Source organism: Larus michahellis, chromosome 8 (genome assembly GCF_964199755.1).
Source record: "Larus michahellis chromosome 8, bLarMic1.1, whole genome shotgun sequence".
NCBI lineage: Eukaryota > Metazoa > Chordata > Aves > Charadriiformes > Laridae > Larus > Larus michahellis.
In genome coordinates this window covers 731283-1014263 of record NC_133903.1, presented here as the reverse complement: position 1 = coordinate 1014263, position 282981 = coordinate 731283, and the positions used below count along the sequence as shown (strand labels likewise).

The window sequence follows — 282981 nt, the reverse complement described above, 5'->3', positions numbered from 1 at the left end:
GGAAAAGGGCTGAGCCCTGGGGCTCTCTGTGGAAAAAGATCTGCCTGAGCTACTTGTGCTGCAAGAGGAATCCCAGCAGCTCAGACGTGGGAGTGTGTTTTGCCTTTGCGTTAGGACGATGACGGGGCCGGGCTGTGTTAACCTCTCTTACACTAGACAGGATATTTCATAAGCAAGATGAACATTCAGTAAATAGGGACAGGTTGCAAATCCCTACCCCGTTTGTTATCTAGAGGCTTCCCACACTCCATACTTCAAACAAAGATGAGATTTTTCATTGTTTGAAACCAGCCACAGAGATGCTCCTCCTCCCTAAATCTCTGCCTGTTCCCAGTACGCCACCAACTTTTGCTTTTAAGCTTCAAATGGCGTGAGTTTTGTGTGCCTCTGCAGTTCTGTTCTCCAGTGGGAACCTGAGAAGCTGAAATACTGCTGCGAAGCGTGTCCTCTCAGGAGTTTCAGCCCAGGTTTGAAGACTTGTGACATTCAAATGGATGAGAGAAGCTTTAGAGAAGTGACTGAACTTCGGGTTATTCTTCTGAACTGCGCTCAGACGCCAGCCCCTGAGGAGTTCACCCATCATTTTTAGAACCTTATTAACTAGAGCTTAAGGGAAATAGCTATAGATTTTATTCAGCAGGGACATTCTGCCGTGTGGAGCTCTCTGCATTCATTTCCTTTCAGCAGTGTTTCAGTATTGCACATTATTTAGGCATCAGATCTGAACACAAATAATTGTATAATAAAAAACAGTGACTCAACAGGTTATTACCACAATAACTCCTACACCTCCACTGCGTACAGAGTTAGCTTGGTTGCCTAGCCCACTTTGGAAGCAGATGTAGGCAGTGCCATTCCTCATCACTCTGTGCCATTTATCATCCACTAAACAGAGCACGTTGCTTGGTCAGTGCGCTATTGAGACCATGGAGCGCACTCCAGACTGAAGGAGGGGAGATGGAAAGCAAACCTCTGCTTATAACTATCAGCAAATCCTTCCTACACCTCTCTCTAATGCTGCTTCTCCCACTCTTTAGTTTGCAATTAAATGCAGAGCTTATGCGGGGTGGAAGCACTTCCATCCCATCACACTTCACTGTTGCGTTCTCTCCTGCAATGCCCTCTTCCATTTGACTCGTTTCCCACAGCCAGAGGGATGGGGGCATTGTTTCCTAGTCTTCCTAACTAATTTCTGGAAGATTCATGAAACTAAACGTGAAAAAAGGGAGAAGGAAACCATGCATTCATTGATTTAAACGCTCGCATTACACCTGCAAGTTTGCCGTAATACACGCGGGAGAACACAGACCCCAGACTCCACAAAGAGATTGTGCTTCTCAAAGTTTGCGTAATTACAGAGTCCGACAACCCTGCCAAATTCATGCAACATGACGGAGAATCCCATATCTCTGCATTACAGCTTCAGCCATAGTTACAGCGGGCTGTTAAAGCCTGCTGTGAGACTAGGAAACAACCAAACAGATTTTCAGTAGAGAACGATCACCCAACTCTCCTCTCCGTTATAGTATCAAAGTCTCTGCAGTTTACATCTCAAAGACAAAGGAAGAACCAAACAGCAAGCCAGGGAGGTGGCCAGCTGCAGAGCAACCTGTGTGCTGCGGCGTTTCTCCCTCTCTCCAGGCACCTCAGAGGTCCCCCAAAGCCCCAGGGAATTACGCAGCCATGAAAAGGAGCGGGACTGAACACACCGTGTGTGCAGGCAGCACAGCCAGCCCCGAAATAACCGCGCATTTCTGTTCGCTTGACTTTTTAGCGCTTGTGCCTGCCCGTCTGGGAACTCATTACAGCTCATTGCACCAGCAGCCGCTCACCCTGTCACATCTCAGCGCGCGCCAGAGGAGGCTGCCCTTTCATCTCCGTGTTTTTTTAAGCTAAGCTTTAGCACATCAGGGGGAACATCTTTGAAATCCTCACTGATTCCCACTGGAAACAGTGCCAAGTGAAAGCATCATTTCCCACAGACATTTTCTTTCCCCAAGGCCACAGGCAGGCTCAGCTCAGCCCTGCTCACAATGTCACCCAGCAGCACAAGCAGCCCAAAGCCCAGCACTTCTGCTCTTCCAGCAATATTCCCTTCTCCAGGTCTCTTCAAAGCCGACAACTCGCCTGTCCCAGCCCCAGCTGAAGGTGCAGTGGTGGCAGGGGGCAGCCGCAGAGCTACCAAGGCAGCTTTGACAGCTTTTTGAAGCTCATTTAGCCTCGGCTTGGACATTGTAGCCCAAACTCGGTGCCAGGGCTGGGCAGCAGAGGTTTCTGGTTTGGTGCTTTGGGCTGGAGCATCCCTGGAGTAGGGTGACAGATGGTGCCCCAGACGTGGGCACGGCCCTGTGCACGGCTCCTGCCTGGGACGCGCCGGGCACAGGGCTGGAGCGGGTCTTCCCTTCGCCCATCGTCCCAGTACTTCTCATTTTGAAGCAGCATTGGGAAGAAATATTTCACTACAGCAAAGAGCCTCGTCTCATTATCTGTGTGGCCTTTTTGATGAATTATAAAGAGCTCGTGCTGCTTGCTAAGCATGTTACAGATGCCATGCCACAGGCAGATTTTTTTTGTATTTTTGTTTTAAGTGAAAGAAATGTTTTCCAGAGGTTTCCTGTACATTACAGAATGATCTTTGTGCAACACAGAGACTGGGTGCTCTTGCCAGTTTGGAAACACTTGTACAACACTCATGCCAAGCATGTACTCTGGATTTTGTTTTAGGGAATGCATGACCCTTCTCTCTATCACGTCAACACAGCCACATAGTCAAACCTTTTATTTTTTCACCATTTTTAATTTCTCCCCAAAGCATCCCTGCGAGACAAGACATTTTATGATCCCCTTTTTTCAAAGAGAAACTTTAAGATTTGTATGGATCACAAAGAGCTTTAGGTACTTAAGTAGAAAGTGGAAGCCTAAATCCCACTGAAAAGAACCAGAGATAAACCCTCAAAAGGACTGAAATGCTTTAATTCTTCACTGAATTTCTGCCTAAGTGATTTGCCCAAGGTCATGCAGGACATTTGGAAAACCAGATCCAAACTCCGCGGCTTGCTCAATAATTACTCTCCCTGTGGAGGATGGAAATCTAGTAATTTTGCAAGGTCATTTGGGAAAACAAGAGAGGCTTGTGGCAGCTAACCCCAGTGGGCAGCAGGTATCTTTGCCCGCACAGAACATATCAACGCAACTATTCTGCTTCCCAGCGTGTTTGCAGGTAGCCTGGAAATCTCAGCACAGGACTGCATTGTACCCGGCTGACATCACCTAGGGCAGGGCAGAGACTTGAGCCAAAATCCCATGAGTTCCACCCAGTTCCTTAACCACAAGGGCAGTCCTCCCCACGTCATCCCTCTTCCCTCTGGGGGGGTCAGGACGAATGAACGGAGCCTTTTCAAACACCACAGGGAGTGTTTGATGTGGTGGGGCCTGAATTGACTCTTTCAGAGTCCCTGAACCTCTTCCATCCTCATAGAAAAACAAAAATCTTCAGATTTTTTGTTTTAAATTCAGATCTAGTTACTGCTGAGCTCTAGAAGCAGCATGTACACACAGGAAGCTTTATGCCTCCCTGACTGGTGTCAGGCAGAAAGTAAATTATTTATGAAAGCACTCCATGTGATATTTTATTTTGGATTTAAAGAGGCAGGAGTGATGGGAAGGATAGTTTAAAAAAGAAGTTAAAAACACATGCAAACCTGAGTCTTTTAGTTTTGCTCAGGATCCACTCCCTGCTAAGACTGGTTGCGCAGAAGCATAAATATGATCTGATCTCTATTTACATGGATAATCCCATTCACTTCAGTGGACTTGCTCCTAATTGCCACCAATTTATACCGGATAAGAATCAGGATTTGTCAAAAAACATCTCTGGTGCCGGCGCTTCAGGGTTGAGCGGGTGTTTGCAAACACAAACCCAATTTTCCTCCTGCCGTCTGACCCACTTGTAGCTTTTCATTTTCCATGCACAAAATTCCTCAATGCGTTTCTTAAATGAGCAATAGCCAGAGAGCCCCAACCTGCCATTGCTACACAAAACAAACCTACCTGAAATACTGTGCTGCTGCTGCAGGACTGAGATCCCAAATAGTGGAATAAAACTGGCAGTAATACCCCAAAGGTTGCTAGGTGTCATTTCAAATCAAATATTCCTAAGTGACTGTGGCTTAGAACAAAGGCCATCACCTTAACCATCACCAAAGGTTTAACCTCTAGAAGCAACACTAAAGGCAGGTTTTTGAAAAGGACAGAGAAGTCAAGCCCTCTCCCTGTCTGGTACTTGCATACATCGCCAGTCTGGATGGAATTTCATAGAGAAGTGAAATGATAAAACACCTCAATAGCTTTTTAGCGTGGCTGGGTCAGGCCACAGAAGCCAAGGCATAAGCATGAGCCTTGTGTGATACGTGATGTGAAGTTGTGCATCAACTTGCCCACAACTTCAGGAGGCCACTCCAGGGAGCAGATTCCAGTTTGTCTCTCTCCCCGTTGACACAACAAATCTATACTTCAACCCTGGCTTTAGATCCTTAAACCACGTGCTTTCGCAGGACTGCCCCCCAAGGCCATGGTTAAGCAGCCGGACTGTGCTCACACTGACTACGGAGTTACAGCTGCCCTCAGTCCTCATGGGATTATTGCGTCTTCGATAACATCTTCCTCTCTTTCCCTGTCCTAATCCAAAAATATTATTAAAATTATTATATTACTATACATCCTGCTGCACATGGCAGGCTTTACAGCCACCCAGCAGCAGTGCAAGTAATGCGCAGCCTGGAGAGACACCTGAAGCGTTTCACCTGGTCTGGACCAGTCCAGGACTGGTAACACCTGAATAAAGGCCCCCGGGATGGGATCAAGTGCCACCTTTGGACTGTCCCCACCTTTGGGTTCCAAACCTCAGAGTCCGTGACGGTTCACCTTGTTCAGACACATGGGTTTGTTTTGAGGCTTTCTCGCAACACGATTAGTATATAATTATTCAAGTGTCCTGGGCAAAACCTAAGAGACTGGCACCTTCTTTTGGTCAGGAGCACCGGCGTCAGCAATGGCTGTGCTAAAAACAGTCCTGCCCTTGACTCGGATTCGACTTTCATTTCAGAATGAGTGGCGCAAACCACGGTGCAGAGCTTGCAATGTACCCAGCAAAGTTATTTCTTTTTATCACAAAGCTTCTCCAGCCTCGTATGGAAAATCAGCTCTGGATTTCTCAAGCTGCTTTGATAACTGCGCTGGTGCTGAATTTTTCCTGAGCCCAGAGGGTGAACACAAGTGCAGACTCCGCTTCGCAGCAGATAAATGAACTACCGGCCTGGCGAGGGCTCTTTCAAGCCTACAATAAGACGAGCTGCCAGGGCTGGCGTATCCGGGATAGACAATCCAGACGGATTCCGAGGACACTGACAAAAAAGCTGTATTTCCTGCCCACGTCCTCTTCGTGTCCACCTGTACTGTCAACCACTAGTGACTCTGCAGCGTCCTGATCGTTTACACCCTAGAACTGAACACGAAAACTCTTTCTTCCCCCTTAAGAAAGGCTGCAATAAGCTTTTGTTAACTTTAATTTTGAATTTCCACACTTTCGCATCCTTTAGTGCCCACTCTGATAACTGAGACTTCTACACGCAGTGGCCCAGAGCTTTACTTTGCTGCTGTGTTTCGGGGCCAAGCAGACATTTACATTCGTAATGATTTAGGGCCATTGGCTGCACCGAGCTGGATGTGACCCTTCGTGCCCATCCGCCCCGGGGCGGGCAGCCAGCGCGCTCGGCTCTTACTGCTCTACGACCTACCCCACTGCCAACAGGCAGATTTGGGCGTGCTGGCAGAAATACGACATTTCTACTGTAAAGGCAATTTTTTTGTAACTTAATAGCAGCTCATGACTGTAGAATTGTGATATAAATCCAGTAAGAAATAATATTTTAATTTTAAAATAAACAGGGTTTAAAATAAGATTCCTCCAGTTGATGTGCATACATATTTCTTCCCAGCTTCTTAATTCATTTCAGTAAGATGGTGTTTATTTCTGCCGCTGTGCTCAGATCCTGAATACAACGATTTTGACACGCTTGCTCCTTTCTCTTTTTTTAAGCTGCATAAGGAATATTACTGACTTGTTCCTGCCACCATCTCAGCAATAAGGCCACAGGATTTCATGTCAGCATAAAAACAAAAAAGGAAAAGTAGAGATAAACTTTTCTGTAGCATTTCAGCAGCTGTTACCATAGCAATAATTCGTTTCACCAAGCCACCAAACATCATTTCAAGGATTTTTCCAAATGCCCGCAGAAGAAGTAGCGGCCATCAATAACCTTCTTCTACACAGCCTCCCAAAATTGTCACAGACCTTTCTCTTACGGTATTTGCTGAAAGCAGAAACAAAACAATGAGGGCTAGAAATAACATCTCTCTTAAGATGGATGGGTGCGAGGAGAGGTAGACGTGAACCAAACAAGGCTGCATCTCCGTGTGCCCAGGCCTGGGCGTCCCCAGCCGCCGGCGACGCCGCCTGTCAGCGTGAGGTATGTCAGCGCTGAGGCAGCCGGGGTCCTGAACGGGAGACGCTTTACAGATCAAACCAGCTCTTTTAACTGTCTGAAGGGTGTCACCTGCGGGGCAGTATTTCGTAATGTGCCAAGCAATGTAATAAAATGACAGCGTTTTTCACTGCTGGAAGTTTGCGGGCAGGTCCTGGGGCACGTTGCTAAGCGGAGCACGGGGCAGGGGAGATCCGCCGCTCGCCTGCTTTTCTAGTGCTGCAGAGGCACGGATGTAATTACAAATAGAAACACAGTCCTGGCGGCAGGAGGACTGAGATCCAGTTATGCCATTCACCCGCTGCCACTGAAAACTGAACCATTTACCCGACGTTTTTTTCCCTAAATGCACTGGGACTGCAGGGTTAGAGAAACAACGGGGTGGGCAGCAGGAGGATGTGCAGCACCTACTGATACCTGGGGAATACACAGGAAAAATGGCTTCCCAGGGCGGAAAGCGGTGATTGCTTTAACTTCGTGTGTCTGCAAGAATGACCGCAGTTGACCAGCACACCAAGGACCAAGACTGAAGTCCCGGCACCTAAGCCTGGGTTTCTTGAACCCCTGTAATAAAGTTTCTTTAAGCTCCTCCTGAGACAAAGAATTACAAAGGGGAGTTGAACCTCCTCAGCTTAAAAAAATGCCATACGTGCACACACATTCTCAAATATTGGGTTTGTAATGTTCAGAAAAGCCGTTTTCCCATAAAAGTTTACTTTGTGCGAGTCCCAGGGCAGAGATATGCAGAGTTAAGTACACTCCTAATACATTCCTCAAATACAAAGCACTCTCATTTTTCTCTTACGTTCAACCACCACCAGCACAACAGATCCTGGACTACAACCGGGGTACCTAGCAACTAGCAACATACAAAGAATAACGAGAAATATTCAGCAAAGCTCTGACCTTAGCAAGAACTTAAACACGCTTAAGGAAAAACACTGCTGAACCCAAGCCAGGCTCAGAACCAATCTCCTTCTGACCTGCTGTCAGAAAGTATTTTTTTGGAAGCCCTTCTGATGTCACAGGAGTTTGTGTGCTGGAACTTGCAGCATTAGTCATTTTTCTACATTGTCTGAGCAGAGCTTACAGCAAGCTGTCTCGGTGATCTTCATCTGAGCGTCCAAGTCTCCTTCCCCGTCGCTGCAGACTCTCCCTTGGGGAGGGTGGGGGCGCGGGGCCCGGCGCCCGCGCGGGGTCGGCAGAGCCAGCCAACGGCTGATGCCACCATATGGGCCGGGAGCGACCCGCTGGGAATGAGCAATCCCGGAAACCGGGCGCACAATTACACCTCCTGCTGCATGTCAGCCTCTGCCGAAAATCTATAATTAAACTGATACAACGATAATGAACAGGAGATTTAAAAAGCAGATTCAGGAACTGCAGGGACATAGAGACGTTCTTGATTCTATGAGTTTTCCCACTGGGCGTTACAAAGCAGCTTCCACCGGCCGTGTCTCGGCTGACAGAGCTGAGGCGGGTCCCAGGTGTGCTGGGGGGCTGGTGCTGGCCACAGCCCGGCCTTGTGGTGTGGGACGGGGCCCGCTGCGCCCTGCGCTCTGCCTGGCCCCCCCAGGGCCGCGCTCCCGGGGGGGCTCAGCCCCACCACAGGTGGAATAAACCCGGAGTTTGTGCGGAACTTTCGGTAGGATCAGGCTTTTACCGTTTTCTGTACCCTCACAGCGGGGCTGCTTGCACAGTCAAAACCTGAGCATTACAAGGGCTCATGAAAACCGTCAATGAAACAGAAAAATAGACAATTTTGTTTTAGTTAGACTCAGTATTTGTGCAACTGATAATAAAACATTCTTTTTGCATCTGGGCAGGTTTTACATTGTCACAGGAGTGCAGTGGCCTCGCTTTCTAAAAGGAAGCATGATTTCAAAGCAGGAAACAAAAATGTTTCATGTAAAAACACATCAAAATTACTCAGTTCTCAGGCGGCAGGTACAACGCTGACTTTGTTTCAAGTTTTCAGTGAAACCAAAACTTCGTTTTTCTATCAAACAAATTATTAGCAAAAATAATGATTGCCCAGATAACTAAACTCCAGCGAGAGTCTCTAAAACCGCAAGCACAGGAAGCGCCAGCCTGGTTGTGCCGCCGCAGGCTGGAACAGGCTCCTCACTCTGCAGAGAAGTGCAGGTGGGAACCTAAAATCCACTTCAGCCAGGGGCTCACACACGTACGCCCAGCGCTAATCCAAGTGCAGATTAATTATTCACAAGCACTTCTGTGCCCATATAACGTTAATACTGCGAGATATCACTGATTCTGTGTTAAAGATATTACATCAGACAGCAAGAAACAGTATTTGTAGACTTCAAGGCAGCTTGTATGCAATACTATTCTGTCAAAAGATCTTTTTCCTTGTCAATCATACAGCTTCAGGATAAGGGATAAGAAAGTTTTTTACTTATTCATTAATTAGTGCTTAGCTTTATTTGAAAAATGCATCCTTCACAATGTGTCATGTTAATATGCCATAGCGTTTTGAACATTATTGTTTTTATGCTTATTAGGCATATACTGCTAGAAGAAAGCATTTTAAATTAGATTAAATCTTATACATGTTTAATGCGGTGTTCTCACAATTTAAAATGCTACTCTATTAAAATAGCAGAGAGAGAAATTGACTCACAGAATAAGAACGTGAAAAGAATAGATCATGAGTGAAATGAATAATAGATTAACTGAATAATCATATTACTACCTATATGAAGAGTACAAATCACAGCAATTTAATGCTGTCGCAGCAGAAAAAGGGAGCGCAGGCTCTCCAGTACATAACTATGTTCATTATCCAATATGAAAAGTAAGAGGGAAGTGTGATTAGTGTTAATGAGAGGCCACTTCATTGCAGCTGATGCCGACTATCAATCCCAAAGCATATTGGACAAGACGCTCTTCTGGAGAGACTCTCCCCAGGCTGTGGAAAGTCATTCCACCGTCGCCCATCCTTCCACAGCCCCGACTCTGCCCCTCAGCAAGACTGCGAGAACAATCTCCCGCACCTTACTGCATCGCTAGGGGACGCCGACTTTCAGTGCCATCATCCGGACAGAGCGTCCACCAGAGCCTGGCAGCCCCGAGCCGGTCACGGGAGACATACTCTGTATAACTTTCAGTAATGACAAGTCATTAAGAAGCCAAACCAAAGGCTACCAACAGCAGTGGAAAGATTCCCAATGATTCAAAAGGGATTGGATTCAAACTGTAAGTCTCCGTATACATCTTCACAATACAATTTTAAATCACCACGTTTATATATCTTATCTCTCTATATATTTGATTCATTCACTTACATAATTGCTGTGAGTGCATATCTGAATCCACGCCTCCAGCACTGGGTTTGAGAGTACGGTGATAATTACATGAGAGGAGCCAACATTCAAATCACGATAAAGCCGGGCTATTATCCAAAACCGATACCCCAGGGAGTTCATTTTCCTTACTGTGCAGGATACACAACTTCAGGACAGTCGTCGGAGTGCGAGTCCCTAGCAAACTTCAATGGCCCTTAGCCAACGGAGTATTAGTGCAGGATGCTGAAGGTGCTGTATAGGAAAACTGGAATTACAGGATCTGGAACCAGGACTCCTCCGCATGGAAGAAATTTCCCTCTAACAGCACAGCTCTGTGGACCAGCTGCAACCTGTTCATGATGCTCGCTGTCCATCCGTTTGTCCGTCCATCCATCCGTCCCCTGATGTCCCCTGCTCTGCCACCTCATTCCTTCCTCCTCAAAGGGTAGAGAACACTCCAGGTCACTTGGAAAATGGGATTCAAATACTAATTACTACAAAAAATATGAAGAGCTAAACAACCTGTGCAGAGAGACCTGCTGGCTCTTATGCCATTCACCACTCTGGCATTACCAGCTATTCAAATACGAAGCTTACAGAAGAGAGGAGTGATTAAAACGGCAACTGGCATATACAAAACAGGAGCTGCCACCCAACAGGCTGTCTGTTAATGAGAAAGTAACATTTGTTAGAAGTTTCTAAACTTGACCTTGTCGGCATCAGATTGAAGGAAGAGGATACAAAACAGGAACAGCTGCTGGCATTAGGAGCGGATTGTCGGCTGAATTCAGCATCAGAAGGGCTCGCAGTCAGTCTGCTCCGTGCTCACTGAGGGCTCTTGGTAGAACGTGTTTCGCTATCTAGGGACACGCGGGTTGAGAGAGGGAAGAAAGCAGGGAGCGATATTGCACAAATGCCAAGGAGAAGACAGTATCAGCACAGAGAGTAGGGCCAGATTCTGCCTTTCCAGCTACAGCTGGACGGTAGGAAAGGGAGAGAAGAGAACCTTAGTGGCAGCAGACGTTAATTAGGTCAAAATTTAAGGTCAAAAGCCTTGATGAAGGCAAGGTAGACAATGTCCACTGCTCTCCCCTCATCCACCCAGTCAGTCATGCCATCATAGAAGGCTATCAGATTGGTCAAGCATGATTTCCCCTTGGTGAATCCATGTTGACCACTCCTGATAACCTTCTTCTCCTCTACATGCTTAGAGATGACATCCGGGATGAGCTGCTCCATCACCTTTCCAGGGGGGAGGTGAGGCTGACTGGCCTGTAGTTTCCCAGGTCCTCCTTCCTGCCCTTTTTAAAGACTGGCGTGACACTGGCTTTCCTCCAGTCCTCAGGCACCTCTCCTGTTCTCCGTGACCTTTCCAAGGTGATGGAGAGCAGCTTTGCAATGACATCTGCCAGCTCCCTCAGCACTCATGGGTGCACCCCATCAGGGACCATGGATTTGTGGTGTTGTTTGCCTAAATGATCTCTAACCCAATCCTCAAGCAGATGGTCAAGAGAGATACTTCTCGGGGGCAGCTGCAGGAATTAGGATCATAGTGTTCTATCTGACCACGCTCAGCCACTGAAGCATCCTTTACGGAGCATGGCCAGGTGCAGTATGGAGGAAGTAAAGTTGTCTCTGACTTGAAGCGTCAGTCATCTTGAGTCCAGGATCACTCACCCGGTCCCTGTACGGGGCCCGGCATCTGTTGCACAAAAAAAAATGTTTCTATTAATTAAGTGTCAGTGATTCAGAGCCATGACAAGGCAAAGTGACTCAGTAAGGGACTGATTAGGAATGCAAACTCAAACTGCCACGTTCTTGCAAAACAGGGAATTTTTAGCTTTACAGCTTGCTGCGTAGCTCGCTGGACACCCATGCAATAAGAACAAGATCATTCTGGCAGCTCGAGCTGCCAAATACTACCCAAAATTCCTGCCACAGCAGGAGCAAATTACTTGACAGCAATTGGTGCAGCAGTGGCTTTGGATGCAGATCTAGGAGCATACGCTGGCTTTATGCCGGCTCTCAGCATCTCACAGCTACAGGTCTCATATCTCAGCACCCCAAACAAGATGTTTTATCCCTGCAATAGTCTCTCCCATGTATAAAATTCCCATTGCAGAAGTGCATGCCTACTGTCAGGAGACCTTGTTTAGCATAGTCTCCTAAAAACCAAATCCTATTTTCCAACAGTGTAGCTATAAGAATCTAAGGATGCAAGCAAGGCTTGTAGAAGGAGGAATATCCTTTGTTATGCCAATTAACGTACGTAGAAAAAACCCCACGGATCCAGCCTGAAGAACATGGGTACTTCCTCAGGGCTGAAATGGAATCAAACTGAGAACAAATCGCTTAGAGTTCAACTTCATTGTGTTAATTGAGAAAAGGACTGAACAGAAAACAGTCTCTGCAAAGACTCTGGACCATAAAGATATAGGACATGATTTGCCGATCCAGATATTGCAGTTAAATATCATACTATGCAAAACATAATAAAAATGATACTGAAAAACAAGGACAGAACAGAAAGGAGAAGGGAAAATGTGACATACATGATTTTATACCTGAGGCTTCAAAAGGACCATTGCCCAAAAACTCAAGAACATAAAATGCCCAAAAACTGACTGAAAAGAAAAAGTAGACAGGTGGGAGTTCTTGAGGAAAAATCCAAGAGATGGCCAAGAGCCACAATACCACAATTTAAAAAAAGAACAAGTTTGGCTAAAAGCACATTCTCATTCGTTGTAAAGTGAAGAAGGCAATTAGGAACAAAAAGCCAATATAAAATGACTGAAAAGGAGGAAATCAGTAGGAATTACTGTAAACAAAATTAGAAAAGATGAACTATATATTAGGAAAGCTAAAAAGGACAGAGAAAGAGCCATCGCAGGCCTGGCTGAGGACAAAGAGTTTAAACGGAGCAGAAGAACCTCAGCAGCACAGCAGCTATGCAGCTGGCAAAGGGTTCAATAATAATGCAGAAGAGGTAAAATTGTTAAATACATATTTCTGTTCCATATATGAAAAGGGCAGTAGGAAAAATAAATGTCTTCCAATCATTGGGTAACTAAAAAGGATGTTAAAGATCTAGGAATAAACATTTTAAGGCAGTTAAGGAGAGCCTGCACAGAAGAGCTGGAGCAGAGTTAGATGAGATCTTTTTAATTTTTAATAAACCTTGATATCTCAGGGAAATCCATTCATTTTCAACCGGTTCGTTTAAAGCTAAATTTGTGGATATATATCTAGGAACAAGAAGCGTAGCTAGGCACAGCTACAGAATAAGGGATGATAACCTAGAAAATGATCCTTAGATGTACAAACGAGTAAATGACAAAGAGGGTGTAAATTTATTTCCATTTGAAGCACTTGTGAGATTGATGATGAAATATTCTATAATTCCCTGGTACCCCAATTTTGAAAAATAGCCAGGAAAACCAGGAAAGTTGCAAAACCACAGAATTTCTTAGAGGATCAGGGAACATGCCTGATTTTGTAAGACAAAGAGCTCAAAGCAGAGACCAAGAGCCACCTGGTTGACAATGTATGGAGACCTCGGCGAAGGAGAGGGAAAGGCAGAAGGGGAACACATTAATAAAAGGCTCCTTACTCTAGATGAGACTGGGAAATTCAAAACAGTGCCCTGCAACACGTGGAATATAGAGGCTGAGTAAACGCTAGAGCAAAGGCTGGGGAAGAGCAGGTTGTCCCAGGGTGGCCCCGTCTCCCCCACTCCGCGACGGGGAGCACGGAGGGCACAGCGGAGAGCAGCACAGCCTGTGCCGGGGGGGACCAGCCCTGTGGGGCCAACGTGAAATGGGCCGCAGGGTTACTGCCATCGAGGCTGCCCGAGCACGGCAAACCCCGTGGGCAGCCCTTTGCCGACCCAGCAGGGCTTCCTTTGAACAGTTCAGAAGGTTTTGCCAAGGGCAGCACCACAGCACGACAAAGTCCACCAATACCGTTGTGCCTGGGATCAGCAACCTGCCTCAAAACAAACCAGAGCCTGGCCACCCCCTGAGCCCGAGATTGCCTTTTGGTGCTGTGCTTGCAGCACAGGGAGTCCCGGCCCATTACAGTGGCGCTGCTGTGGCAAATGCCCTCACCAAAACCTAAGGGGAGGAGAATCACAGATGTTCTTTAGAAGATGATGAGCTATGAGTCCTTTTGTGCATCTCTGTCAAACTCAACCAAAGAAAGAAGCTGGAGGCAGATGATTTGAATACAGGAAAACAAATCAAAATGGATCCAAACTACAGAAATAACGAATTCACAATCTATCTCCTGAACACTAACTTAGCGGAGCTGGACAGAAACAACCCTTCCCCGCGTGCGAGAGCGGCGTTGTGCTGCTCATTTACTCATTGCCGGGGCCGCAGCCTCCGCATGGGTCTCTGCCTCCCACCAGCACTGGCCGTGACATTGCTCTTCCTCACAGCTGTGTCACCTTGAAGGCACCACAGGAAGCCTAGTGCTGCCTTCTGTGAGACACAGGCGATAAAAAGCCATGCCAGTTCACGAGCTTAACAATGTGTGGAATAGGTTACGGGAGGCAAAGGACCCCAATCATTTGTCCTTGCAAATGGGAAAACCACCAGGCTTGACCGAGCTCCGCAGGTGCGCACCTCAGCCCTTGGTTCAGCGAGGAGGACGCGCAGCCCCGTGGCGCAACCATGGAGCCCAGGCAGCACCACCGAGAGCTGGGCTGCCTGTGAGGGAACAACACAGAGCAAGGAGAAAGCACGTCCTTTGTGCATTGAAAATTGTATTTCACGTTTCATTATTTATAGCAAAACTTCACGTCCTGACAAATCTGCAGGGCATTGCTTCGTGCAATTTTTTGCATGAGTTGGCAGGGCTCTGCCGTATTAACATCGATACAATTACCCTTACACGGACATCTCCCCAACAAACTCGGTCCAAGGGTGCAAGACACATCAGCTTTCAAATGTTCTACCTTGTAAAATTAAAGTTATTAGAAAATGTAATCACCCTCTATCTAGTCTGTGTCTACTGGATGTATTTACACTCCCAAGAGGGGTTAAAACAACATTTTTAGCAGCTGCCTCCAAACGCAAATCAAATCTTTGTGAGATGCTACGCTGCTTTGCATATTATTAAGCACGATCCTTCCCCTCCACTGCAGGTTTGCTTCACAGTCTCGTCCCTGCGTGGCGGCTGCCACCGGCTGCATGTGTGACGCCGGCCCTGCGGCCGCAGCGACGAGTTAATGACGTTAATGAGTCCCAGGGAGACAGCGGGGAGGCCAGAGCTGCCTCTTCGGCTCTGGCAGGAAGGGAAAGCATCAAAACGCTCCCGGCGTCTTCTGGGTCTAAAATGTAGTCAGTTGGCGGGTGTTTACACGATGTTAACATTGAACTGGGCGCTTCCTGGCCCCAACACATTACATTTTTATTTAATCAGCGTTGCAGCATACGGCCTCTGACACAGCAACGCCGCGGGCCAGGTTTTAGGCGCTTGCTCAGCAGGGCACCAGGCACTTCGGCTGCCTCCTGCCCCTCTCGCCCTTTGCATGGCGATCCTGCAGGATTTACCCCTCAGACGCAGACGGGTCTAATTAACGCCCGGCACAACCCTCGGGCGGTGGGGAGAGCATCCCCCGGGGAGAGGAGCGGGACGAGGGCGTGCGACAGCTCTTCCTCACCGTGCTCTCCCAGGCCGTGGAGCATCGCTGTTACCACAGTCGGTTTTGCTGCTGTAATAACAGGGAGGTCCCAGCTGCAGCGCAGGTACCACAGAGGGTCAGGCAGCGACCGCAGACCGGCCCCCCGCGCCCAAACCTGGCCCAGACCCCGGGCTACCAGCCAACATGGCCCCTCGAGCCGGCACCTTCCACGGCAGGGGCAGCCCTGGGCCATAGCTGAAACGTCTGTCAGCAGTGTTTACCTGCCTCACAAAGCTGTTGTAAAGCTTAATTAACATTTGTACTGCAAAAGGCTTGAGGCCCGTGAGGTGCCAGGCGGCGCGGTGTTCCCGTGGCAGAGGGCACGGCGGAGCTCTGGCGAGCTGCAGCGCGGCAGATGCAGCATTGACAGGGGCCATTTTGTGGCAAGTAGGAACGATGAGACACGTAGTTTATACGCACGATTTACAGGACCATAAACTCAATTTTTCTTTGCCGCTCGCAGGCTGGAGCCCTGTCCTTCATACATCTGCAAGGACTTTTATGATATGGCTTCCTAAAGAGCGGCGTTGGGTCCCGGCAGCCCCTGGCACGACGCCCTGAGCTCTGGCTGGAGCCTCCTGCTGCCCCTGACTCCCAGAACCGCAACAGCAACAACAGTTAAAAGCTGCGTAACGGAGACTGGACAGGCACCAAACTGACTCAGAGTCGGAACAGTGTCTGGTTCGCCCCCTGCAACACAGCAAAGGATGGCACCAGCTGTTGAAAGGACCTCTAGATGCCATTGAAGTGGCCAGCACAAACCTCCACAGAAATAATCTCCCAGAGCACAGAAAGGGAGACTTCACACGGATTTCTCTGTTTTCCCATCAAACTAGTAAAGGGGAGCGCTTTCGGCAGGAGTCCCTTCTACGCCGTCACGTAACATTTTACCTGATAAAAGCAAGTATTAGCAAAGGCCTGAACCTGGAATCTCTACAAAGCCTGACATGTTTACAGTTCAAACAAGAAGCCAGCTTAAAAACACTGAGATGGATTCTGGTGAATCATCCATCTGTACACAGCACTGACGTGTAAAGTTGAACTTTTTTTCATGTTGGAGCTTTTTATCATCTTTTTTTTTTCCTATCAGTCTTTTGAGGGGAAAAATGAGGAGCTGAGAGAGAGAAATGTGATTCATTTTTGCTGGAGTGAAGCAATAAAGTGAAGTGTGGACATCCCTGTGTTCCATTTCAATAACATCTAACCTGCTGCTCCTGCTGATGTGCTCTTACCCGACACATGCTAAGCTCTTTATTTTTAATCACAAGCTCCTATCTATTGCATTTATAAGGCTGTGGAAATTGTATTTTTTCTCTTCTTTTTTTTTTTCTTTTGATCATTTGCTATGATAAAGTGAAAAGCATCCAGTGAGTCACTGATAGATCATCGTCTCTTCCATATGCAATAGGAAGCTGCCGCTGGGAGATGTGCCCCTGAGGAACGGCAGTCTGTCAGTTCTGCTTTGGAGAGACTATTGCACGGGTCTCTCTTTCCCACCAACTTCTCATTTGCAGTACGTAAAAAGGAAGCGTTATAACAACGCAATCACTAGGTAAGTCAGCGATAATGTTGTTTCAGTGCTGCAGGTTACGTGCAGGTGATAACTAACTGCGTTCCGCCACTGCACCGCGCTCCGTCCTGCCTCGCCCGCACCCGAGCCTGGGCTCCGGCTGCCGAACTGAAGTCAGATGGGTGGCAGGCTCTGGCCGCGGGCTCGCTGCGGGCAGCCCTCTTCGGCCAGGGTCCCTGGGGAATGGCAAGTCTCTCCTAGCGCAGCCCGGCTCCTACAGACCACTGTCAGTGTGCTTCGCCATGTCTCATCCCATAGAGCTGACAGGGACAAGACGCAGGCTCAGGGGGTCTTTTACAGCGCTGCCTTTGCTCCCCCCACACACATCACAGCTGGAAACTGGCCCTAGCAAACCCACACCACTCCACCACCAGCAACCGGCTGTACAGCTTTGTTAGTCTTGCTGGAAACCACAGATGCACCGAGTCCAATCTCAGCAGCACCGCCGAAACCGGGGGAAGCCCGGAACGGTGAGAACCCACTGCTGGAAACTGGTTTTACCCTTTCTCTTTGCCTTCCTCTCTAGCGTTTCAGGCAGAATCGTCACTTCTGTTTCCAGAGCTGTTTATCAAAGGGTCTGAACTATTTCTGTGGATAACAGCGATGTTCCAAGGTGCTATATTGCTCCTCTGTAAAATCCCTTTCTCAGCGTTGCTCAAACTCATCCAGTCTGGCATTACACACTTTGTCAAAAGCACTGTGCGAAAGTATTAATCCTTGAGCTGATTCACTTTGAGCAAGTGCCTGGAGGAAAGGCCGTGATTATGGGCAGGAAAGCCGAGTTTCATGTTTGGAAAGCAGCTGTTTTTCAAGCCGTGGGGCATGAAACATTCTCTATTTGTGGTTTCTAGGGCACTGCACTTTTGTTTCAATTCCTCATATGACTTTACATACTTCTCTTATCTATTTCGTTTTTAAGCTCTCTATAGAGACAAATATTTATAGTATGAAAAAAATCTCAGTATTGTGAAAATTTCCAATTACATCTTGTTGTACGAGTATTGAACACCAACGATCACATGATCTGATATCTGGTAATAAATATTAACTTTGGAAAGTTAATTACCACGGCTTTTTATCAGTGTCTACTTTGTTCCTGTTGCATCACTTTACAAGCCTGAGAACTCAGTAGTTCACATCCTCCTTTGGCAAAACCAGTGGACCCTCAAAGTCAATGGAATCGATCTAGCCGCCTTAAATTTATTCTCCCACAGCCTGTATCTTAGTGGGAAAAATATCTTCACTTCTTGAGCTCTGGTACACAGACTTCACCACAGCACAGGCGCTACAGACATACCTCAGACTCCCTCTTGCGTTATGTATGCCACGGTAACGCAGACTTCTTGGCAGGCTCCCACCTGGCAGGGGGTCCGTATTCCAGCCTTCTCCGTTGCCGAGCACACGCCTGGGTACTCTTGGAAATGCACCGAGAATTTAAAGAAATGGTTGCTGACCAACTGCATTCGTTTTAACCTTGAACTCTGAACTTACTCTAGTGCTACCCAAAGATTTGTCTTCCCGGATGAAAAGAGATTCGGTCATTTCTATGCAAACACAAACACCCACATCCATAACCATCGCCATAACAAGGCGATGAAGCTCCTCCAGTGCCTCCCACCACAAATACTCCCCAGTTTTTGCACCGTGTTGAGTTTCCTTCGTTGGGAGGCGTTTAGTAGCAGTCACGGGAGACTATTAGGGGTTTAGAGTTAGACTTGCAGGAAGAGAAAGTCTCTTTCACATTCCTGACAGTTTACGTGCTATTGCAGTTTCTCCTATTTTATTTTTTTTTCATCCTAGCTAATCAATTTCTTACATAACTGATATTTATGCATTTTTCAACCAGCTCTAGTTCTGTGTATCCTGTTATCAATTCTACACAATCCTGGAGAGATTTCCTCCCCACTGCCACCACCACCTGTCCCCTCCAATTAGTGTCAATTGCAGTGAAAATCTTTGTGATATTGAAACTATATTAAGACACATGTACATCTGTTTAGAAAGGCGGATTTTCTTTCCGCAGGAAAAGCTGCCATTTCAAAATCTGTTTTTATTTTGAATCGGAACATAAAGTCAAATTTTTTATTTACCTGCAGAACAAGAATTCTTATAAAATAATTTGTTACCAACTAGAAATATTCCGAAAGTGTCAAAACTTTATAAAATAACATTACTATTATTAAAGGTTCAAATTATATATTATATTATTTAAAATATAACGGGATAAAATGCATGAAATCAAGAAAACAAAGAACTGATTGATATTTATTCTGGTTTTTCCTTATCAGAATTCTTGGTCAAATATCAACGTGTTCTAATTAATATCCAATCTCCATCCCCACCCCTCAAGCGGTATTTTTTAGAGGAAAAACTTTTCCAACATTTCCAACTAGCTCTAGTTAGGGTATCCTGTTATCAGGACCTCGCGTTCTCCACTCTCCCCGTTACAACCTGTGAAAAAGAAAAGCTATATTCCTTATCTTTCAGAAAAATTACTAGAACTAAAGGTTAACATAAAAAATGAAGGAATTAATTAGATTCTAGTTACGGCCAGTGTGAGTTTGACCCCGGCTCTTTGGACAACCATGAACTAATAATTATCGGAGTATCTCCGGGGGTTTTTTTCTTTTGTGAAGGATAGCTGAACCAGAGTCAATTCCTTATGAATCTGCTCGATGAGATTTTTCTCATCAGTGGGCAGTTTCTTCGACACGAAAAGGTTCAGTAACCACTGGGATAAGAATACTTGTTTTTAATATTAGGTTTGATTCCACTGATCAGGGATGAATTCAGCTCTTCAAGGTCTGAACTGGCAAGTTACTTGATGGTGATGTAAGGAATAGGTATTTACAAGGTATTTACAATAGGTATTTACAAAATATCACAGGATTTTCAATGATAAGAAATGCTTTATGTTTCGCACTTCACACTGCACATCACCCGTTTTCCATATCACAAATAACTCATGTAAGAAAGAGAGAGGCCATTAATATTTGATCCTCTGCATCTCGCTTTCTGCTTTTCTACAGATCCTTTAGCACCCAAAAATTCAGGTGAATGAATTCCTGTCTGTTGAGATTTATTCCTTCACTACGAAATTAAAGTAATGTAATTAGAGAAAGTGAGAAAGCTTTTAAAAAATGGTTAATTGAAAAGCTAGTTACCACCACAATGAATTGCCTAATTAAAATATTATCATGCACAGAACTAAGGAAATCAGTTCATGCCAGCCTACAAAGATACTTTCATCTTTGATAGCTATTCCTGCTGTGAAGAAGAGACTGCCACTATTACCAGCGTGACATGAGAAGCATAAATCTCTTTTTAAAAGCAGTAAGCCTGGGGAAGTCTGATTCTCGTACACAAATTCCTACTCGGGTATCCCCAGTTAATATTTAGACTGTGTCCATATTCTATCAATAGTTTCCTTCATCTGCATAAAAAACTAATTTAAGTTATTATTTTCAGTAATACATTTCTTAAGGGCCCTGCAATGAACCAGTTACTCAGTAATGGGAAATCTAATCAACAGGCTACTTCGGAAATATTTGCAAACCATGCAAATTAATGTAATGTGAGATCTCTTGGTTGGCTTAGTGGTACCAGGGGACACACACATCCTACCGACGGTATTGAGCTGCGGCTTTTCCTTCTAAGAATCAGAGCAATCACAGGAGTACTTTGCAGCTCAGACACAGAACTGAAACACTTCTTCCTCTCTTTAAAATTTCCAGGCATTGCTCAGATTTTAAAAACTCATGTTTCAGAAAGAAGTGTTTTAAATACTTGCCACTCAATTTAAGCTTCCTACTAAAGCTGAAAAAAATTCTATTTAGGAAAATAGGACACAAATATTACTTTATGGTTAATTTGTTCCTTTTATTTCCTACTCGTAGTTAAGCCAGATGTTACCCATGGACAGAGCAAGAAGTGGTCCCAGAGCTGGTTAACTAGAAGATACATCTATTCATAAGTGCATAGCAGAGCAAGAAATTGCTAGAATTTTCTGCCAGATAATATATATGTCATACAACTGGCTGTTCTCAAGCCCCCTGTTCTTCCCTCCCAAACCCGAGCAATGCTGACAGCTGGTACCATGACTGATGTACTCAGCAAACTTCTTTTCCACCACCAAAACCACTTAGAACTGGAAAAAGAAAAGTATTATCTATATTACCCACAAGGAAAGTTAAGCTGTAAAAAAAGGAGGAAAACAAACAAACAAACCACAAAAAACCCCACTGAAAACATGGAAGGTGTTCAGGTGCAGCCAGTTCTTTGATTCTCACTATTGAAGGCATCTCAGGCAAAGAAACCATGCAATAAGTTGCTTGTAATTAAAGACGTTAAATGCTACAGCAGTTCATAGAATCACAGAAGGGTTTGGGTTGGACCTTAAAGCCCACCCAGTGCCACCCCCTGCCCTGGGCAGGGACACCTCCCACCAGCCCAGGTCGCTCAGTCATGGTTTGATTTGCTCCAGCCTGTAATTTTTTTTTACATGCATCTGCCCTATTTTACAATTTTATGCAGCTGCCTGTGATTTTCTCTGTTGCAAATTAATGCTTATTCTTACAGACAACTCTGGCTGGGGAAGAACAGATTCAGCACAGCTTTCTACCATTTGTTTCTGGATCTTTATAGTCGGAGTTAGCAGGTTAGTCAAGCTGCCTAAATCGTTCTGCTGGAATCCCTGCTTCCAGCAGCCGTGCTTCCCAGCCGCAGGGCTCCTGCCCAGGGGCTGGACGTGGTCTGGGGCACGAGCGCTTCCAGCAAACTAGTGTCTCTCCGCTCCCACCCGTGTCCACTTTTTATGGACACGGGTCCATTTACTTTGTTTTGGTTATTAACTGAGTTTTTTTAAGCTTGGACCTATCAGCAAGTTAAACTGCTTGTAAATTACAGAGCATCTCTGCTCTCAACTCTTCTGCCGATTCGCTCAAGATGGTAGAAGACCCAAGAAGAGAAGAACTAAGTGAAAGCAATGCAGAAAGGACACACACAGACCGCAGAACTACAATGAAATTGCAAAACACGTATTTTGCAAAGGATAAATAGAAAGCAATGGAAACACAAAGGGGAAGAGAATACCTTGCTTAAAAGGAGAATACTTCAGCAGCTGAATAGTGCACATAAAATCCTTTCAACTCACTATGGATCTCAGGAAATGAGATCAGACTGAAAAGAAAAAAAGCTTTACGTTGCAACGCAGCCGAGACTTGCATCCGCAGAGGAGCTTGTAAACGAACAACAGGAGCCATCAGCTGGTCTTGGCCTTCCAGTGCCCACAGACGCATTTCTGCTTGGAAAGCTTCCCTGCACTGCACCTCCAACGCGGGGCACGTCTTTCACGTACAAGATCACCACTCCTTCAGCACCCAGAGAATCCAATTATCACCTAGCGCGCCAGTGCCCGGCAGCACGGCAGAAGGAAATGACTGACCCCTCCATTCTGAAGTGACAGAAAATACTTATTCTCAGTGCTGATGACTGCAGACCTGCTGCGCAAACCCGTGTGGTGTCCATATTATTCCTGCACTAGCCAAGAAGTCAACATCTCAGCTGTTACATGAATCTCTGCCAAGTACTTCATCCAGTCTCCTATAGTAATTCATGAATATGCAGCAGCCAAATCTCTTCTCCCTTTGACATTATGAGGCGACAGCAAAGGAAAACAAGGTTTTGCTCTTATAACACTCTTCACAGAAAACCAGAACAAAACTAGAGATGTCCTTGGACAGCGTTGAAAATTTCACAAAATTTCATTTCTATTACAATTCGGTTACTACTAAATGGAAAAGAAATGAAAAAAAAAATAATTTCCACTTCTGTTAAAATGGAAATTAGAAATATTCTAGTGTGATGTGTGTAAAGACATGCAGAAAAAGAATGATCTTACGGTGAAAGCACTAGACTGCATCTGCAGAAGGCAGAATTAATTTCCTGCCCTGTAGAATAGCACATATATCATGCTGGGTCTGATCCAGAAACCTTTGAGAATAGAAGATGGCTGCACATCTAGCAGGAAAGAATGTAACTTTGGATTTCACCATTCCTCCTCTTCTTGCCCTGGTGCAAATTCTTTTATTAGGAGGAAATGAAAGCATTAAAATGTTAAAAAAATACAGTACAAATAAAATTATGTTCTTTTTTTCCTGAGTAATTCTAAGTAAATGATGAGATCATTCTCACTTACTAATTGGTTTTTTAAAAAAATATCTAATTACAGTGGACTCTCACTAATTCGCATAACGTTCAGGATAACCATTACAAATTACTTGCTAATTCGAAAAATTCAGCAAAGAAACTCACAGAAAAAAGCATCGGAAAATATACTTGCTTCATTTAGATTGTCAACTGTGGTTTATGGTTTCTTCAATTATTTACAGGGTGATAATGCTTCCTATTATACAGACTAATGTATCACGTTACATATTGCCAGAATAATGAAATCTTAATTTTGTAAGAAATTTCTGCTAGAAAGGAGCTGTTAATAGGGGAAAGCAAAAGAATTGTGTGCCTATCACAGAGTTTATGGGTGGGTATCACGTAGCACACCTTTAAATGGGAACTGGAAAAGCAAATTCAGCCCCCAGCACAGCAGCCGAATCTCCAGGTTTCGTTGTGCTGAAGAGAGGTCCTTGGCCTTCTTGTATGGGCTTATTTTCCCTACGTGAAAAGAAGTAACTAAATGCCAGTAAAAATTATGAGATCCAACAAAGAGGAACTTTAGGTCATAGTTTGAAATTCAAATATATATTTTATTTACATTGAGGATTTTTAGGAAATTTTCTAAGTGGGATGTATTCATAGATTCTCATCACCTAAGACAAAGGATGGAATCTGACTCGAACGTGGAAAATTTAATTATTGGGAAGCAAGAAAAGCACAAGACTCTGGAGAGAGCTGTTAACTTATGAATCTGCTCAGGCTGAGAGGATGGTGGGAATTTTTTACTCTTCTTACACACAAAAAACCCCCAAAATACTTCTTGGAAAGACCCAGTGGAGACTGAAGTTATTCATACTCAAGCTGCTTAGAAACTTCATTCAACCTGAGAACTAATTATACAAGTATCGTTGGGACCATCACGGCAAATTAAATCTCTGAAGGGAAATGGACATATTCCCTTTATAATACCCCCACAAAAACGTCACTCACTGACTAGCCAGAGCAAACCCAAGATAAAGAAACAGATGTTTAGTCTTCAGTTACAGACATTTATATTTAGTTCAGCTGTTCCACAGTTCTCACGCACATTTCATTGGAGACATTTCTTTTACAGCTACCTCCTTGCACCTCCAGTCACTTGTTTACCCAGGAGGAAATAAACCCAGCAGTTTGAAATATCAAAAGAAACATTTAGACTTTTACCCTCTTTTTGTCTGGCAAAAACTATTTCCGAATAATTTTAGTACCCCTGATCTTGCATTTTGCCGGAAAACCAATATTGGTAGCTGACATTTTACCAAAAAGGCTTCTGAATTCCTTTTATATTTCCCTCCTCTCCTAACACCGAGAGGGCAAGGGAGCTGGGAAAGCCAGGCACCTCTCGGCCACCGCAGCGGTACAGGGACGGTACGACGACAGAGAAAATGTGACCCAACTTTGCTGTTCTTACAAGGGTTAGGACGCAAAAATGAAAATTATGCCAAATAGCAGAACTATATTTCCTTCATTTCTCAAGCCTCGATCTGCACTGAGCGATGCCAGCCGGGGAAACGCAGGCAGCAATTGTCTCACTAACCGCGTTTAACCAGTGAGCAACAGCGCGATGGCTCAGTAAGGAAAGACTTAACTAAAAGTTACGGTGTAGTAGAATCGTCATTTGCTTCCCTGGAGTAAGAACAAAGAATTTCAGATCCGTAATATTGGAACAAAAATATTAGTCCAGACAGAAACACAGTGAGAGCTGATTTACTGACAAAAATGGTGCTGTAACAACAGGACTAGCTTGAGTCTCCTGTTACTCCAATGTAGTCCACGATACAGACAGATATTTTGGAGAACGAGTGGTTAGCTTTTAATTCATACCAGTAAAAACTTCCCTTACTTAAATCTGAATGTTAAACCTTTACTCTGAAAATATATACATACAAGTTGCCCCCAGACAACAGCAAGCCCTGTGGATGCGCTCTGGCGCAGGCGTGCCTGGGCACCAGCGCTGGAGGACTGTGCTGAAGCAGAAAGACTCGGCAGCCCGCGGGGGAAGCAGGGAAATACAGATTTGTGGTGGAGCGTCGAGTCAAATGACCGAGTCTGCGCGTGGTCAGGAGCAGATCTGTCGGGTTAAATGCAGTTTCAGCACAGCCAAGAGCAATTCCTAAAGGCTGGCACCGTACCTCCCTCTAGGACCTTCCTCTGTTGCCAAGGGCCCTCCTCGGGCCACAGCACATACAGAGCCTTGGGACACGGAGCAATCCCATCCTGGATATCCCCATGGGGCGGGAATTTTGAGCGGGGGGCGGGGGATGTAGGGGGGGGGTCAAAATGGAGAGGAGTCATCAGGAGCTGATCAGATTAGGATTCAGCTGCGGTGCCTGGACCGTGAACCAAACCCATTCTAAATGATGAGAAAAGGGGCCATTCTCTTTCATCCACAGCATCTGATTTCACAGCTTTGGCAACTGAGTTGGGGAGCACCACGGCACTCTGGCAGTCTGCGTGTTAATGAGGGATGGCGGCACTTCATGTGGAAGACTTGATAGAGAGGGGAAAAAAAAAGTTTCTCTCACTCCAGCTGGCTTTTCATTCTACTGCTCCTTCCTGATAAGGCTCACTCATTTCTACCCATCCCAGGCAGCAGCTGAAACAAAAGCTGGTCCTGCGTAATTGAGGAGGGCGGGCACATAGGGCACATAGCAGCCTGCCGGGTCACCCAGAGACGCTGCACCCCTACAGCACAAGGCAAAGGCACACGCCTGCCCACGGTCTGTGGCTGCTTTCTTCTGGAAAAGTAACCACAGATGAGAAATTGGAAGGTAAAGGTTAGCAGAGGTTGATGAGATATCCATCTACAGAAGAGAGGGCAAAGGGTTCACCTCTAAGTACCTCTCATTTGATTTCTGTCCCAATTTCTTCCAATATTGTCATTTTCTCTTGACGTAAATGCTTCATAAAAGATTAAATGCCCAAATTAAGGGCAGACTGTGCACAGAAGTCTGGAGTACTCACGTAAGGTAACTATACTTTACAGACTACTCCCTACAAGACATTTCTACCTCAAGTCCTGCTCCACCTCTGTCCTCACCACAAGCCATCACCACAATCTTACCACGGAAGCACCTACCTACCAATCTCCCCTTGTGACAGCAACTAATCACCTAGCACTTATTCATCATCACAGACGCCTATGACAGACAAAGAAAACTATTCCTATCTTTAAGAGCTAAAAAAGACAGATCAAGCCTCAGATGCTTAATTACTTACACAAAGACGTTTCTTTGTACACAAGCAGATGGGAAGGAACCTGGTGTCTGGAGGCACGACTCCCGACTCAACTGGACATGGACGCTCACACGGCGACGCCTGAACCGGGCTCTGCAGCCAGGCAAGTGGCAAGCGCACCTACGGGGTTTCCACATGGGGCTGTGAAAGCTTCTTCATCGCCCCTCATCTTTCCTTGTTTTGTTTCTTTGCTATTTGTGGGTTTGGGTTTTGGTTTGGGTTTTTTTCAGTTCCCCATACCTATTCCCCCCAAGTTTTTGTAAAGTTGAGCAAAACCAATACTTCATTGTTGCAAGTTTCCAGCATGTTTCTTACTCTTTTTTTCTCTCATATACATCTTTCAGAAACAGCAGAAGACTGTTGAGAGCGTGACAAATATTACTCTCCAGTCTCTTTGTTCTTTGTGGATTTTTTTTGTCACTTATTTCATTTTGCTGCAAACAGCACCTTTGTACCTTGGACAAGTTCAATAACCATGACTCAATCTACAACCCATACTGAGATGTCTTCTGTTTCATCTTGCCTATTAAAAACAGCGCGTCGCCTCTGATGGGTGGAGAGGGGCCCGATTCCTGCTGCGGCAGCTGGAACCAGGCGGAGGGACACGCAAGGGCCGTGGAGGAGCCGCTGTGTCACGTAGGGCTGCACACGCCACCAGCACTGCCTTTGTCACTCTGTCCACCCCTGGTCTCTGAGAAGCCTCTGTCCCTAATTACGCGTCCCCTTTTAACTTGTCTTTCATCTGCTGGGAAGGATGACTCCTCCTGCCTGGTGCCTTCACAGCCCGCTGTCCCCAGCGCCAGTCATGTCACTCGCCTAAGTGACAGGAGTGATATTTCCCTACGGCACAGGTCCTGCTCTGAGCATTAAACGTCAGCAGTGGGGTGGCACCAGGAGGGGGGGAAGAGCACAGCAGTTTTTATTACCCAAAGCCATCATCCTTTCAATAGCAGTCAAAGGGGTACCTGAGGGCTCTCTTTATCATGGAGGTGATTATTTCTGCTGGATTCAGTCCCAGATCCTTTTTTCCTTTTTTTTTCCTTTTTTTTTTCCCGGGGGACGAAGGGGTCAAATCCTCCAGCCCACTCTGCCGGTGCTGGAGAGAAGCCCTCCCCGCAGACCCGCGCTTGCAAAGGGGGCCGTAGGCAATCATGCCACATACCCAGGTTCTCAGCAAATATCGCTGGCTCTTTCCAAAAGCAATTCTTTGCAGACACTCCTATATTGCATTTAGCATTTTTAACCATATGGATACCAGTAGGTCTTACAGTGCTTCTCCAAAACCTCCCACTTCGTTCCTGTTTCTTGTCTAGAGGGTCCTGCAGCCACGGGGCTGAGACACCGACCAACGTTCACTACTCATCCCCGTGCTTGCGCGCACAGCGCCGTGGTGGAGACCACTGGTGAGCAGCGTCTGAGGTGGCAGAGGTCCCAGGCTGGACCCATGGCCCCAGGCTGGACCCACGTCCCCAGGACCCTCATTTTCCCTCCGCTCCGCAGCGCTGCTGGAGCCAGCCCCAGGGCTGCAGCAGCAATTACACAGCCACACACCTCATCTCTTAGGCCGATGCCAAGGCAGCTAATTTAAAGTGGTTAGTCATCCTTCCTATTTAAATAGCACTATTTAGTCTTCAGTATTTACAAAGACGAACCACGCACTTACAGGAAAAAAATAGGTGTTATTCTGGTTCTTGTGTAATGGTAATAGAGCAAGTCTAAACTTCACATCGGTCCCATCTGCAACTATCACCTTTACATTTAAAAAGCCCACAGAAGATTTAAATATGAAAATACGTGGTGTTAGCGCAGCATAGAGAAGCTGAAAACACACTGCTGAAGCAAGCTGCATCTAAATAAACACCAGCATTTTTTGTACTAATAACCTGGCTAAAAACTTCCCATCTAAAGGACAGACATATAGTAGCAAATAAATAGCGGGTGAGTTCAGGGGTTTGGAGTCCCTGGCTGGGCAGGGAGAGGTGAGTAAAATCTTCAGAACCTGATTCAGAAACAAGTAAATATCATTTCACTTTACTCCCATCAATATTTCTGCTTAGGAGGAAGAGATTTTTGTTATCAGAAAGGAGTATCCGATGAGTTTCAACAGGATTTGTGCACTAACTCCTAAAACCACTGTTGACTTTCAATGGCCACATAAATGGTTCATTTGGCTTTAAAAAACAATTGCTCAGTTTCAAAAAAGAGGAAACCTCTCTCCACAGGCAGCCCAAGACAACAAACAGTACTACCTTTCGTTTCCGTGTGCCCACGGGGTTGCAGAGACTTTCTGCTACGCAGTTACCCAGCGTTTGGTTCTGCAATCGACAACAACCAAATGACCCGGGCGGTGCCAGTGGGGGAGAGGCCCGAAGTGGTGCCAGCGCGCGGCTGGTGGCAGTAGTGAAAATCCGTCAGTTTGTAACTTCCAACACCTTTGCTTGGGCGGGAGGAAGGCGAGGCCATGGCCGCCTGGCCGCTGGGACACAGCACTGTGCCAGTCCCTCCGAAACCACGGGGACACGAGACACTCAACGTCCCTCTGGGCCTCAGTTAAGCTGCCATCACATTTAGGGAATGTTTATATGCTTATAGGTATACGGTGTCAATCATTTCTGTTGCATTAACATTGCAGCTTTGTGGCTTTACAATGTTTATTACAAAAACAAAATAATGATGATAGACTTTCGAAGAAGCTTTTTCAAGCACAGCACTAATGAAAGGATTAAAAAAGGACAAAAATTGGACAACAAAAATAAAAATCAATGTTTTCAAAAATCGCACAATCAGTGAAATCTGACAAAAAAATGGTCTGCTTGCTAGGATATTTTTTTAGGTAAGCCTAAAATATATTCAGATATAACAGGTATCTCTCTTGAATTATAAATATTGTTCAGAAATCCAGGAAAGGGTATGTCCTTCAGTGGCCTAGCAAGTTATTGGCATGGTACCCTAAACATTACAGTAAATATTCTGCAAAAGAGTAATCAAATACTACTTCATCCTCTGATTATTATTCCTTCTAAATGTTAATACAGCAGCCTACGGCCAAAGCTGCAGCTGGAGAACTTCTAGAGCTCTGCAAAGACTTTGAGTCCTTTCAAGAGGCATCAGAAAACATACAATTTACTCATCTAATTTCTAAGAGTGTGTCCAAGAACTGCTGCAGCGTGTAAAGAAGACAGGAAAAAAAAGACAAAGGCATAGCTAACAACACAAAAAGAAACCAGAAAACAGGCTCTATTAGTAGGAAGGGGAAGGTCAAAGGAAGTCACTCTGCTACTCAACAGGAAAGAATGTCTCAATAAACGATGCTGAGCAGACCAAAGCGTTTACTCACTCTTCTGCCTCAGTCCTCACTAAAAAGGTTAATTGTGATCAGATGGATAACAGAACTGATGCTGGCGTAGAGAGATGAGTGTATGAATTATGACAAAAATGAGAAGAGATCCAAGAATACTTGGCTAAGTTGCAGGTTTTTATATCTGTGGATCAAGAAAAAAAAATATCAAAGGATTATTGCGGGAACTGGTTGTACAGTGTTCGGAGCAGAAGTTGAGATAGGTGATAATCTAGTTTGCTAGAAAACGAGCAAGGGAGGATCCAGGGATTTATACATCATTCATGCAGAGAAATACTGAAATAAATACCCTGTAGGAAACCAGAAGCTGACGTGAAGCTGAGCAATAGCCAACACGGATTTGTGAAGAACAGATATCGAAGCAAATGTAATTTCCTTTTCTCTGACATTTGTTAATGTTGTTTTACCTGACAGTTCCATTAAGCAACCCTAGGAAATGCCGTCCAGATAGACTTACTGTTGCCCAGTCAAGAAAACATACTGTGAGCAATATACAATTGCACGGGGAGGACGCGCGGAGCAGCTCTTCAGCAGATGCTGCCACTCAGGGCTGCTGTTCAAACGGGTACCTCGGAGCAAGAAATACTGCCCAACATAGATTCCTTGTCGGCACTGAAGAACTCAGGAACACTTCATTAACTGGTAAATGTGCTTTCAGATTAATTGGCTGTCTTATTTTAGTTGTTCGGCTTCTCTCAAGACCTGCATTTATGTCTTCATTTGTGGGTTTATTAGACGCATGGGGAGGAGTTACGGGGAGATCTCTCAGTACAAAAGGCTCCAGTTCATACAGGGAGATAATGTTCATCACCGATAAAAAATATGGAGCGTTTCAACGTCACGTACATGAATGTTTTCAAACACGCGATGTCATGCGATGTCACCTGTTTTGCTGTAGGTTTCCTAACTGCACTCATCGAGCCGGCAGTGAAAGTCAGGAAGCGGTGGTGGAAGTTTGCCATGCGGTCACCCCTCCAAACCAAATTCATCTGGTATCATCCCGGCACGGTCTCTGGGGTTGTTGAGTACCCTCGATTCCTAACAAATGTAGCATCAGCTTAGGACACTCGGCAGCTCCCAGACCTCAGGGTATGTGACTCATAAGATGTAACGAATGAGTTTTCCAGTTCAGCAGCTGCAGTAATACTTGGTGTTGGTGAGTTACCTGCAAAGTGCATTATCATATTGGAAACCGAGTGTGTAAAAATGAGACAAAGCATGCCATGACTTGATGCGATTGCTTGCATTTTATAAACTATGCTCCCTTGAAGGCCGAAGCTCACAGCCAAGCTGCCGTGTGTGCTTGCCCCTCCGGAGGAGGCAGACCTGCTCCGGCATCTGCAGCGCCTTCTTCCATCAGCATCCCCTCGGGGGGAGGCAGGGTCACAAGTCTCCTCAGTCCCACTCCTGGAGACCTCTGCAGGCTGCCCTCCGGCTTCCTCTGCAAACGTTTGTTAAAAGCCCTTTGGAATATTAAGCTCCGTTTATTTTTCTATTTAGGTATTTAGGATTACCAATGCTTTATAGGCTTTCAAAAAATCTCATCCTCTAGATATACTTTTCAAAGTGGAAACTACTCATCTCTGAGGCTTGGCTGTTTTTGTTGGGGTTTTTTTTTTCTAATCCAACTTCTTAGATGAAAAAGCATTTTCTCCATTAAGAAAATTAACTGAATACAGTTTAAAAGAAATTTGGAATATTTATACTTTATTTTCCCTATAGTATAATATAGCTTACATGCCCATAATTTAGCCACCTTCTAGACCCATTTTAGAAAGTTTTTCTATTCACTATGTAATATTTTACAGCCCCGATACATTTTCTGTGGTTATACTGGTACCTAATATTTTTTTCCCCTCAGAAGTGCCTTTCCATCACCTCACTGTGGTTTCTTTAGGCCAAAGGCACTCGATTCTTTCAGTCTGTATTTGCAAATTCTAACCCTAACCATGTTCCTCCAGATTGATGGGATTGCTCTTCCTGAATTTTTGAAGACCAATTTTATCTGTCCTCAGAGTCTCAGACTCCTTTTCTTTCTCACAGGTTTTCACTTAAAATGCCTCAGAAACATGGAATGAACAGACCTTCCAGGTTTCATTATAAAACCATATAAAATACGAACAGGTTGCCTCCAAAACATTACTAAGAGTAGAGGAACAACTAAAGACTGTAAGGCAAATGAAGCTTTATGGCTGGTAAAAGTGGACTGTAATGGTTACCAAGCAGTTTGAGAGAAAAAGTATTTTCAATACATATGAAAATAAATTCAGATGTGTTTCTGAATAGTGATATCTTTCATTTGTAGTAAGACATGCAGAAACCATTTCTATTTTATTACACAGCAAGGATTTTCGCATAATTAGATTAGCTTTTTTCTGCATTCAAACTTCCTACTAATTGGTAGTGCTGGATATTCCTAAATGAATAGCATCAATTTGCTTTATATTTTCCAGGACATGATCATGTGTTTTATGCTGGGAACATTCCTTTTACAAAATAAATGAAGTCCCAGGCACAGGTTAATGGAATCTTCGCCACTGACTTCAAAGGAACCGGGATTTTACCCACAGATCTAATGCAAAATCCTCAGAGGTTAATGAGAGTCTTTCCATGACATCAGTGTGGTTTGAACAAGGGTAAGAGCTGCTCTAATTCACTACTTTAGACCCCGATGGAAACACTGAAGCATTCCTCTAAGTGTATGCTTCAATGCTTCCTAATTTGGTCCCTATTTATCAGTGATAGGGAAGGGAACCAGATATTTTCTTTCAACCATCTTTCCTTTGCTCTATCGGCTGAATATGAGTAGATTCTGGTCATATTATATTTTTTTTAGGTTGGTTAGAAAAACACCTGGGAACTTTCATTCACGAGTGCTTTAATCTTATAAGAAACTCCTCTCGACTTAGTTATCTGGTTTCTAACACCCTAATTCCTGGAATACATCATTATATATGCTAAAATAATAACTTATCCCTTGATTATTTCTTTTAGAAGGAATTCTTGCAGAACTGTCAAGGCCATGTAAGAATTAGCATTAATTACCCTGAGGCATTTCAGACTAACACTTGTTAAGCAGATCTATTAAAACCAATGATGAGTTTTGAGTAAAATTTATGAGACTTATACATGATCCATTAAGTATAAAAGTTTTGAATTCCTCTTCCTTCCCCTCTCACCCATCCCCCAATGAATATAATGTTTTCAAGATTCAAGTAGGACAGGCACTGCCTAGGAGACAGCATCATGCTTAATGACTCGCATGCAAAAAGATAGAACTGAACTCCAAAATATTTTCATATGAAAACGACATTTGGGATCTCATTACAGCCATGCAAGAGAAACTGCCATCCTGGTATCCGTAGGACAGTAGCAAGGAGAAGTCCAAATCACGACTAGGAAATCTGCATTACCAAGTATTTACACACATAAGTCTGTATCCTTATCGTTTATGTTCTATGTAGACAAGATAAAGGACATTTAGCTGTTTTCTGCAAAGGGGAATCACAGCACACAGAGATCGGGGGACCCTCTGCAGTTTGCACAGGAAGACTCCGGCTGAGTGAGAGTGCAAATCTTCAAACCCAGTCCTAAATCCTCTTAATCATAAGAGTACCCATCTTCAACCGTTCTGGTCCCAAAAGCTTACAAGAATAAGCCTGCCCAGTAGCTGTAAAAGACCAAATATTTGAAGTACCGCTGAAGAAGCGGAGCCAAGTCATGAAACCTGCAGAGAACAGCGCCACGGGCTCTCTAGGGCAGCAGCGGTGTTTGCTCTGATGGTAGGCTCAATCTCTTCCTATAATTTCTATTTATTTGTGAGTCTCCAGTGTTCTAGGTATCCTTTACAAGCACACTGCTTGGACACATCAGATCATCGATACAGTTTGATTAAACAGAAGTGGGGAGCTGTGCAAAGGCAGGATGGCACACAACGTTTATTCTTTCCCAAATCAGGGCAGTAAGTGCCCTGGGAGAAACTCAGCAGGACCTGGAGATGCAGCTTCTGTGGACGAAAAGCCTCCCTTCAGCCAGGGGATGCTATTTTGTCCCAGCTCCAGCTGAGCTCAGACACCAGCAGAGCCGGCGCCTTTCCCAAGGCTGCAAGGCCCTGTTTCTGCCCAGATATTCAAACCCTTCCCACATGCCGCCTGCCGGCGGTTGCTGAATCCTGAGATAATATTTTTCTGCCAGTGATACAGCAGTGTTATTGCAATTGCCCTTTTAATTGCCAGCAGCTAAAGGATTTAAATGGCAGTAGTGACAATCTCTACATAGAGCATTTCTGAAGCATGTGAGGCTTCCTAATGTAAGACTAGAGCAAAGAAATGTCTGTAAAGAGAAAAATAATGCAAAAATTGTACTGTGAACATCACCTTTGCCATCTCTCTGGTTCTGCCACCCAGTATGGCAGACGAGGCACTGGCAGCCGCTGGAAGAACTTCACTACCGAAGAATAGAAGAGACTTCCACCCTTGCCAACTGCAACGTGTACTGAAAACTCACCACTGAATTTCAAGGAGAGTTGTGATGACCGGTCTCCACCTTACACGGTCATGTCTCACCGTGTGCACCGAGACATCTGACCTTTGATGGGAGCTTCTAGACACGCCTGGACCACTGAGGCAGAAACGCGAGTCACAGTCAGCAATGGCACAAGACAGCCAAATCAATGAAGCCACTACTCCACCAGCATATCTTGTAAGTCACTTGGGTTACTTTGCATTAGTCACGCTCCTGAGTGTAAGTTGTTTTTGTTTTAATTTAGAAAAACTATCACACTTATTCCACCGAGCAGGAGGGGGAAGCGTTTCTGCCCTACTCTAACCTTATATAGTGATAGGCAAAAAACACAGCCATATGTCTGGGGGAGGCAGCTGGTAGCACGTGGGCTGTGCTGAGCGAGTATTTCACTGGATTTGTGAAGTCCTCGGGACACTAGGCTCTTTGGGTCCCATCCAGTAAGAAATAATTGGAGAAGAACCCAAGTGAAGCTCAGAAACTATTTTTTTGGAGCTTCAGTGGTACAGAAGTGATGTTTGGGGATTTTTATTCATTTGTCTAGATCCAGGTCTTTCCAGAGATCTGTGCAATATTCCAAAGGAATTGAAGACAAACAGTTCAAAATGCTAGAACACGACAACCCAGTTTCTAAATATAATGCCAATTATGATAAACGTAGCAACATTTGGAGCAGAGATATGGTCACAGAATTATTTTCCAGAAGCTGGAGAAAACGCAAGCTTCAGAAAAGTGGTATTTATCTCTGCGCAACCAAAAATAGTCTTTTGCAGTTATTGGCCTCCAGCTAGAAATGAGATACTTTTGAGTACCTGGGCCTCGGCCCTGGCTAAATGAAGCCCGGAATACGGTGGCAGAGGGTTGGCCGTGCATGCCACCACGGGTGCTGCCCCACCGGCCTCTCTGAACCGCATCTTGAGAGCCACGGGCACGCAGTGCAGAGCTGCTCCAGACTCCGCTGCTGCTGGTTCCCAGCAAGCCCAGCTGGAAGCCCAGAGGTAGGAAAGAAAACACTGAGCACTCCACACATTGGCAGGAGCGCGCCACTAAGCATGCCAATAAACATTTCCATTTTGAACCGCTGGGATTTTCTGCTTTGCAAGCACAGATTACACATATGGGGAAAGCATTATTCTTCTGTTCAAAGTTGTTATTCAATAATTAATGAATAAAGCTAAATTCTCTGTGTATAATGAAATGGAAGCATCATTTAAGCAGACAGCTAATTGTTTTACGGTGTCACTAGCCAGCTCTTCTTTGTGCCCATCGCATCCCGATTTCAGGTATATTTTCTGGTCGGTCCATTTATTTATTTTTCCGATAATACAGCTCCGCAAAGATTTACATAATAGCCTGAATGTTTGCTGGTAACATAAGCCCTGTGTTTCACCGCAATACCTCAAGCAATTTGCTGACAATATTTTTGTGCAAAATTAGATATGGAATTTGGAGCAAAAAGCTGCTGCCTCGACAGACATGAATTCCCTTGTTACTGAACAAAGGGTTCCTCTTTATTTCATGGCAATAATGAACCAAGAAGCTTTAAGGGAGGGAAATAACATCGGAAGATTAATGATGATGAACCGGTTTGGAAAAACTCCAGCAGAACTGAAGCTTCCTTCCCCCCTTGCCGACCCCTTCCAGTATTATTAATGAGAAACAAAATGAAAAAAACATCTACAGAAAAAAGGCTAAGAACTCCCCCAGGAAGATCTGAAACAATGAGACCAAAACAGAGGATGTGAGGACGCACAGCTCGGAGCAGGAGGAAATGCCCAGGTGGATTTCAAGCCTGCGAGCGATGTTCAGCCAGCAGAGAGAACGTTTCGAGCAGAGGAGGCAGAGACCTCGGCGGGCAGAGCCCAGCGTGCCACGAACGCTCTCCTTCCTTCAGACACAAAGGTTGTGGAGCAGGGCAGGGACACGGGAGCCCAGCCCAGCTCTCTGGGGTATTGGAGCTGCTACTTACGGATGGAAAATGGGTCTCTGGAAAAAATAAACCACCCAACCTGGTCAACATTTTCCTTTTGAAGCTGAAACATGCCAGCACAGTTTTCAATTTAAATTCACTGTAAAGATGCAAAGGTAAATTTTCTATATCTTTTTTTTAATTGGGCACAAAGTTACCTGTATGTACTTAATACTTACTTTTACAGAAACACATACAAGATACACAGAAATGTAACTGCCGCATGTAAGGGCGATGCTATTGCACCAGCCTCTGAAGAGGAGGGATGGCAGAAGAGAGGGGGCTGTGAAAACGAATGACAGACCTATCCCTTGTCCTGGTGCACATCCCACGGGAAAAACATTACCACGAAGAGGATCACTACAAGAGAAACCATAGCACAACTTTCTCCTATTTTTCCACCACAACATACACTTTCATAGAATCACAGAGTGGTTTGGGTTGGGAGGGACCTTAAAGCTCATCTCGTTCCAGCCCCTGCCCTGGGCAGGGACATCTCCCTCTGGACCAGGTTTCCTGTGACTTCCAGTTTTCTTTTCGCTCTTTTTTCCTCCTGTGGCTCCCACCGCCGGGTGATCCCCGTGTCTCCCCCCCAGCAAAGCCAGCTCCTCTTGATAGACCCTCCGGCTGCGTCACACAGTCTCACACTGAGTCCTTTCTTCTTAGCTGTGGAAACTAATTTGGGGCCTGTTTTACTCTTCAGAGATGCCTTTTAACAGAATTCAGAGCTAGCTCGCATCTCCAGGACAGAAAGCAGGCTGAACTCTTCAAGGCAGCGTTTAATGCTATTTCAAAGCGAGTATGTTCTGTTTGGATAATTTTCATCCCTCAGGAAAATATGTCAAAATAGTTAAACTCATGAAGAAATCCCCACAACTTGGGTTTTGATGAAATGGTGTTTTTCCAGTCAGCTCTGCTGCCACGGCTGTACTTTCTCTGATCACATGCTCCTAATAATAAAGCAGTTGAGCCTTCTGGAACAGACACTCTTCTTATTCCACATAGAAATCTCAGAGCAGACCTTTCAAGACACCCTGCTCTTATCTGCCCTCCACAGCTCCTCTCCTTACACCTGGAAAATTCTCAGATGGAGTTTTCTCAGGTAATGGGGAAAAAGAAAGCACAAGGTCAGACGGGTTTGGATACAGGCTACATTCGGATACAGAAAAATGTCATTCAAGGTCCTTGTCCATCAGTGCCACTGTCATTCATACCTTCCCACGTCTCTCACCAGGACAAATAAAAGCTGGAATAATTGTCCCTTCACTTAGCAGTACTCCTAGCACGGCTCGTACATGAGCTTTCCAAAACACAGATGCTACTCAAAAAGCAATAACTGTTGCATCTGAGGATGCTTTGGGACGCCTTTGAAGGAAATGGCAGATGGAGGATGGAGGGGAACAAAAAGAGAGCAGAACCATTTCAAGATGTCTCCGCAGACTGCCACTACGCTATCGTTCCTGCAGTGCCAGAATTGTACCTTTGCTTTTCCAGCTGCTGTTTCTATCCATGGTGGTATCTGAAGGGATGATGTCCTAGTATTGGAGGGGGCTACTGCGCCTCCTGAGTACACTCCTGCTACTTCTGGTTTCACGATGATTATTCATTTATGTGGTGACAAATGCACTTACCTTGCGTGGGGATATTAAAAACATCTGAAGCATATGATAATGGAACGGTTTCTACTACCAGAGATTTTCTCCTGAACATATGTTACAAATTGCAAGTATTTATTGCACTTGCTGTAAAATGCATTAGCTAAAAAGAACAAATAGACCAATTATTGCAAAAAAAATTCATTGCAAAATCAACTGCTACGCTATTAATGTTAACGATGCCAAATTGTTCCATGTAATTCCAAAAAGATCCTTCCACCCACAGAGGTAATACCCTAATAATCTTATTTAACTACTAACTACTTATTGCTGTTGCTCATGGTCATGGATATTTAAACATTATATAATTACATGGGTATACTTGTTTTTATTAATTGTGACCAGACACCTATTACAGATACCAAAATATGTAGCCAGCTAGCCAAAGTCTAATTAAGCCTTTGCTATCTAACGATGCAACTGTGTGGAATAAGATGTTGCATGCTGCAGAGCGTTTTGATGAGCACACAACTGAAAGCAAAAGCTACATAAATGTGGAAAACACAGGATAAACCAGCAACTTAATACTACAGAGGATTGCATGAGTCTATTGCGTAGATGTGGGTAGAATTCAGAAAAACGCCCAAGCCAATTGCTTGCTAGAAAACAACGAGAACAACAAGAAAGTGAGGTAAATGAGGACCTGTCCCAAGCACACAGAAACTCTGAAAGAGCAGCAGAAAAGAGAGGGCATTTTCTGCGCTCGTTTGTGCCATTCCTCGCTTCAGAGCCCGGCTTCCTTCTGCGCTGTTCAGGGGATCGGGGAAAAGAAAAGAAAACATGCAGCAACGCAGACACCACAAGATGCACCAACTCATCTGTTTTGGTTATCAGGGAAGTCTCCAAACAGTGGCAGAGGAGGATTAAGATAGGGGAAGGCTTGGCATAAACCACAGCTAATTAGAAACGTGGCAGGGAGAGCTGGTGGTGCATAATTAACTTGCTGAAACTCACAGCGCCAGCGCGCAGCGAGGCAGGAGTCACGGTGCTGCAGCTCCTCGGTTCACGCCAACCAAAGCGGGAGGGCACCAACTACTGCGGTGGCGCTCTCCCTGCGCGGGGGAGAGCTGCAATGAGCCAAGCTGAGTCAGATCTTGCAAGAGACTTTAAAACAAGTAACTAGAAGTCTACTGGCATGCAGGTTAAAAGCTTAAAATAAAAAATTAATTAAAAAAAAAACCCACACAAAAACTCCCAAGGACATTAGGCAGCAAAGACAGAGGTGGGAGATACTCTGCCGACAGCCACTCAGTCACTCCCTGCCTGGCACTGAGCCCGCATGGCTTCACCCGGCCTCAGCGGCCACCATGGGCCACTGGGTGCAGGACAGGGCCACCTTCCCACCGACCGGTCCCAGGCCAGGCTGAGCTGGAGAAAGTCCCACTGCAAGTTCTCCGGAAAGGGAGAAACACCTCGGATTTGAGGGCAACTCAAGAAACGCAGAGTATGCAGTGTGGCTGCCTGCACAGTGGTTGCCCGGCTCCTTCACCCATGGGTCCTCTCCAGCCACCAGCTCCACACTTCAACAAGTGACGCCTACAGCAAAGGCGAAGAAACTGAGCCTCTGGACGGCTGAAGTTTCACCCATACACAACATTACTGGTGTGCTTTATTGGTTTTTTTAAGGCAGATATAAGTCTGCCATGTGTCAGGAGACAAACTGAACATGACAGACCCTCTTCTGGACTGCAATTAAAAGCTTTTCATGCCTCTATTGGTAAAAGATGTGCTGGTATCGACCATCCACATCTCAGTGCAGTTCACACGCACGGATTTGCCCTGCACAGACTATACAATGTCAGAATAAAAGTGCCTCGAGTCTCTTAGGTAAAAAAGAGCTTCTAAACTACCCCTGGCTAAAGGCAGGGCAACAGCAATTTCCACTTCTCTGTTATGTGCTGCCTTTAATTCTAGTCCTTTAGCAAGCTTTCTGTAGTCACATCCACTACAAAATGCATGGCATGTTTGTTCCTGAGAGTCTTTCAGCTCAGCTGTGCCGGCTCCTACTGCATCGAAAATAGAACCTGAAGTAACAGAACCTAAGAAGATATAAACCTCCTTTATTGTGTCTACTTGACTATATTAGCAGATGGCCATGCCTGGGACTATAAAATGCATAACAAATATTCCTTTACAAGGGGGAGGAGTGCCTTTCAAGATCCAGAGCATCAAAACAAACAGCTTCGGTGTGGCACCAGCACCAGCGCCTTTGGTAGGAACATCACCTCGGAGAGCTTTGGGGTGGCCGACTTCAGCCAGCTCCCAGCCCAGCTGCATCCCACAGCGTCGTTTCAGCCGGTACCGCAGCACCCAGCTTCCATGCAGGTGCAGGAGCTGCAGGCATGCATGAGGAGGGGACACGCGTGAGGAAGGAAGGGGACACGCGTCTCGGCCCGCGGAAGCCGTGCATCCCCACCTCACACACACACAGAGCCCCGCCGGAGACCCTCCCGGCCACGCGTACACGCAGCTGAGGCACGGGAGGGAGGGAGGGGACATCTCTGGGATCAGAGCTGGGAGTTTGCATTCCGCTGCAGTTTGTTTTATTCCCAGCTCTCACCGCCTCTGAGCGGGATCTGCCCCCGGAGGGAAACGGGGCAGCTGCTGGTACGTGGAAGCGTGTTCCGAATCAGACACAAAATAAATGTTTATAAAAATAGCACAGATTTACCGAGCTCCCACCAGGCAGAGGCAGATTCCTCTTGGGACAGGCTTTGGGGTGAATGCCCACAGCATCACATCTCTGGGCAATACTGGCAGCAGGTACAAAGTCTGAACCTGTTCTAACGAAGGAGATGTTTCATTAGCAAAGGCCAAAGCCAGGTTGGGCACCGCTGGCGGCAGCAGAGGGCCAGGGAAAGTGGGGAGAGCAGCACAGCTTGGGAATTATTCACGTTTCTTAATAACGGCTTAGTGTGAGACTGGTGTAAATTGGGGACCTCTTTCCCCAGCTACGTACAAAACACCACTGAAACCCCTGTTTTGTCTACAGTGGCTACACAATTATTTTGGCTATCAGAAATAAATTAATTTAGAAATACCTTTACTGCATTTAGTAGCTGTACTTTGAGCTTAATTCATTAATTCTACCCTAAATGCCACGTTCCTTCCCCTGACTACGTCTCCCACAGTCTGTCCCATTTCCACCAGCTGCAGAGGGAGCATGCAAAGGGAACTCAAGGAGTCGGGCAGGGCAATAAAAAAAATATTGAAAACCGTACAAACTGCAAGTCCTTTGAGAGATTTCAGGGTTTTGCTGAAGTATTCTGGGAGTTAGAATCACAGAATATCTCCAGTTGGAAGGGACCTTAAGGATCATCGAGTCCGGCTCCTCGCAGGACTGCCTAACACTAAACCATGTGATGAAGAGCATCATCCATCGCTTTGATTTTGTAAAAAAGTTATTTACTTATTTAAATCAAAACACAACAGCTGCCTTTGGGGGGGAAAGAAGGTGCATTTCTTAAAAATAAGCAAACCCATTTCTGAGGAAAAACCACAATAATTACATGATCCTACAGACACCAGGAGAGACAAAGCCAGGCCTCCTCAGCCCCTCAAGGCACACAATCCACCAGTAAACTTTTCTCTACAAGGTTCTTCTGCACCAGGTTCATTTTCCTATCAAAAACATAAGTACCAGCTCCGATGGATTATTTCCAACAGCTGTTAACGCCGACATACCCCTCCGTATATCGGCACTTTGCAAGAGCACAGCTCCCTCACCCAGCCGAGTGAGCCTCAGGGCTCTTATATTATGAATTGACCTTTGAGTGCCATGAGAAATGTTACCGTCATTCTTTTCAGGGGTGTTTGGTGTGTGGTTTTTTTTCAGGGAGGATAAGAGAGAGGAAAATCCATTCTGAGGCAGTAAGCTGTTTTCACAATATAAATGCATCTTGATGAACGGAATTTTCATTACAAATGTGTCTGACCTTTAGTAAATAGACCTGCTCCTTTAAAAGCCTGCTCTGATATCTGTTAAAGACAAGAGAAAGAACGGCAGAGATTTCAGCTGTAGATGCATCAGACAGGAAAAAAATTAGATAGTGTTGGCTCTCCAGCTCGCTATTTAAGGCATTTTCATTGAATTTTAATACATATTCTTAAACTTTAATAATATACAATCAGTATGTAGTAATTCAATGTCTTTGAAAAAATTAAATGTCAATAAAGCCTATAGTAGGCAGATAATTTTCCAGATTAATTTTGTTCTTATCTTTTTCACAAGACTTTATTAAACTGTATTGCTCTTTTTTTGTTAGTTATTTTTATGGTAAGTGGGGCAAAAGAGAGCAGAGATAAAAATCCATTCTTGCAACTCTTGCCATGCTGCAGATCCAAAGTTTTTGCAGAGACACTTTCTTTTTTATCTGAGGTGTTTGCATGCAAAATGGATTTATGCATGCAAAAGTCCTGGGCAGCTGTCAGTCAGTAGGAAGGAAATGAGATCTTTTGCAGAGACATTTGTAATTGTAATTGTCAGATTTGGCAAATGAGGAAAGTTGAGCATCATGAGATATCCACATTATATACGATAGCAAGATAAGCAGCCGTGCTCTGGTTTTTATTCAGCTTGCACGCACAAGTTCTGTCCCTTTAGCTGGAATTAAATGCATGCACTGAAGAAAAGCTAAACCCTAAATGCTTCAGCTCAATAACCAGATATTCTCCACTGATGTGCCAATTTTCTAGACAAATTCTTTGTCACTACTGAAGTATCATTAACTAACATGTTTTGCTCCCTCCCAAAGCACAGATTTGGCGAATGAGTAATTCTACCACTTTATGGCATCCACAGATTTTGTTCAAAACATTGACAGCTTTCACAGAGTCATTCCCACTGAACTGCAATGTATTGCTCTTTAAACAGCATTTCCTTACCAGTAAGAAATATTCACGAAGATATGCTACCTACATAAATATTTAAGTTGGTATTTTATATCTCCATCCCTGTATTAATCAACACAAAAAGGTCGCTCAAATATTACAACTGTAAGTAGCATTAAGGTACCTGAAATCCTAGATCAACCTGCTATTGCCGACAATCAACCTCTATTTATAAAAGGGCAAGGCATTGGCATCGCTTTTCATTATAAACCCCAAACCAGCAGAAGTAAACAAGTAGCTAATGTACAGTTTGCATAGGGATAACACTCCACGGATGGCAGAAAGTTTCTGATGAGGCTTTTTACTTCCATTAGACATGTCAACTTGCTAGGACTTTTTCAGTAGGACTGACTGCAGTTTTTATAAATCTCCAGTAGGAAATATTTATTTCATCCGGGATGAGTCAGTAATTCAAGTGGGATGGTGAAGTCTGAGCAACAAAGGCTGCAATAACAAACTGGCTTGAATGTTGGGGGGCGAGGCACAGACTGGGACCAGGGTGTCTGAGCCTCACACCCCCATTGTCCTGCTCGGCGATGTCTCACCCCTCTTCCACTGCCCTCCAGTGCTGCCCACTGCCCCCAGAAAAGCCCTTTAAGAGGTGTAATCAAAGAAGGATCTTGGCAGAGGAAGCTGGGTGGAAATCACAATGAGTTTTTGGGACAGGAAAACCCTTTCCTACTCAGCTCCATGTTAAGCTCTTAAAATTAAGCACTGCATCCAATAAGCTGTGCCATAGGTGGTCATAATGATGCTATTTTAGACCAAATTATTCTGCCAACTATCCTGGAGCAAATCCAACCTAATTCCACTAAGCTCAGCTTGAGCTGTTGCAGACCTGTGACGGTGCGGTGAGGGCTTCAGGGGCCACATGGTACCCGCAGACCATGGACCAAGGACAACAGACAGGAGGCTGAGATTCAGCAGGTGGGGGCCGTGGCAGAGCGGCCCTTGGAGCAACGTGTGTTCTCCCAGCCTGGCCACCTCCCTGGGGTAACAGGGCTACAATATTTTAAAAAAAAAAAAAAAGGCAGTAAAACAACAAAAAACCCCTACAGATTTTCCTTGCCAGCCATCAGAGGTGCCTCTTTGCCCCTGCACAATCACTCTGCCTACACAGTGGGGCTGGGAACCATCCGTCGTCTGGGAGGAGACCTTGCCAGACCTTCCCTACCTCCTATTTCCCGAGTCTCCAGATGGGGCTTACCGGGAAGAGGACTGCAGGGGAGCCTGGTTTCAAATTGGCTCATCTGAGGAGCAGCAGCCTATTTGTTATTGACCTGCTACATGACACCCGAGGGAAGCATTTCATCTTGGAGACTGCAATTGCTCTCCTCGTGCAAGCCGACCGGCTCACCTCCTGAACGCCCACGCTGCCGAAGGAAGAGGAAAAACACCCCAACTCTCCTGCCAGAGCTGAAACTGCATGGGTGCAAAAGCCATTGGGAAATTCTCAAAGTCCTTAAAACTTTATCTTGGTATTCAACAATATATTTTCCTGTTGAGTATTTTCTGCCTTGCCCGCTCCAGTCAAGCCCCCCCAGGGAAGGACAATAAGGAGCACGAAGAGGAGAGAGCAGAACAGGGGCAAGTCTGTCCCAGCCTGGAAGGCGCGAGGAGCGAGGGTAAGCTGGAGCGGAGCTGGGTGTCGCAGGCACCCCGTCCCCCACCCCCTCTTCTCCCAGACCACGGCTCCTCACACGACTTGAGAAACTCTCGCACCCAAGCCCCTCCTCCCTCACCACCGTCCAGCGAAGGGACCAGCGACGCTCTGTGCAGGTGGACGGAACGCAGACACTCCTTTGTCACACGGGGACAAACTGAAGAGTAGTGTGTCATGGAAACGGCTCAGATATTTTTGGGATTGAAAATGGGAACCGGGGCACAGTAAAAAAAAAAACTAAGCCAGTGTCCAGCAGCACTGCATTTTGAATGCACTGATTAAGGAATTGTACTAATTGACGTGCCATTAACTCCACTCTAGCTGACACTGGAAGGTGTGCTCCCGACAGGGCTCACCCTCCTGGCAGTGGCTCGGTGGTCTCACTGCGTGAGGCAGCCCCCTCAGGAAAGGCAGCCTCGCTTGATTCAAATAAAAGGCAAAACTCTGAAACAATATTGCCTATACAAGTTGATTTTACTCCAGAGCAAAATCTAAGCTGCTTGAGTGTCAAACCAGAGCAGGGTCACCCTCAAAATGGCACAGCAACAGAGAGCCATCGACCAGCAAAGCACTTTTATTTTAAAAGTGTATTTTTAAAGTGTCTAGGAGAAAAGCAATTAATGGTAAAGTCTGCATTTACTGTACCAATTTTAAACAAAGTTGTTATTGCATAGGATGGGACTGTCTTCTATTTGGATACAATTAAGTTTTGGCAAAGGGCTGTTAAACACATGAGAAATTTCACTGAGCACAATCCACCAGACGTTACAAACTGTACTTCAGAGTTAGCGACGTGCTCCGAGATCAACGCAGACATGAGGACTTCATTCAGCTCCTACAAAAAGCAGTGTGAGGGGAGGTGGAGCCCCCTGGGGCAAGGGTGGTCAAGAAACAAACACAACCTCAAGAAAGACAGGAGGGTACCTGAAACTCAGTTTTCCAGGACACTGAGCCCCCATTACTCTAGAGTCTGGCGTGGCTGAGGTCAGCCAGAGCTGCCAGTGTTAATAACCGAGGTTTAACTGATGTGCCAGATCCCAAAGGGCTGGGGACTCTTGTTCCAAGGGATCTCCACAGCCCGTAAGTTCTCACCAGTTTAGGGAACAGCAAACACTGATGGGATCAACAGCTGCCGGCGTAGCTTTCTCCTGGTGAAATTAAATGCTGGGGCACTGAACCCCGCAAGGACCCTGGTTTGATTTTACTGCTAACAAGACTTTACCTTAGGGCCACTGAGCACGCACATTTGGCTACAGATAACTAGACGCACAGGAGATTCCCAATGTACAAGCAATACCAAAATAACGACATAGCTCATTTTAATTCTGCCGAGTACAGCACGAACAGAGCATGAAGGAGCAGCACAATTTTAATGTATATTAAAATATACAAAGGACAGACAAAGAGAAAAACTGGAAGAGGAGCAGTAGTGAAACAAGCCAAACATAGGCCTTTTTGAGAAAGCACATTTTTAGACCTCTCTAAATTAAAAGGTGTAGAAGAAAACAGAGACCTTTTGCCCTCTCAGTGTCACTTGCACTACAGTAACTGTGAAATCTCACCTCAGATAGTACTGGTATTTCTACTAAAAATAAGAAAATATAGACTGTCATATGATCACTCAGGAACAAGGCTCTCAATAGCTTCTGTTCATTTTCCAAATGTACCAGTTTTGCTCCCCAACTCTTTCTGTTCAACCACCAAAACAAGCAAGTTTATGATACCGTATTTGGATGACTGTTTTCTAATGGCTTTTAAAGCAATAAAAACTTTAAAAAGATCAGAATCCCTTTGGTAGCAAATGCTCTCCTCTAAATTCCCTCAACTGTCTTCTAGTCTTGAAACATCATCGGATCACTTGGGGATAGACCAATTTGGCAATGACTTCATCGACTCTGACAGTGATTTCAGTAAGGAATTGCACCAACTGGGATACTCCTAATGGAGGAGCGGGACATACAGCTGCGGAGATGCCCTCGCCTCTTCCCGGTCTCTTTCCTGCAGGTTGCTGTGGGCGCGGCGTAGCCCTGGCTGCGAGCTCCTGCCAGCCACGGCCACCACTTGGCCCTGGAGAGCGTCCGTGCAACGCTCCTCAAGCTGAAAGCTGTGCAGCTTCCTCCACAACATGTCATTCGAGGCTGTGCCTTTCAACCCCATCTCAGACGCACACATAAAACTGAAATGTGAAATTTCACTGAAATAAAACCTGGGGAGTTGGCCAGGCTTATCTGGGGGGTTTGTAGCCAACTAGGATGCCCTAGGATGTCCTTGAAGCCCAGCAGCTCATTTTTGTCTGGAAGCTCAGGAACGAGCACACCAGGTGCTCCAAGCAGCAGCTCTTTGGGGACAACACAAACTAGAGCAGTAACAGCACTCGCTCTCCCCAGATTACCAGCAGGGTTCAGGCACCGCCGCAGCGTGTTTGCTGCTGCACGTCCCGCCTGCCCCCGCCGCAGCCACGTCCCCGTCACCCCGCTGCGTCCCAACCCCAACGCAGGCGGCTGCTGGCGGGATCTCCACACGCCCACCCACACCCTGCCTTCCTGCCCGGGGGGCTCACAGGCTGGACAAGTCCCATTTCATACACGGACATCTACGTGCCGCAGAGACCCCAGAGCTTCCTATCTGCGTTCTCATGAAGCCCATGCCTAGAATTCATTCAAACTGAGTTTCAGTTTAAACTGCTACGTGTATAAATATCTCCTAAGGCAGGCAAAGACAACTACTTTTATGTTCTTACAGCCCTTTTTTCTCTAGTTTGGTTCATGTAGAATATCATTTTGGATGTTGCTGTTTCTCTTTTTCCCAACTGTAAATATTTGGTTCCATTTTCATTGCTTCTTGTCCCTTATCTTTCATATCATATAAATAGAAACCCGCGCAGTTTCTCCATTTACAAATACATCAAGATTAATTTGCATGTTGAAAGCTTAAATCAAATATTTTAAACCGGACATGGATAAAACAGTAATCCACTGCTGGGCTGAATTCCAAACAAATAAATAAAATAGATTTCACATCAAAGCAATAAACAATAGCGGCGCCAATTACTCATTAGAATTCCCGCTCTGCAAACATGACTGACAGATACTTTATAAAAGCAATGGAAATAACAAGAAGAATCTCAAGCCCCCAAACTATCATTCCTCTTCATGCTTTCCTCCTCGTCTAGACTACGGTGGTGTGCCTTCCCCAGACACTGGGCGCACCGAAGCGCTTCGGGGTTAGAGCTCCTTTAAGTACTGAAATCACGCTGTGTGATGGGACAGGAATCAAAGCATTTCCATTTAATTTCCAATTCGCCTGTAAGACAGCGAACCGCCACGGCTCACCCTGTTGCTGAGCCGTCAATGGTATCACTGTAAAAGTCGTATCCGTATCTGCTGCAAACATTCACCTTTCTCTGCGCATGGGCGGCGAGATTCGAAGCGCTGCCCGAAGCCAGCGCTCGCCAGCGGAGGAGCCAGGGTGACTCACAGGCGTCCCAGCCTGAGTCACGGCCCCCCGCCGCTCCCCCCGCCCGGCCCGGGGGAGGCCGTGCACCCCCCAACAGGAATTACGCCCGCCGGAAAACCGAGCAGCTCGGCATTGCCAACCTGCACCCGGCACTGCCAATCTGTAGTACTCCAATGCTATGAGTCAGCCCCTCCCCCGAAGTCATGCGGCTGGCTTAAAAAGTCACATTGTTTTAAAAGTATTAAGTTTGTGGGAAATTTTTTTTATTCACTTTCTGATCGTTATTTTTAGCTGGTTTAAAAGCATGTTTTTCTCTCCCACCTCCTCTCTTCTCTGCTCTCCTGCAAAAAAAAAGGCGAGATTCTCACGTATTGACTCGATTTCATGCTTCAGAAAAGACACTTCATAATACACCGGGCAGGTTCAGGCCACGGGAGGTGGCACCGCTGGGAGCAGAGGCCACCTTCTGTCGTACAACAGATGCGGTTCAAGCCAGGATGCCAAAAATTCCCTGCAAATTTAACATCTTTCATTCTTCACCCCTCTTGATGCTCTGCTGAAGGAATAATATTGAGCGGCAATAGCAGGGAGCACCTCTGGCTATACCAAGGCTTTGTGGAGGATGGCAGAATTTGTTTCAAGCCCCCAGAAGCAGGAATACGTACCGAGCAATGGCTGTTACCTGTGAAATCTCACTCAAATCTTGGGGCTTCCACAGGTACCTTTTAACTTTTCAGCAACAGCTCCTCCCCCTGTGCTTTCTGCCACCGCACAGCCAAAATGCATCAGAACAGGTTGTCCCCAGAAGCCCCATGGCCCCCTGCGTGGTCACTTACACCCCAAGCGATGCTGTGACCCTGCTGCTACACCAGCGGAGACCAGGATCTGCTCCGCTTCCACGTAACCCCCCCCACCTGCAGATCCTCACGGAGCAGCCTCGCCAGCCCCTCGCTGCAGCCCAGCGAGGGCCGAGCGGCCAGATGGGATTCTTGGCCCACGGCCTCCACTTTGTCTCCAGCGTACTGCAGTCAGACCTAAATGTTATACATGGGGGGGCGGTATTCAGAACTTCTAGGTACGAGCGGAATGAGTACCCAAAAGAGCATCTCTGCAGCAGGTGACCGCTTTTGTGAGTGCCTGCCTTTAGGGCTTCTCTTCTGGAAGACCCGCATAAGGCTTCTTGTAGCCTGGTAATGAAAATCCCTTCCCGTGCTGCTCGGTAACAACTCCCTGCGTGCCAGAGCTCTCAGCAAGCCGGCACTGCCCTGGGCTTCACGAACACGGAGCCTTGGTCCCCTCGGAGGCCAGGGCTGGCGTCGGCGAGGCTGCATGCTTGCCTGAGGAGCCGTCCCCCGCCTGTGGGACCGGGACACACGCACTGGCAGTGGGGTGGAGGTGGGGAGATGCAGCGCGGCTTCATACGGAAAATTTAGGCAAATGCAAACGCAGAAAGGGAAGAAAGAGAGTATTTTCTTAACATAGCATTTGTTTGTGTTTTAAACAAAGGCAGCAACTACAAAATCACTGCTCTTTTTCTTGCTTCTAGTTCCCACCGGTCTCCTGAAGCTCTTTGTCCTGAAATCCTGTTGTGGAGGTGGACTGAAACCTTTGGTCAGGTTAACTTTCAGCATTGAAACAAACAGCGCATACAAGGGCCGCGTAAGCTGCTGAGCACCAGTTTCTTTTCCTTTCCATTCACAAGAAGGGTACAAAGAAGGACACAAGAAGATGGTCCTATTCTACAACCTCCTCCTCCTAGGCGAGGGGCAGTGCCTTTGAGTACAACATCATTTTCCTTGTTCTAAACAAAAATCTTTAGCAGCTGTCAGGTGAAAGCAGCTCTTTCTCCATTTCATTATCGGGATCACAAGACAACATAGTATTCCAAGAGTTTTATCCCCAGGTTTAGGCATTTCTGGCTTGTTCATCCTAAAGTTTTGGAGTCCTGCCACTGCTAGTGGATGAGAAATCATATAAATAGAAAATCATATAAATAGAAACCAAGAGAAATCATGCAAAGGAGAAACTGGCCATAGTGCTCTGCATACCTATAAACAGCCACAACCGAGCTGAGCACCCGTATGTGGTGATACAACGAACACACCAGTCAAGACAGACCACTCTATAGAAAAAGAAAAATATTATACACTTCTAAACAACATTTTTCCCCACCAATGACATTTTTGAAGGAACAAACAAGAACAGCCTAACACTCACAAGTGCTTAACACTTCATAACAATGACTCCTATAAAAAATAAAAAAAATAATCATGTTGCAACACGAGTATCAATAGATACAGCCACCAGCTCTTCCAACCGGACTTTTGTAGTCACTGTACCAGGACACACCTGTGACTAAGTTGTCATGAACAAGATGTTCTCAAATCCACGGTAAAGAAGAAAATCTTACAATAGGGTAAACATTAAACCTATTTGGTGGGCAGTGATGTGTTGCGGTCTGAAAATGAATGCTGTTCTCCTGTATTTAATCCCCGATGACTCACACACTCCAGTGTTCTTTAACGAAGAGTACGCTGGCAATTTTTAGCCCGCCTCCCCGAGGCATTATCTAGTCGGGAGGTTAGCATAAACCCCAAGCGTCCAACTTGCTCTCATCAATGTCACAAAAAGTCCTTTGAGACTTTTTTTCCCCTGCAGGGAACTTTCTGCATCCTCATCCCAGAAATCCTTGCATCTATTTTTCAGCAGTATCAGTAAAATACTAGCACTGAAATGCTACAGTACCTCATTTTTGATGCGCGTACCGAGCCCCACAAGAATCAAGCCACCAGCTGCAGTCAGGCCCCCCTCGCAGGGCATCAGCGTTGCATGTAACCACCGCGAATAGGCTAAACAAGTGGTTTTGTCTGTAAGACTTTAAATCCAACCATAAACACCCTCACCTCTGATGATCCCTCCTCATTCCCACCATGCCTGTCACAGAAGCCTGGTCTAAGTTGTGACACGCGGAAAATACAAGGAAAACAAAAAATTTTACATGTCCGTGTGTTGTTGCTTCCTTTTCTCCCCAAGGGGCTGCCCAAGGAGGGGGAGGTCTAGCTAGCTCACCTGCTTCCCAGCGGGACAACTCAACTGTTCTTTGGTGCAGTTCTGCTTAGTTACCAAAAAAGAAAAAAAGAAAAAAAGAGAGAGAGAGAGATACACAACCCTGTTTCCTCAACACACAAGACAAAAAAAACAGGACTCTGTTTTCTGCTCAGAAATCCAAAACTGCCTTCCCGGCAACTGTTATTCCCAGGAAAGCTCTTGGCTTTCTCCCAGGTTAAGCACTGTGTCACTCCCTTTCTGCTGTGTTTTTCCTTAATTTTTACTTCTCAAAAATATGGAAGGCTATAGCATCAACCAGTCAAACCAGAGTTTGCAATTAATCTGCAGGAAAACCCTTGTCCATTCAGCTCACTTGCTCGTTATTTTTGCGCAGCTCATTGCCTTGGGTACGAACTTGCTGTTGTTTCATCTATCACCACCCCAAGGAGCACTTAATTGCTCTTTCTATTTACCGTAAATGAAAGAGGTTACTATATCCATCAACGTTAACCAGTGTTCCAAATGAACAACACTTACAGTGGCCATTAATACCTTCAAGCAAGGCAATATTATGCCCTTTTTCATTTTGAAAGCATTAACGACGCAATCACTAACTAATTTTTAGTTATGAACGCCTCAGTCCCACAGGACTTGTGCAGGGGCGTGAGGATTTACGGCAGTTACGCACACCTGTAAGATCTCTGAGGGACACGGACACAGTACAGCGGAAACAAGGCCCCGTTTTCTGTGCTGCACAGCATTTCACATTTACAATCCAAACGTCAGTCAGCTACTCGGGTTTGTATATGACACTTTTGAAAGATTAAATATTAAGGAACATGCTACTTGTTTTTCTGGGAAAACATGCCACAAAATCTGCACATGATAATTTCAAGGGGTTTGTGGTGTGGCTTTTTTTAATTGAATAAAGTTTTGCTACTTTTCCAAGAAATACATACAAAATAAAGCATTGAAGCTGCATAGTTTACACAGGCCATATACACTGCTTAGGATTCAGGGAAATAGTATATGCTATGAAATCAATACAAGTACTGGAGAAACTTGTACTTAGAATCATAGAATCATTCAGGCTGGAAAAGACCCTTGGGATCATCGAGTCCAACCATCAACCCCACTGTACAGAGTTCTCCCCTACACCACATCCCCCAACCCCACATCTAAACGGCTCTTAAACACATCCAGGGATGGCGACTCCACCACCTCCCTGGGCAGCCTGTTCCAGTGTCTGACCACTCTTTCTGGGAAGAATTTTTTCCTAATGTCCAGCCTAAACCTACCCTGCTGCAGCTTGAATGCTTACTTGTAGCATATAAATCATAAAGAAATGGAATTTGCAAATAACTCCAAACTCAGAAAAGTTCCTGAGGTACTCTGGATGGAAATGTGGCCCAGTGAAGATTTTTGCCATTATCGCTAGTTTTGCTTGTCCTTTTAAGCATTGAAGAATTGTTGGCTTCTCCAGGCTACGATCACACACGCATGTATGTAAAGTCCTTTATTCAGATGCCTACAGGAAAGTCAACCTGTGCTTGCACATCCTGGGCTCTTCTGGCAAATCCCTAGCTGGAGACAAACGGCCATCAGCCCCTCTTCTGTCTGCAAGCCCCTAGCGCTTGGCCAGCCCGTTTGTCCCCATCCGGCTAGCGAAAGGGAAGCTTGATTTTTCAGGAAGGAACTTTCACCAGCCGTAGCCTTGCCATAAGGAAACGCTCCGTCTCTTCTCTAAGAAGAAACTCAAAGCAGTAAATCACTCCCCTAGTTTTCAGGACACGATCTGTATGATGGCAATGACTGACTCCATCCTCTGTCCAAACTACACACAAGAAGTCAGGTTTGAAGCGTCTTGAACGGCTGCTGGCAAAATCTAACTCAGTTCACATTTTGGTGCCAGCGGGACTTGGAACACGTAGGGGATACAGGAGGGACGCAGTGGAGTAGTGCAGACCAGCGCCCGGCCCGATGCCAGCCTCTAGGCTTGTTTCCCACCACGTTGTGCCGCATGTCCTCACTCATCTCAGTGAAATACGGATGCGAGACATCACCATGCTGCAATTTTACCCTCTCAAAGAAAAATTCCAGCATTTTAAACCTCTCACTCTCCCAAATACATCAACTTCTTTTTCCCCTTTTATCTTTCTTAAAAGGAAAGAGAAAATACGTTTGAAAAACAAAACCAAACCTGTAACGTAATCAAAAAACAAAGCAGCTGGAAAAATCAGAGCAGTAATAGGATCTCCTTGGAAAAAAACAGGCGAGATCTGGAAATCCACATGGGCAGGGTCAATTTTTTAAATCCTTAACAGAACTAAGCTTAATCTGCCATCCCTCCGCCTCTGATCTCAGTCCCTCGTTACTCTCAGTGACAGCCATTGCAAGGAAGTGTCATGAAGACACAAAACATGAATCTATATTGATTTTTCCTCTCAATACCAAGAGTACTCTCTCTGGGAGAAGACACAGAAAGACACATGTAACACCAATAATAGGATATCCAGAATTTGAATGAGCCATCAAAACCGAAGGCCGGATCTTCAGCTGTCAAAAAGGAAAGCCAATACATCCGTGCTGGTTTGCAGCAGCCATCAGCCAGCCCTGTGCAATGAGCCCCAGCGGCAGGGTCTTTATAAATATTGGGGTTTAATCGAATAGACCTGTAATTTGTATTCCAGCTTCATAAAGAGATATGCGTATACCTTGGAATATTTTTTCTTTAACTGTTCCCACTTTTCCAAAAATGGAGTCCTTAGAATTATTAGGTACAAAATATTTTTTATTGAAGAGAAATTTGGAAGCCAAAGCTCCACTTGGATGCATTTGTCAATGCAAAATAAAAATAAATCAAAGCTCAGCTATCGCGGCAGTACTCGTTTCAATAAAGCCTCCTTTTAGCTTCAGGTTATGTTCCTTCTTTATGCTTGTGGCACGGGGAAGCTGTCAGTTAAATTACTGGCCTCCACGTTGCCTTTTCTAAATTTCGTATGACTTTACGGCCGATTTCCTGAGCAGCTGTAAGTCCCTCTTCCAACACAAGAAGGGAAATCTGCTGTTTTGCTTTATCATGCATATCATTCACGGTTTATTTTCCTTCATTCAGTAGATTACTTCAGGAAAAAAACCACCGAGAATGCCTTTTCAGGGAAGACAATTTCTACTAACGCCTCCTCAGTTTTTCTTTTACAAGGGAGACATTAGTACTATGTCATATTTAACAAAGCACTTTGTAAGCATTCATTAATCATGTAGTGTCCCTGAGAGGCACATTATGTAATGTTTAATCTGCTCAGCTGCAGCTGTAAGTACAAGAAACCTCTCAAAATTGTATCAGCTTTACAATACGAAGAGATGTATTTTAAATACGGCCAGTGCAAGCAGCCTAGCAGTCACTCTCTGTCCTCAGGTGGAGCCACCGCACCCGGGTCCCTCCGTCAACAGTGAATTTTCCCCATTGATTGTAACAGAGCCACGTTTACATTCACAGAAAAGACGCACTTTCCGCTGCCAAAACCCACTGCAGATCTTTTACACTCAGCTTTGAGTGGCCAAGGGTCGATAGGCAAAGCCTCTGACAGCTCTCCTTACCGGCCCCCTTCCCAGCCGGCAGCACAGGGTGGGCGGGAGATGAGCCCCCAGGCGCTGGTGTTGCTCTGCATCCCCTTCTGTGGGCATTGCAGGAGAAACGAGACCTCTGTGCAGAAAAGGGACACGGGCCAGAGGCACCCATGAGTGGCTCTTCACGAGCTGATCTGCCTTGTGATACAAACAGCTCAAATTTAAATCATTCCCCATTTAAAAGTGGACAAATGCCCTCATTCCGTAGTGCATATGGCTTTGTGGGAAAGCAATTATCATTTCCAGGCTTTCTCTTCATTTCTTGTATTCCCCTCCCATCTCCCAGCTATCAGTATTTCAGTTCCACTGCATGAGACGTTTTTTTGCCACTTGCATTTCCTCTATTACCACGGATCCCTGGGCAGTCTTTAAAACTTCCATTTTAACCAGTTCTCTATTTCAAAATGTCTTGCTTTGTAGAGTACAAAGCTTTTTTAAACACTCATTTTGCAGGTATGGACCTGCTTCCCTGTATTACTTTTATTATTAGCTGCTACATTCAGGCAGAAGCCGAACAATAGAATTAAGCTACGAAGACAACAGAGCTGTGTATTTAAAGCGTGCTATCTGTCCTACCAGCCTTTAAAAAAAATAAATAAATCAGCAGGTTCACACGTGTGAGCTGGTTATAAGGGTTTCTGCAGCTCTCCTTCTTGAAAGGATCTATTTAAATGTTGTATGACATCTATTTTCTCTCTGGGAATATCTTTGTAGTGTTTCATCTTTCTTCGCCATCAAGAAAAGAGCTGGCTATGCCGCAGCCCGCTGGAGAGTGCCTGTGCTCAGGCTGCCGGCGGCTGCTGCCTGGTTTCACGTTTTCTGACATCACTGAATCTAGCACCTCTTTTTTACCATTATTCAACAAAAAGTTCAGGGAACTAGCTTAGTTTTTGCTAGGCTTCTTGAATCCTCATTGTTCACCCATCACTGCCCAAACGTGTCCCCACACGCACACATCAGGGAGCTGCTGGCAATTAGTGGGAGCGGGAAACAAGGAGACCTGAGCTCTAATCTCAGCCCTGACGCTGGCACAGGCAGCGGCACATTCTTTGGGGCAGGTCTGGGAAGTTTCTACAGTGCCAAGGAACTAGTTGATAATTTTGTTTAAAAGAAAAACTCGGGGGGGGAGGGAGGAGAGATTGCGTTAGAAAAGTCTGGAGTGTCCTCTTTCCAGAGCGCATCATGTGAGGTCCTTGGGACCAGACGTATCACAATGCTGACTCACAATTATGCCACCTTCTGAGAGAAAAAAAAAATAAAATGTAGCAACGTACATAAATATCTCTGTAAATCCTAGAGGACGTGTGACTGGCATCTATTCTTTTAGCATAAACAGCATTTGCCCACATTACAGTTCAAGCTGCCTTCCTGTTTAAATAATTTATAATAAGCCTGAAACACAAGATGACTTGGGGAACGGGGGTTAACCCGAGTTTAAAGCAAGATACGATTCTTTAATGGTGGGTAGCGGAGCAGTGGAGTGCCTGTGCCCAAACACACAGTATCAGATCACGGGGCACAGCTACGGACACCCAGTTCAGTCTCACCGGGCGAGTTCTGCCCCGGGTAGCAGTGCACGTCTCCAGGGCCGCAGGATTATTCTGTGGAAGGGCAGCTACTGCCCTTCGTCCTCCCGCTCCTCTCCTGTGTGCAGCTGGACGCAGCTGCCGAGAGGGGGACGACGTCCCGGCAGCATCGCTGATGGCCCTGCCAAGGCTGGACACCCCCCCGCACTGGTGCCAGAGAGCCCCCATGGCAGCATCAGCCGCCCATCTCCCCCATCACCGGGCTTTTGTTTGGGAAACACTTTTTCTTCAAAGCACTGTACAGCGAGATTTCATAAATTGGAGCTCCGGGACTCGGGGATCTCTTTGGTCACGGCAGCAGTGACAGAATACAAATGTGTCAGCTTCCCCGAGAGCAGTTCAGGTACCAGCGCAGGAGCGTTTCTGCTGGTGTATCTGCTTATTTATTCCCCTTCCCCCCTCCTCTTCATGTTGTTTGCACAACAGAACAGAGTGTTGTTGAACAGAATCATATTATATGCTATAATGTGCTACAATAAGCAGTCTGCACAGAAAAGCATCTTTGCTTTAAAAGATCACTTCCAAATTGTATAAGATGTAGCAGTGGATGTGCGGGAGCAGGTTAGCCACTGGGAGAGAAAACCAACCCACCACGCTTATAAACTCCAAGTACGAATACACCTTTCATCATTTCAGCTGATGTTTATACACACACAAAGGCCTCGCAGTGAACTGGCACGCAAAACCTTCTATTAAATACACCAGCACTCAGAAAATAGTCTTTCAGGCCATGGAACAAAGGAGGAAAAACCAGCAACTAGAATGAGGAGAACCAAGCCAATTTCCTAAAGCTTGCCTCGTTTCAGCCTTCCCCGAGCGCAGCGGGGACAGACTCTGCCTCCTGCTCCGGGACGTGCCGAGCCCAGCGTGGCCATTCAGGGCCACCACTGCCCTGCAGTGGGTGACATCGGTCACAGGGAACACAGGTGAGTGCTGTCATGGGCACCACAACCAACCTGCTCTGCAACAGCAGAGGGAAAACATCCCATTACCAGCCATCCCAGTTAGAGCAGGGCTCGCCAGCAGTGAGATACCAGTTCCCAGTTGTACAAGAAGGGGGTGAAGTTCATTGGCGCTGAGCGGCGAGCACACAGGAGACCCTGCAAAGTCCACGTCTGCTCCTGGGCAGCACCGGGCATTTGTTGCTCGTTCTCACCCTCGATCTCTTGCCCCAAGGGGGTTTGCTCCTACATTACGAGTTAGGGATATGTCAAAACTCCGTGTGCGCTGAGGCAGCCTGGCCCCCGGGTAATGGACGGAGCAGTGGGCTGGCACTCCTTGGAATTAATGCAGCTGAACAAGGGCTTTGTTGAAATGAGAAAGCCTAGAAGAGATTTGCTCAGATCAAGATTTAAGCTTTGTCAGACATGTTCACCATGGCTCGGAGCTGCCCTGACAAATGGCAGTCAGCAGGTAGCTGTGGTGATTAGAGGGAAGAGGGGAAAAACCCAAAGACCAAGAAAACAAAAAACCAAACAGGAGTTTGAAAGTGGTGGCGTATTCACACCGAGCGGCTGTGTCACACAGCTCAGGACGCCTGTCCCTGCTCTGCCCAGCCAGGCCCACCCAGGGCCCTTCTGCAGCCCGGGGTGACAGAGCCCCAGAGGCTGCCCACGCCGGAGGAGGACGTATGGATTTCACCCACTGCCATCTCTGGTTGCAGCTCTCACCTTTCCACCAGCCAGAAAAGGGGCTCAGTGACCCCGCTTGGCAACATTATCTGCATTTCCAGGGCATATCTCCTGTCTCAAACGAGGATGGGTTGCAGGACACGGCCTTCATTTTAGCCTCCCATCAAAAATAATACTGCTGACAATTTTCCATGGGTAAGCTGAGGTCCAGAGCAAGAACACCCTTGAACACAGGAGAACCTCAGCACCGATCCCATGACTCAGTGCAGGGGCTTGGACTGCATGACCTTTAAGCATCCCTTCTAACCCAAACTATTCTATGACTCTGTGACTCTGCCCAAGTAACTTTTAGGAAGTTGCTGCCCTTTGGTCCACTCCCAGTAGCACTCAGTTTATAGTATGGGTCTGACAGCGGGGTCCACAGGCCAGCTCCTGCTGAAGCCATGCAGGGGATCCAGCCTGGAGTTCCCACCAGATTTCTCCATCCCGAGGTTCATTTCAGCTGCTTCCCACTCAGCTTCCCCCACCCTCCCGGTCCGAGCAGATGGCAGAAATCCCCAACAGTGCCGGGAAGTGACACTCGGAGACGGGCAGCGGTCGCTCCGCTACCCACAGGTAGCCGAGGCATCCCTTGCAGCACAAAAAGCGCAACAGGGGGGACACTGATTTGCCTCGGCGATTTTTCAGTGCTGGTTGTGATCCACTGCCCCCGGCAGCCTCCCAAGCCCCCGCGCGGAGCCTGGGCGCTGCCTGGCGCAGGGAGGGACCTGCCGGCATTGCACAGGGGACCCTCCAGATGAGCAACGCTGCAGCTGGAGCACATGTACCTGCAACAGCGTAAGCCTCACAAGACTACCCTTCAGTTATGACTGTGTTAGAACAGAATCAGTTGCCTAATCAAGCTTAAATTAAAGGCATATTTAGCAATTTTCATGCTAGCATTCCCAGAAATGTGATGCTTGCACAATGAATTATTTATTTTGTATAGATCTCCAGTGTTTTTTAAGAACAGAACCCGCAAAGCAACACTCCAGGAAGGTAGGTAAATAAATTAACAACACTCTTCCGAATTAACCATCTTCCTTACTGTCTTGGCTGCCATGCATTTAGAGCTCTCACGGTAAAATGAGTAAGGACATTCAAAACCTGTCAACCAAATTACAGTGTGCATTTCCAGAATAAACACGGATGGAAGGATTCTTTTATCAACAACAGCCTGCAGGGAACATTTACTTTATCTGCAAGGTTGGAACTCCAGAGGCAGACTTGCTGCAGCAGCTGCACTGGGTAGTCCAAAAATCGGTATTTCCCTGTTAGTAGGTGAGTTTAAAGCTCATGAAAGCCGCTGTCTAAAATGACAGAACGACAACAGCAGCAGCCAGGTGTCCTGCTCAGGGCACTCTAAGCTGCTTTCCAGGCCATGCCCTCATCTGTGCGCTGAGCGGTGCCCCCATGCAGCAAAACGGCCAACCGGGAGCCAAACAACGAGCAGGTATGTAAATCCCATTGATTTCTAGTGAATTTTAGGAAGGATCATCTGAAAGTTCATCAAGTTAACCAGGAATTTTGGTTACATAGGTCCAGATTTGGCAAAATATCTAAGTGAATTCAGCACGTGCTGCAGGTTATGTGTACAGACAGTGCTCTGCAGGGCTGAGCATTTGACATCTCTCCGCAAACCTCTGCTTGTCTCTGTTCCAGCTTACCCGTCTAATAAACCACTGCGATAGCACTTACTGGGCTGTTATGAAGCACGAATAATACTGTTTAACACTTCAGATCCCACAATAAAAAGCAATATGAGCACAAGGTATTGCTGTAACCACGCAGCATTATACTATAGAAGTAATAAGTGTCATTAGAGTTATACAAAGGAATTTTATTTCAATGCTGTGTAGTTTTCTACCGAGTCCATTAATGATCAGCCATTATAGTAACAATAAATTACCTTTTACAGTACTTAAGTTTTTCATGTTATAAGCAGCAGTCAAAATTTAATGGAAGCGACAGTGACACCTGAATTTTGTACATCGGCTGCTTTTGACAAACAGCAGCACAGAAAAAAAGAAATCAATATAGTAAAGCTTTCACTGGAAATAAAATGATCTTATTTAAGTGATCCATCATAATTCCCACTGAAATCATTAAGAATGAGGGAAACAGAGAAATCTGCGACAGGATCTTGGCAAAAGCACAAGGGGATACTTTCTGCAAGCCCTTAAAGCTATATAGCCCTTCCTGACGCTTGATAAAGTAAGTTTTAATACTTAATTTTGATGCCAATCAAATTCCATTCTCTGTGATTGAAAGCCTGGGTCCAAAGCTGTACATTCCTCCAATGTACCGAATCATTAGTCAAAGTTCAGTGTTGAAAGTTTTTTTAACATTTTGAGTTTGGCTTCAGATAAGAATGATTCAGGTTTTGAAGCTCTTCCCTCAAACAAAACCCACACGCGTACATGACAGATGGTGTTAGACACATAACGCATAGCCTATAGTAGTGTAGGTATATATAGCTCTTCTCTTTGCATAATTTAATAGATAAGAGTAGGTTGCATCCCTTGTAGGGTTAGTCACAAGTCTGGCAGGGGACCTGGAAGCTACAGAAAACTTGGGCAAACGGCTCACAAGCGTCTGGTGTCAGGAGATTCCCAGGCACCAGAGGTTTTCATCTGGATTGCTCCCTTCATCTTTGGATGCTTTTGGAAGCTTTAGGAAGGTGGTTTCAACCAAATCACAATGATAATTCATAGTTATAACACAGCTGCCAGTCTCCAAGTGAAACGGTGCGATTTGGGTTGCTGCTGGGGCAGTGGCCTGGTTTCAGTGCCTCATTCAGATCATCCTAAAGCCCTAAACGTGCAACCTCCTAATCAACGCTCCTCCTTAGTTTTTCCTTGAGAGCCTGCAGGTCACATAGAGACTAAGCCCAGCACCTGAGACCACCGTCCGAAGGAAGGTGTGAGACAGAGTAAATAGGACATTATTTGGTTAACGGAGCAAAGATCCCAGGCTCCCTGTAAATGGAAGCAGCTGAAATCACGTATTTACTCATTTGGCACTGCCAATAATTAAATAATGCACATTTTGGAAGACTGACATGCATATTTGCCTTTCAGCTTTGTCATTTGTCTGAAAAAAAATCAGTAATACTAAAAGACTGTTCCACAGAGCAGAAAGTTCAGCTATACCACCTCCCATGTGAATTTGGTTCTTCGTAACTGGATAAGCTTGGCTGGCGCTTAAAAATCTGCCTGAAGATTTGCAGAGTCCTCAAAGGTTGTTCAAAAACCCAGAAGAATATGCTAGTCCCGGGTAAGCGCAGCAGCAAGCACAGGGGGTGCAAGAGGGTTGACTCCATGATTCACAAACTAAGAGAGGGAGGAGACGGCTCTTGAAAAGGGACATTCACTAATTTAGTGCACCTAATCTCATGGATGGTTGGTAAACACCTAAAGGAAATTTGGAATTTAATATTAAATAAGACTCCTATTCCCAGAGTAAATAATATAGATGAGTCTTTTAATGCATCGGAAAACCCATTCCAATCTTTTGCAGCTGTGTCCTTTGACACGGGCAAACAACAAATACATTGGGACAAATCTCTCCTCGTGCACCTCTACCGGCATCAGAGATCAGTGTGACTGAGAGTATTTACTGGGGGTTACGAACTCACTCCTAAGCCTGGTCCCAATCCATTTTCAAGGAACACAGAGGCTGAAGCAGATGTCACTGCCATTAGCATCAGTCTCAGTAACAGAGCCGTTACATTTGATACGGGATCTACTTATATCCCAGCTAAGATAACTGTGGTTACCTGTCAGATGGACTTTGTGACACCAACAACAGCCTTCCAGACCACAGCAGCGAGACGCACCACCTCCCTCATCTGTAGTGATCAGACCAACAGCTGCAGCGCTAGAACTAGCATTAAAATCAGCGCTAGATGAAAGCAAAGTTTAAAACGTGCTCCCCTACTTGTTCTCTAACCAAAGTCTGTGCACGGGAGTATTTGAGGGATAGCTGCCATTTGCCTGTCCAAAGGGGGTCCCTTTTAGTGCTAGAGGTACACTGCTATATTGCGGTACCCTGGAGGTGCTTCATACTAGTAGAACAAAGATTTCCCTCAATTTATTAGTTAAAATTGAAGTTACTTCCCTAACCGGCACGTTTTCACCTGCGAGTATTGAGTGCAGGCTACTCTTTGTCTCTTGCGGTTTTCCTTTCTCTGAATCATCTCAACTCCTGCCGCTTGTACAGTTCGGTTCAGTCACCAAGTTGCGGAACCCCTGACCTGCACCAGCTAAAGCCAGGGCACCGAAAATCATTTGTGCGTTGTCTTCAAGTGAATTCAATGTGCAGCTTTACAGGTATAGAGCTGTGCCTGGGAACACGGGCGGAACAGTAGAGAGGTATTCCCATGTTGGTAAAGTACTCCTACCTACACATGGCCTTGCAATATAAAAATACTTAGAAGGAAAACCGTTGCTAGATATAATGAAGCTTCAGGAGACTGATTTAAATATGTAAAAAAGCAGTCTGAATATCAGACTAAAATATCTAGTAGGAAGTAGGGTAGGCTCCCTATCGAGACTTTCTTCAGTGAGCCCACGTGTGTGTCAGACACACACATATCATGGAGGAACCACTCATAGAAACTGCCATGAATATTTACCAATATTTGTCTGGACTAAAGGATCAGATCTTGTCCATACAATACAGTCACACGCTTCAAATATTGGAGAAGTAGAACAGTTTCTAGAGGTGTTAAAATAAGGCCAGATAGGAGGTTGGTAAACGCATGGGAGCTATTCTACGATCAGCTCACCCTAGAGCACAGCTTCCCTTCCTGTGCAGTGTTTTGGCAGACAGATTAGCTGTCCGTGGCCCGAGGCAGCGCTCTGCTCTACCCTGCATCTCCAGACACCTCAGCAAGATCCGCATGAAAGGCTCTTTCACCTTTACCTACACCGGGTTCGTTACACCCTTGCATCCTCGTGAAACCACGCTGTGCTGGGGAATCCTCCTGTTGGACCGCTAAGAGCCAGGCAGCCACATCCCACGATGGAGGGTGACACGAGCCACTTGGCAACGAACCTGATCTCCTTATCACTGAAAGATGGGGGCAGTAAAGCACCGAAGCTTTCGAAACGTAATTAACAACGTGTTGTCTTCCAAATGACTGCATGATCTTAGAATGGTTCTGGGAGCATTTAAAATAAGCTGCACCCCATAAAAAAAAGACCACAAACTACAACAAACTTGAAAAACATTAATGAGGTACTGTCTAATTAAAGTTAATTTGTCTGGATTAATTAGTGGACTGTTAGATATTTGTTTGCAAAGCTTTGTAGATAGGAGACGGCTTCAGTACTGAGTACAGTTCATTCAGTTACTACTGAGACTAATCCCAAAGTGCTTAACCAGGACTCCAGCTCAACAGGCACGTGTGCTTATATAAAAATTTCCATTTAAGTTTCCTTTAAAGAAAAATTAGTTTCTAGCTGGGAAGAGGCCTCAGATAATGGGCAAATGCTGAAAAATCTGAAGGAAGAAATCCTGTAAAATCATTATATATATAATGTGCATATTTGCATTTTAAACCAAATTTGTGATTTCCTTAGAGTACCTAATGCCGAGAACACAAAAACTGTATGTAATCCAAAAGCATTCAACAATTTTGAATGGCTTTCTCAACATGTACTAAAAGACGCTGCTGAAGGATTCATGCCAGGATCACAGACTGCTGGACACAGATTTCTTTGTTGAGCATGTGGCTTCTCTCCTACAGCACTTTAGATTAGATATTAGCAGAAGGAGCACAGAAAGGGACTATCGTATGTTAGATCCTGCACAAAAAGCAATACCATATCTCTCCATAAACCTAATTATCTGACTGGGCTTCCCAAAGAGGACTCCAACTTTCAGTGCAGCAAAAGGCACGATGGCCATCACTGCCACTATCGCAATGCTATTTTTAAGCAGACAGGCATTACATGGACATCACCCCTGAATGCTATCATTCTCAATGCTTTAGTCCAGGCTGATTTAATAACACCAGAAAATGCTTTATTCATATTCCTAATAAAGCTTTAGAAGAATGCACGTTTCGCTTGTGTTACTGGCTAAGTGACTGTATTCCATATCCTCGTTTTCAATGACAGCCGAATCGGTAGAGTCTGAATTTGAGGAAACAAGCTCAGCGGGGTTTCCAACCAAAGGACTCAGTTTTATAGGGGGACGACCTCCATCAATAGTCTCTTAACTTGGCTTCTTTTATCACTAAGACAGCGGAGGGGCTGAATTTGACCCTGGTGAAGCAACTTCCCAACACAAGAGGCAAAAAAGCAACTGCAATTCTCTGCGTTGAAACTCCCTAAGCACGGGACTGCTCCCACCACACAGAGGAAGAAGAATATGCTTTAGGTGCTTCAGAAGTCCCAGAGCTGCTACAACAACCTCTCTGGGATTCCTTCCACGGGGAAAAGAGATCATTATTCTTCTGGATCACATTGACGCTTGGCAGACTAAAAACTTACTGAGGTTTGTTCAAACTAGTCTGTGAGGGATGCGAAAACAGTGACCAAAGGTTTGATTGTCCAATTGAATGAGTGAGCGTGAGTGGATGGTTGCACCCTACCCTATGGGCAATAAACTGCTTTACGGTGTGACGCCACCTGCACGTGAGCCACGCGTGCGCGTGGGATTCTGCTCAGTTGCTTCTTGCGACATGCAATAAAGCTGAACTAGTGCAAGAAGCCATGGGAGCGCCAGAAGGAAAAGCCTAGCTGTTACTTTAATTGAAAGTGTGCTTGTTTGCTATGTTCTCTGCTGGCAGCACCAGCACTTTAAATAAAACATAACCAGTAATTTATTTAGCAAGCCAGTCTTTGAAAAGTTCTTTTGCACAGCTCTGAGTAATCTATGCCACACAAGATTAACCCTCCTTGCGCCTGAGGTGACTGGGGGCAAGATCCATGTTAAATATTGCTTTAAAATACTGCATTTGGGCATCTTTCTAGTTCTGTTCCAGCTACTTGTCTGCCTCAAAGAGCTTCAGAAAAAATACAATCCAGCCAAGGATTCATTCCCTTGTTCCCAAGATTCAGTTTGATTCTTATCCCAGTCGGTGCTTTTTCTTCAGGAATATCCATTATTCATTCTACATCGGATGGTGCTGATCAGGCGACTGTAGAGCATAGAGACCTCTGTGCCGTCAGTACAGCCCCGGCTGTACATCTGAAATAAGGTGAAAGATTTTATGCTGCATACATGAAGTTGCTAACAGGTGCGCAGACACGAAGGACACGCCAGTATCAGATCACCCACCGCACCCAAGGACAGACTTCTGGCGTTACTCAGAAATTTCCCTGCGAGGTTCAGCCCCAGCTCTGCGGGTGGGTTTGCACGGACAGAGTGGGTTAAAGGAGATACTGAGTCCAGGTCTCAGTCACTCCCTCTTCCCACACGTGTGGGGAAGCACATGCGTGTTGGTCTGTATCACGACATTTCCCTTTCAACCAGGACAGGCCGCACCGAGCCACGGCGAAACGCTCTTTCAGCCAGCTGCACTTCCTTATTAGCCTGGGCGTTAACATGAAGCATTATTTCTCCTAAAAATCCTTATTAGCAAACACAAGCATACTAAATATTTAAGGCACAGTTAGACGATCTATGGCTCAACGTAAAGCGCAAAGAGAAAGCGGTACGCTGACGTGTTGAACGTACGGCTTGGTTCAGCTCATTGAGTAACAGCCAAGAGGCAGCAGCGCTGGGCACTGCTTATTCCACAGCCCAGCAGAGGCCGTATTTAACAATAATGAAACAACAGGGAGGCCCATCATTTTTGTGGCTTCAATTTCATTGTCTTCAATAGCTATTTACGGGATAGTGGTTGTGGAGACCAGGGTTCAGCTGTACTTGAAAGAAGTTGCGCAAAGCCTGGTTTAGGAAAGATTAAATCTCATTGTAAGCTCCCCAGCCCAGCCAGGTGCTACTCCACTGAAGTCTTTATAGCTGGTAGCATAAAACTAGCGCAGAGATCTGCGGGAAGGACCACATCTAGAAATTATGTTGGAAAGAGGAGGCAAGAAAAACACCATCCATCTCTTCTGAAGAATCTCTTTGTAAAATCAGGTGGTTTTCACACTGTAAAACAAGCCGTTACGAACTCAAAATTCTATATTTAAAATGCAGTGTTATTTTAGACACGTTTTATTGGTGGAGTTGGTGGGGATGGAATAAGAAGGGAGAAATTCTTGGATCTGTACCTCCCCCAGACATTTGAGTGCCCAAAATACACACTACTTTCTGTTGTTTGATTCCACAGCAGCAACTGTTCCTTTTCCACAGCTGCTGCCTTCACAGGCAGCAAGATCCCTGGGTTCCCGCGAGCATCCAGCCCCCACCCTTGTCCCGCTGATACCCAGAAAATGAACCTACTTCATTGTGCCAATATTGATTTTGTGGAGCTAGAACATCTTTGGGAAACAGAGTCTACAACCCGAATAAAGATGGTCTGATTAACTGCAATTGTACTTATTGCTACTAGACCCCTTTTTCCTTCTTAACGGGATTATTGATTTAGAGTTTATAGCAACTTAAATGTAACAATAAGACATGCTGCACACAGAGATAAAGCAAAAAAAGGAACAGGCACTTTTAACGAGGACAAAATAATACTGCTCTGAGCATATAAGTGAAGCTAGCACAGCTGTTAAAATAACCGATTTGTCAAGTACTTTCTCATAAAACCCAGGGATGCATCTCCTTGGTGGTGGCCCGAGGGATACCCGATAGTAGCTTTCACCCGGTACCACAGCATCCCCTCCCAGAAGGTCGTCCCATCCTCCTCAGGGTGAGTGGTCACTCCGGGTTAGATCTGCCACGGAGAAGCCTGAAGCGAGGAGGGATGCGAGAGCTGCCTGCGGACCAAGGGTGAGCCTTCACGGGGGCAGCAGAGCCCCCCGAGTCACACCAGCACGGGGAAACAGGCTGGACACCTTCCCTATCCCATAAATGAGATCCAGAGAGAACCTGAGACTTAACAAAGAGTGCGTATGTAAGAAAAACATACCCACATGTAGCAGTGAATTTTATTTTTTAAATAAATACACACAACAGCACTTTAATACCACTGCCTCTGGAGTAAGGGACAACAACCTTTGGAAATTATGCATTTACCCTAACAAAATACCAGTCTCCGGTCCAATTCTACAGTTAAGGGCGTGCTGAAGTGTTTCCCTGAACAAGGCTGGGGCTACTTACTACAGATGCAAAGTAATCCTTCTATTTCAACTCCCACGAAAGACAAAGTTAACATGTACATCACGAGAGCTTAAAGAAAATGGATAGAAAAGTTCAGAGACGTATTAAAGAGGAATTCAGTGCTAAAACCTGAGCTACTGCAGAATTCTCAACAGAATGTTAATGTCAAGAACTACCGATTTGTAGGGAAACAGTATAGGCTCTATTGACCGGTCCCAGAGATCCAGCCCCTAAATAAAGGGGGGAGGGAGGAATAAAAGACAGAAAGTAAAAGCAAACAGGTATTGATCGGCTGGAGGGGAAGTGCCAGGAGGAAAGCCCACACACACAAATCAGGCAGCTGAAGACTACTGGGATTTCAATTTTAAGATATTTGTACCACTTTGCAGTATCAATTAAAGTCCATGTTACATGAATTAAGAGTGGGAGAAGTGATGGATCTCCAAAAGCAGATGTCTACAGGGAAGTATCAGCAAATGACTGTATGTTCCACGTGGATTCATACCAGGCCTGGCATACTCACCACTGTCATTTATGATATTGAAATAAATATATATTCTACTAGCAGTGAACTTACAGACTACACAAAGGACAGCACAGTAGTAAACAGGGATGGAGAGAGGCCAGTAGAGTGGCCTGGGTGGCTTAATAGATTGGACACTTTCCAACAAAATAGGCTTCAATAGAGCCAAGACACAAAGCTATATGTTGAGGATCAACATTCGCCATGAGAAACCGCATTCTAGAAAGCGGACTGAATAAAGAATTTGGACAACATAAAGAACAAGGAATTTGTTAGGCATTCCCAGTGTCAAAGCCATCTAATGTCATCCCTGAATGTATGAATCCAGGAGCAGTGTCTGGGAGCAGAGATGATATTTGACTTCTCTGCAGGGTGCTGGCAATAACCAATTCCTGCTTCAGACCTAAGTAGAAGAAAGAGTCATAATAGCAGAGAAAAAAGCCAAAAAAGTGTTAAGGGCTGCAAGAAATACTCAAAATCGCTCCTAGTTGTTTATGCAACAGGCAGAAGGTGGCCACAGGTGACTTGCAAGGAAGGAAGGTGCCTAAGAGATAAGCAGGGCAAGGACCAATGAGTAAAACCTGAAGCCAGACAAAATCAAATTTGGAAAAAAACCCAAAGTCTCTTAACCCCGAGAGAGTGGACTGGAACACAGTGCAAAGCAATGTGGGCTCAGTGCCTGCTGACATCTTCAGACCACTTTCTAGGGAATCCGTTTTACAGAGCAGATTGCAGCCTCAGTAGAGAAATAATGGGGAGCTGCGAGGGTCTACAGAGCTTGTGACTTGGAAGATGTTTCAAGCTGAGAAAGGCAATTTACTTTTCTTCAGTAACTGTTGGGAATAAGGAGTTACGCTCCTGGGCGCCAGTTTTCAGGAGTACATAGTGTGCAATAAGGAACGTAGCCCTTCAAGCCCCGTCCTCTGCCTGTCACGGCTCAAATCCAGCCCACCTGATGCTAGGTACCTTCTGTATCGCCGAGGTTGAGAACATACTCGGAATTGCCAGTCTCGGGAAAATAAAGTCATTTCCAAATAACAGCTCAAATCTTAAAGGCCTCTTCAGCACAACTCTCTCTTCCACCCGTTCAGGAGAGTTTCTAGGATGACTACATCATTAACTTGGATCCCTCAAGAGGAACTGGTTCTAACACTGACTACCTGTGGGGCACTAAAAGGATGCTTCACCGTGCCCCTGGCCATGGAGCCGTGCCCGGGCCAGGCTGGTGACCTCACCAAGATTGCTGTAGCCGCAACTTTCTTCTAAACCTTTTTTTAACTGAAGTCAAATACTTCTGTTTCTTTTTAATCCTTGTGTAATGACATTTTTTCCCCCATAGTGCACCCCTCTGCATTATTAATTTCAACACAAGACAGTGTCTGCTATTAAAAATTTCATAATAAATATTATTGCCAAGTGCCGATGAGCAGATGTTAAGCAGCATTTAAAGATTACAGGACCAAGGTAGGTCAAGTTATTTTAGTTCTCTCTAGAATCTAGAAAGCTCTTTTAAGCTGATTTTATGACGAACCCGATTGCCTGCTTTCATTACTAGAAATTCACCATATCTAATCCCCTTGTTTCATGTAGCAGAGCGTGCTGAGTGACACACGAGTGTTTCACTTCGTTCAGTTCAATCAACCGGCTGCAGTGGCATTCAATCACCTTTACCAGAGAACGAGCCCTCCCTCGCTATGGCTTCATCAAGAGAATCAATCGGCATGCACGAGGAGGCCAGGGCTGCCACGGTTGTACTGCAACGTTGATTCAGACCTGTAATAATAGGCTGTTTGCATCGGTGACCCAGGATACACGTAAACAGTTTGTGTAAGTCCAAAAATGATGGGCAATAATGCAAACTAATTCAGCTTGAAGCTGAACAGAGCAGTACGCTATCTCAATGCCAGGGGTTTTGGTGGAGCATCTGATTAAAGCTGGTAAGAACTTACTTCAGCTTTATGAGCCTGTTTGTCCTGGGAATAGTCAGAGGGCAGAGAGGGGCACCCTCTAAAGGACGACCGAGCTAAGCAGGCAGCGAGCTCACGGGATAAAGCTCCAGAGGATGCCCAAAACACACATCCTTCCTGCTTGGAAGTTAATTTTTGTGACCTGCACCAAAAGTCTTGGTTTCAGGGTGGACTGCACATCCATGTCTCGAGCGTGTCCTGCTCGATGATCTTCCTCCTTCCTGCTGTGAGTCTGCACGTAGCTCCCCCTGGTTCAAGTTCTTACCGCCCGCTGTGGTTAAAGACTATAATGACACAATGCGCTTAAATGGGGAGGGAAGGAAAAAGCAGAAACAGGTACCACTACCATGGTTTTTGTACCAGGATGAAGTGTTGGGGTAACAAAGTCTGCCAGGAGGCACAACACCTCTGGACAGGCAAATCCAAAGGGGCTGTTACACGGAGGTCTGGAAACCTCACCCTCTCGCTCTAGTGGAAGCCATCAAAAGTCACAATGAAGTTTCCTTTCTCCCATCCTCCATGTGGTTTAGAGGAAGACAGACATCAAACCCAAATTGTGTGCATTAAAATACGACCTCTGCAACAATTATGACAGAAAAATATAGAGCAAACTAGAGCTTAGTGGCTCTATTCAAGTACTTTTTATCTCTTAAGGGGCTGTTTCAGAAACAGCTGAACTCCGAGGCGTGGGCTTTGATTTCTTTCCCCCATCCTTCCAATTCACAAAATGATTTAAATTCCAGGAGTGCTAAATTGACCTTGCATTCTCCTCTGTTTGCCTGCTATTTAGAGTTTAACAAGCGGTGCTTCCAGCCCTTCGTAGCACATCCAGAACAGAAAGCGATGCAAATGTGAACTGATAGGATCAGAGAGCTTTACCCTACCGTCAATTTCTACATAAATCCAGATGGGGCATCAACAGGAATGCTGCAGACAGGGGATGGCCCAAGGCCAAGATGAAAGCAGCACTAATAAATCTTACTGTGGTCATGTTGTTCGGTTACACTTCCATCCTTTTTGAGGTTTAAAATATTGCAGCAATTCCCATCTGGGGAAGGCCCAGAATGTAATTTCATTCTCTTCTAGTGCTTTCAGCTGACCAGACTGTCAACGGGCAAGTTGCGGTCGGTGAAACCAACGCAGCTTCAGGGAGCCAGGAACATTTCCATCTTCAGAGACAAACTATGTGTTAGCAAATACAATATACCTTAGCGTAGCTCTTAATTAAATCAACTTGCAGTTGTCACTTAGGCATTGATAATGCAACACATTACAGTGATTTTTCTAGGAAGAAAGCGAGTCTCTAAAAATCCCCGACCAGTCTTGATTTTCTGCTCAGCTGGATTTTCCAAGTCATATTTGGGATTCACCCACCTCGTTATACGATATCCATGTAGACTGTTCTTAGAGGTGTAATTTAGTTAAACAAAGATTTATGGAGTTTTGTTTTGAATTTATATTTTTCAAAGCCAAAAAGCTTACAGAAATGTTTTAATAATGTCTGCAATGCTGCTCAGGATACAGTCAAATAACAAAGAGCTCACGTAACTAGATTGGTGCCATGCACTGTTATAGCAGTGTTGCTAATGCAAGGGGATGCAGAGGTATCAAAGGGATGCTGAGGAAGCGCCACAGCAATGCTTCAGAACCAGGTAGTGTCTGCCAGCCCTTCAAAACACACAGTTTATATACAATTGTCACCGACAGCCTTTTATGCTCAGAAAGGAAAGGAGAAGGCAGCACTGCAGGCCAGTTTTCTGGGAGTTTTCCCCCATATCAACAAGCCCTTACTGGAAGTTGAAGAGAAATGGGATGCAACGTGTCTTATAGTGTGAGGACTCCAGTGAGCAGGGGCCCTGCATCCAGAGTCCACTAACGCTGATGGATGGCTCCCAAAGCTTTTGCAGATTCCTGATCAGCCCATCGTACAGTCAGCTCCCTGCCTTTCTCAACTGCAGCATACACCTTCTGCTAGTTCTAGCTGCTTTTTTTAGTAGTGAAGAATCATTTCTCAATACCACTAAAAAAATAAAAATAGCTGTAGAGTCTTTATTGCTAACGTAGCCCCAGAAGTGGACAAGAACCATTTGCAAGTCTGACATGGGTTTCTACAGCAACCCGTTCTCACCTTGGCATTTCATTCAGACTGCTCTAGAGCACTCCCAGCTGCCTCTGGAAAGTGAAATGATTGTCTTTCTGGTAATGGAAAGGGATTTGATACACACCTCCCACAGGACAGGCGGATGAAAATGAGCGTATCTGAAGGCAGTCGATGCAGTCCAGCCTCCCGAAATACAAACCTGACCTCAAGGCAAAGTCTGAGGGGAAAATGGTTCTTTCCTTTTCCGCAATGATCACAACAGACATTATTTCCGACTCCTGCTGCTGAATTCAGAGACAACTCTCCCCTTACCACGCACATTGCGATGGTCACAGTTTCCCTCCACTTCTCCCCTCGACTGATTTATGCTGTTTCACCCTCCTCCCTGTCCTCCTTCAAGGGCAAGAAGTCAGCTGTGACGAACAGGGGAAAATAACTACATAAAGAGATCTGCCACTTCTTAGCTCAACGAATGCCATTGAAATTTGCATCCTTCAACTGAAAAACAAGTATATGAATGACCAGCCTTTGAATTCAAGTACTGAATGGAAAACCAGGACCCAATCCAAGACGTGTTAGTAAGATTCTGCTCTTACTTGTTACAACAAAGGTAGATTATTTTTATTTCTTGTCCCCACCCTCAGCTGCTGGGAACTTGCCACCAAAGGCTGGTACAGGGGGACAGAGAAGGAGGAGACGAAGAAACCCCCAACACAACCCACCCACCAAAGCGGTTACCCCAGGACTTACTAAGCAAGTGCCAAGCGCCATCCAGTTTCCACAGAAACAATCAAGGAAGGAAGCAAAGTTAATATTTTAATTAGAACAATAAATCAACCACCTTCTCTTCCTTTCTGAAATGGCTTGATATAATTCTCATTTACAATATTTTTGCTGTATCAAAAAAGGGGCCTGCTCATTTGGCAAGGATATTTATTGTGCTCAGCAAATGCTAGCACATTCCCCCCTTTAACACACATAACCCATCTCTAAAGACTTGTCTTCTCACTGTGTCCTCAAAATTACTGAGTGGAAATTAAAAAAAAAACAGTAAAATAAGGACATAACAGACTCCAGTGATTCAGAATAAGCCACTCCAGCTTGTGTTTTTAAAAATAGCTTTAAAGTCACACCAGATTTTTTTGTTTCATTTTTACCAGCAAGCTCAGACTTGTCTCAAACAGTTTCTTGTTCTTCTCCCATTCAAGCCTATGGAAATTTTGCCTTCAGTGTCACCAGAAGAGGAGATTCGGTCATATTCACTTCTCTGGGGGAAAGGAACCAGACAGGCACTAAAGGGCACGGCCTGTGAGTGCCCTGAGCGTCTGTAACGTCACGTCACAGCGGTCCTTCCCCAGACTCTGCCCATGCTGCGGTACAGAACAGATCTCAATTTCTGGGACCTAAACACCACCAGGTGCCTACTGAGCTCGCAGATTTGCTCGGGATCAGGAGATTAAAGTCCTGGCTACAGCCCTGCACAGGTCATCCTTGCAGCATCCTGTATCCTCATCACCCTGAAAACCCCAGCCCCGCAACGTGAGCAGCTGACATCGCACACCCGGGCTGTCAGATGGCACATGAGGTCTAAGAATCGCACACCGGCCCCTTCCTCTCCCCAGGGCTTGCAGGGTTTGGCCCCTGAGTGTTTGCAGAGGGGTCATCCTGTGGTGATGCGCAGCCAGCCCCCCGGCGCCCGCAGAGCCCTGTGCGATGGGCAATGGTGCTGCTGGGGAAGCCTCTGCTCCTCAGCAGGATGCTCCGCTCTGTACCTCCTCCTGCTGCTTCTGTGCACAGAGCCCCGACGGCCTTCAGGCAATTCCCGGAACAAATCGGATGGTATCTATTTTCAGCAGGAGCCACTGTCATTGCTTGGACTCACGTCAAGGCAATACTTTTCTTATGTTTTTTCCAAGTCCCAAGCGTAGGGAAAGAAGAAAGACATTATCCTCTATGTAACTTGTTCAAACTGATGTGCCAGGTCTTAAATTAAGAAGCGAGAGCTGCATTCCATCCCAAATACTTTGTTTAAAGCTCTTCCAAGCTGACCTGTGCAGTCAGTGGTGCGTGAGTAACCATAGCAGCATATTTGAACAATGCCAAATACTTGTGAACAGACATACAAAAATTAAAGAGGTGGAACACACAAAGCATGGATCTCAGTAAAAAGCAGAACAGCCACTAGAAAAAGTACGGGAGCTGCTGACGAACACGAGAGTTGGAGTCAGAGCTGCTGCTCACCAAGGCCAAAAGGAGAGTCACGATGGCTGAGCGTGCTAGTGCCGCCTCAGGACTGAGGTGACAGCACAGATACAAGTAAAACTGTGACCAAACCAGCTCTGGAAGCCCCCTGAATTGTCTGGAAGTCTGTGGCCACCACGGTTACCCACAGCGCAGGTTCTGACCCCTTCCTTGCAAAAGCCTTGTAGGCTCTGGTTCCCACTTGACAAGAGCCCCCAACAGGCCAGAAGTCCGAAGCACACACTGACAGTTGTTTTCCAGCTACATTAAATTATACTTGTTGCGGAGAGGTATTTACCTACTGCAGTTATCCCTGGAGCTGGAAGTAACTCCAAGACCTTAGAAGCCTTGAAAAAGCTAATTAATGCACTGCCATAAATAATTTGATCTCTTAGGAGGATATGTACTGTCTACACAGTAAGTAGCAGCTTTCTTTAATGGAAAAAAGATGATTTGCCAACGCATATCTCTATTTTATTATATGTGTTTATCAACTGTCTCTAATTTGCCATAAAGAAAGCAGAAAGGGAAAAAAGAGGAGCCTTAGCCTAAAATGCAGCACATCCCGGTGAGCTGCACCGTCCCTGGAAAGCAAATCTGGGTCCGTCCTGTTTTGTCAGACACAAATATCTCCCGCGGGGAGCTCTCACAGGAAATCAAGAGTCGGCGCAGACCACTTCTCCCAGACCCTTCTGCGGTTGCAGAGGGAGAAGGCGGCTGCAGAGGACAACCCCTGCACCAGAGAGGAGCCACCGACGGGGGGGCACCAAGGGCCGCCTCTGCAGAAGCGACAGCAGGAGGGCACGGCAGGCTTCCACCGCAAACCAGCAGCCAACACCAAGTATAAGAAAAGAAAGGAAAGTTAGAAATCACCTGCTTAGCTAGGGCTGTTACCCAGGAGGTCTTGGCACACTCTGTTTAACACATGAGGTTGCCCTTGAACCACGTTTCCTTTTGCCCGGGAGGTCAGACCACAATCGTTTGCTGTGCGGAGAAGCCTGGGTGACCAACTCCGTTGCAGTAGCATGAGGATTTTAAGCTACTCATAAGCTGGTTTAAGTGTTTTGAAAGATATGAAGTAAAAGAGCTTCTAGTACCTCAAAACCCACCTAAACCCTCCTAAGAAATATAGTCATCCAGTTACCTTTCTGAATCCTTACCCTCAATAAGCACTCCAGAACGGCTGGTGGGAACAGCTTGGTGATCTGAAAACCAGGGCAAAACGCTTGCAAATGTCTTTTAGCGCAGAAGAAAAGCATACACCGTGCCACGGGCGCTCAAGCCCGCCCTTTGCGAGCAAGATCCGCTCCCCGCCATCAGCACAAGCTCACGGCGGCAAGGGGAGAAGTGGGTACTACAAGACAACCGCTCCGCATCCTTCGCACGGTGGGGGCACCCGGGGACAGCCCCGCCAGGAGCCGGGCTGCTCGGAGCCACCTCAGGTGAAACGCCAAAGCGCCTTTAATAAATAAAACAATTTCTCTCAAGTGGCATCAAGCCATCAGGGAGCTTCGGTATTTGAAGCTTTGTGAAAACATCAGGCCAGCCCTCCTGCGGAGAAAGAAACGACCTTTGTGCTCCTTGCGTAAATTTATACTTTTCTAAGTGCAGCCTTTTACAAACAGCTATAGCCAGGGGTGCAATTAATTCAATTCTTTCCAGAAGATTTTTAGCTCCATAGAACTCATGTATTATTTAAGCCTTATGGCTAAACCATGAACATTATCAAGGTCCAGCTTTTTCTTTGTGCACGCACACACAGAAAAAAGAACAAAAAAGTTTTGGTGAAACATCTCTGGAAAAATCCTGCGACGCCTTCAAAACCCCCAGATTCCCTGGCTACCAACAGAGACCTTTCACTTCTGCAGTGAGTCTGATGGTACCAGACTCTCCATCAGCAGCTCCCCGTTCCAGCAGCAAGGGAGCATCACCCGTGGCGACGCCTCAGCCAGGTTGTTTTCTCCCGTTCCCGGGCTCCTCGCGAGATTCAGGTCCCCCCAAGGACGACACAGTAGAAGGCGGCCGATCTTCCCTCCCAACCCGGGTAACTGAAACCAGCTGGATGAAGAATCCTTATACATAGAGACAGGTGCCATCAGCAAACATGAAATACATCTACTCTGTAGTTATATAAACACTTTTTTTAGAACAGTTACCCCGATCGAGACCGCACCAGCTCAAACACCCGACACAAGCACCAGCTCTGCTGCTGGCCCGCATTTCGCCCCCAGGAGAGGCCACAGGGACAGTGGCTCCCTGGGGCAAAACAGAACCCGCGCTCCAGCACCGGGGAAGCATGTCTGAAAATGAGGGCAGAGCTTTACTGGCAAGGATTTCTGTGGTCTTCCTCGCAATTTTGAGACCTAAACCAACAGCTTAATGAGGCAGCGCTGCCTGGCAGAAGGTCACTGCAGGAGGGGGTTGGTCTCCCACCCAGAGAGGATCCCAAGGGCTCCTCCACCCCTCAGCAACCTTCGGCTCCAGTCAGACAGTGAGCGCGGAGCTGAAGCCTTCAAGCAAATACCAAATTATGAGATGATGTTATATTTTCTATCTATTATATTATATTTTCATTACATTTTCTAATGGCCAGCCACTTAGTCAAAAAACTTGTCTTTGAAGAAATATAACCTGGATTTAAACATACCAAACGCCAGATCCTTTGCTGCTCAACAGCCACCAAACGCATCACGTGTGTACAGAGAAGAGTGCAACAAAGGGAGTGACCAGGATTCACCCCAAGAAGCCACCCCGAGAGCCAGCCCGTTCACTGCTCCCAGGTGGGCGACTCGTCAGGAGCCCTGATACCGCTTTCAGGAGTCCGAGCTCTGTCTGTTCTGAAACAGCAGCAGATTTTCCAGAAATCTGCATTACTGCATGTTCCAAGTGCTGTAGCTGTCAGTCAGCTTTCCACAAGTTATTACTTCTGTGTATTCAGAGCAGTTTGGGAGCTGAAGGTTGGCTTGTCACTTCCACGCTCCATAAACACTATAGATGCTGGAATATGGTAATATTTACTCCTGTTTTGCCATCTGCTTATATATGCACATAAAACATGTGACTCCCAGAACGGGGAGCAGCAGAATAACAGCCGTAGCTTTTCATCGCAAGATAAAGGTACAAAAATCAATACATGTCTTTTCTTTTTAATGAAAAAGGTGCTATTGCACAAAAGAAAGAATACCTATAGTAAAAAAAAACAAACACAAACACTTTTCAAGAGAATATATACTCCTTAGCATTGGCTTTTACTAAAGAGTCAGTGCCTAAAAACAAACCAAATGCAAACCCTCCCCCAAATCCCCACCATCTTGGTTGTGTAACCAGCAAAAACCAACCCCAAAACCAGGGACCAAGTTGTTCATCTCTAGAAGAAAGACCCAGCTCTAGGTCAGGTTCGACAGGATGAATGTCCCCAAACACCCTCTCACCCTGACATACCTTAGAAAAACCCCACTTCCAGCCTGGATTTCCACACTGGGGAGAAGCTCGGCTCCTGCCGGGCCTGCACAGGGGGAGGACGCCCAGAGCCAGCCCCCAGGTGAACCCACTGAGCTCCACACACACTATCACCCCCCAGCAGGGGGCTTGGCACAGGTGCACATTGTTCAATCAGAGCCAAAGGCAGCTCACCTCAGGGCTGTGCTTAAATAACCCTCTAAATAACAACCAACGCAGCCAATTGCAGTGTAGAGTCCCTCTGCTTCCCTCAACCTCCAGGTGAAACGAAGCACTCAATTAGTGTTTGAAACGACAGACCACAGCCGTCCCTAGGCTCCTCGCCGTACAGGAAAGTGTCCAAGCCAATGTCACCATTGCCCCTTTCAAGCACAGGGTCAAATCTGTAAAAGCTATTTCCTGAAAGGGCAGAACCCACCACAGGTTGCTCCAGAATCCAGTTTATTTTGAAAAGAGCTGATAAAGAAAGGTGGATTGACTGGAGGGCTGATGCCTCTGCTGGTCTCCAGCCCATGTGAGATGAGAATTCTGCATTCTCCCTGACCTTAGGAGACACAATCTTTGGATATCAAGGGCTTTTTAGTTGTGGTTTTCTTAGGGCAGGGAAAGTACTGTTGTGGGGTCGTGTGTCTGCTTTAAGGCCAATGAGAAGGGGAACGCTTGAAATTGAGTTGTGTAATGTTTCATGGAAACCTCAAACTCTCCCTGGCCAGAGACAGATGGCAGAGCTGGACAAAGATTTCCGCCCCCGCTGGTTCTTCTCTTACAGACAGCACCCTCAACGTGTTAGTTACCAAGCGGAGCATTTGGTTACTGTCAGACCCCACGGACACTGCACTTGACAGCTCGCAGACGTGGTGTGCCAGGCTATCCCATTGCAACGAGTCACCTCACTGTTGCACGGTTCTGTTCACAGTGGTTACCTACAACCAGTACTTCCACCCAGAAGAGCTCATACTTTCAGTTTCCCATGGCTGTAAAAATAAGTACAAAGACGTGTTACTGCTGCACTCCAGGCCCCGTGCACACCAGTGCCCATCGCAGCAGCAGGAGGCAGGTCTTGGGGGGAGCCTCACCCGCTCCCCAGATAAGGTCACACACACCTCAGCCCCTTCGGGTTGGAGACTGTGACTTAAGACGCTTAGGGAATAGAGACAACTTCTTACAGGTCTGCGCTTCTGTCAGTCTAGAGAGACAGTTGTGTGCTCGGAACAGCTATGAAAGAGAACATTTGGTGTCTTGTGTGACTATAAAGGAATTAAAAGACTCATTTTACAGTGCATTTTAATTAAAAGTTCATTATAAGAATTTTCTTTTAAGAACAGCATACTACATATTAATGGAAATATGCAACTTTACCCTACAAATGGGACTGTCACCATATTATTCTTACAGTTCAAACATATGAAAAATAAAATATGATATTTAGCTTTATAAATTCCCCCTCCCCCCCTTAAATCCTTTTTCTTTTAAATAACAAAAGTACTAACTCTTTCCCAGTACAGTGCATTTGCTATCTGCGAGCCACAAACCAAGAAGTCACATCAATGTCAAGGAAACAGCAACATTGTTTGCAAAATATTGAGAGAAAATGATAAAAAAAATATAGTAGTCAGCCCAGTGCTTACAGAAGAGACAGTCAACAAGAATTGAAAAAACAGCACATTTTCATCTTACATAGGACCATTATAGTAACATAGAAAACAGTGCAGAAGACTTATGCTGGAAAAATATATAGCGATTCTCAGCAAGCAGAAACTGACCTTTGGCACTTGCTCATAAAAAGGCCTTTCAAAGCAAAACAAAATGGAAATTCACTTAATCACAGCTTGTATATTTTCAAAAATAAAGACATTGACTAAAGCAAGAGAAACAATAGAGAAAAGTTTACAAGCCGGGTCACTAGGAATTCAGTACATTCAGCCTACAGAAAATACAAATACAGTCTCTGACCCACCTACGCTGGGATCCTGGCTGGCGAAAGCCAGGCTCTGGGACAGAACCTCACCTGAAGCATCTATTTCAATGGAGCCGTGCTGCTTACACAGCCCTCTCTTCTAACTGAGCTAGAACACATGTCTCAGACACATCGCCTCCTTATCATAAAATAAGGATTTCTAGTCTGCAAATTAAAAAGCAAGACCCTTGCACTCAAACAGTGGCTGTTCGGCTCTGCCCATAGTTGCACCATAACCACTGTAGTGTAAGGATTGATGTCTTTAAAAAGGGCTAAAAAAGAATGGCTTTGATTCAGTGGGGAGACAATAGACTGGAAGGAAGGATTCACATTCAGCCTGCTGATCTTAGCACTTTGCCAGCGCTGCAGATTGTCAAAAGGAGTACTATGGATAACATGGATGGCTGTTCCCCTCCCTGCCAGAAGAACTGACACCCTATGCTTGGCCCTAACCGAAAGGCTGCTGCTGGCCAAAGCAGATTTGGGATCAGGCCACAAGAAAGCAAGGGCTGCTCTAGCCAAAAGTCCTTCTTTCAGTGTCAGGCTCAACGCCCCAGACTAGAAGCTATCTGCACTGAGGCAGTTTACTCAATTTCTTTATTCTTTTGAGGAGTTAAGATTGGGGAAGGGCAGAAAGAAAAACAAGTGCTTTAGATTGCACAGAAGATTGTCCTACTAAAGGGGGCACTTGAATGGGAAACAATTGCAGCTATAAATCTAGCAGACGCTCTTCGCATGTCTCCACAGGCCATTTCGTAGCACCTCCAAACACATCAACGTTGTTATCGACCCAGGGTATGATGTTGCCAGGCATGTTGGTAGAGCAATTAGCAATATTCGTGATGTCTTCAGCTTTTAAGACCCTGTCCCATATATTGAACTGGCTCATCTCCCCAACGAAGGCTTGAGTTGCATCAAATCTTCCTCCGACTGTGTCCTTTAGGCACACAAGAGTTAGGATTAAATGAGAAGGTTAGTCAGCATTGTCTTCTGCAAACTTGAAGACCCTCCCCCCCAGACACGCTGCTAGAAGGAGGTGCAGAGCCAGGTCACACAGACCAGCAACCTCAAGTTTCCAGAAGGGCTACTTTGACTGAGGTGGAACAGTTAAAAGCTCCAATCTGAAGTGTGTCAAAACAATTCGAAACAACAAGTAGCAACTGTACAGCATCACACAAAGGCTGTGCAGAACTAACCCTGCCCCCAAGCAGTAGAACAGGAAGGCAGCTTTAAATATTGAGGTTAATTGAGGAGGCATTTTGCAAGCCTGGCACAGGACAACCTCAGAAAGAACTGCAAAGATGTGTGAGACTACTCCCAAAGCTTTATGGCTATAGATTAAACTGCAACTGCAGCCCTTGCCAGCAGGGCCATAGATGTGACCTTGGGATCTAAAGGCACAGGCGGCTTCTGGTTCTATCAAATGACTACATCGAACTGCTACTGCATAAGCCTAGAAGTGTTTGCTCACTCCATCCACTACTCAAGGACAGAAATCACACGTTTTGTGGAATCACGCTAACATGAAACTGATGGCATAGGATAGACCAAAGCATAGTACAGGCAAACAGCACGAGAGAGTTACAGAAAAGCTGCCGGCCACTTGATACTGAGCTGGAGTATCTGCTCTGCAGAGTGCATTAGGATTCTGAATTTACCATTCTGTCATGGATAAGTATCTATTAAAATCAATATCAGGACAAAACTATTTTTTCCATTGCCCCACTTTGAACCTGGGAATCCTGGAGAAAGGCTATTTCCTGCTACTCATTACTTTTTTTTTGTATATGTATAATCATACAAAGAACAGGCAGAGAAAAAAAAACATGAAGGTAAGAGTGACACGATTCACAGGCAACAGCTTAGCAAGATGTTAACTGGAAGAGTGAGATTCAAAATATTCAAAAAGGACTTGTCCTTCACCTCATGAATGCTTTTTGTTGGCAGTACTAATATTCAAACTCTATTAGCATTTGCATTAATAAAGTTATTTACCTACATTTTTAATGAGAAACCAAACATCTGATTTGGAGTTCCTCCCTTTGACTTCAGGCTCTTTTTTAAAGTAGACATCGAATTCCAAAGGAGTGACAGACTCCACTACTCTAAAAACGTGTTACATACCTGAAAAGCTGTAGAATTCAGTCTGGAGGGAGTTTGGCAGAGCAAGCCAAATTACAAAAGATTCTGATATACCCACATGCACTCCAGTGCACATAGGTGTTGATCCCCCTCACGCCCATACGCACGCTTTCCTTCATCTATTCTGGGGCTCAAGGACTAACATTCTTCCTATTCTTGGGATAAAGAGGACAGGAAGGGGAAAACCCAATAAACTGCCATGGGGGACAGTCAACTTGGCTTCAATTAAAAAAAAAAAGTTAAATCAAAGCAATTTTACTTGGTCTACTTTCAACAAGCTCCTTTTTGACTGCTCATACAACGGATACACCAATTCTGTCCTTTTCTGTAACTTCACTGGCCACATTGCTAGTTACCAGCAATCTGCCTCAAAGGATTTAATTTAAGGCATTATTCAGGTCACTGATGAAGCTGCACACTGTAGCATTAAGAGTGGGAATAGGAATAACTGCAACATTAATATTCTGAATATTTAAGAAGTGAAACAAAATACACCAGTGCGTGATTGCATTACATAGTTCTTGCTTTGTTTTAATCTTTCTGATACTGTGTATACAACAGGACAAGTGTTTGCCAAAGAAATTTCTCACGGCTGCTGTTTGCTTGGGGAGTTTGCGGTTTTTTTGTTTGGTTTTATTTTGTTTGTTTGAGGTTTTTTCGTTTTGTTTTGTTTTTTCCAAACCCTGGAACACGCTGACATTCACTGACCTGTTCCTGACCCAGGATCAAGACTCCTCCAGGTTTAATCGGGTGCCAAGGAGCAAGATTCTCCCCAGTGCCAAGCTTCTCTCCATCCTGAAAAGCCTCCCACATTCCATCTCTGGTTGTCCACGTTATACAGATATGATGCCATTTTCCATCACTAATGAAGAGAGGGAGCTGGGCAACCTACGAAGACCACAGAATAATGCATGTTGCAAACCAAGTGTCAAGCACAACATTTGAAAAGGGACAGTATTTACTCTGTCCTCAGAAGCAAAAACTTCAGAGGCAGAAGTCACTCCGCATCTTTCTACTTTGTCCCAGCTGTCCCATGCTCAAGAATACAGCCATGCTTTTATTCTAGATGTGAGCTTTTGTTTCATCTAGAATCAAACGACCCAAGTACCAGAGTCTAAGCTGCTATCAGTCCACTGATCCTGCGCATTAATCTGTGGCATTTGTTGCTTGAATCTCAGTGCTTAGTCCTAAATTTCCAGCCACTGCTCACGTTAAGTTCCTCTTAAAATCTGGGGTTGCTCATTTGCAGTAACAACTCTGACAAACAGATCTGCCTGCTTCCAGTAAAACTTGTGGGAACTGTTATGAAGGGCTCCGAATAAGGAGGAATGAATTTGATCTGGAAACTTACTCAAGTCAACATTAAGACAGAAATGCAGCCGGCTATGGAGCAGCTGTGATGTGGGAGAAAGAAAAGCCCCACAGAACATTAATAGTCCTGACATAACATTGAAGAGAAAAAGTTACTGCTGAGGATAAGCAGACTCAAGCTTCCTTCTCTTCTACGAACCATTAAAAACAATCAGCTTTTCACTTTTATTGATTTGTGAGGGTGATAGGACTGTCAGAAGTCCTAAACTAGCCACACAACTGAACCACGCGAGTTGTGTTGTAGATCTGTAAACACCTGATCCCTCAGAGAGCAGCAAGTTACTAGGAAACCTAATCGAAGGTGGGAGAACGGAAGTATTTATAACCTGGTTTAACCCCAAATTCCAAGAGGTCTTGTTTTCCTCAAGCCTCATTCTGAAGCTTGTCCAAAACCATCAATGGCATGAAGCAGTGCAAGACAGTTGTTGCTTTTGTATCTGAAGTCTGAAAAAAGTGTATTTAAACTGATGTTCAGTCATTATGCATAACAAAGCCAGCTACAATTACATGCTCTCTGTCTGCTGCAAAATTCATTTTAACATATCGTAACTTCTAGGATTAGAAAGACAGAAATACTGCAACTGGCTTAAATCTCATAGGTTTTGCAATAGTGTGGCTTCAAATATTGCTTCTGTTTCATAAAATACTTGTCTCAACACACAAGTATATGTACCATTTGACTTTGTTTCCAGTACTTTTATGAACTTGCAACAAAGAAATGGACAACAACAGGCAAATAGATACTACGGTCTGAAAGGCCCAGAGCTGGCTTCTCTCAGAGAGCGTGAAAGAGTTACTAGCAGGTACCAAGGGTTCAAGACTTAACTTGATTAAGTAGAAAATAAAGACTTAGTCGATTCTCACCTTGTCATTAATTAGCAGTTCAATTGGATTATTCCCCCATTCTATGAGGACAATTTCATTAGCCTGCCCAGGAACAGCATATGAGAATGGAGTGCCGATTCCAGGAGAAGCACTCGATCTCAACCACAAGCACACAGTAAAAGCATACAGCTCTGGCAGAGTCTTCTTGATCTTCCCATATAAGTAGTTTGTGCGAAGAGGAAGGGAGACTTTGAATTCATCAGGTGACTTAAATGCACTGTTGCCTAGAATTACATTGAGGAAGAAAACATTAAACAAAACAATGTATTTGTAATTCAGGTTAAGAAATAATATAACTGATAGTGAGAATCTTTGGAATTTTAATCACTTTAGAGACGTACACAAAAAACATATATCAAAGTAGCATTACTGAATGTTGATTTTGCAGCACAGAAAAATACAACTAGATTTTATACACATAATGATAATTACTTCGTTTATTTCTCTTCCTCACTTAGAGCAAAAGAATAGACAGCACACAACTAATGAGAAGCTGTTAAATATTTTCCTTCTTCATTGCTTCGTTCATGGATTGCTTAGTTCATGGCTGGAGGCATGCCTATTTCAAATAATTCAAAGTGTTTTAAAATATATTTACTGTTACTAAACATGGATTCTCTGGTATTCTCATGATTAAAGCATCACAGTGCTTCAAATCATAGCATCATCAAAACCAGTTTTTCTTTTCCTACTACTGCTACATAGGGAGCTAGCAGCAGCATTCCCATTTTACAGAGAGCAGGCTGAGAAACAGCTTGATGCTCTCATTTTGGGTGGCCAATCTGAAATAAGTAAAAGCTAACGTATTCAGTAGAACTGATTTCTGTCCCATAGACAAATCTGGAGGAGTTCTGAACAAAAACATAACGCTGAAGTTCAAAGTGTCCTGAAGAAAAATGCAACATAAAGTTATGAACGATGAAAACATTAGACCTTTTTTTAATATAAAAGCAGAAATTATTATTTAGCTTTTTCTAAAAGATATGATAAAAACCAGTGAGATATTCCAGAGATGTTTATGAAATTGAGAAGTCTCAAACCCAAAACTTTCTGAAGTTGCAATACTCTGTATTATACAGTTTGTGTGTAATTTTGATGTTTGTGTGTAATTCTGATGTGGTTGCTTACAAGTAATTTTCTAGAATTAGATATTAAGAGAGGAATCTCGTGCCACAAGATTAAAGCCCACAGTTCTGTAGTAGAGTGTCACCCTCAACCTTTTAGCAACCTGTTCTTTTGAGTCCCACTCGCTTCCTTTACTCACATTCCCAAAACAAATTCAATCCCCTTACCAAACTTCATGCTCCAATGCAAATGAAGAGCTGTTGTCACAAAAGGTTGCCACAATTCTCATATGTAATTTTTAAGCCATTCGCATTCTCTCACTTCCCATTCTGAGAAGCAACTGGTGTTTTGACTGCATTTTTCACAGAACGAGGGGGTGGAAGAAGAAAAAGCTTGTCTGATGCTTGCATCTGTCTTGAGGAACTTACAGACCAAAAATTGAAATATTCCAAATTCTAGGCAAAAACCACCCCAGGGTGTTAGGGCTAATGTTGAGCCACCTCCACTAGGCTGGTACAAACAACGTCATGTATAAAAAAAGAAACATACTCCATTAAGAGCATTAGTCACTCTGTGAAAGAACTTAAGGAAGCAATAATGCGTTGGAAAAGAACAAACAATATTCATCTTTTGTATATTTTTCAGTTTGTTCTCATGACTTTAAAACATCCACAATTCCAAATGATAACAAGACCCTCCTGTTCCAGGCAACGGGCACATGCACAGGATAAGACAATCCTTTTCCTAAAGAATCTGAATTATTTTTTAATAAGATGGGCAAGACATATTGTTATTCCCTTTTAGAGATGAAGAAAATACATTTAGATGTAGCAAGTTCATGTCTCCAGCAGAGCCAAGAGCCACACTTAAGTCCAGGCACTAAGAGTTGCAGGATCATTCCCCCACCCAGTCCTGCTTTTTAATGCATCACCTACTGCTGTCAATGGAGACAAGCAGTAAAGGAATTACCAGAAGACTTTGGGAATCAGAACAGTTGTACAAACTTCCAACTCTTCTGCACCACTGGTAACTAAGGCAGCTGTCACAACTACAGATAAAAAAACCCGAAGTTGTAAGGTTAGGTTTTTCCTCCATTTATTTAGTCTGAGTACAATGAGGAGCTTATGACACTCCAGTTAGTTGTCAGGAAGAGATGCTAAACAATATGGCAGTTAAAATAAGAACATAATAGAAATACTATTTTCAAAAGAGGCAGGCAGTATTTGAAGGCATCTGACACTTAATCTACAAAATCATTCTTACCCTCACTTTGATTTGACAGAGGAACCAGAGGCACAGAACAGCTAAGCTGCGCTGTAATAGACAGCAAGCCACAACTAAAAGCAAGTCTGTGTCTCGGTTCCTGGCCCAAATTCTTCACTTCCCTGGAGACTTAAGATAGCCCTCTCTCTCCACACAAAAAACAAAGGTGGGAACAGGCTATTTTTAACCTAACTAAATTACGCATTCTTGTTCTCCCACCACTCTCTTTCTGATGACTTGCTGTTATGAGTCACATCTTTCAGAGACAAGGACTAGCAATACTTGCCACATAAGACATTAGCAGGCCACTAGTTCTCCTGAACTTTAGCTCCAGTTTAGGCTTTATCTTGGCTCTCAGGAGATACTAATGGCAGAGCCAGTACAAGATCTCCTCTTCCTCCTTCCCTTTTCCCCTCCTTCACACTTTTTAAATGAAAAAAAAAAAAAAAAAAAGATACAGTATCACACAAATGGATCCATTAGACTGCATTTTAAAATTCATGAGATATGTATGTTTGCACCATTTTGAAAGCGTGTCCATTAAGCTGCTTTTAAGCAGAGAGCCTACTCACCTCGGAAAATCATTTAAAGATTGGGCAGTGATATTTACTGGTACGCTAGTCCTACACAGTCCGCTCTGTCGGTGTATATAGTCAATACAGAAAGACAGTTCTGGTCTTTAGGTCATTTCCATGGGAATTTGTAATTCAAATAAACAGACTCTACTCAAGCATAGAGATCTCAGTAATAATTAATCTAAGTATCTGAATAAGTGACATGGATTAAGAGAGTGTCCCCCAGTGGCACCACGTGTAATCTACTGTAAACTCTGAAGACTACACACTTGGGATAGGAAACAACTCAGGTACCCGCAGTTACCCCAAGTCATAACCAGCAACAAAAGGAACGACCGCCAGCAATACTTCCAAAGCAGTAGGAAATGGTTCTGGCATAAAATGCCATTCCTTACATCAAAGGCAGTTATGCTAATTAAATTTAGCCCATATCATTTTCAGTTCAAATAACGACAGACAGCCCTACTCAGATGTGTACTTGACATTATCTAAGTATTTACCTGACACCAATGTCATACTTCTTCCTATTTCCACTTGCCTCCTTATACATCTTGCCATCCCACAAACACTAAGAGTTTCATGCTAACCACCCACGTATGCCAAATTAAGAGAGAGGAAGCCAAAGCCATGCAGAGGCCTGTCAAGCAGGAAGCCTGTGACAAAAGCAAAAAGGGAATCCAAGTATTTGCACTGTCACCTACTATTTAGTCCAGCATCTTAACTGTCTTTTCCTCAAGGACCACATTTAGACTACTGCACCAGAAGGAGGGAGTAAACAAAATTAATCAGCATGAGGAAGTGTTTAGACTCTGTGAAGATTACCTTTTTCTAACTCAGACACTCTTTCTAGCAATGCATTCAAGGCTGTCTCTGTCTTCTGCCGATGGGCTGACGTCTCGTTATGAAGCAAAGACTTTTCATCCTCAAGCTCAGCCACTTTGCTTAGGAGTTGGCGTTCCAGGTCTCCAAGCCTCCGTTGAAGCATCTCTCGAAGGTCATTAGGCAGTGCTGCATATGACACATTGGCTCGGAGCTGGTGCTTTAGGGAAAACAAGAAAAAAAAAAACAATAAAAAAAAAAGATTGTGATTTCTAAAACAGAAACTGGGAAGTGCAGATATGCTCCTGATTCAAAGGGAAGAAAGCAAGATCACCGAGTTCTCCAGCAAGTACAAAAGAGGCATTGCTTTTTAGCACTTGTCGTGTTCAGTGCTTTTATCAGCGCTGTAGCTAAGCAGGTCCTGAAACAAAAGGGCACTTTTGTTAGAGGCTTCCAATGTTTCATATGAAGGAGTCTTCATACATTTAAGTTCAGTAAAATCAATACAGGGAGCCAGGTCTGATGCACTTCCATTAGTATGGGTACATGTGGCACATTAGTCAATTTTTGCTTTACTTACTGCTAGTGTCATTGCCAACCTAAGTAAATAGAAAAACTGTTACTTCTTTTTAAAGAAAAAAATAAGCTACTGCAAAAGCAAATTTACCAAGTGAAAGTTTCCTCAGTTCTGATTTGCAGAGTAAGGAAGTCTGATGTTCTTTAGATCAACTGTAAGTATTAGCCAGGGAAAGTACCTATTTCAGCTGAAAAAAAAAAAAAAAAAAAAAGAAACCCACACTCTCTGAAATAACACTGGTATCTTCAAGGGTACAAAGAAACCAATAGTTCCACCTACTGTATTATTCTAGTGGCATTTCTCTCCTACAGCCCTAGAAGAAATGCCTCAAAAAGCCAGCAACAGTAATAAAAGGATGTTACACTACCAGATCATTCAAAATTGGTTTTGAAAAGCAGTCCAGAGTGTTTAGACCTCACAGAATAACCTTTAGGCAGTTACGTGCCATCCTCACATCACCACTGACTGTTTGGAGGACAGGCATGTAGCTCTCAGGCTGTGGAACACAAAACAACATCCCGCACGATTCCTGTGGGAATACTCTCCATGCAGTATTTCCATGAGCGCCACTCCACCACAAGTGCTGTCCAAAGGCTCACGGAAATCGCTTATTGGTGGGCTTGGACCAAATCCCCTTTCTATTCACAGGCATACAGAATCAGGTTCTTTTCATTCTATGTCAGCTCTAAATACATCATCTTATCTTCACAATCTGCCTGACACAATCTCCTCATTACCACTGGTCTGTTCAGCACCATATGCCAAGCTCTTACTGCCCAAGACGTCAGCTTTATACCTCAAACCCCATGAAGTCACATTCCCAGAAAGAGAGATTTAGGCATATTAATACAGAAACTAAGCTGGTGACAAGCAGGAAAACCATAATCTCCCCCCTGCCCCTGCTGTGGGAGAACACATTCACAGAAGAGCCTTTCAGGTTTTTTACCAATAAAGTGAGCAGATAAACGCTCAGGAAAACAAGACAGGCCAACCAAGCAACTCACTCCCAGGGCCAGGGCTCGGCCAGTCTGGATTTATCTCCACGAAGGAAGACTAAGCGCACTGGCCATGCCCACCCCATGGCCCAAAGCCCCCGTTGCAGCTCCAGGCGCTCCGAGTCCCCGCAGGGAGCGCAGGGAGGCTGCCCACCCCCGGCCCTACCTCCAGGCTCTCCAGACGGTCCTTCAGGGTCTGCATGGTGCGGCTCAGCTGGTCGATGACCTGCGCCGGGTCCCGCGGCAGGTCGCCCATAGTGTCCTTGCCCTTGCCCAGCTCCTTCTTCCACGTCCCCGGGGCGGACTTGCCGTCGGCGCCCTCACAGCGGCTCAGCTTGCCGGTGAGCTCCCGGATGGCCTCCCGCTGGCTCCCGATCGTCTCCTTCTGCTGCAGGACGGTCTCCCGCAGCTGCAGCACCGTGGCTCTCAGCTCCTCCTCGGGGGGCAGCGCACCGCCCTGCATGGGCACCGGGCAGCCCGCGCCGGCGGCCTCCAGCGGCAGCGAGGTGCACACGAAGCGGCTCCCCGGCGGGCTCTCCTGCTCCGCCGACGACGACCCCCGGCCGCCCGCGGCGACCGCCAGCAGGAGCCCGGCGACCACAGGCAGCATCCCGGCCGGTGAGCGGGGCGACGGCTGGGAGGGAGCGCCGGACGGGACCCGCCTCACCCCCCTGCCCCGCGCCTCACACCACTCCCGCCTTCGCCGCCGGCCCCCGGCTTTTATAGGCAGGGCGGGCGCGTGCGGGGGGGCCGGCTGGCGCCGCGCGCGCTGGTTGGCTGCAGCCGGCGCTGACGCCGCACCGCGCCCCGGGCGAGGCCGCCCCGCTCCCCTCAGCGCCGGGCAGGCGCCGGGCTCCGCCGCCGCTCGAAGCGGCCTCGGCCGGAGTCGGGCCGGGGCTCCGCGCGGTGTCCCGCCGGGTCCGGGAGCCGCCCCGGGCAGCCGGTGCCTCGGGCCCAGGGTCCCCGTCGGACACGCTGCGCCTCAGTCTGCCCTTGCCGTCCCCCGCCGCCGCTCCGGGACCCGCCGCCTGGCGCCCTCCGGCCCGTCGGTGCCCGTCTCCTGCGGGGGGTCCAGCCCGGGGACAGCACCCGGCGGGGCCCGGCCGGGGTCGCCGCGTCCCGACGCCAGGCTCCGGCCACCGGCACCGCCGGGCAGCTGCCCCGCCCGGCAGATAACGCCGTCACAGAACCGAGATACGGGGCAGGCTACGGACCGGTACCCGCACGTGTGACGGAGGGGACAGGGACGGGGACAGGGGCATTGTACGAAGGAGCTTCAGAAATTCTTGTCGAGTGCCACAGGACTGTAGAGGTCCAGGACTGGACCATAAAACCATTGTGGTTTTAGCCATATGGTTCACAGTATCCAATACTTTTAATGCTCATCACAATTACTTTAAATTTCTAATCCGTGAAGGCTTGTGTATTTTTCCGAGTGCCATACAGACATCAGCTGAGCGTTCTCACATACTTCTTACAGATATGCATTGAAAACAGTTACCTCTGCTGGAAAAACAGAGGAACAATTTCCTTATGCATCAGCAGAGACTGCTCTTAGGGCTCTAAAAGCTTTGAGTAGAATTTCAGATTTTTAGGAAGTTCATATATGGAGATTAAAGACATTTTACCAGAGGGGGCGTAGCTCTTACAATGAAACAACTTTTTTAATAATCATGAATAAAAATAAGGAATAAAGGATACATAATTGAAAGATTTTTTAGCTCTTTTTTCAGTCAGTGTGCAAATGGCTTTGTTACAGAATGAGCTGACAGGTTTCAAGGACTGTGTATCACACTGACAGTTAAATCTGACTCTTTTGTGACATCCAGTGATATCCTGTTAAAAAGTCAGCTGCAGACGCTGATACGCCACGCGAGATGCAGCTCTTATGGGTCATTCAAGGGAGAGAACACGGAGGACAGACGGAGTTCAGTAAGCGACTGGCTCTGAGTTCTGAAGCTCTGAGTTCCTTTTGTCTGGAAACCAGGTCTCAAGAGAGGGTACTGCTTCCAGGCTGCGTGGAAAAGCAGTACCTGTTCCAGTGCAGAGTTCCAATTAATTCCTGGCTGGACACCCAACTCCCACTGAACTCAGCAGGGTATCAGCTCAACCGTTTTGCTGATGCAAATTCTGGATGCTGCAATGAGCAGGACCACGCAAGTACACCAGGAACATCTCCTCTGTCCACACTGTGTCTCACCAGGCCACATAAATACAAGAAATATTAAAGTCTATATGCAATAATGCACCAAAATGTTTGCTTTACATGTAAGATTGCTCAGTCACATTTCTATCACATTGTAGCCCATTTCTCCTGAATGTCAAGTGAAGCAGCATGAAAAAAACTTAACAAAGTAATTGTAGAATGCTGGGTTTGCCTGTCCTTGAGGCCTGTCACCCTACTGTAGGACAACAGCAGTCTATTGCTGTTATACAGCTCGAGTCCATCCTCTATAATATGGATTGGGATCGTACCCAACGAAAATAACCTCACATTACTTAAAAATAAACTTCAAAATTCTGATCCCGATTTTAAAACCCACTTCACAATTCACAGCTGCTCCCAAACACATTTTGACTCAATGCATGACAGTGATAAAGGCATTGCTCCTTTTTAAATTCAAGCAAAATATAGCTTGAAGGTTTTGCTTAATTATAGATAGATTTTTGTCATAATCTCTTACTCAGGCAGGCTGAGAAGTAATACAAGCAGCAGCAAGCAATAAGCATCTGACTTCCAAAGTTCTGTAAGGAATATGGTGGTAAATTGCTTGTGACAATAAAAGTGTTGTCCTTTATTACTATACTGTTTCTTTTTGACAGGGGAGGTCAGTAAACAGGAAAGAATCCCAACACAGACACTCAGAACTGTCTGTTACTGCAGAGTGGGGGCATGCCCGCGGAGGAGGGCGGACGGAGATGGAGCACAGCCGGTATTACCCCTCGTCCTTCTTAACAGCCTCAATATTTGTCTATGGTACTTCCCTGCTTTCAAAAAAAAAAACAAACCCCAAACACCACAAATTACCCCACTCTACCCCACTTCCAGATTCTGAGATCTAAATTTAATGCATGTAATAATTTATTGAAACACCGCTGGTGACCGCAGCCAGTGTTTTTTCATGCTGAAGGCCATATCAATCTTCATTTTGAGTGACTAACATGCAGCAGTACATTTTCATAAATAATAAATCACAAATCGTTAAAAAAATGAGAGTCTATCACTTTTACACCACTATATTATATGTTAAGGCATAAGCAAGCTTAATACTTGATAATTCGAGCTGTTTAAAAAAAACAAACAGTTGCAAGGAAGGGTTTTTTGCTTATGTCCAAGGTGAGCGCTGACAGGCGCAGTGACTGTATTTCACTGTCGCCAGTGGCTGACGGGGAAGAGGGGAAGCCCAGCGTGTGTAGGTAACTCACTATTGCGTTTGAGAGGTTTTTAAAACTTCTGACTCTGGGGCTGTCAGGCAGCCTAGTATCTCTGCAGCCCACAGAATGGATTTTTAATTTTTAATTTAACTTTGACAGTTTCTACTGCCTTCAAAAGGGCTTTATTCTCTTTGGAAACAGCATTTGCATGCTAGCTGCCATCCGTCTTTATCTTTGATGCGCAGCTGTAATATCTAATACTGGAACTTCAATATGTGTGTCACGTGCAGTTGGATTATCAATAATATAAACTTTTTGTGTTTAGGATGAGGGTCTGGAATGCAAGAGATCTGACATAAAACTTTGCTACCACACTTCTATCTGGCCACTATCACTAAGACAATCTTGCAAAAACTTTTAAATAAATTAGGAGACGCTGCCTTGTTTCTGAAGCGTAGCTTAAGCACTGCAAGGCAGTGTACAAGTGACTTTAGATGAAAGACAGGCTGCCTTTTTTTTTTTTTCCCAATACTTTGATTTTGTTCCACTCATTATTGCCCAGATGTTCAGTGAAATATTGGACTAATTATCTGAAAGGCTCAGCTTAGCCTAGACCTACAGATCCAGGTTTAGAACCTTTTTATCTGTGACTTAGAAATTCCGGTCTTATTGTAAGGGAAGTTAAGTATTTTACTGCCTAGCGAAATTTTCAAAAGTACTAACTGCCCAACTTTGTCAGTAAGTACCTGCATTTTACAGCCTGGCCCTAAGAACATTTGAAAAATAAAATATTTCATTTTTCTATGCCTCCTTTCTCTGTTTATAAAGTGAACATTCTATTCCTTTTCCTCTCTAGCCTTTCTCAGATTATAAACTCTCACTGGGCAGAAACTGTCTGTCCCTGGGTGCTTGTGCATCCCGATGCTTATTATTTGTATCAGAGCGGTGTTTATATTAGCTAGGTTAGACTAGTTTATTTAACCCACTTGCTTCTAAGGAAATGGTACTTGGGCTGCCACTTACAACCCCCAGAAGATGAAAAAAGAGAATCATTTGAGTGATTCCTTAAGAATGTATCACTTGCTCAAAAAAGACCAATTTCACTTGTATCATAACAAGTCAGCAAAACTATAGAATATTCACCAGCAATGAAGCCTCAAATGATGAACTTTGTGCGGTGTCCTTCTTAATGTTTGCTGAAGCAATCGGATATGAACAAACTCTTTACTTAATCTTTAATATCTACTTCTGACTGCATGGAAGTCTCCTGGCTACCAATTAGAGATGTGCCACCAACCCGAACTCTGACATTTTTAAGCACATTTCAAGAAACTTGGTATCTGGCAAGTGCTGGTATCAGGAAATTTAGGGGGTAAACAATATTCCCACCTTACATAGCTTTCATGGATAAAATACAGATAGAATATTATTAGAAACCAATCGCTAAGAGACATACTCCCTTTTTCTTTCCATATCCAAGGCTCTTCTATGAAAATCATAAATGAAAAATGTATTTCCTTTTAAGTCAACAGGATTTTTGCCATTGATCTGAATAAATTCAGGATTTCTCCAGATCATCTAAATGATACATCACTTTTCTGAGAATCGTTAATTAGGATGGATCTTCCTTCTGGCAGAAGAAAAACAGAACTTACTGTGGAGGTACTCACTGTAAAAACTAGCTTTGTCAGAAAGGTTCGCTGCAGGCACTTTGAAAGAACGTCAGACACTTAAAGGAGCACGCGCTGGCTGCAGCATTCCCCGTGCCGCTGGCGACGAAGGGACAGGAACAGGAGACTGGCCTGGGAAAACACACGCTGCCTGTTGCCCCGACAGGAACCACTGGCCAGAGAAGAGCCTGTCAGCTCTGCAGGACCTGCTGTCTTCCTGGTACTCTGCAGCCTTTGGCCCAAAACGCCAGGCTTAGAAATACATTTGAGAAGTGAAACGGGTTAGTTGCATGGAGAACGATCCCCGAGACCTTTGCCTTTATTACTCAGTTCTAATTAATGCATATCTCCCTAAAGTTGAAAGAATTTTGCCCGATTCCAACTGTAATTCAAAACACAGAATTTGACCAGAGATATGCAAAATACATGTCAAGATATACTAAAGTCTGCATGTATATAAAATATATTGCAATGCATCAAATGCTTTGACATGCTCAAAACTGGCTCTTTATTGCTCAAGTTTCTTTTCAAAACTCTTAGTCCATTTAGATTTGGTGTTTTTGCAAAATAAGATGCTACTGTGAAAAGACCTAATACTGCACTTCTTTCTGCAGGAAGGGAGATCGTTTCCTCTCCGCGGGCTCCAGGGACACCCTTTCCCGCGCGGAGCACAGTGCAGTAGCGCCCAGAGACGGTCATTAAACTCCACTACGGGAGTCCTGGGGCTTCGCACAGGAGCGGGACAAATTACCTGCTGGAACATCTGCAACTACTGCAGAATGGGTAATTAGCGCAGTCCACACCAGGGCCTGCTTTGGTGGGTTTCTAGAGTCGATGAGCCTACGGGAGCCCCCTGGAATCCTCTCGGTCCTATAAACCTTAAAGTCCAGCAGCAGGTGAACAGTTTCCCTGTTGCTGGATGGGAAATTGTGTCCTTTGACCAGGTGGTTCACTCTCATTACAGTATTGGAAAGTTCTATTTTCTTTCCGTGATACCACTCCATAAACCGGGAATGCAGGTTTGTATCAGTCATTTCTATTACTGCATGCATGTACTAGATGCACGCACACACTCACATATATATGTTGAATCAAAGATATTTTTGAAGTCACCACACCAGAAATACACACTTGGATTTAGAGCTAGAATTCACAGAATAGAATGTAACGCAGCCGCCTTGTGACACAGACAGAAAGAAAAGAATACATGAGAGATGAGAAATCCAGGACAAAAGGCAGAGCAGCTTTCAGTGCCTTTCCATAGAGAACGTGGCTATAGAAGCAGCTCAGCCTTTCATGCCGGTGAGTTAGTTTTTCAATTCTGTCAGAATTGGAGAGATAACCTTGAGTTCTCCCCACAGGGATTTCCCCCCTCCTTTCACTATTTTCGTGTCTCATTCTGTGGCTGACAATTAGAAACGCTATTATGTCTTGACCCACACGACATGTGAAATGCCAAAGCACCTGGTGTTCTGAGATGATGTTAACTCACCTCAATAGGTTTCATCTCAAGTCCTAATGAGTGTGACAAAGTAACGACCCACGGAGAGACTCCACAGAGTTCTGGTAGGCCAAGGGAAAAACAAGTCGTTACCTGTGGAGATAGCTTTTGCAAGAAACAAGATTGCGCACAGGTGGAAGAAGACTGACACAAGAAAATGGCAAAATACAGGGTTACGTAATTTTAGCTCCAGATTCTGCACCACGTGTGTTTCAGCCAATACACCTGGGGCCAGGCTGTAGCTTTGACAGTGCATCTGGCGATGAGGTTCTGTACCCCGGCAGTCAGGTTGTGGAGCGTTCTGCCTTCACTGTAATCAGCAGCAGCTCCACTGCTGACCTGCGCGGGGTGTGTCATGCCCTGCCTCTGGTACGGTTATTTGCACTAAGAGGTACTTGTGTGTGAGAAGAGTCAACCAGCCCAAACCTTCTCAGATCATACTTGTCAAAAATGCACTTACTTGTCATTGTGCTACCTCTATTTGGCCAGGCTGCTATCGTATTTTCCGAGGGGTAGATCTAAATAAACTTATTTGATTTTAATGGTCACGACAGATTTACCTTACCCTTCCTGCCACTCGCCCGGTTCCATTTTGATTTACCCGTTCTCTTTTCATCGTTTAAGATGACAAAGGGATTGTCCGTTTTCTGTGTGGTTTACACTACCCAGCTAACTCCCCACTAACATCCAATACAAATACTCAGTATTGTAATGGTATTACCCCATCTATATTTTCATTATCCAAGATCTGAATTCACTGGTAATTTTATATTTAATTCCTTTTTTCAGTATTTTTCACACAGTATGCCATCATGAAACAATGGCGCAGAGTAAATGTCTTTCTTTGCAGAATGATTGATATTAATTAGAAAACATATACCAAAATAGTAGTAATGCCATGTAAAAAAGTTTTCAATGCTTTACATTTAAGTGGTTAGCAATATTTTCAGTATTATAAAACAAATGGCATTAAGGGAATTCATTTGTGAAACAAATCCTGTGTCAATGTTTTCATTCTATAATGCATGTCAAAAATTTGCAGTTGAAAATGACATGATTTCATTTTCAAATAAAATGGAAAATATTTTGCTCATAAATCCTTTCTCTTCAGCCTGTGAAAAATACCCTGGACTATGAAAGAGCACGTTCTACATCCTTGCTGTGCCTCAGCCAGTCTGAATAAAGGTTTAATGAGCTGGTGAATAGTGTGACCAAATCGCTGATTCTCTGACTAGCGGACGGTAAGGCAGGAAACAGTCCTATTCGTCTGGGTTTGACTGAAACCTGAGTTAACTGTCAGTGCCCACACAAACCAGAAAAATAGGATTAAAGGCCAAAGAGATACTAACGGTAGACATGTTGTACATCTGCTTTGACAGATGATTTTCACGCTTCACAGGTTTAACTAAAGATCACTTCCGCAGCAGTTCTTATGAAGCTAAACCCCTTCTAAATGAAACGATTAAAAAACAACTGAGGATTAAAGAATCAAAATCTAAGCTCTCGTAAAACTCTCCAAAATGTTAATAGTAATGATAAACAAAGATGAAGTAGAGCACCTACATACAAATTTTCAAAATAATTAGAAGTCTATACACCAAAATCCAATCAATCTGTTTGCACAAAGCTAAGAAGAGTCTTAGTCATCTATTTATTTCACTAACTCCGTGAATCATTAAGCACACACCAAAGTAACTTTTATCTGTGACTATCAGAGTACAGTATGCTTTCACAGGCTGTGAAAATTGCAAGGATGAGACTTGGAAAATCACCTTCGCTTCTTTCTGCTTGTAAAATGACTGCAACCAGGTGCCTTCCAAAAAGCACGACCTGAGGTTAGCGAGCACGCGCGAGCTTACGTACGATGATGCTGTTTCAGTCTGGATCGATGGCAAATAACACAGATCCATCGAGCTACCACAGTCAATTAAGTCAAGGAATTTCTTTTCTGTTGTTTGATCTGATAAAGGGCTTAGTGTAAGAGCTGTTCAAGGAAACGCTACAAATCCAAAAGGGTAAGTTCAAATCCTGCTCCTGGGTCGACGCCAAAGACCGCGCTCACTTGGAGCGGTGCTGGAAGCGTCCTCAGCCGGTTGAGCTGGAAGTCCGAGGCACCAGGCACAGCAGTGTGCCACAGGGTACAGATGTGCCTGGCCTCCTGTGCCACCACATGCTGTGAAGAGATGAGGGACGGGCCTAAAACCAGGAGGAAATTCTGGAATCTATTCCCTAATATATGAACAATATAGCAAATATTTCTTTTCCTGCAAGAATATTTGTAACCTTTTTGTAAGTGCCACAAATATTAGGCTGCAATAATATTTACTAATTTGCACTCACATGTAATTTTTAGCATCACCCTGTCATACTTACACAAAATATTATTTATTAATGAAAGCCCCTGAACGCAATATTCTAAAAATAAAGGGAAAAGTAAAGGGAGTATTTTTAAAATCTTGTCTGACTTACTTGCCACTGTGCTACAATTCAGAGTTGTGCTTTCTAACACGCTGCACTGGGCTCAGTCACCAAGCCTCTTCCTCCATTTCCCCAGCTAGAAGACAGAGTTAATGCAACAGTGATGAAACTAATTGCTGGGAAACCAAACATCTTCTCTTCTGATGATTAAAGAACTCTTGTTAGAGATTGTAATAGTTCTGCGTAGTCAGAAAGGTAGCTCCACTGAGGAATTAATTACTGGTAACTGCTTTTTCTTTTTATTCTAGATAGGTCTGATACAAGCTCTTGATGCTTGGGATCTACGAAGATAAGGCAAACCAGAATGAGAACAAGTGTAAGCACCGCTCCAGAGAAAGGCAGAGGGAGGCAGCTCCTGTGAACGAGGTTCATTCCAGAGCCAGATGTGCTCCACAGTTTGCCTCCCACTGCAGTAACGGCGAGGCTCGCAGGGGTGTATCATTGCTGCACCGCGACTCCTGAATAAGTGGCTTGATCTTCATAGTAAGTCTAACCCTGATACAAGAAGGATTGCTAAGCAGCAACCAGAGGGCTCCGGGTTGTGACAAGAGATTATTCCACTAAGAACCACTGAACAAGTAACTGCCATCTTCAAGACTTTTTATCTAGAGCACAGTTATTTGTGGCTGCTAAGGAGGCCAGGCAAAGTTTGAGATATTTAGTAACATAGAGGAAACATCACAGCTTAGAATTCAGAGGCTTTAGGAGGTGTAGGCTCTCACTCAACATTACTCTCCTGAGCCACGGTTTTCATTATTGCAGATGTTTATTTTCAGTTTGATCCAAAATCATGAGAACTGCCAAACGGGACGCCAATGTCCCGGGGAACTATGTAAAAACGGGGGTGTATTTCTCTCTGAACTGTGCTCATTCAAACTCAGTGCATACTGACGCGAGTACGGGTCCCTGAGCGAGCCCCCAGGTCACCGCAGCACAGAGCTGCCAGTCCAAGGCCAACCCGCAATCCCTGTATCTAAGCTCAAATCAGAGCTTAGCTCTTTTAGTCAGACACATTGTTTAATAATATGCTTTATTTACCTACTGCTATTCATTCAGCAGCACTCCAGTCTTCTAAAACTAACTCGGTACATCGTGTACATTTCTCCACAGACGTTGAACGAACTGAAACACACAACATAAGAAAAGCAGGGTAAATCCAAGCTCAATTGGGCAAGAGAAAGAGTCCCGAATTTGTCTGAAATTGGTCTGAAGCTAACCTGGAGTAACTGGAAGTGTTTGTTGAGAGAGGTTTAAAAATGCAAGTACTATTTAAAAAAATCACACATGAGAAAATTCTTTTGGAATAATCTGTTTCACAGGATACAGCCTGATGCATCCTAGGTGCATTACTGAACTGTCAGAAAGTACTGAATGTACTGCGGTGGCAGCCTCTAATTAATCCACTGAGTGCCATTAATCCAGCTGCCGATGTGTGTGTGTTGCTTGCGTAACAAATACTCTGGAAACGGCACCTTGCACTTGAGCATAACGATGTGACTGCATGAGATGCCTGGTACGGCTTTAAGAGGGCGAGTTTATATTTGAAAGCTAATACGTGTCATGTTAAGGGGGCATATATTTTGCACGTTAGTTTTCTGGAGGACAATCCTCCACATTTAATTGAAACCCCTTCCTGTTTCTGTTGATTTGTTAACTCTTCCATAGGCAAGTCGTACCTGGAATTCATGCTCTAGTTGTGATTTCTTTCTTCCCGAGCAGGCATGGTCTCGTGCAGTGGCATTTATCTGTCAGCTCTCCTCATCCCCACTGACTTAGTCGTGAGCCATTTTTAGAATTTTCTTCCAAGTTTTTAGCATTGTAAATTTGACTCATCTGACTTCATTCTTCAAAGATATGTTTTCTTTTTCTTGTTGACAGGGTGAAATTTATAACACCGAATCTTCCATGTGGATGCCGTATCTTATGGAGACTATGCTGTGCTTGCAAAGGTTGTGCTGGGATGGTTTTGGTGAACATTCCCACTTGTAAATCCTGCTGTCTAGAATATTTATAGAAAGCAAATGCAAGAAGCGCCAATATGGCTAAAATAAATTCGACTCAACATTCAAACACTGTCGCAAAACACACTTGTTTAAAGTCTACTCAGCTGCATGTGAGATTTCTGAAGCACGTTGCATTTCTGTACAGTGAAGTCACTACACTTCATTGTTTAAATCACTTACAAGTTCTAGTTATTCCCCCGTTAAAGATGTATTTCAATAATCCGGCCAGTCTGAGCAGGTCCCTTGTTAAGCCTTACCCCCGTGTGCTATGTTTGAATAATCTGTAAGCATAGTAAAACATTATTTTAGGTGGCATCCATAATATATTATGCACATAGCTGAAAGTGGGAAAGGTTTTAGCCTCATCAATGAAGCCTCAAAGGAGCAGTCGTGGTGTACCTACATGGCCTCAACCAGATGTAATCCTTTGGGCTAAAAGACAAAAAAAGCCACAATGTATTCCAAGTATCAATTCTCAAGTCTGTTGCTGTAGGGTTCGAGTGTATCCAGGAAATAATTTCCTGAACCAGAAGTAAAGGGCTACAAATAAGATATATCAAGGGGTCCTTGTTTTGATGCAAAAATACATTTATCCTTCAATTTCAGTTACAATTATTCCCTTGGGAATTAAGCTTAAGAGGGAGATTCGGGATGTCAGACACTTGTTGCTTCCAAAAACCAGTTTTCCAAGTGACGAAAATTAAATGTTTGAAAAGTAATCTAGAACGAGAAGGAACGTATGTAATTTATGGGAGACCAGATCCTTTTATCACTTACACTTGTGTCATAATGAGAAATTCTACTTTGTGACCAGTGTAATATCCGTTCTGAAGAAGTCCAAAGTGGAACTAAATATAACACACTAAATTTCAGTATAAAAATAGAACCTTCTCAGCCTGGGACACTATTGTTATTCCACATCATTTGCAGGATTTTGTAGTTGGATGAATTTAACTGGATGTAATGACTCTTGACATAAGAAAGCATTCTGACTTACTGCTCTGGTCTTCAGTGAGCGTAGCTCCACTGGCTTCATTTTCAGCAATCAGTTCACTAACTTCCCTCTGCAAAACGAATGGATGATTTTATTTGGGTGGGTTTGGTCTGCAGAGCTAAATAATCAGTTTCTTGTACCCCTGTGGATAAAATCAAAGTCCTCTCTAGTCAACAAGAGGGAGAAGAGGGCTTTGAGCATACAGATAAGCTTCTTACATAGAACCTGTTCCCAGGAACAGTTGTAGAATGTGCTCATGCACTTATAGCACTTGATAGGTGTCCATCTCCTCTGCTGCCAGGCACTGAAGCCAAATGTACATCAGACATTTTCCTATTATTTAAGACTTTAAGTACATATTAGTAATCTAATTACTTTCTACTTAATAGCACCGGGACAGCGTATTAGTCTATGCAAAAGGTGCCTGTATAGAAGACGATCTAGCAGTTTTCTTTTAAAAATATTTAAAGAAATGAAATTGTTTAACTGCCAAACACGGCTGATCTCCAAGGGTCGGTACAGAGCCTGGTTCTGCCTGCGGCTCTGTACCACATCGATAACGTGTCCTCGTGGCTCTGTCCTAGGCCCTAGCAAGGCTGCTCAACGCTCATCCTTCCACAGACTGCTTTGACAGCTCTCAAAAACGTTTAGCTTTTTATGTATTTCATTAAAGTATTTTAAAATATATCTGAGTGGAGACAGACAAAAGAAAACGTGCAGGAAAACTCTCCTTGATGGCGCCTTTCGTTCAAAGATTTAGGAACACGTACAATTATAATTCCATGTGGAAGCTAACGACTGAGACACATCAGACTGCATTTACCCAGAGTGTGAAGGAAATCCCAAAAGGGGAAGGACAAAAAAATTGGGAATGATCTATCGAGCATACAAGCACATCTCAGAAAGCATCTGGTAACATCTGCTTTTGAATGGCCAAACAGCAGGAATTCAGAGAGCCAGCAAATAATTCAGTTACCTGGAGAAGTCATCTTAATGTAGGGAGGTACATGCTGTCCTAGGGGAGAACTGGGAGAGGACTCAACTATACTTCTCTACTATTAGTTTTTCATTCTGTAACTGCAGGAAATATGATAAAAACTATGATGTCCAGACCTCACAAAAAAGAACATCCATGTAGCAGCAGCAGAAAAGCTGCCAAGGTCTCTGAAGCATGTTGAACAGAGCAGTCTATTCCCTAATCCCCAGCCGTGTGCCAGCTGTTCGTGCTGCGCAGGATGGCCTGGTACGCAGGCCCTGTGCACTCACTGCCTCACTAAACCACACCGGCCTTAACTCCTCCATTTTTAAGTTAAATTCCCACAACTATAAGCCCTCAGTCGCTCGTATATCATACTGATATAAATCAAGATTTACAGGTCTTACTTTCCATTTCCAAATATGCCTCAGACATCCTCCTAGCATTTAAAAGGTGTTTTTTCACTGTACACATATTAGCATATTATGAAAGAAATAATTAGCATATCAAATGCTGGAGATCAATTAGCTGTCAAAGCACCAGCCTAGACACAAGCGCCTGACTTTCATAATAAAATCAAAGCTGGGCTGGCCAAACGCTGCTGCGCGCTCTGTATGGCCGCTCAGAACCGAGCAGGAAAGGTTCGTTCATTCCCCTCTGCCCCGACAGCACAGGAGCCGATTATCCGCTGCTTCCCTTTCCTGCTGCGTGGAGCCAAACCCTAAACGAGATCACCGACCCAGTGACTATTCTGTCATTGCAGACATCTACCGACTGCCTGGCTTTACTCCACAGCCGCCCCTCGGTCGCGGCACCTCCTGCGCCGGCTCCCCAGCTCCCCTCAGCCCCGGCGCGGGGCTCTGTCCCGCTGCCCCGGAGCCCCCAGCTGCACGGCACCCTCGGCTCCAACGTCCCGCTGGGCCCAGACCCTCCAGGATTTGAAGGAGTCTCGAGAGGATTTCTCTCATGATGACGGAACGGGGCCAGCACACCGCACTGCGCAGAGCGGAGATCAAACACATCTGCCCTCCAGAGAAGCAGCTGCGGAGCTGCGACGGCTCGGTGGGCTGAGAAGGAGCAGCCCGAGGCAATCCATGTCCAGAGAGCGGCAAACACGCAGAACAGCCACTCCGCACCTCACTCTGCAGGCTAACCAGAGCCAGCCTCTCATGAGATTTCCCTTACCTAAAAGAAAGAGAGAAGGAAGCCTCTTCTTTTAAAGGAAATCTAATCAAATCAGAGATCAAATGTCTGCTCTGGATTCACCATACAGCTGTATACATCAAACGCCTTCTGGCAGCAAAGAGCCTTCATTCAGCACTGAAGCTTTGCTGCCTTTGAAAAACTTCCAGCACTTCTGCCTGAATCGCACTTCCAGCCATGCAGATGGCTCAAACACCCATTTGCTTCCGTGGGATGATCATCTTTAAGGTACCGTTATCAGATTTCTATCTGCAGATACTATTTAACACGGCGTCATGTTATACGACCACGTGTTCAGGAAACAAAGGCGACTGTCTCTGACTGGAATTTCATCCTTGTGTTAAAGCAGAGATCATTCAGGAAAGAAACTGCAGACAGTGCTTTAGCAAAAGATTAATTCACATTAAAAAGGGAAAACCATGCAAAAGCTAAAGCTTGCTATGACTTGGTTACTTTATGACTCCCACAAAATATTCTCCAACACACAGCATTTTTATCTTACCTTTTTTCCCTTCATCCAAAGAATAAAGAGCAGTTCAGCACAGGAACTTAGCATTGCCTTCTATGCTTTGTTTTGAACTATATCTCAACAGGATACTGACAGACAACAAATACCAGTTTCTAGTCCTCAACTGAACTCCCTTCTGAAAAGACTAGTCCTACAAATTGACTACTTTGGGAAAATAATTCGCTTGTTAGCCTTTATTAAAATGGGTGATGCCCGTGTTTTTATTTTTATACGCTGCAGACCCACCTCACCATCTTACCAAATGCCCTGTATGTATATTCAGTATTACGTACTGACAGCACTACCGGGAAACACAAAGATGAGTTACTTCCACCATTGACCGACTCTCAGATCTATGCAAAGAAAGTTTTCTACAACAGTTGCCAAGAAAGTCCAAGGTTAACCCAGTCTTTGCTCCTAAGACGTCACTTTGTGGTTTTCTGACGGGCATGCCACTCTCACTGTTAGAAGAGTGAGTGCTTGTCTCCTAAGTGATAGCTGGAACCTGATAAAGGTTCACACCGTGATTTTCAAAGGAACTGATGAAGGATAGCTAATTTACACTTTTGTCTTGTGCCTCAGATACACTCACATGCACCTTACAGACCAAGGAAGCCAAGCTGGAGGGGACAAAGGTCTCCCAAAGGAGCAGCAGTCAGCGCCCCAACACGTCTTCAGTAACTGTACGGTTAGAAACGCTGGGGCGGAGGGAAGGGACGCACTTTGATTTCACTTACTATTGTCATCAGTGTGAATTTAATGTAGTAATTATAACTCAGGTAAGATAAATTCACAAACACTATCCTAGTAAGAAAACACATAAATATATTCATAGTTTAGACATTTTGAACAAAATCATCTATTACTTGTCAAGAACTGAGAAACTCCTAACATCTGCACTGAGCTCATACGAGATACTACACATTGCTAAGAATTCCCTGAATATTCATTTCATTTGTTTGTGTTTAATTTGCAGCATATGATGTTTTATGCTAGCAATTACATAAAATCAACAGTTATGAACACAGATAAAGGCCTTCACAGAGGCTAGCAGAAAGCAGAGTACTATGTAACAATCTAACCCATTTAAAACAAAAAAAAAAATAAGACTGGCTTCATTTCAAAAACGTAAAGCGCTCTCTACAGCTGGAAGAAGCATTTATTATTTACACTCCAGAGGCTTTTCATTCATATCTACCAACATGTTCATGATTTGGAATGAAGACGAATTAGCAAGGCAATAGTCAAAGATTATTTTTTTTTCCTCCAATAAACTCCAGATCCAGTAATATTCAGGCTAGTTCTTCACATTCTTCCTCTAGCAACTGATGGAGATGCGAGAGGCTTAGTAAGATATGCCTGGATCAAAGTGGCAGATGCTATGTCACACTATCATTTCTGGATTTGGATACGTATCTGAGGTTAAATGCTAGCAATACATGTAAAGCTTGTCAAGGCAGGTTGGCGTCATGAATAACGTATTGCCTTCTACAACACAGAAGCCACTGTAAAGCCTTCGGCTTCTATCCATTTAACTGCTGGTCCGACATACAGAACACGGAATTTTCACACAAAAACCTGCCCGGGGTTTCTGGCTGTGGACACGTGGCAAGTGACTGCTCAGAGCACCATTCTAAGTCAACAGTATAAAAAGTTATCAAACTTGCAGAAAACCACACAGTTGTTTTAAAATCTGCCTCCATAATTTGTATTATGTTACACTTTCATCAGCCACAGCAATAACATACACGCACTGCAACTATGGATGTACCCAGGTGCACAGAAAATAATGTTTAAACAAATTGTTGAGAAGCATTCAACTATCTCGCAGTGGAGGTAACGGCTGCTGAAAAGCGCTTGTCATCTCAACTAGTTAGTCTTCACCTTAATTCACACCTGTAAAAATGCAAATTCTCCTGTGATCCTTAAGACAGCAGTGGAATACCCCAACGTCCGTAAAAGAAGTTTGTACTATTTGGAACGATTTCTGCATATACTTCTCAAACTAAACCAAACCAGCCCTGCCGCAGTTGCCCCCCTCCCAGTGCCGAGGCTCTGCTCCCCGGGCACCGCGCTTCTCACCCGAAAGCTCGCAGCCTCTCCTCTCTGCGCAGCTCCAAATGCCCACCCCCGGCAGTTTGGCAATCCAGTCTGCTGAGGGCTCTAACCGCAGGGTGTGTTCGAGACAGCCTGTGGTAAAACACAGTTGGTAAGTTTTTCTGCTAAGATACAGGTGCTCGTGTTGATACGGGTATTTTAATAATAGCCTGCAGATCAGAAAACTCTTCCAAGTAGGGGGAGACCCGGGTTCAATTTCCTCATCAGCCTGACAGGCTGCAAACTGCATCTCCCCCCTCCCAGGACAAGCTCCCAGGCTCCCGCTGTCTCCTTTCCTGTGCAGCCATCGCTCTGCCGCGCTGAAAGGACGCGGCATTCACAGATTAAAGTGACAAAGCAAATGTACTGCTATTAATATAAGCTATTGAGTAGAAATCTCAAGCTATTTAACCATTCGCTATTTATCTTGCACAGCCAAACCACGTGCCGGTTCGTATCTGCTGGAGGAACAAAGCAACCATCTCACAACCAGTAACGCTGCCAGGGCCAACGCTCGGTCCCAGCTTCAGCTAACGCTGTATGATCAAATTCCTGTCAATAGGTACTAACGAAGAGATCCGACTGATGGTGCCGAAGCTTCTCACTTGACAGCAAGCTGCCTCCACAAAACCAAAATGCATATACAAAACACGCTGAGCGTGTATGAGAAAGTATCTGTTTACTGACTACTACTGAATAAATTAAAAAGAAGTAATTGCCCTGTCATGTTCTAGTTTTGATGTACTTCAGAAAAAAAATTTCAACCTTCAGGCAGGGGGAAAAAAAAAGCCTTAATAAGGTATGGTTTCCCTGAATCTGATAAACACAATCCCAAAAGCATCTCTTAAAAAAGTCAGAGCCTGTACGTTACGGATATCTATGCTCCTGGCAAAATACCAAGTTATACTTAGCTGGAAAGCAAAATCTACACTGGGCATCAGGGACTAACTTAAAGATGTAACTGAAATACTTCCCTAGGAAAAAAAAAAAAAAAAAGGGAAGATGTGTTATAAAGAGAGAACAGTCTGTGTTTGGCTTCATTAGTGCTCAGAAACAATTCCCCCTCCATCGCGTGAAGAGTGGATGAAAAAGACTGCCTCCAAATACAACATGCTGTCAGAAGGCGTCTGTAGCTCACGTGGTCGGTCTGCAAGGGCTCAAGGTGCAGGAGAAGGGAGCTCCTTCCGCAGGCGCCCCTCCCTCGCCAACGCGGGGAAGAAGGGATGGCGCCGGGGAAGGGAGCTGGCAGGCCCCGGTCCCCTCAGCAGCACCCCATCGCCAGCAGACGGGCTGCAAGGAAGGGACAGGCCCAGCGCAGGGCGGTTTGCTCTGCCGAAAACAGTGAGCTAGCAAAGAAGCGTGAGAGAGGAGTCTTCATCCTCAGCCGGCTTCTGGCATTGCAACCCCTGGGCGGCACCGTGCCTCAGAGCTGACAGGCTGGTACCGGACCCTGCGCCGCGCACGCGGGCTCCCTTCCTCACCCACCCCGTTGGGTACACACAGACACGGACTTCCATCCACTGAACAGAAAGGCTAGCCTGAGCGGCTGGGATGCACTTCAGGTAACAACGGTTCAGTCCCGTGAACTGAAAAAAGAGGCTGGCGGTGGTTCCGCTCACAGTTCAGCGTCAGAGGCCTCCTGCGTCTTGCTGCGCGGGAGGTGAACATGGGAAAAGTATTCCTAAAACCTGCAGTCCCTGAATGGGACTTCTGACACCAGTACAAGGCACAACAGCCTTCTTGTCAGGGGACAAAGGGTTCAACGCTCGAACAGCTCCAGGACCACGAGCTGCGGCTGTACGCAAAGCTCCCGTCTGTACCCCAGGGGTGCTGAGCAGGGTTCACAGATGGGTCCATGGAGGCTCCCGGTACAGCTGCGCTCCAGTCTGGCGCGGTAAGGGATGCCAAGTGTTCAGCAGCTCTGCCTACCGTATTTCTCACCAGCGAAGAAAGGTAGTTGATCTTCCAGCTCAGGGATTTTTCACTCATCTATAGGAAAAGAATACAGTATTTAAGGAACCTTTTTTTTTTTTCCCCACGTGTTAAAAGAAGGAGGATATGGGAAATCTAGGGAAGCTGGATATCCCAGGGAAGGCAGCAACGACTGACATATGTAGGGAGGTCGGTATCTCTGTGCCTTTCAAACTTTGGCTTCAACCGCTGTTGACAGTCCAGAAGCACAAGTATACAATGCCAGTTTTCTCCCCCTTCTCCAGATTTTGTTTTCATCGCCTATAAAAAGGCACCATGACAGTTAAGACTATGGCAACACAAATCTGCGACAATAATACTAAAAACTAATTAACGATTAACATTCCAATCCATTCAAAAGGGCAGGAGCGAGCTCGCCTTGCTCTGGGAGCCCCGATGAAGAGGTACGCTTTGCTGCATTTCAAAACGTGGCCTCCAGAGCAGCGGCGTCCCGAGCACCCCAGCACCGTGGGAACCCCCGCCAACAACCCTTCCCTGGGCAAACTTACCAGTGCCAAAACCCATCCAACACTCTCTACTGCTGCGGAACGCCATCGGGAGACAGGCAGCATCTGAGACTTGTCTCAAGCTATATTTTTTCCTGTTTATTCCATTTCAGAAAACAGCTATACTTCCCTTGGAATAAATCTATCTTTGAAAAATCCATAGGACTAGAAGAATTTCATTGTTCTGCCAATATTTCAAAAGAGTAAATAGCGTGACTTATACCGCTATGAGTCATCCACCTCAATATTGATTTCAGGGAAAATCATGCAATATCTGATTAAAGATTATTACTTACTCTTAAAGGATTAATTATATTTTATAGTAGTCAACAGGTTTTGGGGGAAGATGAGTCTTGTCAGATCAAATACTCCCACCATCAAATGACAGCAACTGTTAACATATTTCTGAACATGTTTTAAGCTTTGAACTCAATACCACACAAGTTTCTGAGTCTGAGAGACAGGAATATTCAGAAGTTATATGGCAATACTAAATTGGAAAATGCTTTCTTGATACTACATTTCCTAATAAGTAATTATCAATTATTTAGGGTGAAAAGCTACCTAGAGAAGTGATTCTCAGCCCATGACATAACGTATTCTTATAGTACAAATACAGAGCGAAAGCTGATAATGTTTGCACAAGGAGTAAGGCTGGAGAGAACAGAAAAGAGTGAACAACACCAGAGCCAAGGGTTTGCTTGGTGAACTGCATTGGAGGGGTTCTTCTGAACAGCCAAGTACAAGGCTTGCGATGTCGAAATTAAACACTGCGATCCCTGACTCTTACAAGGGCCGGGAGAACTGTCAACAGCAAGTATCTGAACACGAACTACCAATAGCTGGAATTCATGATGGGTGGTTTTGCAGAGAAGCATATTGGACGCTCATTATTCTGAATGTTACTGCTCGTCTGTAAGTAACAAGTGCGACGGAAATCATTTGTGCTGAGTTTCCCCCATGTAATCTGAAAATGTATTACATCAATCACAAGGCTGCTGCCACCATTATTGACGGATCTGTAAATTGGAGTTCATTCTTTAATGGTTTTGCAATTCTACCTCTGATACCTGGAGCATATCAGGAAAAAATCTATAACAGACAGCTATGGGCTTGTCAAATCTCTCACATTTGATTTAAAACAAAGCTGCAACGGGTTTGATCAGTGATGTACTATGCTGCTCTTGGACACAATTAGTAACGACACCACTAGCATTTACATAAATAAACTTTCGCAATTTTCCAAGTAAAATTACAAACTTGTAATAACAAAAACTTCTAGGAGCCAAGTCAATGGCAGCTTACGTCACCGTACTTCATGGCTACGCAGGGCTCGTACCGCTTCCCTGTAAACACTCTGTTGGCCTTGATGCAGTGTGGCTTCCCACAGCACCAAAACAAAAACCTTTTTAATTATCACAATGAGAGGCAGGAGTAAGGAAAAACAATGCTACTCAGTAAACCTTCCCTAATTAATTTTTACGCTTTTTTTATACCCAGTAAAGTACATCATAAAAGCTAAGTATGACTATTACTATTATTAAATTTTAAGATTACCAAGTAAGAAAATGTTGCAGAATTTGCAACTGTCTTTGTAATAATGTCTTTGTAATAATGCAGCATACACAATGTGCCAGGCATTTTCAAAGCGTTTTTCCGGGCACATCGCTTCTACCCAGTTCCACCTCACCCTGTTTTCCGATTCTGCACGTTACAGGATCAAGCGAACCACTGCTGGTTTCTGCAGAGTCCACAAAACCGTTCACTTCGGAGAACCGCTGAGGGTTATGAAAGAGTGTCTTCGTTTTAAGTGGAAAAACAAACTCACTGTTCAGTTCCTTTCTTTCCTCTGTAACTGGATTATAGCGGTTAATTTTGTTAAGAACTGATTTCTAAAATAGTGGCAGTATCACTTCACGTGACGAACACAGGCGGCACGAGGTGGAGGGGATGGAGAGGACGCTGAGGAAGGGGCAGAAGACTCGGCAGAGCTGGAAACCAGAGCAGTAACCGAGTGACGCTGGCCTGGGCAGAGCAGAACGTGCTGCCCGACACCTGCGGTCACTGACCTTTTGCAGCATCTTTCCCACACCCACTTCTGCTGAAGGAGATTTAAGAAATACTTGTCCTAAATTCTAAAAACAAATAGCTTGAATTGTGAGTTTACAGCAAAAGATTTTTAAGAAAAGAGCACCACTGATATCAATAACAAATGTTTGAATCCCATCAAATTCCAGAAAATACTGAAGCATTTGTTTCATTCGAGTAGTTTAAATCAACATATAAAAGACATGTAAAAAGCACATAGGAGGAGATTCTTAAATGGTTTCCTGGCAAAGGAAATTATCTTCAACTCAGAAACAAAAACTAAATTCCAGAATAGGCATAATTATAGATTGAACGTGAAAGCTTAACCTCAAAGAGAAACCATTTTCAATCTGTAAAAAAGAAAATTGATCCAATCCAGCTGCATTCATAAGCAATAAGCAATCCAAAGTTCAAAAAGACGAAACGATCACAAGAACGACTTGTCTGAGGATATTCTCGTGCAATGAGAAGCAATATTTCAAAGGAGATAAATAAGAACAGGATGAGGATTTGTTAGAACAAGTATGTTGGACAATAAGCAACATAATTACAGAACGGTATCCTGTACGCATATTTTTGCCAGGATCAATGGGGATTTCACGCAGCTTTGTCCTGCTACCCTTTTGGTCACTGAGTAAACTAAATACCAGAAAATGAGGTGAAACGCCAAAGCACTGAGCAGAGCCAGGGCTAGTGACCTCTGCTTCAGTTAACAGCCAAAGCCGTCACCCTGCTGCCTTCCAACGCTTCTTACCAAGCACTAACAAAGGGCTTCAAGAGGCTCCTCGTGTTCAGTCTCTCTGAACAGAGTTCATTAACACAATAGCTTTTATTTTTAGAAGTATGAACATCTGGTAGTAGGCTTAATAATACAGAGTATCTCACAAAATTACCGTCTTTTTATTGCATGTTGGTAACCAGCGCTTACATTGATACCAGAAAACTTTTCTTCTTTACATATTACTTTTTCTTGTATTTCCACTTCTTTGTTATCACAACGTAGCATATTTCTAGAAAGCATCAACTCCTAAACTAAAAACAGTATCCTAAAATACAGCAAATAAAAAGTACCTGGCAATTGAATTGAAGAGTCTATGCTACAATTATTACGGAACAACTTTATTCCTAAAAACAATAACCCTTAAATTCCAACATCCTGTAATTAGATTATGTTCAACTGATTATTTTGATTGATAAGGAAACTGTAACCCATTAAAATATTAATCTCATCAACTAAAAAAAAAAAAAAAGAAAAAAGAAAAAACTGTATGGCATTAATCTCATGAAAAGATTCTAAATTATGCATTTTATTTTCCTACGGAGATTTATACTCCCATTATCTCTTACATCCACATAAGATAAAGGAAGCGTGAATCTGTCTTTCTCCATGCAGGGCACTTCATAACGCTGCATTAGAGAGGGGATTATTCTGTCCTCACACTTCATGACACTGTTTTCTTAACAACCAGAAGCACTCTCTTTTAATATTAGGACAGATGTTTTGATTGAGAGCGACTATGGATATGTGCTGAAACCAAAAATGAAAAAAACGGATGAATAAATACTGAAATGTTCATTAATCCTTATTCTAAGGGTGATCTTCCACCACCAAGTAAGATGCTCAGCCAGGATTTCCTCTCAATATTGGCAGCAGCCAAAGGGAATACATTTTTATGCAACTTCTAAAAACTACATTTACTCAAACTGCAAAACATCCAATTCTTTCTTCTTCTGTTAATTGTACACAGGGCAGGGCCATCAACATCTGTGCCAACCTACGCTCATATAAACAACAGAAGTGCAGGCTGATTGCATCTAAATTTAGGCACGACTTTTAACAATGCAAATGGTATGAGAAGAAATTTTTGTAAACATGTCGAATTTGGGTTTGATATAGTTTCCTCTACCATCCCACAATATGACATACATCGGCAATTCAGCTGCGAAGGGCTTCGGGCTGGAAAGTTAGCTGCCGTCCGTCTGCACGTGGTGACCACTTGCTCAAACTATTAAACATCTTCAGCTGTCAGGCTGTTCCCTGGAGAACCAGCTTGCGTCTCGGGTAGACAAGGTCAACACTTTTGGGTCACTACAGATTAAATTGTGACTTAGAGATGTAATGGGTAAGCCAGCTTAACCATCAAAAAATAATATGAAGAACTCCTAAAACATTCTTTATGGGCATTGGAAATAGTTGTAGGAATAGTATAATAAACCAGCAATATTCATAATTTGAAACAGCCTAGGTTTCTTTCCATAGCACTGAAAGGCCGTTCTTTGTTCTGTAACACTTGTTAGATTTGCAAATTGCACAGTAACTGAAATGTACTGCGCCATGGTTACACACGCCATTTTAGAGACGTATGTTACAGGTTTTTATATGAACTAACATTTTCATGCAAGAGAGCAGAGTTTAATGAATTGCAAAACCGTGTACTCGAAGCAGCAGTAACACACCTTAGAGAATACTCTCATCTTGATGCTTGAGAAGGTTTGCATACAAAACAGTACTCCTCAAAATGAAAATACAAAAACCTGGCTTTTCAAGTAGAAATTACGATTCACATACTGAATTTTCCATTGAAGCTGAGCTGCACCCCACACAGCCAGGAGAAGAGGGGACACGTTTTCCCCGCTGCCCACTAATCCCACCGCCAGCTCGGACCCAGCGCAATAAAGGAGAGCTGGGGGGGGCTCTACATACGCAGCCCCCAGGTCATTCCAGCAGCGCACCATCGCCCAGCCATACGCTGGCCAAACGCCTTTCCGTACCTCTCCAGCCAAGCAATCCCTGGTCTAGTTCTACGTCTCCCCAGGATAGTCTTCCATGGGGAAATTCCCGACCATCTGGTTAGCTCCGCTTTCAACTAGCTTTGATCCAACAAAGTGGCTCAAAGCAGGAAGAAAAAAAAAAAAAACCGACAGATATGCCTCTCGGTGTTTTGCATATATTGAACTGGATTCTGATCCTAGTTTGACTAACGTAAATCAGGAAGAACTTCACCGAGGACAGGGATACAGGTCAGGGACCATTATTTTGCTGTACTGTCCAATACTAAGCACAGCTGGTTTTTAAGTGAACAAAGAAATACCACCACTGCACAAAAGACATTCAGCTCCTATAAATCAGCGTAGCTTCACTGAAGTCAACCGAGTTACGAAAATTTACATCAGCTACAGATTTCCTCTAGTATGCAACGAACAGCGCTCTGTCTGCTCCCCTGGGTCTCAGCTCAGGCTCTATATGAATACAACAGATTTGTTTTTCCAAAATGAGTATCAACACATTTTCTCCTGAGCCACATATTCTTAGCTTCTATACACTGCACATTGCCAAGATGACTAAAAATGCTTTTAAAAGTAATTAAATGGTTTTTCAATACAAAACATCAATGACACAATCTTCTTACAACCTAGAAAACTCACCTCATTTTATTACCATTTATTGTACCAAGATACTAAAAAAGCAATTTGCTGTAGAAAATAAATCTCAGGATAACATACAGTACTGAATAATATGAAAAAGGAAACTTTGAGACGGAACAAAGAGCACCTCTGAAAAGGCCACACAAAATGATGTGGTATGACTGATTTTAGCCAGGAACCTTAAGGAACAAGATACCAATAAAGTTATGAGGAAAAAATTAAGAGTCTGAACACATGAAACTAACTGTGATCGTGGAACCAAAGTTGTTCTTATATTAATTTTATGGATAGAAATTTACGTACAAATATTTGGATTTCAGCAAAGAAAACAGACTAAGATCTCCTCCACTAATAAGCAGGACACACTACATCACAGTCCTGAAGCTGGAAGCCTGCTTTTCAAAGAGAGTAAAGGTCATAGCTGGATGTCAAAAAACATCAGGTTGTTATGTTTTCATATAAAAAATTAGCATTAATATTTTCAAAGCATATACAATACATAATTTGCAAACTTCAGGAAAAAGTATACATTTTAACAAGCCCAGACACTTCTGTGTATATTATTGCATTGTCTCATGGAAAAAACCCACTTTTCTAAGCAAAGAAAGGCACCTAATTCCATTTCAGATAATGTACACATAGTCTGTCTTGAAAAGTATTATTGACTTGTAAAGTCAAGTATGCACAAGTTAGAAAGCATCAGAATTAGATCCGTTTGTGTTTATTCAACTTAGCAAATCGTTGTGTATATGCTGAAACACGGGCTTGTTACCTTGCTTTTCAGATGATCTCTCCGTTTAGCGCACACAACAGCCGTTCCTCATTGTTTGGCTTGCGGCACTGATATGAAATAATAACACAAAAAACGTTTGACTCTTAAAGGCCTATTTATGCTGCACTGAAGCCATTACCAAAACGTCAGTCAAATCCAGTGGGATCACAATTAGTCACATGAAATCCTGCCTGAAAGTCTACAGATCTTTGTGGCTGGCTAACCCTGCTTCCGAGAGCCGAGCGGCCAGCGCAGCGGGATAACCTTCCCTTATCCCGGGTAAAGTCACCCGCAAGCCCCGAGTACGTGCTGCGCCGGGGCCAGAGCGACACGGCTAAGTAGTCGCAGGGACCTGGAGACTGAGAGACCAGCTAAAGGACAAGAAGTTACCAGCTCCATTAGACAGCTGACGGTGACTTGTTCGAGGATTTTCAACCAACTCTAATCAGCAATGTTTCCACCAGAAAGTTGAAAATACAAACGCAGTTTTTGTTAATGTCATAGCAAGAACAGCACTGTCCTGAGGAAATGGACCTTTTGAACTTAAGATTTCTAATGACAGTTCCAGGAATTCACCAAGGAGCAGGATACCATTCACAGAAATAAACCGAACGCTTTCATGTCAAGAATTCTGAGACAAGTAATTCCATTTGTCCTTTTCTTTTTTTTTTCCTTTTTTAATAACTTAAATCTGAACAAGAACTTCACACAATGTAAAGTTAAGGCCTTTCCTCTAATTTTGCTTTTGGTATAATTCTTATTTATATAAACAGATTATGAGATATATTGCAGCAGGACGCAAATATCTCTTTAAAGACAGAACATCAGGAATTCTAATGTAGAGAATTCGGGCAAAACTACCTTCATCTCCATTGGTAAAAATATACAATAACTCAATTTCAGAAAACAAAATTGGAATTACAGTGGCATCAACAGTAGAAAAAAATAGGCTTGACGTGGTTAACAGTATAATGTTGCTAGAAGGAAATAATAAAACTAGAAATTCATAGCCGTTTTCTCGGAATCCTTACCACATTCTGTTTGGGAACTACAGTGGAGACGTCCGTTTTCCCCAGGGAACTAGAACAGCTGGGAGCAGAGGAGGCAGCACGACCCACCGACAGGGAACTGGCCCATACCTCCGAGCTCACTGGTTTTCCCTCCAGCCACATCATCAGCTGCCAGGTGACCTTGGATAAGTCGCTTCTTTTCTTTGGTATATGATGTTTTACTTTCACTGTTTCTGATGATAAAAATAAAATTTTGGTCATTTATGCCTAAATATTAATCGGTTTACGCACATCCTTTGCAAATTAAGTCTACAAAACCATTTTAAAATAATTTATTCTTAACATTGGTATTTCTTCCCTCTGTGAATTATTCTGAGAAAAAAATGTATGCAGGAAGGAATACTCTCTAAAACACCCACATCTGTAAAATGATTCCGTAAGGGGTCTTACACGGCACTGAAAACAAACTGAAACGAGAGCCATTACCCCCAAAAAACCCCACACGTGAAGAAGATCGAAAAGTAATTTTAAGCTGCTCAAGGTTTTTAAGCACCCCGTAGCCTGTACCAACAGAATTGTTTAAAGCAGTTAGGTATCTGCTGAGATGCTTCAAATCTGAAAAGAAAAAAAGATTTCCCCTTTTATCAGCATAGGCAGGTAAAAATATTAAACTCCTTAATGATTTGGCAGTTGTTGCAAAGCAATTATCAACCTCTGAAATTAGGCGTCAGAATGAAAAAGCAGATTACTGTCCAATACTCAGTTTTCAGTGGTTTGTTTCAAAAACTATAATGTAACGGTATTTTCTACTTCCAAACTAAAAATGTACTCTCGTCCCACCTGAAGTAAACAAGATCTTACCAATATACCGATCCGGACTTTGGGGAAGTCTTGACTCTGCTTTGAGCCACTCTAGTTACTTTGTTTGTCCTACGTTTCTTCAGAACTGCAGTTTACATCATTCATTTCAGTTCCACCATTATAATTTTGAATACTGCATAGAATATCTTCATGGAAAGACAGACCTTCTAAAAAAACTTCAAGCTTGCTGCAGTTGCTTAAGACTCAGAAAATCAGGTTTGTAACTCAAAATCAGAACCAAAAAGAATACTACTTTTCAGTAGAAATAGGGAGGAGATAGGTCAGAAACATCCCATTAAGATTTGGAAGAGATTATGGGATCATTTGCTGAGATGAACTGAAATTATTGAGCACCTGATATCAGGACTATTCACACTGTGCTCTTTTTTCGCTTGGATGTCCAATTACAGATGCTGCTGTGGATGCGTAAAGTCTAGGCAGAAAGTTACAAACTGGTTTTGGCACAGAACCACCAAACTTGGAACATTCTCTGACCCAAATTTCTTAATTTTCTCTTCCCAGCATGAAACCCATCTCCTCCCCAGAATTTTGCCTGACATGGATTTGGATTGGAGGCCAAAGTCGTGATAGCTGATGGCAGTTAAGTCATCTTTTGCGCTTGTTAAAAATAGAGTTGAAGGATATCTGTTCTCACCACTAACAGTTGTCATTTTGACATAACACTTTTTATGATGGGAAAGTGCTCACAGAATTGGGCAACGCTTCATTTTTTTAATACGTACAGAATCAAGAGATACTTCAATTTCTTCTTTAAAAGGATGAGAACTATTTCTAAAAAGCACTAAAAATTAATTTTATTCTCTTTTAAAAGTGCTTTCAAAGAGGGTGTTAACAGTCGATTTACTTTATTCCTCCTACATTCGTCTGTTTGTCTTCATCATTACACTTTAAGGCAAAGCTGTTCCACTGTTTTAACTTGTGGGCTGTTATTTTTTTTAGACTGACTAGTGTTGTCACATCCAGTTTCTCTGTAAATCACTCCATAAGGCTCTGCACCTTGCATGAGTTTCACTGCTGCTACTGTTATCTGTAAAGTCTGTATCAGAACAATGATCCTGCTCGTCTCATTTAAACTGGTGCACCATATGTCCGTGATATGGTTCCAAAACACTTTTTAAGCTTTACATTCTAGATAAATACTCTCACATGTGTTTATTCACAGCAGCAGCTGCTTCAAGAATTACTGTTGTGTTGGGCAGCTACAAGTGTTCAGCCCTAGACAGAAGTGCCCGGGGTACCTATGTATTTCCTACCTGCTTGATGGGAGATTTGCTGTCACTTCTACTACCCATCAGCAGGCAAGCTGAGCGGATTTAAAACATCCATTCCCATGTGCCCTCCCACCTTCTGCTGTATGGGATTGCCTCCACGAGGAAGCGTCATTAGCCTTTCGTTAGGCAAAAGAAGACAATGCAGAATTCAGGAGAGCCACGTTGCTGGGAAATGGACGCAATTCATTGGAATGGCAAAGCCCACAGCAGCAGTTCCTTTATGAGAATATCTGTTCAGTGATACTCGATCTGAACCAAGCTAAAGAAAAACCTCTGATTTTAGTAAGCTTTACAAGCACGCTGGTGTTGCTGTGAAGAGCACTCTACTTAGAAATGCAGTTTTTATTACATTATTTCACTTGATTCAGTTCTGCTTTTGAAATAAGTAAACGTTGTCCACATGGACTTTTATCACAAATATGACAATGATTTTGCCACTTTTGAGTATTAAAAAAGCTGTTTTCTAAGTGGGATGGAAGACATTGTCAAGAATTAATAATAATAAATTTCACTTTCTCGCTCCAACACCAAAACTACACTATATTCAAGTCATAGGACTTCTCTTTGCCAAGCTGTGAAAGAAACAAGAAGTTTCTGCACTTACCACATAGTACTACTGTAAGGCTCTAATTCAGACCTTGTTTCTTCATTCCTTACAGTAAGTATCATTTCTACCACAAGTCCCGTTAATTCCAGCGAAAAGTCTCAGGCGCGCTTCTATTGCTCTTTGTGCAGGACATGGAAAACTTTTTATTAAGCTACAGCAGTTGCTTTCCCCCCTTCAATGCTTTTTCTAATTAGATGTACATTAGCTACTTGAGAGCACCTGAAATAAAATTATGTTCTGCTCAAGTTGTATTTCTTACCTGCCCTTCTTAAAGGGGGAAAAAACACCTTACAATGAAGTTGAAGCCCTGGCAGCAGAAACAGAAATTTTCCTTTCTGCACTACACTTACAAATATATACAAGTTCCCTTTTCTTTTTGCTTTAGCCTTAGGCTTCCAGTATGTAGAAACCTGCTGCCTAAAATGAAACTTATACATTTAATAAGAATTCAAGGCTGTCTGAAGAGAATTGGATCTTTTATTAACCACATAAGTCTGAAACTCAGTCAGACACTGTTCGGTGTTCTGTAAATATAAGTCTATATTTCACCCTGGACATGTTCAGAGATTTAACAGCAACATAAACAGGGTAATTCCCAAATGAATGTGGCAACTTTTTCTCAGTGCAGTCATATCCATCCCAGTTACTGAGTACTAGACTTTACTATACCTTATTTCTTACAATGTTCTAGCGGGGGTTTTTTGGCTTTGGGCTCGTTGGTTTTTTTTTTTACAGGAAAAGAAACTTGCAAAGAATAAGCAGCATGTGAATAGCAAAGTTATTGCTCATGTTTTTATACAACATCCAAAATTACAATTACTATATAGACAATGTTGGTACAACACATTGTGTTGGTTATGAATAGAGCTACATTTCTGTGATACCTAAAAATAAAAACAAACTGAAAGAGACCGCAAAGGGAAAGAAACTCCTTCCCTGCCTACACTGCAGCGCCATAATGGCTCCATAGCAGGGTATCCGGCACACGCCATGTCTTATTACAGCAGCCCTACCTTCATTTTTTAAAAAAACAAATACGAAAGAGAAACTTCTTAAGCCTAACGCTTCAGACAACTGTTGCCATCGGCAAAAACTCTTTGGGTACAAATGCTGAACAATTCTTAAATCTAAAAAGCCCCTCACAAGGTTCTCTCAGAAACTCAGGGAAAACCACGTGTTTTTTCTGGACACACTGAACTGGCAAAAGAAAAGCTCTGAATCTGCAAAAGACACAACGCTTTGACCCACAGCCAGAGCCTGGGTCCGCGGAGGAACGACACCATGGAAGCACGCGTTGGAAAAATGACGGTGCAAGCGCTGGCACAAGCACTCGACCAGGCTCCAGTGCGTTCTGCAGCCTCCTCGGGGAACATCTCCTCGCTGGCCCCCTTACAGACCCCTCGGCAGTTTCAAACTGCAACGGTGACAGAAAGAGGCAGCACCTCCCAGTCCCACGAAGTCATTTCCACCCCTAGGCCTCTAATCTGCCTTCCCGCTGACACGAATACCTGCAGCAGTCAAGCACAGCCACACGACAGGTTCTGGCTGACGAGCCGAGTCTGCTCCCGATCCGCTCTCCTACGTGCACGCTGTCCCCCACCGCAGGGAGGGAGAGGCAAGAGGGTGGGATTGCGCAGCCAGAACAGGAGTTATGCCGGGCTGCAGCATCCAGGAGCAGTGCTGGCTTCATCCGCATGGACCTGGAACGACACACCAGAGTCAATGAGGAGAGGAACCAGGGGTAAGAATGACTTGACCCTCAGGATGTGAACAGGCACAAAAGTTATTTCCATAGAGTCCAAAGAGAAAAGGATGTCACATATGCAGCAAATAAAAAGGGCATAATCAGGGGCCACACAACATGGAAAACATCTGGGGGCCATGAGATTCACAACGTTGAAGGACAAAGACTGTAGAAACTATAAGAACATACATTTCCTACTGAATAATAACAAATAACTGCAAAAGGCAGACCACCCTGAAGAGTGATATCAAAGGATTTCAAGTAAAGATAGAAAGGATTTGTTGCTTCCATAATTTTACAACAGAGTTATCAAAGACCATGTGTAAGGACCGAAATTGTAAAACATTTTAATGCTTCTGAAAACAGACAGAGAGGAAACCTTTTTCCCCAGATAGTATTAAAACATGTAACAGCAGCGGTCTATATTAATCCTCTGTGTTGCAACGCAAGCTGGCCGTGTATTATTTGGGAGTGAACGACAGATTTAGCTGTGCTGGTGAAACAAAGTACAAAAGCAAAGAATTCCATCACAATTATGTGAAAAGGCAACCAATGCCTTTTAAGACGGCATCAAAACCTTACTTTAAAAACTGTTCCAAATTTTTTCAAATATCCAGAGACAACCCAAAATAAAGACTGAACTTATTCATTATAAGGCTCTGGAACTATAGCCAAAACTAACTGCAGTGACTAAGCACACTTCTCTTGCCAGCAATGAAAATGAAAAAATGGGACATCCTTTATCCACGATGATTTGAGAATAGTTATTATTAACACAGAACTCAAGTGATCAATGTCCTCTCCCTAAAATACAGAATTTTTCATATTTACGGGTGATAAGCATTTGACGAGGTGAGCAATCTCACTGGAGCCCAAGTAGAAATGGGAACCGAGAGGGAATATTTCACACTGAACATGAACTGCAAGGACAACAGGGAGGCTGCTGGAGAGTTTTGGAGCGCAGAAGTCCTCTCCAAGACTTTTACACAGGAGGCAGGGACTGATAAAGCAACAGAGAAAATGTCGATGTCAGAATCATCAACAAAGACAACAAGCAGGCTATTACTTCTTCATTAGGCAGCAGAGTAACGTATATACAAGGCTGTGTGATTTAAGGGTCACATTACCAAAGAAGCTATTATCCTTGCTTAAGTGATTGGGAGTTCTGGAATACATCGTGGCAACAGAATTACATGAACACAAAGGGAATTTCCCAATATTTGTTCCTAACTGCATGTTTTGGCCTTCCTTTTTAAACCCATCATCTAACTGCGACTGTCTCGATCTTCAGTTTAATTCATTTCTTATGTATAGATTAAATATATTCTGTCACTTAAAATGCATAAAATCACAGCTAAATAAAATATCAACTGATAAAATCCATTAAAAGTTTCTAAACTTTTTTCAGTTTCAACTATATATGCCCCCACAGCACACATACTCGTAAGACTTAGAAAAATGGGTATCATGTCTACAAATTAGCCTAAACCTGATAGGGAGTCTGAAAACCCTTTTCCCTGCATTTAAATCCAAACTCTGCAACTTCTGAAGTAAACTAGGCCAAAATGCTTAGCCTTTATGTAAGATTCCAAAAATTAAACTCAACACGCAGTCCTACCTTAGCATTGTTACTAAATTCTCTTGTGAAATTCAGTTTTAAAAGGAACAATCCCAAATGATTTTTCAAGCCCTTGGTTAATTTTAAGCCAACGCTACAATCTTCAGGAGGTACGTCTTGCTTCTGAAGGCCTGAGACCGGCAGTACCACACCTGGACCTGGCATTAGCCTTCTGACGACAACCACGACCCGCAGAAGCACTTGCATTATCCAACAAAATGCATCAGATGGAAAAACTGAGCTGGCATTAAATTCTTTGCTTAGTGCCAGAAAAGACTTATAGCTCCTGTCCTAGATTTTGCAAACTTAAGACTGTAATTTCTCCTCAGCCACATTTCTTTCTGAATTTATGATTTTGCATGAGTATTTTTTTAAATGGTCGTTATTTCTTTCATTGTAGAAACATCAAAATCTGTTCCTCCCTTTTGGAGCTGTTGGTTTTACAAGATAACGTTTAAAAGTACTGTTGTTATTTCTCTTAATTATCTCTGGTCCCTTACGTTTTCTAGTGATGAATCAGGTCAGCAGCACAGCTCCTTCCCATTCTACTTACAAATTGGAAAGCTCTTCTTTCCCTAGAGTTTTGGATTTGAAGGTTCTACCAAAAGAAAATACTTTTTGAAGTTACTCAGTTTTTCATCAGCAGTATAATATACAGAGTCTTTTGGACAGAAATATCTTCAAAGACTTAAAGACAACCAAAATTTGATTTTTCTACTGTGTAGATCACTGTAGGTTGAATAACATTATTGCCAGAGTAATAATCTTTGAGCTTGCTTTGTCATGGCTTGTTTCCCCGTTGTCACTGTGCTATCAGCTCCGCTTTATTTCCATAGACTCTGTTTGATATTAGCAGATTAAATATATTAAATATGAAAGACTCTACCAAAACACGGGCAATAATATCAAATCTCCATACTTTGCACTTTTTGTACCATGAATTATGTTCATATAAATAAGCAATAGGCAGGCAAAAACCTAGAAGAGATCTATATCCTACAACTGCAAACAAGGAATCAAAGGGAATACATAAGGAACTGTCTGATTTTTATTTATTTATTTTTTAAACAAGATTATATCATTTCATTATTTATGTTTGGCAGTGGTAATTTTCTGATTCTGCAACTTTTGCTCCTTTCTAAGGATATTTTAAGAAGCTGGAAAGAGCCAAGTGGCAAATAACCATGTATATAATGCCTACACATATGTAATAAAAACATTTCCTTCTGAAACCTGAAGGGACATTATAGTCCGGTCAAATTTGTGTTTTGGTTCACTTAAAAACACTTTCCTCAGTATATAAATATCTAATGTAGCAAGCAGCAATAGGCATCATAAATGAGCACGCACTAGGCTAAATGCTATCTAAATCTCTTGATATTGTTTTTATTAAGATAAGATCATTCCACAGGCAAGATTTTAAATTGGATTTGCCTTTGGCCTCCAGAGGAGCTACGCTATATGCTAGTAGAGAACTCAGAAAAGACTCAGAGTCAAATCTGCAACTATTTAGTTGTAAGCGCTCTTACTGCAGACACTTGAGAGCAGCCACAATACCTAGATTACATCAGAATTTTCATTATAGCACACAGGTCTCTGAATCTTGCAGGTGACACCCTGTGCTCACCATCTGCAGCAGAGTTTCCAGTGGTTTCAAGAAAGCAGCAGAATTAAACGAGGCTGAAAAACACTGATTTTCACCAGGTGGGCTGAAATTTCCAAGTCTTGGTTTCAGTCTAGAGCCGTTGTTTTTAAGCATTCAGAGATATGAATTCAGCCATCTTTTCAGCACGGAAGGTGAAAAACGACACTTACAGTATTACTGTGCACTTGTAAGGCTATACCCTGCTCATGCAGCTTGACATCCTGGAACTTGCTCGTCTTTAGGAAATAGTCTCCCCAAGCTTGGTGGAATCCAATACAACTCAGAAATCTCTTCTCCAACAATACTTAAAAAACGTAAGCACTAAATTCAATCAACACCCATGCTTTGAACACCAAAACGCAGATAGGTTCAGAAGCATGTCAGTGCCTATTCCTAGCTAATTCCGACTCAGAAACGCTACGTGCAGATGCTGTCACACTCACCACAGCCCTGCAGAAGCCAAATACAGCAGGAGCCCCTTTCAGACTGAAGCTCGGGGAGGAAGGGAAGGATGCTGGTTGCACTCCCAGATCCCCGGATTATTTGGGCTTCCTGACCACTGAATTCCGTGCCCACATACCTCCCAAATAAACAGGTTGCAGAATCAAGTGCTTCTGTTCATGCCTTTTTCTGGGCCCTGTTTGCATCGTGGCCCAGCTTCAGCTCCGGCCGCTCCCCACACAGCACCAGCCCTCGCTGGACCGAAACTGGCCTCCTTCGGGCAGCTGTGAAACAACCTGGTGTTGTAACCAGTCAGTATAATTGAAAACCATAAATATCATTTTCAGAACAGGCCTGTTTTTCTGGTTCAAAGATTATGACAATCTGTGCATTTAAAGCTTTCGCCAGTGAGGTGATATATTTTCCGTTTGGCTTTGTAAGTCTGCAGACCGAAAGGCCTAACGTCCGTCCGTCCACCCAGGAGCCAAGAACTGAGTCCATGTCCAAAATACAGTCGCAATATAGTTGGGATTTTTAATTTTTTTTTTCCTTTGTGGGGAAAAAAAGACCAAAAATTTACATTAACACACAAACCTGTGCTTTTAAATCTCCAAGCTTGCCGAGATGTCCATTGTAATGGGACTTCTATGTCTGCCCCGAGCCACTTGGATCTGGCAGTGCCTCGTGCACCTGGAACGCTTTATAGAATCACTGTAATCAATGATCAATAATCAAGAAGTGCAAGAATACAGCCCATATAATTTTAAAATACCTATGCCTTTATTGCACTTTTTACTATAATCTTTACTTACACAATCAAAACATTGTTTCTCAAATAATCCAATATAACATCGTGCACTTAAGGACTAATTTAAAAACGCACACGCTGAAGTGATTTATATTTTAATTCCCATGCACTCATCTAAATTGAATTTAATCTGACATCTTATTACCAAGTTCTATTACGTTCTCCTGGAGCTCTTCGTAATCTTTTCTAATATTGCCTAATTTAAATAAGTTTATGATATTATCGTGTATTGACACCCCGCTTTTCACCATTACTCTAGGCAGACAACATAGTAAAATATCAGCTGGCATACAAAGCCCCAAATAACCCCGATGTTTGACTTCTTTCCAGTCCTTCCCAATCAGAGATCTTGCTCGTTATGTTCCCTACCTCTTCACACATTTTTGCCTGACTGGCAAAACTTTCCCCCTGCCTTAGTTCCTCCAATTTTCCTTAATAGTTTTGTATGAGTTACTTTAGCAAAAACCTTTCAAATGTCTAAATATGTTATAGCTCTCAGTTCTCTTTTATTCTACGCTTCATTAAATCCTTCAAGAATTTGTAGCAGTTGAAAAAACATCATTTAACTTTATAGAAGCTATGCGGATTTGTCCTTTGAATAACTTCATATAATATCACTCATAAATACATATATAACAGATTTTTGTTATCTTTCACGATCAACTGCCTTCCTGGTTCTGAACAACAATTCTTCATCTTATTCTAAGAGGAACAGCTACCTTTTAAAAGGATGACTATGAACCTGAGTACCCGTCAATCTCTGGCACAGACGTAACCAGTAATAGGAAGTTATGGTCTTGCTATGACTGTTACTCTGAAAAGTCCTGTAAGATTTCCACCAAAAGTCCCACTAGAAATTTATCACAATATAGATTTGAAGCCTAATTTCTTCACATTTTCCCTCTTTTCTCCATTTGACTCTCAGCAGAGTAAGTACTATCTTTTATTCTCTTTAACATGCTTCTTTCATACCTGCTATGACTTGATGAGCGAACAGTCTTCATATCACGACCAAGCGCAGCCCCAGACGATTGCTCTTGAAACAGACACTACATTAAATAAGCCTATTGGGCCCATCTTTGAAACAACTAAAACCTATGGATTTACTCTAAAATTGCATTGTTAAAGTGACAACAAACTGCCTTCTACTGCCATTTTTAATTAATATATCTTAAAGTTACCTTATAAATGACAAATTTTCCTTAGCTAGAATGCAACTTACATTAACATTATATAAAAAAGCCTCTAAAAGCACATCACTGGTATCATTGCTACTGTAATTACTGGTTAACACTTCAATGAACAGAATAATCCTGCTACAAAGCTTTAACGATGAAAAAGAATTTCATTTGCAGAACATTGAGGCAATAAATGTTTTATATGTATCTGGAAAAAAACCTTGTTTCAAGACTACCTGCTTGAGAAGGATCAAAATACTAGCAATTCAGAGACAAACTGTAGGTAACACCGTATGCACAATGCTGCTTTATTCTGCTAGATATTAGATGGCTTGATGAAAGCCAAAGGTATTGCAGGTTAATAAAGGAGGAAAACATGTTAGTAGGGAAGGATAGCAACCCAAACCATATGCAGCTTCTTCTAATCTAGACGTTAGAAAAGAATATTCTTTTGAATTATGTAACTGTGAAGGCTTTAACCTTTACTAAACATGAGAGATGATCCCACATAAATAGAATAAATTATAAAAGATCGAGAACTTACAAGTTCCTTTTCTTGTTCTTGTCTTTGCAGTGAACTTTGTACGAGTTGTGTAAGTTGCTTAAAATAAGCTTTACATTTCCTGCCTTCACAAAGGCCCTGAAAGGCCTAAACCAGATTTTGATTGAAAACATCTGCATTTGTAATTAAGATACTACAGGAGCGTGAAGAATCACTTTACTGTTTCTGTCAGTAATAACAGAGTATTTCTGAATTAATACAAATAAATGGATTAGGAACAAAGCTATCCTACAAATTCCAATGAGAGAGGACAGCAATTTCTGACCTAAAATATAGACTTTTAATGAATTACTGTATGCTCTCACCAGCAGTTATAACAGTTTTGGCCCAAAGAACAACTGTATAACCTGCCTCAAAAGGTCTCTTGTTCACATGGCAACACGTTGTCATTAACTGAAACACAAAACTATCGTCAAATAAATCTAACACTACTGTAACAGCTCATGCTGGGTTTTTAAAACTTTCATATGAAACTACTAATAAATATGGACAAGCAAAACACTATCTTCCTAGAAAAGAGCGTGCCTGCAGTACAGGTAAGACTGTCCCACAACACAGGGCAGATGCCTACACACAGTCGGCACTGAAAAACACACGCACTTGGCTTTAAACACTACAAAAGCCCATTAGAGGAATGATTCCTCAGAACAACAAATATGACAGGTGCTATACTCGTTAGTCTAAGATTGAGCAAGTAGGAAATAGAAAAGGGTGCTGTACGACAAAACAGGCCACAATAAAGGAGAAATGATGCAATAAAGGACTCAGGAACATAAAACCTAAGCACAGCTAGCTTTTAGGGGTGACCTGTGTCCTACGTAAAAAATTGAGGGGTAGTTAGACCCCCCAAAATAGCATGCAGTTCAGCAATATGCGAGGCACAGAGATGTCCAAAGCCAACACTCAAAGCAGTTGTCTAGAACAAAACGTTGGGACGCATCAGGATAGGTGCAATCCTTGTCGAAAACACTACAGCCGCAGCCAGGTTTGTAACAGGAACGTGACATTACGTGGTATTCATGAACAACAGGTACAGAGGTTAGAGGCACCAAGGTACTTCTCTCATACTTTCAAAGAAGTATCACCTAAATCCTGCTGGGTTTCTTTCAAAAAAAATAGAAAAAAGGGCTACGTTCATTCTTCCAAAAAAAGTTGGAAACACTGTGCTCATTCCACTTCCAGTTTTACAGCTTTTACCCAACACACAAGAGCCAAGTGCAGCCTCAAGGTGAAGTAACACAAAGCTCTAGTTGACGTCTCTCACGAGAAAACCGTTACGCTCAATTCGAGTATCGACTCTTTCTGTATTTCATGTAAAATAGTTACTGGATAAGCATTAAGTAACTAGACAAAATACAGAAACAGCTCTAGTAACAAGGTCCAGATCTGAAGGCTCTCAGTCACAGCTGGCTTTATGAATCACTAGAATATTCTGATCTAGTTCATCCAATCCCTACGTTCAGTAACAATGAATCTCAAATATTTTTCATGGATAGTGGCACACTTCTGACTGAAAGAACTGCAACGTCAGCTGTCCTAAAGCTGAGGCCTCGTAAAGTTTTAAGATCACGATTTTAGACAGGAGAGCCTACACTATAGCTAAATTTACTCAGCTTAGAATCTTTTTTGGCTCTGACATTATATTCCTGAATAACTGAAATGCATTAACTGTCATTTTATAACACATTCAAAATAAATGTCATATCTAGACTTCATACCATTTGAAGAGTAGAGTTCCTCAAAGTTAGTGGAAGTTGTGACATGCGGCACACTAAAAGACGGCTGGTAAACAGGGGCTGAAATTGCAATTATTTGCCTCCCCTGCTCTCCTCTCTTGAAAAGACGCACGGTCAATGGCAGTTCTTCGGCTTATTGTAAAGACGACAGACATCTGTAGAGAAATGTTCCCCCTGGAGTTCTTAAAAATCCACCATAAAGAAAATAACAATGAACATTATTTAAATATAAATTGAAAAGCGTATTTTGAGTTCTGTAAGTTAATCAGACTTAAATCTCCATGGGAAACTTGCAACACCGGTCTCGGTTTAAATGCTTCCCAACAATTTACAGCTTCATTTTGCACTTTTCCCCAAACCAAACCCCCCTGAATTTACACCACCTAGAAGTCTATTGATACAGCTGCACAAAGCATGTGGAGAAGAGGTTTCATACGTTGATGAGAAATAGCGCAGGAAAAAGCGGCATCGCTTCCTGAAGAATTGGAAGATAATATGTTATCATAGTAAGCATATTCAGGTAGATTAAGTGACACCTAAGTTTCAGTGCGCAGTCACCGCCGAAAAGCAATGCAGAGCCCAGGCAAAGCTCTGAGCAGGAGCCCGCCTCCAGCAAAGCCGCATCCGGCACCGAGGCGCGGCTGGGATCAGACCAGCCCCGTACGGGACCTTCTAGGAATAAACCACACAGCAGAGAGTTACTATGTGATTTTCCTGCACCCCAGAAGATGCTATCTCACCCTCAAATGCCACCTACGCGTTTTAATCTACATCATGACAATACTTACGCATGTGTTTATGCTTACACAAATTATATACACAAATTTATACTCAACTGCATTATAAAGAGACTGAAAAATAAGAACAAGAGATGTAGGCAGGTTACAGTGAGCGTGATCTCCTAGTCGGGGGTAGGCCTGGGCCCCTTCTCCTGCCTTCCTGCCACCGCACTGGGAATGTGTCCATCAGGGCCACTGGCTGAGAGAGGACAGCAGATACATCCCATATCCCAGACGGAACAGCAAGACACTACAGTGTCCTGAAGAAGGGCTCCAGACGACCACGACTGGGAGCTGTATCTTACGCCTGTCTTTGCCAAACAAGAACAACCTGCCTCTGACTTCAGACCTGATTCCATGCAGAGTGGCCTTCGCTACACGTACAGACCACCACAGAAGTAAGCACTGCAAAGAAGTCAGCGGGCTCAGAGATTAAGGACCTCCTAGTTAAACAAACAATGAATTGTCAACTTTGGCAAACAACAGGAAATAATGTATAGACATTATCACAGTGTATTTCTGTTACACTGAAATATTTTTTAATGTTTTCAATTTATAGTCCAAAAATACTAGCACATCTCTTAACTTACACAAATACTATTTATATTTTACACAAATATCTAAGTTGCATACTACTTTTAAACTACAATTCTAGGTGCCAGCAGGTCTATCCACTTCAATTTTAGGTAAAAATCAAAGGTCCTCCTCTTTATTCAGATGGGATACCTTAGTAACGCATCACTACTTTCTACATTTTCGACCAACGCTGGCATATAAATTTTCTCCTTACTCTTGCACATCTCTCTCTGAGCAGAAATGCTAACTACCATGGGGTTTCTCTGACCTAAAGCCCATCATTTGCATCAAGGCGAGAAAAGTATTAGAGAGGGGGACAGACGGAATGACGCAAAAGCTATTTAAAAGATGAACAGAACTTACAAGTTTCTCGCACTTTGCGTAGATCTGCTAAGCTGGTCCGGGTGGTGAAACTTTTGTAGCGTTGAAACTATTCAAAATCTCTGTTATATGGAGACTAGATAAAGAGGAAGTGGGAATCAACAATATACTACCTATTTTCCATTGTCCTCTCTGAGCCAAAGCATAAAACCGGACGATGTTGGAGTAAATGCCAACAGCGTTAGCTTCAGTACATTTTACATGTCAAGTACATCGGGCTTTATGGTCCCCACGGGAAGGCAATGCTGCCAGCAGAGCAGCGAGCTCCGATGAGCTGTGCTCCTGCCCAGCAAGCAACACGAAGAAAGAGCCACCACGCGCTGAACTGTCTGGGCAGGCCCCAAAGAGAAGCTAATTCTAGAAGATGAGTTTTGCACTTAAGTACTGTTTCAGTTCATGAAATTAGCAAAATATGAACCAAATCCTCAGTGCGGAATGAGTGCTGTGAATGAGCGGGCACCTGCACCGTGGGATCTCCACGTGCGGCACTCTGCGGGGACGTTCTGCCTCCTCCTCTCCTCCCGCTCCCACACACGGCCAGGCTTCCATTCCCAGCACGGGCAGTCGTCTGTAAACGTCTACGTGTGGAGGGAAAGGGATACGGCAGGAGTCACGAAGATGGATCAATATTAGGATGGCATCCTTGAAGCAGTTTTTGTGTTCAGTGACACACATACATGTTTTGCAACAAGAAGGAGTATTTTCACTACAGATTTTGGGGACTAAAATGCCTGTTTCCATAGTGAAACAAGACAAAAAGGCGAAAATTAAGAGGAAAAAAAAAATGAAGCAGGAACTGAAAGTTGTGTTCCCAGCTGAACAGAACTGTATCAAGCAAAAAACTTTTGATGTAACATAAAATGTTTCAAAATGTTTATTTCAGATTTTTATCTTCTTTTGAAAAATATGGAGAAACCCAAACATAAAGAGATTTTGTTTCACTGTAATAAATGACATCTAAGCAATTTCAGGACTAAAAAAATGATATTTTTTTCCCCCAAAATTAAACCATCTCTCATGTAAAAGTTCAATTTCAATTAATTAATGTTTCTAAGGAAAAAAAGAAAAGGCAATCAGAAAAAGAATTAAGTGTTCCAGCTACCAGTAGCTTACACACAAGTGGCAGTTATTTGATGGCTTTCTTGGCCAAGATACTGGGAACTTCACGTGCATCCACTAGTCCCTCAGTGTTACATGCGGCTCTTCTGGAATTGCATTTTCACGCCAGTTCCTTCAACGAAAGACTGAATTCTATTACCTGCTTCATCGCTGGTTGTATTTGGTTATTACTCTCACTTTCTTTGCAGTAACTGTACTTAAGCTGAACTAACTTGCCTTCCCCAGGAGCAACTGCTGCTGCAAGGCAGTCAATAGATTAAGTTCCTTAAGTCTCATCTTAGAAACCCTGTGTGACAGCACAGCGTTTATAACTGCAATCCAAAGGTCTGCATTTACATACGGTAATAACACTATTGCGCTGACCTCTGATGGTTACTTTTCATTTATATACAGGTTAGTCCTTTTTCACCTTCTGGTCTTGTTTAAGAGTATAACAACACAGCAACCTTGACAAAATTGGAATCAACTGTTAATTAGTATTCCATTTAATGGAGATGAAAGCCAAAGCGTTCTGACTAAGAGGATACCGCACAAGGCATTCTGACTAAGAGGAGACTGCACTTATTACATTACATTAAGCTATATATAACCGCATCAAATGGAATATTTAAGCATTTTAACTTGAGCATTTTATGCGTTAGTAATTCACTTAATTATTTTCTCTAGAGAACAAGTGGTAAAATATCACACTGATGCATGGGGAGTTATAAGAATAAATCTTCAGGCATCAGGACAGGATCAGATACCCAAGAGCCCCGCTTAAATCAATAAAAGCAGGAGGAAGTAGCGGGAAGGATGCTGCTTCTGGCTCATCTCGCATTGCTGTATGTACAGCAGGTAGGCGAATCCTGCTGGAGACCTAGCTGCCTTAACTTAATAAAAATGTAACTCAAACTTTCACACTTTCATAAAAATAAAGAGCTACCTATCTATGTTACGTTATCATTTAAAATGCATCTGCTAGCCCTCTTGCTTCGTGATAATCATGTTCTAATGAATTTGAGCTACGTAGGTCACATCATATTTCTGCACGGTCACTACAGTCTCGGAAAACCGGTGAGAATGAATCAGCAGAAAGAGTGAAAGGGCATAAACAAGCAACTTCACTAACGGTTCCCTACAGATAAATAAATTAATGTGTCACAACTCTCCAACTGTGAGAGAGTTGTGGCCTATTTTTATAGCTCCGAATTTGATATGGGAAATATTACATCCGTAATCAACAACTCTGGAGAGAAACAGAAATGGGAGAGAGCCATAAAATGAGCAGGAAAGGCAAGCAGGAAGGGAACATAGGGTTAGAGATCTGAAAACGGGGAACAGGACTTCTGTTAGCTTGTGCGCATGTGGTTTATTTTATACAATATTTTCATTTTATTATATCAGTAAATATTACCTGTAGTGGGGCAGGAGAAATTGAAAATTAAAGAAATAGAGTAAGAAACTGACTCAAAATTGGCAACAAAAAGGAGCTCAGAATTTGAGGTGTACCCGATCCCAGCTGCAGCTGATGCCACAGGCTGGGCTGCAGCCGGGGAGCTCCATCTTCAGACCTCCAACTCTACAGCAGCTGCGGCAAAATCCACATCACAGCGTGAGTCAGACCAGCCTGAACATCAAACGGAATTCATGCTACCGCGTTGCCCTAATTCATATGCTGCCACCCCCCTCCTCGGTGGACTGTGCCCAGAGCCGAGACTAACTCAGAAGCAGAAACAAATGTACAACTCTTGTTTTGCTCAGAATTTCAACAGACCGGACACTGGAGAACAGTTTCCATTATGCTGCTGTGGTATTTGTCTGTTATCGCAGGATTCGTCCTACATAAGTGGAATTCTTACCTAGCCATTTTGTCTGCCTCTTCAACTACCGCTGCTGAAGAAGAGATGTGATTTTGGCCCGCATTATCTAGAAACTAAGAGCTAACAAAATATTACACATTTTTACATTAACCCATTAACATTACTCAAACAGCACAAACAGTTGGCTGCACTTAGCAAGCTGAATATTTCTGAATATTTTGGGAAAAATATCCAGCTGCTAGCTGGTGAATCACCATAACAAAATGTTCATTTCTCTAAAAAGTTGTCCCAGCAATGTAAGCAATGCGTGGTTTTAAATTCCCAATTACACAGCCCATTTGACTTGGTCATTTTGATGTCGTTCCTGACGTGATGCTAGGTAGTTGCCATAGTTCTCTTGAAGTCTTGGAAAATTCCCCACAATGAAAGAAAAGCAAAAGAAATTAACTATCCTTTTTTCCCCCTCCTCCAGTAATTAGCTTCATTGTTGCTACTAATGAAGGTGTTCAACATCCCCTTGTCCATTTCCCACAATGCTGCCTATCTTTCACCTTTTTGTTTTCCATGAGCACAGATTTTGGTCCTTGACTGTCAAGGATGCTTTTATTCTTTTTATAAGCATTATTCCATTATGAATATGTAGCCAACCATAATAAACCCAGATTTCAGCTCTCCCCTTAGCAGTCCTTGTAATGTTGTCATTGTCGCACTGTTACAGCTCTTATCTTACCTCAACGATTCGCAATATTCTTTTTTTGCCTAAAGAGCCTCCCAGGGATAGAGACAGACCTAAACCGGTCACAGTCCCCCAAGCACAGCTCTCACAGTGAAGTGGTTCTGCTGCTGAAAGAACACGGGCTTATAGAATAAAGTTGGGGGGGAAAAGGTTGTAGGCACTCTGGTTGTACATTTCCCCTGCAGTGCTGAAGAAGCACTGCCTGGATGGATATTTTCACCAGCAGTATTAATTCCACATGCTGTCTCATCCTATAGAATTTTCCAGAAAGATCTGCAAACCAGGTTAATATTTGAAGTGTTACCTGAAGCGTTAGCTATGAAGTTGAGAATTAAAAGGGACTAGAGCTATAGAACTTCTTGAAAGAAAGACCCATCCCCAGTTCCTCAGAGTGTGGCTTTTGAAGGATTCAGAAACTGTAGAAGACAGAGGAACCATCTGTTCTGTCAACTGGGGGCGGAACTGGACTTGGTACACTGATCTGGAATAAGCTCCCAGTAAAATATTACATCTTCTCTGGGTATTCCAAAAAAAGGGGACAATCACAATCGTCTTTTTTTAATTCATTACTATATATGGCAATACTTTTGTTTCATCCTTGTGTCTTGGTCTGTAAATGCTATATACAGAACACCCAAAAGCAGAACCAGGTCGCTCTGGTGACTTTTCACACTTAAAAGTATAAAACCTATGTCAGATCCCTGAATTCCCTGAAATTTCAGATCCAAATGGAAATCTGAATTTTGCAGCTTAGGCCCTTCTCTCTATTGATTTTTTTTCCCATTGTTGTTTTGATTTACCGTTAGTTGCTAAGCAGTATTCCAATAGTAACAATGTGGGCAGAGAGATAAAACTTTATATAAGGCTTTAGCTGCAAAGTATGTATATTCTTCGATGTTAACAAAAAACAGCTTTACAAAGAAATTCCATCTCCATACACAGCACAAGCAACTGATTGATGAAGAGCAGGCAATAAAAACGTCGCATGTACAACAGCTACCTGCTGATATTTTAAGAGTCAAAGAAGGAGGAAACGGCATCAAATTATTTTTCACAAATCCTACCAGTGTAAGAGTTTCTGAGGAACTGTTTTCTCTCTTAAAAGTTCACATTACTCAAAGTTTAACACAAATCCAGTGAATAAAAATGAAAGCTAGGCTTCACTGAAATAAATCAAAAACTCCCATTGATTCTAGTTCAACCACAATTTTGCCCTAAATTTAACATGAATCTCATAAATAAGATTGGTCAAAAGAAGACCTACTACCTGCCTTATTTCCTAGTCTAGACAAGCAGCATTGTACAGGCTTTCTATATGAAAAAGAGCTTCAACAGAAACCGTCCCGGTTCTGGTTTACCTCAAACCAGGACAGAAACCCATGAGGTTAATGAGAATCTCGGTATTCAATTCAGTGAATTCTAGGGTGGAGCGGCAGCAATAAGCAGCATAGAAGCAACTCCAGTGACCTCCTGCACCCAGACGCAAGGTTCTCCGGTTCCAGGACAGAGTTAGCTCTAAAAGATCCCCAGGAATCCCTGAAACTCGAAAAGGACAAAAGAAATAGTAAAATGCTTCCTCCTCAGAAGCCATACAACCAAGCAGCTGTAACATCTACATTGCAGCACAACACAAACAATTCTTACCTAACAAGTTATCTATAACTCTAATAATCCACTGGCTTAATATTCTGCAACAATTATGCCTTAGAAGGTCAGCGGCCTACCGCGCAGTTATCAGAAGCCTCCTGTGTCAGGTGAGGATGAGAAATAAGCTCCATAGTTCACTCCTAGACCCCAGTCCCCCGATCACCTACATACCGTGTGCTGCTTTACACACAGGATCTCTTTTGCGGCTAACTTACCTTCAAAATGAAATTTGAGCCTGAGAAAAATTCATTGCAAGGACCCACCTTAAAAGCCAAAGAGGTACAAGCATATTGGATTTAGCTGCCTCCACTCAGCACGTTGTTGTAACGCTGTGGAGCTCAATTCCGACTCTCACACCCCCGGTGCTGAGCCCCAGGGCACGCACCACGTACCTCCACTATCATTCCACGCAAATGCTACTCCTACCTCCCATACCATTCCATGCAAATGCTACTTGGGCAAGCTACAACACAGCCCTCAGATTAGTTCAGACGCTTTGAACTGAAAAACACAAACCAAAGTAATGGTTAAGGGTTTACGGTGCCACGGGTGGAGCCCCGCGGTGACCCAAACCAAGCATTAGCCAGCACGGATGCAGTCAGTATGCCCGACAGCAAACCCACCAAGAACCAGGTGGATTTGAGCCATCCTGCACCACTTTGCCTTGAGGTGAGGAACCGCTCCTTGTGACATAGCCCACAGTGTTTATCTTCAAATTAGAAAGCTGAGCAGAAATGATGAACATCAAGCCAAACTCTTTCAGCAAATCCATGGGAACTGCACTGACTTCAATGAAGACAGTTAATCAGGAGCTGAAAAGCCACCTGTAATCACTCTAACTTCCCTAAACATGCTGTTTTCCCAGTCTCAATGTGACTGGAAGTGAGGCAGTTTGACCCTGGAGCTACCACCTTTCAGACAGCCAAATTAATCATCCTCTCCTTCAAAATCTCCAAAACTGCCTTTGCCAGTCTAATCTAATTGTCATCTCCCCATCTTTGCAGAAGAGCCCGCCGCCTCCTACCGTCTCCCTTCTCAGGCAGTTTGTAGGCCACAAAGGCAGCATAAAACAGAGGGCTTAATGAATTACAAGTTTCTTTTCAATATGGAAATGCACTTCTAGGATTTTTGCCATTTTTAAAGCACAATCAAATTACCAGTATTATGTACTTGTTCGATTTTTTTCTAGCTGTGAAAAGGAAGAAGTAAGGACGGCATCAAAATTTATGTTTGAGTTCTTGAAAATACTCACAGAAATGCTGCTTTACACCCGGTGCGTGTTTAGCTCCCAGCCCAGCAACAGTATCCCATCCCAGCTGAGATCTTTACGTTCTGCCCCATAACAAACATTGCTAATGCCTGCTCTGGCTACAATATGCCATCTACGGATGGTTCCCAGCCCAGCAAGGAGCAGACGGTATGTCGAGCTGCAGTAACTCTACCCTCAGCCTCAGGCAAAACCAGTGTAGCCATTTGGAACAGAGTACACCTGTTGTTAGTTAATCCCCAGCTGACAAATTACAAAAGGGAGAATAACAAATATGTAGTTATTTAAAATAGTGTGTTTTTGGCATGAGTTACCTCATAAACCCCTGGAACCTAAATGGATTAGAAGTTCACAACAAGAGTTTCACCAGGATGCTGGCTTGCTACTAGTGCTGACTTCCAAAATAAAGCTACAGATCCCAAGGCATATTTAGATTTCAGTAACATGAACATCCTAACAGCCCTCACACTCTTGAGAAAAAAATCCAAGGCTGTGTATGAGCAATATAAGGCTGTTCCATTTGCTTACCGCTAATATCTATCTTGTTCATTATAAAGCACTTTGAGAAAGCCTTGAGCATAAAGATTATGCAAGCTTATTTCGTTCCATCATACATAGCTTGCTTGCCATCTAGTGGACGCAGCGTATGAATTAAAGTAAGCATACCTACTTTTCAGCACGAAACAAGCAGTCCCAAAATACGTGGGTATAACAGTTTTGAATTAAATATTTCAATTAGCAGCAGACAAAGATTAGGATTGCTAACGGTACTGCCTATTAGATTCCCTAGAATTTTGTCTAAATCCTAGGCAATCTCAAAAAAGATATTTTAAAATGCGTTTTTCTATACCGTATATTCTTTCTGGTCTCAAAAAATAAACCACAATGAAGGAATCAGATTATAATTCATTTTATAATATTGCCAAAATAATTTACAACATGAGACGATTGAGACAGAAAATACAAACACCCAAAGCATTCATCTCCGAGACAAAACCATCATCCCGTTTTTAGTCTGGAGAAGAAAGAATTCATAAAAAGCATTTTGCACCTCCTTGATTTACCCCCCATAAACTACACTAAATTAATTACATGTTTAAATTAAGCATTTGATTAACTGTCTTCCTTATTCTTCTGTGGGTCTGAGTAACAGCTCATTTGCTTTGAAACCAGCTGAGGACAATGAACAGCGGGAACAAAATGATTTTGTGCTCGCTTGCACCTGTTTAAAAGTGGAGTAAATCCATTTAACTAACCAGAGCTGAATCAGACCCAAAGGTTCAGGAAGCCTTCAAAAGTTTTATATACTTCTTTCAAATAGTTTGTGTGAGTTTTAGTGCACTTTTATATTGTCAACTTGAAGGAAATTAAAATACTTGAAAAATTCCTTGTAACTGTCAAAAAACAAAACAAAAAAAAAATCAATCAGAAAAACAAGCTGGTAGAGTCACTTTAATTTCCTGCTCAGAAAATTTTATTCTGACTCTAAATGTTGTTTGATATCACTAAATAACATGCTGTGTACATATTTTTTTTTCTTAATTGAGTTAAACGTGTGCTAATGACCACAGGGAATGAAATAGGCCACAGCTGGCTATATCATGCATATGCGATTGCTGCTCAGCCACAATTTATGTAATTAGTTACAGTCATATTAAGCTATTTAAAACACATGTTAAACATCTAATGATGAGCTGACATTAATGGGTCATTACAGCCTGCGTCAATGGTTTCCAAAGAATATTTGAATATGCTGCTGATATGCAAATAGGACACTTACAGAAAACAATCATACATAACAATATTACTGATTTTAAAGAAATACATATATTCACTCAAAGGAATGTTTCCGAGTATGTACTTTTTCAAGATATACCAATGCTACCATTTTCCCATTACAACCTCAATTCTATAAAGCTGAGGACACATGGGGAAACTGTTACTGTTGCCACTCTTGTTCCAAAGCTTAAATGCTCCAAAGGAGAACTGACCTTCTGTACGGAATAAATATAAGCACTCATTTGGAGTCAGTCCCTGGCCAGCAGTTTTGCTATCAAACCTATACAATTCCGCCTTTGGCCAGCACGGAACCGAGCGGGAGATTCAGGCCAAGGAACACAGGTGGGAGCATGGTTCCGGGTGCGAGCGCCCAGGCTCCGTCCCTGCCCTGAGCACCTGTGAGGGGCCAGGAGCCGCTCAACCATCCAGGGACTGCAGCAGGAGACGCTCAAGCCATCTCTTTTAAACTGCCGGTGCCAAGGGGGTCCCTGTGAGACTATGCATAATTACAGGCCTACAAACATTTCTGTTTGACGTCAGGAAAGTGTAACATGAGGCAGAATGACAGGTACTGAGGAAGGAGTTTTGCCTTCTCAACAGGCAACGTGTTATAGTCTAATAGAATCACAGAACCATAGGGTTGGAAGGACCTCTGGAGATCATCCAGTCCAACCCCCCTGCCAGAGCAGGGTCACCTTAGAGCAGGTTGCACAGGAACGCGTCCAAAGCTCTTGTTACAACACAGAGGATGTCTTCTAAGGACGGGCAACTCAGCTGGATGGCAACGTACCTCTGGGGATAGCCCCACTTAAAGCCTAACGAATACTGTCTCCTGCAACACTCCAGAGGATTTTCTTCACTTGCCGAGTTACAGGTTATTTCAAACAGAACTGTTTCAGTTATGTTCCTCAACTTTTGCTTCCTGGAGGCTTTCAAAATTCAACTGGATGAAGCCCTGAGCAACCTCATGCTGAAATGAACCCTACTGTGATGGGAGACGGGACCAGGTACGCACCTGACCTGCCAGGTTCCCTCTACCCTGAATTACTGCTTGAGATGCAGTACAAAGGTAGAGTCAACAGACATAATTATACCACAGGATGGGTTCACCACCAAAGTAAGAATATTTCCTTCTCCATCTTTTCTGGCCAATTAAACAATCTATGGTAAAAAGTAATCAGATTAATTTTTGTCCCTAGCAGTTCAGAGAGCATATACAATTAGTGATCGCAGCTAGACTCCTGCTCTGAACTCTTCCCAGAGCAAAGTTAGCAAATCCTCTATAGAGTCTCTAAGAAAAACTCCCAAAATGCACAACCCTGAGTACCCAAACACTGCTGCACCCAAAATTCAGTGCTGTTGATGAATACAATCGTCTAAATAGAAATAATCTCATATTAGTATGTTTATTACAAATGCTTACAGGAGCACGTAGGCAACAGAGCATAAAGATGTATTCATTAAGGTTTCAATTTTGTAAGGTATCAAATACTCTGACCCCATCAGACAAAACACTTTGGTATATTACCAGGGGACTACTGCACACGCGTTTAAATGTAAGAGCATCCTTCGGTAACTTGCAAAAACAAGATCTCACTCAAACATTCTAAATTCATGGCATTTGTACACATCAGGATTAATTCCAGCTAAGTCAGTAACGTAACACTAAACTTAATACAATGTAAGATCAAAAATCCCCTATTAAGAGAAGAAAATATTTGCATTTGTATTACAAGCTCAAGCAGACTTTTTTTCTGAATTAATTTGAAAATGTATGATTTACAGCAAAGGTCTGGATACTTGTAAATTAAGAATTGGATTTTCTTGTCAAGTTTCAAGTTTTTCAGTCAAACAGTAAAACACAACACTAAACTACAACAGAGCAATACTACTAATTGTTATGATTGATAGATAAATTATTTCAGACACCACAACAGACAGAAAATACAGCAAATGCTTCCGATGTATTATTACACTTGTAACATTCTCAAGATTTGGGAAAAACAATACAACACTATGGTGACAATGGAAAATGTGAATACAGATATAAAAACTATTTTCCACACTATTGTTTTTATACTAGCATCTAATTTCAAGAATAAAACAGGTTGTTGTTTTTTCCTCAATAAACATACAACCTAATCTCACCATGGTTCTGTAAGTTATTACTTCTAATGTTCATTTCAGAAATTTGAAAAAAACATTGTTAATTCTTTTACTTTAAAAGAAAGGTCAGTCCTGCATTTTCCATCTGTTAACTTTTTTCCTATATTAATTGTCTCAACAATATATGGTCATTTTTATTTTAATCTGTACACAGATGAAATAATAGAAGCAATAATTACCCCAAATTAAAGATTATTCTTTGCTAGCTTTGTTTCCCACTTAAGTATTCTTTAAAAACTGTTTTTTCTTGTTTTCTTTTTTCTCCACTACTTCACAATTGTATTATTAATTTCAATTTTTATTTTCCATTGTTTTAATAGTCTACAGCACTAGAAACTTAGAAAAGATTACGTAAAGATTCTAAAAATGGTACATACATGAAGACCGCATAAACTAATACCAAAGGTCAAGGACACGAGAGTATGAAGTTCAGTAGACCTTTAAAATATTTACCTCTGCTTACAAAGTAAAAAGACCTTTAGAAATGTATATTTTGAAATGCTGAGCATCTCCACAATGTGCTAAGTATTATAACATTTTTAAACAATTCTGCCTACATTAATTATCCGTATTGTTTCTTTCTGACATGCATACTTTATCAACACTCGCACTGCCGTTTCCTATGACTGAACTGAGCACGCCAACTGGAAACACACACACTGAATCCCAGGTGAGCTCCCAGAGCTCTGCCCCTAAGGGGAATAGCACGCTCCCTGCTATACAGTGTGCTCCCCGCTCCTTTAGCAGCAGCCAGGAAAGGAAAAGTCCTTTTCTACATCGTCCTTTGGGTACCTGCTCCCTCAAATTCGAATGCCAGCCTGTCGGGGAGAAACACCCTTTTCAGGCATCAGCATATGGTAACACGAAGCAGCAGCACCCAGGCACAGCCTGTTTCTGGAGTTGTAAAAAACTCTTCAGACAAAAGACTTGGGAATAAACAGTGTGATTCTTCATCCCATGCTCAGGCAAGCAGCCACATCACATTCAAGAGGGCTGTTTGTAGGAGCAAACGCTGAGAACATAAATTGTAAGCTTGGGCCCAAAGTAATTCACTATACCTACAAGATAACATTATAAATTGGGTAATTACAGAAAGGCAATTAGTACCGTAAATACCAGAAGTCTGCAAAGACTTTACCTGGGAGCATGAAGTCCCGTAAACGCCCTCTGTGCCCAGCATTACAGCTGTAGGCAAGGTAACGCTCTAAGTGCCCACTATTTTCCCAGAATGTACATTGTAGTTCTAAAGGTACAAACACCTCCACGTGCTTGAATGAAAACATTTTTACAGCTCTCGAAAGCTGATAACAACCTCCTCCCACACCAGAGTCCAACATCTAAGGTTCTGGTCCAAGTCCAGTTTTTGTTGCACACACCTGCCGTGACTTTATTGCTGCAATAAAGTGGGGGCAACAGAGGGAGAGACAGAGACCAGAGGATGTCCAACGGGTAAGGACGCTGATGGCCTCACACAGTCAATACCTGGCACTGCGCCTGAGCTTTTAAATACCCAAGATCATGAAATTCCCACAAAGCCCTTCAAGATAGTGCTGGTATTACAACATCAGACAGATATTCCAACTAGCATACTTTAAATTAATCTCACAATCTCTGGGCAATTTATGGTCCGCAAAGATTTACAGGTTACCTTCCTCACCCTCCTTCCCTCCGCGGAGGCCTCGTGAGTCACTTCACAGAGGACAGATGACTAGGGGCACTGTTTTATCGGTGTGTATTTAAAAGAAATAGAAAACTCAAGCGTGTGGCAGGAAGCTCTGGTGGTGCCCGGACCAGGACTGAGGAGAAAGACACGTTTGTCCTCGCCCGAGAGGCCCTGAGGAAACCCCCCCGCCTCGCCCTCCCGGGGGAGGGAGAGAGGGGACCATCCCCAGCCTCACCAGCACCGCTAGGGCCACGCTAACTAATTCTGACAAGACTAATTAATTAATTCTTACAGAATCCTCCCTTCGTTGCTGGGAGGAAGAGTTTACCTCACACTTCGCTGGGCACCCACAGCGGAGCTGCCTCCTGCAAAGGCCACCGGGGCCGGGGAGGAGAGGCCCGGCAGGGGCTCCGCCGGCGGGAGGAGGCGGCGCGGCCGAGGCAGGCGGCGGCAGCCCAGGTGGGGGGCGCGGCCGAAGCCGCCCGCCCTGCCCGCCGAGGCGCGGTGAGGCGATCCGCGCCCGCCCAGCCAGTCCTGCCGCGTCAGGAGCCGCGGCCGCGCAGGCCCCGCCCCGGCGGCGCGGCCCGGCCGGTTCCACAAGTTTTTGACAGTTTCTCCGCGGCGGAGGGAGAAGCCGGGGCGGCGGCGGCGCGGGACGGGGCCGGGCGCGCTGCGGACGACGAAGCTGTTGCCAGCGGTCGCCTCCCCCCGGCACCATGTCCCGGGACCCCGAGGAGGTGAACAGGCTGACCGAGAGCACCTACAAGGTGAGTGCGGCCGGAGGGACCCGCCGCCGCCTCGCCCGGGGCGGGGGGGGGGGTGGCGGCCACCTTTGTCCCCGGGGGCAGCCGGGGCCGCGGGCCGCGGCTCCACAGGCGGGGCCGGCGGGGGGCTGCGGACAGCCTCGCCTCGCCTCCCCGCGGGAAAGGCACAAAACTCGCGCGTGTGTTTGTTTTTCCCCTGTCCCTCCCTTGTGAGGGATCTCGCCCGTCCCGGTGACTCAGAGGCTGCTCCAGGACGGCTTCTCAGTGCCCCGGCGGGGCTCGGGCGGCGGCCCGGGGCCGTGCCGGGGCCCGGCGGGAGGAGCGGGGGGCCGGGGGCGGGCCGCGGCTGGGCCGCTCCGGGACGCGGCAGAGGCTTCAGCGGCGGCTCGTCCCCCTGCACCGGCTCAGCCGTGCGGCGAGCCGCCGCTCCGCCGTGTGTTTTGGCGATAAGGTGTTGGGAGATCTCGGGGCTTGTGGTCCTCGGCTCCAGCCGCTGCTCCCTTCGGCTGGAGCCCAGGCAGGGCTCGGCGCGCTGCCCGGAGGCCGGCTGCCGAGCGCGGGCACTGTGCTGGGTAGACTTGTAAACTTTCCCTAATGCCTCGTTGTTTGTAGAATTAAAAATATTTTCTATGTGGGCACTAGACACTTGTTTTTAACTCTCTCTAAATTCAGCCCTTCCAAAACACACCGGTTCTAATAGGGCAAAGTTCCCTTAAGAATGGTACTTTTGGTTGAGTAGCGATGGCAGTGTTGGATCTGTAATCTTCATTCTGTACAGTGTGTTGTACAAGAAAAAGCGCCTAAATTTGCAAATGCATTTAATCATGCAAATGAACACAGCTGCAATGCATTTGCAGCTCTGAGCCCAAAGGACAGCTTCCTGGGGGATTGTTCTGTTTTACTATTTACTAGATCTCGCTGATTTACTATCAGATGTTTTCATATTTCTGAAGCTGTTGTTACCTTTTAAAGGTCTCTAAAGACATTTACTGGAGTATTTTGCTCTTAGTTTTGTTGTTCCGCAACACCCTTAAGTCAACTTTACTCCTTCAAGTAGTCCAGTTATCCTGGTGTCATGCTGTATTTGCTGTTTGCTTTCTTTGGACTTGGATATCAAATTCATGCAAAATTACTGAAAAAATGAGATGACTTGGCTATAAATTTTGTCCTCTAGAATTGGTGCAGGTCATCTTAAACGGTCTGGTGCTTTTTGCTATCAGTTACGTTCATGGCAAGGTCATAAGCAAACATAAATTCCTTTTTCTCAGAAGAGCAGCCTGTAAATACAGGCTCACAGAAGAGAAACCTGGGAAGTTGACTGTTCAGGGCCGTGCTGACAAAGGAATGTCCTACCCTGTCTATTGACTTCCAGAATGTAGCTAAAACAGTTTTACAGAGAGGGAAGAAAACCTCTCGTGTGTTTTAGTGGATATAAAATAGGCTTTAAAGGAATGACAGACTCCTAAATAAACACTGCCTTCTCTGTCATTCAATACTTATTTACTGGGAAAGTCTACCCTTTTTTTGTTGTTTTTTAAACTAAATTCAAAGGGGTGCTTAAGACTGAAACAACCAGCAAAACAGAGCAATATGAAGTTAATGTTGACAGTGTGATGAAATGTCTTCTGTGTGGGTATTTTGGGAGGTCTGGTGTGTTGCATCACATTGCTAGGACTCGCGGGCCTGGAAACCCTCCTGCCCTGCCCTCATTAAAAATTGAAACTTTATCCGGATAAGGTATAAAGGCTGCTTCAGATAGAGAATGGATTCTGGGTCTACTTTAAAGTAGTTATTTCTATATCACAGTTAAAAAATAGTTCTTTACTTCTTAAGGGCAGAGGGCACTACGCTGCGTATTCAGCGTTTGCTGTGAGGGTAATCACAGCTCCCTCATCTCCAGCAAACGAGCCCCTCTCTGTGCTGTGCTTTAGCCTGCACGGTGAGCATGCTCACCTTTGTTTCGTAGTGCTCCTGTGACTTCGGCTCTTGCTGGATGCCATAGAGCGCTTGAAACACCATGCTGGTATTGATAAAATCAGGAGCGGTGTTTGTGTTTCTCCTCCCAATAAGAAGAAAGGCTTGGTCAGGGGAAACCAATTCAGGGTAGCGGAGTGGTGGCATCTGTGTGCTGCAGGCTTTCGACTTCTCAAAACAAATCAACTTTTGGGTGACCTGGAAAAACAAGAGAAAATGAAATCGCATGTCTTGCTAGTCTGTTTTTCTTTTTTTTTATTTATTTTCTTACAGTGCTAATCCATTGGATTTATTAAATACATAGTAACCTGTGTTATACAAAGCTTCAAAATATACTTAGAGGAGTCATCAAGTGGCTAAGTAATGCTCTTGTATTTTTATCTTATTCATCCTTTTTGTTGGCAGCAGCATCGGAAAGTGAATACCTCAACATTTTTTAGGTAACATGACTAAATAAACAACATAATCCACAAATACGTGCATGTGTGCACACACAGAAATCAAGGCTGACATTTAGTCTTTATGTAATACCTGAAGAATCACTTTAATGCGTGATAGGAATGGCACGTGCGAAATGAAGCCTGAGGGTGTGGGAGCCCATGACTAAAGGGCCACAGCCTCCCCCTGGCCGAGGGGCTGCGGGAGGTGACTGCTGTGACACTGGCCGCAGCCACGCCGCGGGCGGGGGGGACACTGTGTCACCCCCTCATACAGACCGTGGCCATGGTTGACCCCCAAAAGCTGTGCCGTGTTGCTGTCTCACTGCAGCTCGTACAGCTTCATTTTATCCGCTGTCTGTGGGGAAGCTGTTTGGCATCCAGCTGCAGTGGCCACAATGCCGGGGAAAGGGCAGCAGCCGGGAAGTGCCGCCATACAGCCCCGCAGTTCCCTCGGGGGGGCCTGGGGGCTGCTGCGCTGGCCTCAGCCTTCCACAGCTCTTCACAACAGCCTGATAGCCCTAACTCATTGCTGTTGGTAATCTTGGATTTAAACACGTATTTCTCTGTATTTGAGTAAATCTTGATTTATCAAGAATTCGGAAATCGAGAAATTTTGATTAGCAATCAAAGTGTAATTTAAAAAAAAAAACCCAGCTTTGTTCAGTGGAGTGTTGTGGTCTGCTGAGGGGCTTGTGTTCTCTACAGGGGCATGTAGAATCATTTTGGTAGGCGATATTGTTTTATCATGGAAATATATCTGATAAATTCAGCTTAAAGCCCTGAATTCTATGTTTCCTTATTTTAAAAAGACGTGCAACTAAACTACCAGATTTATGTACCAAAATTGGAATTCAGCTATGGTCCCAGCACATGCTGCAGTAAGGCTGTTGTTTTGCATCACTGAAATACAAATCTAATTTGGTGGAAGAGGAGCCTTTGGGAGTTTGTGTGTGTATAAAGTCCAGTTCTATTTTAGTGCAAATTATCTATTTTGACCTTACTTAGAGTTATGCCTATTTAGAGTCTATCCTGGGTCATGTGTTCATAACCTGAAAAAGCTCGTGTTTGAAACACGCTGATGGATGATGTATTAATGTTTCTCTTGAACAAGAAACGTTCCATCAAGCTGACTAATAATTAGTCATAAGAATGAGTCTTTTTGAATGAACACTGGTGTCCTGATTTATATTTTCCATTCTGTTAAACCTGTTTTAAAACAGCATTAAGCTAACTTACGACTGAGCTTAATGTGAGTTGTGTTGAGGGCTTAATCGTGCTCTTCTGTAAACTGTACGGTGGATTTCTAAAGAGGAGATGAAATGCAATAATGTACAAAATGCTTCAAGTACAGTAGGGCACAGTATGATTTGCTTTCTGTACCGCTTTTCGAATCTTCTCAAGTGGGTTCTCAGACACAGCGTAGCAACACTGAAGACTTTTTTTCAAAAAGCTTAATTTTACTGTTTTTCGAATTGAGGAATAACAATCTCAACTAAATTATTAGTAGGTATCCAAAGGTTAGCTATGAATAGCTGTAGAAATGGCAATATGAGTAATGTTAGGCATCAGGATCTACTTTTCTGTGCTAGTTTTATAATTTCAGATTTCCACCCCAATACGTTGTTATCCGCTCTTGCAAAAGTGCGTGCAGGATGTAAACTCGAAACTACAGGGAGTCTGTGCATTGTTCGGATGTATTCATACCTGCTGAGCTATTGTTCTGCGAGGTGTGTCTTTAAGTAAAAGGCAAAGCTGAGCATTTACAGGAAGGCACTTTTACAATGGCTGTCATTTGTTTTGAAGATTAGCGTTGTTTATATGACTATCAGGAACTGCGGAAGATATGATACCTGTACACAACAAGTGGAAATACAAGGCTTGTTCCTCTTCAGTCAGCTCCTTGCTGGTTAACTCACACTGGTTCCATGGGTGGGAGGCACACAGCAACTTTCATACTGGGTTGTAGGGGGATTTAATGACTTGAACGGCCGGAATAGGTTTTTCTTACACTTTTTCTTGGAAGGTCACTTTTGGCAACTCTAAATTTCTCTGCATAAGAAGGTGTTTCCAGTTGCCTATTTTGAAAGTGTTTCCCTTTATTTCCATTCATCCTAAATAATAGAAAGCGGTAGGATCTGATCATGTGCCTCCTCTTCTCTTCTAGTTAATTATTCTGCTCATGAGGGGTAGTGTGTCACTAGAACATAGGACACTACATTGACAATTAGGAGGCCTAGTTTGTGTTCCTCGCTGCGCAGGCAGATGATGTGTTGTGAACTACTTTGTCTCTCGCAGCTTTTTTTCTTGCTTTGTGATGTCTGTTGGGATTAAGACAAAAGTTTTATTCCCACGTCTTTGTACAGCATGGCAGATAAAAAGTTTGTGATATTTTCTGAGACTTCTGTCAATTTTAAATTAGTAGTTCTCCTGATCAGAAATTCTTTTTTGTTCCTCTGTCTGCTTTTTTAGAAGTTTTGAGATCTGGCTTTAATATATGACTTTAGTTTCTGCACTGGTGCTCAGTCCCACTCATCTTCATGACCTTTTCCTTAGACTGCAAGTAAAAGCTATAAAACTCTTGAGACATCATCTAAAAATAAATAGCTATACAAATTGATTTCTGAGTGGCTTTTTCCCCATGTAACTTCTGAAGCTGAACAAAATATTACAGTTATTTTAAGTGATCTGAAATGTCTTGACAAGATCAAATTTATATCTGATCCTGAAAGGGGAGTTGCCAGTGACTGTTTCCCTTTTGGAAAAAGTGCACTAGATATTTCTTCCTGGACAGTACTTCAAAGCCAGCAGCAGTGATTGACTGTATAAAAAGAGCACTAGAAGCATGGGCAGGCTTGTATTTGCTTTGAGAATCTAGTCTTCAGTAGAAAGAAAAAAAATACATATAATGCTCCTTTGTAGTGTTGAAGAGAGGAAAAGAGGAAAATCATACGGGAATATTTCATGGGATCCTCTTGAGGCCGGGGGAAGCTGAGCCCTCCAGTCAGACGCAAGCCCTGCGCAGGAGGTGGCTGAGCCTGGCGGGTGCTGCGAGGATCCACTCACCGTGCCCCGTGTCAAACCAGGCACCTTCCAAAGGGCAACTGCCATTGCCAAGGGTTTTGCTGCTTCCCCGGCGTTCATGTCTAGAGACTGCTGCGGGCACTTCTGCTAACAGTCACCCACTGAGGCAGCGGGAAGACTGAAACGCTTCCCGAGGCTGCTCGATCTCCTGGAGGAAAGGCCCATCAGTCATGTGCCATCAGCTGTGGATGGCACCGGGCTAGAAACTGCCTCTTCCTCTTTCCCAGCAGCTCCACATACACACGGAGCAGACGAGACATGCTGGAGCTCTTCTCAGAGTTCAGTGGACCTGTTGTGTTCCAACAGCGAGGTCTGGATCTGCTGTACACGAATACCCAACGCGTATCGAGTTGGCTGGTGAAAATGAAGAGCGATGGGGGCTGGCTTCAGAGAGGGGAGCTGCTGAGGGCATCTTTGCTGGGTTGCGTTCGCTTCCTCCTAAAGGAAAACAACTAACGCCAGAGGTGCAATCACTGTTTTATGTTTGAAATCTGAATTAGAAGACGTCAAGAGAACTGGAATCTTTAACCCCTGACTCCTTAACAGGGCCATCCCAAAAATCGGCATTTCAAGACCAATAATTATCATGTTACCATTAGAATTTTTGAGTAGGTGGCAGTAAGGGTTTTGTTCTGTAAGTTCTTGTTGCAAGGAGCAGGGTAAGCAGGGACGTGATCTGTCTTTCAAGAAAATGATTTTCAGTATAGGGTGGCAACTCGCGGTGCTGTTGGGATTCCTACCTGCCATGCGTACACGCAGTTTCTATGTCAGGTACACCCTTCTTCTCCCCCATATCCTTGGAACACAGGACTGTCTATCCTAAGATAATCCTTCAATTCACCCGTTGTTTTCTTATGACTCACTGACTCCGTATGTGCCAGCAGACATCATCTTTAGCACACTGCTGGGAAGAAAGGGCAAAAAGTTGGAATGGGAAGAGCCAGCTTCCCCCTTGGACCACACGCCCCACAGGTGCAGTGCCTGAGCTGCGGGGAGGGTGGCGGGGGCACGGCAGCCGTGCTCAGAGCGGTAAATTAAAGAGCTGGGGTGGGAGGAGGGATGTTCCCAGGCACCAGAGCCTGAAAATCCCTACTGTTAGGTTGTTGGAGCAGCCTTTGGCATTGTTGGCCTCGGCCCAACCTGAAACGCAGTTTCCCAAATGATTTCTGGATGTGGTTTGTGAGTTAACACAAATCAAGGCCTGGGGACGGCAGGTAATTTGCTTGCAGTGATCGCGTTTGGGTGGGTAAGAGTTTAATGGTATAGACCAGAAAACAATCCCAGCTGCATTTAATTTGTACACATAAAGGCAGTGGGGCTAGGTGGTGGTGTTCTATGTCTGCTTTTGATATCGCTTATACTATACCAGTATCAGAAGCTAATAGTTTTCTATATTTTTTTTTAATACCTTTGACTCAATATGTCTGTTAAAGTATTACTGGTGAAATCTGGAGTTAATTCTTTGCTTTTAAAATTGATTGGAGTTCAGGTATAGCACTATACTTGAAAAATAATAATAAAGTTCTCTGAATGACCTTGGCCTGAAAATGAGAAAAATGTGATAGTATTGCTGTTCTTTTTGGGTCCGTGTGTGTACTAATTATGAGTATTTTCATTCTGTTAGTAGCATAACAGACAAAAGCTTGATACTACTTCACTGGTCTTGTATTTCTTGTAAACAGAAAGTGTCTGCTTTGAATTCCTTGAACTTGAAAGTTCTGCTGTGCGAACAGTATCTAAAAAGATGCGAGTTGTGTCATAAAAATATTGTCATAAAAATAGTAAGAATAACAGAATGATGTCTTTGCGTATCTCACGATCTTGTTTCATGACAATAAAATTTTACAAAGGAATGTCACAGCTATAGTTTTGTTAGGAAGATTCTTGGAAAAGGTAGTCTAGAATCTGCAAAAACTTTTAAGGTTCTTCTCTGTGGAAATATAGGGCTTGTATTAAATTCATTTTTAAAAGAAAATAGTCGTTAGCAAATTGTTTCTGAGACTTAGCAGCTGGTGTTATATGAAATTGTATTTTGTATGGAAGAGAGAAAAGAAAGAACATCGTGGTTACTTGACTATTAAATGACCAGGCACATCCGGCAAATTCTAGAATACGCGTTCGGAGGTAATTACTTACATAGATACAGAGGGGGTTTTGCTAACAAACACGCTGTGTCTCTACTTCAGTAGCTGGGGTGGTGATTCTACCTGAAGAACCCAAGAAGCCATCAGATAAGTGAGGCTCAGAGAGCTCTCTTTTGAACTTATATAGCATTGTTCAAAAGTTAATTGCAACAGCAAATACTTTAGAATACAGCAATTTATGTGTTTGAGACATCTTAAAGGGCATGGTGCTGAGGAGTGAATACCTACTGCGTTTATAGCAGCATGCCAGCTTTGCTTTTCTTTGTTTTTCAGTGCTCATAAGAAGATAAAAGTCACTTTGGAAAATTGATGGGGGGGTAGAGGGGAAAGTTACTGTCTTTGACCAGAAGGAGGGAAACTGAAGCTTTCCTATGAGTAGGGGCAACTCCAACTTAGTGGGTCACTTTCCCTTTTGGAGTGGGCAAAAGCTTTTTCTCCTCTTTTCTTCAACCCGCCAACTTTGGGAAAATTCAAATGTGCATTCATACTTCATGGCTTAACTTATTTTCTACTTTTTGCAAAGACTTGAAACTTTTCTGTTAAATGGTGTAGCTATTTTTTTGCACTATGAAGCTGCCAGTCACATTTCTACCACTTCATCAGTTTACGGAATTTGCTAGGTATGAGAGTAGTCATGCTTGGAGCTGCTGGATTTCAGATTCTGGTTGTTTTAGCCAATAATTGTATTTAACAGCCAAAGCAGCTGCAGTGGATTTTTTTTTCCTCCTTCTATTTAAATAAGGTCATCATTTTCACTTTCTTCCTGGAAGAACTATAGCTTCACACAATAAATGCAGTGTTTTCAAACTTAAAAAAATACCAAAACACCAGCTAAATTCCCTAAATGCTGTCTGTAACGTAGACAAATAAAGTGCTTAGTCACCCCCCAATCAGATACCTGGTGAATTTCTTTTTCCTTTTTTTCCTTTTCCCCGCATTATTCTTTTTTTCAGCACAGGGCCGGGGGAAGAACTGAAACCTTGAACCGTTGTCAGGAAGTTTGTGTTGTCTGACTTTGCAAAACAATTAGTGGATAAAGGTTTTTCTCTCGTTCTTATTTCACCATCACCTACCACAAAAGAAGGGCCTGTGCAAACTCTGATTGCGTACTTGACATCCGTATTATACACAGCCAGATTCCTTTTTACTCCTACTGAAACAGTTTACCTTTTTCCGTTTGTTGATGTTCAGTGCTCGCTTTCTTCTCCCGCCCGTCCTTTGCTCTCCTCTTCTTCCCAAGTCTTCTACTTTTCGTCCGTGCGCAGACTTTCAGTTGTGTGCCGTACATGTGAAACGCAAGAGTAGAGCTAAGTGGCACTGACACTTCCATCCGCTCTTGAATTGCCTTGGTTATAACACGGATTTTGTTTTCTGTCCACTAGAATGTTATGGAACAGTTCAATCCAGGACTGAGGAATTTAATAAATCTGGGGAAGAATTATGAAAAAGCTGTTAATGGTAAGTCTTCTGGGTGCTAACTTTAGAAAGAATGTTTAATTTTCATTTAAATATACAAATTGGATATGAGGGTTGTGTACAAGCTTAATTCCAAAGTTGAACTTTGGATGTGTTAGGGAATTCAGGGAAAAAACAAAACAAAACAAAAAAAAATCCAAAACAGCACAAACACCCGGAGGTATGTACCTTCTCCTCTTTTGTGTGTTTTGGGGGGGGATTTGGGGTTTTTGTTTGTTTGTTTTTTACTGTCCTGCAGAAGTTGTATCCCAGACACCAAGGCACAGAGCTACTGCAAGATAAACTGAACATAAACTGTAAATAATCCACATTAGAATAATAATATAAATGGAAAAAAACAGTTGTGTAAATTAGATGTTCTCTTTTTTTCCCCCCGGAAATACCTTGCAAAGAGATTTCACGTTCTTAGATGTGTTCCTGCTCAGCTGTACACATGGCTGCCTGCGTAACCCTGTGAACAGAACGGCTTGAATGAGGAGGAGTTGCGGGAGTGGATTAATTCTTATCCATACCAAAGCTGATGGTATCTTTTTAATGGAGTCAAAATTGGAATGAATAGATTTGAATCTAAGGATTCAAAGATCTCTCAAACTTTTTAAAAATGTGGTTGCTTACTTCCATTGAGTTCACGGGAGCTCTCGAAGCCCGGGTTTCCAAGCCTGGGCTCTAGATTCCCAACGCTTATGTTGTAGGACCTGTTAGAGCTTGCTCTGTTTCACCTCTGCAGACCTGCTGAGCTGCTTGATACCATATTAAAGCAATGTAAAATCTCTCTAATTTTGCGTCATTCAAGTCTGTGGCATATCTTTCCCCTACGTGTAATCTAGTCCTCTGAGAAAGGGGATGCTGCAGAGGTAGTGCATATCCAAATAGACCTTGGAATCTCTCTTCATGCAAATCTTAGACCAGGCTTGAGAAAAAGATAAAACCAAGGCCTGCTGGAGATGAGAATAGGGAAATGTTGACTTATTTGCAGCAGTAATGCCTAACCTGATGGATTAACGCTGTGGTTACCTAATACCTAACCTTAGGGATTACAATAGTACCAGAAGTAATAACAAGTGTTTTCGTGTTTGGCTGAAAGGTTTTTATGCCAGTTTCTGAGGGTTCTGCTTTTCACGTACTTTACTGTTGATACATTACATTGTGCCTCTTCTCTTTCAATGCAATTTGCCTTCAGTAATTCACAACATAACTCTGCACGGCAACACTGGAGGCCGGCAGGTATTGTGTTTGAGCGAGTTTGCCTTTTAAGACTGGCTGATAAAGCATATCTAGCACGAATGCTTAATTTCAAATGAATAAATGTTTACAGTGCTGCAACAACTATTGAGAAACTACATTAAAGTCATCTTTGGGCTCTCATAAATTGTTAATCTTTTCTCCGTAAGTTCTGAGTGGTATAAATAGATGTGTGACAAGGAGTAAATACTCTGTCACTAAACAAATCCTTTGCAGCTTTCCAAACAAGTCAGAGCAGGCTGACAAAGAACATAAATCTTACAAAACTTCTGCTAGATTTAGAATGTATTTTTACACATGTTGAGGACAAAAGGTGAAAACTCCTGCAGAAGTAAGTTTACTAGCCATAGTACTGGTGGAGTCTACAAGTGGAGATCGTGATTTAGCTTGATTAGCACAGGAGAAATCACCCATTTTCTTCCTCTTTTTAGTGCTTGTATTAGGAGAAAAGGTTGACTTGGGAACATTCCAACTTGGAGTTGGAATGGCATAAAACCTTGGCGGACGGGCGCCACGCGGCTCCGGCAGCAGCAGCAGGAGAGTTCCGCTGTTCAGAGCAGTTGAGCGTAGAGCACGTATGAGACACGGCTTAGGCAGAAACTACTCTTCTCTAATGCGAGAGAGCCTCAAAAGGAATCGTTGTTGCATTTGGAAGAGTTTCAGGCAGTGAACATACTGATAGGTAACTAAAGATGTCACCTTTGCTAGTAAAAACTATAAAATACAGGCCTCGAATACAATAACTGGCAATTGCCAGTCGTATTCCTCTCACCAAAAAGTATTCTAAAGTTAACAGTGAGCGTCTGCTTGGTTTCTGCTTCAGGTTAAAAATGCACTACTACAAAAAACTATGAAGACTTACTTCAATAAGTATTTTTCACTGCCTTTTACAATAAAAACTTGCCAGTTTGTCCCTGTTATTTCCTTTCCGTGTGGTGTGCTGTGAGGATGCACGGCAGCCGCTGCCGGGCATGGACCTGCGGCAGACGTGGTCTGTTTCTTGCTGCCGGCCTCCCCAGTCTGAATCTTCATGTTTCCGTGTTCATTCCAGCAAAACTGGCTTTGCTGTTTAAATCAGCTATAACCAGGAAATGATTAACTGAGAATAACTCAATCCTCAGTGATGTATTTTAAGATTTTACTGGTTCCTGTAAAACTGGAATTGAAGTATAAACAATAAAAGGGGGGGAACGGTCCTGGGGGGGGAAAAAGATGAGCATCCCGGTATTAGCAAGGGTCTGTCTTTTGGGGCAGGAATGTTAAACCTTCAGGTTTCTTCTTAAACTGTGTATGTACCCCTAGCCTGAGGTTTCTATTGCTAGGAATACAGATTTCTCTGCCCAGAAATTTCTCCCCATTTTCTGGAGTGTCAAAATTACTCTGTGCAGAACTTGTATTTATCAATGCTCATTTTCCATATCTGTCCAAGATACCAGAGATCTCCCAACATTTAAGCTTACTAAGTTGCTGAACAATGTCACTGATAATAATCTCAGGAACACTGATGGTATGTTGAAAATTGAGAAAAGAATGCCAAATGGACTCTCTCCATAACCTGAACATCATCTGTCAGAGACTTAATTTTTGAAGTTCTAGCACTTAAGGCCTAAAATTTCCTTAAAGTGGAAAAGTTGGTATTTATACGTGGGACTGTCAGATTTGAATGTATTGTTTTGACAAGAAACTGTATTTGTCATTGCAGTGTATGGTGACTGTGCAGGGTTATCCATAACGGTAACTGTTAGGAGCGGCTGTATCGGATGCATCGAACCTTTCACATTTCACTTTTAAATATGTCACACCTGGTAAAATGTGTTTCATCACAGCTGTTTGGGAGCGAGTTCCTCTTTCAGCTAACAGACAGTACGTGATGGTTTGCTTTTGGAGGGCTCCACTGTCCTTGTGGCACCTGTAGGCCCATTGCCGCGTGGCCAGTGGCCGTTTCTCGGGTCAGCGTCTGGCTGGCCGAGACCGCGCAGAGCCCTGGCCGTAACTAGGAAGTCTGAGATTGCATTTTGCTTTTTTCCAACAGTTTTATCTATGCCAAGGAATTTTGTTACGTCCTGACCGATGGCTTACAGCTAAACCTGCCCCCTGGATGCTGACTGCCCCTGGATACGCGTGGAAGCGGAGCTAAGCGGCAGGCTGAAGCTTCGCTCGTGTATTCTGGTGGCCTCTCTGTCACCACGTTTCACAAATCGCAGGCAGCGCAGGGACTTGCGTAACTTTCGCTGGTAGCAGGGTTTCCTTATTGCCATATAACCCTCTCTTATGTGCCCTGGATTACAGAATTTCATAGAATCATAGATTAATGAAAATGGGAAATACTTCGGGGGTTTTTTTTAACACCTGTTTTCTTTTCTCCTCCTTTCCCCCCCCCCCAAGCTATGGTAGTGGCTGGAAGAGCGTATTATGATAGCCTTGCGAAGATTGGGGATATATCAGCTGATTCACCTGTTTCTAAAGAATTAGGTAAGTGAAATCTCATTTTTTAAAGTTACTCCAAAATATAAACTTTAGTTTTGTTTTCCTGCTGGCAGTTCACGGAACTAATATGAAGTAGAGAAGGATTGGGGAAAAGTGTGTTTTAAGTAACACAGAGATGGAAGGAATTAGATTCCTTTAAGGTTAATTATTTCTTAAGACACTTATAATGTTTTGACAAAATCACTTTTTTTTTAACGTTTGTGGATATATTTCTGTCTGTGTATTCAAAAGCACGTTTTTTTTTTAAGTTCCCATAATTCTATAATAAATAAATATGGAAAAATACGTAGTTTGTGGTTTAGTACAGAAGTAAATGTTGACATATACCTGCAACAGCATCTTGGTAAGGGGAGTCCTAGTGTTCAACAGCAATTCTAAACTAAAACAGTTTTTCTGGATGAGCTCCATTGTGAAGAGTTTAGCTTTACCTCACTACTTTTGATCGAGCATATAACTAAAAGTTCTCAGATGCATTACATTTATTTTCTAGTTGAGCTTCTGAGAGAGAAGCTGTAGAGTCAAAGATGCAGTACGCTTACGTTAATGTAAAATTAATCCAATTCTGTGCTTTCCTGAAAACAACTTCTGAGTTTTCGAAAGATCATCACCAGCGCTTAGTTTTGTCTCCGTTGGCTCGCGTTGAAGCGATGCCGCTCAATCTACGGAAGTCAAGTTGCCATCGGAGTTTCTGTAATGCTTCTGACACACGGTTCTGACATCACCACAAAACAAAGAGGCGGGAACTATACTGTAAAGAGGAGACGTTTGTTTAAAGCCTTCATTTGCTTTTTCGACAAAAATAACTTGATAAAGTGTCTAGTCTCTGGACTTTGGATTATGGGCAGTGCAGGACTCTCTGTGATGTAACGTGCATCTGCTCCTCTAACTCACACCAGCGTGTTAACTCAGCTGTTAAAAAGGGTGGGTTCAGGAAATGTGTTCTTAGTGATTCTGCTGAAGCAGAACTGAGGAGAAGGACTCTTCTGGAACGGTGGCCACGGGTTTGTGTGTGCCTGCATACGTGTTTATCACTTGTTCCGAAGCCAGTTCTGTGAGTGTTCGCGCGCTGCGTGGAAAGCTGGGAGCGGCGGAACAACAAACAGCCCAAAGCAAACAGTCCCGAGGAGGCGCTTTGTGTTTGCTTTGCAGGCTGGGTACAGGGGGCGGAGTTGCTGCCTTCAAACTACAGCATAAAAGTATGAGAAAGCTAAAAGGAATAACTGTGCAGAGGCCTATAAAAATATCAACAAATGCATAAGTAAAACTTTTGCGATCAAACAGTTGGTCACTGCGTGGAAGGAATCTATTTATTGAACTTCATATGACTGTGGGATATTGTCTGCCTCTTTGAAAATACCATCATTGGGTAGTCTTGAGCTGGATTCTGAGAATAACTGTTTTTCCCTATTATTCAAGATAATACAGAATTGTGATTGAAAATACATTTTTTTGTTTAACTATGAATTCTTCCCTGCAATTAAAACCTTTTTCTAGATATACTGTATTGAGAAAAAATGGCCTTCTTCAGGGTCTAACACTGCCTTCTGTTCATCTTCTACTTCAGCTGCTACTGCAGAAAAACCTTTTCTTCTTAAGGAAGACAGCAACTCTGGGTTTCTTTCAGCACACTCTCCGATAGAATGTTAACTTTAGAGATGAGGAAAGTCAATGAACACTGGAAAAGGCAGGATAATGTGGGTACGAGCCTGAGAGACATCATTTGCAGTTTCTTGAGAAAGTCTTAATAGTTGTGAAGCTGGGCTACAATACTCAGCTACTTGGCAAAGAAATATGATACACCCCAGATGTCTCTAAAAGTATCTTTGCTTAAGAAGCAAATAAAGAATTTAGTGCACCTTTTAGTACTTCTAAAATATTAAGCTGCGTGCTGAGCAGTATGGGGTGTGTAAGGAATAGACGAAGCTTTGCTGGGATTTGCTCGTTTGTGGGTCCCGTTAGCCCTAGCGGAGGTACCACAGGCTCAGCCCACTGTGGAGTTCTCTTCTGTGAGTGCCTGCAGACTTGCCAAAAACCATGTTATTGGCCACTTAGCAGCTTTATCGTACATAATACTTCTGTTATCTTTGCCAAAAAAGAGGTCAGTAGTCATCAGTTAAGTTCGCGATACGCCTGTGCAACGCGTTCTCTCGAGCGTGGCGGGAGCCGGCACGCGGCGTGTTGGGAAGAGCCGCAGGCTGACGGGACCCGCAAAGCAGCGGGGAGGAGCATCTTCCATAATTTGATGTGCGTGTGTTACCTGTATCGAAATCTGATGTTCGGAATATTTGTCACTCTTTACTTCTCCCTTGTTTAAAATTGTATTATAAGGCCTCTTCCTCTATCCTATATTAACTGAAATCAATAGCAACATTCCCACAGACATCAGTAGGAGATAATTATATTTTTAATATTTCGGACATTATTCTGGCTTTTCACAGTGAATTAGATAAACCAACAATGACCAAGTTCTAAAGCGCTTTGGAATGCTTTCAATATTTGAGCCTACATTCAGCTACTGTGGTCTGGATTTCCGGCGTTTAGGTCTTCGGACAACCAGAAAATGTAAATGTTCTTGTTTGTGTAATAAAAAATTGAAACATCCAAAGTAAATATTTAAAGTAATACTTGAAACTAATCTGTTTAAAAACAAACAAGCAAGCAAGTCATTCCCTCCCGCCATGGCTTACCAGTTTACCTACGATCAGGACGATTGGCTTACGGATAGCAAGACTCATAGAAGTCAGAAATCCACGGCGCTGGTTTTGTACCTCATCGTGTCCTCTACAGCAGCAATGAAGGGAAAGCATATCTGCTAATTAATTATCTTTTGACTCATCTAAAACGTACATGCCTCTTCCATTAGCTTTGTGTTTCACCCATCAGCCACTAAGTAGTTTTTGGCTGTAAAAAAGGTGTCAGACAAGATTCCCGTTTTTCCCCTTTCTCCGATAGTTAGCGTATCAAGCTGTAACTTTTGCAGATACAGTTCATACAAAAATCAATTTTCTGACTAGTGAACAGGGGACTGAGGCAGGAACCAAGGTTTCAGGGCTTTTCTGTAGCAACTTCACCTTTAGTAGTGGCAGATGAAAAATAATGTATTATTCGCAATTCAGTTGTGTTGCCTTAAACTTCTTACACTTAATTAGGAAAGGACTACAAGGCTCAGATGGGTAAAGCACCATATTCTTTACAGTTCATGGAGAATCTTTACTGGAATATTGCACTGAGTCCTTTTACGGTTCAAACCCAAACCTGCTGGGTGACCTAGAGCGTATTTACTGGCCAAGCGTGATGTAAAGATTTGTATCAAAAACACAGTCGGACTTCCCTTCTCATAAGGAAATGCAGAACGTGGTCCTCCTGTCATAGGACAGTGAAATGGATGACAACCCCCTGGCAGGGTAGAAACAGAAATGGAAAAGAAATAGCAAAGCAAATTTTTGAATTTTTTGAAGTAGAGGGTAAAATGCATAGAGGGCAGAGAAGAAGCGGGGCACAAAAATCAAGTAAAAAATGCCAGAAAGTGCTGACTTCTGTCAAGTGAGGTTGGAGCAGAAGGGGGAAAGGAGAGTGAAATGGAAATCTGGATATTCCAGCTGATTCAGGGCTTTTGTACTAGGTATCTGTATCTTCCAAGTCTGCTTGAAGCTCTCTGAATTATTTTAATACAGAATAACTTAATATGAGTTAAGTTGAGGAAGTAGAATAACATACTGCATTCATAATACAGTCCTCATGAATAAGCGATAAGTTGATTTAGGTCAACGTTCTTTCTAATTTTTTATTTCCCTAAATGTCTAAGCTTGTAGTCCCTCAGACTTGGCTATGGGCATTCAGGAACATAACTGGAATTTATGCAGTTCAAGTTATTCTGCAATATGGAGTTTGCATATCTTTCTTTCATAGGCACCGTTTGGAAATCCCACTAGGAAGAAAAGATAGGAAACAAGAAACTGCACGTTTAAAATTGTTAAGGTTTCATACTATTCAAATTTTGGCATACCGCATCAGCACAACAAAAGCTGGTGTTTCAGTAATGCACTAAAAATAATTTCACACAGATACTATACCACTGATGGAGTGTTGAAATAGTAACTTCCATGAGGTGTTGCTAACCTTGTCTTCTTGCCCAGAATACGGGTTTATGAAGCTTTACGGTTTATTCTTATCAATTTTTAGTGGTTATGATTTTAATAAACTGTCTCTTCTAGTAACACAGGCTGTCTTTGGAGCCCTCGCTGGCTCAAGGAATCAGGAAGTTATTTCCTGCTCCCCCATGGAATATTACTGCTTGTATCTTCCCAGCTATCCTCGCAGCACCCGCCGGTTACTGTAACTACAGCTCATTCTATTGGGGGTGTAAAGTTCCAGTTCGTCTGTTGTGTGGCAACGGTATCTAGAGCAGTCACCAGCAATTACGTTAATGGGTCTGTACCTGAAGTCATTGCTCAAGAACTAGTAAGTGTAAACTAGTCCTTGCTAGACCAACTATGAAAAGCCAAATTGTAAGAAAATCATTACATTGCGTGGTCTTGACCAGTGGAACTAAATTGCAGAAGTTCAGCGTGTTAAAGGGAAAATCAGAGGAGACAAAATCTCTTCCCTAATCTAACCAATACTGCTAATTTATTTAAAGATTACTCTGCGTTATAGGCCTTTTGTTTTTTTCATAGTCTCATTCTGTTACAACTTATCTGGAAATAGGTACGCAAAAGCTTATGCTCATCTACATGCTGAAATGTAAGAATTTGGAAAAAGAACGGGTTCTTCTCAGGAGAAATTTTCTAGTTTAAAAACCACTACAGGTAATCTAGAGAAACAAGTATTGGCCCAGGGTTGCTCTGTGGTGTGACAGTCTCAGCAGAAGTTTTGAGGTGTTTTCTCCCCACCTCTCCCTGTCTTGTGACTACCGATATTTGAACGTAGTCACGAAATGCAGGTTTGTTCAGAAAGTGGTGTAATTTTCAAGGTCTCCAACTCTTTCATGCTTTGTCGAGTACCAAACCTCACGTGGGGAGCGCTGCGGTGGTGCAGGCAGGGACGGAGCATCCCAGCGGGCTGTGACGGGCAGCTGGGGCAGGGGCTCTCTATAGCAGGCTCCTTTCTTGGCGAGCCATTAGCCAAAGGGCTCGAGCCATTGGGGTAAGTGCAGATTTGAGAGCCAAGGTTGATAAACCGTGGGTCAGTTAAGAGAATAAGCTAATGATTAGTGACCGGGCCATTTATCCAATGTTAGCTTTTCTCACGAATCTGCAGGAGTAGGCTAGCGGGTTACAGTTCTTGAGTAACCTCTAACAGGATCATAGAGATCCTTCAGTAACTGTGTTCTAGGCGTTTTTGAAGCAAACTGTTAGATAATAATGTAAATTTAATGTGAATGTAATTAGTAGTGTGAAGTTCAATCTATAGAGAGTCCTGTCTGATTTTTTTTTTCCCAGTGATAAGCGCTTCCTTTTACATTTGCAACTAAAAGAATCCCGGTGGGCTTTTCTCTCTCTTCTCGTTTCTATTTGCAGAAATAAGAGACTTTCTGTATCAGAAACTGAGCTTTAGGTGGCCAAGTCATACAGAAAAATTTTGGGAACTGAATTGGAAAATTCTTAGTTTGCTAAAAAGAACGTATCTCCTTGCTGAAAAAATTCTACTCAGACTGTAATTTAAGGCAATAACATCTTTTTAAAACACAATCTTGCAAGTATTTGTCACTCAAAACTGTCTGTTTCCTTCCTGATTAATAAGGAAGACTGACACTTGAGCGGGTGCTTTCAGAGCTCCATCTCTTCTGATACAGCCCGAGTGTCACTCTCACAGTTGAGAGCTCCAGAGCTCCGAGCAGGAAAAGAGAAAACTCCATCCTTTAGGATGAATGTAGGTAGCTGCGCTTCAATCAAAAGGAATAAAAAGGGGGCCGAGTTGTTGGTTCACTTTAGCATATAAATCAACCCTCTCAGCTGGAATCCTGTTTCAGGTGTCTCAGAAAGATGACACTGGCACCCGTCCCTCCCCCGCGCTGAAACTAGAGACATCCCGCGCCTTCTCCCTCTTACTGCGTGGGCGCCCTCTCCTCTGGCCTATAGACCTTCAGCTTTCGGAACAGACCCTGTTGGAGGGAAAGGCAAGCGAAGTGTGGCAGCAACTACAGAACCCCTCTAGCACCTCATCTGGTGGAAACCTCTGGGAAGTTACCTTAGAGGCTGCAGTTTAAGTAGGTAGTACATCAGGCCAGCTCTTCCTGTGAAGCATTAATGAAACGCTCTTCTACTGTATTTATAATGAAATTGCATTGGAAGAAGCCGCTCCATTCTCTTCTTATAAAAGGAAAGTGCACGGAGCGCTATCTTGAAAAGGAAATACAAAATAGTTGTGTGTTTTTTCAGAGCGAGGTTTGTATCTTCTAATTTTGCAGTAAGGTTCTGGTTTGTGCTATATAGGCCTCCAGTCCGCTATGAGAAAGGGGAGGACATGAGCCAGCCTCGCTAGGTACACTTCTCCTGATGAGAAGAGGATTCCTGCTATTCATAGTTCTGCTTTTCAAGGTCACTTACTATGCTAAAGGAAGTCAAACAATCATACTGATACTTTTTTTTTCTCTAGGAGTAGTGCTGTGGCTTTTGACGTTCAGTATTCTGCAGGTAAACTTTTGCTAAAAGTCTGCTAGAAGAAAGAAAACCCTCAGTTTTTGCTTCTTAAATAAGAACAGCTTAACTCCACATCTAGTAATCTGCCTGGCCATCTATTGCAGAGCTATTGGAAGCTGTGTTTATTCACTGGTTTATAAATCAATGTAACTACACAGATATTCATGAGCAGATATTCATTGCCGGTGGCCTGGCAAAAGATCCCGCAAGTCAGTGTTCCTGAAGGGTGGGGAATACTGGGGGCTCTGCTGTTAACGAACCAAAAAGAAAGGCAAGAGAAAACTGTTACCATGTTGATACCCAGAGCCACAACTAACAATAAACAGAATTCACAAGGCAATAAATAATCAGTGAAGAATGTTGCTGCAGAACATGTCCTGGACAACAAGTGACCAGGCAGCATCATACAATGAAGCTGAACAAACAGTGGTTACCTTCAGATCTTTTGGTGGTTGTTTCAAAGTTCTCTAATCTTTCCCCGCTAAAATATAGAACAGAATGATCCTACCAAGAAACAGAGTGGACGAGAGGTGGGTTTGTTATTAAACATAAAGAATCTAAATGCTTAAGAATTTATATTGATGATTGTTCTTGTAAGACTACTGAAAAAAAGCTTGTTCTGTAGACAATCATGTTGTTGTAACTTCTGCTGTGAAGACTGCTGGATAAGGTGCAAAAGTTCTGGTTCTAGAAACAGCTGGAGGGAGGAACAGAGCATGAGAGTACGCGAGGCTCCTTGGGAACAGTTGCAGGGCACTGCTGTTGCAGAATACTAGCGACAGGGGAAGAAAAGATGACAGATACACACAGGACTTTAGTGATACTTTTCCAGTTATTTTTTCAGATTAAATTCTAGATAATTGGTTGTATTTCTCAGTCAATTTCAGTATTCTGTTCCCTTTTGTTTCCCCGGCAACACATAAACTGAAGCTGATTCTCCTGATTTTGGTCAGTGATAAGATCTGGGTATAACATTCTCACAGTAAACAGCCCTGAATTTCTGGGGGTGCGTAACTTAACAGTTCATAGTAGCACTGGCAGTTCGGTTCCTCGAGATGCATCCTTCTAGTGTGACAGTCACAGCGTTAACCAGACCAGCGCACGTGTCCACACCTGCCACTGCGAGCACCCTGCGAGCGCGCCTACTCCTGTGCTGTGGCTTAGCACAGAACGTCCATAGTGATATGTGTCCACACACGCTCGAGGGAAAAATGAGATATTCAAAATGCTCACAGTGAATATGTACTTAATTGATATCCTCGAGTATGTCCTTAATTAATATCTTCATGTTACGCCTCAACGGCCTGAGAAAATAGCAGAAGTACCACAAAGGGCATCCTGACTGCACTGGAGCAGTCCCGTTTCACGTGAGTCTCGCGGGTAGCAAGGACATCTTTCACCTCGCAGCGGAGACCTGAAAGGGTCGCCCTGCACTTCGCCCTGTGTGCACGCAGTGTTTTCTAGATCGCAGCTGGTCTCTGCCCAGCAGAGAGCAGCTCCCAGGTGCTGCTGGGCCTCCCCAGCAGCGCCCCAGACTTACCCAGGCCCGGTCCTAAGGTGCTGGGGCTGGCCCAGTGGGCAGGGGGCTAGCCCAGCCTGCAGGGAGCTGGCCCTGCGTGTGGGAGCCGCTGTCTCAGCTGATGTTCGCAATCGTGGTCTGTCCCCGCCGCTGCCCCCGGGCAGGTCTCTTGGCGAAGAAACGAGCCTGAGCTGTGTAGAGAAAATAAACTTAGTCGACTTCTCAGTGAGAGAAATAGATGGAAAATGGAAAGTAAATGAGAACATTGTGAAGAAAATGACATCATATATGTAATTGGCTTCTAAGTCCTTTAACCGAAGGTCTAACTACATTTTCTATGTACAGTCAGCTCTTAATTGATGAATTATTTCTGAACAAGAAAACCCCAGTATTGGTTGTAGATGTCATTAACATTCCTGAGGGAAGTGGGGGAGAACCAGTTGTTTTGGACTTCTGAGAAAAAAGACTTTTATCAAAACTTTCAGCTTGCTTTGGGTATGGATTTATATTTTTTTTGGACACTGGGAAACCCGATGGAAGTTCCAAACTGCTGTAATAAAAATTGCAGTGATTCCTTTTATTGAATATCATGTAACGTTTATAACGATAACTTAAATATTTATCCTCTCTAGCACTGGAAACCCATAAAGAACTTCAGTTTTTGCTGTCTAGCGTGATTTGTTGGTTCCAGTCCTGCTGAAGACCAGCAATAAGCTCTGCTGTATGCTCTCCCCCCAGTAACCCACTGGGGCATGGGGCGGCCGTGGCGCTGACGTCCCCGCAGCTGCCCGCGTAGGGATTGCAGTCACTTGTTTAACGCTGCTGCGGCTGCAGGATGACAAGCTGTTGTGTGTAAGGCTTTCAAGGCCCTATGACAGATCAGTCTCTGAGATACATACCTTAATACATCGTGGGTTTGTATGTTTGAGTAAAAACTAAATGCCTGCAGCAACCTTCACGTATATTATAATGGAGTAACAGGTGGAAAAACAAGCTTGCCATTTTTCATGCATTATTCATATGGTTGGTATATGCTTTTCCTTTTTTTAACATCAAAATGTAGTTACTATGCTTACCAATCATCTGAAACAAGATGAATATTTCATGTTAATTAACATCTGTTCAATGATATAGCAGGTTTAAAAAAAATTCTAAGCTCTGAATTTCTTTTGACTAAGAGATCAAAACAGCTTGGGAGAGGAAGGGGAATTAGACTAGCAGACTGAACTTTGCTAAAGCTGTAATAAAGTCACACTGCTCTTTAAAGTACAATGTAAGCTAATGTTTTTGTTCCGGTTAAAATTGTAAAATAGGAGCATCACACCAAGAACAAGAGTCTAAGTGATGATCTGGTCAGTATTCACTCTTGTAAAGCCTTACGTGGGAATAGCTGGTTTATGAGCAGTTCATTGCCCACTTCATAGCATGGAGCGCATGGTATGAATTTTGTAGTACTTCTTAAAATCACTTGTGTCAAGCTGAAAGAATTTGGCATTAATTTTAGTCTAAGTAAAGTCCATTTAAAAAGCAAGTTGATCCTTTGGTTTAACTGAGTATGACTTTTATAAACAGTCATAGACTTTCTGAGGTATAAAGAGCTGAGGAGTTCTTTGTATCTTTTAATACTTAAATATTCCAAAGTTTTAAAGAAAAATCATAATTTTAATTCAAGCAATTTTAATTCTGTCTTATGTATTGGGAAAGTACTTCATTATGCAGTTTTACATTATTTTCTTTCACATGATTGTCAACGAAGTTTTAGGACAAGGAAAAGATTACTACATAATTGCAATCCTGAATTAGAAAATTAAATAAAATGGGATCATAATTGGTATCATAAACAAGAAGTGCTAGGCTACTGCAGTACCTGTGCTCCATCCCTTCACTCTTTGCGTAATTATGAGACGGGAGAAGGATTCTCAAAGAGCCGGACTCTCTCATTCTGTTCCTCGCGCTGAGCGCAACGTGGAATGGGCTGGTGCTCCTGGCTGGGCGCGAGGGGCTGGCGGGGAGAGCGGGTGGCCGGGGAAAACAGCCGTGGCAGCTACTGGCCGGCTTTATCTTCTGTGCGTTCCCCTCATGCTGTTTGGTTCCATACAGAGGGGACGGGCTGGCAGTGAGATGTAGACAGGTATTTGTATGTACATACTATACAAATACGTCTATACGAATGTATGTACAATATGTGCATATCAAAATAAAGCAAATACTTTGGGAAGCATAGAATTTAGTGTGCAGCATTCGCTTTAAACGTAAAATGGTAAAAGGTCCTTTTCTTCCCATAGAAGAAAGTATGTTGTTCCTAGAGCGTAGTCCCTGCTGATTAACCCAGCCGTGGACTCCTGTTAAAGCGCTGTGGCTGTGATGTAGCTGGAAAGGAGTTGTTTGACTGGATGAAAACAGAGGCTGTAGCACCCCTAGTACCCTTTTGTCTTTTGGGTTGTTTTTTTTTTTAACTTGGTGAAGTTTTGACTTTGGCCAGCCAGACACAAAAGCTCTGTGTCTGGGCTAGAATATATGTTTTCCCTGGGGAGCCGTGTGAGGAACGTGGGCAGCGAAGCCCTGTGAGAAGCAGAGAGCAGAGCGCTGGAGCTCATCAGCACCCAACCCCCCCACTGCCCACCTCGCAAGTCAGTGGCCGGGCCGGGTACAATCCTGCGTGTCGCTCGCTGCCATGGGACTTGGCTCAGGCATCTTCCAGGGTCTTACGAGCTTTGGAAGTCTGTTTATCTCTTCTGCACCAGTCAGACTGTAAAATTAATCTAAAAAGATTTTAAATGTTTAGAAGTAATGGAACTTGTGAAAAAATAGTGATAAAACTGAGCTGTAAAGAAATTGAAACTTCTTAACTGTGAGCATTAAATCAGTTTCAGGTAATGACTTGAAATATTGTGAGCTAACCTTAGATGAGAAATGATGCTTTGAAAGCAACTTCATGTGAAATACTTACATAGTTAAAGGGGAGCTGAAAGCATGAGACTACTTGTATGTTAAATGAATAATTGCTGCAGTTTATTTTGTGTCGGAGCCTAGTGTAAACAACTGACAACACATGCTGCTAACTACTACATTTTTATATCTTTATATATCTTTAACTGTGTAGTACCCGAAATTTTATTTTTCATGTCCAATAATATCATAATGTTCAGTTTCATTCCTCGTGGTTCATAATCAATATCACTTTTGGATTTTATTTTACTGGGCTTGTATGTGAATACACAGATTTCAGCCATTGTACTGTGGAGTTTTTTTCATTTCCTTTAACCCGTGTTTAATCGGTTTTAAATTAACTCACTCATTTGCTTGTTATATTGCAGAAACATATCTGTTGTTCACAGCCTTAGTGAGAACTCTGCATACTTTAAAATAAAAATTGATCTGAGAATGCCATGTAGAATGTGAAGTTCTGTTTGCTTCTATTTTTGTTTTATTTATGGATTTTATTTATGTGTTTGCTGTTTTAGCAAAACATAACTATCTGTTTGGAGGTGCTGCTTCAGGGCATTACCTCTAGCACGTACAGTAAACTTTATTATACTCTGAGATATCTTCTGCTCTTCTCTGTTGTAGGTTTTATTCTTTTTTTATTCTTCCCCTTCACCTTCTGCAGCCACCTTCAAAAACTGGCCTTGAACCGTCATGTGTCAATGCCATTTTATAAAAGGAACTGCAGAGATTTACTCCTGGCTTCCTATTTCATGTGCGTTCATGCAGTAAGGAAAGGCAGACGTGACCTAGTCCTATTGATTTATGTGCATATTAGTATTAATTCTACAGATTGTGGGATCTTTTTAAGGCATTCTGGACAAATAGTATTAGAAGCAAAGTACAGTTAGAGCTTGGGAAGTTTTACATTACTCTGTCCTTTTTTATGATTTTATTCTTTCACGTTAAATTCCATTAAGGCCTTTTGCCTTCTTTAAAGCATCTGTTGCACAATTAAATCCTTCTGCAACAAATCCTTCCTATGAAAGAATGATAAATTTAGCGCATTTGAGGCTTGACCAATGTTATGTTTTCTTCAATCATATTTATTTGTTGTACTGCAGTCCTTCAAAACTTTCTATTTTGCTGCCTTTCAGGGGCTGCCGGCTTCAAGGACTTTGTTTCCAACTTCCCCTTGCCATAACCGCCTGCCTTCTGGGTAAGGGCGGCTTGGCAGGGAAGCGGCAGCTCCTGACGCACCGCAACTCTACTGTCTCCATGGGTAGCCTTGACTCAGCCTTTCCTTCTCCTGTTTAATGTAAATAATTATGTGGTTTCATCTCTAAGACGTGGAGTTACTAGACCTGCCCCGAATGCAAAATAGGACAACAGGAGAAAAAGGAGGGATATAGTTGAGCACTTGGTCCGTTCCCAGACACCTAAGTTAAGAGCCTTGAAGTTTTTCAAGAGCAACCTTCCCTAAATAAAACAATATTGAAGTATATTTCAAGTAAGGTGATGCAATTAATACTCTTATTGATTCTAATATAGCTACTTAGTCTTTTAAAAGTTTAAGTGATTTTGTTGGTCACGGATAATATTTGATTGAGTTCCATTTTTGTTTCTAACTTGAACTAAGTCTTCTAGTCGTAAGAACAGTCGGCACGAGCCGAGCAGCTGAAGAGCAGCAGAGCAGAGCAGCGCGGCCACGCTGTAACTGCTGCCCACCTTCTGCTTTCTGGCCTTACAAGGAGTATTTCTGTCAGAAATTTCTTTCCTTGGTTTTCATGTACTGTGAAGAAGGTATTTTAAGGATGTCGTCTTGCTCACGGGATGCTGTGTATGGAGAAATACCTGGACACGTTTTGGGTTAGTGAGTTGGGTTTTTTTACACTTGTGGAAAACCCTAACAAAACCAACAGCATTAATGGAATTCTAGTCCATTCTATTTTCTCAATAGAAAAAACAGATAACAACCAACAGCCTTGGTTAAGCCCAAAAATATTCCACAAATCCAGCTTAAAAGATCTTTCTACCTGTGCATTGAACCAATTTGAAACTAAAATAAATTTACAATGGAACTTGGCATTACTGGTCATGGTCATATTTCAGATTATAGCTGTATTACGCAGCATGGTTTCCAGAACCATATGAGAAATGTTTGTGTCATTGAATTGTTTGTTTCATTGAACAATTGAATTGTTTCAATTATTTGAAAATAACTATTTTCAAGTTATTTAGTGTATTTGAGATGTTCCCGCCCAAATCCCTATCTGAAAGACATTGTTTCTTCTCTTCCCTGTAGCGCAGTTATAAGGTAATAGCAAAATAACAGAACAAGTATCTGTAAACATTTACAACTACGTTTTTGTTTTCTAAAACAGATGTGGGAATATTTAATGTACTCTTTTAGTCACAAAGATTTCGGGGTGTTGGGGAATGGAAAGTAGAAAAAAGTAGCTTTGAAAGGCAGGTACGTTAATAGTTATGTTTATCATCGAGACCGGTGGGTTTGGTTTATTAATTCATTGTGTAATCTGATGCCTCAAACTGGTTGAAGTTTACAGTGTGTCTGCCACAAGCGGGGCGTCCGTGGTGTGTTATCGTGCGCTCTGGTCATGCCGTCGTGTTCGATAGCTTTGGGGTTTGCCAGTAAACGAGGACGAGGTTAATGTTTGGTTATTGTGTATTATGAGCTCTCATATATAAAACCTGATCATGAGCAGCTTTCATACATAGCCAAATATTTTAGTTGTTGTGAGAAATACATTTTTGTCTTCACCTTAAGTAGTTTTCTGAACCTTTTTATGAGACAGATAATCACTGAACATTAGAGCCTGGCCTTAGGTTATGCTGTTATTAATTCAGAGTAACCCATTGCCTTTATTAGAGCTATTCTATAATTTACCATTGTAATTAAAATCAAAATACTATACTGAAGTTGCTCGGTTTCCGTTCCACTTGGGCACTGTTACATGTAGGCTAAGGGTTGTTTTGCCTTTCCTGAATTAGTCTCCTACAAAAAACTTGTCTCCTTGTGTAAATCTTTCTTGGGAGGGCCATCAAAACGTGGCTAACCTATTATCTTAAACTGGCAATAAAAAACATGGTGTATGTTCACTCTAAAAATGTTCTGTATTTATTCGAAGTGCAGAATCTGAACTATAATTTAAACGATAATGTAAATCTTAATAGGTCAGAGTGTGCTTACTATGGGTCCTTTTCAAAACGTTGATTCAAAACATGAAAGAGGAAATTAAATGGGTGAGCCAGTACCTCCAGTGCCTGTGGATTACTGGTGGCAGGAGGGAGATTCCAGCATAAAATGGCTTTTGCCTGATGCACAGCATACAGGGAGTCTTTGGTTGAGAGAAAAAGAAGATGCAATTGAGATACAGTCACTGATATCTAAAAACACTACTTTAAAGTGTTCTAGAATACTCTAAAATAAACTTGTAAAACAATCCAGCACAAACCATTTAGAAGGAAGTGTCATCTTTCAAGTTCTCTTCGTTTCAGGACATGCTTTGGCAGTATTCTTTGCAGTAAAGGTGAAAGCCCCTGTTTCTAAGCAAGCATTCAAAGCTGGAAGGCTGCAGTCAGCCCAAGCTGTGCCAGACAGGAATAGCAGCTTCCCAGCCTCAGCTTTTCCGTTCTCCCCAGGTGAATGGGCCGTTCTGTGGCGCGGCAGCCGGAGCCCTCAATGCCTGGCCTTGTGGGGTCTGTCCCTGCCCAGGGCTCCTCCCTGCGCTGCGCCAGCAGCAGACTCGCATTTTGAAAAGAACAAAAATCTGTAAGGGTAATTATTTTGAGGGCCCTTTCAACACTCGCCCTGAATTCCTGTAACTTCTTACAGTCTGTGTATTTAAAACCAAACGAACTTTGTCATTTTGTGTTTCTTGATTTCTTTTTTCCTAATTTCTTTTAACACTGTTTTCAAGTTGCAGTCACGTGTTTACAAAACTCTTCCCATTTCAAAAGCCTGTTACAGTCTAAAATGTATCTCTACAGTTGAGTTGGGTGAAACAGAAACGCTATGGACCGAAGGGCCTTCACTTCTACAGCCTTAAAATAACCAGGTGGCTGCCTCATCTCCCTTCTTCAGCTGTTCATGGAACTCCTTCGTAGTTACTTTGCTCTTGCATGTGAGCAACTAATTACTGTAGCACCTCTCATTTCTCATAGCATTTATATTTCTGTAGTCACCAGAAACTTCAAATATGAACAAAAAAGCACAGTTCTGCAGGCTGTACAGGAGTCCGAAAAATAATATATATATTAAAAGAAAAAAAAAATAGCACGTCTGTCTTTCCCCTCAACTATCCTGAGTGGGAGTTCCTTTTCCGTGCTAATCAAGGGGTTGACTGTTCTCATCGTGTCCTGGTTCCTTCATTGTGTCCTGGTCCCCTGCAGCCTGTTGAGCAAGGAGCTGTAGAGGCATGAGGAGGGATTCCTGAAAAATCAGGAGAGATGATTTTTTTCTTCCTGAACCGCCTCATGTTTCCCCATAAACAATAATGCAGACACACACTTCACATTATTTAGTTAAAGATCTGCTGTGTCGTATTGCTTCACAGGACAGGAGATACAGTTCTCAGTCCAAAGAAATGAAGATTTTGAGATGCCGTAGCTTGAGAATGAGCTAAGAAGAGAGAGGTGGTAACACCCCCCAGACACTGTGGGAAGGCACCCGTGTTATATGGGAAGGGGACCATGTCACTAACAGGCACCACACGGAGACAGGTTTTGGTGGCTGGGGGGATGTTGAGAAAGGAGAAGATAAGAAGGATCTCATGAAAAGCTCTGTCATTCATTTTATTTAGCCAAATTTTTTAATTATCTGCACCTTTTGGAAGCTTTTGTGTGCAGCTGCAGGATCTGAAGCATTACAGGATGCTAAGTCTTTGCTGACTAACTCAGGAGGGGTTCTCAAAGAACATGGATGGTAGGAAACAAGATTTGTAAAGCAGCACCTTGAACAGTTAATGCATCCTTTCTTTTTCCCCCTTTGAAAAAAGGAAACTGAGAATTGTGTAAAGTAACAAATAGGAGGGGACGCAGAGAGCAGCCCCGTGCAGCGACTCGCCAGCGTACAGGCTCAGAGTCGCGTGCGGGTTTGTAAGGGCTCCTGTACAGCAGGGCAGCAGCGCTGCAGTTTGATACTGCAGACACCCGGCTGGCACGTACTTCATGGTGGGATAACGGCCAGGCGATTGCGGGAGAGACGGATAACCGGAGGAGGCACGCCAGCCAGCCCGCGTGGAACTGAGCTGCTCTTCCTGGCGTGGCGGTGGAGGGACAGTGAAACACAGCTCTAGCTGAGACCTTCAGGTGCCACCATTTGGGAATCCGATGGTGGCCCAGCACTTCCCAGAGCTGTAACTGTCTAGAGCTCTGACTTGGGTGAAGTCAAACTGCACACGTGAGGACACTTCCCAGTACTCTTCTGGCAACCTGGGCTAGTGGGGGGTGGCACTGGAGGACTTTAAGGTCCCCTCCACCCAAGCCATGCTATGACTCTGCGTCTCAGCAGTGTGTTGCAATCGCCAGAGGAGCCTGGCACGCTGGCGGGGTGCGGTGCTGGCCCAGAGCAGGGAGTGGGGCCGACGTGGCCGTCTGTGTCCCAAACAGGGGACGTGGCTGGCTGCACCGGGGCAGCACTGCGGCAGGCACAGTTTGGTTTGCACAGGGAACCACACCCAAAGGACTGAGGTGTTTTTCCTCTAAACCCTCTGAAAGCAAAATGAAACAGTCCAGCTTTTAACCGCTGGTGGTCAAAAGTGAGCTGTGTGAGGTTGTGCTGGAAGACGGCGGAGCACTGGGTGGCTTCTGGAACTGCTGGGAGGATGCTGAGAGTCTGCTGCTGCCTGGCTGTTAGTTAATGCCGTGCAGTCGGGCTGTAATCGCTGATAAAACAGCACGGGAAATTAGTCAGCACATGTATCACGTCAGTTTTAGTGGGTGTGCTGTGAATGGATGTGAAAGGTTGGTTTCTTAATTCTGAAGGTGCGGTCAGTTAATAAACATAAAGGTTTAGTTCTCAGACTAAAAAATGGATAGCAGCTATTTGGGTAGTTACAGAGATCTCTAGTCCTTGTGTGCTATTCTCTGACTTGGCAAGAAAAGAGGCTGTTACTAAACCAATATGAGCTATTCTGGAGAGAAGGAAGTATTTATTTTGTCTGGCACTCAACGTCCCTTTTGCATAATAATGTATGAGTAATTATTCTTCTATCACTTAGGAGCTTCTTGGTTTGTCTGTGGCCAGATCTAGTTATTTATTTAAACAGCTGTGATGAGCAACAGCAAGAAACTTCCTAGCCCTCTGAAATATATTCTAGTTAATAAATATGTTTGTTAAATATTTTTTATTACTGCTTTTTGTTAACTAACTTCAGAACTCTATGAAAGAAACAAATATGGTCGTATGTTTATCAACAGGCCAAGTTCTCATAGAAATTTCAAGAACACACAAGAAACTTAATGACAGTCTAGAGGAGAGTGTAAGTTAAACAATTCCTTTTTTAATTTACTTTCCTTTTGAAATTATAAATTACTTGTGCCAATTTTTAATAACCCTTCGTTCATTTGCTTTTAAAGTTCAAAAAATTCCATAAAGAAATTATATCTGAACTGGAGAAGAAAACAGACCTGGATGTAAAATATATGAATGTAAGTACATCCAATTCCCAAAGTCCTATTTTATTTATCTATTTTTAGTCAAAGAGTTTATCAGAAACTGTTCCCTAACAACTAATGAATATGTTAGAATTGAGTTTTAGATAAATAAACATGGCAAAAATGTTCATGCTTACTTGGAGTTAAAACGGGAAGCAACGCGTTTTTAAACTGAAGTTGCGAAAGGCAATTTCCTAACTCATCCGATGTGTATTAGCAGTATCTCATGGATGATGGCAGTGCTTTTTAGTCACTTACCCAGTTACAGGCTGAGTGCATCATGAGGTGTTTTAAATGCTTTGCTTGCAGGCAACTTTAAAGAGGTACCAAACTGAACACCGAAGCAAATTAGACTCTTTAGAGAAGTCGCAGGCTGAGCTGAAAAAAATCAGAAGGAAAAGCCAAGGAGCACGAAATGTACTGAAATATGAGCATAAAGAAATGGAGGTCAGTGGATTGTCTCTTAAGTTATTTGTTTCTTTCTCTGTGCGAGAACTGGTCAACAGAAAATGTTAAGCTATTACAGGTCACATCTGAGTCTGTTTTAAAACTTGATTTCTGAAGCTTCCCACAATTTTTGTAAATGCAGTGTTATTAGTTAATACACAACTCCTCTATAATGGTTGGCAACCATTAAACTCGACAGTTTCAAAGAACATCTTGGTTCCTCAAAGCTGCTTTATATTAAATGCGCGCCCAGCGGATGTGTTCCAGTTGAAATTACGCCCTGCTGGATTCAGACTTTGGCTTCAGTTTCTAGGTTTCATCCCTTGACCGCTACTTGATTTTTATTTATTTTTTTAAGTGCCTCTGTAACTACACCTTTATGCAGAGGTTTACACAGGGAGTCAGCTACGCCATGCAAATTCAGTAGTAATTTGCTGTAAAAGACCTTCCCAAAGCAGGCAAACGCCACCTTCTGCCATCCCTGACCGCCTTTGCTACCGCTCCTGGAGCGGCATCGCCATCTTCAGGCGAGACGAGAGGTGGCAAGGCAGTGACGAGAAACTATTTTAAATAGCTCGGTCGTATTCTGGTGGTCACGTATCTCTCAAAAAATACTTGCCCTTGGTATTTTTATTTGCACAATAACTTCATTTTGTGGTAGCTTATGTATTTTTTCTCCGTATTTTTCTATTTTAATTTTCTTCTCAAAGAAAGCCAAGTTTACAACAAGGTACAGTAAACATAAATAGTACTAGCACCTATTTCTTTCTACCCGTCTTTTACCCTGCATTCCTTACAGTTATTTTTTTTTTAAGGTATCGGACTGAGAATTCAAGAGTTAGCATTTAATCCCAGTCTAGCCATGAATCCTCATAACCTCGGACAAATCTAGTTTAGTCTTTTTAGTAACTCATTTTCCCCTCTCTAAAATGAGTAGAGATTCAAGGTGGCTTTGTGAGAGTAATGTAACTGCTATGGAGCAGATGGTAATTAGTCTAATTAGAACACCTGTGGCACTAAAACTGCTCAGCACAGTCACTGCTTTGATGTCATTTTCTTATTTACTGCAGCTTATTTACCCAAATCGACTATTGGCTGCCTGTGATGGGAATGTACCTTTACCCCGTGAGATCCGGGCAGTCAGGAGTGTGCAGGAAAAGAGAAAGACTTGGAAGCAGAGCCAGCCTGTCTCCCCTCGTCTTTCCAAAAGCTCTTGCTAAGGCTTTTGGAGTTTGCTTTGGTGATTGGATATAGTATCAAATACAACTCAGAGATGGTCATTTTTTCTTCCTTAGTATCTGGAAACGGTGAGCTCTCGACAGAGTGATATTCAGAGATTCATTGCAGAAGGCTGCAGAGAAGCTCTCCTTGAAGAGAAGAGACGGTTCTGTTTTCTGGTTGACAAGCACTGCAGCTTTACCCAGCACATGCACTTCTACCATGTTCAGGTCAGCGGCACAAGCGTAAACAAATGAAACTCCTGAAATCTAATCATATAGGAGATCTTTAGGATCTCCGGCAGCATGTGGCTCAGGCTGCTGTAAATAGCACTTAGGAGCACTGTAGTGCCAGGCCAGTGCTGTCATCCGTTCATATAAAGCATTTACAATGCGATATTCTCTTAAGCGTATTGTAGCAACAATAAAGGGTTACTGTGACTTTTAAAAATTATATGTTAAGAAAAAAAAGTATGGACTGATCTGGTATTTCCAGTATCTGATCCTGAAGAAGGACAGTCTCTTTCTACAACGTGTTATTTGTTTCAAAGAGCTATTACTTACGAATATCATTGAAAAGATGTCCATTTTGCTGGCGTTCTCATTTTGGTATAAAGAAAATTAACAAGTAGGTCTGTGCAATTTTATGAAAAAGTGTATCTTTGACAAGTACCTTTTAAACTTGGATGCAGTGTGCGGACTTCCTAAAATCCAAGCTGCCTGGGTGGCAGGAAATCTGTAGTGATGCCACCAAAGTGCCTGAAAAGGTCAGAATGATGATAGATGAAATAAGGACACCTGGTTCCACTCCCCAGCCGTCACCAATGATAGAGAGAAATACCACGGTACGTTGTCCTTCCATGGCTAAAGGTTCTCTCTCTGAAAAGGGAGCGGAGCGGCCTCACTGGCCGCTTTTGTACCGAAGCGTTTGGGGTCGAGTCTGTAATGTACCTCTGTGGAATATGCTGCGGTTGGGTGTGAAAGCAGAATCATTAGACTGAAGCTCTGCAACTGGGAAAGTAGAGAGTGTCGGAGGCGGAAGCACCCACCCCGACGGGGCTCGGTCTTCAGTTGGGTGCCCAGCACTTCTGCAGAGCCCAGCCTCAGAACTGCTTTTATTCTAACCATTCCATTTCCTACCTTCTTATCTGTAAGTAATAGTAACTACATACTCAGTTCAATATGAACTTAAAGAAAATGTTATTTTCTATTTTCTTTCCTTTTTCCTTCCTCCCTTCATGATTCTTATTAGCGTATTAGAGTACAGAATCTAAATTCTACCTGTTTGCATGTCACCATTAGTTGTTGAACTTCTAAATGATATTAGTAACCTTCTACAAAAAATATCTGGAGATTATCTAGGTGTAACTGTGCTATTTGTGGAAAAAAGAGCTATCATAGCATTCCCACTAACAAACATTTATCAAGGGACAGAAGCCTCTTACAAACTATTCTATCAGCAATTTCATAGGAACATGAGGACTTTCTGATGGGTCTAAATATGTATCACTTGGGAATATTTAAGCATTGCTTTCTAGAATTTAATGTTGCAAATAGGTTGTCGCTGTCTCCTCCGACTCGTGATACTGTTGTTCTTATGACTCTAGATTGGAAATGATTTTTATTCTCATTATGAAAATGCATCGAAGGTGCCCCCTGCTCCTACAGGTAGGGCGTACACCAGTCCGCTCGTCGATATGTTTAACAATCCTGCGACAGTTCCAAAGACGTCTTCAGAAAAACTAAATAATTCAGCAGGTGAGTGTCGCTTTGATGCAAACTATGTAAGTGTAAATGACATACCATAGTGCTCAAAATTTAGGATTCCTTGACTGCTCTGATAATGTGAATTCCAGGACGTATAGAGGCGTAGGGAATGGTCTTTACAAAGTATTTACATAAGTCACCCGCCAGGAGAAATACGTGTTACAAGAGAAGAATTGTTTGCAGTAAAATACAGGTCAGGATAGGTAGATTCTATTTTAGTTACTGTCTGTGTGTCCCTGATTAACCCAGCTTAACTGCTCGTATGACTTCCAGTCTTAGCAGAAGAATACATTCTATAATTTTGAACAAGATACATTGGAGTGATCACTTCAGTGCACACAAATAAACATAAACTACTCTTGCAGGCTGGCTTTGGTTTCCTTAAGGCCATGTGGCAGTTAGGGAAGAATGCACGTGGGACAAAATGAGCAGTCTTGGTGTTCTTACCCGCAGTGTAAAATCCTATGAAGATTTTTCTGTTTCACATACATTATTTTTTTTACTTTCTCTGCTATAGGGAAGGAAGGGAAAGAACTAAGCCTAGATCATAACATACGAAATGCAGATCTCTTCAATGTGATAATAGCAATTTCAGCATTTCTTCCTTAAAAATGCATTTACAATATACTGTCCTGATCAAATAACATACAATTTTTTTTAAGTTGTCTTCTGTTAAACATCTGGTGTCTGCAAAGTGCCAAGTAGCTGCAACTCTCGTCAGTTCAGCTGAAGTTGAGTGCTAGGTACATTTGAAAATGATATCTTGGACTTTATAGAGAGTTACATTTTTTTAGAGTGGAAAACTTTCAAAGGTCTTTTAGGGCTGTGAACATTTAACATTTCTCATGCCAGAAGAGGAACAAGGTAGCAAGTTACAACTCACTTAACTCTTTATAGCCTGTTGATTGAACTTTATTGTGATGGGGCGGTGTATATAAATGCACATGCTATTAAGAGCTCCATGGTGATAAGAAACATTGGCAGATAATTGAGGTTAAGTGGAAATCAGAGCAGTACAGAGTCTCAGAACTTGATTTGCACTTCAGTATTTTTATCTGCTTTTTTCCTGTTAGACTACTAATTGTATTTAATTTTGTTAGTGTTTGGCTAATTTTGCTTTTTTTGCTTTGCTTTTCTTTTTATGACAGAGAATTCAGATGATGCCAGTTTATCGCGTTCAACTTCTGTTGCGACGGGACTAAATATAATGAAAAGGCAAAAAGTAAAGACGATATTCCCACATACTGCTGGAAGTAACAAGACGTTGCTTAGCTTTGCACAGGGGGATATCATCACGCTTCTTGTAGCTGAAGAAAAGGATGGCTGGCTTTACGGGGAACATGACTCAACTAAAGTGTAAGATAATCAGGGTATTACCCAATTTGAACAGGCAGGAAAAACGTGTCTCATCAGACTTTGCCAGCAGATATTAGTAAACGGTTTTTTACCTTTTTTGCTGGCTGTCATTGACTGGGGACTTGGACTCTTTCTGTAAGGTAAATCACTGCACTTATTTTAGGGAGATTTTGTACGCTAATTTGGTATCATCAGAAATCAGGTCTCTAAAAGTTAAATCTCAGTTCAGCCTCTACTGTTTTGTCCACTGTTGTCTTTGAAAGATCTTTCCTGTTTTCTAATACAAAATTGAAAAAACTTTCCCATTACAGAAAAGGATGGTTTCCATCATCGTATACCAGACCACTAGAAGAACCAGCAGAAGAAAAAGCATTTGTCCCAGTGCCAAGGTAACGTTTTGGGTGGGACTTGCAGAAATGCCCAAACCTTCTCTAAACATCTATTAAAAATGTTATTTTTCTGCTAATGTTCTGTGTTATTCAGTAACATATACTTTCTAACAGTCTGTAGCATGGCGCCTTGATTACATTAACATGTTTTAATGGTTACACAAAGACCCAAGAACCAGCTTCGCCCCAACTTTATCTTTTAGAGTCCCACTGACTTCAGTGGATCGTACGCCTTTATTAACTTAGCTCACACACTTTTGTGCTTTCCTGGAGCTACAGATAAGAGAAATGTATTATAGAAACTGAAAATGTTATTTTGGGGTTCTGTCTTGCAGCCCTGCACCAATCCGTAGTATTAGTTCTGTAAATCTTGTGGAAAAAGGTGATGTTGTCCTCCCACCGCCAGACTACCTGGGGTCCGTACAAACAGATAAAAGAATGGAGCCTTCCAAAGGTACTACTGTTAAAACACCAAGCGACAGACCAGAAAATGCAGGTCCGGTAAGTAATCTGTACCATGGATCCAAATGTTCTGCCCTGCCTGCTTCTCTTCGCCTACTTAACTGAGCTCTTAAATGAGGCCCTGGCACATTCTACCTGCGCTACTCGTTCTTGACTGGAGCAGCCCGTCCATGCAGCCACCTCGGGGCGTCCTGGGCTGTCGGCACTGCATCCATCTGTAGGAACAGGAGGGGAGGAGAACTGGTCAGGGATATAACAAGAGTACTAGGAGACTTGCTCTGCATAGCAAACTTCTCGGGAATGACATCTGTGAAACATGGAATTCGCACAGAAAGTAGTACAAATGCATCATCTTCAGGGATTTTAGAGCCAGAGTGGGACAGGGGATTTAAAGCAGCATGAACTCTGCGTTCAGGAATGCTTTACGCAGCCCCATGAAAGTTAGTGTTGGTTTTGTGGAGATGTATGTACTAAGTAATGTCTACGTAATGTCCATAGCTGAGTGGAAATATGTTTTTATTAATAGATAATGCTATATAAAGCTAGTATTTCTGCTATTAAGTCAGCATTCAAACAATGATTCAAAACGAAGACTAGTCTAATCAAATTAAGCAACTACTAGTCTTTTTCTTGCTGCTTGTTTAAATAAGTATTTTGCTGATGTGTATCTAGTGGTTTTTGAGACCCTTCAAAAAGCCTCTTGAAGCAGAGATCACACTTTGATAGCAAAGAAACTTTCTGTGATTATTTTTTTTTATACATTAAGTAAAATGGCTGTCACTGCTAAAATTGAGAGACTGTGTCAGAGTAAGGTGCAAAGGTCCATCAGTAACTACCACAGCAAACTTCTCAGAGGTCAGGAATCCTGTAGTTGGCTGCCAATAGTTAAAAAATTTACTTTTTATTGTTTATCAGCATGACTAAAATATTTTGTATACCAGTGTAACATCTAAGCAAATTTTGGGTTCTCCTTCTGACAGATGTGTTTTCTTTCTAAGTAATTTGCTGAATCATACAGTAGAAATTGAAGTGGCCTTTGTAAATTTGTACTTTATGGAAGTAAAATTAACTAAATGAACTTAAAAAGCAGAAACTGGAAGGCGGTTGCATCACATCTTGATTAGGGGTGAAAGAGTCCATTTAAGTTCAAAGGATGACAGAATATTTGTAACAGTACTTCTGTGAAATGCAAAGGCATCTGGAAACGAAGCCTCCTCTCCTGTTTCGTTTAAGTCTACGAAGAGGTTGTCAGGTGTATCCACAGCATTTTTCACTTAGAGGTATTAGGCACTGGAGGGGGTTAACAAATGTTTGTTACATTGACAAGCAAAGAGAATGAACTGTGTTTAAAATAAGTAAAAATACATTCACTTAAAAATAAAAAAAAATATAACTAACTTGCAGTACATCACTCTAGAACAAAAGTGCCACTGGAAAGACGCAAGCACAACACAAATGACATCAATTGTCAGCAGCATCTGAATTTTAAACTATTATCTGCATTTCAGAAGCACAGAGAAAGAACTTTTAACAAATGGGAGGACAGGAAATGAAATTGTATTGTCTTTTTTGAGTTAATAGTGTGTCTTCAAAGAAATCACTTTTCTCATCACATCATAGACTTGTATCTAGTTCTTAAAAGAAGAACAGGTCACCAACTTTACAAATATAAAAAATGTGAGGAATTGCTGGAGGTCCAGCTCTGCAGGCCTTTGGGAACCGTTCCCTCCCGTTGTACTTGGCTCTGGAAGGCCGCCCTAGAGCTGTCTCAGAGGAGCAGCTACGCGCTTCTACTAACCGCTGCCACAAGCCCCCTGCAGATGCAGAAACTGAAAGAAGACAGTATCTTTGCTCGGGCAGGGAGGGGAGAAAAGGCGAGTGCTTTCTATTACGGAAAAACCTGTGTTCCTTAAAATGCAAAGAACTAGAAGCAAAGCTATGATGAACCTTTCATAAAAAAAGGATGAAAGCTCCTTAACAGGGACTTGAGCCTCTCCTCTCAGAGATCTTACTCCATTTAGACTAGACCAGTTATGTTTTGTGATATTATTTTTCATCTAAATATTCCTATTAAAAGATTAGCTGATTTTTTTTTTGTCAGAACCACCTAATATTAGCATATAGATTTGAATATAGCATATTTGAATCCACATTCGAGTAAGTGGTTTTATTTCTCCTCTTCTAAATGAACCTTGGTGTGTAGGAAGTAAACAATTTGTGCCCTGATGTCATGGTTCTACGACATCATTTTCCTATGAGGAAGAAACCTTTTCCAATGCATGAAATGAATATCAAGAAGTAAGATGTAAACTTGAGTGTTCAGTCGCTTTCAAATCAAGCATCTGGCAACTTGTAAAGTGATTATGAAGACAAGCATCTATATTTTGACACATTTGTGGTTTTCATTTTGGACAAAGAAGCAGTGAGCCTTTACAATTCTGAAATGGCAGCTTTATACACTGGTTGATTTATTCTGTGCCTGGCTGTTGAGACCTATGGGATCAACATGTCCTTCAAATGCAGTGATGTTCGCAGGAGTTAAAGGATGGATTGGCCGGTGGAAGCTGCCAAGCGAGCAGTACAGCGAGTGCTGTGCCCTGTGACAAGTGAAAGGTGACTTACTGTAGAGCTTTAAAATCACTGGATTTGCTCAGTTGTCCCACTGTCACCGGACTCTGCTGCTGTCTTCAGTGTGGCTCATGCCCTCCCTTGGCTCTCAAGAGGAGTTGCCTTACGTTGCCTTGTTTGGTCTGTGGCATTAGTTCAGGGCGTTTAGGAATAAACGTAAGGCTTGTGGACTAAGACTCTTGTTGAACCGAAAAACCAAAAGGAATGGCAGATCATTTAGTTGACAGACTAGGACAGAATTCTAACTGGGGGACAGACACCACAAAAAAAACGCTGGCTAATGTTAACGCCATTTTTTAACTTCCGAATTTTGATGTTCTGAGAGACTTCCTCTCCAGAACTACTCCACAGTTCAACTGAACTTCACAATAATTATTCTATATGGCTAAATATTTTAGCCTGTTTGAACGCTAGGGTCTCTCTTCCTCAGCAGGAGAGCAAGTTCACTGTAGCATGGTTTTGTGAATCTATGTAAATATCTTTTTCTTTTACAGAAACCGGATGTGAATGGCATTGTAAAGCCACCTTTTCTAAGGTATATTTTTTAAAGATTTTACAGTAATCTGGTTGTGTTGATTTTTATATTGGCTTATATTATGGTATTGATTGTGAGGGGAAATAAGGATGTTTTTCTTTAATTACTCTGTGACTTTTTCTAGGCATTGGTAAAACATTATGGCTAAAATTGGTTGCACTTTTCTCAAGAGTGGCATCAAGTAAAATACAACACATAGGCTTCTCAGAAAAATAAGTGTTTCTCCAGGAGTTTGAGCAGGACTTAAACTATATCTTTGAGGGTTAAAAACAAAAATATTTGAATACTGGGAGCTGTTTAAAAAATTGTCCCGATCTAACTGGGCATTAACTTCCCAAATTTTGGATCACTGCAAAGCAAGTCTTCAGATGTAAGCTTCCTTTAAAAATTCAAGTTAAACTGAGTGTTGCACAGAATCCTTTAGTCTAAAACCGTAACTTTGTCTTCAGACAACTTGGATAAAGAAACTGCATGGCTTAAATTTGGTTCGGAATTGCAGCGAGCCACCCAGTAACTTTGTGCATTTCTTTTCAGTGGAGAAAATCCTTTTGCGACTGTGAAACTCAGACCAACAGTAACAAATGACAGATCAGCACCAATTATTCGATGAATATACGGTCCACACACGTGTACTTCCTCCTTATAAACAGCATTTTCAGTAATGACAGTTACTATCCAAACGTGTTCTAAAAATGTATTTAATTCCTGTACAATAGAATCATACCAGAATGGATCCTGATTTTTAAAAAAACCTTAAACTTTCTAATGAGTTCATTGCTTTGGGCTAATGTTTGAGCACTTTGGCTTGATTTTACAGTATGCCTTTTTTGTAGTAGGAATTATGAAAATACTGGAGATATAGTTTGGATACTCTAGTGAACCAGTGTAACTAATAGCTCACAAATCTGAATCTTTGGCATTCATTATTTGGAAACTGCAATGGTAAGTTCTAGAATATAAGCCTGCATATGCCGCTTACTAAATAAGAAAAAAAGATTATGATTTTTTTTTTTCCAAACAGAATAATGTAACAACTGCCTTATTCCAGAATAGAGAATTGCCTGTATAAAGTGATTATACATTATTTTGTTTAAGAAAGACACCCTAGGTTATAAATAAATATTTATCCTCTAAGAATAGACAATTTGTAATGCTTTGCTTAGTGTTCAGATACAAATTTTCAAGTGTTAACATAAACCTTTAAGTCTCATGTTGTACTGTCAACACATTCTTCAATGATAACTTTTTCTTTAAAACACGTTGTCAAACTTTAGTCTTATAAAAAGTCATAATAAAACAGTGCCATGATTTTTTTCTCAAATGCTCATATAAAAAGCTGCCTTTGACGTTACTGCATTGCTGCAGCCTTCCAAACAAGAAAAACAGATTAGGTTTGAAAATTTTTGGCTAAGGAGCCTAGCAATGGCATAGATGCTGGGATAGTAGAGTATCTGAGGGAAGTGACGTATAGCTTTTAACTCACGAGCAGGACTGTACCGATGGAGTTAGCTTGTCTGAAAGATTTTCCCTAGGTAATAACCCCCCAGAAGCCAGCCTGGATGTTCACTCTGCATCAGCAATGGCTGCTCTATCGCTGTACGGTTCAGGTCAGATTTGCCTTATGAAGTCTGTATCACGACTACTGCCAGTGATTGATCCTTACTCTAAATCGTTCTGCTTTACACACGCACACACTTCCTACAGCATGCCTTGGATATTCATTTTGTTGTGCCTGTTCTACTATTATAAACAGTGAATTCAAGTCATGTGAAATGCCTTTCAATTACTTAATATCAGAAAATAGTATATGAGCATGTGATGACTGCAGAGGTAGAGTCCACTCATTCCAATTCCTTTCAAGTTCAAGGCTGAGGACACTTTTGCTATGAACTCTGCTTAAGTATCCACTATCCCATTTTGAAACACCAGCTTTTCAAGAAGCATAACTTAACACCTGAGCCCTTTTTCTAAAGCATGTTGGAAGCAGCTCAACCTGGACTGTATGAGCTTTCAATAACTCAGTATCAGAATTAAATAATCTCAAATGCAAAACTCCCTTCGCAGGGCAGCTCATATGTGGCAGTGCCCAGAGAGGAACGCCCTGCCGCAGTCACAACTTAACTGCTGTCTGTGAACTAACACCAGTTCCACAGGGGTAGGAAGTTTCTGCTACAGCAGCTGAGACACTGCCACTGCAGCCCTTGGAGGTCATAAGCAAAACCTTCGCTAATTACAACAGGGCTGTTCCTCTTACAGAAGACTGAGAGGTAGTGCACACACAGCACTTCCAACACTTTCCTCAAAAGCATCTGATGTGCTTAAACAAGTACAGCCCGAAACCATGTCTCTTTTTATCACAAGGATTCTGGCAAATATTTATCCTTCCTTGTAGCTAGGATTACTAACTCCGCTGTCAGACTACATGTTATCAATCAGACACATTAGTCACATAAGTAATAATCCAGCCACAAATTGAGGATTGCAAAAGGAAAAGCAGTTTTATTTAGTTGTCAACAGGTGCCACTAAACATGGAAAACAAGTTGGGTTTTCATGTTTTGCAATGCACATGCTCATAAAAGATTAAGTTTAAATTACATGCAAGAGACTAAATTTCTTCACACTTTACAAAACAGGTCTGAAGCAAATAAAATGATTGTACATGACATTTACATTAGAAAGAGTATGCTAACAGTTGTAGCTTCCATAAGCACGTCCATGTTCACACCCTTAGCCAAAAGCTGCCCCACAATTAGGGCATCTTCTCTGCCTCAGTGCCAGACAGAACAGAATCCCAATTGGAAAGAATACAATGGCACACAAAACACCAAGACAGGTGAAGGTGTCCTCCAACACGCCAACCCTGTAAAAATGGAAAACAGACACAGTCAAGGACACCCACCAAGTTTGCCCCGAAGTTACCACTTTGTCATCTGGCAGTCACTAAAAAACACACCATTTTATATAGCAAGAGAAGGCTCGAAGAATGTGGGCTGGTAGTTTGGATTTTTTTCTGCCCCTTTAAAAGCTTTTATCTTCAAAGTTTGCAACAGAAGGTTTTGAATTATACCACATAAAGAAAACCAGGAAATTTGCAGGTGATCAGACTGTAGATAAGAAGTCTAAAAGGTTTAATTCAAACTCATTGTTTAGTTCCAGGCAGCAACCATTTCTCTATCCCTGCACTCCAGGACTGGTATGTGGAACAAAACATAGCCACCACACCTCTGAGCTGGTGTATCAACGCCAAATATTGGTTAGTGCAAGTACACTGAGGCACACAGAGTTGTAGCGCTTGCTGTACAGTCGGAACAAGTGACAGCGCCATCCCTTCAGAAAGCTTTGACGGGAAAGCCTGTGCCTCTGCAGCCATCTCTGGTCCCTACAGACTGAAAAGTCACAGCTCTTCTCCCATACTGCTGCATCCTAGCTCAACCAACCTTGCCCAGTAACTACACGGAAATAAGATATCACACATTCAGGACGCAGACTGTAAGCAAGAATCAAACTTTATTCCTTGCCTAGCCCTTCTTGGGGTCAAGTTTTTCTGTATAGGTGAGGATACAATTTTCAAGAACTACACCGTAGCAACACCGAAGTTCACCCTCATAAAAATGAGAAGAAGCCTGCTTTTAAAATGATTTACTGACTCTTCAGGAATGATATAGTGCTAAAGATTTAACTGTACCAGTGCTGCACACCAAACAACTCCATTTCTCAGCTTTTTAGGTCTTTTACAACAGACGCACCTGTGCCATATGCTTTGCCTGCCTAGTTTCCACAGTTATGCTGGGGTGAATCCTCTCAGTTCATTCAACCTCATGTCTCCCACAGTATATGCGCACTAGAGCTCTTTCAGAAAAAAAATAATCCTTGTTTTCCAGAACTTTTGATCTGATGATTTCTCAGCTTCTTCCTAAGAGAAAGGTTCGAATGGGCAGAGTTGTGTAACTCTGGTTAAGGGCTTCTGGTGAAACATCCAGCTCATTCACCACTGCAGACAGCGAGATGCAAATAGGTTTGTTTCAGTCTGTTACTTCAAATTACTACCCAGCTTGGCAATGTCTGGTTCCTGCAGTTGCCAGCACATGCTCTCAGAGGTGCTGGCATATCTTTCTTCAGAGAGAACAAGTCAGTATAATTAAGGTGCAAGGGACTAGGTGCACTGGGCATTTAGGGCTCTGAACAATTTAGCAGGATAAGGAGGACTTAAAAATTCTAGCTATGGAGTTACAGAGAAAGAGTACTTCAAGTGTCAGCACTTTGTTGTTGAAGGTGCCAATTAAATAAGTGCGTGCAGCACTGTGCTGCTCACTCCTCACATCCAGATTCCCTAAGCCACCAGAACAGCTCAGAGGTGTGGCTCTACTGTCATAAGCTCTTTAAGAAGTTTATTTCTGGTAGCTAGAAAAATCCAAAGGCCAAACATGCATCACTATTAAAGTAACCCTCAGTAGGTATTCCCAGTTTCTACTTCCAAAACCTGATGTCTTTTAGAACTGTAGGAGAACCTACTATTGGTGCCATTGGCTCCAGATGAGTCCTGACAGAATGACCAATCTACATGGGAAGTCGGGTTTCAGCACACTTCTGTGACAGCAGAAATTTACCTGAACAGGCTTCTAATTTTATCCCCAACTTCTTTCTGAAGTGCTCTGTGTAAACATCCTCCAAAATGAAGACAGACAGTAAAGCCTGAGTATTCAGACTTAAGAAATTTGAGCAACTATACTAAATAGTCAAAAATTTGGAGTTTATCAGAACACTTGAACAAGATATGTCCTTTTAGATTCCCTGGTGCAGGGAAAGTCTACAGAAAAAGAGCTAAGTGACCTTGAAACACATGCTGCAGCAGGTGCCAAGGCCAACAAGTTGTTTCCCTCCAGAGCAGTCACAACCAACTGTACACGTAAACAGAGTGAAGGAAGGAAGGTGCAGAGTCAGAGAGCACTTCCTTACTGCAATTGACTAAAACATCACAACTTGATTAAACTTAAGAACCATTCTCCTTCCCCTGAACTGTCATAAGAAGTCAAATGCTTTTCGAAGTGTTCTAGATATTCTGCTGCTTACACAATGCCATGTTCAGCTTAAGCTTTCAACATCAGTCCCCTCCTTTTGATAAATTTAATTTATTTCTGTCCACAGAGTTCTTGTCACAGACATCAACTTTGTATTTGGTATAAAGGTGTTGTCAGGGTACAGTTGATCCCAGTGGTAGTTTTATAGTTACATATCCTCAAATAACACTCCTTTAAGGGGCAAGTTAAAAGATGTAGACTAACGCTCAAATCACCATGTGGATTCTAGTCTCAGCATACAGGTGTCCCAAAGCTCACACTTCTGTAGCTGGTGCTGTTCCTTGTGGCTACTCCTACAAACTCAGCACGACAGCATCCCTCAGCTCCTTGTACGTCTGGCATGCGCGCTGCCAGAGCTCCATCTCTCAGTGCAGGCACTTTATTTTGCCACAACAATGTAAGATTACCCTTCAACACTGACATCTGTGTGTCCAGAGAGATAGGAACAATGAAGAGATCAGCTCTGTAGAAGCATTTTGCTTTTATGATAAACTCCCCAGGAATTCAGCTCCTACCATTTTTCCCAGAGCCGGAACACATTTTGTAGAATTAGTTTCAGTGATGTAGGTGCCACCTTTTTTTCCCGTGGCTTTAAAGCTCTTCTAGGAAAGCCTCCTCAAACATGGAAAAAGTTTCACCCCTCTCTCTCCATTCTTTTACCTCCTATTCCCATACCTGTCAACAAATCACAAATCCAGATATCAATATTGGCTTAAAATAAAACTTTAAAAGAATCCATGATACTGCTCAAATTCATAAAGCCACCTTTCTCCAGGATGGAACTGCCATATTCAGCACACTGATAGTCAGCACAGGTTGTAAAGGACAATGGTTCTGGCTTGTCACCCACAGATAGTATTGTTAATACCAGAAGTACTAAAAAACCCTAACATTTACTGAGTACTTTGTACAGTAGTTGCAGTATCAGTAGTACCTTATTCTCCAGCTGAAGTAAAAGTGATGTTGACGGAATCGAGCATAAGGTAACAGTGGAACTTTTTTCTTTAGAAATAGATTTCTTTAAATCTTCTCCAAAAGGATATGACTGTCTCCACCGATGAGACCTAAACAAACAGACTGCCATACCAGACAGCTGGTCCATCTTACCTACCAGAGTTTTGTATTTGATTCAAAGTACTGATTCTTGCCATGAATTGCTGACATACAGAATGTGTGGATTTAACACACAATCCCACCACTTTCATTTCTGGAATTTGTACTACAAGTTTTAATACTGACCATCGACTACAGACACACTCAGCAGCAGCACAAGCAAGTTTCTTGGGAACAGCATTACGGATGGTCTTCGTGATGCAGTTTACCAGAGCTCTCTTCTGTAGGTCAGGTTTAGCAAGGCCTACGTCTGTCCAGCTGATACTGCAAGTGTTTCTTGTGGGAATGATGAACAGTTTTGTGTGCCATCAGCTAGCCTTTACACTTCTACTGGCTTGCTGGCAAGTATGGCCAGTGGGTGTATGAGGGTGAGAGAAAGGCGCCGTGTACCCCCCACCCGGCATGCAACGCATTTCTTCCTCTACAGCAAAAGTGCTGACAAACTACACCCTGTGCCAGCAGACAAGAAGGAGCCAGGCCACTTCTGCTGCAAAGCAGAAACTCACCCTTGTCTTGGCACGAGTCACTGACTCACTACACTTGCCCAGCATCACCTCAGCAAACAGCGCTCAGAGAAACTACAGGCACTAGATTTGCTTCAGCCTCATTAATATTTCTCTTTAGTCTGTGTCTAGTGTTCTGCTACAAAGAACTTCAGCCCAGCATTGCCATCGGACTATGGCAGTGGTGCCTGCTTCCCTTCCCCTCTTAGCACAGAGCACTCCCCAGCAAAGTGAAATACCAATGGGGAAAGAGGCAGAGGAGATAGTACTGCCAGGGCAAGAAATCTGGAAAGAGCTACCGAAAAATTATGAACAGAACAGCAGTCACTGTCACTAGTAGGAAAAAGGCAAATACTGTACAGGGGGCAGGCATATCATGAAGTAAAACTTTTTCCATATACTCTGGATTATTAATGCTTCATCCAGATCACTGTATATAGGACTGTGGTCCTCATTTAAAAAAAAAAATAGACATGGATTAATGAGAGAGAGTCAAAAGGAAAGAAAAATAGTAAAGAAAATGTAGCTCCCATCAACTTACCCTTGCTACCCAGCTTTCAAGTCCTAATCCCAAAACAGTTGTTACACCATTAGCCTCTGCCAGAAAATGACAAAATCTTGCTAGGTCGAGTTCCGAGCATACTAACCCTAGCAGAGACACTTTTATTAGACTGACTTTTAAAGCAGAATTGAAGAGCCTCCTATTAACACCTGCTTCCGGAGACTTCCACTTAGCTGTCCTACCGGAGCATATTACGGCGTATGAGGAGGGTTATGCAGCATGGCTTAAAGCTAACAGGAAAGCTTTAGCATAATTTCTTTGCCTGGGGCATATCTGGACACTCAAAGTGTAAAACTACATTGCAAGTGACCCTCAAAGTTAGACTGCAATTAAAGAATGGGGTCAGTAAACAAGGCTCTCATACCATCGACCAGTCACCAGGGAGAAGATGCTACTAGAAGTGCCATCTCCTGGGAAGAATCTGCTAATGGGACTGAAATGCTAAACGATTCAAAACTGTTTAAATAGTGAGATTGGTTACAGATACAGTGATGGAAAGAACAACAGTGTTCAACCAAACTGGCAAGCCCAGATGCAGGAGTTGAATATGGCAATTTGTACTTGTAGAAATACATGAAATGCTGAGCACCCTCAGACCAAATAAAAATCAGCAGCTCAGGAGGCAAGGCCTCTCCTTTTCCCCCCTCCACAGGTTAACCCAGTAACATACTGTACATACTGAGAGGCTCAGACACAATCTAGATGTTTCTGAGTAATTAAAGATTTAGGCAGTTTTCAGGACTACAGATCCACCCAAGAAAGGCAAAGTCCCTTTTCCAGACATTTCAATGACACCAAAAATAACATGGCTTTGGGAAATGCAAAGTGCCATACGCAGCACGTTAAGGGTACTGTTATTTCCTGCCTTAGACTAATGCCATCTTTTTCATTCACCCAGACAGAGCATTCTCTTCCTGCAGGCATTGAGCTCTTGCTTTGTTAGTGTTTTTAAATCTTCTCCTTGTCTCTTAATAATTCCATATTCAGTTCCTGCCCTGAAGTCTACCTCTGTGACAAGTAAGCCAGTGTGTTTAGTTAAGAATACAAGCAGCCTAATTTTGATCTGACCTTAAAGAATAAACACACTAATTAAACATTAGAGAGGGATCAATCGGAGTACTTCTGGTCAGCCCCAAGTAGCTGCGAACCTAAGCGTAGATGACGGCTGTCTAACCCATTACAATCAAACCTTGTAATCAGCTTGCAAGGTCCAAGTCTGTTGGTCAGCAGATGTCCCTGACACTTAAAATAGAATTTATTTTAAACTCCTTTCCCCCTACACAGTTATTCAGGAAGTGTTTGTGGTAATGCAAAATGCCAATTAAAAAAAAAAGGAAAAAAATAACCCCCCCACACCGCCATTCATATTCAACACCAGCCCCAGGGACAAGGACTGGTGAGGCCCAGCCTGCCGCAGGGAGCACTGCTGGGTCAGCAGCAGAGGAAGCCAACAGCAGAGCAGGCAGCTGCACAGAAAGCTCACCCGCACTGTACCTGCGTGACCACCACCATGACGTACCTGGTACCCCAGAGCCAGTTCCCATCACATCTACAGCACTGCAATTGCTACTACGGCATTAACTACAACACCACTTTTCAGCTTCTGTTGGTTTGTGTCACCACCTAATTTTAGATGAACACTTATCTAGCTACTGCTTAGCCAGTTACTAAATTTAGAAGGAAAAAGAAAAAGCCTGACCTTTTTATAATGGAGAATTAGTATTTTAGTTTTTGCTTGTGTATCTTACCTGAGCTGCAGAGTAATTAGAGACTCCACATTCAAACTGTAGATTCACTAATGTAACCAAACATAAATTTGGTTCTACAGCATAAACCACATAAAAGCTGATTAAAACTGCACCACTCCCAATCTAAAAATAAAGTGGAAAGGTTTATTTATACTGCAAGCAGTGTCTTGGATTTAAGCTATAACTGCAGCTGCCAACTCCATGAAGTAAAGTCAATTATTCCTGCTGACAAGTATTTAAAACAAAATTACTTTTCAGACAACCCCCTTCTTGAAAATAAGTCTTTAAACGTTAATATCTTAAGTCAAATGCTAAGAACCAGAGGGACAATAGTGAGATCTGCAAACACAGCATCAGTACCAGTTAACACCTGCATTTTTAGACTTAACACTACATCACAGTATTTCAATGTGTGCTTATCAACATTTTTCATTCGTTACAAATAAAGTTGGAGTGTCATCCCAGGTAATCAGAGACAGTTTGGTTGTACGACAAGCTCTGCAAGACCTGAAAAGAAACTGCACTTCACTTCAGGGTGTCTCCAGCTGTCTTCTACACAGATACTCCCTCACTGATCAAGCGAGTGGAATTTCCACATCAGTATCCCATCTCTCCTGCCACTGAGGCTGGTGGAGTCTTTAACTTTAGATTTCAGTGAAAGCATCAGACTAGCAACAAGCACCGACTTCGGAAGCTGCACACCAAATCTTTCATTTTGAACATGAAAACAAAGACAGATAGCTTTTCTTTACGTCTGTCCTAGCTACTGCAACAACAGCAGCTAGGTTAAGCATGTTTAAATTTCACCTGCAAGCAGCAGAGGAGTTGACAATTATATACACAACTACTGAGTAAGCATGGGATGTTTACAGTTTCAATTTCCATGAAGAGAGGTGCCAGCTCCACTAGCCTCAGCTTGAAGGCATATTCAATAGTTGTTGATCCATATTCACAGAAAGGAGCCTGAATCTATACATAGCCACTGGCTTGCCCTCCTCAACACAAGCAGTACATGTATGTAAGTGCAATTATCCGTATAAGTGACCTTCAAGTAAGAGACACCATAGTATTTGCAGATTTACCTGAACTTCCTTATGCTTTAGGTCCCAGTTCCCATACGGAGGGCTGGCTGCAGAGCCAGAGAATTTCTGGCAAGGGTACAGCCTTTATCTAGCTGTTGTCTTTCTTGAAATACCTACAAATCACCAGCCTTCTCTAATGCAGTAGCACCACTGCTTTAATTCCAGTCCTGAGAACACACTAATTAAGAGACAAGCTTCATGGCTTCACACCAACAGCCTAGCCTCACAAATGAGGGCTAAGCATGCCAGCTAAAATTCTCTGTAGATGGTGGACACCTATCCATGAAGAACTAGACTGAGATCTGGTGTGGGTACGCCTTACTTGTCTGCACACACAGCCAAAGCAGCATCACCTCTGGTTACCAACAAAGACCAGTTTCCTTCTCTCACCCAGAACAAGTCATTGCTACAAAGAAATCCTAATTACCAAAATACAGACACCATGACAAATGGTGACACTAATAATAATAAAAAAAAAAAATCTATCAACTCAGGCCCAATGACAGACTGGGTGTTAGGGATCAGATTATCATTTTTATATGGTTCCATTAAGGAATATATTCCTGCTGTATCTTATTCATTGCATAAAGTCTCATTTATTAAAAAAATGTGTTTTGATTATTGTCCACAAATCAGTTCAGAGCAGTAGAACAAAAATCCTCAGCAAGGGCTGTGCTGCTCTCATTTAGAACCCTATTAACAGGCTCGCCACCTCTTCTCTTCTGGGCTTCAGGAGCAGACATCCTGCTAAGCAGCTGCGAGCCCCTGCTGTTGGGCTGGGGGGAAAAAGTTACAGCTATCCTGGTCAGTAATTCCAAATGGCAGCCTCAGGGCATCCGCTCAAGTCTGCTGTATCAAGGCTTTCTTCTTTGCAATCACGTGCCTAAGTCACTGCTGAATTTCATGCCCCAACTGCTCCAGCCACCAAATTACAGCACAGCAGGGATGAATGCCCCAGTCTGCCTGAATAGCATACGATTACAAAAAGCTTCAAACTGTAACATAAGGGAGCTATGCCGATTCCCAGCACAGCCTCATCATCTTTGTGACAAGGACCAGTGCCAGGAGCTGCTGCACTGTTACAGCTATTCCTCTTCCTAGCACTCTTGAAATGCTATTTCGTAGTTGGCTTCACTCACAGGATTCAAAAGGATCTCTAGCATGTCAGCCTGCTGTCAGAAACTGGAAGTCCGCAGGTTTTCCTCAGGGTATCAGACATGCTCTCTAAATAGTTAGGTGGTTGGTTTTTTTAAAAAAAGCGCTTGCATATTTAACAAGCATATATTACTAAATTCTATTAAGAATATTTACATCAGTTTTAAATATAGTTGTTGAGAATTACTATAGAAAACCTATATCCTGAACAGCCTTCTATCAAACTGCATATAGCGTTTGTGATTGAAAGAATCAAAGAAAAAACAAAAGACTGAAATTTTGAAGGACTTTATCACCCAAGTGCAATTTTCCCAGAGCCTGTTCTCTCAGGAGAGATGCACTTAATTGAAGAAAACAAAATTTCACCCAAAACCTGAGAACTTCACTACTTTGTAAAGTAAAAAAAAAAAAAAAAAAAAAAAACACAAAAAAACCCAAAACAAAACACCAAACATCATGGCAGCAAGAAGGCTTTAAGAGATCTGAGAATACAGTTTTAATCAAGCTTGTCCCATCCTCCAGTCCTGGAAGAAGCTTCAGTGTTGTTATAATTTGGGACCCACTACAGTACTTCTCAAGCAGATGTTTTGTAACTGTCAGAAGAGAAAGCTGCCACAGCGCAGTAGTCCTCTCTCTACGTCCTCTCTCTACGACTGAATACTTGTTCAACAGGAAAATAAAAACCCAACAGGGCCCAAGCAAATCAGGCCCAGGTCCCAGATTTTGAAAGAACCGGCTTTTGCAAACATCACATCAAGAGAACGTTTTCACAGTTTTTAAAGGGATATCTCTTCTGTTAAGTAACAGGAAAGCAAACATTCCTTTGCAGTTTGTTCTATCCAACAACACAAGACAGAGAAAGAGAAAATGAAAGTGACCACAAGAGAAGCAGCCAGCCTGCATTCTCCAAGCTAAGAAAATAATTACACAGCTGGATCTCTAAAGTTAGTGACTGTAATGACTCAATCTGTACTTGGGAACATAAAATAATTTAAAAGCAGGACTTGGCTGATCCTTAGATGTCAACTACAAGCAGTGAAGCTGACCATATTCTGCAACTCAGTTTAATTCTCTGTACATCGATTTTGGGAGAAGAACTCACACTAAAACAACACAACTACAACCACCCAAGACATTTTAATAATGCAAGGAAGGATGGAACATACATTAATACTGAAGTCTGTAATTAGAAAGCAACACTGACCAATGATGAATGAGGATGATCTGACTAGTGAGTAACTCTAAGCAACAGCTACAGCTGGCAAGACAGCAGTCATCCCTCAGATGCAGCAATGCTTCAGAGAGAGAAGAAAAAAATGCAATTACATCATGACCAGGGGCACACTACCCATTTGTAGAGAGGCTACTTCTGCAGATACTTTGTACTTTTTATTACTTCATACCACAAATCAAGCCTAAAGATCAACTGTACTGTAGCTAGCTTACTAATCCCAAAATCATTCGTGACTGCAGTAAAATAGACTCCTACCCAAATAACAGACCAACAATGGCTATTTCTCCTCAACACCATATATTTTAAGTTGGAAACGGTTTTGATTTCAATTAGCAACATTCATACATTCCACAGTGCAAAAAATTGGTTTGTATTTCTGACGGTAGAAATCCTCTCGATGGGCTTTAGCCTACACTATCGGTTACATTATTCCACAGCCACAAACAAAGCCTTTTCCTCATCATCCAAAGCTGATGGACTTCTCTAATGACCATGCCCAGCATCACATCAGAAGAGTGGCAGGACAACTGACTCAGCAGTTTAATAACAAAGTTTTTTTATGTACCATTAATAGCTGTTTATGTTTATCAGTGCCCTTTCGACAACTTTTCTGTACAGTGTTGTATTCAGAGTGTAGCTGCATGTTGCATTCTTCATAAAATAGGTTTCCAGGCCAAGGAAATAAACTAGAACTACATTTAAGGTCTTGAGAAGTCAAAGAGGATTATGAGCTCTTTCCCTCAGAGAAGCTCCCAGTGTAAACATCCAGCACATGAACGCTGACCCTTTGTGTTGACATGAGTATTTCAAATATTGTGCTTCCCACCCAGCCTCCCTGCCCTTTCTCTTCAAGTACCAGACTATCAACTCCTGTCAAAAGACAAGCAATACGAAATTTTTTCCCCTCCTACCCTGACACTTTGACTCTTCCTCTAAAGACAGTTAGGAAAAAGCACACTGATACTGCAAAGAAAACTATGGCACACCATTACTAATACAGTTACTCGTCCTTGGGATTCCCTGATCCAGAGTATTTCAGAAGTACCGAGTCCCACAATTTAAGCAGTGCACTACGATGCCTCATAGAAATCAACGTGTCATAGTTCTCCTCACTTTTTTTTTTCCACAGCCTAAAACAAAACCTCAGGATCCAAGAGTAAACAAGGTTTTTGTGGAGGGTATTTTGCTTTAAGGAAGGAGTCCATAACGTACAGAGCACTGGGTACCCTCCAGCAGAGCAAGTCTGATGACTTAAGAAAACTATTCAAGTGAGGTCATTTAAAAACACCTTACAAAAGATAGCTCATTTTCCCAAATTTGGCTAAAGTTAGATATTATACTTGCAAATGATTTTTTCAAAGTTGTCTCCTAGAACATCCCAGGATAACTTCCAGCAAAAAGAAAAATAAATCCTAAGAATGTCAGCAAGAGTCTACCAATCTTAAGGTATCACAAAGACCACTTCCATAGTAAAACATTTTGAGATTTATTAGGTTTAGGGCCAAAAGGTCTGTATAAACACACTGCCTGCCTTTTGCCAAGCACGATGTAACATCTTTCCTGTCTTCTGGCTGAGCTAAAGCATAAGCATTGTAATGTAATTACTCAGATGGCAGGATCTACCATAGCCTCTGAAGAGCTCAGTGGTTATTGTCCCCTCGCTGCTTAAAACATACACCTTCAAGATCAATAGCTCTAGCTGGTACAGGTTTTTCAGCCTTAACTAGTGTCACTTCAGCAGGCATTTGTTTTGACATAGCACCACAAGATACTTCTTATTTGAATCCACCTTCAAAGGCAGGTACTGACTCTCAGATAGACACCAATTCTAAAACCAAGAGGCATTTAGGGACAGCCTGTGCCACTATGACAATCTCATTCACCACGCTGAAACCTGGTATCATTTCTGCTATTCTAGTGCCTCTGTTTCCTACCCTTTTTGAAACGGATAAGCAAGGGCTCAGACTTGCAGCATACTACGTGCCTCCTCGCAAGATGCCACAAGGGTAACTCCCATACATTTTAACAGAAAGGGAATGATTCTGCATTTGAGTCAGAGCTGGCCAGGCACACCGGTGCCTGAACTGCACCAGCAGCAATCTGGCTGCCCTCGCCCAGTAGTTAATACCCTGGGACGAGAGGAACCGAGAAGTGCAAAGGGACTAGAGCTGACTTACAGCACTAATGCGGAAACAGAGTGCCTCCTTCCCTTTTTTTATGGCTGTTGATCTCCGAGGGGGAAGCCGTTCTTTTGTTGCAACTTCAACTAATAGCTGACCACTTTTTTCGGGTTTTCACCACTTCATCAGATTAACACTTTGAATCAAATCTCTTAATCTCCCTGTTCTTCTGCAGTAAGAGGGCTTTTAAAGTAGGAGATCTATTAAAGTCTTAAAATACTGATGGTTTTCAACCGATACTGGCAATCACCCTGCCTGGTTTTGCACAGTGTGGTTGTTGGGAATGGGGACACACACCACAGAGCAGAAGCCCTTCCACAGGACTGACAGATAAGCAGAAGTGACTATGGTCAAAGATTACAGAAAGTTTCACAATAAAATCATGCTACTCTCTATCACTGGGCATAAACACATTGGGAAGGACTTCCTGTCATCCTCTCCTCCAAGAGCTGACCCTTTATATCTGTGACTGAACTGCCTTTTCACTAAAAATATGAGCCCAGCAGGACAAGCTCACACTACATAAATGAAAGCACTCCACTGCTTTTTCAATTATTTAAATTCTAACACACACACAGAAAGAGAAACTATTGAAAACCAACAACTATACAGATACCTGTAATTTAAAAAATAAAACCCAAGACTGAGTTTATTTCTCATCTAGAGAGCTATTTTACCTGCAAGCAGGACAGCCACCAACTACTACTACAGAAGTGGTGGTAGCAGGCTGTTGAATAATGGTGTACGTGCTCGAATAGGTTGGCTGTGATGTTGGTGGAGGAACAGCATACCCTAAAAATAAGAAAAAGAAAAAAAACTCAATTACCACACAAAAGGCAGAAAGAATTATGATAATAATTTAAAAGTATGGAAACAGAACGTGGAAAAAATAAATAGAAATGTAGTCTTGATTGAGCACTTTAAAAAGCTCTATCAGAGTTGGAACATGCTACTCAGCACATCTAATAGCAAAGCCACTTCATAAACCCAAGTATCAAGCACAATTTAACCATCTAAAGAGGACACTGAGCTAATAATTAACTTTGAGAATTAATTTCAATGCTGTTTGAGCACTAGGGTAAAACAGTTTAAACAAACAACCATCACAGCTTTCACTTCTGGACATTATGTATCAGGTACGTCCTACTCCAAGGGACAAACTAGTTGAAACAGAATAACTATTCCTCTAGTTTCCAACTTAACTTCCACATATTAAGTTTGTAACTGGAGAGAGAGGTAGGATACAAGTGGAAAGGAAGCAGGTTGCATAGCACAGGAGAAAAAACCCAAACTTTCAGAAAACCCATGTTGTTAGCTAGCGAGTGTCATTTTAACAGCTGTAGTTAGAAAACACAAGCCCTTAACTACTGCATTAACATTAAAAACTCAATTAAAAAAAAAAAGCTTTTTAAAGTGATGGTGAGATGTATGCAGTGTAATCATACAGTCAAGGTACGCTCTGCCAAATACAATCCATTTTGAGCTTCTCTCCCAGGGCACAGTTCTCAGATTTTCTTTAACCAAGTTATGCATCTGTAAAGCCCACCAACCTCACTACTTAAACTGAAAATAATCAGTTATATTTGTATTGTAGGAAAATAAGCTCCAACTTATTAGCAGGAAATCAATCTACAGCCCCCAGATTCAACTCAATGCTTGATAACTGGGGTCTGTCTGCTGCATTCAGCTTATTTCTTGTAACTTTTGAAGCATTCCCTTACAGAGCCCTTTCTGAGAGGCCACTTCTTTTTTTGACGGAGGTTCGTATTAATTCAGTTAATAAAAGCACTGTATCTAATCACCTGCTTAAGTCTCTCCGAGACTACTGAAGTGCATCAGAAAAAACAAACATTAACCAGAGTACAGCGAAGTGCACGCAAAGAAAAGTGCAAGTTTGGAGTCTGTTTACTGCTGGCGCAGCTGTGCCTCTTCGCCATTGTTTTGAGGCGGAAAACCCGTACACCCGAGGAATGCGTGCCAACTCGGTCGCTGTTTTCGGGAGGGCGAAGCACGAACACGACGCTACACCTGAGAGGCCCCACGTGAGGGGGGAAGAGAGGGAGGAGGCACTTCCAAACGCTGGGTCCCACCGCCCGCTCCGGGCCGGGAAGCCCCAGGCAGGAGCCTCCAGACTCCCCGCGCTTCTGCCGGGCCGCCGCTCTGCGGCGCAGGCCACGGCCCTCAGCCGCCGCCCCCGCTCCGGTCACCGGGGGCTGAGCTTCCCCACAGCCGCCCCCCCGCGCCGGTCGGTCACCTCAGGTTCTCCACACCCACCCCCCCCGTCCCAGCGAGGGGCAGGTCCGCAGCCTCTCGTCCGCAGGCCGGGCGCCGCTCGCCCCCCCCCGCGACCCCGAGCGGGCGGCCCACCCTCCCCCGCCGCCTCAGACCCACCTGCGGCAGCCGCGGCGCCCGGGTAGGGGTAGGGCGGGGGCGGCTGGAAGCCGGGCTGCGGGGCGGGGATGGCGCCGTAGTTGCTCTGCCCGTAGTCGTAGCCCGCGCCCTGGGCGGCGGGGCTGTAGGCGGGGGGCCGCTCCTGCAGCAGCGGCTTGTTGTCCATGCTGGGCCGGCGGCGCCGAGCGGGGCCGGCAGGAAGCGGCGCCCTCGCCCCAGCGCCCGGCCCGGCGCGGCCCGGCCCCGCCCCGCGGCCCCGCCCGCCGCCGCCTCGCGCGCTGAGGGGGGGAGCAGCCCCTCCCCGCGCGCGCCGCGCCGCGGCTGGTCACAAGACTGCGCCCCACGTGACGCTGCCCCCCAGCAGCGCGCGGCGGCCCGCAGGGAACGCCCGGCCTTAAAGGGGCCGCGCATCCGCCGGTCCTCGCGCGCGCACCGGCAGAGCCCGCCGCCTCCAGCCGCCTTGAGGCGCGCTGAGCCGGGCCGCCTCCCTGCGGGGCTCTGCCCGGCACCCAGCCCCGGGGAAACCGGCGGTCCGAGCAGCTGCGGGCCCGGGCCCGGCCGGCACGCCGGGCGTCCGCTCCCCGGGGCCGCAAGGGAGCGGCACGGAGTCAGCGCGCGCTGCGCCCAGAGCGGCCTCCACTCATGGCTGCAGCTGTGTGCCGGGACCCTGTGTGCCGGGCACATGCCCGCCTGTGTATATATACACACAAATATATATGTATTCTGTGCGTTGGCGTTTACACAGCACCCACAGTCCGCGGAAAAAGCAAAAATCAGCAGGAAATGGCGCTGTGCTCTGCAGCAAGCCCTGCGGGGAAGGGCCGCGCCTGAGTGTGGACGGACAGAGCCGGGATGTGTGGACAGAGGGAAAGTCTTTGAAAAGAGACCAAGGAAAAGGCAGGAAAAAAACTCACAGGGTTCGAAGAACCACTAAAGTTAAAGAAAGGGCAAGGAAGGCGGGGGTGCTGGGGTTCCCCGCACAGCGAGCTGAAGGAACAAGGCCTCATCCCTCCTTCAACCCTTCACCTGTCCCATTCACCCCATCTTGTTCAATACACCCAGGTTTGTCCTTGGCCGCAGGTACCAACCCGGCCCCACAGCCAGCACCCCCCGCCACTGCAGCCCTATGCAGCGGGGAAGGTTTTCCCCATTCCATAGGAAAGGGGGGGGAAACATAAAAAAAGGAAAGAGATTAAACAATTTGCCTCAAAATCAAACAAGTTATTGAAGCAGGGATGCAGACTACACGACCCAAAATACAAGCATCACGCAATGGCAAGAGGGTTCTGCCCTCCTGCTTCCCATCCCCTCCCTCCGGTCTGCAGTGCCCAACTCGGCTGGACATTTAAAGTGACATTTAAAGGCTGCTCTGACTTGGAGGAAAGCTTTTCCTCACTGTAACTGTAGTGGTATAAATATTACATGAGGTTCTTGAAAGAAAAATCTAAAAGCACAAATGCAATGTAGTACTTCCTCATTAGGGGGAAGATGCTTCCCTAAAATGAATGTCAAGTGACAGGGAAAAATCCCCCTTTTGGAGAAGTGAGATTTGGGAAAGCGCGGAAGAGCCGTCAGTAGGGAAGCTGCCCGTATGAACCATCTCTGGCTGTGTTAGGACAACAGCTGCAAAACAGCGAAACAGGATTTAAAATATCTGACTATGGTTTGGACAAAGCAAAGTCTTTCATAGTAGCAGGATATCAAAAAAACTCACAAAGTGGATTTTGGAGCACTGCGGCCTCACCTAGGGCAGCGGTATGTCCCAGTCGCAGGGGCAGACCTTCCCTAACTGCATCTCGATGCAAACCCTGGCTTTGCCATGGTGCGCTGTGGGTCATCCTCAGCTGCTGCTGTGGGCAAAACCGAGGGAAATCTCCAGAGCCGACAAGGGCAACCACTTTCAACTGAGATGACCTTCCTCCTGAGTCACGCGCTAACCACAAGGCTGAAGTAGGAAAGGGTTTCTGGGTGTTTTCTCTCTCTTTTGCAAGGCCTCAGAGCCTGTTCAGGGAAGACGTGGGGTGCACCTTCACAGGCTGGAAATGAGGTTCACATTAACCCAGTGTCCCAGGATTATACAGCAAATCCACTTTTCAAACCGATGGCAACATGAAAATTGGTTTCCACTTAGCTGTTTGTTTTCTCAAAGCCTTTCTTTTGTTATCTCCTTACAGAACGTAACTCTCTATTGCAACAGCAGCAACTGAACAAAGCGGGGCTTAGCACCAGGCAGCCACAGCAAGCAAGAGTTTTCCTGAGGCACCGATTCACCCCTAACTTTTACATCCAATTGCAGAGATAGCAGAACCAGCAGACTCCTCAGCTGGGTACATACCACAACAGTTAAATGCCGCTAGTGTTCCGGAGAGTGTTCATTTGGTTTCACATGCGAGGTCCTGTAAATGAGCCTAAGAAAAGTGTACTGGTTGTAAATGACTTAGCATGAACTCCTTGGATCATCATTCATCTGCCATCCTGTAGGCTTACAGGACTGTGCTTCGAAATCCAAAGTGAGAAAATCCTAGAAAATCCTCCTTAAATTCTTGTGCAGTCCCGTTTCCAAGACAAAAGTCTTGTTTCCATCTGTTCAAAATGGCAACTGGGTTGAACACACGTCAAATGTATCAGTCACAACTGCTGCAAATCTCACAAAATCCATTTCCTAGGACCTAAGTCGTACTTGGTCTTTATAAGGACGTCTTACTACAATGATGAAATCATCAAAGCGCTACTAGGGAGCAAAGGTTCTGTGTCGAGGTGGGCACAACCTGCGCAGGGACCACACTACAGCAGCAGGAGCCCAGCGTCCCCGTGTCCCTGACGGCAGTGCCCTGGAGGGGCTGTTCTGCCTCACTCGGGCATTCTGAGGGTCTGACGCGTGCACCGGCCCCGCGAGCCACAGCCTCTGCCCACCGACACCCGCCCGGCCGCCGGGCACGGGAACGGGGCACGCGGGTTCTCGGTAACCAGCCACTCGGCGCCCCTCCGGCCGCGCTCCGGCGGCTCTGACGGGTCCCGCTGGGAAAGGCCGGCGGTGGCAGACGGCCGCTGTGCCCCGCCGGGGCCGGGCCCTGGGGTGTACACAGAGGCCTTGGGGGCACACGCTGGCGGGTACCCGGTGCGCGGCGGTGGGCCCGGCCGGGCCGGGCAGCCCCTGCCCTCCTGGCTGCATTTTCTGGCTCGGGACGAGCCGGGGGGCGGCGGCGGACAGGGGGCTGGCGGCGCGCGCGGGCTGTCCCTCACAGCGGTGACCCGCCCGGAGCGTCGGGCCGCGCCTCCGGCCTCCTCCGGGGAGCGCGGTCCCTGCGCGCGGCGGCCTGTGGCAGCACGAGCCCCTGCCCTCACCCAGGCGCAAGGTTCTCTGGTGCGTCACGCGCGAACGTCACCCCAACCGCACGAGCCCGGGTTCCCGCCCGCCCCGCGCGCCGTGACGCGCCCGCCGCACCGCCCCCCGCCCAATGGCGGCGCTGGCGGCGGCCGCGCGGCGGCGCAGGCAGTGGGCGCGCGGCGCTCCCCGCCCGCCGCTGCCTCCGTGGGGCCGCCCGGGCGCGGCGCGGTCGATCCTTCCGCCGGGAGGCAGGTGAGGGCCCCGTGCCGGGCAGGGCCGATCGCCGGCGGGCGGGGGTAGACGGGGCCGCCGCCCCGCCCGGCGCAGCCCCCGCCGCCGCCCTGCCCGGCTGGTGCGGTGTCGGCGGGAGGAGCGAGTGGGGCCGTGGGGAGGGGCCGTGGGGCGTTTTCGGGCAGCGGGTTCGCACCGCCGCCACCGGAGACCCGCTCCCGCCCGCGGGCCTCCCCCTGCCTGAGGAGGAGAGGGCTCCCTCAGCGGCCGCCATGTCGTGCCCCGGGCCGGCCCCGGCGGCGAGCGGCCCCCGCGGCCTCGGGCCTCAGCGCCGCTGGAGCAGCGCCCGCCGCCCCCCGGGCCGCGCCCGGGCTCCCTGAGGAGATGCGTGCAGCGCCCGGGCCCCGCGGGGTAACGGCAGCGCGCTGGCGGCGCCGGAGGGCTGGGAAAGGCGGTGGGCGGGAATGGCGGCTCGTCCCGCCGAGGGACGGGGACAGGACGCGTCCCCGCTCGTCTGGGAACCGCAGCGCTTTGCAGCGTGCGAAGAGTGGGAGTGTTTTTGTTGAATTGTGCAGCGATCAGTGTTACAGTCCGGTCAGAAGCGAGCCGGCTGCGCCGAGGCGGGAGGAGGAATTTCGCAGGGGTGGGTGTGATGTTTCCCCGTCCCCCGGGGTACCGGGCTGCTGCTGCATCCTCCAACACGCACCGGAGCCACAAGCGCTGAGATCCTTCAAAATCAGGGAATGTTCATCTTCTGCAGCGCAACCAGTTGTGAAGGGGCCTAAATTGAAATCTTCAAAGTAGTTTATAATCCCAAATGCATTTGGGATTTTCCTGTGATTCTCCAGATGCCCTGCCTCAAAAGTTCATAAGAAAGAATATGCAGAAACTCTCGCTTATCTTGACTACCTTGTGTATTTTAATCCAGTCATATCTGCCTGGATTATCTTAATTCTGTCCCATCCATATTTTTCCTGACTTTAGAATCATTGGAATTTTTACTGCCTTTTTCTGAACTGTTCCAGATGTTACTCTGCCTGCCTGGACTGTCATTCCAGGTACAGGCCTCCATTTGTATATTTGCCCACCTTTAACACACCCCAGCATCACTTTTCTTTATTATCAGGCTAGGTAGGTACCCTCGTTGCATTTTCCATACACTTCTTTTACTCTGGGCTCGCTGGCATTCTGGTTGCTTAAGGTTAAATGCATAATATTTTCCTCTGTTACAAAGGCTGTTTTGCAGAATTTCAAGTGCCAATACTGCAAGGCTTATTTTCACGGCCTTTATTTGTGGAAGTGCCATGAGTGGTGCGTGTAGCACCACCAGCATTACCAGCTCTCGAGAGTGAAGCCCGCTGCTATAAAAGGGTTGGTGCTGCTTCACCTCAGTTCTGCACTGCCTTCTGTCTTCAGCCTGCCGAAGGTATCCTGGGAATGCTGTGAGCTCCTCAGGATGGACAGTGTCGTGCTGGCAGCCAGGTCTTTCGCATGGATTTTCATCCATGTGATGAAATCCCAGAGGTGTAACTGCATAGCGCCAACTGAAAGAGGTCTGTCTGCCAGCTTTGCAGCGGCTCTTTTTAAAAGATCATTCTTTACATCTTTCTTTAATTTGACTGATGATGGCCCAGAGCAAAACTGATCTACAGTAGGTTCAAGATCCATTTTTTAAAACTGTCATTTTCATTAATAGCTCCTTTTTGCCTTTCAGACATGGCCATGCCCAGTTCCCTTCTGTGGGCTGTGGACATTTTCGGGAGGGTTTACACTCTCTCCACTGTTGGCCAGTACTGGGAGCTCTGTAAGGACACACAGCTGGAATTCAAACGGGTCTCTGCTGTCAAACAGTGCTGCTGGGGAATAGCCTGCGATCACCAAGTGTACACCTACGTGTTCTCGGGTGACGTCCCTATTAGATACCAGGAGGAGACCTATGAGAATCAGGTATGAAGTGTTGCGGGGGCCTCTATGTCACCGCCACATATTGAAGGAAAAGAATGAGAGCGAATCCGTACATCCGCTGTCTCTGCCTGTGTTTCTCACGGGAAGGCTGTTTGGGTTTATCTGGTTTTATTTTTTTACCTGTTGTTTCTGAAGAGTATATATGTGCCAAATAGCGGGTTTATTCTTTTAATATTTTAATTCCCAAAGGAAGGTTATACGTCCCTGCTATTACCAGAAGCAAGGCCAGCGTGCGTTATGGCCTGTTATATGCGAGCCAGTTCAGTCTGGAACATTCACCCTTTTCACCTGATGTTTTCCTTTCCTTACTGACAAATACACAATCCTCTTAAGAAAATGTCCAGTGTAACTTCTGGGCAACAAAGGTACATGATCATGTTCTTTAAAAAATGCAAAACTTTAAAATTTATTTTACTTGTTATTTTAAAATCTTTGTTTTGTTTGTTCTAGGCTATGAAAAAATAGAAAACAAAATACTAGAAAGCACAAAAGGAAATATTCTGCAAGAGCTAACAATGACAAAATTAAACTCAAAGAGTTTACAGATAATGTGCAAAGCAATTTAGCCATATTACTAGTAAAAGTAAATAATATTTTGCATAGAAATTATAGAAGGATTTTGAACCACTCATTTTCCACATGCCCTAAAATGTGTGACAGTATTACATGACAACTTTTGCCAGTGTTTCTATAGTAGGTAAGAGCACGGGGTGGTGGGGGGGGAGAAAAATCACAGCCGCATTGTCAAAAAGTCTAGCAAGTTACTTGTTCTGTAACTGATTAAAGACAGGTTTGGAAAAAAAACCCCTCTCGGTAATATAAGATACAAGGAAGATTTACTGATGTTATTGAAGCTATCTTCTCATTGTTTCTGGCACAGAGGCCACGCTGTTTTTCCAGTGCAGGCAAGACCCAGTCATCTTTCTCATGGAGAGCAGATTACAGATCCCAAGGCCACCTACAGAGCTTTATCCTAATGCTGCAGTGTCATGGTGCCACACGTCACCAAAGGAAAGGGCACTGTTAGTAGTAAAATGCATCACCAGCTGTTCCCGTTTACGTAGCTGAAAATGGCTTGGTTGGGACTAGCTCTGCAGTCAGCCCTGCTTTGGTACTCGGCAAAGCTTCCTCCAAAGACTCTCTTAGCTAGGGGCTTACAGGGTGAACGCTTTCTTCTTCACCCCAGGAATTTATTCCTCTTCTACTTCAGAAGAAAATAAAAGTATCATTTATGACTCCCTTGGACTCTGTAGATATACTGTGAGATAATGTAGTCTCAAATAAAATATTCTATTTATTCTTTCTGGCAGCGCTGGAATCCAGTTGGTGGCTTTTGTGAGAAATTACTGCCCAGTGACCGCTGGCAGTGGAGTGATGTGAGCGGGCTAAAACATCAGCAACTTGATAGTTTCACACTGCCTTCACCACACTGGGAGTGGGAGTCTGACTGGTATGTGGATGAAAATATTGGAGGGGAACCAACAGAGAAAGGGGTAGGTGAACAATACCAAAAAGAGATCTCTTCTGGGAATCTTTAGTCTGTAGAGTAAAAGGCACTTTTATAGAAGTGTAAAAGGTCTGTAAAAATAAAAGGCACTTCCCATAGCTACTTCTTCCGGGGAAATAGCTCAACTGTAGTACAAGAGTTGGGAGGATCTTGTCTGGAGGATGTCCAAGGAAGGATCTTGTCTGAAGGCTTTTGAGGTCTACAGGAGCTTCTATAGAGGCTTTTTTTTTTATCGGGCCACGAGATGCTGGTAACTGTATGCCATTGTTATTTAAGATCTTTACTATGAAGAAAGTAAAATGCGTTACAGTGTCTTGTTTGTTCTGTGTATATCATCCAGAGGAATTTGGACATGATTCATAAATCATTCATGGAATTAGCTGATCTGTTAATCAGGGCTGTTGAGACATGCACAGTAACTTGGATTGTATTTGTGGGAGCGACTTTTGTGCAGAATTGCTCTGAGTTGTGATTTCAAGCTTTCCCTTGGTCCTGATTTTAATAAAAGAAAACCTCTGTTCGCAGGGCTGGACTTACGCCATAGACTTCCCCAGCACCTACACAAAGGATAAGAAATGGAATTCTTGTGTCAGACGCAGGAGGTGGATCAGATACAGGAGATACAAATCACGGGACATTTGGGCAAAGGTTTCTGAAATAATCAGCTATTACTAGGCACAGGGAAATTCATTTTTTATCACTGCTCTGTAGTCTGGACCTCAATTCCTTGACTTCCAACTCATAATTTTTGCAAGCATAAATGGAAAGCTGGAATTTTTCATAGAAACCTGTGGTAATAAGGTGCAAAATCTCATGGTAATGCAGTTGGAGATAGCCTCTCAGCTCCTTTGCAAATGTCAAACCAACTTTTTAACTTCCTTTGGTGGTTTGACAAAGCACTCTCTTTTGAGATGGCACCTGCCTAGCATGATTCACCAGCTGTGGCCTTTGTCTGTATGAATAACTGTTCTTTAATAATTGTTGTTCCATTCTAAGAATGTACAAAAATTGTAATTTGTGATGTTCCAGCTTTCCCGTGCAAAGAATGTATATATGCACAGTTCTGAGAGTAAAAATTTCGTTTAGTTAGGGGATGAAACACAAACTTATTCATGCTGCTTCGGCAGCGTTTCCCCTCTCTCTGCTTATAGCAGCCTGGAATGAGAGGAAGAATCTCCATGCTCGGCCACTTTAGTAAGCAACACATAAACCAATCTGCAAGAAACAAGCTAGGCCACCAGCCAAATCACCTCTCTGTTTGCGGGGTCTCTTCTCTTCCCAATCGTCCTTCTCTTGGCTTCAGATCGTGTCACAGGATGATCCAGGTCAGCTGCCAGACCCTTTCAATGACATCTCTATTGGAGGATGGGAAATCACCGATGAGCCCCCTGGCCGTTTATCAGTATGGGCGGTTTCTTTACAAGGAAGGGTATGTGTGTGTTTTCTAATTAAAAGCTTTCTAAGTTTTCTAATCTAAATTGCTACTGAAGAAGAGCTAAATGCTTTTAAAGCAAGGCAGGTCTGTTATTGTCTTATGTTGGCGAGGAAGGATGCTGTTTGTGCATCTGGCAGAGGATGTAAAAGCTGCTTTGGGACTACATTATAATAACTTGCGTTGTAAATGGAAAAGCTTAGTATCTCACAGTGTTGCTCTTTTATGGAAGCCTTAAATCTCTATAATCAGGTAAATCTTAAAAACTTGGGCTGAGTCGAGTCTTATATCCTGAAAAATGGCCAGAATGCAGACTATGGCACTGGTAACAAAGAGAAGGAGCCTTAAAACCTGATAAAGATTCTTGCAAGGCATTGTGCCATGTCTCTGGAGGAGAGTCGGGAATGGTGCAAGAAGAGAGTTTACAAAATGGTTTTCTAATACTTACTGATCAGAAAATGATAACCTCCTGACTTGGCAATGTGGAATGAGCTCTGGAATGTTTTCAATTTCTTTTCTATTGAAAACTATACATCTTTTTTTTGTTATTGTTGTTTTTAGGCCTGCCGTTAAGGTCTCTCCTCTTTTGCTCAGTGCTGTAAAGATTTGATTCTTGCTTTCCTTCCTTCATCCTTACTGCATGTATCTGACACTCCTTTGTCTCTAGAGAATTTCTAACTTATGGTCTCGCTGGGAAGAAGGTAGTACTTTTAACAGATAGCCTGAGATTTCCGTCACGCTTGGCACTACCTGGAGAGGCAAGCAATCTTGGTTAAATTGCTTAAAATAATATTCCCTATGCCTCATACTTCCCAGTAATAAGTGACAAGCACCCCACTCCACAGGCTTACTTGACTGACCTTGTAAAATGCTTTAATTTCCCAAGTAAAAGTCACAGAGAAAGAAAGTATTTCTAAATATGAGGATTTAGGACTCAGCAGTCATGTTTTGGAGCACTTATCCGACTGCCGTGGGATGCTTTCTGTGTTTGACCTTCCTATGTTGGCTGTGATCTTTAGGAAAGTGCACAGCCAGTAGGAGCAAGATTGGCAAATGGACTGATGTCACTGAAGGCTGCACAGAGAATGGAGTTTTTTACCCGTATTGTAGCAAGCTCTGTTCAGTGAAAGTGAGGTCATGCTGTCAACTAACAGTAACCTTTTCGTGTTATGTATTTGTTCATTCTTGGCTTGTATAACATGCCCTGAAACACACTGAAGTGTTTTTTTTAAATGTTGAAATATACACAGAACTTGTAGCAATAGGTTACTGTACCCAGTCCAGCTTCGCTTCCATGACAAAAGCGAGTCTGTAGAAAAGCCTCCTCCCTTAGTACATAAGGAAATATTCTTTGAATGCATAATCAACATCAAAAACATACCTTTAAAGGTCAGAGTGCGTACACTGCGTAAAAAAATCCTGTTGTTAAAGGACTGTTCTTTCCAGTTTGTCTTCATGCTTGTCTCAATGGTTTCATTGTTGTAGTGATACTTTTCTAAGTTTTATTTGTGTTTTTTTTAAACTTGTCTAGGTATGGTACAGAGAAAACGTCTGCCATCACAATCCAGAAGGTTCCATGTGGTCTGTAATCACCACTCCTGGTGAAGTTGTACAGATCAGCTGTGGACCATATGACCTCCTGTGGGCAACTCTTTGGGAAGGGCAAGCTATTGTGAGAGAAGGAATTGATAGGAATAACCCTCAAGGTAAAGTTTGTTAAATATAGCTGGAAGCCCCTCTGATTTGCATAGTGTTGAATAAGAAACTACCCTACAATGCCTTCTGGGTTTTGTTTCTTGCAGGAATTTCCTGGAGTATTGTGGAGTCTCCAAGCTCTGAGAATGGGATTATGCACGTCTCTGTGGGTGTTGATGTGGTGTGGTGTGTTACAAAAGACAGAAAAGTAAGAGGTGTCATGCTCTGGTTCTGGGGTTTTTTTGTATCTGCTTTTCGCAAACAGGCATGTAACTTTCTTAGGAAACATTGGTGATTTGGGCTCACTATCCCCATGGCTTGGGGAATTGCAATCCCCCTTGCTGTTGTGGAAATACTCTGTGGTTTGTGATATACAGAGTTGCGTTTAATTTAAGAGAGACTTTCTGCTTTTCTCTTGGAAGGAATTTTCTAAACCCAAGTCAGACACAGGCAGGAGGTGGCTGGGGCTGTCAGTGGGGATGTAATAAGGGCACTACTTCTAAGGGATATTAAGCATCGAAATTGAAGGGACCCCTAGCTGCTCACTTGTTTCCATATGGTCTGAAGGTTACAGCAAAAGCAGCAAGGGGAGTACTTTCATCTACGCTTTCCTATTTTTTTATCATAGAATCATAGACTCACAGAATGGTTCGGGTTGGAAGGGACCTTAAAGATCATCTAGTTCCAACCCCCTGCCCTGGGCAGGGACACCTCCCACCAGGCCAGGTTGCTCCAAGCCCCATCCAGCCTGGCCTTGAACACTGCCAGGGATGGGGCAGCCACAGCTTCTCTGGGCAACCTGTTCCACTCACAGTAAAGAATTTCTTCCTAATATCCGCTCTACCTCTACCGTCTTTCAGTTTGAAACCGTTACCCCTCATCCTATCATTACACTCCTTGATAAAGAGACACTCCCCAGCTTTCCTGTAAGCCCCCATTATCTTCCTACTCTAACTGTTCCTTGTTCATCAGCCATTTCATGTAGGTTTTTTGTATTTATTAAGTGACCTATCTGTTACTTGTATGCGTGATTACTTTCTTACTGGGTTTTAACTTGGAATCATAGAATATCTCGAATTGGAAGGGACCCATAAGGATCATCGAGTTGCAGGGAGACTTAAAAGTCTTGAAGAATGTACTAGAATGCTCTTGTGCTGGTAGCAATCAAATCCCTTCATCCTGAATTCAAGAACATAGATGGATTCTCTGCATGTATAGCAGTTTTAAGTAACTGAGTTACTCTGGTTTAATGAGTTACTAGTTGTCAGCTGAGCCATGGTAACAGACTGTGTCCAGCCTGCTCCATCTGCCAGATAAAACCACTATAATAAATGCAGATAAGCTAGCATGTTTTTCTTCAGATCTGACCCAAGATAGTTAAGTACCCTGTTCTGTGATTCAACCAACAACTTCCAAAGTAGCTGCTTGCCACTGTATGGCCATACGCTAAATACAGATGGAAATGTTTCCAGGTACTCAGCCCACAGACACTTTCTGATTGGTAAAAACTAATCTAAGGGGAGACAATTTAAAGAGCTGTACCACTGAAAAGATCGATCCGATCAGTTCTCTCCATCAGCACTGCTTCTAGGGTTTGAACACAAGAACTATTAGAAGCCCATTCAGAGTCACCAAAAATAGCCTATAGTTGACATGTAATAGAAAGTACTTTTCCAGTGGCAGAGAAACAAACTCTGTCACAGAAAGTCATAACAAAGTCTCCTTGTGGGCTGTTCTGGCTGTAGTTGGTCACAAGGACACGCAGCCTGGGTAATACTAAGAGAATTATTTTATCTTTACCTGATAAAGAAAAAGAACCGAGGAGGTAAGTGACTTAAGGCAATGGGGCAAATCAGTATTAGAGATAAAGACTAATCCACCAAAGACACTAAATTCCAGCTGTCTGCGTGCTAATGCAGAAGGAGCAAAATTTAGACTTTCTGATGTTGTTGTAGGTGTGGTTTAGAAGAGGAGTGAACTCACATAATCCCTGTGGGACAAGCTGGATTGAAATGGTTGGAGAAATGATGATGGTTACTGTAGGCTTAAATAACCAGGTAAGACAGCTGTATTCCAGTTGCGAGGGTGTTTGTGTTCCCCGTTGTACAGGCAGTATTCACACGTGGCCAGGAGTGTCAGCAGTGCCAATATGGACAGAGGTCCCTGTGCTTGAACTGCTGGGAAGGAATGCCTGGCTGAATTCTTCACCAGAGGAGAACAGTCTTCGTGTCTCTTGTATTGGCACATTCAGGTGCAAACAGTTTTCTCTTGATGGTCCAGAATTTTATACTGCATCTACAGTATCAGCACTAAGGAAGAACACAAAAGGAAACTGCTGTGTCCAGCAGATTTTTGGGCTCAATTTTCCACCGCTGCGCCTTCCTTGTAGCTGGTATCTACCTGCCTTCCATGCCATGTCCTTCACCAAGGCCTTTCCTTCCCTAGGTCTGGGGAATCGGCTGTGATGATAGAGCAATTTATTTTCGTCAAGGTGTCACACCAAGTGAGCTGAGTGGGAAGACGTGGAAGGCAATTGTATCTGGCCGAGAGAGTGACAGGTCTCAGACCGGGAGCTCAACAAGTCTGCTCAGGTATGTGGTAGAATACCTGCTCGAGACTCTGTAGTCCAAGAGTTTCAATGCTATGAGATAGTTCTTTACATACAAAAGGTACAGACAGGGAGGAGTGGGGAAAGCATCTCTAACCATTATCTATGCCAAAAAACATTTGTGGTTTTTGCCATTAAAATTAACAATAAGCAGCAGTTGTTGCACTCAGAGTAGAAACTGAAGCTCCCACTTTGGAATTCACTGCATGCTTGCAGTAAAGCATGTTTCTCTGAGCTTTGCTATCACTGTCTGGATAAAAAGAGAAAACATAATCTGTGAAATAAGATGAAGGAGTGTCAACTCCACTTAGGAATTATCCTCCCGAGTGTCACTGTACATTCCCTTTCCTAGAGAGATTACATCAGCAACTTCCCACTGACTGCTGGCCTCTTGGCTGTGCAAGACATGCCAGTGAAGCTGGGAGTGCTGCAGAAGCTACTTGATTGAGTCAGAGCGTGCTCTGAGCAGAAGCCCTCTCTAGCTAAGACAAAAATCACAAAGTTAACAATGGGCTTTAAAAAATCCTATTCATTATTTCATATCCAGAAAATGTGATGTTGCTTCAGAGAGTTGTAGGCAGCCAACACCACCAATTGTTTGAAAAGATCAATGAAACATCTTCCTATGTTTCAGATCCACTAGACTGGTCTGCCAGATTTGCGTTAGACTCTTTCCCTTGATGATAAGAGTTTTACCTTCACAAATGAAATCTGCTGTTTCTCCCCTAAAGCTGAAACGCTAGGTTGATTTCTGTATGTCTGTGGTCTCAGGCCTGTGCTAATTTATAATGCTTTGAATTATAGTTAACTAATTATCTATTTGTCCTTCAGTGCTGGCTGTTTCTTTACTGATGATATTCAGAACCAAACAAATGCGATCATTCAGGGTGATGCAGATGCTTCCTCTGATACAGAGCTTCCAAGCGTACCCGTGAGCCTCGCCAACACTCCCCCGATGGGAGCTGCAGGCAGCCAGACAGCAGAGATACGTGCACATTTGACTGTGGATCCTCTGGACTCTGGTCAAGGAGAAGCCACTGTCGCTTCGACTAGTAATGAGAAAGCTAATCTTGAAATGCGTAAATCTTCTACAAACCCAAGTCCTTCTGCAGAACTGCAGTGGACAAACATTGACTTGAAGGAGGCCCAAAAGCAGCCAGTCCTCTCCGTCAGCACCTTCGCAGAAACATCCAGCCTGTCTTCCCTCGGCATGTTCTCGGTGGGACCTGAAGACCAGTACGGCGCCGATGAGCACCCGCTGTGGGCCTGGGTGTCTGGGGGAGGCTGTCTCGTAGATCTGCACAGCCCACTGAAATGGTTCACTGTTCCCTCAGGTACTATCGCGTCACCACAACAGACACTAATTCCCAATGCTTTTTAAGAAAAATGTTGCTTTGGGGTTTTTTTTGAACAAAACCATGGCACAAACCTCCTGATAACCCATTTATTCTTCCTGCAGTTTGCCAGTACGCTCCGTGTCTGAGGATAGTGCTGCAAGTGTTCAGCTGTAAAGCACTTAGGGATTGAGATAAATAAATGTAAAGGTGATATTTTCTCTGAGTTTCTGTAAGAATTTTGTAAACTAATGTGTGCTGGATCTGCATCTAGTTTTTAATTGCACTTAACCTGCAACTTCAGGCAAAGCCCGTAATGTCACTGGAGGCAGTGAAAAGGGGCCTCTGGAGAGGTGCAGATGCCACAAGTAACTGCCTCGCTCCTACCGTTCCTACAGAGAAATTACTTGGAGGATTGTGAATGTGAGCCCAGCTGATAACTGGATGGGGTTGGAGTTCAGATTCTTGAAAGACAGTGGAATATAACCGTATTTTCAAAATAAACTATGAACAGTATTTAATAACAGTGTAACTCTTAATGGCTTTTACTACCTGATTATCTTGCAGTTCAGTGGCAGAACTCCCAGCTAAGGTTATAGCTTTGAAAGTTTCTGTATAATCATCTAGTGGTCCCATTTCTGTGCATCATTTATGAAGTTTGGCTGTAATACATTGATTCCAAGGTATAATAATTAGAAAAATTATGTTAGACTGGGTTGATTCAGTCCAGTGTTCAAAGCAGCATCATGTTTTACCTGGCACAGAACTGTCTTCAAAGCTGACCGGCATGTGTTGGGTTTGGTTCTGTTCTAGGTTTGTCGTCCTCCGTGCAGTCTCTGTCTCTGTCTGTCACCCCAGCGCAGACAGCAGCGTGGCGAAAGCAGATTTTTCAGCAGCTCAGCGAAAGGACAAAGCGGGAGCTGGAGAATTTTAGGCACTATGAACAGGCTATTGAGCAGGTAAGCAGTGAGGACACTCACGTCTTGTCTACTAAACACACCTGTCAGCGGTAGACATCAGGAATACCTTTCTGAGGTACTGGTCTGAACTTACTGTCAGCTTTATATTCTTGTCCTTATTTCTGTCTGTGACAAGTTTCCTGGATTATCACTGTCTGAGCTCCCTGTGGGAAACTGGCAGCTTATTAGACATGGTGCAGCAATCTTTATCTAAAAACGTTAGCTGATAGTTTTGCACAGCAGCAAATGAAGCATTGGTCAGCATTATTTGAGTACACTGAAACCTCAAATCCACAGAAACGTTGGCAATGGTGAAACATTGTATGAACTATTCCACCACAAGACGAGGCTTCTTAATTGAAACAGGGACTCATGTAGGTGAACTCTCCCTCTCTGCGACCATTGAGGGATGAATGTAACTTGCATAAATGAAGCAATGATGCAAACACCAATAGCGGCACTTAAATAGCAGCGCTTTTGTCTGATGTTCTCTTCGTTACGACTCCTTGGCCCTTTTCAGGTTAATTCACATCTTTGGTCCCTTCGTTCCTAATTGCCAAATGACATCCGGAATTCATTTGATTAAAAACACTTGGAGTCCAGGGCTTTAATCAAGTTTAAAAAGTTTGTGTCAAAAGCCTTTAAAGTCCAAACAGAAATTGTGTTATAAGAAGGAGCACACTAGAGTCAGTTCGTATCTGTGTAAAGCGTTAATACTGATGTACACGTGCTGTTTCAGCGCCTTCCTATCCGGTTCTGTCAGGTTTCGTTTTGTCTTCAGCTTCCTCCACACTCTGGTGTACTCTGTGGCAGAGTTAGCTGATATGACACAGACTAACCTGCAGCAGAGATTTCTTGTGGTCACAAAAAATAGTATTTAGGAGAAAGAAGAAGAGTTTCCTTACCCCTGTAAATTTGTGTTTGCCTTGCAGTCGGTTTGGGTTAAAACTGGGACCTTGCAATGGTGGAGGAATTGGAAGCCTCATAAATGGATGGACGTTCGAGTTGCACTGGAGCAGTTCACTGGGAGCGATGGAATGCGTGACAGCATCCTGTTCATCTATTACATGTATCATGAGGAGAAAAAGGTGCGTTCAGCTTGAGACCCTTGAGAGAGTTGCATTGGGCAAAGGAAAGCTCAAAGGGAAAGCAGTTTTATTAGGGGAGGCAAATTACTGTACGCTCGTGTTCTAAGTTTTGGCAACCAGTTCAAACATAGCCCAGGGTACTAGCAAAGTGCAGGCTTTTCTAAGCTGGAGCTATGTTGACGCTATGTCAGAAATACCCAGTCAGCAACCATCCACATTGCTTAAACCACCAGCTTTGCATCATTTGGGAATTCTTTTGGAATTTGCAATGTTCTTGATTATGAAGAAGAAGCCAAGCTTGGCTGGCCAGAGCCTTCATAAATAGGGTAAATGCATATGGGCAGTTTGAATCAGAGGGAGTACAGGACTGGAAACTGAGCCCCATTCCTTCTGCACCAAGAACTGATCCTTTGCTGTCCTTGGCAGGAATGCCTCATTCATCGTCCTAAAGTGCAAAAATGCTGGCACTTGAGGAGCGTATATCTGAGTTTGCTGTAGTCACAATTTTTTTCTCTTGTTTTAGTATATCCACGTATTCCTGAATGAAGTCACTATTATAGTTGAAGTTCTGAATGAAGCCAAACACTCCTTTGCTCTCTATACACCCGAGAGGACGAAGCAGCGATGGCCAATCCGTCTGGCAGCCGCAACAGAGCAAGAAATGCATGACTGGGTAATTCTGTGAATTTTTCATTTCAAGCTGGCAATAGCTGAAATAAAACACACAAGCTAGTCTTTGAGATCTCAGCATTGCAGTTACAACATCTAGGCTACTTATCTATTTTCACAATTTAGGTAATTAGAAAGTCTGTTTAAACTTATTTAGAGGCACCTGAGGCTTCCTGTCTCCTCTGGAGTTTGCATGTTTTCTGATGCTGCAGTTATCCACAGTGAAGCCAACGTTGTTTTTCCTTCCCTTCCAGATGTAGATTAGGCTTCAAATGAGTTAGGAGTTTAATTCAGTGACTCTATTCTTCTGCATTGGTAGAAGAACTGTTAATGTGTTGTACAGAGCCTTATGTATAGGCAGGCAGGCATATATACACCGAAGCAATGGAAAACCTGAAAGATACTTCGTAACGATCAGATGATGCAAACCACATTGGTTCCAGGGATTGTGTTAATAATTTAGAAACACTGAATTCCAGTGCCTTTGAGAAAAAGCTACTAATTCACTTTCCTGTTTTGCAAGAACCTGCAAAGGTTTTGTAATACTGAAGCATCTATGGAAATGTTTGTTCTCACTGTAAAGGGAAGCTTTCGGTTCTCTGCGTCTTGCTTCGTAGCTGTCTCTGCTGAACATGTCCTGCTGTGAAAGCAGACGGATTCAAGGCCCTCCTTCTCACCATGCCATTTGGTCCGTTACTTGCAAAGGAGACATCTTTGTGAGTGAGCCGAGTCCTGAACTGGAGGCCGGGCCACACCTGATGCCATGCGATCAAATGTGAGAGGTTTCAGAAGCTGTTCTTGCTGCATGGGGTGCCGGGACTCTCTTTTGTGGCGTGTCAGGGGCTCTCATGGGTTGTCGGGTGCGTAGTGCACCGCAGGTGTCTGTCGGTGACAAGGTTAACGGCTGCCTTCACAGTCATAAGTACATCTGAAGAAATTCACCAAATTATATTTTAATTCTTAGATGCTAGAGCTATTTCGTGCAATTTCAAAAGCCTTTCTCATTGAGATCCCGTATTTTTGTGATTGCATCTTTAATGCCATAATTATTTAAATAAGAGATGGCCTAGACTAAAAGTAATCCTAGTCACTATAATTCTAATGTAATCGGAGCTTTCAGTTTTATCCGAGTCAGGAAATCTGAACTTCTCAGTCCGTTTTAGCCATTACAGTCCAGGAGCAGCTCCTTTGCAGTTTCTGTTATCCCTGTGACAATACAGTACTGCAGACTCTCCAAGTAAAAATCACCAGCCTCAGAACTGCTGGGTTAAAGGCCAATCTTCAATTTAAAAAATACCCTCTGTTTCAGGTTACCTGCACAATGTGTTTTGGAATAATACCCGAGAGATCCTTTCGTCCTTTTCCTTCAGGGTGGAGCACCTTCAGCATCTGGCAAATCCCGAGGCTGATGTGCTCTGGCATCTTAGCCTGGGGCTCTGTGACCTGGGTGATCTCCGGCCATTCTGATAACTAAAATTCTCCTCTTTATTTTCCCCATTCTTCCCCAGAAAGTACTGTGGCCAACTGGCTGTGTAAAGCCCCAGAGAGGATTATCTTGCAAAGATAAGAATAGGAAGAATTAAAGCCCTTGTTTTTACTAAGCTCCATAGCAAATACATAAATTATTTGTTTTCTTGTTAAATAAAGGAAATTCCTAGATTTTAAAAAAATGAGGGTAAAGTTAAAGCTGAGGCAATTGATGGCCACTAAGATGTAAAGATTCTAGCAAGATCATCCTAATTGGTGATTAAAAACATATATATGTATAAAATACATATAAAATAAAAGGAAAGTAAAATACTTCAAGGCGTGAAAATTCCAAGTGGAGGCAGACAGGCTCCTTCCCGCAAACCTCTCCGTAGCTGTTCAGAGGGACGTGCTTTCCGTGGCTGCTGCCGTCCCTTGCAGGTTGCGCAGAGGTTGAGCAGACGAGTGTGTAAAGTTGCCTCTCCTTAAGATTGTTGAGTTCTAGGAGGGGAAGGCGTGCATTCCTCATGGATGTGGTGTAGAGTAAATGTAAAATGTCCTTTCTCGGGCAGGTTTTGGCGTCAAGTTGGAGGTCATCTTCGACTGATAGAGTGCAATAACCGAGGCATAGTGTGGGGCATAGGCTATGACCACACAGCGTGGGTTTACACTGGCGGATACGGAGGTGGCTTCATTCAAGGTAGGGAGCGTTGGTCTGCTGCGGTGTGCGCGTTCCCTGCTCATCTCCCTGCCTGCGTCGGCTCTTCAGGCTATTTCAGCTGTCCCTCCTTCACCTAACTGACGGGGGGTTACACAGCCAACAGGCCACATGGTCGGAAGGAATCGCTATTGCAGTTTTTTTATTTTTATATATATATATTTATATTCTCATCTTAAGAGTGAGAAATAGGATAATGGGCAATATTACTGTGGCTATTGGAATTTAAAATGTAGTGTCTTTAAGGTTTAACTTTTCTATAATCCAAATCATTTCTTTCTCCCAGGACTGGCCAGTAGTGCTGATAACATTTATACGCAGTCAGACGTGAAATGTGTTTACATCTATGAGAACCAACGGTGGAACCCAGTCACCGGATATAGCAGCAGGTTATTTACTCAATTTATTGTATTTATTTACTGTAATTTGTTACTACTGTCAAAAGAAACAAGGGGTTTGTTCCAGCTTTTCAGAACAGTTATTACAGTTATTCTATCTTCAGTCTCCTCCAACATTTATTGTTAACAAGAGACGGAAGGAGCAGTGTTTCTCCATTTTATAGATTTGTAATTATCCATTCAAAATGCATTTGTAGCAAAACAAAAGTTTACGTGGTCCTCAAGTTTGGTGTAACTGGAAACAGCTGTACAGATTCTTTCCCACTGTCCTCATCACTCACATGCTAGTTCTAAATACAGAGATTTCTGATGGAAGATTGTGTCGTGTGTGAAAGTAGGAAGTGCCACAAATAATAGGTTTTTCTTCCCTGGCCTTTTGATGCTCTGTTGTAAATGACCTTGCACTCCTTGTACGCTGTTCCACCGCAGAGGTCTGCCCACGGACAGATACATGTGGAGCGATGCCTCGGGCCTGCAGGAATGTACAAAACTCAATACCAAGCCTCCTTCTCCGCAGTGGTCTTGGGTAAATTTTGTCTTAAAAGTCTTTTTACTAAGAAGGCAAAGCTTAGCAAGTAGGATACAAGACTTGGGCTCCAATGACCCAGATTTTCTTCCTGGATTTGTCGTAATATTTAACCTCGGTTTCCCCATTTATACAACAGCAATAATCTTACACGGTCAAAAGAACGTTAAGCATTGAGTGGGATTCTTTTGTTCAGTGGGACTTAGACTTCTGTTTTGATCCTTTTCTCTTCAACTGAATTAAAAAGACTTGGGAACTTCTGTACGAATTTACATTGCAAGAACTAGAAGGTTTCTGGCAAGTTTTTGCACTCCAAAAGCTGGAGGGAAATAGTGGAGGAGGTTATTTTTATTATACATTAGGTGTTGATTGTGCTTGTTATTGTCTCCTTTTGACAATAGGTATCCGATTGGTACATTGACTTTAATACTTCGGGCGGAACTGATCGGGAAGGCTGGCAGTACGCAGCAGACTTTCCAGCGTAAGCATGTGCCACCTTCAACCCCACATGCCAGCAGGCAAATGTCGTACTTAAGCCCTCATTTCTACTCGTTTGCTGTTTTACACATTAACTGTGCTTTAGCAGGGAGGAGCGTGCCCCGATTTCTCCCTTCTTATGGGGACAGTAACGCTGACATTTGCCAGGGAGGCAGGGCAGCAAAGTGAGCCTGGCAAACAGTAGTGTCCAGCGTCTTGAAGTCAGCAGGGGTGTCTGGCGGGCAGATACATGGGCTGGCGCTGAAACTGGATGTGCTCTGACATCCACGTGAACACCTGTTTATGTCTGTTTTGGTAGGTCCTACCATGGTCACAAGACAATGAAAGACTTTGTCCGACGGAGGCGCTGGGCGAGGTGAGGAACTAAGATATAAATAAAAGTTTTGAACTTGAGTGTTAACCGTTCCCTAGAAGTGCCCTTTAGTTATGAGGGGAAGGGTCTCGTCACCCAACAACAAGAGCGGTAGTAAAGAAACCTGCAATAAATAACCCATCTGCAATAGAGAGGCTGATGATCTTTAGCATTGTGGCTTTAATTTTAAGCTTTTCCAGATAGATACCAATTTGATTCTGTGGGCTCTGTAGATAAAAGTCAGCTAGTTAGTCCCTGAATCTGATTTTCCGTATGGTGAATGATTAAGGAACAGTGGAGTCTAGGTATATTAGTACATACTAGGTCACTTGTAACAACTGGTAATGTTTTGTATGTTAATAGTTTATGAATTCCACGTACTGCATACTAGCCACAGGTAATCCCAGCCCCATTTAAGTCACAGTACACCCTGTTCATGTGGAACCTGGAAAATAGCAAACAGCCACTATATTCTGGTGTAGTAAGCAGGGAAAGTCTGTGCATTCGCTGTTTTTCCAGCGTTCCTATGCTTTCTATACTAGAGTATCCAATAGCTATGCTAATAAATTGCTGTGAACTTTCAGTTCCGCATTGTTCTCTTTGTTACTGAGCTCCAAAGCTAGTATTCTGGCCCTTGTACAAAACTCTTCGAAGTAAGGTCCTGAAGCATGAAACCGTTGTTGTTCCAGGACATGCAGCAAAATGAGCAACATCCAGTCATCAAAATGGTGACTTCAAATAAAATGAGCAACTTGAGAAATACCCTCAAGTCTAAACGTTCCCTCTTGTTTTAACTGTCAGTTGAAAATTGAAAACAAATAGGGAACGGCTCAGGGCTGGATCCAGTTTTTCAGAACTGGAGAACAGAGGAATGTCCTGGGTTTTTTATGACATACATAAAAATTACCCTTGTGATGACAGAATCTACCACAGTTTCCTAATAGACAGCACTACTGTGTTGTATTTTCCACAGAAAAAATACACCACTCTTTAATTTAGAGCTGCCTTATCTCTGCCCACCTCAAGATGCTATGTTTAACGGGCCCCACCAAAAACCTAATTGCAAAATAATTCCTTAGCCGCAACAGAGGAAGGAATGACCCCGGTGTGGATTTTCTCAGCTGGGGTCAAATATTTGTTACCCAGCTGTCGCCCAGTGCATTTGGGCGCGCGAGGGAGCAGCGCAGCACAAGCTGCTTGTTCTTGGGTGGCCTTGGCTTTATAAAGTAACTTTTTTGGAAAAACAGAAGCTTTGAGAAATCAGTAATATGTCAAAATTCAAAACCTGATGCAAAACATTATTTGATTGCTATAAGCGCTTTTCAAATTAAAAATACTAATACTTACTGTACCTACTTAATGAAAAGACTTCAGGATTGTTTGTGCTGAAGTCAACAATGGGCTGGGAAACAAAATTCAGTTATACAAAGTACATACTTCTGATGGGTTTGGGGTGGGTTTTTTTTTGCTTCAGAAAATGTAAGATAGTCACCAACGGGCCGTGGCTGGAAGTGCCTCCTGTGACCCTGTGGGACATCTCCATAATTCCCAGCGCAGACGCAGATGGCGAAGAAGCAGTAGCACTGTGGGCAATCAGTGACAAAGGAGACGTGCTCTGCAGGCTCGGAGTGACACAGCAAAACCCAGCTGTAAGGCTCCCTCTTTATTTTTACTGCCTTATTGATGTATTTACGTAATGATGGAAGTACAAACACACAATTGAGCAGTGCCTTCTCTTACAGCACCTTGGGTTTTTTTTTTCCCTGTAACATCCCTGATTTGAAAGTCCTTGTCCATCAAGTGTAGCACAGTTTGCTGCCCACACTGCTTACAGCAGCGCTTCTCTTGCATCGTCCGCCTCAGCTTGTGCCACCCTCCTGCAGGAGCCTCTCTCAGCCCCTGTGTATCCGCCCATGAAGCATTGTGCTTCCACTTTCTGCACTCACAGCTTATTGCCTCTTTTTTCTTTTTTTTTTTTTTAATTGTTGATAATGTGTGTATCCCATTTAAATAAACTGCCCAGGGAAGGAATTTCTCTAAACTATGGTCCCAGTCGAACGCCTGTTAATATCACACGAGTTTGTCCATTGACTTTTCTGGGCCTGGAAATTGCTCTGCTTCTCTAAAAGGCAGGTGGGCCTGGACATACCTACAGATTTGACTTTCTTTCTGTGAACTGGGACAGATTTAATTAGCAAACATCCACTAAAGTAAGCGGAAAGGAACAAACAGTGCCAGTACTTCAACAGCAATACCTCTTTCTTAATAGTAGTCACGTGCTGGAACAAGAAATGAGGGTTGATACACGCTAATTTTAAGCCATATTTGTAACAGAGGGAAAAAACCACTATTAGTATACTCCAGTGGAATTTGGAGAAAAACTGCAAGAAGTTGAAAACGTATAGGAATTTTATGTTTTTCTTTCTGTTCAGTCAGTTCCAATAGCACGGCTCTGTACAACAGTGCACCAGCAGGCACTGGAGTATTGTGTCTGGAATCTGAAGCCCTGTATCGGTCAATTCTTGTGAGACTATTACACTGTGTAACCAAAAAAGGCGTTATTAAAAAAAAAAAAAACCAAACGAAAGGCCTGTAGCTCAGCTCTTCAGAGACACGCGCGTGCCTAATTCCAGCAATTTCAACAGAAAAGGCCCTGTACAGTTCAGCCCTGTACAGTTCAGCATAGCTATTGACTGCAGGGAGTTAAACATCCGAGTAGCTTTTGAGGATCAGAGGCCTTGTTTCTGTTCAGTCACAAAGCACAGGAATTATTCTTCAGAGTATTTTTGACTTTCTGGTTTTTTTCCATTTGGCAATAATCAACAATATTCTGTTGTGGAGTTTTTAACCGTTGCTTCCTAATTCCTCTTCCATGATTTGTCAGGGAACATCCTGGCTTCATGTGGGAACAGATCAGCCCTTCATCTCCCTCTCAGTGGGAGCCTTTTACCAAGTGTGGGCTATTGCTAGAGACGGCTCTGCCTTCTACCGGGGCTCGGTGTCTCCCAAGAAACCGGCAGGTGAGGACCTGTGCTTTTTTGGCGCAGTCTGCAGCTCGTACGGTGTGTAAGCTCTACTATGCGGCCATATCCCAAGAAGACAAATCTGTTTGGCAGAGGCCTTTCCCATAGCTGTGCAAAACAGCGCCCGTGAATAGTACTCATGATAATTATAGCAGTTAATTTGCTCGTCACTTGTGTGATTTAAAGTGTTTGTTTCTAAAAACAGTCTAGTAAAAATATATAGAGCATAGTGTCACTCACAGCTTTCTTGCATGGCGGTGTGTTTCAACTGCAGACATCGCCAAGACTTCCCATGCATAATTCTGTTTTCTCAATGTTTTACTCAAGTATTTCTGACCTTTAGGTGACTGTTGGTACCATATTCCTTCACCTCAAAAACAAAAGTTAAAACAAGTCTCAGTGGGACGAACATCTGTGTTTGTGTTGGATAAAAACGGTAAGGATTTTAAAAAATTATTTACCAATGCTACCAAAAAAATAATCATATACATCAGCTTAACTTAAAAAGGAGAGGCTGAGTTAGAGCCTGTGCTTGGACAGCCGATGCCTGCTGCTCCAAGAGGAGTCCTTTCCTGCTGGAAGGGATGGAGTGGGCAGCCCGCTTAATTGCTGATCTGTAAGAGGTGGGCTTTGTTGTATCTGATAGTGCCCTAGACAGCGGCCATCCAGCAGCTGTGCAGTTCCTGGGGGCAGGGAGAGGTGCATCTCAAAGACGAGAACTGCAGGGTAGGATTTTGTCTGAAACCCTAGAACATACAAAAACCGATGAGGAATACCTGTCTGTTGCAAAAACCTAGAAATAGCACCGTTGTTGCAAGATAAATTATGAAGCATCCTTTTGTGAAAGAAAAAAGCCTTTAACGCCAGCCTCCTTCAGGGATCTTAATCCCATTTGTTTTCCTTCTCTAGTACATAGTTCTTTATGTGAACATTTTCCCCCAAGAAATTTTACAAAACAGAGTATTTGCTGTTTTCCAGAAAAGTTATAAAGAATGACTACAGAAATACAAACTCCAAAGTAGGAACTTCATTGTCCTTCACTGTAACACATTAGTCAAAGCCGCAGCACATTTCCACAGGACACAGAGCGTTAAGGACGGCTGCCTTACGCTGGTCACTAGCACGCTGTACAAAGCAGACGTCCGGGGCAGTAACCGGGACTCCTTATCTTACAGGCAATCTCTGGTACCGGCAGGGCATCACACCCAGCTACCCTCAAGGATCTACTTGGGATCATGTGTCAAATAATATCCGTAAAATGTCTGTCGGGCCCCTGGACCAGGTGTGCATTAAGCTTCGTTGTATCTCATTGGTTTATTAAAAATTGTGCTTAACATACTTTTGTAATTAAATTAAATGTTCTTCAGAAGTATTTTTGTTTAACTAACTTTATTCCATAAGGTGATTGTCTAAATGCCGGAGTGCTGGTAGCAAGACAGAAATCATGCCAATGAAATAGTGACACAGCCAGACCTTTGCTGTAAAAAGCCTCGTGGATTTTTTTTCTTTTTTCTTTAATGAGGCAATTTTATATATTTAACCTTTCTCCTGCCAGGTCTTACTACCTGACAACGTTTTAATTCTAACGCTGGTATCTGGTTGGTTGGTTGGGTGTCTCTCTGACTAAATTAGAGCAGTTTTGGCTTATTCAAGATCAAGACTAATTTCTGGAAGTGGTCAGACAGCCTTACATTTGTGCCGCGTGGGAGGAGCCGCACGCAGAGCACGTGCTATTGCCTGTCTTTGCTTTCTTCAGGTCTGGGTGATAGCTGACAAAGTGCAAGGAAGTCACAGCCTGAGCTGCGGGACCGTCTGCCACCGGACGGGGGTTCAGCCGATGGAACCCAAAGGCCTCTCGTGGGACTACGGCATCGGGGTGAGAGCTGCGGGCACGGCGCTGCCCGTGGGCGCGCCGGGACAGGCCGCCTGGCTAAAGCTGGCACCTACCTGCGGGAAACCAGCCTTTATTCTGCAGGTTTAGGTTCCCGTTTCAAGTTAATGTAATGGGTTATGCAGTTACAGCTGGGAAGTCCTTTATTTGCCTTTGATAAGTATTCATTTTAAATACGTGATGTAAAAGTTATAATGGAAACATTAGTAAAGTAAGTCCCACTGTTTAAAAATTCTGAGTCTGCACGTGATTGTTCCTCATTCTTGTTCCCTGTGTTACCCTCAATGTTTTGAGAAAGGCTATTCCAAGGGTTTGGCCCCTTTTAAGCTGATGGAAAACCTGCAATATCTCTGTTCTGAATGCCTGACCCTACTAATCTCCACTCCCTGTAACAAAAACAACCCTCAGGTTGCCACCTCTGTGCCTCCCTGCCAGGGAGGCGCGCTCTGTTTTGTCTTACAAGGAGCCTTTTTTCTGATCAAGCCCAGAGCAGGTTTACTCTCCTCATGAAAAAAAAAAAGAGTATCAAACTAGTAGCGGACATAAAGCATCACATCAGATACTGTAATTGCAGGGTGATGTTTCTCCTTTTATATTTCCTTCTACATCTTTTACAGGGTGGATGGGAGCACATTACAGTCAGAGGAAACGCAACTGAAGCATCGAGGGTCGCTGTGTGTGACGCTCCTGAGGAACACCCTGCGGGATCAAAGGAGTCGGAAGATGAGGAGAGTAAAGGGAAAAGGGAGCTCTCTAAAACCCCTCTGATGGTCAGTGAAAGTCAAGAGCTAGACAGAAATGCTGTTAATTGTTAAGCTGTCGCCACCTACACATTGCAAACAAGCGTAGTCATATAATTTAAAAAGAAACTAAATGTCTATTGCCTGGAGAGAAAAACATGACCTTTTTGTGCTACTAATACATTTTACTGAACTGGAATTCGCAATGAGGTATTTTAAATACTGATTCCTTCCACTACATCATGTGTAAAATGTGACTTGCTAGAGCTACTAGTTTTGTCAAAGCAGGCAAGCTTTTTAGCCACACTGAATTTCTGACCCTTTACTGTAGCTGCTACACAGCCATACGAATGTGAATATTTTTGCAGATAGATCACTTCATTTACTTCTTTTTTAATGAATATTGCAGTTCCCTTCCTTACCTTTCTCTCGTGGTCACACACCTTGCACGCTATTCCTCAGGTTCATATTTGAGCAGAGATGAAGATGTCAGAGCTGAATTACAGGCAGGTCCAGGGATTTGCACTGCAAACATAGCTGGTCCTGATGGTGGAGGATTTATACAGGCAGGTAACTGCTGAGGTGAGCCCTGCTTACAGACACGTACAGCTGGGGCCATGCTGCTCCTGCTCCGGCAGCAGAATCAAATTCTACAACTCGGCTTAGGGTGCAGTTACCAGTAAGGGGCTATCCTTGCTCACAGTGAGTAACACCTTAATCAAGAAGTGGAACCACTGGTTTCAGCGAGACTGTATAGAGAGCGCGGCCCTGTTCAGTCTACGTGACAAAGTCTCTTCCTCAATTGTCAGCCCCAGCTGTGGTCAGTCGTGTTGTGTCTCCGTCTCACCTGGAGCCATGGCAATGGAGGCACACGGCTGCAGCTGCCTGCCTCCTGAGGCGGAGGGCACCCGACGCCTGGGCCGAGTTCTGGGTCCCTGCAAGTGGTGCTTTCCTCGTGTAAAAGCCAAGAGGAGGTCGTCAGTCAGGTTCTGAGGGAGAGCGGTGGGAATGCAGGACAGTACTGGCCTGTGCTGACGTGGGTTCAGAATGCAGCTCTGCCCTTTGGTTTTAGTCAGTGATTGAGTCAGCCCTCTTCAACATGAAGCCACTTTCTGTTCGCAAAAGCTTTTTTCCCCTGTCTTACCATAATATGACTGTGATGTGAAATTACTGTTTGAAATCCAGTCCTTGGGAAGTGCTGAAAAAGCCTCTCCAACAGCTTCAGGAAGGCACCATGTTTTTCCCCTGGCAGCAGTTTACAATCGTTTTCGCTCTCTGTGCGTGACTGTACCTGGAGTTATTTTTATATGATGAGCAGTGTGATGTGGTCTCAGTACTGTATTTGTAGAAGTAAAACTTATGTTTGCACGTATTTAAAGAATATATTTGGTATTCTAATGCCAAGAAAAGCACTGTTTCTAAGTCCAAATGTGAACGAAGAGTCAAGATGCTTTACTGATTAAAAACCCCATGCTGATCTTTCCCGTACGTGATTAGAGGTTTCTGGTTTATACATGCGTTGTGGGAGTACCATAAAGAATATGGTTGCATTAATGACCGTAATAGGTTTTGCATAACTTGCACAGTATCTTGTCCAAATAAATAACTTTACTACGTGTATTTTTTAGAGAATTGTTAGGATTGTATTTTCTTTGCATCGTATCAGAAATATTTTTTTTGTTTTAATAGTCAGTGTTTACATATGCAACAATCAAACTGATTTCATACAATAAGCTTTATAATGTACCTTTGCATTTTCCCCTGCATTGCCAAGTTTCCCTTGCTTTACTGTAAAAAGCTGGGTTTAAGTGAACAAAAGATAAATTATAAGTTCTTTCTGTTTGAATACTAAATATTTGCTTTCTAAAACTATTCTTTAGAAAACTATTTAATTTTAAAAAATAATGTGTTATGGCTGGTTAAAATAAGCAAAAGTTACATTAAATTGAAGCAATTTTGAAAAATAAAAGTAATTTATCCCTTTTGATGTGTCCAATAAAGCAGCGCTTTGTAGCAAAGCAGCATTGTGGAAGGAGCAGTTGTCACGCCATTGAAGCGCCGCCGTCCTGTGCTGGGGACGGGGTCCGGGGGGTGACCCCCAGCTCCGCTGTAGTTATAGCCAGGGAGTGCCGGACATTTGGGGCTTCGTCTTTGCAATAACGCCTCTTTGTTTGCTGGCGGTCCTGTCAGAAATATACGCCCACAAGCATTTAAAGGCCACATTTGTAACAGCAGTGTGAGTAATTAGCTCTGAAAGTGATGTGCAGGTCTTCATCAATGGCACAGTGAAAATACTGGTTTTAGAGCTCTCTGGTTTCCTTCCTCTGCCAAAGTAACCAAACAGCAATTCAAACACAGCGATCCCACAAAAACATTTTGGGGATGACACTTAGTATCTGGAAACTCTCTGATCTTCCCTAAAATGCACTGGTCTAGAAGACTCATGACCTTTAAAGAATCCTACAAAAAAACCCTGATGTAATCTGCAAGCGCTTGGTCACGGCGACCCGCAGACCTGAGGGGAAGGGGCCCTCCAACCCCGGCACGAGCAGCTCGCTGCCAGCCATGCCCGCTCACCTCCCGGGGGACGCAAGCGGCAGCTGCCGCTGAGGCTGCCGCGGCCGGGGCAGAGCCCCGCGGCTCCCGCCCGCACACCAGCCCCCGTCCCGGGCAGCGGGCCCGACCGGCCCTCGGCGCGGCCTCCGGGCGCTCTCCCGGGGCCCGCCGCTGCGTCCGGCCCCAGCGCCCCGCGGGCCCGGCTCTCCCCGGCAGCGGGCCCACGCGGAGGCGCCCGTAGCGCCCTCAGCAGCGGCGCGGCCGCGGCTCCTCTCGCGAGAGGACGGGCCCGCCAACGCGCCTCAGCGCCGCCGCCGCCGCTTCCTGATTTCTGCCTGAGATCTCATCTAAATCTCCCCTCTTTCAGTTCAAAACTGTTCCCCCTCATTACCCCAACACCAACGCCTTGGTTACATTTAAGGGCTTTACTGATAAGGAGCAGCTGTTGACTGAAGTAAGATACAGCACTGTAACGGCACGTCAAATCCAGAAGAGAGCAGGTAACACCTTCATTAACACTTGAGTACCAGGAAGGGCTAATCACAACTATTTTAAGTCTGAAAACAGTTTAGAAACTAAGAAAACCCCAAGTTGCGTCAGGATCAATTCCTCTCTCCAGTAAGGCAACTACACAAATAAACCGTTATGTTGTTCTACATCATACCCGTAGATCGCTACGGTGGGGAAAGGTAATTCACAGCCCTTACAGCCTGTCTGGAAGCCTCACCTGTTAACGAGACCGTCACACCATCAGCGCTGCTGGAGCAAAACACACAGCATGTTACAATCCACACAGTGCCGCACAACCCTTCCGCGACAGATCCTCAGCCTCCGCTCCTCCCTGGACAGCCCGGCCTCGCAGGACCACACTGTCACCAGCCCTCTCGGCACAGGAGGTGCCCGGTTCTGCCTCCGCTGTCCCGGCACAGAGCGGCCGCCGGCGCGGGGCTGCAGGGACGTAGGGAGGGAGCTGAACACGGGGCTCCGCAGCCAACACGCTCCCCACCAGGGCACCGCAGCTGTTCCTCAGGCACGAGAATATGAGAGGAAATGAGAGATCCTCAGTGACATAAAACTTTTTACAATAAGATGAAGCGGGGGAAAAAAGCTCATTTTCCTTTTTTGAAGAGTTCCTGCTTCATTTATTGTGCTATGTAATACCAGAATCTAGCACTAACCCAGAAAGAATTCTGATCACATTACAGGTTTCATTAGCAAATAATTTGTAATCACATAAATCATTGTCTAACTTATGACTACACTAAAGCATTTTTATCATAGTTTCGGCAAAAATAAGTCCTTTGTCCCTTATTTATTATTTGTACTACAATGGCACCCAGAGACCCCCTAAAGAGAAACTCCAGGAGGCTGGATGCTCCGGAAACACAGACCAGAAAACGACCTTGCTCTAGAGAGCTTACAATCTAAAAAAGCTTTATAGATGTTCGCATTAACAAGTACTTTAAAAGTTATTATGCTTTGCGAGGTTCAAAATTACCAGAGCAGATCCAAAACTCTCAAGATAACTATTCAGATTTGGTAGCCAATTTCACGCATGTGCCACTTCACTCATCAAATCAGTCAAACATTGTCATCAATGCTAACTTCCCCCTGGCAGGACAGCGAAGACCAGAGCCCCTGGCCGGCTGGTGAACCGCGCTACAGCCGACTCTCAACAAGCTCCCGCGAGCTCAGGCGACACCGGCCTCAACTGCTCAACTCACAGCCCTTCCAGGCACGGTGATTTTCGGAAGTTCCTAAATCTTCACTTTCAACTCCAGTGTTACGGGACAGGTTTCCAGACCCTGACGCATCACACAAATATAGCCATTAATCTCTGAAAAATTCTTAGAATTTAAGATATTTTTTAATGGGCCGTATAAGCAATAGCCATGAGTGTTACCCATTTGCCTTTTTAAGAAAAAATAGGGGGATAGCTGGAGGCAAAACTAATCTCTCAAAAACTCCAGGCACTGACACGTATTACCATGCAAGAAGGAAAAAGAATGCTGGTAGTAGGTAACCGCAGGTGTTTTGGCTGAAGCTATGAACCTACGTGGAGTATTTCTGTAGATGTTCCTCATGCTCATCATCCCCATGTTGCTGTTGATAATGCTGGTACAATTTGGGCCCCCAGGCTCCCCCCATCCCTTCTGCTGATGGAAAGTGTCCGTTGGACATATTGAGTATAATGGAGGTCAAGGATTTAATGTAATTTTTGGCCAGTGTGAGAGTCTCTATTTTGGAAAGTTTATTCTCAGCTCTCACATGAGGGATCACCTCCCGCAGAGCCTGGAACGCGTTGTTGAGCTTGTGCATTCTCTGCCTCTCCCGCTCGTTGCTTTCCAGTCTCCTCAAATGCCTGTCCTTACTGCTCCAAGGATGCTTGCCTCTGGCTGGAGCGACCTTGCTGCTCTCCTTGCTTCCCCCTCTCCTCTCCTTGTGTCGCAATCGTTTCACCAGCTCTTTTTTTCTCATCGCCGACTCCTCAGAAAATGCATCTTTGTCTGCAGTATGCCTCTGCTTCTTCCCTTTGGTTTTAGTCTTCATGTTTTGGTAGATGTACTGGTATTAAGCATCAACGTGCTGTAAAAACACGACACCAATATCTTTAGCTGCTGCACAGTTCCATGCTGAACAAATGACCCGATGCAGGTTTGCTTGATCTATTTGCTTACTTGTTCACTACCGGAAAACCACCATTTGCTCTCTTAATTTAGTGATGTTCATTTTAGAAGTGGTGAATGCTACTAGTCAAGATGATCTGTGCGGATGAACAGAGGAGAAATCCCTTTCTAGAGAACAACAGACCCTCCTTCAGCTGGAAGGAATTGGTTACAGAGGGAGCAGAGGCCAAGCGAATGGAACCACTGAAACACAGACACAGTGAATCACCCACTGGTGTCCTCTCACGTGGGAAGCCAAGTGAAAAACAGACACCTCTCTCTTGTAAGTAGGCGTCCAACTGGAGACTTCTCCTCCCTCACCGCACGTGAGAAAATGGTCTCCCAGCTGATCCAGTCTTCCCATGGGAATAGTGAACCAGAACCCAAAAAATATGAGTACAATGGTCAAATAGGTTTGATAACACATTTCCTCTGTTTTTTCATCTCATGTGCTTCTGTTTTCTCCCAGCTCTAGTTACCACAAGTTACAATAAAACCGTACACGGCCTCCTCGTACGTATGCAGGCTTATGTGTGGGGTATTAGACAGAACCCTCAGGCTCTTACTCAGAAAGTAATTTCTCCTCGAACTCCTGGTAATTGCTTTTTGTAGGAATAGGTTCACGCTGCATTTATGAGCAGTCCACTAGAGGGAATCGTGACACACTAACTCATACAGGGGCTCTGAAACTCCTAGCCAGCAAGTTTTCATCCACAGCATCTCCGCGGTCTGGGCTACGCACACAAACCAGCATTTCCCTCCTCCAACAGAAATCAAATAATGGTGGGGCTTAATCGCAACTTCTGCCCCAGCTCAACAGCAGCAGAGCGGTACGTATTGCCCAGGTTATCCAGAAAGACAGAGCAGTTTCCCTCCTCAGCCGCCAGCGAGGCAGAGGGCAGCACTGAAGCTTTACCCCCAGCCCAGACCCTGTGCCCACACTACATCTGAAGCCAGCACCCTCACAGCAACCCCGCTCTAACACCAGCCCCCAGCGTTACTGAGGCCATTCCCAAAATGCTTCCTTCCACTTTCTTCCACGTAGTCATACAAAGGTGTGGTCTTAAAAAAATACATATATGTTTTTATGCTGATTCTATTATGTAGGAGCAGCTACAGGGTTGGTGAGCCACTAAAAACCCCCAAACAACCCAGACACAGGTGCGTGAGCACCCCAGCAGAGGACATCAGCCTTAGCGGGAGCAGGTGGCCAGCAGTTCCCGGGTGAGCTGCCGTAAATAGCACTTCCTCTCTCATTTCTTTAGAGACATCTTCAGCTGCTCGGCATTCAGGGTGATTCAGCTCTCTGCCTGCGAAGGCATCCTGGCGATCTTCCTTGCTACCAGGGAGGCAGCTTTGCCAGTATGATCAGGGTGGCACGCGGGTGACAAATGCTGAGAGAAAGACAGCCCCGACTAGCTTGTGTTGTGGGAGCCCAGAAGAAACGCTAGAGACACATGGGCTTCTTTAGCAAGAAAAGAGGACTAAAGCCAAGCGCTGGGTCTGTTCTGGACCCTCAGTCTCACTCACTGGGCAGAAAGGGCGTAACTGCATGACAGGAAAGTAAAGGCGGCACAAAGGAGACCCGTCAACTTCCCCCTCCAGCGCAAGATGCGGCACTGGGGAGAGCAGAGGAGCGAGCAGCAGCTGTCTGAAAGGGACGGAGCCACAGGACTCGGTGAAGAGGGGGTTTGCAGAGGCACCCAGCAGAGAAAGCGGGAAGAAGAGTCCAAGAGAAAGGAAGCTTCAGCAAACCAGGGGAGCAAAGCAGTGTGTAAAACTGCAGGGTAGGGGAATGCCAAGGGGATGACGTGGGACAAGAGGGTGCTCAGCTGGCCGAGGGTTGCTTTCAGACCGCTGCACTCCTCCGTACCCCTGAGAAATGACCCGCTGCAGCCACAGCCAGGCTGACAGGAGCCCCAGGGAGACGGGTGAGGGGGAAATGGAGAGGGGATCAGGAGCAACAGACTGGGCTGGTCAGAGACCAGAGAGAGCAGCCAAATACCGACCGATCTTCCCCCCTCTGCACCCGTCCGTCAGGGCTGGCGTCCCTCCTCTGTGACTTACCGCTGACACCAGCAGTGGAGAAGGCGCCTACGGCCCGGGGGGCGACATGGGAGCGCTGCGGGGCACCGCCCGGCCGCGGGCTGGCCGGGCTCTGGCCGCAGGAGGCGTCGAGGGACCGGCCTCCCGCCGGGCCCGCACCCCCCCGCGGCGGCCGGTGCCTGCGCGGCCGCGACACGTCGCGTTATCGGCGGGGGCGGGCCCGGCCCGGCGGGCGGGGGCTCGGCCTCGGCGGCGGCACGCACACCGGCACCGGCGGGGGGGCCCGGCTGCTCCGGGACCCGCCGTACCCCGGGGGGGCAGTGCCCGGAGACGCACTGGCACGAGGCTCCCGGTGACCGGGAGACAGCGAACGGCCGGGGGGCAGCGGCGGCACCGTGTGCGAGGTGCGGCCACTAACCCGAGGAGGCCAGGCCAGGCCAGGCCAGGCAGAGCGATGTCACCGCAGGAGGGTCAGGCTGGCGCTTACTGCAGCAGCAGCAGCAGCAGGAGGAGGAGGAGGAGGAGGAGGAAGCTCTCAGCTCCGTGCAAGTGCGATCATCCCACCTGCCGGGAAAAGCCCCCCGGGCGTAGCTCCTCCATCGCTCACAAGAAGGCTGCTACTGCCGAAGACTCTTAAGTGCTCAAATTCTTTGGCAACAGGTTCTATACACAATGACCAGCTTAGTGCCATGGGATCTTTTACATCTGTTCTCAACCACTGTCTTGGTCCCCTTTCAGCCCAGTAGTTACACTTTACCTAATGAAGTTCAGTCACCTTGGTATCAGTTTTTCTTTCCCAGGTCTCCCCAGCAGCCGGGACTCGGAACAGCTGTGACAGCAGCTGGGGACATCGCTGCACCCCGGCAGCGAACAGGCTGAGAGGAGACACAGCACGCTGCTCCTGCCTCACCGAGGGCCCAGGCGGAACGGCCTCGGTCGCCCCTGAACAAAGTGACCACCACACACAGGTGCTGGTCACCTGGAGATCCTATAGAGCCATGGAAGGGTTGGGGTTGGAAGGGACCTTAAAGCCCATTGAGTCCCATCCCCTGCCCTGGGCAGGGACACCTCCCACTGGACCAGGTTGCTCAGAGCCCCGTCCAGCCTGGCCTTGAATCTTAGCTCCGTTCAGCACACACACTTAGGTTTAAGAGAAAAAGCCAAAACCCAACAAACCCACAGTAAAATAATCTTCTAGAAATAAAGTCAATAAAAAGTGAGAAAACATACCATTAACCTGATTCTTGAAGGGTACTTAATTTTTAAATCTCCACTCTTCGTACAGATGCTTAATTCGAGGATTAAAAGCAATATTCAGTTTTTAGAATTACACTGTTTGTATTTTAAGTATTGCTTGTCTACTGACTGCATATACACGTTACCTGAAGTTGACACACGGGTGATATTAGAAGAAATTACAGGCGACTACACTATCTAGTGTGGACTCATCTGCTGGGACTGTGGCTTTGAGTTTTTGGTACTTTCTCAACCTCTGGGCACTAACAAATATATCTCACAGCAGAACTATACTGTGGACCCGATCCATTGCTGGCATCTGTTTGAGAATGAACAAACATAGACAAAGAGATTATAAATATATAACTGTATTTTATTTTTAATATTAAATATTTTTAAATTACAAGCAGTTTCTTGAATCACACTATGCATGATAATCAATATACAGTAGAAATTACAATTTAAAAATGTACACAATTTAAAGACATTTTGACCTGAAATTTCATTAACTATGATATATTGCCATAAACCTCATACCTGTATTAAATTACAATAGGAAAACCTCATACCTATGATTTTGTTACATAGTTTCTCATTTACAAATAGAATTAAACATTATATATACACACACATCAGTACCATTTATCATTTAAGTTACACCTACATCTGTGCAAGTTCAAACAATTTCATAAACAAAACTGTAAGTCATATTCAAGTTTCTGAAAAACAGGCTGCTGGTATTACAAATACTTATTTTCAATAAGTTTATATGATGTTTGACTCTCCTCTAGATTTTTTTTCCAGTCCTGTACTAAAACCATCAACATACAAGGATATTTCTGTATGACTTAAAGCTGAAGTAATTTTGTATACTCCATTCTTATTTAAGGCTATTTCTTATAAGGCTAATGTACTTGGATTCCACCTTTCACCAACTCCAACAAAAATAGCCATGTCACTAACACCTGACAATGCTGACATTTTAGCATAGTGCTTAATCATTAAAAAAAAAAAAAGTCTTCTTATCAACCAGCCTCCTCATGAAAAAGATAGAGTACTACCTAAAAATCTGCTAAAAATACTGATAAAAAGAATGAGGCTTAAATGGCTTTCATTAGTGCACCAACAAGGATATGAAAAAATGTTCAATCCGCTCATTTCCATGAAAATGGCAGTTTCCATAAACGCAGTTCTACACGCAACATATCTGCAGCTGGGGGATTTCGGAGAGCACAGGTGTTGCCACTACAACTGGACGCTCTTCTCGCTCTCTTGGCTTCTCACTACAGATCCTCATTTTTAAACAAACTTCCTTAGGTGGGAAAAATCAGATCTTTTAAATAACTTTAGTAGCCAAATCGAGACAATGCCTTCATTAGTCAAATAATCAAGGTATTCTACTAGAGAAGGAATTAAAGTGTAACCAGTCCTCATAATAAACCATTGAAAATAGATACATGTACTTCTAAAACGGAAACCATGCTTAAGTAGCTAGTGCAAGAAATTACATATAGTTTAATTAATGATTTGTAACAAATCCCCTTATAATGTAATACGTTGGAATTACCGATTCGTCTTTATTGTGCCACTGACTGCTAGGCAGATATTTAAATATTGCTATACTTGATCAGATTTTTACTATAAATTTTTCCCCAAAAGACCTGTCAATCTATTATTGCAATCCAGCCTAACGGACTACTGAAATTAAAATTCATCGTTTAAGTGAGATGAGTCAACTTTAAATATTTTTCTCTCTTCATTGTACAGCTAAAAGGGACATTACCTTGCCTAATATCATACACATCCCAGCCCGTTTTGGAAGAGTGCTCCTTTGGCAATTCGTTAGCAATGAGTCCATTTGGACAAAGGAGTAAACTTTCACCTCCTATGTAAGATCTTCTTTAAACCCGGGTACACAATAAAAATCTTACGACTCCCATCAAGCAAAAGGAATCCCTGATGTGCAAGATAAACATCTGATTTTCCAGAACTGTGAGAAACAAAACGCACAACCAAATTGCAGCATTCTGGAGTAGAAGCTTTTATTTAACCTTGGACTATATTTTAAATCAAATTATTCAAAATTAAGGCTGAACTCCAGGTCTGATACAGCAGGTTTTTCACCACGCAAGGCAGACAAGCCCACACGTTCTTTGCAGACCATTACGGAGTTTCATTCTTACTATGGTGAGAATTATAGAAGACAGACGAGATACTTGAATCTACCTGTATCAAGGAGTTTAACATTGGAATTATGGAATTTCTAAGCAGTAATTTGTGCACAATGTCTATTACCTATATTTAAAATATTGAGAGTAGCGCACAGCTTCCTTAAACCTTCTACAGTATATATACTGCAAGCCTGTATTAAGAACTACTTGGCTTTGCCCTTTAAATCACGTTTTGGGGAAAGTCCATGAAAAATTCAGTTCCTTGCTTCATACTGAAGAACAGTTCTGACTAACTCCAAACCCGAGTGCCTCATCAGAAAAAGTCGTCTCAACAACACATTGGCAACTTTAAATAACATGAACACTACATCATTCCCTTTTGATCAGTATGGAAACCATTGTGGTCAAGGGCTAAATAATGCTGGAAAAAAGCAATTAACATATTCCTGTAATTTAAAACATACTTAAAAAAAATCAAAATGCATATAGAGGTATAAAAAACCAAACTTCACAACATCTGAAAATACCTAGTCCTCCCATACTTCACGTGATCTGAACACGGAGCGCTTGGACCACCATTATACTGAAGCCCTGCCAAAATAGCCACTAAAATACAAAGTACTTAGTTTTAGTACGTTTGATTTTAGTACACTAAAATACAACGCCAGGTAAACTGTCCCTATCAGTGTTTCCTACAGATCCACAGCTGCATAAGGCATTCCAAGAGGTCAGCGATCTGCTTCTCAACCGAATCACTCTGGAGTGATAATTAAGGATTATTTTTTCCAGGCGGTTTCAAGGGTTAAGCTAGCTAAACGCGTGGTAGAGTATGAAGGTTAAAAACCCCTCGTTGTATTCCCTTCCCTACAGACAGCTTCAGACCAAACTTTACTATACTGCATCTTTGGGTCAGTTCGCATTCCAAGATGTACTATGGAGCCTTGCAGACACCTTGAAATAGGTCTGGCCTGACAAAGGGTGCAAAATTGGGCATTAACCGTTAGTCTAATTCTTCATTGTCTTAACGTCACTGAGAGGTAGATTTACCACAGGCCTCTGAATGGCAGCCCCAACCTGCAGTCAGCCAAGAGCGAGCTTCAAAATTCACAGAATGTACAACAGAAGGGCCAAGCGTGCCCAGAGCCAGTCTGTGGAAATTAGTCTTTTTATAAGGTTCATAAATTCCAGTTTTGTACAGCCAATTTTTCCTCTTCTCTCTCCAAGGCAGAAATTGTAGTAAAAAGTGGAAGGCCCTTAATCATGATATAGTCAGATGCTATTACAGTTTAAGCAGTCAGTAGGATCATATTCAGGAATTAAGAGATATTATCTCTTTCATCTAAAAATTCCAGAGTATATCATATATTCTTTTCCAGTTTCCTATAAAACATGAACACTAACAATCAATCTATAATAATTATCATTTAGAAATGGTACTGAATATAAGATTTCAGCAAGTCTAACGTAACACTCAAAAGTTATGTACGTTTTACAAGTACCGTGCATAGCAAAGGCTACAAAAAGGACAAATTAAACTGGGTAACTGGGCCAATTCAACTTGTCTTATTTTCCTTGACAGATTTAAGATTTTGATTCTGTACATCATCAGGAAACAAAGGAAGAATAATCCATAGTGCAATCGTAATAAGCAAAGTAATATGTAGTGATATCTTTTTGAATAAATATGGCTCACTACTGCTCAGCTATCATTCGTACAGTTTCAGCAACACAGCCACCTGTTGCACAGGACAGTTATACGCAATTCTACAACAGGGCTATGTTCAAATAGGGAATGAGCTACATGGAAAAATATAAAAAGAATATTATACAATCTCATACATAAACCAGACTGTAGTGTAATTGCTTCACTTGTTTCTTAAGTTATCTGAAAAATACTTCAAGTACTTGAAAAGAGCGGCAAAATCATCTTTCAATGAAAAGCAAAATTGCACTGATTTAAAAATACATTACAAAGTTAAATACACATTCAAATTAATGTCCTGATTTAACATTGCTTTCAGTGTTTACTTTCATTTCTTAGTACTTCTTGATTACCTGTGTTACTCCGGGAGGATCCAGAGTTCAGATAAAGAAGTTTGAGACAAAGTCTGTGTGTTTTATGTATGTAGTCCAAGAAAGTTTTAATTCATTTAATCTTTTTCTCCATCTTCACTGCTTCCTGTTAGTAGAGGAAAGGTCATAAGGTACAGTGAGATCCCTCTGCACAACCCTCACTTTTTGCAAGACTCTCCCTAGAACCTGGCATTCTGCTGTTCCACACTTCCAAGTTTTGGTTAATCTTTCCCTAGAGCTTTCAACTACTGCAAACATTGGGTACATTTATACACAGCCACCTGCTTAAATCGCACAGCTCAATGTCACTTCTTAGGACACGTAAGGCAATGTAGGATCTCCAAAATAATCTCTCTTACTTGGAAGTTACTAAGCACCATACACTATCTAATCAATAAGCACCACACAAGAACAATACAACTCTCTATATAAACACCAATTACATTTTTACAGCCATTGACCATTAGCAAGGCTCTGTGATCAGTACTATTTATTTTCATTACTACAACATTTTATCAAGATTAATAATGTGTGGAACGGATTAAAGTCTGCTTAGTTTTGCTTCTCTTAACCCTCAAAAACATATCAAAGCTTAGAAAAAAAAGCTTTTTGTTACAGACAAGAAAGCTTTTGTTAATAAATACTGCTAGTACTCAGGATCGCTACAAACAGATTGTTTGGCCTCCTAACAGAAACTATCCCGCTCACAGCTCCAGAACACGTGCTGCAACTCCTGAGAGAATGTCAAGAATGCACTTTTAAACAGCAATATAAAAGAAACTGAACTGTAAAATAATCTTAGACAACAATGGCAGAAGCATTATGTTCCTAGAATCCTTACCTTGTGCAATGACAAAATAAAATTGTGACTTATGACAGCGTAACAATGAGAATTATTCAAGTGCCACAGCATGGCAGCTACAAAGAAGTGCTTCAGGACTACATAGATTTCATTCACGTAAATATAGCACCAGGTTTTTAAACAGAAAAATCATGAGCTTGTCCTGTGAGCGTTCCATAGCACATCCAGCCGCAAATTTGTAGCAACTTGGATGCAAATAATCTCAATCTAAACAAAAAGCTATGTCTTAACTGAAATACAAGACCAGACACAAATTTTATAGTGTTAAAAATGCATTTCTAAATCAAGCATTTAAAATACAACAAGATTTCTCATATCTACTACTTGTATCTTTGCATCAAGTTTTTAATTTGTAGTTTTAAAATAATTACTATAACTAAATCACTTACCTCCTTGCTCTATATCTGAATCTGTAAGATGCGTAAGAGAAAAGCTTGCCATGTTTGCGGGAGAGATAGAAAATCTGGAATAAGGGGATGAGTGTGACCAGTTCTGATCGAGTGTCCGAGAAGGAGGAGGTGGAGAGAAGTACTTTGATGACTGAAGAGGTGCTTTAGAACTAATAAGACTATTAGCTGCCTTCGATATAAAGGATGGCTCTGGAGAAGAGAAGTCATCATCCCATTCAAAACCCCCACCTTGGGAAAAAAAAAAAAAAGAAACCAGAGACAATTTACAGGAGTGTAAATCCATATGCAGTTTTAAAGGCAAACCCCTGGAATACTGCATTAACCCAAAACTCGTAGCTTTTCTGTTCTAGCCCTGGGGATGACCAAGATTTGTGGCCTGTAGCTGGGATGCCTCTGAAGGCACCCGAGACACATCAATGTAAACCCAACCAGGATGACACCACAGGCCTTGGCAACCAGTAACACTAGTACCGCGGCCTTGCTGAAGGGTATGCTTAGGATGCAAAACTGAAGTCGGTACGGTAGAGTGAATTTACAGATCATGCAGAATTTAAATGACATTTCATCAAAAACTATGCATAAGACAGTCTCAGCCCCTGCTATGTATAAATATGTTCCAGTACCTTCTTCATCTGTTGAGCTTTCTGAATTTGCAAATCTGTTTAAGTAACTAAAACTCGAAGATGGAACAGGAGCGCTGCGAGAGTCTTCACCGTTCAAGTCTGCTGCACGGTTTCCCAGCTCCTTAGTCGGCATTTCCTAAGGCAAACAACAAAACTTCTGTAACTCTTGTACACACAGCGTCTCCGTGCCTATAGGTGCCTACAGCACTCCAAAAATACACCCCCCAGCCCCGCCACCCAGCCCACTGTGGAACGGAATGGTCTGTGAGCTCTTCAGTTATTACCACACAACAAAACTTCAAGTTACAGGTGAAGTTTATGCATGTACTTCTATTTCTAAAGAAAGTGGTATCAAGCCTATGCTAACATGCGTGCAGGAAATTACTATTTAAATATTACTTATGATATAAAAAGGTTTCATATTTCTAGGAACAAAGCTAAAACATCTTCCAACTGAAAACAGTTCCCTTATCAGCCTGACAAAGGTAGGGTTTTTTGTTTTGGTTTGTTTTTTTTTTTTTTCTATTTAATAAAGCCTTATCCCATCTCCCAACTTTTTTTTTTTTTTACCCCTTAATCATGCTCCAGGATAAAAACAGACTTTGTATGACCGGTATTTGAAGCAGCCAACATTTTATCAGTTACTGTAATAATAAGTAACGAGTTCAACAATAAGGGCAATTTAAACACAGCTAATTTTTTCCTTCCCCTCTGACAAAAGAATCGCTATTCTACAGACTGTCTGAACACAAGTATATCACCTATGTTTTCTATTCCAAAACACAATTATCTTGAATATTTATGTGCGTCATCACAAGCAACACTTCCAAAGTTTGACAATGTGACTGTTCTTTTAAACTCACTATACTAGTTTAGTTGCCATAATGTTAAAATACAAATCCCCTCTGTATCAAGTTACAGAAGTTAAAATTTGATAAAGCAGGCAGGGAAACAAAGGTAACCTTGAATTGTGTATATTGTACAGATCAGCATTTCCCTGAACCTGGATCACTTGAATCACATTGGATTAATAAAAAGCAGCATTACCATCTAAATACCGTTCTCATCTTTGGTTATGGTCTAAGTTAAATTTGCCTTAATGCTAAGTAGTGCAAGACTCAGCATCAGGGTGTGGTTTGGGGGGGGTGTTTATGTTTGGGTTTTTATTGTTTGGGGTTTTTTTCCTTTTCTTTTCATAAAGGCATTTGAACTTGAAATCAAAGTCCTCAAACTCATTAAACAGATAAACCACTTCTATATAGTTACAGCAGCATTCTGGTAAAATAAATTAATCAAATCTGGTCCATGATGATGCTGTCTCACATATTCAAATGAAATACAGCTTATGAAAATCAGAAAGACATCACTAAACCCACGTTTCATTCAGCACATGCAGCCAAGGGTCCAAAAGCAATGGAGACTCAGGGTTTGGCAGCCAATCCTGCCCGAAGCAAAACCCTCCTTCACTTCACATCAGCGCTGCCATTCTACCAGCAGCACACAACTGCACCTAGAAAGGTTTTTCTTTGTAAAGAAAAAATAACCCACATCACAAACTAGATCCAACCCTCCAAGACGTGAAAGGTGAGCTTGTAACAATGTGTCCACAAATATTAAGCTAGTCTACCGCATCTTGTTTAAAAAACCCCAAACCAACAAAAACTTTAATTAGGAATTAAAAAAAAAAAAGGATACCTGATCAAACAAATAGACTGTCACATCATCAAAGAACGTTACAGCCTTTTTCTCATTTTTCCAACGCTCATGTTGCCTTTCATCAAGAGGTTTTGAAAGTTTCAACAAGCTTCTCAGATGTTTTCCATCATCCTTGTCAGTAAGTATCTCAGGTACTTGATGAACAGTTTCATCTTCACTGTCAGAACTCAGACTATGCATATGGAAAGTCCTCATGTCATCCTCAGAATCACTGTTTTCATCTTCCTCATCTGCATCATCACCATCTTCTAAATCAAGCATTCCAGAAACATCCAGTTTGCCGAGGTATTTACCTTCAATATCCGGCTCTTTCAGTTTTTGTCCTTCAACGTGATAGAAGGACTTCTCACTGCTGCTCACATCTAAAGGACCATGTATGTTATGCACAGACTTTAAGTCTCTGTGTGAAAGCAGTTCTGAAGTATTAGTGCCAACACAAGAGACGGTTTTATGGGAAGTCTCAGACACTTTCACTTCATCCCTTAGGTTACTTTCCATCGATATTTGCAGAGAATTCAGAGCTGCCTCAGCCCACTCATCAGGACACCCCTGCATCCTTACCTCTATCTCTTGCATCTCAAAGTTGTCATTTAGTTCTGGTTTTGCATTTTGATTATTGATATCCTGGTAATTCCTTACATCACACTTTTGCTGTGTCTCTTCAAAACTGTAATCCTCTTCAGTATTATTCTCTCTTCCATTTGAAGAGACAACACACGCAGTCTCTTTTGACAGATTTACAGTCTCTTCTGGTTTTTTATCTGGCTCAGAATCGTTATCAGAGAAATAGGCAGAGTCTCTATACGAGTTCTGACTTCCACCCAGAAAAACCTTTGGGGTTACTTCAAAATTGCTGTTCGCTGCATCTAAACAAGCTGCTGCTTCTGAAACAATTATGACTGGATTAGAGGGTAAAGCACTGACATTGCTCTCGCTGACGACACAGCGAGCAGCATCTACACTAGAAGCATCCTCAACAGTGATATGGGAAGTCCACTCTGGAGATTCCAGGTTCTCTGTTTCATAGCCACTGTCAGCAGGTTTATCAGGTGGCAGAAGTTTCTGAGGACTTTGAGCCTGGAAAGATTCTAAAACCTCATTTACATCTAAAGAATCCAAAGAATCGGGTGTCTCTAAGGCTTGTTCTACAGTCTGTATAGGAGACGGGCTGTCTTCCAGAAGACTATCCTGACTTGTACAATCTGAAGTAGCTACAGAAATTAAGGTCACCTCTTCTGGAACATCTTTAAAGTTCTCAAAATTGTTTGATGTTTCTTGTTTTTCCTCCAATAAACATTCATCTTTTTTTAATATGGGAGGCTTATCTTGCAAGTTTCTTTTCATATCTTCCTGATCACGACATTCTTCTCTACTAAAAGCTCTTTCATCAGATTTGAAAAGCATTCCCTGTTTCACTTGTGCATCACTCTCTGCTGTTTCAACAGCAAAACCGTAACGTGGATTGTTTCCAATATTGTTATTTTTGGCATTAGTGGACAGCTCTTCTTGACAGAGATCATCAACGTTACAGGACGCGACTTCGTTGACCTCCACATTTAAAAGTTTTCCCTCGTCCTTCAAATAACAAAGATTTGCATGTTTATCACATGACTTATGTGCTGCAGATGGACTAGAGGATGCCTGCATCTCTACAGTAGCCTGAGACTGAGAATTCGGATCTTTATTCATTGTCACTGGGTTAAAATTTTCATCTTTCACTGTTTTAAGACTTTCATGGATTAAAGAAAAGACCTGTGCATTTTCAGCCAACACAGGCTCAGGCTCTACAGAGTTTCTATTTGAGGTTTCTAATACACTTTTTAGAACATCTGGGTTTTGCCCAAAATCACTGTTGGTTTTGTTAGACAATAACCCTGTTAACAAGTTTTTCTCTTGAAGAAATAAAAAGTTATCAGAAAGTTCTTCTAAAGTTACCAAGTCAGACTGGTTAGAAATATTTTCACATAAGGAAACTGTTTCATTTTCAGAAGCATGACTACTATGCTCCTTCTCAGAAAGGCCTACTGCCTTTCTAGCATCTGTGTTTGAGTTTAAAACAACTGGTTTAAAGTCTTTAGGAATATCGCTTGTTTCAGCAAAACCAAGGATTTTTCTGTTTGTCAATTCTTCTGATCTGTCAGTGTCATTAAAGATATTCTGGAAAGGACTTTCTGGACTATTAGTAGCAGGCAAAAATTCCTCTTTAGGATCTGTATTATAGTGGAAGAAGTCCCCATCAGTGCTAGATTCTTCAACATCAAGATCCCTGAGAACTGCGAAATGAGAACTTTTTTCTTGTACAGCTTCTTGACGATCAACTTCTGTGGTTAGTACAACTGATTGGTTATCAAAATTCATGCTGCAGCCACTTCCTTTTTCCTCTAACTGGATATAGTAGTCATTTCCAACAGAAAGCTTGTGTGCATCAAACACGGGTAACACCCCAGGGACAGCAAGTGATGCTTCTTGACCGCTTCCATCCTGTGCTCCCGATCCCTGCTCTGACAGTGACCTCTCAAAAACCTCCACTGGAAAGAATATACTCGTGTATGTCATTGCTTCATCAGGATTCACATGACCACACTCATCAAAATGATCGTGTTTAGCTGCCTCCCAGATATACTCAAAGCTGAGACCCTGGCTTGTTTCAGTTACAGTAAGAACTTCCTCCATCTCATGGCCAAGTCTATCTCCTGTGAAGTGATCTAAGATTGGAAATGCAGAGCTGTTTGTTTCTCTATTTGAGGTGTTTGGTTTAAGAGCATTCCACTGCTGCTCAAAATCAATCTCCGAGTCCCTTTGGCTTTGCATGCGAAGGTAAGTTAAAAGTCTATGCACTTCTTCTGCTGTTGGTCTCTTCTCTGGAGGTAGCCAGCAGAACTGCAGAACTTCATACCTATACAAATAAAAAGCATGTTTCAATAAGTTTCACACCGAAAAGGAATTTTTAAAATTCAAATATCTAACAAGCTAAAGAGTAACAATTAATATCACTGGCAGGAATTCCCACATACAGCAACTCCTTTTACTTTTATCTAGGGCTTCTTTGCCAGGAGCATGATTCCATGTAGCAATTTCAACATATTCAAGAGAACTGAGTAATGCGAGAAACTTCTTCAGCAGCTTTAAGAACAAATAAAAACATTTAAAGTTTACCATCTATCAGAGTATGGCTGTTCCAGACGTGGCTTGAAGAGTTTAACCTGCTTCTCCTTTATGACATGTGTCAGGACTTCCCTGTCAGAAAAGTCTGAGTAAGGCCGAGCAGCATTCTCGAACAGCTCCCATAACGTGACACCCAGGGACCTGAAAGAGAGCAGCAAAGGACTCTGCATTCTAAGAAGCTGCTTTTCTAAGAAAGTAAGGATTATGCAAAGCACAACTGGCAAGAAGAAACAAATATCGGTCTCCCATTGGCTCTATAAAAACTTCAGAACCTGTTAGCTCATTTTATCTGACAGAACACTAGAAGCCTCAAGAATAAAGTTGCTTGAAGGCAATGACAATGCAGGCAACAAAACGCAAGAGGCCTCAAATGCTTGAGCTATGGAGGAAAGCACCACATATTAAAAAAATAGAAATTGCTTATTTAGAGAAGATGAATAAACCTTATGGTTAGTCCAACAGCAGGAAAAGCTTTCAACAGAAATTGCAGTTATGGGTCAAACTGCTAGAGAACTTATCTTTGGTTGAGTTTTCACAAATTACTTATTTTTAAGCTGCAGTAGTCAGAAGTCAGCTCTTTCACTTAGTGCTGTATGCATACTGCGTCCAACAGTCATCACATTTTCAGTTATTAGAGCTGATGCTCATCGTTGGGCAACCCTTCCTTGCAAAGTAACTGACTCCGCATGTATTACTGCAGAATAATTTAGATTGGAATGGGTCTTTGGAAGTCATCTAGTTCAAACCCATTCAAAGCAGCTCTGTATAAAAGGCACTAAAATTCAAGTTGGAAGCCTTAAGACCCCAGCCGCTTCTCGTTGACATGAACAGTATGATCTGAGGAAGCCTGCTTGAAAGATGAAATCAGGAAAAGGAAATCAGTATTTAGATAATTTCTATCTATCCCACTCGCTTCCTGCAACCGTACCTTTAAATTAGCAAATAAAACCTAGTTTACTATTTAATATCCTTAAAATATAAAAGCAGGAATTTAACTAGAATGCTTCCAGAAATGTTAGCCTAAGCCCCAATTTCTATTACCCAAATTTCTTAGGACTTGAGAACTGAAGCGGAACTTGGTGATTTCAAAAAAGCTGAATCACCAGGATTTTCAGCAGCCTTTGTCTGTAAGCTCTTTGGTAGCCGAGAGGAACAGTTAATCGCAGCCCTCAAACGCTGCAGCAAGAAATGAAGATGCTACTCTTCTACCCAGGGAACTTAATTGGGATCTAGTGGGATCAACCTTTTATGTCATCCACAGCTATTATATTATGGGAAAAATTATTTACTATTTCCTTCATTTATAAACATTTGAAGGCATTTGGCAAATATACAGTAATTGCTTTTATTAGTATTGTTGTGGTTTGGGCCCCAAACCAGGACAAGTATAAACACCCATTCTTCTGCTAAACACTTTTAATTAATCTAAGTGTTCTCCCAACAGATTTCTAAGCATCTTTTCAAAGCAAGACACAGTTTCAGGTTTGTAGAGATTAACCTACTGTACATCTGATGAAATAAAAAAGCGGTGCATCAGGCCAATATTCAATATGATTATAAATACTTACTCCTTCGTGTAACACTTGAAAATATGTTCACAAATCTCTCACTGAAATTATTTTAAAGCCTACTACATACCATATGTTACTGTATTTATTTTGCTCTGCTGATAACAGTCTGTCTTGAAAACTTGTTACTAACTCAGGTGCAGTCCATCGGAGAGGAACAAGTTTCTTCTCATCTGTCTCAATATAATCTTCCTAAATTATTGATAAGAAAAAAAACAACAAACAGAAAAAGACTGAACAAACATTGGATCACCTTCCAGAAGTTGACAGTCCTTTCCTTAATATGGTTTTACAGGGCCCCTATGCAAAAAATTAGAATTAAAGAAAATTCATCCCATTTTCCCCAAGTAGCAGAGAATAATGCTACAGAGGAAAGGCGTTCACTGCGGAGTAGAAAAACTGAATGGCAACTTCTTGTTTAAGGTTTGGCATCAGAAAACATTTTTAATTAATACCTTGAATCTTTCATTTTCTTGATAGATTTAAATACTTCAAACATTTTCATTAAGAAATTTGTTTGAATTTTTCCTTTCTTAAAACATGAAAATTAATTTATGCATATCTTAGGACTACTGTAAATAGGATCTAAAGAAGACAGATTTAGCCAGAAGCTTCCCTCTACAAGCATAAACTCCTCTCATCTCTAGAAAGATCATCTATTCTGTTGCATGAGCTTGCTATGGTTATTTGCCAGTTATACTTGGGAAGTCCATTATTCAAGGACAACCTGGTATCAGTTTATAACTCTAAAGTATGCTTGTTATAACCTTAGGCCCCAAATCCTTTTAAAAAAGTGGCATGTGACTAGATTAACTTACCTTGTATCTACTGAATCCTATACCATAATCTCCTACTTTGACATTTAAATCAGACGTAAGAAAGCAATTCCGTAAGGCCAAGTCGCTGAAAAAGCAAACAAATAAATAATGAGACCAAACCACGAAGCTGTTTTAGAAAACCCACTGCGCAAACTCAGAAATTTCTGCAAGTTTAATGAAGCTGCGTGCTTACTACAGAGCAGCAGCTGGGACAGCAAAGAGCTCTGCAGACCAAGTGCTCAAATATTTTGCTTCTCAGTGTCACAGAAGGGTACCAGGCAATTAAGTGCGCCGGAAGAACTCTACCGTTGCTTCTGCCTGGCTTGAAAAGAGTCTCTGAACTGCAAACACTCCGAAAGCCACACAGTTTCCCTACTTTGAAGAAGGAAGATAACATTTTCCTTTCCAGTCATTGAACTACACAGGTCAGAAACACATTTGTAACTCTCAAGTATGCCCTAAAGCTTTCCAACTTGTTCTATACTATCTAAACAAATATCCTGGAAGAGAAAATAAAATTTTGGCTGCTTGAATTTACCACTAACAACAAAATCACTGATGCTGGAGCTTTACCACTTACTCTGACAGCATCAGGATAGTGTTGCTAGAAGTAAACATTTACAACGAGAATCCTGCAGATCCACAGAACAATTATTTATCAAGTTTAACTGTACTTCACTGAAAACATACTGTTACATTTAATACCTACAGAGCCACGCTGCTGCAACACAAGAAGCAGTGATCACTCAGACAGGTACAACTGGTACCACCTTCAAGTCACCTGAAACTGTTAAAGAGGTTAAAAGAATAGCTCTGCCCACCAGCCACCAGCCGAGTCTGGGCTCTGGGGGCTCTCAGGGCCTTGCTGCTGTTTTACACCAGCACCTTTTAAGACCTCATTTCCCTTCTCCCCGAACACAAGGTCTCTGCTTTCTCTAAGCAGCAAGACCCCCATTGATAAGCTCTAGCACAAGTTCCAAACTTGCTGAAAAGGATACTGATGCAAGCGCTGTTTCTACAGCAAAGAACAGGCTGGCGCAACATGAACCCAAGATAAACTGCCTTGTGATACCCACGGTTCCACCAGGTAAGCCATGTCTGGGCAGCAAGTACTCGAATATTTCAGTCATTACAAGTCTAAGGTCGATGTCTTCCAGGCCCTTAACACCTTTTCATTTAAAGCTAAAAAAATTAACTTTGGCATATTTCTGAGCAATTAGTTTCACAAATACATTTTCCCCCCAGCCTTTTATTATCGCCTTTCTTTCCTTATTCTGCTGCATTAAAGAAATCTAGCATTTTTCCCTCCTGATTAAAACCAAATTGTTCTCCCATTATGATTTCTTCTAAATCTGACTACCTCCATTACTGAAGATCAAAAGGTTACATGAACACTAAGGCAGTGAGAGAACATCTACTTCAGTCCAATTTTTCATTTAAAGTCAGCTTCTCCCTTACCGCATTAGAAAGGCAACATTTTTAGTTTGGTTTTTTTTCCATTTTTAGTAACACAGGTACCAGATTACCAAACAGAAGTTCTAAATTGCTACAGCTTATAAGAAATACATGGCAGGTAAGATTCATTCTAACATCCCTCACCCCCATAAACAAAACAAATTTAACCAGCCGAGAACGAATGAAACAACTACCTCTTCTGGGCTGGCTTAGCAGCAGGTTGTGTTCTATGGGCTGCAAACCTACGGAGGTGGCGATCGGCTTTCAGCCAGGTGGGAGCTGTAACACCACACCACTGCAGCTAAATTAGCATCGTCATAAGCATCACACCTTCATGACTTAGGATATGTAAGTTAGACAGAAATTCATTAAAACACAATCTTCAATACATGTTGATTTTACTGAAAACACCTACATGGATTCTAGAGTGCATCACAACTGAAAGCAATTGATCTGGAAAGCATACCTATGCACAAAGTTATGTTTATGCATTACGGCAAGCCCAGCAGCAATCTCGCAGGCCATTCTCTGTAGCAGCATTATTTGTGAATCTCCTTTCACGTGTTCCTGCTCATTGCAGATATACGTTTTTAAGTCACCCTGTAAAAGAAGTTGAAAATACTTATCAGCATTGAACGTCGGTTGAATCTGAAAAATATGTAATGAAGAACCAACTAACCACATCACTTGTTAACCACATTTGTTCTTAATAAAAAAATCTCCTGAAGTTTCCAGTCTCCATAAAGATTCTTACAGAAGTCATCTAAGGCATATGGTATTGTCCTTTTAAGAGGTTTTAATCAAATCATTTATTAATTAACATTCCAGATCATACTGACACATAAAACCTAACAGTTATACAATAATACTTTCCGTTAAAACACAGAGCTTGATAAGCTTCTGTTTTTAAATGAGATGAGTTTTCAAGCACTCCAGATCATCAGAGCAGACCGTCTGGAATTTGCCACGGGATGGAAGGGAGAGAGCAGAGCCAGGCTCTCAGCCCCGGCCAACTCACCAGAGCTTTAGATACCAACAGCACCGCGACACCCCCCACGCCAGTCAGAGCAGTTTTACTGAACCTAAGCAATGCTGAGCAACGGACACAGAATTAATGAGGCCACAGAAGCACTCCATAAATTACTAAAAAGAGAACAGCTTCAAAATGGAGGGAAAATAACTGAAAGTTGTCAAACATTCAGGAAAAGCAAGACTATAGTAAGTGAATCCAAGCAAGGGAAGAAAACAAGTTTCTCATCCCATTAATGTTCCCGCTTTCACAGCTGGACTTTTAAGCTAGCACTCCTATATTTTTGTATTTAAAATACAGACTTTCTAAGTTTAGCAAATTACGTCAGAGGGTATTTTTGCATTGAGACTGCACAACAATTACACCACAACTTGCTTCACCAGCGTAACATTCTGGGGTCCAGCTGTCCATGTCCACTGTCTGCCCACACCTTGGGCCAGGCAGGAGACCGAAGGGAGGTCCTGAGGCTGCCCAGACAAGGCAGTCTTTGTACTGGCCAAAAAGCGCCCTGTGTCCAGAAAAGACTGAGGAGCCCTAAACTTCCTGTTCCTCTGCTGCTCATGTACATATGGAGCTCTAACTGAAGCATCTCATTCCTCCTTTACAGGGTTAATGGACATGGCAATTCACAGTCCTCTTAGTTCCAGCAGCAGATGTCCGTGTGGTGCATTAAATCTAACAGTGCAGCGACAGCTGAGGTGACTGACTGGACAGTCACGAGCCTGGGTTACACTTAATGAAATAAGAAGCAATGGGACAGCCTACTTAAAAGCAGACACTACTCCTATGTAAAACAACTTCACTTTAATTTTTTAACACATGAATAGATTCTACAGTACACGCAAGCAGCTACAGCTATTCCGTCTCCACCTGCCGTACTGGCAGTACTGCTGCTGCGAGCAGCCACCCCACCTTGTGCGAAAGCCTGTGTTTAATGGTGCAGAAGCCTTCACTGCATTCTCTTTCTCCTGTTCTTAGCTACTAATTAGGTAACTGCCATATCTGCATCCTACATAATTACATTTTAAAAAAAATGTTTCCCCAGAGATTCTTCTGACTTACAATTACAGCTTTAATATTATACTGTCTCAGGTAGACATGTATAAACATTATTATATATAAACACACACCCCTTTCTACCTGGCCAGAGCAGATTTATTAGAGTGGAGTTCCAAAGAACTAGGAAACAAAGCGTGGGTAACGCAGACAGGTTCCCCATTGCGCAGCCTAATGAATGTAAGCAAGTACAGAACACCGAGCTGGACTGGCTCCAGGTGGCAGCAAGCGCCTGAAGAAAGTCAAACTCTCCAAAACTGTCATTCATTAAAATGGCCACTGGTTACTTAGGGTTTGTCCCAGGTGGATTAAGTTCCTAGGATGCCTGAAACACACCAAGGAATTACCTTTTAATTTTTAAATGCATTAGTAACAGCAGTGCTGTGTGGCATCCCTTTTTTACTAAATAATTCATGTAGGCACACTTTATTGTAGTAAATACAACTTTCACTAAATCCAGCACCTTGAAACATGCTGGTTCTATTTTCCCATTCTATTCTAATTAAGGCTACAATCAAGGTTAAAAATATAAAATGGGGGTTTTTGGTATTGCTTTAAAAGGACATTGCTTACACCAAACTGGGGGGAACCAGTGAGTACAGTCAGGTGCTGGACTGCCATCCTGAGGGCGCCGGACAGGTTGGAAGAGGGTCCAACAGGAACCTTAGGAAACTCCAGCAGCCAAATGCCAAGTCTTGCCCCTGGGGGGAAGGAAAAGCCCCTTGGGGCAATACAAACTGAGGAGTGACCAGCTGGGCAGCAGCTCTACAGGAAGGGACCTGGGGCTCTGGGTAGACAGAAAGCTGAACACCAACACCCTGCGTGCCCGGGATGCATCGACAGGAGCCCAGCCAGGAGACCAAGGGAAGGGATTATCCCCTCTCACTCAGCACTTGCTAGACCACATTTATATCCTGTGTCCAGTGTTGGCTGCCCCAAAACAAGACAGACAAACTGGAACAAGTCCAACAGAGGGCCACCGAGACAGTCAGGGGGTCAGAGCACTTCACCATGAGGAGAGGCTGAGGGAACTGGGCTCACTCGACCTGGAGAAAGGAGGACTTCAGGAGCACCTGACAGCAGCTGTCCAGTACATATGAAGTTATTAAAGACTGAGCCGGGCTCTTCACTGTGGGGCATGGAAGGAGGATAAGTGACAACAGGCATGATTTGAAACATGAGAGGTTCAGACACTATAAGGAAAACTGTTTTCCACATGAGGACACTGGAGCAGAAGCGTAGGTTGCCCAGAGACCAGGCAGTTTCCATCCTTGGATGTTTTCAGGACCCAGCTGGACAAAGCCCCGAGAGATCTGGTCTGACCTCAGGCTGACGCTGCTCTGAGCAGGAGGTCGGAGAGGAGCCCTCCTGAGCTCCCTGCCAGCCTCAGCTACTCAATGATGTAGCAACACAGCAATGCTAGCCCCATACTACTTTATGAGCCACAAAATGGCCCTGTATCAGACAGACTTTTTAGCACAGCAAATATCAAAGGTTATGCATATCTGAATAAATACAGTTCTGCAAAATTCACTGCTCAGACACCTAAATATAAAAAGCTCAATAATCATGCTTGAAGAAGGCTCCATTTTCTCTCCAACTTCCTCCACTGCTCTGTCTCTTCCCTCCTCTCCTGGGTCTCCAGGAAGAATTAGATTTTGCCTTTCCTCCCATCCTTCTCAGTTGTAGTCGGGATCAGTGCAGCTGTCTTTGTAAGTCTGTCTTAATATGTTTTTTCTCTGTAACCGCCAGAAGCCGGGGGCACATTCACGTGCAGTACTCTTCAGTAGTCTTCTTGTTGGTGCAAATTCCACATCTGGTTCATAGGAACACCCAAACAAATAGCTGACATGACTTTTTAAACCAGCAGGTGCTGATGGTAGGGTTTTAAAAGTGTAAAGAGGTTACCAAACTATGTCTACTGAAGTTGGAAAGCTACCTGCCAACTCACACAATACCACATAATTCCTGCTTCTGAAGTTCTTAGACAACTAAAAATACTACCCCTGCCTCCCCCCTCCAACATTTCTTCGCAGTGTAAGTACCTGCAGTCACTAACAGTAAAATGCCCCAAAGTAGTGTATGGAATAAAGCACCTACACCGTCCGAAAGCTGTTTAGGCATATGTAAATTTAAGAAATGTTAAACAGTTCAGAGAGCACAAAGAGCCTTTGAACACAACAGATGTGACTTCTGAAGTTATCATATGAATTGCCAAATCCCCCCCCGCCCTTTTGTTTTAAACCACACACCACTGATGAATCTACGATTTGCCTCATATTGATACTAAGATTATTGAACAGATTTGTTGAACTCTTTGGTTAAGAAATTTTCATTGCAAAGATTCTTTTTTCATTTGAAGACAACATTTTCAAGTGGCAGTAGTTAGAAAAAGCCCAAACAAAACAATCACTGCAGGCAGGCATCTTCCGCTAACAGCAACACCCCTAAAGCAAGCTACAGGGCATTCTAGGCAAACACTGCATCCCGCTGATCTCATTTACTCCTGGAATTGCAAGACTTGAGGAATTTCTGTAAGAATTTGATAGGCAGATTAGCTTCACAATATATATGCCACTTCCACATTTGAATAACTTTCCTTTACTCATAAATTATGTCAATCCATTAGAGGATTTGCTGTGCTGACAAAGCACTGGCCACACATGGCTGAGTAATATATTAAAGTTAATAAGCAGGCTAACACTATTTTTAACCTGGCATCGTTCTACAATGTTTAACAGTGAACAGTTAACTATTCATAGAAGACTGCACCAACATACTAAGCAAACTAATACAGGGGGTGGAGTGGGCTTAAGAATTTATTGAGCATTTCTTTTGATATTTACCATTTTCTACACAGTTTTAACACAGGCAATGGAAAATTAGGATTTAAAAGCTTTAAATCATTTATGTGCAACTGACCTCTCTTGCTCCTTGCCCAGCTCTGCAAAGTAAGGGACACAGAGCAACTTGGATTACATTATCAAGCAGGCTAAATGCTAGCAAATACAGTTACTGCATATACAACCAAGCAATCTTCAGTAACAGAAATGTGGAAGTAGTTTACATGGCCAAGAAAACAGTAAATTAGCGGTAAAAAAACCCCAGGTAAATTAGCCTGCATGACATTCAGTGTTGCTACCGTGGCAGTGAGCTCTGCTGTCTCTGCACTACAGTTTCCAGTGCCTCTGATGAAGGCCTTTCCGTGTCAAGGAGCCTGGGAACTGATAATCCAACAGGGCTGCCCGAGCAGCCGAGGCAAGGTCAAGTGGCCCTAAAAAGGCTACGAATCACAGTGAGAGAAGTCGCAGGAGGCGGACATGCTATGATAGGCTATGAATCTGAAGGAGTGAAAGACAACCACCACCGTACCCCCAACAGAATAGACAAATTTCTCATTATTTAGTATGCCAAACTTGAAAAATTAAGCCTACATTGCTGAAAGAGCCTCAGAAGAACCTGTATCTGAAGACATTTAAATTTCCTTTCCAACACAGCTGACATATCTGCCACCTGTTTTCCTTAACCATCAAATTCTTAATCACGTTACGTACAAGGGATTAAAACAAGTTTATTCATTGCTGTATATACATATGCAACACCAGTAACGCAAGGTAAAGAGCTCTGGCATAGCGTCACATTACTGCTAGTGAAACAGGAACGTTTCTCATCCTTCCCATCTGAACAATATCTAGTGACCACGGACGCTACCAACCTTTGGTCAACCAAAGGGTCCACTGCGTCTGCCCCATGGTCTTTCTGCTGAAGAATCAGACTCTTGCATGTTACACCCCAATCTACCCAATTTCAGAAAAAAGTACAAAAGAAACTACCAGCTTTTGAGATCACTTACTAAAGGCCTGAAAAATCCAAGTAACTGCCATCCCAGCCACAGTGATACAAAGCAGCTTCTAGAATATCAGCCCACTGACACTCCGCTAAAAACCTGTCTACTAAAAAAAAGCTATCTAGCCATACCTTCTATTCCAAATGGTGCCGTCTGGCTGCCTTCACATCTCTCCCTTCTTCATGTCTCCCCTCTCTCGTCACTCCACCATCGCCCCCTCCCACACTAGGCCGCAGGACCACAACAAGGATTAGTGACATCCAGTGACACCGAGCTAACGTATTGCGCTCCTCTGACTCTGCCTAACACTGCTTCTCTGCCGAGCCCCTGGGTATCTGTGTGCACAGTGAATGCAGCACTAGGAGAGGTCTAATGTCTAGGAGATACTCGGCTCTACAAGTAAAAGCTCTTCAAGTAAGCTAGACTTCCAGTATGAAAGTCATCTTTAACTCACTGTAATATATAATTTTCTAAAAACAAGTTTTAGTTCACTTCGAATAGAAATCAGCACAGGCATGTATTTTCCATTCCAAAGAAATTACCTAACTACGTCTGAATTTATAAAACTACCACTTTGGCTGTCAAGCTTACTGCCCCCGGTTAAAGTGAAAATCTATTTTATCCTCTTAAGTAAAATCCTCTCCAGATTACTCTGCAGTATCATGACAATTTCTGGCACTAATCATCAGGCATCAAACAAGGATATTATTTTTTTCCCCGTATACTTAAAGTAGGGCAATTTTTAAAAGTTACTCCATCTTCAAATTCAGAGTTGGATTAAATAGCATAACTATTTAAAAACATGGCAGCAATTAAATCTGATTAAATATCTGGATGTATATCTGTTAGACTCCATAAAATGCAATTCTTTCAACAGGCCTTTTAAAGAACCTCCAATTTGAGTAGCAGCTTTAAAATTGGTAAGAAGTATTCCACTTCTACATATTGAAAAACTATAAAAACCATTATCTGGTTAACCTTAGGCACCTACTTTTTAATTCTTAGCAAACCCGGAACATTTCACTTTGATCAGTCACTTAAACAGTTCAGACATTTTCTCCATTTGGAAAATAATGGCTTTATCAGCACTTCTGCCTCATTAATTTACTGCAGCTAACAAATTTGACCAAAAAGACCAGTAATGAAAAATACAGTTATTTAAGGTCACAGATTAACTGGTGTTTCTCAAGAAAACTCAAAACCTCATGTTAACTCTTATTTAAATTGCTTGAGGCAACTGATGGAAGTAGAACTGTATTTGTGCACCTGAGTTTAAAAGGAAATTCTGTAGTAGTGAAGCTGATAGAAAGGATCTTGCTGAACTTTATACATGCAAACCATCTTACTTCTGAAGAGTTATTTCTTAATAACATATACAAGCACTTCTGAGTTCATTTCTGTCTTGACTTTTTTCAATAAACTCTGCTTTAAGTGATATCAAGACCACAAACTTCAAAAGCAGCTATTGAGCCAATGTTTAGATAGCCACCTGCACTTCCGGGTTGGTTTGTTTTCCAGTGATGTGTTACGCTACAATAAGGTGATTCAGGTCTTTCCACAGCACAGATCCATCACCACATCCAAATTTTAGTCTCTGAAGACGCTGTATATACTGGGCACAGTTCATCCCCTTTTTCTATACATGCATACCACTCCCCTTCTCCCAACACTGACATAAATTCCAAGACATGCCCAGGAATGCAGCAGCTGAGCAAGAGTTTTGTGCAATTTCCCACCTCCAGAGGCCTTTGTGGCACTAACAGCAGAGCAGAACGCCGTGAGAACACCCTTCACTCTGCTCTTAGCATTTCTTTTGGTGCTCAGGAAGCATAAGGCGGCAAGTTGCTTGGGGGTGATGGGGAGGGAAAGAAAAGAAGAACTAGAGTAGGGAAAAGAAGAATACAGTAACAGAAAGGATGAGGAAGGGAATAAGATGATACTGAAAATTCTAGCTATTAGAATACGCTCATTACCAATTCTGGAAGTGTGCCCACCAATGCATTTTAGCCCTAGCTGCACAGCATGGGTAAAATTTGGGCACCCTGGAGGGCTGGGGGGCAGAAGGGAGGAAATTCTTTGTTTCCTCAACTAACGTTTTCATAGAAATGCTAATAAAAGCACATTAAGGCAACATAGACGGCAAATAGAATTTAGGATGCGATTGTGAGCATGTGATACTGGACTGCAATAAAAAGCTTCCTTCTGTGACCTCCTTTCCCCTCCAAGCTCCCTGTTACAAGATGCAGGCAGACTGAAAGAGACTAGTAATTCTGTTATCAAAGACAGAAACAGCTACTTTCCTCTTCAGAATGTTCCACAAGCACCTAGAATTTACATGATGAACTGAAAAGAATATAAACAGAAAGTTACACCTGTGGTTTTTCTCTAAACCAAAAAAAAAGTCTGTCTTCTGACATTCTGGTTATTCAAAAAATTTCTCAGAAAGAAAACAAATGACTTTGAGTGAAGGGCAGTAAATACACTACATAAAATTTACACCAATGGAAAAACAACTGCAGCCTTTTGTATAAGTGCACTTACCAAGTCACAGAACTCAAAAACAAGGAGATAAGGAATGGCTTCCACGCATTGCCCAATACACTGGAGAACATTCGGGTGCTGAAGAATGCTAGAGTGAAAAAAAAAACAAAGAACAGTTAAAGCCAGAAAGATGACACTATACGTTATTTGCAGTATAATGCCACACACCGAAATCCCTACCAGAAGCTTCAACATATAACATTGGTGGGGGGGCGGCATGAACAGAAGGTGTAAGTATCCCAAGCCACAGATTCCATCTGCACCTTGATACCTCCTTTGTGTTGCTGCAGCGTATCATTGAGAGCAGCTGAAACTCAGAGGATCTCACAGCCACAAAAGCCAGCACTGCCACAAGACAGTCACACCCATCCTCCCAGCATCCCTCAGACCAAAAATGAGCACATGCAACTGGTTCACAAACCACACCCAGGAACCGATCTGGATAAGAGCTAAACCTTTACTTAGCCAGGTTAGTTCCCAGCCAGATCAGTTACTTTTTCTAAATTGCTTCAAACACACTTATGCCAACGCAGCAGAAGGCATGAGATTTCTTCTTCTGACAACTGCCAACAATTTAAGCCTAAATGCAAATATAACTAGGACATTAGAAAGCATTAAGAGCAGAAAGCTCTCTATGACCACTCACTTGTAGCGTACGCAGGCAAGGCAAAGCACACTATGAGCTATGTCTGGTGAACTGCAATATGCCTCTCTTCCCCAGTCACCTACAAAAGCCATTATCTTGCGGCAGTTAGCTCTTCAGAGAATTCTCACTCTTCCCAAAACACAAAGAGAAATTACACTCCCTTTAATATACCTTTCCAACATACAAAGGTTCAGCGCCCAGAAGTGAGCATCCTCCAAGCATAACACAAGAGGAAACGAACACCAAACAATCCTGGTTTATTGGCATTTCCAGTCCTATCAATAATTTCTCAATTGTAGAGTACTACTAACTGAAGTTAGTGTAACTCTGGGAGTTTCTTTGCGTGCACAAACCTCCTTGGAAGCTACCTGAACAAAATTAGTTTTTAATCACTATGCTGCATTCTATGGTTTGAAAAAGGGAACTTTAAAGAAATTAATGTGTATCTGATAGCACACAAAGTGTTGCCAGTTCCTCTGCTTCTAACAGAAAAGCCAAGTACAGGAGTTAAACCTCAGTTCTCACAGGCAAGTCATTAGCCATAAGGTTAGCCTGCACCATCAGGAAGCTGTTCCAAAGAGCTGTAGAAGAAAATGTGATAAACCAAACCAAGTGTGTTTTCCAGTCATGAACAATAACTACCAAACACATTTAAGCAAAGGGCTCATTTTTATTTCTAAGCAAATTCAACTCTTACTCACTTTGGATTGACTGTATTTCACTTTTTAAAGGCAAGCATTTCAGTTATAAGGGAGGGCAACTATAGACAGTGACACTGAACAAAAGAACTGTCCATAATTCACATGCAGCGGTATGAAGCGTGGAAGTTAACTATGCTGTGAAACATTACTTACTAATACGGTTCTCCATTTCTTAAAAACTGTTCTTGCTCCTTGGGACTGGCACTTGCCTTCAGCTCCTTCACTATTACCCTTGCTACACTAGTGCCTGTGTAGATCTCTCCCAGCAGAACCTGCAAGAAGAGAACCATTCTGTCTTTAATCAGAGGGAAAAAAAAAAAATGTTGGCATTTCCCTGCAAGGAGAAATACGAGCTAAAAATAGGCTGCAAGAAAGATTTTCTGGCTTGTCAACACATGCAGAGCTTTGATAATTAAACATCCATACTTAATACAACTTGACAACTGATCTACACACCAACTTTCAGAAAACATTTTTTTCTAATGAAGACCACTTATTTACTTAAGATTTTTTTCCTAGAAACAATTGGTATTAACAGGAATGTATTAATTCAAATACAAAGAAGTCAAACACTTAGTAATTTGACTACGAATACCTAGTAAGTAACTCTGGTAAGAAACTATGCAAATTAAAGCAGCGGTGATTAGTGCTGTGATAACAGCTAGGAAGTGCACACGGAAACATCTAATTTCAACTTCAGTTCTTCTCATGCCTGTTTTGGGGGTTTTTTTGGTGTTTTTTTTGTTTTGGGTTTTTTTTGGGTTTGTTTTTTTTTTTTTAAAGAGTATCATTTTAAAGGAAATATAGTAACCGAGTTAGTTAGGAATTAGACTCAAACAAAACACAAAATTCTCACCTTTCCAAACCAGCCATTTCCAATTTCCTGGATGTAGTTTAGACTCTGACGTGCAACTTGAGACTTTGATCCATCTGTCACACACCACAAAAGAAAAGTAACACATATCAAACCACTCAGATGGCCAAAGTTATCAACTGTTAAGGAAATAATGCAAGCTCCTACAACATTTATTCCCGATTATGTCCATACATTCAGACAAGTAGCAAAACCTAGTCAGACATACATAAAGTATGAAGGAACACTGTGACAACAGCACTCAAGTGAAACTTTTCTCAGCTTCTAAACCATACTAGAATACACCCCCTACAAACACACAGTGATTCTCCTTAGGACATTCTCCTTTTAAATTTTTAATGCATTCAGTAAGGAGGGGAAAAGGCTGAGTTCTAATTCCAATATAAAAGTGTATCATACCCTGTAGCTGGGTAGGGCAAATCATAGAATCATTTAGGTTGGAAGGGACCTTTTAAGATCTTCAAGTCCAACCGTTAACCCAGCACTGCCAAACCCACCACTAAACGATGTCCTTCAGCACTACACAACATTTAAACCCCTCCAGGGATGGCGACTCCACCACTGCCCTGGGCAGCCTGTTCCAATGCTTCACAACTCTTCCAGTGAACAAATTTTTTCCTAATATCCATCCTAAACCTCCCCTGGTGCAACTTGAGGCCGTTTCCTCTTGTCCCGTGGCCTGTTCCTTGAGAGAAGAGTCCGACCCCCCTTGGCTCCCCCCTCCTTTCAGGGAGCTGTAGAGAGCGAGAAGGTCTCCCCTCGGCCTCCTTCTCTCCAGGCTGAACACCCCCAGCACCCTCAGCTGCTCCTCGGAGGACTTGTGCTCCAGACCCCTCACCAGTTTACACCTTAAATAACCTACTCACAAACCTATGTAAACAAAAGCGGCAAGCCCAAGACAATACTCATTGCTTGTACCTCTTAACGTCTATAATTATACAGACAGTTACCATTTTAAGACAAGGGGTCTGACTGCTTTACACTTCAGCCCAACTGCCCTACTTATGGCTGCCATCTGGAAGGAGGACATTTTCTGACTAAAAATACCTAATGTAAAGAGTGCAGAGAGGGAAAGGATAGAAAAGAAGACCCAGATCTTGGCAGAAGATAGACAGTAACAATGTCAGGCTCCATACCATCCAAGAGATCCAGCAGTGTATACCCCTCTGCTGCCTAACTGATTAGGAACACCAACAAACAGATGTGCACAGAAACTTTGAATCATTACTACTTGTCTGACAGAATTCTAGCCCACATTTTTATTTCCATGAACCACGTTTGCACCAATACTATTTTCCTGGGACAGCTAGAGCTGTGTAATATACCGGCAAGGTGCTCCCAAGGACAGAGAATGCTGTATCATACAACTACCTTTCACCAGTGCACCTTGCTGAAGTACACTGCCTTACTTCTGGCAAAATAACTTGTAGTGACAGAAAGTAGAGTTTTAACGGTTATGGCAACATAGAAGAGCGGAGATAAAATTATTCACAGATAATTTCCCCTCACTCATTAAAACACTGAGGAGTAACATTTCTTTTGTATCAAAGGCACACTGACAGTTCTTGAAAATTGTAGGGAGAGAACTAGCAGCTTCCCTGAACATCTCATGATTAAGCAACACAAGCACCATACGTAAAAATTATGTGAAGTAGTATAACATGAGAACAACTACTTTATGCTACACTATGCTTGTAATATTAAAGATGCTTTTACAAAAGTTGCATTTTAAAGAGCACGTTCAAAAAAACCTTTCACAGGGAAATCTAATGCTCCGTCTTACCAATATCATGTGTACAGCACAAGAAGCCTACAGTGACACTAAGAAGCGATGCAGCTGAAGAGTAGCACTGCTGTCAAGTGAGAGTCTCTCTTGTTTCCATCCAAGGCTAATGGCTAAAATCCAGTGACAACCTTGCCAGGAAGGAAACCACCAAAGAGCAGAGGTCCCTAACGTCCTAGAGTACTTCAAACCCTTCATGTATACAGGGGCATAATTAAAGCATCCAAGAGAGGTTTGTTTCAGCTGGTTTCAGTCTCTTAAGCTACCTTACGTGGCAACTTGCCGTACGTTAACATTTCTGAAGTAATATTCCACATTTTACCCTATACTTCACAAAATATATTTACTCAGTTTTTGTAATAATTGACTTGTTACAGTAAAGTAAAACATAGTCAGGCACACTCCATTTTTGACATTGAAATTGCCTACTTTTGTTTTTTCATTAAAAAACAGCATTTCACCTGTACGAGATGGAAACTGGGAGGGAGTTGGTACAGTAATATTGGGAACCGAAAGAGTAAACACTTCTGCTGGAGACTGAACAGATGGAGTATCTTCTGCTGGAGGTGTAAAATCTATTTCATCATCAAAGTTATCTTCAAATTCCTGCATTAAAAAAAAAATCTTAGTAAACAAGTTGTTCTTTGTCTTAAAATTAGCACTAATACATTTCTTTTAGATTGAATGAGCAATGTTAAGGAGCCTTACCTTTTTTCCAGATTTTTATTTTTCTATTCCTTATTTTCAATTTATTACTGATTTAAAGAGATTGAAATATCAAGTATTGCTTTTAACAAAAACAGAGATTTTGTTTTGTGGAGGTTTTTTTGTGTCTCAGGATTTTGGTTTTTTACTTTAAATGCTATCCCTGACTTTGAATGAATTATCATGAACTGCCTAGGCCAAATATTCTCCATTTAGAAATGAGAGCAAAACTCAATTTTCGGAACACGAATAACCGATACTCAAAAAGTAATTGTTTTCTGAGGATAACAATTTCTCCTCAAAAGTCTTGCTATAGCGGATCTGTATCTTCGGTATTCTTATTTGACAGGAGCGTCTTCAACCCTGTCAGCAGACTAAGAAAAACAAATTCAAAGAATACACAGGAAAAGGACAAAAAAGGTTCTTTAACTACAGCAAAATTGTCTACTACTGATCCTGATATCTAGTAATGATTTTGAAAAGACATTAAAGATCCTTACTGCAGCATGAACCAAGTACTTAAAATAAATCGTTGCAACAAGATTCCACCGCATGTAGAAATACAGCTGCTGGCTACTTCAGAAGAGGGATGTACAGTGACACTGAAGGGTGAATAACTGCAGAGCATTAGCACAAACAACCAAGTAAGCTGTGTTCTGATAGCCAGAATACTACGAATACCACTTGTACATACATTTGTAACTTCAGCTGCTTACCTTGAAATCTATCTCGGGGTCTTTACAGCAGGAGACACAGTTTGCAAGCAGTATTACCAGTACTGCTAGAGTACTTAGAGACAGAATCACAAAAGATGAGGAAACTTCAGCTGTGGCTCCTTCTCCTGGAAATAAACACGTACGTAGTATTATACAAATGCATTTATCATTTTAAGAAGTTCCTTCAAAATATATTATCCATCTGCATTTATTTAAAAGATGTCATTTGAACATTTAGCTGTGTGGACAGGACCACAAGTAAGAGAAAACTGAACAGAAAAGACAGACTGGTAAATTCTACCTATGCCGTGCCACCTGCCTGCAGCATTCTGGATTTACTTGATCCAAGCTAAGAGGCCACAGCCAACATGACTTACCAAAGTAGGTGATGAACAGGGATAGTCCCAAGCCTCAGGATTCTGTTTAAGTCAACTAATTTATACAGATGTCTAAGCACAGATATTAGAAATCTGGTCGTTTTGAAGACATCTCCCACGAGGCAAAACAACTGCCCTGAGATAAAAGGCAGCTAGAAGAAATCCTCACTTAAACCGCATACAAATTTAAAATATATTACTAAAGATAGTACCATCTGCATTCATGGCAGTCTGCCAAATATACAAGTTGCTTTCATAAGTACAGTGGGTCTAATTGGATCACCCCAATTTCTATTTCTTGTGATTCATTAGGTGATTTGTCTCCATTTCGAGAATTTTAGACATGATCCCCAACCACTTTGTAAACACACTTCCAAATAATTTTCAAAAATTTTATATAGAAACATTCTACAACACATTTTCTATGATTAAGTCTGATTATTATTGCTCATACAGGATCAAAAGCTTTAAATGGCGTTTATAAAAGTCTTAAATCTTTGCCAGGGGAATTAAACATGTTTTCATCCCTATTTCCATCTTAAATTGAGAACAAAGATACGCAGTTCCCTAGGAGACCTCAGCACACATCTTAGGTTTGGCCTTGTTGTTTCTTTTAAAGAGGTACCGCCACAGGGACTGGAAGAGTAGTTGGACCATATCTGCGTAAGATATATTTAGATATTACATCGGTGTTAAAGTTAAACAAAGTCACGTGACTTAGACTGACTGGATTTTTTGGGAACATCTGAGTATCAGTGGGAATGTCTGGCAACAGAATACAGCATAAATGAAGCCTCAAAAAGAAATACAGAAATATCAGAAGTTGACCACTAGTTAAGGGACATACTGACTTGTCCATCTACCTCTTATACCTTCAAAAAGCTGCAAGAAGTAATTAAGAAATTTCCAGAAAAAAAGCTACAGCTTTTCATCACGTTCCACAGATTGATCACTTATTCTAATTACATGTAAAGAGTAGGTTGACATAATCAAAATACTGCTTTAAAAAGTGTTAGCATACTTTCAGAAGATCACAGGTTTTCTGTACAATAAATTAGGAATTTCATCTATACAACAATAAAAGTTAACCAAAAAAGGAAGGTTTTCAAAGAAGTGATACTGTTTCTAGTTTCCACAATAGTTCTGCCATTCTAACCTCATAAGAGAACATGAATACTCCATTTCTAGATAATATGTATTGTTCAAATACAGACCACCGTGTGAGGCTGCTTACCACCTTTTAGTCAAAATTCTGAAGAGGGCTCTCAACAGAACAATTTATATTCATTTAAAACAAGTCCTCTATGTAACACCCATGTATTTTTCCATCTGTAAGCATCAACATGGAAAAAAAAAAGAAAGGTAACAGCTGATTAGCTGATTTATGTTTACTTCCTTCAGATGTTCAGTAACCTAAACCACAAATATAAGCATTTTGTGAAGTCATTAGCTAAATTACTGTAACAAACACACACAGAGATAATATAGCTTTAGATAAAATATAAAAGATTCCTTTGAACATCTAACTGAAACCAAATAATTAGAGATAGCTTTACTACAAAAAAGTAACCATTTATGTTACCAGGTAACATTTTTCCAAACCCACCTCACTTAATTTCCAAACAGCTTCCTCACCTTCACCACCAACTTCACTGACATGAGAAGTCAACTCACTGCAGACCATGCACTGAACAGAAGCAGATCTTCCCTGACTAATAAGCACCCATGAACACATCACCACAATTAAAGAGAGATTCCTCCCAGTAGGAAAGCAAGACTCCTGAACCCCCGAGAACATTTCACCCAGTGTACTGGATGCATTTGGGAAAGTTAGCCAAGCAGAAGTCAATCACTACACGATGAACTGGGACACCGCGAGCATGTTTTAGTATTCACAGTATACATTACTAGCATGTCTTAAAAGACTGCTAGTAAAGACTTAAAAGACTGCCTAAAAGACTATTCCAAGAATAACTTTAGACCAGATCCTTAACAGGGAGGTACAATGCACCTCAGCTGTCAAGTTTATAAAACACTAAAAAAAAAAGCTAGCAAACTTTTATTTTGTTTTTATAGTACACTATAACGTCTCCTTTTTCATGCCCACATGGCTAACATGAATTTTAGTGTCCTTCTGCTCCCCACAGGAGGCGAGCATTATCACTTCTCATCAGCATCCTCCCCTCCTTCAAATACCACAGCTTCTTCTAGAAGGTCTTTTTCATCAGCCTCTACCAAAACTTGGAGCAATTCTTCAAAATTTGCTTTACCACTTTTGATCTTACTGCTTCTTTTCAAGACCTGACAAGGGCTTGTGCACCCGAAAGTACATCCGTTGTAATTATATTAGCTGGTCTGCTACAAGGTGATATCTCTACCTACAAACTGCCCTCCTGTGCCCTTGGACTATCACAACTACAGCAGCGTGACCACGACGTGTGTTTACAGAAACATTACCACGCTCACTTCAATGCGGGCACTTCAAATCCCACTTGGGACCCCCCAGGAAACCACAAGTTATCACAGCAAATCCAGCCAGGAGGATTCAAGCTCCCAGTGGTCTCATGCCAGTTTTCTGGTTTACTTAACTCAAAATGAGACATAACGGGCACTAACAATCACAAGCTGCTACTGTATGTGTTAGATACACTGCATGGGTATTCAGCTACTTTATATTAAAAAGGCAACATATTTTGGTTGGAATTCCTTCTGTAAAGAAAACTGCACATTTATAAAGCCTAAAATCTAAGTGTGCCATCTAAATTACCCTCTTCCCCATAACGCAAATATCTCCTTTAAGTACCTTGGAATGAATACAGAAACAATAAATAAATTCCTGCTGCTCATTATGTTACTTCCTAACCTTACAGCCCTTCTATAATTCCCAGGAAAAGAAAGTGTGTGAACTAACAGCAATTAATTGGAAGCAGAAATGAAGTTGTTTTTTGGTTTGTTTTGGGTTTTTTTAAAAAAAAAAAAAAAGGAAAGCAAAGATCACCTCTGAAAAGGCAACTAACCATTGACAGCTCATTACGACAACAGAAGACACGTAAGCTTCCAAAAGCACCAGGCAAATTTCACAGACAAAGTTATAAAAAGATGCTTTAATACAAGAAAAACACCAATTATCATGGGCAAGTTTCTGCAACACTTAGAGAATAGCGTTTCAGATGACTCATACAAGAGCTACCTACTAAGAACTGCAGAATCGTCTCTATTTGGATAAACTTTCAAGTCTCTCACATAGTAATTAATAAGTGATATTTTTTAATCTGCACTTTTAAAAAAATGAATGTAAAATTAAGTATAAAATGATGGCAACCTATAACTGGGCTAAAATTTATTATAAGTAAAGTTATTTTAATAGCTTGCATAAATGCATATTCAGTAATGGAAGTCTCTGATTAAGGATGAGAACTGGGGTTCAACAAAGTGCTGAAAAACCTGCTGCACTACAACCTCTTTTGCATTCTTCAACTATTTCCATCCAATGATTAATTCACTAGAGCTTGGTAAAATGACTCGGAACTGAAAAGGTAGGAGATGTTGAATACCTCCTTTCGTTTGTAAATTGTGAAAGTATGAAGGAATGACGGCTATCTATTATAAGAGCCTGACCGAAAAAGCAATCAGAAAGAAATTAAATGCAGAGGACCATTTTATACAGTCATTGCAGAAAGCAGTTTTCTTTAATAAAAGAACTCTGTTAAAATACATTGTAGATTTAATTAATTTTAATCTAAAGCTAGATAAAATCCAGTAAACATCTCACAATTTCATAATGAATGCAGAAGTTAAGAACCTTAACATAATAGATTCTAAAGTAGAGAACTTAATAAATTTACTCAGTATATCATCTCAGTTTACAAACCTACTGTATTTAATGTAACCCTACGCAGTAACAACCTACTACAACTTAATATCTATCCAGAAGTCAGAATCTGTTCTTTAGGAAAGGAACTGCAAAACACCCCCAAAATACGATATATAAAATGCCAACAGTATAAGGCTTCCTGTCAGCTAATGCAAACAGTCTAGAGTACTTCGGTCTGTTATATCCAAACTACTCAAGCAGGAGGAAGAGGCCTGGATTATCCCACTACTATATTAAAACAAGCAGGAGATGCAGCGTGTCTGTGTTACTATATGTGTTACTGCAAGGTTAACACAACAGAATGCTTTACAAAGAACTCTGTGCTAGTAAACGTTCCATCTCAAAATGGCACCAAGATGATCCTAAATTATCAAGACAGAAAATAAGGTCTTTTTTCAAAGCCTTACAGTATTAAATACTGATTTTATGCTGTTATTTACCCACTCTTAACAAGCACATGGTATCATAAACAAGTCAAAGCCCTGGCCAAGGCAGGTATTTAATTAACAGTTACTGAACCAGATTCTTCAGCACCTCTGAAGACTGCCATTTCATAAGCAAGTTTTACACTAATGCCTAAATTTGAGCACAGCATACCTGCAGTCAAACCCTGTGTGCAGGCAAGTACATGAACACGCTCACTGAAAAAACAATGATGATAAATTGCACTGGCATTCTCAGGATCAAGTATAGACTTGAGAACATACACTTCAGTATCTAGTAACATTCTTCCACCTGTTGAAGCATGCTATTTTCATACAAAATATATTTCAGGGCAGTTTATATAGGTCAGGATTCTCTACACGTTCCTAACTTTCTTTCAAGTCTACTTTCTTCAAAAGATAGTCCACTGACTCCCAAATGCAACAACTAAGCAAACACAGTTTGTTTCTTGCTAGAACTGGTTTCCTTCCCTACCCAATTTCCCAGCCTGCGCCCAGTACTCTCAGACAGCCATGTATGTCATCCACCCGTGGCTTCCTTTGCTCCCATTAGCCAAGAGCCACAGCCACCTGCCAAGCAGCGGCAGCCACCACGCAGAAGGATGCGGGGCCAGCCGTCTGTATCCATGAGGGGGAACAGGCCTGGGCCCCTGCTACTGCCAGACTATGAAAGGTCATGACACTTGAACTCTGACCCTCTCCAAGTTGGTCCAATGTCATTAATCACATTATTAAGGTCTCAGCCTTCAGGAAATTGGGATAAAAAACGCACGACACCACACAATGCTAAGCTTGGGGGAAAAAAAATAAATATACATGACAGACACTACTGAGTACACTGCTAAAAGACATTCACGGGTGTGATAAAGGCAGTGCAGGGCCCAGATAAATTAAGCATTATTAGGGCACTGTGAACTTCAAGGGAGCATCTGATTTGAAGCTCTCAGCACAGCAGTTGCTACGCGACAACGGTCCCATCGCATAAGCAAGAGCCTCTTTTCTTTTGAGAGCAGCTATATAAATGGCAGTTCCGCACTAATGGCTCTAATGATTTCAAGCACAAATCCAGCATCACAGCAGTCACTTAAACTGCCTCTTGGACACCCTCAAACTATATGATCATGAACCGAGATGTTACTTTACAACACCAAGTGGGAACAGAGCAGCCTTTAAAATACCAATGAACAACCAAATCTAACTTTGCTCCTGAGCTACTTCCATGCTATCTTCCATAAACTTGATCAGTTTACTTACTCTGAGGTTAATGGATATTAACATAACCAGATTAAGAAGTGTACTATCACTGCTATCACCCTAATTTGCAGTGGTTTTGATAAACATGATTTTAATAGCTACCCCAACTTTCCTAAATAATGCTGTAATTCCTCCCTATGCTACCAATTAAGTGGGAAAGTGTTCTTGACTCATACACAGCTCTTCTCAACTCAGATTCAGATCATTATCTTTTCCTCACAAAGGGTTTCTCCTCCTGCATTTATTTACTCCCAGAAATCTTCAGAGGTTTGCTAGTAATAGGCGCAAAACCAATACAGATACAGTCAGGCCTGTACATTCTAAAGGCCCATGGGTAACAGGTAGAATACTAAAACAAATTCAAAACAATTTTAGACACATCTATTGTGTAATATCTGATTTTATGACAAGGTGAAGCACAACATGCATTGCAACTCCTGTAATCCACAAAACCAAAACCAACCCAAGAGCGCATTCCATTAGTTACTGCATTCCCGTCATCTCAGTTTTTTCCTGCTATGCTCCATTTAACAACTGAGGCAAAGAACAGCGGAATTTTTGAGAATGAGTTTCAGCAGAAATGTGTGCTATGCCATCATCTAGTTGTGCAATGCTGTATTACAATAGGCTTTAAAATACTGTATTAGAACTGCATTCAAACCACCACCAACCTTCAACTAAGACACAACACAAGCAAACAAAAACTTAACACAAGTTCTGCAGGAGTGTTGTCGGCACTTCAGACATTCTCCAAAAAAAAAAAAAAAAAAAAAAAAAAAGCTACTTTTAGGATGAGAGGCACTCAAATTCCAGTTAGCCCTTTGATTTGAATGACCATTACCAGTACAATAAGAAGAAACATTCCCCAGATCTGATGCCTTTCATTGACTTGGTGTCCTCAGCACAACGCCAGCACCGGAATGAAAGCTGAAACTTTTTCCAAATGCCCAAAGTATTCCAAGCAGAGACTGGAAATGTTCCTTCATTGAGCAAATCCCTAAGCACAGACATAAATAACACTCCTTAAGGGATTTTAATGAGGTTCTCACTTTATACCTGAACTTTTCAGCTTTCAGCTTTTTAGTGCTTATTGCCATTCAAAGAAAATACAAATGTTTAAAGTTTTAAAACAATAAAAATAATCTGGAATAAACTATTGAAAATTTTATTAATTGTAGAGAGTTATTTCAAAAGCCTGTCCTCTCATGACATTATTACTACCCTTACATTGGATAATGCAAAGTTTGCATAACTAACAGAAGTAACCCTCAGTACGGATATTACAAATGTATCTTTATGCAAAAGCACTTTATCACCTGATTTTATTTTCCCTTCTTCCCTACAACTACGGAAAATCCTAATTACTAGACATAGTCTCAAGAAAAAAAAACAACTCATAAGGACTTAAAGTTACAGCTGTCCAAGTTACTTATGCACACTTGTATTTAATCTTACTGAATACAGTTTGTTAATTAACAGTTTGTCAATGAAACTATTTCCTGTCTACATCTGAATTGTGTTATATGGCCTAAATCAAAGTCTCACGCTTAGAGAGATGCAAGTAAGATGACAAGACTTCTAGAGATAGTAGAAGAAAAAAATAAAATAAAATGAAAAGTCACATACAGGCTCCTCTGTTACTACATTCTTCTAGATAGAAATTCAAACATTTCACCCCTCTACTAAACTTGTCCATTACAATCCCTGTACTATCCTAGAACTCTATTATTTTAAGTCCCTTATGAGGGAGGTGGGTAGGATTAAAGGCCAACACATGTGCACAGACAATTGTTTTGAAAAACCACCAGATTTTCTTCTTTATTACAACAGATAATCATCAGAAGTAGGGGTAATGAAGACAGCAAGCGGCAATTTCCTACAGAGTTTTTCCCCATAAGCAATAAAAAATGCCTCTGACACAGCCCTCCCACCCACCGTGTGTTCTGGATATAGTTCTACAGTGACAAAAGCCAGTTTCATAGTTGAATGTGTTTTGCAGACACGTGTCCCTGAAATCATTACTGTTCTATGCAACAAGTTACAATACTTTCAAGAAGAAATATCAGCTACTTCATATCCCAACCGGATGCATAACTCCGTACGTTAACAATCCTTGGCAAATTATCTCAGTCCTCCCATTTGTCCTTACAAAGAATACAAGCCTATCCTGCAATCTAAGCCAACGCTTTTCAAACTCTTTTATCCCATGCTCCCCCTAAATACTTTTAGAGTGTGCTTCAAGTGAGCTTCTACAGGGCAGGGAGACACAGGCTACATATCCTAAGGCAACACTGGTTTCTCACCCGGTGCAGCTCCCTCAGAACACAGCTCCCACCCTCTCTTTTCCCGAACATTTGTCCTGCCCTGAGTGCTGGCTGAACAGTCAGTAACTAGCAAAACCGTGAGCTGGGGTTAGTTTTACATTTCTGTCCTTACTCTATTACCTTCCGAGTCTTCCCAGTAATGTCAACGAATTACTCACACAACAGCACACTGCTCAATTTTAATAAGGACTAAATATAGGCTAGTACTTCAAGTGTTTACAAAGTGAGATCTGTTTGAAGTTTCAGTGTTAGAATCTCATGCCTGCACGAAGGCATCTTAAGACAAGGGAAAAAATATGCATGTTGAATAATTATGTACCCTATACCTTCATGGCAGTGTTTCTGGAAAATCTGGGTAGCATTATTATCTTGTAAAGGTACCACCTCATTCTTAAGTGTGTGTGTCTCTATGTATATACACGTATATAAGAAATTCTGCAGAGCACACTATTCTATACTGCTAGATGTTGGTTTTGTCAATTAATTCCTGCTCAAGTACAGTATGTTCTCATCTGCTACATCATTTCTCCAACAGTGAGGCACAGGAGTTGTAGACTTTTTTTAGACAGAGCAGACCACAATCATTTAAAGAAGCATGAGAAGATTATACATCATGGTATCTCAAACCATCAGAAGTACTTGCAGCATGGAAACAAAAACATCAGTACCTCTTTCTCACATTTGACAGGAATACAATCTATTAAGATATACAGGTTTTGAAGAGACTAATTTCTTTCTGTTGGTGTAAAAGGAATCCATACATGCAATCTTCCTGTGACGAGACTTTCTAGAATCTTGATTTTACAGTAGATGCATTTCCAGCTCCAATGTACGACTGGGTTAAGAAGTGTGGGAAAGAAAGCAAGCAGCAGCATTTTGCCAAAAGAGCTTATTCAGCTCTATTTCTCATCCCTGTTCACAGGCAAAGGATCCCTTGGAAGAAGAACAGGCCATAGGATGAACGACTGATTTTGGAGAACTGGATCTGATCTACAGACTAAAAGCTTAAAAGCCAGCACTCAAAAGCCTACTGTTAAAATTTTCTACACCTCTTTTGTACCAAAGAAGTCTCAGGGTGCAAAGGTAGTCCTAAAAACGTCACATCACTTAAGTCACCACAGTGATGTTTCCTTACCATTAAGGAAACTTTTCTGAGTGTAGTAGTGTTGGACAAGGTGTTACTTTGTACCAGCATTTCATACTGGAAATCCCCCAAAAGACAATTCACTGACCTAACTCGCCTCACACCATCACCTTGCCTAAGCTGTATGTGGCACAATGCCTTGCTACTGGTTGTGCTTGAACTACACACGTAGATTGGAACAGCTATCCTGACATGCTTTGTACATTTCTGATTATAGAAGTGTCTACAGGATGCTTCTGCTATCACTGATGCTGCTCGAGACCTTTCATAGCAGCAGTACAGTGAAAACAAAGAGTGTATACACAGCGATAAAAGCATGGAAGCTGTTGCAAATTATATCCAGAGCCATATCGAGCCCCAGGTACTGGATGCACACACCAAATAGAAAGGCAGACCCAAAATAAAACCTAAGGAAGGCTCCAGCACACCATGTGCTGTCCTGCTGCTGCAGAACTGGAGCATTAGGACTGAAAGAGAGAACTATTTCTGCAGCGCCTGGCGTTATCCCGACCGAGGGTGTCTGTCCAGCGTGGGTAGTGACTCAAACCAGACTACGGCGAGCGTCCAGAAATTACTGCTATTCAAATTTGCCTGACAGCTGTTCAGTAGCCCCCCAAAATACAACTTTGTCTTCTGTGCTCTTCAAATAGAATGCTGGATCTCGCTATGTAACACAAATTCCTTTTTTTATACAGGATCTGGGGCAAAATCAGCACTAACTAATGGGCGCCTTCAAACCAATGACCTGCACCTGATGCTGACGACAATGTACCTTTAGACTGTCTCCAATCAGTGCTATCTTAATAGGCTGCAACAATACCTGAGAATTACCAAATACACCCAAGCATTCAAGATGTGAGAAACGACCTCAGAAAACGCCCTCCTCCTCTAAGGACGGCTTTAGCTGTAGCAAAGTCCAGACACTCGGCAGCCAGAGGCACAGAGAACAGACCAAGGCTGTGAACAAAGCCTTGCATGGAACATCCCTGCAGGCCAAGGAGCAGGCTTGGCTTCTTACCTCAAGAGTCACAATCTCACAGGTAGAAACAAAAGATAAAAGACACTTCCGCAGCTCTAGCTCTACAATTATTAGGCATCTGGGACAGAACTTAGAAAAAGAAATCTAGAGACAAGTAAACAACTTTAGTGCTTGAAAGGGGGTGGAAAGATAGGCTACTCCCAAGAAAAGCATATACCACTAATTAAAATCCCCACTTTAAAAGCAAGATTTTTATTAACTTCAAGTGATCTGAGTTGCTCACTTGCATATGCTTAGAAAATCACTTTTCTTATTATGTGCAAGTGTCACATATATTTTACATTGTACCAAACTACAGGCCACAACCACAACTGGGCCCCAGTCTGACAGATCTCCAAGTGAAACATCAAGCCAAAGCAACTCAAAAGCAACAATTTTCTCAAGTGTATATATGTGCTACAGTGCTCATCTTAACAACTAAAAAAAAAAAAGTGACTTAATCTCAAAGTTCTAACTTGTCATCTATGGCCAGCTGACTACACTAGATATAGCCGCATGAACATCTAGGTACTCCAGATGCATGTCTATACACCAATTCCTCAGCGTCCTTCCTGGACTGTGCACGACCAAGCTCATCAGCAGGGACTCACTGCAGTGACAGCCAACTGGTCCAGCAGGGAAGTCCCGAGGCTGAGGTTCTCAGCACAAACCAAGAAAACATGTAGGCACCAGTCCAGCTGCCTCAATTCAACTGAACAGACTATGTAATTCATCACAAGCATGAAACTGAACACACCTGCAACAAAATGCTACCACCTACTCCAGTTTTACAGGAAAATACAAATATTTTTGAGTCCCTGTTACTTTGTATTTGCAAAGACTTCACATAGCACAGAGACTATAGAAATATTTTGTCTGATTCGGATTCTCAGCTTTGTTGGAGAGGCAGCTGAATTAATGGCGAGTATGGAAATCCAAGTCAGAAGAATGGACAGAGAGCCTGAATGTAAATGCAAAGCTTTAGCACAGTAAAGCAGACGTGTCACATTATAATGCACTATGTTTGGCTGCAAAATACTGCTACTTAAGAGTAGTTCCCGAATGCCCTTATTTCAGCCACACAGTACTAGAAGTGGAAGTCATCTTAGCCCGATGCATTCAGGTAAAATCACTAATACTCCACAGGCTCAAAATAACTACAGCACTTCATTCTATGAACTACTTTCCAGTAGACCTGCCCCCACCTCTCACCTCCAGTATAAAGTGAAACCTTAAATTCAGAACTATCACGATACATATCAGTATCCTCCTTTTCCATTCACAGAATAAATTAAATCTAAGCTGTCAAAGTATTTTTAGCTATTAGCAACTTCAACATCTTGTTTTTCCTACATTCTACAGTAATGGCTATGAACCCCACCAGGGGAACAGTTAAAGCCTCATTTCCTTGATTCTTCTCCTTATTGTTGAAAAGAAAAAAAGTTACATGAGTTCAGAAATATAACCTCAAAAAGGCAAGACAAATATAGAACACATCATCAATGCATGCCTTCATCTGCAAACACTATGAAGCCACACTTAAAAAGAGCAGCATCCTTCATCTCAACGAAGGCCCTGAGAACCTGACAGTTCCCCAGCCACACAGTCTGGCATACTTCCACAGCAGTTCCACAAAACGGAGCATTTTTGAACAAGGAATCCAACCTAGTCTTGCTAGAACCTGCCCAGCACTTCCTGCTTTCCAGCTTCCTCCCTGGAAGAGAAGTTAATTTATTAGGGGTATATTCCGTGAACTGTTCCTCAGAGTTCACTACCACTACTACAGACATCTTCCTACTTTTTCTGTGGACTCCCACCTTTCCTATAACAAGCTCAGGGCAACATGCATCAAAATGTTTCTCCGCTGTCAAAGAAGCAACCCTTTTTGCTAGGTGAAGAACTGTGGGATCCTGAAATAATTCTGAAACCAGTTACTAATTATTTTATGAAAAGACCATTAAATTCTTCACAAGTTTATAACCTGTAAGTATCAGACTGAGCATTACAGTGAACTGGAAAAACTGCCAAGGCCCAGAACGGAGACCATCAGCACCTGCCAGTCCCAGCACAGGAAATCAAAGCAACCTGTCATGGGATATATGAGAGAGAAATTCACAATATGCATGAAGTTGTTTTTAAACACAACTCATGATTCTTAACCCAGCAAATTAAAATCACGGTTTTGTCTTCTAGATTGGTTATAAAATTTGCCTAGTACAACAGAGAAGGTTCATTGTCATCCACTGGTAAGCTATTTAAATGAAGGGGGGAAAAAAAAGTCCTCATAGCTTTCTAACTGGTTACTGCTGTGGTGATGATACAGGACATGTTGCAGACGAAGAATCTGTTGCACACAAACCCATTTGCGCACACTATTTCATTCAGTAGGAAGTCTTCCCAGCAAAAGTGATGCCAGTGAAACTGGGAAAAGGTTCATTTAGAGGCCTTTAAGGTTTAAATACTAAATAACTGTCAATAAAATAAGCCAAATGCATTGCTTCTTATTATGGGCAAAGATACAGTAGAAAGCAGTAGTTTCATTTCCTGGAGTACACTGTGTTTTCCATGACAGAATTTGGCAGTTTGCTAAACTTCAGATCACATCCCATGTATACATACTTTGGGTTAAAATTATAACCAGAGACAATATAAAATTACCATACCTCATTAATTTTGTGTTAGTCCTATATTACAACATAAGTACTTCTCTTAGCAGTACTGCACTTAACATACCTGATTCAGCTTTTGAAAAAACAATAATCAAAAAAGCACCAACATCTTAATACTGTCTCCTGCATTTTGTCCAATCAACTTTTCATTCTGAGTGCGAAGCTTTTTACCAGTGTCATGGAAGTTATGTTTTGATCTCCCACCTTCGTAAGGTACATAACATAGTCCTGATAACAAAGGGGAATTTTTATTTTAAAAAAAAAAAAAAAGAAAAAAGAGAACACTGGATGCAGACATTGACATCTATCTTTAAACAGAAAAATTAACAGCATTTCAGGAAAAGTAAGACACAGACAAGACGGAACAGACCCCCACACAAAACCAATTCTGCTGTCTTACCTTACAATTTAAAGAGAAGTTAATGTTATTTGGACAAACTTCAAGTAATTCATAAATGAGAAAACTATCATTCAGTCACAAAGGAAATACAGGTTTGACTGTCAGTTTTCTCTTTTTCAGCAGTTTACTTTTATAGAAAGTAAGAAGAAAGACCACAAAGAAGGCAGATGGAGGGAATAACTTATGAACAATTCAGAAACGCTCTTCTCAAGAAAAATGATTGGGAAAGAGGCACAGGTCCAAAAATAAAGGAAGTATGGGTTCCACTCCCAGTTCTGATACTTTCTGTGGAACAGCAGCCAAATTACCTAATCCCTGTGCTTCAGATCTCTCCTTCCCCACTGCTCCTCCTCTCTGAACATATTGTCTATTTCAGCTGCTCAACTCCTCATGGCTAGAAGTGAAGCTCTGTACACATTCAAGCCAAACCTAACAAAATTCAGTCCCAAAATAACATTATATTTGCAAGTCCCAATGAAATACCAAAGAAACCCCAAATCAAAGAGATAGCTGTTACCTACCAGTACTAATAAACCTCTAACCAGTAGCTCATACAATTGAGAAGTAGTATTTTTTAGTTTGTGCTTTTAGGAAAACAAGGAAGAAAATCAAAGGAAGTTAGCGTTACCTAACAGAAGAGGCAAATAAACGTGAACTACATGACTATTTAGAGAGCCCGGGCCGGGGGGGCCGGGGTGGATCGGCCTAATCCGCCCGGAAAGGAGGGACGCGCCGCCGGCCCTGTGGAGCCTCCACCCGGGAACAGGAGAACCGGTGATTCGCAGCCAAGTTAAGGAAAAGAAAAACCACGCTGAGGTCTGCACCGGCTCGGACCGTGCCCGCTACAGAAAGAACATACGTGGGTAAAGGCAGAGGGAAAACGGGCGCGCAGCGCAGCCCAGGGGGGCCGAGACGCCCACAGCGGGGTACGCTCCGTGCCGCAGGCCCGGGCCGTACCCCGCAGCCGGGTGGGGCCGCAGCCCACCCCGCCGGGGCGACCAGCGGCCCGCCGGGCCCTTCCCCGCGCCAGGCCCGCAGGACGGGGGAGGGACGGGGCTTGGCAACCCGCAGTCCCCTCGCTCCCCCGCCGCCACCGCGCCGCGGGCCCAGCCGGAGGCCCCGTGGCCGCCCCGCTCCCCCGCGCAGGCCCCACCGCCCCCAGCCCCGCTGTCTCCGCCGCCCCCCGCGCCTCACCTGCCGGCAGACGCGGCGCCGCCCCGCCGCTCCCCAGGAGAAGCGAGAGCAGGAGGACGAGCCCCAGCGGGCGCCGGGGTCCGAGGGGCGGCGGACCGCCGCTCCCCCACTGCCCGGCGCCGCCGCCGCCGAGCCCCCCGCACTGCCGCATGCCCGAGGCCGGGCGCCGAACGAGGGGCTCTCGGTTCTCAGCGCCTCCGGCCGGCAGCCGCTGCCCCCCGCCTCCGCGGTGCGCCCGCCCGCGGCATCGGGCCCGGCGGCCGCGCTCCCCTCACAGAACCCTTGCGGACGCCGCCGCCATCTTCCGGGCTACCTGAGAGGGAGGAAAGGCGGGGGCGGAGCGTGGTGCTGATTGATAGCGCGGCGCGCCAATCACCGCGCGCCTCGCCCTGAGGAGGCGGGATTGCGAGGTGGGGTGGGAGGGATGACCGGTGATTGACAGCAAAACCAGCCAGTCACCAGCTGCCGGCGCCGGCTCCGCGGGGGCCCGGGCGGGACGGGAGGAGCCGGGCACCGCCGCGGGCCCGCGGCGGTGCCCGGCTCCTCCCGTCCCGCTCGGGCCCCCGCGGAGCCGGCGCCGGCCTCTGAGCGAGGGAGTCGGGTGTTTTACATAGCGAGGCAACAGGGAAATACCATACCGCGAACGAACTGGATTTCCGTTTTCCAAATAATTTAGCCCGAAAAGAAAAAAAAAAAAGCGGGGGGAGGGGAATGACGGCAAGATTACGTAATGGCTCGGGGAGCAGAGGCTGCCCAAGGAGAAAGGTACGGTGAGCGCAGCCCTGAGAGCTCAGGAAGGGAAAGGTTTGTGCCCAAAGTAGCCCTGGGGACACGGTGTCCAGGGAGGCGCAAGATAAATGACCCATATTTTTTTGAAATGTTCTGATTAGGTTTTCTTCCATATTTTCTTCCATATTTTACTTAACAATACAGAAGACAATCTCCTTTGTGGCTTTAGTAAGCTGTTATTAATGCATTATGCTGCTTATTTTGAGTTGTTTTTTAAAAGCGATATAAAACAATAAATGCTCCCAAAGTATTCCTTGTCTGGCTTGGCTGTAGATTTTATGGACTGGGAAGGCAAATTATGGTCCTTTCCCATTAATTTAAGTGATACGTAATATGCAATACATAACACATTATTTTTTTTTCCATGTACCAACAGCCACCACCTCAATTTAAACAGCTCCGTACTGATGTACAGTAGGTCCTTCTCCGTGTGTATTATAAATATCCAGCAGAATTCACGGTTATTCCTTCACTCTCTGCTGTATCCCACCTCCCTCCGCTGAGTGTGGACACCAGGGCTGGGGCCTCCGCACGCGAGTGTGTGTCTGTCCAGCTGACATTATAGCCAGGTTTTTAACGATGTGTTTTCAAACGCACCGTGCTGCTGTGGTGTAACCACACGGGCAAATCTGGTCATCTGCAGTGCCCAGGGCTCTTCTGAGGTCTGTCGCTGAACTCATGCAAATGCCATACATAAATAGTTCTGAGGTTCACAGCAGCTACAGACATCAAGTTTAAAATTTCATCAGTAGCCCATCGGCAGGTTTACCTTGTAGGGAGTTCTCATTTCCATAGTGAAAACAACTCCTTGCGTTTTAAACACAGCAGGCTGCTTTATGTCCCAACCCACCCTGCCGTAATTGAATGGTAGGCCTCTGGTGCAATTTCCTGATAAAACACCGTGTTGTAACATCACCCGGGAAGTTATGGCAGCATATCATTAACACGACTTGTCAGAGCACAATTCTGTAATGACGGTACACTTAAGGTTAGCTGTGAATTAGTCACTGGTGGAAGCTAAAGAACCAAGCCGTCCAATCCTTTGTTCTCCACGTTAGTCACAGTTACTCCCTATCTTCAAATACGCCGTGAACATCACCAAAAACCAACGGTGGGAAGCCTCAGCCACCATCTGCCGTCATCAGGCATGGTACGATTCACCCATTTATCATTTCTGCAGTTAAACATTTGTAGTAACGATATGAAACTAATGGGTTGAGCAACCTAATACCAACTAATCCAAAAGGTACTTAAAAAGAAAATGTATTTACTTAAACAAACTCTTCCTGTACACAAAATAGGATGTATTACCACATACCACAGCCTCATGTTTCTCTATTATGCGCTGTTATCATTGCCAAATTACTGAAGCTGCTGTTCCATGTGGGAGGTGTTAAAACCTTTTTTTAGAGACAGATAATTGGATCAACTAAAGGATGTTGATGGTTTTGTTTTCAGTTGGTTTTCTTCAATATTTTTGATAACGTTATTGGTGTGGAAGGAATATTGTCTATCAGACCAAGCAAGTTGCCAGAGGGGTGTTAAAGGTCTCCAATGGAACTGTGAATAAAGCCCCAAAAGATTCACAATTTGCTTACTACGAAACAGTATCACCGAGCAGCAGGAACAGAGCCGATTACAGAACCACAGTCTTTATTCCAGGTCACTGTTTTAAGCATAAATATTGGTTTCCGTATATATGAACGCCGAGACACAGACCCTGCTCTCCCTCCCCCGCAAGAAAAATCACTCATCCTCTCATATAGAGCCTTTTCTTTCCCTGACAGTGTTGCCTTTTTACATTTAACAAAGTGATTTGCATCTCCACCTGATAGAGACAAAATAAATATCACCAATTTCAACCTCCCCTTTCAGTCATAGGTGACCTAATAGTGGTTTTATATAACTGGAACCATCTTTCTCCGTTCCAAACGATTTTAGATCACTCCCAAGGAAAAGCGGCTAAAGGAAACTGGGTTTAAAACAATCAATAAAGGAAATCTGCTTATTTGAGTCGAATGTTTTCCCTTTAGTATCTGTCTGTCACTCTGAAATGAGCTTAGAACAGAACTCTCCGATTTCTTCCCACAAACGCTTAAGCTGGCACATGGAAAAAATGAATCCTTGAAAAATATGGCAGAGCATATTTTGAATCACTGATCCAGCAGCTCTTGTTAATCCATTCCTTGTAAATCCATTAAGGAATTACATTCTTCTCGGGAAATATTTTATATTTGGATTTGCATCTGCCCCTAATGTCCTGGAAAATTTAGTACAACATTCTGTTGACTCAGGAATACCTACTGGATTGTGATGGGCCTGACCTGGAAGGGCAGTACCTACTTTGGCTTCAAACGGGTGTACTCTGAAGAGCTTTTAACATTAAGTGATGAAGATGGAACAGAATTGTAAACGTATCTTATTCGATTCATTTAAATTTACTTTATTTACTTCATTAAAGCAAGTTCATTTCACTTTACTCCACGGAACCATCCTATGGAGTTAATCAAAAGAATGTATTTTTGTGAAAGACCATTTAAGTACTCCCTCAAAAAGGCACAAGAAGTGCCAAAATCAGCAAAAATTCCTTCTCAACAGGATTCCATCCTGGTTTACAAGAAATACAGTCATGAGTGGGCAAATTTCTTTCCCCACGTAGTACTCTCTGATGATGTTGCCAGCCAAAATGCCAATGTTGAAACTGTTTTTTATGCCACTGACAATTGTCTAATGCTGGACAATGCTGGACTAAAAGACGCATCTGTGGTGGCAGATCTGTATCTTAAAGCTTCCCACAGAACCTTTCACCAAAATCTGAAGCAAAAAGTTTTGAGTGTCTATTCTCTCCAAAGATATAGGAATTTCACTAAGTAATTTCCATTAACACAAAGGAAATGCAAAATGACTTCTGCATAAAGAAGCTATTGTAAAACTTCCATAGCTACATTAGAAATGCCCTGCCACCCTCTCCTATTTATTTTTAGCAAATGCTAAACTGTGCGCTCTATTAAATTTTGCTCCAGATGCAGCAAAGCAGTACTGGATATAGTGAGAAACCATTTAACCAAATGAATGTCTAATGCAGTACTGGTCTAAATATACATTATATCTGTGTCAAGGGAAAAAAAAAGCAAACCAGAAAGAACATTCTCACAAACAGACCAAGTAAGACACAGCAGATCAAAGAACGAGGTTTCAATTCAGCCTCTCCTCACGCGGTACTTTCATTAGGGCAACAGCTGTGGGAGCTGCTGAGCATCGCTCAAAACCTCCTCCGGCCTGAGACTGCTCCAGCCGTCAGGTGTTACCGCTTCGGGCTGCGCGTCTTCACGGTCAGTGCAGTTCAGCAACACCTCAGCCCCAGTGCAAGGCTTTAGTAAAGCCATCCAAGTTACAGCAGCGGTGCCGCTGAGAACAAACAGGCTACCTGCCGGCTGCGCTCCGCGGTTCGTGTCAGTCACTTGCTGGGGTAAACTGTCCACCCAAGCTTGCCACAAAGGTACTATCTGTTTCTGGACCTCTAGATCAGCAGCAATCTCTTCATCGCAAATCCTTTCAATAAAGGCAGGCAAACATTTGAGCGGAAGCTAAAATATGATTTGCATGTCTCTCCAAAAAGTAATTCTAATACTACATTTTCATAAATATTATACATCAACACTTGAATGTGTCACCTGTTGAAAAAGTGTTTTGAGTCCTATCAAACAGGGTATTCTTGATCAACCTGCCTATTAATGTAATACTTTCCATTTCCATACCACTTTGTACCCAACTTTATAAAAAATAATTAAGAAAAACCCTCATACAAGAACTAGTTCTCATTAACACTGAGCAAGCTGAAGCTCAGGGAAGATTAAAGGACAATTTTTTACATATGTAGGCACTCACCCCTCATTTTAAATACCTTTAATAACCTCATCCTAAGTAACTGCTCCAAAATTAAACCAAAAATTGTCTTAGACCACTTGCATTCCCCTTCAACAGTCTCTCGTTGCCTTAGTTTTAGTGAAAGCGTAAGCAAAGACTTCAGGCTAAGGACCACGCTACGTATCGGGGGAAGCTCATCCCAATTGGGAAATAATTTGTAGTACTGCCAGAAGGAATTTTTAAAAGCAGCACGTGGATCTAGAGGCCAGATCCAGAAAGGGATAAATAAACCAAAGCAAGCTGCTAACATACAGACAACTGGAGTTCTTGATGCTTCCCGCTGAAGTGCACACCTGGAACAAAACCACAAGGACTGAAGATTTAGAGGAAGGCGCAGTTCACTGAAGCTCTGTAAGGGAAGGAAGGATCTACCTTGTACTGAAAGGTTGATGCTTTGCAATCTTACTTGTTCTTCTTACGCTAATGAGTGTTGCCTTCCAGAGCACTGAAACTTCAACAGGACAATTAGACAGAGAAGAGCCGAGGTGAATCAAGACAAATTAAGCA

General features: G+C 43.3%; 6 protein-coding genes and 2 long non-coding RNA genes across 13 annotated transcripts; 2 read left to right on the top strand and 6 right to left on the bottom strand.

Moving 5' to 3' along the window:
* Positions 1–78782: 78782 nt before the first annotated feature.
* Positions 78783–89871, bottom strand: NPTX2 (neuronal pentraxin 2). The gene is made up of 5 exons (XM_074597911.1): positions 89331–89871; positions 87596–87812; positions 83850–84094; positions 82323–82502; positions 78783–80409 (listed from the first exon to the last, which is right to left on the bottom strand). Exons 1-5 carry the CDS (start codon positions 89772–89774, stop codon positions 80182–80184), a joined length of 1314 nt encoding a protein of 437 aa, XP_074454012.1. The 5' UTR covers positions 89775–89871; the 3' UTR covers positions 78783–80181.
* Positions 89872–90829: 958 nt separating this feature from the next.
* On the bottom strand, positions 90830–98260 carry LOC141747380 (uncharacterized). Its single transcript, XR_012588704.1, has 3 exons — positions 98180–98260; positions 95702–95803; positions 90830–94461 (listed from the first exon to the last, which is right to left on the bottom strand). It is a non-coding gene; the product is annotated as an uncharacterized LOC141747380 (long non-coding RNA).
* A 17436-nt stretch (positions 98261–115696) lies between these two features.
* LOC141747388 (uncharacterized) lies at positions 115697–148883 on the bottom strand. The gene is made up of 3 exons (XR_012588708.1): positions 144867–148883; positions 120011–120202; positions 115697–115975 (listed from the first exon to the last, which is right to left on the bottom strand). It is a non-coding gene; the product is annotated as an uncharacterized LOC141747388 (long non-coding RNA).
* Positions 142515–183629, top strand: BAIAP2L1 (BAR/IMD domain containing adaptor protein 2 like 1). 2 transcript variants are annotated; one of them, XM_074597559.1, is made up of 14 exons: positions 142515–142916; positions 151935–152010; positions 155656–155742; positions 173284–173345; positions 173443–173514; positions 173830–173967; positions 175263–175415; positions 175877–176029; positions 176792–176942; positions 178100–178307; positions 178619–178696; positions 179032–179197; positions 182281–182321; positions 182856–183629. In XM_074597559.1, the coding sequence occupies exons 1-14, from the start codon at positions 142866–142868 to the stop codon at positions 182929–182931; spliced, it is 1512 nt and encodes a 503-aa protein (XP_074453660.1). In that variant the 5' UTR covers positions 142515–142865; the 3' UTR covers positions 182932–183629. The 2 variants fall into 2 exon arrangements, with proteins under 2 accessions (XP_074453660.1, XP_074453661.1); XM_074597560.1 differs by lacking the exon at positions 151935–152010.
* A 1164-nt stretch (positions 183630–184793) lies between these two features.
* On the bottom strand, positions 184794–199642 carry BRI3 (brain protein I3). Its single transcript, XM_074597561.1, has 3 exons — positions 199369–199642; positions 197655–197769; positions 184794–185182 (listed from the first exon to the last, which is right to left on the bottom strand). The coding sequence occupies exons 1-3, from the start codon at positions 199532–199534 to the stop codon at positions 185050–185052; spliced, it is 414 nt and encodes a 137-aa protein (XP_074453662.1). The 5' UTR covers positions 199535–199642; the 3' UTR covers positions 184794–185049.
* A 3148-nt stretch (positions 199643–202790) lies between these two features.
* On the top strand, positions 202791–227781 carry TECPR1 (tectonin beta-propeller repeat containing 1). Of its 2 annotated transcripts, XM_074597554.1 has the most exons (25): positions 202791–202948; positions 204642–204874; positions 206203–206385; positions 206925–207047; positions 207703–207828; positions 209363–209537; positions 209634–209734; positions 211482–211583; positions 211972–212117; positions 212966–213468; positions 214282–214427; positions 215360–215515; positions 216039–216188; positions 216802–216959; positions 218224–218351; positions 218656–218758; positions 219197–219293; positions 219695–219774; positions 220090–220146; positions 221618–221792; positions 223028–223163; positions 223510–223602; positions 224342–224448; positions 224923–225042; positions 225675–227781. In XM_074597554.1, exons 2-25 carry the CDS (start codon positions 204644–204646, stop codon positions 225870–225872), a joined length of 3594 nt encoding a protein of 1197 aa, XP_074453655.1. In that variant the 5' UTR covers positions 202791–202948; positions 204642–204643; the 3' UTR covers positions 225873–227781. The 2 variants fall into 2 exon arrangements, with proteins under 2 accessions (XP_074453655.1, XP_074453656.1); XM_074597555.1 differs by lacking the exon at positions 202791–202948 and having other exon boundaries at positions 204713–204874; positions 206203–206342.
* A 1869-nt stretch (positions 227782–229650) lies between these two features.
* Positions 229651–234542, bottom strand: BHLHA15 (basic helix-loop-helix family member a15). Of its 2 annotated transcripts, none has more exons than XM_074597557.1 (2): positions 234448–234542; positions 229651–230939 (listed from the first exon to the last, which is right to left on the bottom strand). In XM_074597557.1, exon 2 carries the CDS (start codon positions 230901–230903, stop codon positions 230406–230408), a length of 498 nt encoding a protein of 165 aa, XP_074453658.1. In that variant the 5' UTR covers positions 230904–230939; positions 234448–234542; the 3' UTR covers positions 229651–230405. The 2 variants fall into 2 exon arrangements, with proteins under 2 accessions (XP_074453658.1, XP_074453657.1); XM_074597556.1 differs by lacking the exon at positions 234448–234542 and adding an exon at positions 233087–233222.
* LMTK2 (lemur tyrosine kinase 2) lies at positions 234448–278060 on the bottom strand. Of its 3 annotated transcripts, none has more exons than XR_012588706.1 (15): positions 277759–278060; positions 263062–263186; positions 262102–262246; positions 259840–259913; positions 259137–259255; positions 257637–257724; positions 249629–249762; positions 247708–247792; positions 246960–247081; positions 245313–245462; positions 242136–245052; positions 240441–240576; positions 239797–240045; positions 238528–238651; positions 234448–234620 (listed from the first exon to the last, which is right to left on the bottom strand). XR_012588706.1 is itself a non-coding variant. In XM_074597553.1 (14 exons), the coding sequence occupies exons 1-14, from the start codon at positions 277907–277909 to the stop codon at positions 238623–238625; spliced, it is 4524 nt and encodes a 1507-aa protein (XP_074453654.1). In that variant the 5' UTR covers positions 277910–278060; the 3' UTR covers positions 236321–238622. The 3 variants fall into 3 exon arrangements, 1 of the variants encoding a protein (XP_074453654.1); XR_012588707.1 differs by lacking the exon at positions 234448–234620 and adding an exon at positions 236331–237852; XM_074597553.1 differs by lacking the exon at positions 234448–234620 and having other exon boundaries at positions 236321–238651.
* Positions 278061–282981: the final 4921 nt, after the last annotated feature.

What these genes read in the sequence shown, in the direction of transcription:
- NPTX2 (XM_074597911.1), bottom strand. Translation starts at nt 89,774, where the DNA reads ATGCTGCCTGTGGTCGCCGGGCTCCTGCTGGCGGTCGCCGCGGGCGGC. An exon ending in ACCGTCTGGAGAGCCTGGAG is followed by an intron (nt 87,813 to 89,330) that starts GTAGGGCCGGGG and finishes TTTTCCCTAAAG; the next exon opens with CACCAGCTCCGAGCCAATGT. An exon ending in TGATCCTGGGTCAGGAACAG is followed by an intron (nt 80,410 to 82,322) that starts GTCAGTGAATGT and finishes GTGTGCCTAAAG; the next exon opens with GACACAGTCGGAGGAAGATT.
- BAIAP2L1 (XM_074597559.1), top strand. Translation starts at nt 142,866, where the DNA reads ATGTCCCGGGACCCCGAGGAGGTGAACAGGCTGACCGAGAGCACCTAC. An exon ending in TGACCGAGAGCACCTACAAG is followed by an intron (nt 142,917 to 151,934) that starts GTGAGTGCGGCC and finishes TCTGTCCACTAG; the next exon opens with AATGTTATGGAACAGTTCAA. An exon ending in GACCAGAAAATGCAGGTCCG is followed by an intron (nt 179,198 to 182,280) that starts GTAAGTAATCTG and finishes TTTCTTTTACAG; the next exon opens with AAACCGGATGTGAATGGCAT.
- BRI3 (XM_074597561.1), bottom strand. Translation starts at nt 199,534, where the DNA reads ATGGACAACAAGCCGCTGCTGCAGGAGCGGCCCCCCGCCTACAGCCCC. An exon ending in GGGCGCCGCGGCTGCCGCAG is followed by an intron (nt 197,770 to 199,368) that starts GTGGGTCTGAGG and finishes TCTTATTTTTAG; the next exon opens with GGTATGCTGTTCCTCCACCA. An exon ending in GGTGGCTGTCCTGCTTGCAG is followed by an intron (nt 185,183 to 197,654) that starts GTAAAATAGCTC and finishes CCATTTTTACAG; the next exon opens with GGTTGGCGTGTTGGAGGACA.
- TECPR1 (XM_074597554.1), top strand. Translation starts at nt 204,644, where the DNA reads ATGGCCATGCCCAGTTCCCTTCTGTGGGCTGTGGACATTTTCGGGAGG. An exon ending in TGATAGGAATAACCCTCAAG is followed by an intron (nt 209,538 to 209,633) that starts GTAAAGTTTGTT and finishes TGTTTCTTGCAG; the next exon opens with GAATTTCCTGGAGTATTGTG. An exon ending in AGCAAGAAATGCATGACTGG is followed by an intron (nt 216,189 to 216,801) that starts GTAATTCTGTGA and finishes CTTGCTTCGTAG; the next exon opens with CTGTCTCTGCTGAACATGTC.
- BHLHA15 (XM_074597557.1), bottom strand. Translation starts at nt 230,903, where the DNA reads ATGAAGACTAAAACCAAAGGGAAGAAGCAGAGGCATACTGCAGACAAA.
- LMTK2 (XM_074597553.1), bottom strand. Translation starts at nt 277,909, where the DNA reads ATGCGGCAGTGCGGGGGGCTCGGCGGCGGCGGCGCCGGGCAGTGGGGG. An exon ending in ACCCCGAGATAGATTTCAAG is followed by an intron (nt 262,247 to 263,061) that starts GTAAGCAGCTGA and finishes TTTTTAATGCAG; the next exon opens with GAATTTGAAGATAACTTTGA. An exon ending in CAGCCATACTCTGATAGATG is followed by an intron (nt 245,053 to 245,312) that starts GTAAACTTTAAA and finishes TTATTTGTATAG; the next exon opens with GTATGAAGTTCTGCAGTTCT.